Source organism: Fistularia commersonii, chromosome 20, assembly GCF_037954325.1.
Source record: "Fistularia commersonii isolate RoL2024-O1a breed Wild chromosome 20, RoL_Fcom_v1.0, whole genome shotgun sequence".
In the NCBI taxonomy this organism is placed as follows: Eukaryota; Metazoa; Chordata; class Actinopteri; order Syngnathiformes; family Fistulariidae; genus Fistularia; species Fistularia commersonii.
Window position 1 is genome coordinate 11,020,977 of NC_141303.1, and position 254,024 is coordinate 11,275,000.

A 254,024-nucleotide genomic window follows, 5' to 3' on the forward strand; every position below is an offset into this window, starting at 1 on the left:
CAATTTTCTTATAGAATTACATGAATATGAAAGGAAACCAGATTGCTTTCATCGGTTCTGCTGTCAGAAAACTGAACAGGTGGTTCTCGATGATCGCTGGCAGTAAAAGATTGTCAGATGTTGTCAGAAGTCTGTCATCATTTAATATTTTGTGCTCAGGATGGTTAGAATTCTCCTTTTTATGTCCATTTTCTGTCTTTAGCAAGATGCTGATCTTAGCTGACACAACTGTCTGCCTTGGTAAATGTCAGGACATGGAAAACATGACAGCGTGCGGTTTTCTGTATCTATTTTGAGATCATACATGATATGAGATAATGTCAAACTTTGATATAAAATACATAAGCGGTTAGTCTTTTTTGGCTGCTCTGTGTGGAAAATGTGACTGACAGCAGTGTCATATTCACTAGACCAGAGAAAAAGACGCAAACCACTTCCTGTCTCTAGCAAGGTAAAGATTCAATTTCACATTTACAGCCACACAGGAAGAAAAAAATATGTAAGGTTTGAAACACTTCTTCTACATAAATTCAGCAGGACCCAGGAGACCATCTTCTACTCATGAATGAGCCACTTCACTAATTGCTCCTTTTAATCTTAAATATGCAAAAGACTGCCACTTCGCACTAAGTATTTTATCCTGTCTGGCCATTAACTTTACCTCTCTTCAATAATGAGAACTTAAGACGGGGAAAAAAAATCCTGCGATTTCCAGGTGGAGACGAACAGATAGTCCGCCTGGAAACTCAACAACAACAAGCCCAGCAGAAGCAGCGAGAGCCAGTACCAGTGATTCAACTGCCAATCAACTTCTGCCCTTGGATTCACTGAATTTTAACTCCCAATCTGTTGGTCCGCACATTTGTGGCTTATTAAGGGCTGAGCTATCTTTTCTCTCTTCTCTGACCCACCTTTAGTGTTATGTTTATGAGGTAATGTAATTGATGGAGAGCAATCTAAAATGCTGCTCTGTGAAATAACGATCAAATAAATAAATAAATAAATAAACAAACAAATAAATAAATAAATATGACAGCCCAGTCTGTTTATGCATTATTAGCCTCCATCTCTCACACTAGTGCTGCCTTTTTCTGATGTAATATTTGTATGTATGTTTGTTTATACTCTATATACACATTGAATAAACACTGTGTATATACACAGAGTATAAAGTGATTGAAGGAAATATTTTACAATTTTCAATTGTGAATTTTAAGGTTGGGCTCGTTGCTAATGATTAATGTCATCAATTCATTTGTGGGTTCTTTATAAAGTCAACTTTCACAATAATTTGTGGTTGCTCATAAGTCTTCGCATTCCCTGGCCCGAGTTTTGCATTGACAGGTCTTGACACATCTGGAAAACAGATACAATCCCAAGGTTCCTAAACAGGGCCCTCTTCCCCTTTCTGCCTGCACCTGTCCATTCATTTCTCAGAGACAGGAGGCAGCCATGGTAAAGCCCACCTTCCACCAGACACATGTTTACAACGTTCTGTTCATTGCAAAATACCATGGTCCTACTTCCTATCCATGTCAATATAGACTAGGGGTTGGCAAACTTTCTGGCTCAGGGGCCACATTGACTTTTAAAATTTGACAGACAGGCCGGGTCGCCGCAAGATACGATACATTTAAAGAAAATGCATTTGTCAACAGTACATATCAGACTCATCTGACATTTGCTTTGAAAATAAAACCACTTGGTTTTGAAGGCTCTGATGTGTGCTTGCATTTCATGCACAAACCAGTTTTTCCCTTGTGCCTTCATGCCCAGCTCACCCATGTGTGTCAGTATGCCCACAGTAAAGGCTAAATCACAAAACCATTCAGCTCAGGAAAATTCTCAAGTGTTTTCAAGTAGCTCCAAAAATGAAATTATCTCCTTTTTGAGCTCACACATTCATTGATCCAATCATTCACATCAAGTATAAATTCTGTACCAATCTTTGGCGGGTCTTTAAAAAGACCAACAGGCCGGATGTGGCCCACGGGCCAAAGTTCAATCACCCCTGATATAGACTCGAAACACACTCTCATACCATGTCAAATTCTTATGTTCTTTGTACATTTGGCAATTAAAACATTCTGATTATGACCATGTGACATAAAACTTGTCTACGTTTGGAAACATGAACTCAACTTCAGCAAGGACTCACCCACTTCAACAGTCAATGTCAACTGAAGACTTAAAATATTTGTCTGAGTCAAATCAACTTTAAACCGTTGTCATCTTTTTTGCACTGTGTGTTTTCCTTTTGTATTTGACTAACTGTAAGGCTAATATCCTACCCCCTTAGGTTACTAAACATCCAGCATCACGGCCAGACCATAGCAGCGAGGACCACTTGTTATAACAACATTCATAACAAAACATTCAAATGACAAAGGAGTCAAGTGTTGCACCAGGATACACAGGGATACAGTTTGAAGCTTGAATTGACAGTATTTCCTTTATAAGGCCAGAAACTGAATGACAATCTATCAAAGTAGTCAAAATGGCAGTTTGAGTTAAAACTGTTAAAAAACATCTATTGATACAAATGATTTCTCAAATGTTCATGAAGCAGAATTGGTATACATGTTGACATCATTTTGGCACAGAAGGAGCCTCAGACACATCTGACTTTATGAAAAAATAAAGCTATTTGAATAAATAACCACTCTTTTTCAAATTTCAAACGTTATTTAAATATGTGATCCTCACTTAGTTTTGTATCTCATTCAAGGGTGTCTGAAGCAAGGTAAACAGAGAAAACTGACTTTTTGTCAATGCAGGAAAGCACACGTGGAAACAATATCAACAATAGCTGCATTCAATGAATTGTCCCAGTCAGTGGGTGAGCATGTATAATTACAGAGCCCTGGGTCTTTCTAATGAAGCCGTCAATAAATTTGTTATTTTCAACTTTTCATGTCCCACTTTGACAAGTCAAAATTTCTGCCATGGATCAAGCCTATTACAATTGACATTAAGAAAAAACTTCAGACAAACTTGAAACTAAAGGGAAATGGCTGCCATTTGTCGTCAAGTTATCTCCAACATTTCAGGTTCTCACTTTTTCCCCCTATAATAAATTCTAAGTCCGTAATAATTAATAATGAGTTTTCCAAATTAAGCTAAAGTGAATTGTATCCCAAGATGAAAATAATGGTTAAAGAACTGATTTTAGATGCTTTTCTTATGTCGCCTCATCTCCTCTCTAAATAATTTGAAAACCGAAGCTGGTGGAACCTCTGACATCACTGACTCCTGCTTGGGGCGAGTGTCTCCTCCAAGATTTGTTTGCATTACAGAGCATTTCCAGGAGCAGTACAGTTTACATCAAACCATAACAGCACCATCTTTGAATCCATAACAATACAGCATACCTTGAGTGTGGCTTGTCTGGTCAGTATTTTCATTCAAGTTGGCGTGTCCCTTTTTTGGCCTATGTATGGGTGACTCACTCTCAAGATCACCCAGCAAGTGCCCAATAATGTTTAGTTAGATAAAAAAAGGTGAACTATCAATCTAAAAAGGTTTATACTCACAATACTGCAAAGTGATACAGTAAAATGCTGCAATTGTTTAACTGAACAATAACAGTGTGCTCTTGGGTTTGACTGGCACCCCATATTTGATTAAGTGTGAGATAATGATCTCAAAAATAGCAAATATTGTCATTGTGCCTGCAGTGGCTGCCCAATTTAAATTCTGACCTTATCCCAGAATGGAAGCATATCATACACATGGATGGATTTCCACAACTGAGGGGATTAGATGATGTCCACTGATATTTATACACATTGCCAACAGTGTGTTTCTGTTAATGAAGCAAGAAGTTATAAAGCCAATTTCGCAGCTGTGAACCACAAGTGGAGCAACTTATCAGAAATACTCCCTGCTCTTAACATTTGACACAAACAGAGAGATAAAGAAATATAAATAACAATGACTCTAAGTTGCCAGTCAAGTCCAAATAGCAACTGTTTCTAGGACAGGGGATCACCTGCTGCATGGCTGTGAGCATGTCAGACCCTTTCAGCTTCCACAGGGGACTGAGGTCAAGCCTCTGCTAGCAGCTGTCTTAATGAGGCTGAGTGATCACTACAGGGTTAATATTGCACAGGAGACAAAATATAGAGTGATGAATATCTACTAATGCAGTCATGGACCTCTTACTGAAACAAGAGTTAAACTCAGATGACTTCACCATAGGCATTTGAAAGATATGCAAATATGTATTTTCTTCTTTTTGCCCCTGAAGCCAAAACTTGGAATTCACCAGATCATCATAACCCCTCTTGTGAGACAAGACACCTTGGTTTGGCTCATTGGTCATGAACTCCAAACAGAAACAAGCTTTTTAGAACGTGTTTTCCTTACTATTTTGCACTCAAACACAACTTACCTTGAATGCATATTTTGGTACAATTGGCATTGTGATATTGCTATTTTGGCATCTGTTTGATTAGTGCTGTCATTCAGAAGTCTGTGCAATTCAGGGTGTCCAATCGACCTGCTGCGTATTCTTGGACTGTGGGAGGAATCCGAAGAACCCAGAGGAAACCTGCGAGACACGGGAAGACCCTTCAAACTCCAAAGAAATGCTCTCTGTCAGAATCAACCCAGGGATTCATTACAGTGAGGTGGAATCGCAAATAACTACACCATCTTGCTGCCCCAGCCATGTATTTGACAGAAAAATTACAAGATGTAATAGTTTCTCATTATAACTTTATAAGGGAAAAAGGAAGTTGCAACATGAAGGGCTGAAATCTGTATTGATTTTACCATAAACTTCTTTGGTAAAGGGAACCAAGCTCTGATGTGCACATACAGAGGCCAGAAAGGCATCTACCATCTTGATCGTGGAACACTGGTTGACTTTGAAACTGCTCCCACTGGCTCTTGTCTGTATTCTAAACAAGCTGCTGCTACTGTCAGATTTGCTTCACTTGCTGTGTGACAAGAGGGATTTAGAACAAAAACATAGGTGTCTGGAATTTAAATAACTCAAAACACTGTGAATATTCATTCATTCATTATCTATACTTGCTCACCCTGCACTCAAGGCTGTAGCGGGCTAGAGACTATTCCTGCTGTCATAGGGTGAAAGATAGGTTGTGAAGAGTAACAAGCACTTTATTTTGATGTTGATTCATTAATTAATTTCTTTTATTTAATTATCAATTGTTTTAATTGTTTTGTCTCAAAGTTTTGTATTTTATAACCTTTAATGATCATTAAGCATGTCAGTTTTAGCAACATTTTGTAAAAAAATGTTACCAAGTTTAACACTAACCGATCTGCGAATATGACGGTTTACTTAAGCCCGCCTCTCAAAATAGAGAAACAATCCTGGATATTTGATGACATGCTATGATGTAGTTTTATGTGGCAAAATGACCTTGTATGAAAAGACATTTTCTTTTCATACAAGGTAGAAAGAAATCAATTTTGATACAGTGAAAAACAGTTTCTTTTGTTGATATGTGATGTTGCCATAGAGGACATTGGTTTGGGTGCTGATAAAGAAAAGGAATTTATCAGCCGGAAAAGTAAGGTGATGTTAATCACTGATAATAATAAATGAGTGACAAGCCCTTAAGCATAATATCATGAGTTTGTTGACATGTTCAATCTTTTATAATGCATTTGATCCCTTGTCTTCCAGAGAGGGTAGGTTTTTCTAAAATTGTTGATTCAAAATGTTTCTGCTTTTAACAAGAGGGGCTTGAGTGAAATGTGTGTATCACTATGTGAGACGTTTGGCAGAAAGTGTGCTTTTGAAAATAATTGCAGTAAAGACCCTTAATTCTTACTGTACTCAGTACACAAAACCTCAAGAGTGTCCAAGTTTGGCCTCCTGCAGGCCAACTTCATGGCTCACTCAAATAAACTGTTATCGCTTTTCAAGCAATTAATGATACAGAGATTGCAATTTGAGAAAGCAAGAAAAACAAAAGGGTAAGAAGATTAAATGACACCAAAAATAGGATGAGTTTTATATGATATTCCCTCAAATCCTCTTCATTTTGAAGTACAATATACTAACAGTGATCTATGACATGCATCGATAACAGGCTGATGAAGTGGAAGCCAACAATACAAAAAGGCTAATGAGGATGCAAATGACCGGAGAGAGACGGCATAACAAGGTGAGAAATGTAAAGCGGAGAAACGTAGAGCGAATATGTGTCATTTGGTGATGTCATACATGCAACCGTCCAATGTGACAGTGATGGTGGTAACAGCCTGAGTCAGAGGATGACATCAACGCTACAAGCTGTCAGACAGGTTGTGAAAGGGCTTGGTCCCACACTCCCATTGTCCTCGGGTTAATGCTGTCATTCAGCCTGCCACCGGCCTTACCATTTGTTAATCTGACCTAACACAGTTAAACACAGGACAAAGACACACAAACAGCAAATTTAAATGCCAGCACAGCGGAGGCCAGCACTAAAATGTCAGTGTGTGTGTAGTTCAGCATCATGATTTTTTGAACAGACAAGAAGAAACACATCATTTTGAATGAAAATGGTTTGCCTATAAAGAATCTTTTATATTTTATGACAGGCCTTACAATACCCCAATATTCCAAATGTTAACAAAAATACGATGAGCAGTGTTGCGTGTGCTTCATGGTGGTTTAACTCATTCAACTCAGCTTGGAGCCCTATTACCTGAAAACATATCATTCAGACTCAATGATAGGTAACATGGGAACTGAAATTAGGTTAGTCAATCGCACATTAGTCTGATGCTGTAAATAACAAAAAAGAGATATTTATTCAACAGAGGCAGTATATCAGCCCCCCACAAATTACTTAAGTTTGTGATATAGTTGCCGAATAGTAATGAAAGCCCTTTTAGAGAACCTTTCTTTTTCTGCGTAGTTGATTGTTTTTCAGGCATCATTAGCACAGTCACAAAATATCTTTCTGCCTTTGCTTTCTTCATGGGGATCATTAATAATGATCATTCTTGAAATTACTATGTTGTCCTTTCAAGATGAAGACATGGCTATAGTTGTACCAAATCTTTTTAACCTTTATGGAAAAACAGTAACTGAATTCAAAATAGGCTGAGGATTCCAAGATAAATGTATAAAAGCTGCACAAGGTGATATCAGTATTTCCCTATTAAAATGACACTATGCGTTGTGGCAGGATTCTTAAGAGACGCCATATTTGATCACCATATTCAAAAACATTTTTATTCATCTAAATTACAAGTGAATATAAAATGTAAAATTGATAAACGTTAGTTGCAGATATTACAACCACAATATATTAAAAGAGCATATGAAATAAGTGTTGGATGTATATACTGTCCAGAGATCATGTCTGGATACCCAAATGGTAAAGAACTCATCATTTTAATACATATCATACATAACTCATGCATAGTGCCAAGAGTTAAAAACTTTGAAGCCTCTTTAAAAAAAGCATTTGAGTGACAAATTTTGCAAAATCAGACAAAGTTATCCTTATCGGCCCTGAAAGTCACAAAGGCGGTCGGGCGCAGTGGATAAGGAAGCGAAAAAAGACAGAAAGACTCATCCTTCAGCACCCACATTCATTTTAATTCAACCACAATGTGCAAACAACAGAAGTTTTTTAGGGTAACATCAAGCTCATTGTTCATTACTCACCAGGCCGTCCACAGAATTCTGATAAGTTGGAAAAACATGAGTCAGTGAGCACATATGCTTTTACATGAGTCATTGGGCTATATCTTGTTAACAGGTTGCCTTCAGAAAAATGGCTCCAAATAATTGATCTACCTTCACCACATAGCGTTGTAGAGGCTCAAACACACCTCATTTGCTGGCTTGGAACCTGTGGGTTTCTTCGGTGCGTCATTTGAAAAGAGAGGCTATCATGTCTAAATAATTTTAATAAGTCAAAGTGTTTCATATTCATACATATTTGAGTAAGAGAAAGGAAAAGAACCCATGGCAGCCATCTTGTACACAGTTTTCTCAACTGCCGTGACCTGAAATCAGAACTAAAACTAGTCACTTAGTCATTGTCTACATTTACTTGACCTTCCATCATCCCTGGATCTGTCAGCTGATTCTGACAGTTTGGATGGTTTCGGCCACTAGTGAACTTACGCAACCCATTTTAACATTGACTTCTTTTCATGCCAGGATAACTCGGCTGAAACCAACGGACTTCCCCTGCTGGACACTGGAGGGTTTGTTCCCATGACAGCAAGCAAATGATATGGAAGTTAATGACCTTCTCATCTTAGACACAACACAGCAAACTGGAATAGATTTATGGCTCATTGGCTATCACTTGATGTAAGTTTGCTTTTGAAGCAAAGTGTGTTGACTGGATTTACACATTGAAACTTTCACACCACTTCCATTGCTTTACTTTTAGTCTGCATCGAAGACAAACAGGTTTGCTTTCCTTATCAGCCACCACAACTATTGCATGTTTATAGATATACCACTTGCTGTTCTAAAAGTGGCTCTGGCCTAAATACAATATTTTGAGAGTGTAGTCATTTGAAATGCAGCTGTATAAACAGCTGTTCTCACGACAACTAACGTATTTTCTTTTGGTCAACTTTGCATCGAACAGGTCAGCCCCAGCGACACGGTGATATTTTTTTTTTATAGAATAAATCATCAGTAATTATCTGAGTATTGTCAGGTAACGTCCAAAGGTATATAAAATACATGTAATGGGATTGGCTGTGTATTTCAGCTCCCAGACTGTATTCCACAAAGAAAAGTAGAACAGTCTTAGAAGTTAAGCAGATCAGTTTGTGTTCACCAGCATGATCTTCTCTCACAGTGCACAGCAGAGAAAGCTTCTGGTCTCTGCGCACACCAGAGCTGAGCGCCGTCTCCCCAGAAATCAGCTAACAGTCTTTATTCTCCTAATACATTATTGAAAACTATTTTTGCAGCTGCACTCTGAGAACAAAGGTACTGCGGTTGTCACTTTCAACTTCACAGACTGGATGGTGGGATATTTTGGGAATCTTTTTTTTTTTCTCCCTTCCCTAAAGTTCCACAAGACTCCCCTCAAGCAAATTTTTGTCAGAGAATCTGCCAGCATCGTGGGTGTCACAAGATTTTTATTTTAATTCTGTTCAAAAGTTCCATCATATATGAACTGTACCATTTATATTTTGCCCTCTTTGGACCAAAGCAAATTCAACTGTTGCGCAACTTAATACTGTCTTCAATTAGATGAGATAAAAGTCTGATCTTGCTTTTAGTTCTCTCAAGCTGACTCTTGCTGCAGCTCTGATGAATGCCTTAAGTTTTCCAGTGTTGCTTCCTTATATTAATAAGAAGAGGCAAACAGGCAAACACCTCCTCTCACCTCATCTCTCTTATACCATACACACTAACACCTTGAAATGTATTTGCAGTTCCTGAGATGTGACACTGTCACCTAGCAAGTCTGGACTTTAGGTTACAAATCCTCAAAGTGGGGGCAGACCAGCAGAGTCAGGAAATGAGTGTAACGTGTGTTACTGCGTGTTTTCTGTGAAGAGAGGAGGTGAAAATATCAGAGAAGGGGAAATCAATTAACATCAACATCACACTACAGAGAAACACCCGGGGCATGTCAATGCCCCACAAATAATTAAATGTACTTGTTTTATATCTTGTTTTTGTGATTCACATCGCAGCTTGAACTAATAATTGATTATACAAACAATTATCAGGCTTGTCAGTTCACAACAGGTTTATGCCAGAGACTGCAGGAATCTTCTTGAGCCTGCTAGAGTCATCAGATAAGCCCACAGGGAGAGGATTTCTTTTTAGTCTCGCTGAATGATTTCACAGTAACGAAATGTCTGTACAACCTTGGATTTTGAGAATTTAAACTAGTGTTCTACTTTGGTTGATTGTTAATCAAACTTGTAGATCCACTGAAGTACCTGAGTAGTCAGTAGAACCAATGCTTAAACTCAAAAGCTGGTAAGAAGTAGATTATAATACACAAATAACAGTCATCTCATCTGCTTAATTTCACTTTAGATAGAACATTTGATTTAACATAAGCGTCCCTAGGTGTCTCGCTTTGCCAACTTATATATTATGTGAATAAACTCTCACCCTTAATAAATAAAACATCAAACTCATATGAAAACATATCAGTTACATTCATATTATTCTCACCATTGTAGTCATGAAGCAAACTGCAGACATCAAGCGAGCGGTTCCTCAATAAACCCTGGCCTCCCTTTTGCCTCAATGTGAATTCAACTGATCTATATGGAAAATAAGGGAGGAACAAAACCAGAGGTCTATGTGGACAAAAAACATGTTTCAGATTTAATCATAAAAGGTCAAAGAGCAGATGTTCTTTTTTTTTTTTACCTTGTTAGTTCAACAGAGTTGGATGAAAGCTGAGGAAGCACGGGCAGATTGAAGATGGAGAATATGGAACTTGTGAGAAGAGAGTTAAGTTCATTATTACAAAGGACGTGTTGCACCTTGCTAGTTAGCTGACGATGTGCATTCTCTATCAGTTTTGAAATAAATTACCATTTTACTGAAACTAATGTAAGTCTGCTTGCAACCTTTTTGCTTGATCTTTCATAGCCTTTCATTGTTTGTCTAGAACTATAGAACTAGGCTGCAACTCACACCCATCAAGATGCAAAACTGAACCATGAAAAACAAATGCATTATTCCAATTCTGGTTTAAATCAATGGTAACACTTTTCTTCTTCAAAGAGGCCATGTACTTATTCCAAATAACCAGTCTTTAGGTAACCAGTGCTTATTGTGGACATGAGGGACACATAAGTATTCAGTGTTTTGCATAGTCTCTGTTATATTAGATCCTTACAGAAATGTACCCCTTAACCAGTGGGACCTCATGCACTGAACTAAATAACTATCACCCATCACTGCACTCAATTAAACAACTGCCATTTCAGTTAAAATAGAGGAGATCATAAGAAAAATTATTTCATCTGTTGATTCCTGGAACTTGATTAAAAAGTTGGTCATATTGTTAAGGTCTCCTAATGGTAAAAATTCAGGCAAGTCCTTTGGGATTTAGTTTTCTATAAAACTCCCCAAAAATCTAAAAAGTGGGGCACTGTCAACACTGTGGTGAGGGAAAAAAACAGTCATTACAAAGTTAAACTATCAAAGTGACAACAGTCAAATGGGAGATGTCAGTGGAGGTTCTCAGTCATCCAGGTCTTGGTGAATTCTTGTCAAAATCTTCTTGTCGTGGCAACTGGACTTGGAATTTCTTCACTGATCCACAAGGCCAGTGACGTTGTGGGAGTGAGGCTGGACCCTCTGACTGCGGTGTCGGATCAGAGAATGTTTCACAATGTGAAGGTCATCCTGGATACTGTGGCCAACCCACTCCATGATGCACTAGCGAGGTACAGGAGTTCTTTCAGCTCCAGACTGATCTCACCTTGATGCATCACCGAGCGCCATAAGAAATTCTTCCTGCCGGAAGCTATCAGACTGTATAACTCTTTACTCTGAGTGTCAGACACTTAGCGTCAGTTGGCTGTCGATGGAGTCATCATGTGCAATAATTCTTCGTATGTGCAATAGTTCCATTGTCTTTTGTGCAATAAATGTGTCACTGTACAACAACCCCCACTCATACACAATACTACATGTAATCATATACTTGTACTTATAAATACACATGTACATACACGTTACATATATATATATATATATATTTTTTTTTTAAATACCTAAATGTAATTTTTGTTCATTTATTTACATCTTTGCTGTTCTTTTTATTTCTATTATTCGCTTTTTTTTTTTTTTTTATATAGTTCTATTTTGATTCTTCCTCACTTGATCCTGTAGCTGAGCAGCTTTAAACAAAAAGCAATTTCCCCTGGGGGATCAATAAAGTATTCGAATTCTGAGAGCAAGGCCTTTGCTTCGTCCAGGGGAACACAACCAAGCCACTGGCATGTGGATGACACATGGGTCAAGATCAATAAGAATGAGGTAGAAGCGTTCAAAACTTACCTAAACACAATCAACGATCATATCAAATTCAAAGAAGCCATCTTTGTCAAAACAGAAAAAACATCTCTGAACAGAGGAGGGGGCCTCAGACACAACCTTTCACAAACGTATAACGCTGTACTGGGATCAATATCAAGATTGATTTGCACACGCGGACCAGGCCCATCTATACCCTCCAAACAACCAGGGGAGACCCACCTCCGGTAACGTCCACATGACCCAAAGTTCATGTGATCCAACAGGTTTCAAGCCTTGTTTAGCTTAACTTATTCACATTCAAATACAGGTAATCCTGAAAATGAACGACACCCATTAGCATAACCCCCCTTACACCTGGTTTCTGTGGATCAACTCTTCCATTTACACAACAAGCCACCCTAACCTAGACGTGCCCAAAACCCTGACAGTTACATTTGGAAACTCCCCATAGGTCATTAGAACTAACAAAGTGTCTCGAATGATGGGTGAAACGCCTGCAAGTGAAGAAATTTAAGTCCAGTTGCCAAGACAAGAACATTTTGACAAGTCAAATGGGAGATTTTTTTAAGCATTTTTTATGCAGTTTTGTTGGTGAGGAAACGTCAGCACAGACATTGAAGGCTAGGCTCCAACCATGGAACAAAAACACTTTTGAGGAAAAACATCATTATTAAAAAATATTACACCAAATAATGAGACTGCACTGGAAAACTGGCTACATATTATGGCTACATTATCCCATTTACATGACAACCCCAAGTTTGGTATGTCATCTCTAAGAGGATATGAGGCTAAGAGGCTAATAATATGTCTTCTGTTGTTTCCTCCCTCACAAGAGCCTTCTGTCAACAATCTGTTGCCCCTCCTCCAGTCTGACCGCAGTAGGTTGCTGAGAGGTCTTGTATGACTGAGTAGTCTGTCACGACTGCAATGACAAGAAGAGAAAAGATCTCTAGGGTTGTTTTTTGTACACTCTCTTATGACTTAAAAATCCCAAAATTGCAGTCAAAGGTTGGCCGTGGGTAAACTAAGACTTGCCAAGTGATGATATTTTACATAAACTATGACACCGACATGTAGAGTGAGTCAGATATGTCGGATTTGCACATAGACAGTTTTATTGGTCATGGTCTCAATCTGCAATTGACAGTAAAAATATAAAGTGCATGAGCTCCACCTAATGGAGACAGAGGGAGCTCTTACTTTGCAGGAAACAGCTCCAGAGCCATTAACATATAAAAAAATGAGGAATTCACTGAATCTCCACACACATCTAAAATTAGTAAACCAACAGTAAATATTCAATTAAAAAAATATATTGTCTTTATTGGGCATATAATGTGGACAGAAGCTTTTGAACTAAGTCCAAATCATCTCGATTTCTGATTTGGACACCATGACGTTTCCCACTGGCTCTTTGTATTCTCTCCGCTGATCATGCCTCAAACTGAGTATTTGACCATTTGATCTGTGAAAGGAAAAACAGTAGTGAGTTGTCAGTAAAATTCATCAGTGTAACTCGCCCGGCAGATTAAGGATTGGATTGATGGTTTGGTTTTTAACTGTCCATGAGGATGGCATCCACTGCATTGTTTCCCCACTCCTCATTCATTGTCAGTGCAAACAACCGCGCAATGCATTCTGATTATAGACTGCAGGCTTAGTCAGTTCAACCTGGAAAATGTGATGCAAATGAGGGGTCATCTGGCAAACAGAACTTTGTTGATGTATGTAAAGAAACCGCTTGGCTCATTCCTAAATCTTCAGAAACTCATTCGGTTAACTCTATTAACATACACGAGAAACATTTGCAAACATAAAATTGTGTGAAGCACATGACAGCACACACAAAAGATCAGGTGGAGCCAGGAAATTTATGAGTGGTTGCTCTGACAAGCTCACAAACACTTGATTCCAGGATGATGAACCCAATGCTACAAATACTATTTGCATTTACCTGGACAAAGAATCTCTGTCAGTGACCCCTTTACTTCCATCAGCTCAGGGTTCTGCTGGGAGTCTTCAATTGCGTGGAATCTGGTATAGTGAAGTGAGGGCCACCAGTCTTTTCTAGAAGACATCTTTTCCAAGATGATCTCCTTCCAGTCATCTCTGTTTCTATTCACAAAATTACAATAATTTCAGATTACTTCAACCAAGTGAAGCTTTTATTATTGGCCAAAGGTTTAGATGCAAAAAATTCAATGTAAGTGTAACTGTATTTACATTGAGTGATTTGTGGTTTAATACATTGCTAGACCCTGGATCTTTATTTCAGAGTCCATAGGATCTTGAAGTGATTCATAGATTTGTTTGTGTGATTGTTTTTATCCTTCATAGAAATCACTGAAACTTTGAAAACGAACACTGGCACGAAAAATATTCTAGACTTTGTATGATCTCTACAAGTGAAATTTACAATGATCCAAAAATATTTCAGACGTACTGCATCTGTATTTTGTTGATAATGGCTTTTAGAGATTTCCACACAGTTAAGTTCTTCCCCCAACAGGCGAAGTCAAGCATGCCCAGGACAACCTCCAAGGCCCTCTGCAAATCTTTTTTTCTCTCTTGAAAAAATAAAAATGCATACAAAAGTTACCATTTGAAAAAACAGTTTCAAATACACATTCATTTTGAGATGCAATTCTCTCCAACTTTCATTCTGGGATAACACATTTTTCATATCACTAAGCCACAGGGACAGAAGGTTTATGAAAGTTAAAAAAAAAAGGTCAAATTGCAATTACCTGTCATAAGTAGAAGACAGCTATAGTCCAACATCAGTTCGTGGCTTGGGACTAAACCATGGAGATTCTAAAGGATTAAAAAAAGGAAGGTTTAACAGTTATATTATGATGATTGAGGGATTCAAAAGAACTCTTGCATTGATTTTGAAAAATACTTGCTTTCTGAATGGACCAGACCCAAACTATGTTCCGAAAATTCCTTTTTGAAATTATTTTGGACAAAATAATCCAACCCCCAACCCCGAAAATACAGTTTGTGACACTTAATGGAGCACTGCCTCATTGACTAGCCGCAGGTTTCATTTTCTCAACTTATTTTTATCTACTACTTAAAAAAGTCAGTATAACCATGTTACTTTTAAATTTTACTTCATCATAATGGTTTAATATTCCGTCGTACCTCCAACACTTTGATCAACTTCTTTTGCGGAGCACCATGCCTCTTTAGGAAGTTGAAAAGATAGGCGTGTGCATTCGGGTTGAAGGAATAATTGCTGTCATATGCATAGTTGGCCAGTATTTTCTCTGCTTCATCTTGATCACCACAGACATCCAGCATCTTTCAAAAAAGGGACATTTAAATTGAGTTGAAATTACTGGTTGTTCATTTGAACCAGGTATTAAGGCGATCAAACTCAAAGAGGGAAATACATTCTTAAAACACATAAGCGACACTGGTTATGTCTTAGACTATGGTTGTAAGAAAAGAGAGGAAGTGGAGAGAACCTCTTTTGTGTGCTTACTTCTATGCAACACAGTATGAAAGGATCCCAGACACCTGAATTATTTAAAATCTCCTTCAGATTGTCCAAAGCCTGTCTTAAGACGTGATCCATCCTGCTGGTGTCCTCCGAATCTAGGTGATCTGCTGTAACTAAAACAAAAATAAGAAACTTACTTGAGTTGTTTCCATCTGACTTTAACAGAAGCATTCCAAATTACACTGAGTAGGAAGATTAATGGGGAAAACTGATAGCCCATTATTATGTTTAACCTCTAGGTGGCAGTGTTAGCTAATAGAAGATTATGCAGCGGGCCAGTAGAACAGAGGAGCCTGAATAATTGACGAGGGCTGAAGAAAGTGTATCGCCTTACCATCACTGGGGTTCGTCGACCTACTGTCACACCAAATGACATAATCTAGTACACTCCTGTAGGCCTTGATCATCTTGACCAAGTCAACTTGACCAATGGACACTTTGCCATATCTCCAGCTTTCAGCAACAGAGAGTTGATGCTTTGCCTCCTTGATCTGGCCGTGGAGCAGAAGATGAAATGAATGTTCCAGACAAATCTGGGAAGGCAGAGCAAAGCTGAATTAGATAAATGAAATAAACAAAGAGAACAGAACGGAAAGCAGCATCTACTATATTGGTCAATACATACCAGCAAGTAACATCCAACTCCCGAATGTTTTATTTGCTCATAGAGAATGTTGTAGTCTTCCAACTTTGAGTGAGGGTGCTGATGAAGGATTTCAGTATTTAGTCTCCAAATAAGCTGAAAAAAATGTAAATAAGCCTGATTCAGGACATGAACATCAAACAGAAGTACATCCTCTACTAATACATCAGACAAATATACTGTATATGTACCATAAGACTATACAATTATGTGGAATGGATTAAATGATTAGGTTTGTGCATTTGTATTGTGAAAGAGTTCATCTGATCATGCGGTGCAGTAGAATCAATTCATGTTAACCCCCAATAGCTCCATGGGCAACTTATGCTTGCTTTCAGCTTGCCTGGTGCGTTTATGTCTTCGCTACATGTGTGTGTTTGAATGTTTACACTTTTAAAAAGCTGAGTCAAGATTCCCATTTGGGAATTTAGAAATATAGATAACATTGATTTTTAAAGCTCTTTTGTTATATTATGTTTCATTAGTGGAATTGTATATTTGGTGAACTTCATATCAGTTCACTGAGATCAGCATAGAAAAAAAACAATAGAACCAAACATACCTCTTTGTAGTATTGTGAATTGAAATTGCTGGTGTCTTCTAAAATTTGCGGGAAATACTTCATGTATTCAGCAGCTTCTTGCCATCTATGTTGCAACAAAGCTTCTCGGACCTGATCAAGACAGAGCCTTGTGCTTTGGTGAAGCCCACTTTCCCTCGGTGTCTCTTTAATTGATAATATAAGAAGGGACATTTTTTTTAAAAATTCTGAAAAATAGAATATATATACTATAAATTACCGAAAAATGAAGGTGTATACAGTACAACTTACCAACAACTAAGGGATTTACTAGATGAAGCTTCAATTTTTTTCCCTCCGTAAATTCCTCTGAGGAAAAATTGTCATCATCTAACCGATCACCAGACCATAACTCCTGATCACTGTAATCCATAGCCTACAGAGGTTTCAGATGTTCAGATTCTTCTTATTATTTGTTTCAGTGTTCAGAGTAGAATTCACACCTGGGTGGAGTACAAAAAAATATTAACAAAGTCAAAAGTTACAATAGTGTCAAAACTATTTAAATAACATTCTCAACCCCTGATAATTGTTCAAGAATTACTATATATTTATTACTCTTTGATTTGTTTACATGCTTGTACATTCTTTTGTATTTTATATATTTTTTATGCTGATGCTTACATTTTCTTTTATCTTATACCCCTTAACAGTAGATGCTGCTTTAAGTAAAAGTAAATTCCCCTGGGGAACAATAAAGTGAATCTGATTTTGATAAACAGCTGATTGTGCTGTTTATTTTTCTATGGACTAATTTATGTTCAAAATCAAATAGGGTTTGCAGAAAATAACGGGTTAAAGGCGTAGCTAGTTTCGTAGATGGGGTTACCAGTAAAAGCTAATGCAGTGGTTAACTTATTGATAGTAATTCACGCCATCGACTACACATATTATTTTTTTTATTATTCTAGTTATTTTTATAATGAAAACGAGCGTATTAGGTTCATTCCTGTTAACTCACCTTTCTCGTCGTGCGACGATAAATATGATTATTTTAAAGTCCAACAGCGTATCGATGCCAAGATACCGATGAGCTAAGGGACTCTCGATCACTTCGTTCAATCAATAGATCTCTTACCTTTTACTTTAACGACAATGTTTGGTGAGGTTGAGCGATAACACTCACGTGTTTACAGTTTACTGTCAATTATTCTTTTTCCTTGGTGTTCATTTCCGGCAGGGTTGAGCAGCTTTAGTTCGTTGCTGCCCCCATCAGTTTGCCAGTGACACTGCTTCTTCTTCTCCTTATTCGCTTTTCCCTTCAGGGTCGCCACAGTGAATCAAGCTTCTCCATCTAACCCTATTCTTTGTATCCTCCTCTCTCACACAAACTACCTTCACATCCTCTCTCACTACGTCCATAAATCTTCTCTCTGGTCTCCCTCGAGACCTCCTGCCTGGCAGCTTCAATTCCAGCATCCGTCTACCAACGGTAGACCAATGTAGACTGGTATTGGTAGAATATACCAATGATATATTCACAATCTCTCTTCTTTACTTGAACCAACAATCTCAGTCTGGCTTCTCTGACCTTCTCTCCAAATAATCTAACATGTCCTGTTCCTCTGATAGACTCATTCCTGATCCTATCCATCCTGGTCACTCCAACAGAGAACCTTAGCATCTTCATCTCTGCCTCCTGTCTTTTGGTCATTGTACCTGTTTCTAGGGCATACAGCATCGCTGGTCTCACCGCTGTCTTGTACACCTTTCCTGTCATTCTGGCTGATAGTCTTCTATCGTATAATACCCTGACACTTTTCTCCACCCATTCCAACCTGTCTCTTCACCTCTTTTCCACTCGCTCTATTGTTGTTGTTGTTTATTTTATTTGGTTGGGACAGTGCATGTTTATGAACACACATGAGAAATGCATGTAAACACACCGCTCTGGATTGTAGCCATGGGGTAATTTGCATCCGTTGTCCCGCAGTTGCACTCACAAACACACTCTCATTCATCCTGACCTATTGTACATGTTTTTAGTGGTAGGGAAAACTGGAGTACCCGGAGGAAACCTACGCAGACATGCAAACTCCACACAGAAAGGGAATTGAACCCGAGACCTTCTAGCTGTGAAGCACGAGCACTAACCGCTGCACCCACGTGCTGCACCTCTGCTGCACTGGACTGTTGATAGCAAGTACCTGAAATCCTCTGACTTCTTGATCTCGGCATTGACACTGCTCAATTTATTCCAAAAAAAGCAGTGAAGATTTCAATGACTGCTTGATGATTCTTCCGATTTGAGTAATATTGTGGCAATTTACCTTAGGTGCATTGCACACAACGTACAGCTATTTGGTTATCTTTCGCATGTGATTTGATAATCTTATTCTACAATAGATTGTTTTTCGTCATACAATGCCAAAATAAAAATGCCATGCTTGAAATGTACATTCTCAAATTAAATAATTTCATTTTGGGGATTATTTTTCCCCGTAGGATGTATTAGGTTGTCCTTTAAAATGCAATAACATCATACTCTGGTTATAGAATCTTGGGTCAAACTTGAGTAACCCAATTGTCTCACCATCCCCATGTTTATTCAAATTTGGCCCTGACACATATTTCAAACTGCCAGTGTCTATCTCCAGGATTTTTTTCCCTTCATTTGTATTCGTCTGTTGTATATTCACCTATTTAATCAGTAGACCGCATCCCCTTGATTCAACATTAGTGTTTGCTCAAATTTTCAAGTCAGGTCCTGTTCCTTAGTCTCCACCACACCTTCCAAATCAGGAAGTGGTTTTAGCAACACAGAGGAAAAGCCATTCTCAGGTGGGCCGGACGGGTAAAATCACAACATATTAACTACTGTATTAACTACCTATTGTTCAATTCACCCCTCAAACCGGGTATCCTTTCAATTTGCAAGCCAGATTAAACCTGTTCGTGGGCCTGATCCTGGTGTAGGGCATCAAAGCACCTCACTGGTTTCATTGTGTATCCTCAAATAAAAATGAAAACATAGCATCTTGGCAAACACAGGTTTCTCCAAACTATTTGCAGGACTGCCTGTATCCCCCCATGACGCTGTGATCTCATGAAAGGATGATGAAGCAAAGGGCAACTCTCCCATGACCTGCCACACACAGCTTTGTGGTCACACAGGGGGAAGCTCACAGCCTGTGTGATGGAAATACTCATATTGCAGTGTTGCCAATGAGTTTCACTCAAAGTACACTCCCTTTTGAGAGTAAAGAAGTGCGGGTGGTGGTGTCCATGAGGAAATATTACTTTGCAAGGCAAATGTTTGAGGCGAAAGCTCCCCACGGTTTTAAATGTTAGGAGAGCAATGACCAAATTTAGCTCCATCCAAAGACGAATCCACTCACACTGTTGGATGAGGACGTTGTGTTTTTTACTGGAATACAATACCATTGGAACAACAAGGAATATTCCAGAGGAAAGTGCATTGAACAGCTCGTCTAGGCGAGTGTTCCGACACGGGTGGGAACGAATGGACCTGTGAAACCAGGATCCTGTGGGATCCTATCCGTGCCGCCGACACCCAGCCGGATCTGCTGTGCTGACGTGTCGGCTTCTCCTGCCCCAGTGCTCATGCTCCGGCTGCTGAACCGAGCCACTCGAGGAAACTGCCAGCATGGCAGCAAAACACTTTTACCGAAAAGGCTTTTTATTACTTTTGTTTAATTTTATCTCGACGGCAGCCTTGGAAAAACGCTTCTCCGACGTCAAGAGATGCGCAGACGAGGAGTGCAGCAGTAAGTTTGCGAGGTTGTATGGGTTTCTGGAGCTCGGAGATATTCGGAAGGATGCTTCGTCCCCCATCCCGATGCCGATGTTGTTAGCCATAAACTGCGCCTTATCTCATGACCTGTTGCCAGTCAATACGTGCCACCGGGATAGCCTTATATAGTTGTACGGCCTCTTTAATGTTTTTCGCGCACTTTTGAAATCGGCTTTGTTTACCTTGGTCATTTGCTCAGGAGGGTAACACGGTCAGGCGCAGTGCGTTGGCCGATTGCCGGACAGCTCTGGGCCTGTTGTGCTGGGCGAAGACCGCTAGCAGATGTTAGCAGCTAATTAGCCGGTCAGCTAACTATTGATAATGAAGGTGTTTAGTAAAAGGCCCAAACGTTACGGGCGCTTGTGTTATTTTTTGTTAAAGGATGTAGTTCGTGTTACACCAACCGAATTAAGAAAAAACTTTGTGATGATGAGACGAAGCCAGTAAACATGCGAAGTAACCAAGATGCATGCCATAATGCATTAAGTCAAGAAGAAGATCTGATGTTGATGAGTGAAAATGTTGACCTCAGTTCTCTGAAAATCTACCACAATCGCAAAATAGCCAGCTAGAAACCCGTAAACGTTGTTACGCAGTTTCCTGTTTTTCTTTCTCAAATTTAGATAAAATTAACGTCGCAATTTGGACGTTTTATAAGACGATCCGTGCCTGCACTCGCCATTGTCATTAGTTACAGTTGTGTTTTGTTTTTTGTTAGTTTTTTGCATATTCTGTACGTAAGCATTGTTGGGAGGAATTCGTTTCAGTGTTGTCTCGGTAATTTTGGAGTATGTGACAAGACACTTAGAGACTTGACTTTTTGCACCGCTCTAATTCTCACTGTTTTCTTTCACAGTGCTTCTCTGTCGTGGAAAAGCAGTAGAAGATTTCTCAGGTCCAGATTGTCGATTCTTGTCATTTAAGAAATCTGAAACTATCTATGTATATTACAAATTGTCTGGCAGAAGGTCAGACTTGTGGGCCGGAAGTGTAAGTACTTGATGTTTTGATAATCAGTTACATTAGTCTATGTAGCTACATCCATTTAATTTTTCTTCTTCTTTTCAATAGGTTGGAAGTAACTTTGGCTATTTTCCAAAAGACCTTCTTGCAGTAAACCATATCTATACTGAAAATGAATATAAAGTTCCAGCAGAGGTATGAAAATGAGTGAATAATTTTATTCATCAAAAAAATCAAGATGCATTCTAATGATTGGGTAGAGAAGCATATGACGTCCACTACTTTTGTAACTATACCATGTGGAAAAAGTTCTGAGGCTGAAAAATTAAAGTAATACTCTAATACATATTCTTTTCCTTCTGTCTCTTTACAGGAAACAGACTTTGTCTGTTTTGACACTGGATATGATAAGTTTGACAATTACGATGTAGATGCACTGTTGGGGTATTCAGCTGGGAATGATAATGATGAATATAAAGGAACATTGGGCCAAACAGAAGAGGCAGAAAGCATGCCGAACGATGCAGAAGCAGAGGAAAATGACAGAGAGAAACTAAGTGAGCCTTATAACTTGAACAATCTTGATATGATCCCAGATGATCCAAGTGCCTCTGCGCCTCCCACTGATGGGTCAAAGGAACTGCTGTCTTTAAACATAGAGCCTTATACAGAGGACATAACTGATGGGTCTGACAAAGTTATGATAGATGAAGAGAATGAGAATCAAGAATCCCTAGATTCAGTACTTGAAACTGTCAATGCAGCAAAGACTGAAACCAAAGATGTGCCCATAAAACATGAGGTAGAGTCTCAGCCCCAACATGATTTTGTTCCAGCAAACAAACCTCTTTCTGTTTCTAAAGGAATGCACATCCCTGAGGCAAAAACTACCTTTGGAACAACATTTGATGCTGTCACCACAGATGCAGAAAGTACAACTAAAACCACTCCTTATGCAGATGAGGAAAGTGAAAACATGGAAGATCCTCTGCACAGTGACAGTGATAATGAAAATGGAACTCCATTGCTGTCCTTCATAGAAGAGGCAGTTGGCACACCATCATCCTCATCCCCCAGTGATGAAAAAAACTCTGCCTTAACACATGAACAAACAAAAAACTCTGAGGGGAAGAACATTTGGACATCACTTGGTGATGCAGTTTTTTCAGCCATGACTGGTGGAGAGAGGACTAAAGATTTTAGTTCAGAGGATGAAGATGAAGATGATGAAGAGAAAGAAGGTGCTTTTGAGGAAAAACCAAAAGAGCCTGATCCAATTCACCCTGCCATTAAAGAGATACCTGATATCGTTCCTGAACAAAAAGATAATGAACCAGTCAGTGACTTTGAGAAACCATTGTTTGATTATGAAGATGAGCATGAGATAACAGTTGATCAGAATGAACCTCAGCAAACATCAGATGCCACTGAAGAGCCAGGGCAAGATCAAATAAATGACATGACAGTTTTATTTGATCCCACACCTACTGGAGACCATCATACTCAACAGTTAGATGTTACAGGACCAGAAGAACTCTCTGAGGATAAAGAGAAAGATTTGTCCACAAAAGAGCCAGAGGTTAATATCGCTGAAGATTTACAGGACAGCAGCATTGCAGTAGAGCACAGAGAGGACTTGAATAGTGCAGTTGATGTAAATAGAACAGAATTCAACCAAGAATCATTTTCTACCAGAACTAAAACACAGGAGGATCCCTCTACCACGGACGAACAATCTCAAGATTCAGTTGTCAAAGATGAAAAGGAGGATGCAGTAGATAAAGTCCTACATGATGGACTTCATAATAATTTAATCACAGATAAAGAAAATGGTATTAATCAATCAGAATTGTCTTTTGACAACCCACAGATTCATCAGCAACCACTTGCAAAGGAGATGGAAGATGAAAATTATATGGGGATGGATGATGAGAAACATGGTGAAAAAGAATTGCTTGAAGATGAAAATGCATTATCATTCTCACAATCAAGTAATGCGGACACTGCTGAGACCTGGTTTGAAACGCATCAACCCGCTTTGTCAGTTCCAGAGCCAGAGTACGACGACAGTGTCATGAGGCTAACTTTGCTCCGAGACAATTTCAGTGAGGAGAGCATGGCACGATTTCAAAAATTTCTGGGTCTGAAGAATTTATTTAAAGTCGAAGCCATGTTCAATGACTTGGACACTGAGTTGCAGGCTACACGTCTTAGACAATCAGACAATGTCCAAGACATTGAAAATGCACTTGAAAGTGTTCTGGAAGCCTCAGAGAATACTATCCTAGAAGAGGTTGAGAAAATGTTGGATAACCAGGAAAAAAAGCACGACGATATTATGGATACAAATACACTGGATGAAGAAACCCAAATATTAGATGATCTGCAGGAGCTTGCGTTCACCCTGCGACAGAAGTACTCAACTATCAGTGATAGTACACCATTAGTTAGAGAAAAATCTCCAGATGTTGAGCAAGGTAGGTTTTAATGTTCTTTTCCAAGAATATAACGGGCTATGTCAGAAAAGAGGAAATGATCAAGCCAGTATTTGGTTATCACAAGAAATAAGAGTTAATTGTAACATTTGACAAAACACTGTTCACATCAGGCATAAGGTAGAATTTCTCCTCAGCCAAATTGGTCTGCTAACCTTATCAATCCCTTCAGATCAACAATTGTCTCACTATTACTTACCTAGCAAATATCTCACACTTCAAAGGGTAGTCTACACTTGTTGTAATGAGGTAAATTATTGTCCCTGGGGAAGTTCACGTGACAAGTTTTGAAAGAAAAATGTTTTTTTTTCTCCATAGATGACCATGAAATGAATGTCACAGAGGATATACCCCACTCAGATGTCAAGGGAGAGGACATACCCCGCTCAGATGTTGAAGAATTGGACATACTACGCTCAGATGTTGAGGAAGAGGACATACCCCGTGCAGATGTCAAGGAAGAGGACATACCCCGCTCAGATGTCAGGGAAGAGGACATACCCCGCTCAGATGTCAAGGAAGAGGACATACCCCGCTCAGATGCCGAGGAAGAGGACATACCCCGTGCAGATGTCGAGGAAGAGGACATACCCCGTGCAGATGTCGAGGAAGAGGACATACCCCGCTCAGATGTCGGGGAAGAGGACATACCCCGCTCAGATGTCGAGGAAGAGGACATACCCCGCTCAGATGTCGGGGAAGAGGACATACCCCGCTCAGATGTCGGGGAAGAGGACATACCCCGCTCAGATGTCAAGAAAGAGGACATACCCCGCTCAGATGTCGAGGAAAAGGACATACCCCGCTCAGATGTCGAGGAAAAATCTGTTATTCCTGAGGTGGAGGGTGATGACATTGTGGCTGGGAGAGATCCAGATGAAAGGCCCAATGAAACTGAAAAAGAGCAGATTGTTTTAGAAGATGTGCACACCAGAACAGACATTAGTGTGGAGGAGCACAGCGGACACTTCAATAAAAATAAAGATGAGCCAATCTTCAGGGAATCAGAAGAGATGTCCAAGGTTCCTAAAGCTGCACTGGAACATCCCTTAGACCTGGGTCCTGGAGTGGAGGTGGAGCACCCACCCTCAGGTTAGTGTCCCTGCTTTAGTGTCGTCCGTCCCCCTCACCCCTTCAGTGTGGCACTCCTGATTGAACATTCTCATTCAGAAATTGTATTCGTGGAATAACTACAGAAATGTAGGTCATTTAGACTTGAATGCTATGTCATATCATAGGTTGGTCACTCAATTGATGACCAATAGCTCAATCAAAGCTTGTTTGTTTTTGTCGAAATGTGGTCTTTAGCAGGCAGAAAAGAACAACATCAAAGAAGTCATGATTAGTATCTTTATCTGTTATGTCCAAAAAGTTTGTTTTTTTTGTTGTTGTAGTTCTCCATTCAAAGTAGAACAGCATAGCCAGTCAATGTGTAATTAATCTCAAGTCTCAACAATATTTTATTTTGTTCTGTTCTGCCTTTTATGATTGGATCAGAATTATTTTCTCCTTTTGTCCAAGCAGACAAAACTCAGTTTAATAAGGTGTACTTTTTTTGTCTTTGGGCCATATGGAAACAATGTCAGAATTTCATATGGAAGAAGAAGGACTATTCTCATTCGGAACCATGTACATCGGATGGATTATTTCGGTCGTCAAGAGCAAAGTCGTAGAGTGGACGGTTCAGGTAAGTCTAAAAATTGTAAGCTACTCAGCACACTTTCTAAACAACTGTCTTCTGCTGATTATTGTTGTATTGATTGTTGACTTGTGTCACTCCATAAAAACAATCATTGATGGATGAGGCCTTTAGAGAGAATTTCAAAAAAAAAAACAATAGCTTTTTTAATTAAAGCCATTCATCTGTGCCATTGTAGAGCATTGTTTCTTGTCTTTGACTGACAGCTAACGTAAAGATTTCATGCTAATTTCTACAAACAAACAGGAAATACAGATTGATCGTTTATTTGGTAACACCTGAATGTGTCTCGTTCATGTACTATCTTTGGAATGATAGCCTTCATGGAGAAATGCGGTGTTGGGCAACCAATGTGTTGTAATTGCTGTCAATTAATTAATTGGTCACCTGTTCACAAAAAAGTTTGGGAGTTGGTATAATTATGGAAATTACCAAAACTCAGTACATTTCATCCATTGGGATTGCAAAGATGCTGGAGCTTGTCCAAGCTGGCATGTTTCCATATCTTGCATTAAAATAATGATTGAACAACTACTTGTAGAGAAGCCATGAAGAAACCTGCATTAATCTGTAGTCCACTGTAAAACAGTGTCAAGAAATACACATTTCTACACATAACTTATAAATATGTCACAAACACATTTATTTACTTAATGTGAAATTTTGTAACGTGATATTTGAATTGCAGTAAGGTTAAAAACAATGACAACGGGCAAAGTATGGTGAGCTCTCGGAGCTATCACGACCGTCTGGTTTGTCAGCGAGAAGCTCTCATTTAAATGAACAGCCAAAGACCCTCCCCTGTTTTGTTGACTGCAGTCCTGATGACTGACGACAAACGAAGCCGGTCCTCAGCGGGTTACTAGCAAAATCTCCGGTCTTTATTTAAAGCGTGCAAACGACGATATTGGTGACCTTTTCCAGTCACGGCCAGTCTTTAGAAAATCTCTGGGCCGTAAAATTTGTGCGTCTGCTCAAAGCTGTTTGAGGCAGAGCCGGTGTCGTAGTGCTAGCATAGCCTGTCGTTTGTTTTTGATTGTCAATGGGATTCGACGACGCGTTCCTAACACAGGTCATCGCTAACCAGCTTTCGTTTCCAATTCCCACCTAAATATATCTCGATTATTTTAAAATTTTTAATACTTTTGATATTTTCCCTCCTAGATACTTATGTTACAAGATCTACCCGCGTCAATACCGGACTGTTTCATTAAACTGTTACGTTAGCTGCCGTGCTAGCAAGCTAAAATTTGTCATACTAGCATACAAATTCCACTTCGTTTTTGGCTGAAGAGGGCATGGACAGTGAGACAATAACTCGACCCGTAATGGAACCGGACCATATATATTTGTTTTTTCTTAATGCGCTACAACACGTAAGTTTTGCATCGTTTGAGTTATGTACCACACTGTACGGCCTGCTGACGTGTTATTAAGCATATGGTTAATTTAAAAATCCCTGTTTTTGAGTTGCGGTCCTCATCCTATCTCAAATGCCAAATGCACGGTGTAAAGGTTTCTTTGCATTTGGACTGATGGTCAAAGCTCTTTTTTTTTAGTGCGACTACGGGAGAAATTGTGTTATTTATTCATCGCTAGTGTTGTCTGTGGTCCCTATCCTTTCGCAGAAATTCGCTCAGTGTTGCGTAGTGGTTCTGTTTTTGCCTTATTTGACTGGGATTCTTATCATTGTTGATACACCGAGTTCACGAGTTTTCATTTTCTCCTGCTCTGAAATTTGGACATGGTAATATGGTCATTTCTTTTGTGGTCTCAGGATATTACAACTTTTGAAGCTGGTCTGTGTTTTTATATGCGCTAATATTTAGCATGAGTGTCAGTCTTTTCGTACTTTTTCACAAGACTATATAAGCAATTACCCCCTTTTGGCAAATTACCTTTGCTGAGGTAGTAATGCTGACCATCTCCCCCAGCTTTTTTAATTCCTTCTTATTGTGTCCCTTGTTTATGTTTAAATTTGTAGATGATTTCTCTACTACCAGAAGAGTGGAAGCCTGGGGAAACATTGTTTGGTTGTCCTTGGCAAGCTGCTGTCATCACTGTGATGGTTGGTGTAGTGACCTTTATCCTATTTTTCTGGAGAACTGTGTTGGCTGTAAGTACTTTGATTTACTTCCCCTCATTTTAGCTCAGATTATGTGCCTTAATCTGCGAAATCGGAATGTGCACTGTTTGATAAAATGAAAAAAATTTAACAACACACACTGTGGTGACATTTAGTCTGAATCCTATATTTTTTGACCAATTGTCTCAAATAAGCCACAATATTTTCCTAACTATATCATGAGTAATTTTGGGCCATCAGTATACATTCATTAGATGAGTAAGTGCAATCTCTTTTTTGCTTTCCAAAACTATTCAGGTAAAGAAGAGAGAATATCTTGGTGAGTGTTTACTTATTTTTATAAACTTTCACACAGAAACACACACACATATGCAATTTTAAATCTAAATTATTGTCTTTTCTAAAAGCGGATGAAAAAAGACTGTCTGATAAAATCCAAGCACTCAGAAAAGAGAAAGGTGATGCTCTCGCCAAAATGTCTGAACTCCAGAAACAGGTCAGCATCTGTGAAAGTCTGCACGAACATCAATGCGATAATTTGTGAAAATATAAAATTGTATTTATGTTTGCATTTCTTTAAGACTGAACAACTGAAAGAAATACAAAAAGAGTCTGCAGAGGCAGCTATATGCACAATGAAAAAGATCCAAGACTTAGAGGTAAGCGCTAGGTGAATTTTTTTTTTCAAGTTTTCACTTTTATGCTTCATGTAAAAAGATTTTACCTTTGCTTTATTTTACGTAAAGCTGTCTTTATGAAAATATTCCTATTGGTTCAGTTTATTTCCACACAGATTAAAAAGTTCCAGCTATTATTTTACTAAATTTTTACTTTAGTGCATGTTTCTCACACTGTCTTCAAGATTTTACAGTGGACTTTTTGTTAAATGATCCATCAAGCTCCAACTTTCCACATTTACATATGTATATATTTTTTGAATTGCATGTTTGCTGTTCGTCTTTTTTTATTCCTTTTTTAATTTTTTTGATTGTGCTAAGATTATTCATTTTATGAATTTTCATTTGTTGAGGACTGTAAAATTTCTCTTATTTGTGCAGAGCAAGATTTTGGAGGCAGAAACAAAAAATGAAGAAATGGCTAATGAGAAGAGTGCATATTCAAAACTACTCGAAGAAGAAAATGAAAAATCTTTTCAAAATGAAAGCCGGGTAATTTTTCTTGAGCAGTGATTGCCCTTGTATTATAAATGTAATGCTCTCCATATGGGTAACATGATCTATTTTTTTTTTTTATCAGATTCAAAAATTGGAGAAGTCAAATGAAAAGCTACAGCTTAGCAGGAAGAAGATTCAGGAAGCATTCGCTAAGGTACTTTGGCCTGCACAATCTTTTGAATACAGGTGGTCCTCACTTAATGACGGGGTTATGTTCCAAGGGGTCTGTTGTTAAGTGAATTCGTCGTTAAGCAAAACACCGTTTCTACCGTACTACCATATAATATTTGCATACATATCGTCCATTATTACCATGCTATTTTACCTTTTTTTTCTTTTAATGTTTATACTTGCATGAATAAAGGCCAATTATAAGCACAGGTAAGCGTGTACAATACATACTCACTCACAACTCTGCTGCCAGCGCAAAGCCCATCGTAACTCACGAGTCGTCGTAAGTGAGGACCACCTGTACTGAAAGGCTGTAATTACATCAAGTGTCTAATAAATTGCATCTGTTGTAGACATCTGTTCTACTGGATGAGGCCAAGATTCGTGAAGATGCCCGAAATGTTCAGTACAAATGTCTTGAGAAGGACTACGTAGCACTGAAGGAAGAAAATAAAACTGTGAGACACTGTTTTAATTTGTTCTTATATCTAATTGATTCAAATGAAATATTTTGGCCTGATTTGATGAAATTGCATGTAATTAAAAAATATCCAGTTATTTGAAACTCAGTATCTTTATGCACTTGTTTATCTGAGGATATTTTTTCCTTTTATGTTTTTTGCAGCTTAAAGCATCTATTAAGGACTGGGAAGACAAACACAAGGATCTGAATGAACAGATAAAAGTCTATCAAAAGTCTCAGAAAGAACTTGAAGACTCTGTGGTGCTCAAAGACCATAATGTAGAAGTCAGTATTTTCATATGCTTGTCAAATTAATCCGCTGAAAAGACAAGGCAAACAACATATCGATGACCAAAATGTCTTCTGGCAGGTGCTTTCTGAACTGCTTTCAGACTTAGATGCTTGTGAGTACCAGAAAAGTGATACCAAGATGTTGGAAAATGGCGATGTGGCACTTGGTAAGTTCACTTTCTTTCCAGTGATGGGTTGGCATACAAGTTTAGTGTGCTCTCAGTTTATTCAGCAATCCACCGTGTTATACATTTAAGTGGTTCATTTACAATGAGTATTTGCTTCTTACTCACATGGTGTGTCTGTTTTTATCATTTAAGCTGTTTCAAATGTTGTGGGAACATTGTTACTGTCCTTTTACAGATAAGAAAACAGCTGTAAAGAACAGAATCAAACAGATGATGGATGTTTCCCGGGTAAGCTGATGTGATGACATTACAATACAAAAAAATACATAAAATTTGTTCCTTTTCCCAACTGTCTAAACCTAAAAAGGATTAGTTTATTTAGTTTGTTTCCAAAATTTTTTATACACTTTTTCCCAGGTGCAGACCACACTCTCTGTGATTGCAGAGGAGCGGGATCGATTCATGACAAAACTATTGAATGAAGAAAAAGCCAGAAAGGCGCTTGAAGGCATGTTGATCTTGATGAAGACATAGTTTCTGTGGCACAATTTCAGTGGTATTGAATTGAATTGTTTTTGCTGTAGAACAACACCAAGAGCTGGAACATGCAATTGCATCCCTCAAAAGTGAGAAGGGTCATGTTGAAAACCAGTTCAAGGTTCTTCAGCAGAAAAATGAAATCATGGTTGAAATGTACCAACAAAAGGAAAATGCTTTGCAGCAGTAAGTGGAGCCTCATGTAATTATTCTTTTACATTGTAATTTACATTTAAATTCTTTTGCTAAATAGAAAAAATGTCGCTATTATTTCTGGGATGTCTTTAATCCTACATATGTATTAATCATTGGAGTTAAGTTTCTGTGATTACTGTCACGTCACCTTTAGGATGCTAGTGAAGATCACGCTGTACTGTAGAAGCATTTATTTGTTTAAAATTTTTGGTTGGAAAGATGACAATGAAACCAGGGCTACTCTTACTTGAAAGAGTGTTTCTATGATTCCCCAGGAGATTAACAAAGGAGGAGCTGGAGCGTCGTAGCAAGGAAAATCTCCTGTCAGAAGTGGGCGGTAAGGCTGTTGAAGCCGAAGAGCAGGTTAAAGTCTTGAGACAGCGCATTAATGAAATGGAGGAGCAGATGAAAAAGACTGAGGAACTCTATAAAGAACAGGTGGAGTATTAAGAATTGTTGGCAACATTGTACAGAGAAATTCTACTTGCATCCTGACTGTTTTCCTTTTCTATGTCTTAGGTTAAAGAACAGGAAAACAAAACTCACTCAAACTGGGTATGTTGCACTGTGTGTGATGCTTATATGTGAAACCAAATCATTAGATGAAAATAATCTATTTCTCTCTACAGGTAAATGCTCGCAATGCAGAACGAGCTCTGAATCAAGAGAAGCTTGAATCATCAAAACTACGTGAAAAGTAAGTTTTGGCATGATAACCAAAAGTAGTTCAAATAATTGGGGGTTTAGGGGATATATCCCATGATATACCAGATTAACCAGATAGCTTTAAAATTCTTAAATTTTACAATCACACTCCCTTGAATGTGATTTTTCTATATCATTCTTTGTATTTTAAAAACCCCTTTAAATATCATAGGATTTGTTTCCATCAACATAAGGAATGAAGCATTAGTAGTTGCAGTTGCATGTTTTGCTCTTACCTGCATCGAACCACAGGTTGTCTGCTCCCCCACAGGCTGGCTGTACTCACCTCCCAGCTGAATGAGCGTCGCGCTCCTCTCTTCAGACCAAATTCCGGACAAGCTCCCGGTCTCCGCCAAGGTACGAGAACCTCTGATCTTTTTGTTATACAAGTTATCTTTCTGCCCTTTCTTTTGGAAATCGTCAGCTGCTTAACAGGCATCTGGTCTTCATAATGACCCATCATCCTCTTTAAAGATTTCATACCTTTTCAGGATCCTTTGAGATTGTTTGAGTTCAGACACTATATAATGAGCTGACAGTAACTTCCTGTGTACACAGTTAGTTAATGTGAATCATGAAACTGTGTCAGAATTTGGAAATAAGTTTCTACAAACTGAAGAAGCCTCTCAAATGAGAGGTGAACCTTAATCCAGCAAGAAAATCAGTCCGGTTTCCACATGAAGATTTCGAACAACAATTAACCATAACCTGGATGACTGAGAACCTCCATAGACAAATTTCTATTTTGTTACATTTTAAGCCATGATTCCAGGATGAATATTAACAATGTAAAGATATATGCATAATATTTCAAACTTTGACAGTTTTAAAAAATGTGATCATTTCAATCCAACTACTGCAATCTTGGTTACTTGCATCGATCAGACGCTTAAGGAGAGCTGTCATGAGGACCTTTTATTCCCTCTATAAATAGTTGGTTTGATTATAACAGGTGATTCATATGGGCCCTCTCCTGTGAGTGGGGGTGCCCCATCTCCACCATTAATGATAGAGGGTCCCAGGCGCCCTCCCTCTGCTCCGGTGGGGCGAAGAATTGACTCGTATGGTGAGTCGAGTGGATTACTTGACCAACTTTGATTCTTGCTGCATCATCCCTCGACTTCCACTTTGTGTCATTAATATCTTTAATGACACAATATCATTACTATCTGTCTCCTCTTTTGTGAGTTTTCACCTGTGAATTTCTTCAGTTCTCTCAGCTCTTGAATTCTTCCTTTTCCTTTTTCATAATGTGTTTTAAGATCCTGTTGACACCTTTGCGGTCTACTCCCTGCTTGTTTGTTCCTTCTGGTCAAATGATTAAGAAACCTCTGTATAGAAGATCCTTCCTGTTATGTGGAAATTTGCCTCATTTTAAAAGCAGCTACCAAATAAAATTGTGGTGGACATTTGGACAATAATCGCAGACAAAACAGATTTACTGAAGTAGAAAATAAAAATAAAAATCTATCAGGCAGTCCATTGTGAATTTTGAATGCACTTAAACACACAAATATCCTGTGCCTTTGTTTTTTTTTCCCTGAGCACTTGAACTGAATGAATGTGTGTGTGTGTGTGTGTGTGTATATATATATATATATATATACACACACACGATATATATATATATATATATATATATATATATATATATATATATATATATTTTATATATATATTTTAATCATCATAGTTATATGATGAATACACCATTACTGCAGTTTTACATCTATAGCCAAACATTGTGACAACCCACTTTCCATCTCTTATCTGTTAATCCTAAGAGGAAAAAGTTCAGCCTTTTTAAATTTGCTTTTATTACTTCAAAATGTAATTGTGAGAGGAATGTCATTCCTACTGTTTTTGCAAAAATCTGTAATAACGTCAGCTTCAGACTAGTGTCAGCAAGTTTAATATAAATATTATAAAGGTTAGTCTGTTTATACTGAATTAGTACTTCACAAGAAAACTTGGAAGCATGAAACTGGATCAGTGTATTTCTTTCTAACCTTTAGATGTTCTTGGCTGTTGGCTGTTTTAAAGAATTCAATTTGACAAAAAGACTTATTCATTTGACTGTCATCATTGAGACCTTTTGTTTTCTTTGTTTCCTCTTCATGTCTTCCTTTCTGACCAGAAGTTGTGAAATGGACAGTGTTTCAATGGCTTAAAAAGTTATTCATTATATATCATTTCGACGCCATCCTTTAGGTCCTCGCCCTCCATCAGACCCACATGGCCGTTACCCTGACAACAAACACATCGCTGGGATGGGTAAATCTGACACTACATTGCACACAATTTGTAGTAGGGATGAAATGATAACTGGTTTTAAGGTCCACTTAAATAAATCACCTGTATTATATCACATTTTAAAAACTTTACGTATCATCAAGCGTCTCACAGACAATACTGGCCAGGATCAAACAAATGCCACAGGAAGGGTAAGAGAGCATTTTAGAGGTGAAATTTTTCCCCCTCTTCAAGATTGTGCTAGAAGACAGCAGCCTGTTGCAGCAGCTCCAACTCTTTTTACCCCCCTTCTATTTCTGTTTGTTTATTTATCTTTCCATCTACTCTTTTGCGTGTGAGATAGGATGCTGTTTTTTTATTCTGGCACACTGTGCTTCATGCCACACAGTTTTCCTTGCAACTTTCTGACAAATGGTCCTCAGAATTTGAGAATAGAAAAACTACCACAGTACTGGACCTTGAAAGAGATGGTCCAGTACCAAACCTTTTAAACATCAGCCCCACCTACACCACCTGCAGAAAATGAGAAAGCACGGAATCTTTTAATTTTGTAATACTACATTTCAAAATTAAACCTTGTGATTTTTTTTTTCTATGAAAAGCTTTTCAGCATTTTCAGTATTTTTCTAATAATGCTGTGGGAACACTTGAAAGTTTGATCTTTTTATCACCACTGCTGAGACAATAATCTTAATTATTGTTTAAAAACTTTGAACTCCACATGATTTCTCAGAACTGCCTCTAATATTGTGCATTGTCCCTTTTTAGATATGATGGGCCCCCGTAGCTCCTCCCCGGCCAACATGGACAGATCTGTAAGTCTTTTTCCCAGTAGGTACTCTGTCATCCCTGCATGGTCCCTTCCCTCCCTTTGTTTCTTAAACCTAGTTCTCCCAACTTCATTTGGTTTGTATGTTCTTGCTCTGAAACAGACGCAAGCACTAGATCCTCAGATAAAAGCAGAGACACAGGCTGAGGACTCCATAGAGTGTCCAGAGCCAGTGAGTACAGAGGCTGAGGGGCATGGTGTGAAGGTGTATGCAAGCATTCCACCTATCTTCACCTCAGCTGGACTAATGGAGAGATTGAAAGCAGTTTGTGTCACTACATTTTTGACTGGTTTCAGCTTTTTGCAAATCACTAAAGGTAGCTGCAGGGCTATTGTGTCTTGTGAGGTGTTTGGGTACGAATGTGTTTTAACCATGGTTTAAAAGTCATGTTGTGATCACTGGGTCTTGTGTTTAGTCATTTCTGTTGGTGCTAAATTGTGTGTTTTCTGGATCCCTTCACAGCACTGCTCTAACCTTTTTACACTGGATCAAGTTGTACTAACTGCAGTTGAAACAACTCCACAGGATTCATTCTCATTGTCTGTCTTTATCAGGGTCCGGGATCCTTCCTAGCATCCCCAATCAGAGATTCACCAGGCCCCATGATCCAAGGCCCTCCACCTGGTCCTGTACTCCATGACCCACACCTCCCTCCTGGACCCCATGGCCGTCTCCCACCAGCTGGACCTTACAGACCTCCAGGACCTGGCCTCTATCATCATCCTCCTCCTCCACATGGTCCCCCTATTCCAAATGTACCTCCCCTTCCGCATAGGCCCCCATTGCCAGCCAACGGACACCCAGGCATGCCCTTGCCTGTACCAATGGGAGAATTCGGGCCTCGACCTACCAACGGACACGCTTTTCAACCCAGGCCAGGCCCCATCATGGATCCAAGGGGTCCGCCACCACCACATTTCCGTCCCCCTCCACCACATCACTTTGGGCCAATGCCTGCGCTCCATGGTATCTAGCGGTTGCTAAGTATTTGGCTGTTAGTGATGACATATAGCACTGCTGGGAAGTTTGTTTTTCCTCAGAATAGACAGGATTTGGAACTAGTATATTTAGAAAGATTTGCTCTTAAATTTTCCCACACCTTCATTAAGTACAAGGCCTTTTTACCATATCGTCTTTAATACTTTTTAATTATCCCCTTCAGGTGCGCGTGGGCTTATGGGACCCCGTCCATCTCTCCCACCTGAAATGCGCCTTGCAGGATCGCGTGAATACAACAGCCCTCCAACAGACCTGCCTCCAGGTGTTCCAATGCACCTTGCTCACGACAGCGCTTATGGACAGGTTCCATCTGATGCCCTCCAAAACTCAAAAGGAGCTCCCCCTGGTCCTGGTCAAGACATGTCCCTGAAGCAGGAGCCCTCTCAGGACTCAGCGAGGCCAGCCATGGTTGAGCCATGAAAGCACCACCAGCTAATGCAGAGGACTTGAACACTCCTCATCAACCCAAACCTAACACATTTACTACACAAGATTTATTTCAAACATATGTTGTGATTATTTTCATACTTCAGTTACAAAATGAAATTAAAAAATGCAGATATCTATAAAAAAAAATCCTTAAATGAAAGCATCATTGTCTGAAATCACTATATTGTGAAAAGGGTTGCCAATTTTTGAACAGCCTATTGTGCAATAAGTCATTAAAGCCAGAGGTTTTTAATTTGTGTTGCTCTTGAAAATATATATCGATGATTTTAAAGGGGAAAACTATCTGTATGCCATTTCCTGTGGAAATTTGAAAAAGGAGGGAGGTTTAGCTTTTAGCATTTCAGGAAACATGATTTTCTCAGAGCTCTTGCTTGAACTGATTGTAAAGCAAACATGTAATTTGATGGCCAGATGTATAACTTATTTTACTATGTTGGTAGAGCCTTTAATAATAAAGAATGTAAAACCTTTATCTGTCTCATCAACTCAAAGTTCACTAGCAGAATATTTTAAAACCCCTTAGTGTACAACTGTTATTCAAAAATAAGACATGAATTGAGGGGCAAACATTTGTCATGACAATCTTTAAAATTACTGGCATCAATAACATTGTAATATATATATAAAATTTTTAGTTAATCTAAGAAAGGTCAAAAATCACTTTTCTCTCCAAGGACTAATTTACTATAAATAAATTTCTCGGGCGTCTGAAAGGGTTCCTTTATTCATACACACCTCCACAGACAAAACCATCCAATCCTTTGTCCCCATGTCTTGTTTCTTGTAGTTCTGGTGTTTTGGGACAAAGAGCTGCGAGATCCAGACCTACAATAAAGGCATGCTAAAGCACCAGGGGGTCTTTAATCCATTATATAAAACAAATTTGTGTATACACATGGAGGAAAATGGCTACAAATGGCATCTAAGAACTCACCATTTGAAAAGCTTTAGCCAGATCAACTGATCAAATATTTACAACAAAACCAATGTTTTCTTTTCCTGTTGGAAACAACCTGTATAAACTGCATAACTGCGATGTAATTTCGTTGAAAGTTGATGCAGGGGTACACTGTAAACTACTGTATACTGTTTACTACTTGGCAGCGTACAATTCTGACTTCAGTGGTGAGAGGAAAAAATAGGTAATGACAAAACTTGAGAAAATTTACTTCATTCTCTTCAAGGTCAGTGTTTTGCATCTCAAGGTGTAGGCAGCTCAGAACCATTGTGATAGGGCCATTACAAAATTCTAACACCAAGTGATAGCTGGCTTGGGAAAAATGTTTTAGAAGAAAAGAGTACACATAATCAGAATAACAAAATAAAAAACCCTACAATAAGTGGTCCGCTCCAGGTGTTTTTGTCTATTCAAGTAAATATAATAAGTCAAATTAACTACATCTGCAAGGAATACAGTGTATTCAAAAAGTGAAACCTTAGATCAAGTCTTCCACCCAATATCTTCATTGATCATTTATTAGAAATGAAAAGCGCTGTAAATTCTCAAATACAATTCCCCCCACCGGGTGCAAAACACTCAAGTTCTCAGCGCATTAGTGCTCCACAAACAAACAATAAATGTAAATTCATCCGTTAGTGTTTCTTACTGCTCATTTATAAACCTGAATATTGTGAAATTACAAAAATAAAATCTTAAAGTATTATAATAAAGAGGTTTTTGTAATGTAGAAGATTTGGAAACCCACCACAAAAAGAAATAATCAATTAAGAAAAAAAAGGGCATTCAGCAATGTCCTGTGAAAGTTTTAGTCACATATAATTAAAAAAAGACAATGGAATTGAAATGAGGAATTGAAATGTAAGGAAAATATTTTTAACATTGGGTATTGACGAGAGACTGGATAGAGCACAGACAGCATGCAAACATCGCATCAGTGTCACTTCCTGTGCAGTTCAACATCTTTATTTACATCCAGTCTATCAGACACACCATTTTTTGTTTTTTCTCAAACAGTGCATAGGTCCTTCAATGTCCCACAGGGTTCTGTTCTGGTTACCATGCTGGTCTCTTGCAGCCTTTACAGGCCTCTCTTATCCCTTTTCTTGCTGATGACATTTAGTTGTATTTTATTTTTCAAACTGAGATTATTAACTAATTGCCCTTCTGAATTGAAAGTATGAAATCACGATTTGGGTGGCTGATACTGGCCACCTACTTCATTTGAATATGACAGAAAACTTTTACAATGTCCTCTAAAAATGTAATCGAAAAATTCAATATTAGTCAATGCCTGTGCACAAAATTACTTCTGAAATGTAGGCATCATTTATGACCGATCCCTTAGCCAGCTTGCATGATCATGCTACTTTCATTTATGAAATATTGGTGAATTACAGACTGTTATAACTAAGGTAGAGATGGCCTGTTTCACTATTCTAAATTCAAACCAGAGGTACTTTCCATGCTTTAGGAAGGCTTTGAGCTTAGGATGCCTTTCCAAACTCCCTGCTCATCCGCTCCAGTCCAGGCATTATGAGGCAGCTGAAAGCTTTTGGCAGAACTTTTTGATCAAGGTTCTTATGTACCTCCACAAATCTATTTAATTCGGTGTCACCGAAATTAGTTGTTTGCTGCTAAGATATTACTCAGAGCAAACTTGATTGATTTTGCTATTTTTCTGTATTCCTTTGAAATGTATTAATTCCTTAATGTGAAGCACTTTGTGATCCTTTATCAGTGAATGGTGTTGAAATAAATAAACTTGACTTGGTTAGTTCTACACACACACACACACACACACACACACACATCTGGGACATGAAATCAAGGACTCAGAATTACTAGGTCATGTATTAATTGCTGTCAACAAGCCATCTGAATTTAGAATCTATGTGTGTGACACATTAATACTGCTTCATGTTTCGTTTGTAACTGACAATGAACGGTCTTCCTGAATAATGAAAATTTTACACAAATGTCTGATGTGCCATTCTAGTAGTTGTAAATTTTAAGGGGATCTGGCTCTACCGGGATCTGTCTGGAATTACAGGAACTGTGACCCAACACTGATCTAAAAATATGTGCTGATCAATCAGTGTTTGTTACAGCTTAATGCCCATTGATTATTTTAAGTAATTAAATATCTGACAATTATTCCATTGATTAATCAGATACAAAATAAGTTTGCTTTGACCGTATAAGTGAGAAAATATGACAAGTCTCTAAAATGAAAAGTGGCAGTTTTTTTCATTATGCTGTTCATAATGCTCTTAGTCTTCAAATGTTAACACATTGGATGAAAAATGTATCTGTTTCAGATGGAAAAAGAAATTCTGATTTGGTGAGATAGGAAAAAGTTGAATAGAATTTCAGATGACAGAAGATTTTCACTCTCTTTTATTTTCCATGACTGGCAATGCCATAAACAAGTTTATTTATTTATTTTTTTTGGTTTGCTTTTTTGTTTGTTTTTCAAATAGATCAGATTTTGACAGCAGAATCGCAGATCGAGAAAGAAGACAGAGGACAAAGGAATTGTAATTCAGAGGTTTTGAATTAGGTTGGAAAAAAATTTAGACCTCAATTTAAGAAAAAACAGAGGATGCATAAATCGTGACTTTACGTTTTTCTATCTCACCTCTGCGATGAAGATGTGTTTGTGAGTATATTTATGCAAAACCTAGTGGGTTAATTTTTACCAAATGTACTGGACTGTTGTCGCACATTTTGAGGTATAATCCATTACTTTTGGAGTAGATCAGTTTGACATGAATCAAAAAAAAAAAAAAAAGAAGTTTGCACTGCCTTTGAGGCTGACGTGCAATAGGAGTGCGATTCCTCTGTGAACTGCGACACGCAAACCCTCCCATGAATGATGGGAGCATCCCTTTACTATTTTACTTGAAATTATATATGGACCCCTTTAGCCTATATTTATATTTACCTTCAGTTTAACAATAGATGCTAATTTAATCGTTCAGTCTGTGAACTCCTTCTGCTTCCACAAAGAATGTGAAGCCTCTGACAGTCCCCGTTCGCTGTCATTAATGTTTTGCTTAATTCAGTCTCCAAGTCCATCGGCCGAAGTCCAGCAGCAAAAACACTTAAGAGTCAAGATCTCAGTCACACTGCAGCACCTGAAACGGGCCATTCAACCCGTTGGCTTGGTGCTGTGACGCTTTCAACATTTCCCTGAACAAATGTGATGCTAAATGTTTAAGACGCTGCTTGTTTAAGGTTCTTTTTATAGAGTTTCCTGCAAAACAAGGGGGTGTGCTTCAGAATATCTACAGCTTTGATTTAGTATTGCTGGATGCGGATGTGAGAAAGAGAATAGGAGGGCAAAGGTTCAGCTGGGACTTAACTGTCCTTGTACAAAGTTTGATGGAGATGGAGATAAAGGGGTTTCTTTGTGAGAAGCTGTAGTTTCTTCCTCTTGAAGTCTGTGGGCTTCTTGTACCTGAAATTCAAATCAAGCCCACCACAGGGTTAAGGACAACCGACATGACCGGAAGAAGAGCATGCAAGATGCAAGAGCGGGCGTGTATGTGTGGGTGAGAGCACTTACAGTTCAATTACAATGGGTCCTGGTTTGATCTCGTCCATTTCCATGAAGCCAAAGCATTTTGTGCTAGTAAACCTCTTCTTGGGTTTGTAGTGCTTGAATTCAAAGAATATAGCTGCCCCTTTAAGAGTTGACATCACAGATATGAGATGGAGAAAAAAGGAGACTGTTAATTCGTCACATGGTAATGAAATGATCACCCAAATCACTCAGATTTCATTTTTATTTCTTTAAGTTATTAAACATTTTGGATTGTTTTTCACTTTTCGTTGTAATAAGCATTTAGCAGCCATGAAGCAATAAAGATTATCTGACATGCGATTTATTTTAACTTTTGGTAAATGGTCACAACTTATAAAGTACTTTCAAAATGCTTTACATAGATTGCGATTGCTCATTCACACACACACACACACACACACACACACACACACACACACACACACACACACACACACACACACACACACACACACACACACACACACACACACACACACACACACACACACACACACACGCACACACGCACACACGCACACACGCACACACGCACACAAGGATATGGCCGTGCCAGGTGCTAACAAGGCAATAGGGAGTAACATGAGGTTAAGTGTGGGGGGTCATCGACCTTCCAATTGGAGGGATGCCCAATCGGCCCGCTGAGCCACAGTCACCAACTTATCCAATTATGTGGTTGAGGGTTGAGAAAGTCTCTGAACTCCCTACCTTTGGGTAATTTCTCCACGTGCCTTTGAATCTCTACATCGATGCTGAAGTGGATGTAGGTGTCTTCTTTCCTTGTGGCCACAGGGGTGTCCTGCACTGGATTCAAATCAACGCCGTTCAAATCTGCGTGAACGGAAAGGCACAGCGTGCTAAACGGTTCACTATGAAGGGGGCATTTCAAGGAGCCATGACAAACTGGGTTTAGTGCTGGGAAACACACAGAATACTATCTGCCTATGAGCATTTGTCCTTAGACTACTTTGAATAAATGATCAAACTATTTCCAAAATATCACCGAGATATCATGTGGAAGTAAAGAAAAAAATTACCCCCAACAGTCAGTACAAGATTATGTAAAATAACTATGATTACCTGAAACTATAATGTAAGTGTAAATTCATTAAAAACAAAACTCAGGTATCCAGAATGAAGGTCAGCACCTTTGACACTTATAGTCATGTAAGGGTCGATACACTGTCCTGCATCTTTCAACCCGATTTTCTCTATTTTTATCGTCAGTAGTGTCATTCCAGGCTCCGATGGTAACCGTGGCAACAAGGTACCTGTGGAGGACAAAGATCATAGAAATAGTTTTTAGCTGCAAAAGTGTGAAGACATTTTTGAGACAGTGAGGGGAGAAGAAAACATCTGATCTGATCAGATGTTCTGTGTGAACAGAAAGATCTGTCTCTCAAGGTCACTGTTTGGCTTTTGATTGGATGGTATCCAATGATGGTTTCACTGTTCGCAATGAACCATCTCGCTTATCAGACTGCATTTTTATCTCTAGCACACCTATTTCTGGATCTTTCTACTTTACAGATAAAGAATGGCCCATGGTTACTTTGAATGAGATGAAAGACATGAGCAGCAGGCAAAACTGAAAATCGGACCGAATAGAGGAGAGATTTGAATGCTCTGTGGAGACAGGAGGGACTTCAGATTCAACTTTGTATGTCATCATGACCGAACCTTGTTTTTTATGACAATATTGATTTGGGAAATGACAACATAAATTGGTATCTAAAAACATAATGGACATCAACTCTATTGCTTCCAGAGCACCGATACGCTAGGATTGTAGTTCCTAAATGCTTGTTCCAGCAAAGTTTTGAATGCCAATTGAAAAAACAGAAGGTCATGCCTGTGTTTCTTCTCCAGTCGAGGTTAACAATAGAAGGTGGCTGTCATGCATTAAACAACAGGGTAAAAGGAAAAGCAAAATCTGAGGCTTTACGTTGGCTGCATCGTACCTTGTGAAGCTGCAAATGAAGCAGGCAGGCAGGAGTGAGCCATGAAGCCATGCGCGGCACCAAGAGAAGGAAAAACAGTGTCAAACCGGCCCGCAGAACCAGACATTAAGACACGCACAGTCAAACATCCCAGACAGACACTGTTATTGAAGGACAGCAGACAACAGAAGAGGTGGGATACCAGGGGCACGAGGGGGGAAAGCCTCTGTTGATCCTGCAATGGCTGTAGCATCTTCCTCCTCCAGCTCCAGGTTCTCCTCTTCACCCGGAACTAGGATTTTCCTGAAAAAGAAAAACAGAGATAAGTATGAGGCAGTTGGGAAATCAACACATTTTGAATGGGTGGGTTTAGCGAATTTTAACTAAAACAATTGAGATTTTCACCCATGGCTGCAGAACACCTGTATTCACCATCTTATTTTTCTGATTTAAAATTTAAATAATTCAAAAGCCCCAAGACCCTGAACAGATAAGTCAGAGTGACGAGTCAAGTGAATTTAAAAAAATAACATACTGATTCTGCTCCCCTACGCTGTCATTTTCTTGGCTGTTCATCATTGCCAATTACCTGGAAAATTAGGCAGCAGTTTTGACAGGTTTTCCAGGACTAGGGACGATCTTATGTGCGTCAGAAATTTTGAAACAAGAAGAAGCAGTCTAATCACAGGCCTCTCACGCATGAGATAAAGCTCAGATCAGGTCCAGGTGAAACTCTAGAGGGAAAATTGACGGCAAAATGAAAGCAAAACTCAGTGGTAAAGGTTAGAGAGCTATGAATATCTACCTTAAGGGCACTGGCTGGACGTCGAAGGGAAATTCTTTGTTATACGTCAGGATGTTTTTAATAACTATTAACAAAAAGAAGAAAGATGTGAACGGATGACATCCCCTAGCAAGGAGGAGGAGGAGGAGGAGGAGCAGTGGACTGTCTTACTGCTTTCCAGTTTCTTCAGATCTTCCAACTTGAACTTCTCTTTTGACTGAGTGCACTAAATAAGAAAAGACAAACAAAGCCATCACACTTTTACACACTAAAATAAAACATATACTGTGCATTTTTACACTGATGTCACAGATGCGTTGATCTCACATTCGTGGCGTAGTTTTGATGTATAACTAAATACATACCCAGAAATAGAATTCATAAGGCTGTACAGTACTCCTGAAAATGTTTTTAGATGAAATGCGGAATATAAATGGACAGTGCAAAAATAAATACAAGAAATAATGTAATTTAATAAATTATTGAACTTTGATGGCACACAGTGAGAGCTTGGCTTCATATCAACAAACTAAACCTTAAACATCACGAGAAAAATGTCCAAATGTTTTTGAGGTGACTAGCAAGCAGGGCAATATTGAGCTATGTCAAACATCCAACAGCAATATAATATTGTGTTTGGTTTTAAATTTAAAACATATGTTCTGTGATTTAGGTATTTACATCCAGACATAACTGATTGGCTGTTTTTGACAGTTTTTTTTTAATCATTGTATTTTTACAGATCAAATCTATTTCTTGCTACACCCCAATAAATTATTTTCAATCCTGTTTAAACACTGAGAAACAAACTGACCAAAATGTGCAAGAAATTGCCAAAAACAACATAATGCCTTTTAAAAAAAAAAAGCAAGTATTACCCGAAAACACCAATTAAATGGCCTACAAAAAGTGCCATAAAACCCTAAAGGTGCAATTAATAGTAAAAATTATTGAAATTGCTTTGAATGCAGGGAAATTAGACAACTCTACACCAAAGAGACACTTTCATTATTTCACATCCCAATGTAGAGACTGAAGAGGATTATCATGTGTTTTGGGCATTTAAAAAAAAAAAAAAAAAAAAAAAAAAAAAAAAAATCTGAAATCGTTTTAAAAAGGTGCAAGCTCAGCTGAAAACGAACCTGCAAACTGGCACTTCTCATCTCCAGGCATGTTGCAATCTTGCCTAGAATCTTCTGTGGATGAAAAGAAAAAAATGCACTTGTTTGTTTGTGAAAACTGTTCTTATTTAAAAAAAATAAAAAAAAGAGAAAAGTAGTGAAATGAAGTAATGAAAGTTATGAAAAGTTACCTTCTGTTCCTCTGTGAACTCTGTCGAGTTTGTTGACTGGACTTCTTTCTGCAGCTGCCGCGCAAGACTGAACATAGAAGGACAGTTAGAGGCTCGTCCAATGTTCCGTCCGCTGCGCGCTTTTGCGCCCCCTTGTGGCTCAAGACAAAACACTTCCATCTAAATCTTGTCTCATTGGATGCAATTTCTTGTAATAGGGAATACAACATAGTTTGCCAAGTAGATCACAAATGGACGTTTGTTTTTCGCAAGAGCCTGGTCTTTTTTTTTTGTTTTTTTGAAAAAAATGGGACGCGTTTCCTCTGCGCACAGGAGGAACCCACCCATAACAATGAGAGGGTGTGGCTGATATTTCTCAACACTCCTGAGGAATATCGGCCCGCTCCTGCGCTGCCTGACGAATAACGTCAGCCGCCGCAGCCTCGCAGCGGCTCCCGGTCCAGCTGGCCGGCGCCGGGGGACTCGACCCACGCCGATCCCTCTGCAGCCACTGCCACATGACGTCACGTCGTGGCTCCGTGCTGGTTATTCACTGCTGTGTGAGCTTGCCTGACAGCTATGTGGAACTTCTTGCAGAGTCCTCCATACCACCCCCTCCACCCTCCGGCCCCCATCCCCGCGCCCTCCGTACAAGACCCCGGGAGCGATGGATGCAGAGAGGAAGAGAAAGAGCAGCTGCGATCACATGTTGAATGCAACTTACATCTGGTACTCGTCGATCGCCTCAACCAGCTGCCCCCATGAGTCAAAGTCGGTGCCTTTTCTGAAACTGGCGTGCCATTTCTGGAGGGTCTTGTTGACATCGGACATGTTGGCAGGGCGGGTACCGGCGGCGTTCTCAGGGCAGCATAGCCGACGAGGTGGTTCATTTACGGGGCTTCAAGCAGCGGCGTCTCTTCAACCGGGTCGCCTGCGGTCCGGGGACGCGCTCACTCGCACACCGGTGACACCCCGACCAGACCAAACCCTTTCTGCCTGCTCACCCGAAAATCCCATCCGCAAAAAGAAAGGAAGTCCCGCCTGAGCTCGGGGTGTGCGTGATTTGCGGCAAGGGGTTGCCCGAGTGGACGGACGCGCGGTGTCGGCGCCGTGTCCGCGCTCATTCAAACAAAGGCGAGGCGTCGGAGAGGCGTTCAAATTGGGATTTTTCATCAAATGCGATGCCTTTTCGTCACATATAGTTTTGTCTGATTCTTTTGATAAAACCATCGAGCGTCACAGGTCGTTGGAAAAGGAAAAGTGATCAAGCGAAATACTCTGGTACATTGGGAGTCAATGCAATCCCTTGTCAAAGCATCATCCAAGGAAACGGAAAAAGAAAGGAGAAACCCTGGAAATGAGGGCGGGGGGGAATCAGCAAGTCACCACCTGAATGTGGGAGAATTTGCCTAAAATCACTTGGAAATCCCTTAAAAGCTTGTGGACGACAAACACCTCGAAATGGAAGACGCTACAGAAAATATAAGAACGCACTTGGAAATGGAAATGCAAATTGTCATTTTAACTTAATAGAAGAAATGATTTAAAACATAACCGGACATTACCATAATATTCTCAATTTTACTTGAAAATCAAGAACATGTGCTCATCATTTGTTATAACTCAAGTGAGCAGTATCTCCATCTCCCACCTCAGAGTCATTCATACTTTAATTTTGAAATGAGAAACCGGCCTCAGATAACTTCCGGCTTTTCGTGTCGTCAACCTCCAACTTTGCAAACTTCAAACGCCGCAGCAGCATTAACTTACATCCTTAGTAAATGTATGAGAAAGGCGATCTGTATCGATGGAATTGTGTGGTTTAGCCACGGCATAATGAAATAGGATGGATACCGTCGTGGAGGGCTCCCCCGTGGCGGAGGACGACGAATCTGAAGATTCTGAAGTTTTGTGTTTGATGAGAGTCGGGAAAAATTCAGACTGGCTCTGCTTGCCAGAAAACACCGAGGTGACGTATGCTAATGTTAGCTAGCTCGTAAAAAATTATATTTACGATTAAAATAAAAGGTTAGTATATCTGGTGCTCGGAATATATTCAGTTTTCTCACTTATATTTTGTCACTTATTACATGTACATTCTCTTTTTGCGCCAGAGTAGCTCGGCGCTAACCGAACACCATTCCGCTTGCTAGCTAACTGGCGATTGTTGTGTTTTATTTCTTTGCGCAGGTCTCCGTGGGACGCGGCGTGGATGTGACCTACCAGTTACTCTCTCCAAACTGTCCTCTGATGATCTCCAGGTTGCACTGTTCGTTCAAGCAAAGGGAAGATGGTTATTGGACAGTGACAGACAAGAAGGTAGGGTGGGATTTAAATTGGGCTAATTAGATAGCCCAAATTAATCTTGCAGTTGACAAATGTTTAAATGCTAATCAGTTTAAAAGCCTGAAAAACGTCGATGCCCAAGTCTTGCACAAATGAGCATTATGTGCTTTTTGGCTGTCGTATCTTACATTAAAAGCCTCTGTTCAAGACTTTTCTCTCCTTTTCTATGTACATGTTTATTGCACAAATGTCATCTTCAGAAATATTCGGGTCCAACTTTTGATCTCATTGGCCTGTTTGCGGAAAGACTATCTCGGGGATTAGGGCAGAGAGTAGTTAATGCACCTCTGTGGATGCCAGTCTCTAAAATGCTATTGCAGTTGTTATTGCCATATCTCAGACGCAATTTGGCTGTAGAGACAAAGTATAAGACCAAGTATTGTTATACCTAACAATATTTATCATTCATTGTTGTCAGAATCAGCTAGTTGATGCAGTTTATTACAATTCACTTGTACTTCTCTGGATGAGCAACCATCGTGCTCAATGATACATGGTTTAGTGTTTGCAGCTGGCACAGCACAATGTCGAAGCATTAATTTAATGTTTGTACAGATTTTATAAAGGTTTTTGTTAAGCTCTTAAGACTTTAAGATGAATTTTAATGGTGTCATCAACACAAATGCTAACGTATTGAAACATACCGTATGACTAACCTTTTCATTGGTGTCATGAGTGAAAATTAAATCTGTTCCATTTTTCATTCTATCATTACAATATCTGAAGCACTGCAGTCATCATAATCAGTGGGTCATTTATTTTACAATTCACTGTGTAACCAGTTTCTTGTATTAACCAATTTTTTTTCTCATTTCAGAAAATTGTTCATATAATTGCCTCAAAGTGATGATTCTAGTCTACATGCTTTGCAAAATAAAAGACAAGCATTTTTAAGTCACCTATTTCATTTTTATGTATGTGTATTTGGTCCACTGAGGTTAGTGTATTTGGTCCACTGAGGTTACTCTGACCTCTGTGACCAGTAAGTGGCAAAGTGTGTTTTCATCTCTCTTTTTTTGGATCATAGAAAGGCCCCCAAAATCTTTACCCATGTTACATCACAGTATCCCTATTTCACAAATATCTCCACAGCTCAGTTTCCGACATAGGATGCTCCCCTTGTGACATCACAGCTTCCATTTTTTTGTACCATTACAGTGTGAGAGTGGCAAGAATAAAAGCAAGAAGGGGAAAACTGGGCTCAATAGGCATCTTTAAAAGTATGAAATCATCATTATCTTTTCATCATCTTTATACATCAGAGCCTAATATAATGTTTCCCCCCACCCAACTAAGGAATGAAAGTTTCAGACTGATCCCACTAACAAGATACAATAAGAACAACAGTAACACCAGGACTTGAAAGAAAACTTTTAACAGCAATGAAAATGGAGGGAAAATAAAACCTGAGCCAGTGGTTTGCCACTCCTTGGATACAAACTTCCATTAATCCTTATCCAAGAACAAAACCCTACTCATTTCTTTGTGGCTATCCCCTTATTTACCATATTAGCTATGGAGACTGCGCTAAGCGATTCACTACATATTGTAGTTGTTGAAGGAACACTGAACCAGTGACATCCATGTGAAAGCAATGGACACAAAAGGTGATAGGGCTTGAAAATGGCAGCAAATCAACTGTACAGATGCCAAATCTAGTAAAATCTCCCCTAACCTGTTGCCCACAAAAATATGTTGCATATATATTTATTATTGGAACATGACCTTGCTCACTTTGGCCCACAGGACACATGTGGCATGGTGTACAGCAAACCATTATCAAGGTTAATCCAGATATATAGCTACGGGTACTTTTCAGGAACTTGCTCTATGAGTTTCCCCAATAATCATTCACATTCTAAAAAAAAAAACAATTTTATGGGGACTAGATTCTCATGTATAAATCGTCTTTTGTTTTTTGTTTTTTTTTGATAAGAAAGTTACTTTTCTTTCCCAGAGTCTCAATGGAGTTTGGATCAATGGAAACCGCATACCTACTGAAGAACCCCACCAGCTGAAGCTTGGTGACTCCATACAACTTGGAGTCCCTCTACTAGGAGCCAAAGTGGAGTATGATTATATACTTGTACAGCGAGCGCTCAGGGACATTAAATACAATCTAGCAAAGGGACACGAAGAGGTTGCTAAATATGTGCACAAGAAGTCCAAGAGAAAATTTAACGAGGATGAAGTAGAGCCATCGACGTCAAAGCCAAAGCTCTACCGCAGCTCTGCAGACAAGTCCTCCGCGCAGCCCTGCCCTCTGTCTCAAGTGAAGCAACAGCAGAAGCTCAGTCACACAGAAACTGGTCCCAATAGACAAGCCCAGGAAATAGACCAGCCCTCCACTGATTCCAGCATTCCCAGTGACCTGGACAACTTGAAGATGTATGTTACCACTAATCACAGAGCCAAGTCTCAAAGTTTCTATTCATGCCAAGTGGTATGGAGGAAAAAAAATATTGCTTTATTCAGGTGTCCATTTTTCAACAGTTATCACTGTGTCCAGCACTGTAAAATCATCGGACAGATTCACAATGCAAATAAATTCATAGTAATAAGGGTTATAAATCTGCTTTTGATTAATACTCTAAAGGCTCTGAAAGCAGGAGACTAACCAGCAGCACTGATCTGACCTGTAAAGTAGTTTATGAATTAAAAGTGTTCCAAATTGTCTTTGCATTTTATGGTATACATTTTAATAACTTAAATAGGTCTCAAACATTGGGGCATTTCATGTTGATTTTAAAGAGCCATCTTAATTCTTTTTTAAATTTGTTTCTGATAGGTAATTTTGGGGTGATTGCTAAATTGTAGGTAGCTTTTCAGATTGCAATTATGGTTGTTGATTTTGAGTAAGGTGTCTTAAGTACCAATGCAGTCATGGCATTTTTGTTAATTCTTAGTTATTATAAAATATTGATAACGTTACATGTGGTATGATAACAACATTTTTACAGCTTCGGAATGAATTGTTCGATTGACCTGTGACTGGGTATTTACAGTAAAACAGTTTGTCAAAATAGTCTTAAAGTCTGGCATTTTTCTGATACAATATTGATATGTTTTCTGTAGGCCATCTGACAACGACACCTCATGTTTCATTGATAACAGGCTGGCCTTTTTTAACAGGCATTTAAGATATATGTTATTGCCACAATTAAAATTCTGAAAGGTAGAGAGTTGCTGTATCTCTGTTTTTTCAGGTTAAAAGACCAAATTCAGGGTAAGATTTTCTTTGTGTAAATTATGTCTTTTCACAACTATTCCTGTAGGTACAGCCAGAACATTTTGCTGCTGAAGGAGCAGGTGGACAACACACAGAAGCAGGTCGCCTCACTGGAGGCTGAGCCGCAACAGGCCGATCCGGTCCGCGAGGAGCAAGTGAAGGAGCTGGAGGCCCAGCTGGAGACCCTTCGAGCTAAGATGCACAGAATGGAAACATTAGAAAAGTCTTTCAGTGATACAAAGAGGCAGCTGGAGGTGAGAGGCTTCTTATTGGCTTCTTTCACACATAGGACTTTGCACAGGACAAGTAATTTAGAAAACTATTGTAGGGAATCATCCTACAATGATTATCTTTTTCCATTGATTGATATTGATACCCGAGACACTATGCACTGATTTTGAATGTCTTGATTTTTTTTTTTTTTTTTTCTGCTCAATTGTACAGGCCTACACCAGTCATTGTTGAAGTATATCACCAATTTAAAACCAAATTTTCTTTGGCAAAGTGAAAACAGCCTTTCTCTTGTTCGGCACATAGTAACTGTCAGCACTAATCAATGTAAAGTACTCAGACTTGTGTGAGAGAAATTAAAGAGAACACATAAAAATATAGATAGAATACAGAAACCTGACAATGTAGTAACTTGGACCAGGGGAGATGGTCTGTGTCTGGTCTCACTCAATCAAGCTGTTATTGCATATTGTGTGACAAATGTACTTGTTTGACCAGCTAAACCCATGGTTGTTTTCAGTCATGGATCTATCTAATGTTTAGATAGTCTGAGGTTAACTGAGATAGTAAGTGATACCGTTCACACGGTTTAGAATCTAAACCGTGTGAACGGTATCACTACATCTGTTTTCACCTCCCTAATGACTGATGTTTACCTTTAATCTTGCAACTTCTGTCTTCTTGTGAATTTTAAGACTCAAAAAACTCAGCAGCAAGAGGAGCTTTTAAAAAGACAGCTGGAGGAGGCATTACAGGAGGTAAACTAAATAACTGGATGTTTAATAATGATTTTAATGGAAATATTAAAAGGAGCTACAAATCAAAACCTTTTTCTAAAAGATGACATTTCAAAATCTTTCTACCAAATCACAAGGAATAAAATGAGATCATCTTATTTCACATCTGCAGCAGAAGAAGGTAATAGATGAACTCACCCTTTCTCGACAAGGCTTTGAAGAAATTATTTTGGCCAAAAACAAAGAGCTTGAAGTCACAAAGGTATAATGCTATATTCATGTCTATTTAAGCTTCAATTTTTGAATACTTGGGCTTGGTATTGATAGATCATTACTATTTGCTTTTTTTTCTTTTCAGGAGGAGAAAGAGAGGGCAAGGGCCCAGAAAGAGGAAGTAGTCACACAAGTAACTGAAGTTTTAGAAAATGAGCTTCAGTGCATCATCTGCTCTGAGCTCTTCATCGAGGTAAGACGAGCAGGGTGTCTGGTCCTTTATATTCTAATACAGTATGTCTTTTGACTGGCAGCACAGGGAATGTACAATGAATACCAAAGTGCATCCTGCGGTTTTCTTTTGTCATCAACAGGCAGTCATCCTGAGCTGTGCTCACAGCTTCTGCCATTACTGCATCAATCAGTGGTGCAAAAAGAAAGAAGAGTGTCCTATCTGCCGACAGACCATCCAGTCCAAGACCCGCTGCCTGGCACTGGATAACTGCATCAACCGCATGGTGGAAGACCTGAGCCTGGACATGAAGGCAAGACGCCAGACACTCATAACTGAGAGGAGAGGTGAGAGGTGCGTTATCAGCTGAATCACCGACGGCCTCATGTAGGAAGGATTGCACAGCTTTCGTACTGAAAGATGCCATTCACCTAAAGTTTGGGAAGTACGTACACCCAGAAATTCTCAAATGTGTGAATACGCTTGTTCTTGCACACCTTTCCTTGATACATACCAACTGACTTTTAATTTAGCGCAGCTGCACATGCCTCTTGGACCACCTTATCTCCTCACCGTAGTAACTTTGGAAATGCCAAAGCAGTCATTGTTTTGCAGTCATTAACAGGGCACACATGGTCAATTTTAAAACTCATCTCCCGTGACTTGTTCTTGATGAATATGATCATCCGACAACAGTTTTTTTTCTCTGTGAGAATGAGAGCGCATTTCATTTCAGGTGTGCAATGGTTGTCCTTGCACCTCGCAGCCAAGCATCCATGGATGTGTGTTAACATCTTCACAGAGAACTTGTCTGTTAAATCCGTATTCAGGCTGTGGAAATAATTTAAAGGCATATGTGGGAAAAATTAGGTCACATAAGGTTTTCTTTTGACATTGAGGTGTAATTCATAAGTGCTCAAAATGTGAAGAAATATTGTTTTGAAATCCCTCTTGACTTCAGAAAATTTAGGGGAACGTATTGGTATGTAAAGGTAAGTTTCAGCACTTTATAGTTTGGCGCTCTTTGTGACGATACACACATTGTCACTGTAGGTAGAACATTTGACAAATAAATACTTTAGTTACTAATAATTGCTCAATTGAGCTTTCTCTTGTCAGAATTTCCATCCTAGTCCAGTTCTGCTGACTCCAACCCTCAAAATATGCATCAGGATTTCACCGCAACAACCGTTTCAATCAATATCTACCAGTCAACAGCAACTGCACGTGAAATTCTGGCTGGTGTGACATAGCTTATGTGAGATAACTGCTGTATTAAGTCAACCCTGCCGCTCGTCCTGATCCTGTGAATGATTTAATGTGTTGCAGTGCAGATTGTAAACACAAGATGGCAGTACAGTTGTATTTCAACCCTGTTGAAGGCTTTTTGGAATGAGCATGAAGAGTTAGACTCAGAAGCCACAAATCATAGATATGGTGGTGATATTTATTTTTAGATATGAGTTGAACTTGTTGAGTTCAGAAAAAATAAATTAAACATGAAAGAAATCAAAAGCCAACGATATAGCTGCAAGCTACAAAATTAAATGAAAATAACCACCCTTAATCTTTTCTTAATCTCAAAAGTTATATCAATTTTTCTCACTAATTTAAGACAGGATAATTCTGAAAATCCACAAGAAATTATCATGCAGAATCTTCCAAAAAATCAATAGAAAAAGTAAAAATTCAAACAAAACAGTTTAGTCTACATTAACATTGTGGTGAAGTTATTCCACTACTATATCCCTTCATCTTGAAATGAAGACATCCCCCTTGGCACTGTTCCAATTTAAGGTCCCAAAGATTGTCCAGATAATCCCTCTGGCTGTGCAATTAATGACGTTAAAGTTGACTATTATGATCGTGATCAAACAATTCTATTCACAGCCTATTTTTTTAAAAGCTTGTTTCATGCCTGTGTTGTTTTCCTCACAGATATTAATCTTGTAATCTCTAGTCAGGAATCATGAGACCTGCAGTGACATTTACAAGTATTTATTGTGCTGCCAGTACCAGATAGAACAGTTTCCTCTGCAGCCCAAAACATTGTTCAACAACATTGTCGCAGTGGCTGAAACACTCTTTCATGAGTTATTCAAACATGCACCACCCCGCTGCTGCACAATCCCACAGCTATTTTAGAAAATCCTCGGTCTTTCCAAAAGGCTCTGACATTTTATACAGTAAAAAATGTGCAGTAAATACTTTGGTATGACGTAAATGGAGAGCCTCAGTAGGTACTTTTACTCACTTTTTAATATTGCGCTAATAGGAAGATGTCAAATAGAATAATTAAATGCAATATGAGATGATCAGTGTTGCCAATGCCCAGATGTACATTATATTAATGAGTGAATCTGCAACCATTAGAATTAAGGGAGTTCCTACTTTTATATTTCAGTGATTAAAAGTTTACTTTTTCAACACACAACAGTTTTTTTTTTATCTGTTGATATATTATATGTATATTAACACTCTCTCTCCCTCATTCAGGGACAATTTCCTGATAGTCAGAAGGCCATTTTTTCATGATAAATGAACATATCTGATGAGATACAGAAAACTATGTTCAATACTCAGCACAAATAATTTACCAATAATAAAGAATGACTTGATTCCATTTTGGAGAAAAGTATCAGGATGCAGCTGAAACCTCTTTTGTACAGCATAATTCCATCATTTCATAATTTACATTTTTAAAATATTATCATTTTGTCTGTTTTTACTAATATTTTGCTTAAAATAATCAGCGTTTGGTAGTTTCTTGGCAGTGTCTTTATTTTTGAGCAATTTCTTGAGTATTTTATTGTTTTGTTTTTTTTAAATGAATAGGTCATGTTTTTATGAATTTGAAGTAGACTTAGTAGTACTTGAGGTATTTATCCGCCAGACTGAAAAACTTCTGGTTTCTCCCTGATCAGAGGTTGCCTCAGTAAATCTTCTGTTTCCTGCTTGCCTTGTTCTGTGCATCTGCCACGTGGTGGAGGAGACATGCAGTTAGGGTGTTTGACTTCCTCCACCACATCCACTAATCCCCTGCACCAGGCTAAATACAACGGAACAAACTAGAGCAGAATTATTAAATACATTTACTAAGTCAGCAAAAAATGTTATCATCAAAACTAAAGTTTTACCAGTTGTGGTCAATGTTTGGATATAGGAAGAAAAATCATACGCCAAAGTTTTGGTCCTGTTCCATTCAGTAACGGAACGATGTTGAGTGAGAGATTTGGAAGTGGTAAAAGTGAGAATAATGTGACATTTTTATTTGTTTGTTTTGACGCCACCAGCTAAATCTGCAGAGGTGATGGTGATACAGGGAGATGAAAGCAGTAGGAGCAGCATGTCATCTACAGACAGGAGACACATCTCTGTGGTCTCCATTGATTCAGGCAGCAGCCTTGACTTGGACTGGAGTTCAAATTCAAGCTTCATGCCTCTGTCTGACAGTGATCTGGAAGATTAGCTCTTCTCTCCTGTGGGCTCTGTGGATTTTTTTCATCTTGTTCAATAAATAAATTCAGCTAAAGTTTGCATTTGTTTCTATTTGATAAACGACAAGTGTTTTTTATAATTTCAAACAAAAACAGTAATAATAAAGGTTCATCAAATGCAATTTCATAGGCACCTCCTGCCTTTATCCTGTGAAGCAGATGCTAGTTGTGTACATTGAGGGAAATTAGCTGCAGTTCATGCAAAGGGAACTGTTGGGGAACTGATGAGAAGTTAAAAAGAATTGTTTGGCAAATGTGAATTTGTTCTGTTAACTTTCAGCTAAGGTTTTTGATACTGTTTCAATGTGATTTACACTGATAAGGTCAGCAATTTGTTTTTGTTACCATTTCAAGCTTTCTGGTACTTCATTTTCCACTAGAGGGCTTTATAAGCCTTAGATGTCTTTTTCATGGATCTTCAAGGTGTTCATTTCCATGTCCAAATAAACAACCTTGCTCTGTCACTGTGGCCAAGCGTTAAAGTCAACCTTGGCGACTGACTAGGGTTTTTTTTACTTCTGTGTTCTTGTTTTTGCCTAGTTTGTTGCCATACATCCTCAATGTAAACAAGTTCTTGAGCCTTGAAGACAATTTACCTCTGATCCAAAATGCTTTAGTCAGACACTTGCCAGGGAAGCTGCAGGACACCCTGGCTGTCATGTGACCAACATTAGCATCACATCACTCCTCTGCGGAGGTGGTGCATGACACCACTTGTCATCACTCAATATACTTCTATTCCATCTCTGGCACTTCATTCACACCCAAACTTGTGACTTGTGACCCTGTCACAAAACAGCCTGGAGGTCTTGCAGCTTCCTTGGAAAGTAAATAATGCTGGCGGCTCCACCGCAGAATTACTACGATTTTGTTTGATTTGGAACTGAAGTTAATAAAATGTTGCATACATTTATTTCTGGATGCAGAAGAGGACAATAGAATGATTGTCCAAGTCAAAGACTCCAACCATTGAACACCAGTACAATAAATGTGTAGATTGTTTAAGCTAGTTTATTTTCTCAAGTCTTTGTGAACCATTTATTTAGTGAAAGGCCACACTACATTATGCATGGTATGAAATGCACTTATGAAGCTCGGATTTGCCAATCGGGTATCAGTTCACTACTGGCTGTGTTTTTATAAGCAGATTAACAGGGGCGCATTTAAATCGGATGTCCGAAATGGCTGTCATATCTGATTTACAAAAGGCAATGAAAAGAACTCGCAGAAAATCCATCTAAAATGGACTAGTTAATTACAGTGATATAAAAAACTATTGTTTAGCTAAAGATCAGCACACAAATAGTTGATTAACCTCAGTTGTATAGAAGTGACACCAGAGGTGCATTGATGTAATTCCCTCAAGCTAAACAAAAAGCAAAATTGTTAGGAGGAAGATCTGTGTTTTTCACTGAAATATAGTGATGGGAAACAAGTGATTCCTGACATGTGGCCTAACTCGGTGACTTATTCAGACTTCAGCATCTTTTCAATTACCGTGGGTCTAATAGCTTTTTATTTTTGATTTTTTTTCAATGTTTTTCATTTAAAAATTTTGATTTGTGTTTATACTTCACAACTACAGCCACAACTGCATACTGTGGGGTACAAGTCAGTGTATGCCTGGCACACTAGGAAACTTAAATCACCTAAGGTTATTATCCGTTTGGACACAGACTGGACTGAAAAAGTCTCTTGAATGAGCGGCAAAACATTTTCCAAAACAAAACAACAAAAATCCACCAAGTGCTGTTTGCAGAAATTACGATGTTAATGTGAGAAGCATTTGGATGCTTCTTTTCCTTCATTTGGGTGGGATTCAAAATTGACCTCAGGCCATACTACTCGAGAGGAAGATCTAGAGAGCCACCTGGGACATTGAAAGCAGCACTTAGAGATTACGGAATTAAGTAGCATCTTATTACACATCAGTTTAAAGCAAGTCACGCTTCTCTTTGCAGTCTGCAAAGACAGTGTAGGCACTTTAACAAAATATGACTTGTCCAGATATTTACCCAAGTCTTCAAGGATTTGGCACTAACAAGCCAGGTACAGGAAAGGGTTTATTGACTGTAAAGCTGTGTCATCAAGCAAAGTGGGTTCCATTCACTCTCTCCCAATGACAGTCCTGTCAAACTAGTGCGTGCTTAAGGGAGTGTGAACGGGGCCCAGCCCGTGGTGGTTCTGGGAGTGCTTGACTAACTTGAACAAATATTTGTCTTTAATTTAACATTAAGGGAGCCCAATTGTGAGGCAGACCCATGAGGAGCAAGTATATTGCAAACACTCCAGGTATTGGTTTGGTACTGTTTATAATGAGGCTGCAGAAGATAAAATGTAAGTGATATAATCCTGTATAAAACTGATAAAACATAGAGGAGCTTTTATAATACCACCAATTTTACATTTTTATTAAGGTATTTCCATTAAGGAAACAAGCTTGTAATGGTAGTAATATAACCTTCACATCATTTCAGCAGTGCCCTTTACTGTGGGTATTGTATTTGTCACACTTTTTCTGTTCCTTTTTCAATTTTAGTTGTTTGACTTTTTTTCTCCTCTGGAGTATAGTTCAAGGAAATGTACCGGTGAAAATAGCCATGGGGATTTTTGCTTTGTACAATTTAAAAGCCAGGTACAGTATCAGGAAGTAATGGCTTCTGCTCCCTACGGCAAAAAAGAATTTTAACCGGTTTCCAAAGTTGCAATTCTAGTTTTTCTTTTTCATGTATTTATGGTTCATCACTCATTCAGGGAAAGAAGCAAGCAAAAAGGGTCACGATCATTTTATTACATCCTCTTGTGAGAGAAAATCAGTTGACTTCTTGTCATGCAGTCTAAAATGATGTTTGACAACTGAATCACACAAAAACAACAACAGGCTGTCAGCTGAACCTGTACAGGAGTTGTTTGGTGCAGATGCAGGAAAAGTCAAGTCTGTGATTCAGCCACTGGAGCAGCAGCTTCCAGAGAGACCCCGCCTTTCTGCGCTGAGGATGGCTGATGTCACGCCAGGCCAGTCCATTAAAGCAGGAGTACGAGGGAAGCGTGTGTCTGTCAGGCAGTATTACACAGGCATGACAGTGATGGACTGCCTCTGGGCTACAGTTAGAGCCTCGTTCCTTCGTCCAAGCCTCTGTGCAGCTCCTGGAGAAACCTTGTGATGTCAGTAAAAACCATCTCTTGTTTTCCACATGGCTGCATTGTGTGCTACCTGCATCCTTCCACGTGTGCATATGTGAAACTCTCACATGGTTCACCAAAAGAGGAACTCCATTGGTTCACGGATATAAAATTCTTCAGTTATCATAAGTGATTTGTATTGTTTAGGGATAAAAAAGAAACATCACATTTTTTAGCTTTTTTTAATTGTTTGCCTTTCTTTATAAATAGCAATGCCAGGAGCATTATAGTCATTGAGAAAACAGAAGGTCCCCAATTTTCAATAGTGGATGTTTTAGATGAAAAATATTGCAACCTCGAACCTGCAAGGTGATGCTCATCATTCAAGGGAGGTGAAATTCAAAGATGGTGTATCTCATCCACAGATATTCTGTGCAACTAAATAAGAATGACAACAATGCTTATTGACCATAGGTAGCATACACACAAACTATTATTGCAAAGTGCTTCATACTTGAACAGCAGGGCGGGATTTAAAAGCACAGACATTATGTCTTTTTTCAATGTCCTTGTCCCAGGCGGAGCCAGAAGTCATCCTTTGTTCCTTGGAGGTGACTTGAGTGCAGAGACTAGATTTGTCTGTATGATTAGTGCGACAAATACATCACCTTTACCTTTGTCCATATAAACACAACCATAAAAACAAATAGTGGCCTTAAGTATGCATATGCGAAAGAAAACAAAGCATTACTAATTCACGATTAATTCAAATTATTTAAGGCCGTTAGACAAGTTCATAATAGTAAATAACACATTACAACATTGAAACATCAAAATGCTCTATTGAAAGGACACCATGAATCATCATGAAAAACAACCGATAAGTATTTGTAGATTTAAAGGGAGGAGAATAGAGGAAACATCTGGAGCAAAATGGGTACAAATAAGAATTGTGCAGTTCCTGTATTTCAGCTCAGTTATAAGCAAAAATGTGAAAGATAGTGGGCTGCAGACCTTTAGTATCCTGGATGCTTGTGGGTCATGCAGCAAAATCTGAATGTTACTGCTTCGTCATGTGACTTGGGGAACAAAAAGCAAACCTTCTACATATAATCACCTATTCAAATAAAGTCAAAGACATTGGATCGGAAATGATGATGACAATGTGACTGAATGCATTACTTTGCTGTAAGAGAAGAGAAGTGTTCGAGCTGTAGACTTATGTTAAGAATTTTTGTGCATCTGTATCAAAAGCAGACTGCGTGTTACTTCTGATCAGGTCTGTGTGAGAAATGTGACCAATTTCACCTCTAGTTTTACTTAGCAGCCAAGCAGTAACTGCTCTGTGCACCTGATTTGTATTGTTTTTTGTAGCAAGGTGGAATCAGTCCAACACAATCTCGTCCAAAAAAGGCCCATGATCCATATCCGAGGTCCATCTGTTAGCTTTGTAAATCCAAATGTTCTTCTCAGCATGAACAGGAAGAGGAACACAACATTGCACCAGCACAGTAGAAAACTAGTAATGTGCTAAGTAAATGAATAAATGTGATCCTGTATATATTTCTGGCATTACAGTTACTTTAACCTCATTGTCATGTCAGATTCTTCCCTGAGAGGTTGGTATATAATTGATATATTGTGTAAAGCATTATGTCCCTGCTTCCCTTTAAGTTGACTGAAGTTGTTGCAGAAGCCTTATGCTGCATTGAATGACCCTCGGAAATAGTCGTTTTCCTCTCCAGTACAAGTGTTTACGAACAATATTAAGTATTTATAGAATATATCAATATTTTAACTGGTGCTCAAGCAACGCCGTCAGTGCAAAGATGTTCTTTGCCAGAGTTTTAGGAATATTAAGGTCAGATTAGAGGATGAAAAGAACTTTCACTTTCGAAGACATTTTAACTGAAAAGAAAACATAAAAAGGCGGAAATGCGGCTCTCTCGAGCCAACGGGGATTGGATAGTGAAGCGTTCTGTTGCTATGGAGACGTGTGACCGCCCACATACGCCGCCGCTTGTAAGATCTTACCTACAGCAACATCGAACGAGTCGCGTAAATTAACTAAGTTTTACGATTCATCGATTTAGCAATATCATCGTCGTTTATTGATACCCCAGCTCTGCTCAGCAGGAGGGGTTAGTTGTTTATATTTTATTTTTTGTCCTCAGAGGCCAGACGGGGTTGAACCCACACTATAAGGTGAGGGGTGTGATGTGACGTCACACAAGATGGAAGGCATTGAATCCAGTGTGTTATCAAACTTGTGATGTAACATAGGACGCAAGCTGTGATAAGATCTCTACAAATCTAAGAGAAAGATAGAGAGGATTCTTGCTATTGACTCCAGGGGTCAAAGCAGCCATCTTTGTTGAAACAGAAAAAACATCTCGGAACCAAGGAGGGGGCTTCAGACACAACCTTTCACAAACATTTAACGTCGCACTGGGATCAATACCAAGACGGATTTGGAAACACAAACCAGACCCATCAACACCCTCCAAGCAACCAGGAGAGACCCACCACCAGAACCAGCCCCCCGGTAACGTCCACATGAGCCTCAGTTTATGTGATCCAACATGTTTCACTCCTTTTTTTTAGCTTAACCTGTTCACACTCCCATCCATCCTGTTGTACGATACCAACCTTACATCTGGTTTCTGCAGATCAACTCTCCCATTTACACAACAAGCCACCATAAGCTAGACCTGTGCTAAACCCTAGGAGTTATATTCGGAAAATCCCCATAGATTATTAGAACTAAAGAAATCTCTCGGATGAGGGGTGAAACTCAAGTCCAGTTGCCAAGACAAGAAGATTTCGACAAGCAGTCACCCTGACCTGGATGACTAAGAACCCCCACAGACAGATAGAGACAATACTATGATAATAGGCTGCAAAGGGAAGTTGTGACATCACACAGGGAGTTTTGTATTCAAGCTTAAAAAAGTCACAAATTCGATACATGGAATTCATGCTTTTTTTCAAAGCATCCAAATTCAAATTTTACATTTAGACTTTCTGTATAGTGAGCAGAAAGTGTGAGATTGTTAGTTCCAGACTAAGGCATGATCCATCAGAAATACCATTCTAAATGTCACCCTCAAAATGTTCAAGTCTCTTCTAGACAAAGATAAAGCCACAGGAATTGTCTGAAACCCGTCAGCAACCATGTCCAAGTCACCAGAGGACTTGAGGAGGATGAGGAGGATCATTGCTGAAGATCCATGTTGGTCTTTGGCCATAGTGCCTACTCTATCGAACCTCTGTCTGCAAAATGTTATCAGGAACTTTGAAGGTAGGTTTTTCACCAGAATCTTTAAACACTCTCACACACGACATCTTGCCTTGAACCAATCATAACCATGTTACAGAAACCCCCATCTTTGAGGAACTAACGTCCAGCCAAAAAGACTATGTGATGGAGAGACTGTCTCCCTCTCTGCCACTGCGGGTGACAGCCAACCTGATCACCGATGGCGTCTACTGGAAACGCTGTTGCGAGCAGCGCTGGGACATTTGTGACGTCTTTCATTATGGCCACAGCTGGAAGCGAATGTTCTTTGAGAGGCACCTGGAAAACATGATTGAGCTTTATATCCCGGGCTCAACAGACCCGAAGACGGTATTGGCAATGGTCCCTCTTTGTAAGAGTTACGTCAAGAGACTTGTAATCTCTCAGCTCCTGCCACCTGTCAAAGAGCCCCGCAAGGAGGAGGAGGAGCTGGATTTTGAAAGCGATGGTCCGCCCTTGGACCACTTTGACTTCAGCATACTACTGGATAAAATGATCAACCTGGAGGAACTCAACGTGGTTTACCAGGTGAAAGAATGCGGGATGAACTTTGAGTGGAAGATGTTTGAGATGTCCGATCGAGACTGCGAGTCCCTCGCAAAGGCCCTTCAATCCCGTTGGACCTTGAAGGTGATAATAAGTCTCTTTCACTGGTTTAGAATTCCTTTACGAAGCCTATTTTTTGTCCATCATGACAGCTATTGGGTTCCTGGAGTTTTAAAAGCAGTGGCACTTTGCTGCCCACATTTTTTTCCTTTTCTTTTTTTTCCATTTTGTTCAACCTAAATCCACAATCTAAATAATTCACTGTTTGATATAAGAGTTTCTAAGTGCAACAAAATAGCATGAGACAGTCAATGCAGAATCAAATAAATTGAAATTTCCTTGAATATTTTTTTGCCAATCATATGTATATAGCCTAAGGTGACCACACGTATCTCATCTTCTCTGCTTGCTGCCTTTGTGATTTGTCCAACCGCCGACCCACAAATTAATATATTTAAAATCAGCAATATAAAGAGATAACAAAAAAGCGAGTCAGTGCGATAGTTATCTGCTGCTTCATTATAAAATCAGTGGTTCATTTTTGTTGACAGTCAATTTAACCTGGATTTAAAGATTAATCAGGTTTGACATCTTGACATCTAGTGACAAAATAATTTTCTTGATCCTGAAAATCAGATACTGAAGATACAAGGAAGCCATGTTGGGGATAAAAAGTGCCGGCTCCTGGTGCAGTACCTGTTTGACCACTCCTCCCTGAAGGAGCTCGATTTTTCCCACAACCAGATCGGAGACAGAGGAGCCAGAGCCATCGGCAAACTGCTCACCCGGACAAAACTGGAGATCCTCAACATGTGTGACAATAATATTGGAGACGAGGGAGCCGAAGCGATTGCTCTCTCCTTGTCCAAGAATTCCACCCTTCAGTCCCTCAGCCTGCGTCTTAACAATGTGAAAGATGAGGGCGGTGAGGCTATATGCAAGGCCTTGCTGACCAATAAAGCCCTTCGTCACCTCCACCTCGGAGCCAACAAGGTGACTGCGGCCACAGCCATCCTTCTGTCGAAAGTGCTGGTTCAGAGCAAAACCCTGAGGAGCCTAAATCTCTCGTGCAACAAGTTGGGCGTGGTGAGTGGAAGCACCGCGCCAGAAGTTGTTTCTCCTCTCAGATCTTCACCGCTTGTTGGCTAGTGGGCTTTCAGCTTAAGCCAATGATGGCCCTACTGTCAGCTGTATCACATGGGTGGTTTGTACTAGAGCTCATCAGGGGTAGCACTTTGAAGCTGAACTTTTTTTAAACCTAGAATTTGCCTTGGTTTAGTCACAGTACAGTGACTTTTAGCAGAATAGACTTAGGGGAGAAAGTGTTTTAATTATTCATGGATATAGTAAGAAACCAGAAGCTGAGTGTTATCCAACCATGAGTGGTATTTTTTTTCTTTCTTGTATACTCTCTGAATGCTGTGCCTAAGATCAAAGTTCACCTATGTTGAAGAAAATACATGTGGTTCTATCATTACTTTTGACCTGTGCTTTTTTTTCACAAAAATAACAATACCGTGTTTCAGACTAAAAAATTAAATATCAGTAACACACAATAAGAAGAGCAAGTGTCTATAATTGTGTATATGTGTGTGTTTGCAGGATGGAGGGAAAGCTCTAGCGGAGGCCATGTCTCAAAATACCTTGGTTATAGAATGTGATATCCGCCTGACAGAGGTTGATGAGAGCAGCGCTTCTTTCATCAATGAGGTGGTTTGGACCAATCAGAGTTTACAACAAGACAAACAAGCTCAAGAAACATGGACAAAATAGGATTTGTCTTACCATTGGACCCTTCAAATAAGTAAGAGAAATGTACAGGCTGGATTTAAAGCCTTTGTTCGACGACTTATCCATATCTCTACTGAATTGAAAATTGTTTCATATTTGCTTTGCAATACTTTATTCTGTTTATCTCTCAGAAATCCCTCTCTCATTTATGAGGCAGGAATATATTTTTCAAGTTTTTCTCTTCCAGTTTTCCAAAAAGCCAAGTAATTGGATAATGTTCTGCAGTTGATGATCAAAACTGTTATTAATAATAATCAAAATAATCAAACCAGGAATGTTTAGTTCCAAATATGATTGCTCTACCTCCTGCACCACGCCGCCCTTTTTTCGGTTCTATTCTATTTTATAGTAATTTCTGGTTTACTCTAATCATTTTACTCAAGCCAGCATTTAGTAATAATTGAGCCATATATATCTAATGTTTCCATGCCATTCCTTCGGCAGTTTGTCTTTCTTTGTTGCTATTCCAATGCATTTTCTAAATGTATCTCCAATTTTAGGGGAATGTTTGCCATATAAATCAGAGAAAAATATCAGAGATCTTTTGATGCATTTTGTTTTATAGAATATATTGTCCAATGTTTAAAAGTGTCTCTGATTTCATTTTCTATCTCAAGGGTTTCATCAACCACTTGTTTAATCCTTTGAATTGCACTTCATTTCTTTGATTGTTGAATGTTGTATATAATTGACAGCTGATACAAATTATATGGCAACATTGCTGCTGCTGATGAAATCAAATTCAAAGAGTAATTTCCAGTGGATACTTCACAATCACGCTGTTGTCATTTAATGCATGAAAAATCCCAGATTTTTTTTTTTGAAACGGCCAAGAAGCCAACAAAGAGAGCAAGACAAAGTTCATTTACATTGCACTTAACCCCTGATAAAATTACCTGTTGAGTGTTGAAAAGTTCTACTGACTTGTTATTGTCCAGTGGGTTAAATTTCCAAAATAAGGCATTGAAATGCAACTCAGTCAAATAAGGAGTGCATCAGGTTTGCCGCATGCTAACCAATGTTGACCAGCTTCGGGTCAAATTGAGTTGTTTTTTGATCCATCTTTATCTGAATAGTGATCCCAGAACATGTCAGGATTTCTGCCATTCCACTGTTCTTTTTGGAGTATTTAAGGGGTTTGCTGCTGAGACCAGAGAATTATCAGAGATCTTTCAGTGAGCATTTTGTTTTATTGAATATATTGTCCACTGTGTTACACCAATTTGTTCATCAGTCCATATATAACATCAAGGCATCGTCGTGGTGGTGTTTGAAAACATAAGACTTGCATTTCTGAAGATATAGCTACTAGTTGCTAGGTGGCAACAAGAACACAGTTTGTGTAAATACTTTCACTGTTTTATCGATTCTGCAACTTGTCTTTGTCATACGAAGAGAAGCTTTCTGAAGGAAAAATGCATCCAGCAATCTATATGAAACACTGGGAATTAATCTAAAAATAAGCGTTCAACCTCGCCTCAAAAGTCTTTGTGGGTGCATCCTATTCTATATCACTCAAATCAGTGTAACAGCAATTTATTTCAATAACTGTAATAAATATGTTCTTTATCAAATTGATTAAAAAAGAAATACAGAAATATTCCAAAATTAGATGAAACATACGCTCGGTAGGTGCTTGAATTATACACCGACTGCATTCACGACAAAACACAGGGTTTCACATGTCCATGACAGTAATGTCTCAGTTTCAGGTGCATTTAAAGGTGATATATGGAATAATTGTAAAAACCATTCATGTTACATTTCAAACAATTTTCTACTTGGTCTCTGTCAACTAACTTTACAGTTATCAGCCACAGCAGGGCACCTGTATGGTAAAATAAACCTAGACTCGACTGACAAAACTGGTCGACAGGCGTCGACCAGTGGTGTGTGGGATGAGCCAGTTGTCAAACCCTGAGGCTCACTTTTTATATTTGTTTATTGTTTTAAGAGCAAAACTGATCCCAGGAAAACTCTGGGATTTAATTTAATCCATTCTGCTCAAGTGTCTAAACGTCAGTTTTAATATCAGTAAAGTCAGAGTAATTGTCCTGAGAAGGTCTTTCATTACTTTATTACCTGACAAAATTGCATATATAGCTGCACACATAATGAATTAACATGATAATGTGTCTATACTGTAAAAATCAGGGATTGCCACTCAGTAGTTGACGGAAGCCTTTCCAACAAGGAGGTGATATACTGCTAGACAATAATTCTCAAGCAGATGCACAGGTTATCGGATAGAAAGTTGTAAATATCAACTCTGCACTAATAACTTTCAGCAGGATTCTTTGGGGACTCGTTTTTGCCTCCTGAACAAAGAAAAGGTTTCACAAGTCAGAGTGATTCAGGGATACCTGCCTAGTAGTGCAAATTCAGCAGATATTTCATAACTATAAACAGTTTGGTGAAATATAAAAAAAAACTTTGTGCACATCCTGTTGTGACTTACATTTCACATAGCACCTTTAAATGTCTGACAACTTCTATCCTTTATTTTTATTTACACTACAAACACTTCCTGCCTTGCAGTCTTCAAAAGGACACAACAAAAAAAAAAATACAAAATGACAGACACCAGAGCCTTCAGGATTGAAACAGTGCATATCATAACAATCTAATCTACTAAATATGATAAAGGGCTCAGTGCTTCTTTGTCAAAAATGTTTTGCTAACAGTCATCTTTGGAGGAAGGTCATATTTATAAGAGTCTAAACCAAGCAGATGTTTTGGTACTTTGTTACAGATGTATCCACGCCAGTGGCAAATGAGTAACAAAGAACCCACAGTAAAGAAACACCAAAGTAGTTTCAGATGGTAGGTAAGAAAGTCTTTGTGTTGTGTGTTTATGTTTAAAAAAATCAATAGAAAAGCAACTTACAATATATTTCTCATTTTTATATAGAAAATGTATTCTTGATTGGCCTTTAGCCAACATCCCCAAATTGTTTTTGTTTGTTTTTCATATCTTTTCTTTCTAAACCTATGTCACAGAAGCTTTGACATTGAAACACATTTTTTTCCTTTTTCCCACATAATTATACAGTACATACAGTATATCCCCTCCCACCCTTCTCAGGGCCTTAATGGGAGACCTTGAATGAACCTTGAAAGAAAGAATGTATAAAACTGTAACCTTGTACCAAATATTCCAGCTCTTCCTACCCTTAATAAATATTTCAGATCCTTTTAATCCCTTGTTGAGGCATCTTTCAGTGTTTTCCTGAAGGCTGTGCAATGATGCCAACACAACAAGGATATTGAAGCTCAGCTAATTTGAATACTTGCTGCGTACTGTGACTTAATTAATTGGTTAGGAATTTCAGTCTCTAAAGGTCTCATTTGCTTTACTTCCATACGGCTCTCCACAAAATGATAAATAAATAAATAAATAAATAAATAAAATATGTACTATCAAAAAAACACAAAAATCCTCTGCCTATGTTTTGGAGTGTCATATTACCAAATGACTGAAAACTGCTTTGAAGGCAGTCACTTCCTGGTAAGACTTATAAAGCTATTTTTGTTATGACTTTTGAAATCTGCTTTGTTCTCTGGAACCTGGATTAAATTTGCACCAGACATTTTAACTGATTATTATTGTCATTATTGTTATTATTTGGAACTTGGGTACTAAGAGTACTGTCCCACATGCTATACTACTACATACATATATTACATTTCCACCTTGAAATTCTTCAGCCTAATTTGGTAAATCATTAGCAAAGAATTTACAAATAGCTGGTGCAACCCAGTGCTTATATGCTCATACAGTATGTAAGGATCAGGTACTAAACATCAGTCTGTCAATTGTGACCTTTTTCCTGACTATCTCAAATGAGTGCATTGGTAATATGCTGGAAGTTTCCTTCATATGTTGTGGTTGTGAACCCACTGTATCATGATAATCCAGATTTTGTGCAGTTGATGCATTGACAAAAGCAAAAAGAAACATTTGCGTAAATGCTTTAACTTCTTAAATAAGTCAGAGACATGAATAGTAAATCACAAGAGGGGATTTTGTTCCAATCTGAGTCTGTCTGTATTACTTTCCTGAGTTTAGAGATTTGAATGGATAATGTGTTTGCTTTTAAAACTGATTAAAACATTTTCACTTTGTTTTCCTTGTAAACTGTCTCTTTGGATTAACAATGTGTTTTGTTTGTTGGTTTTCTTCAATTTATCACCCCTTTGACAATTGGAATAATATTTGTTCATACATATTGCTTTAAACATTGTCCACAGCTCCAAAACCACACATGGAATGTTACAAGTGCGGCCAACTGATCATTATTTAAAAGGCCGTGAATGCTAAGACAAACTTTACAAGAGTAAGTCACACGTAAGTGTCTGACCAAAGGCAAGTTGGATATTTTCTATTCTAGGAAATTCAGTGGTTGGGGATTTTGATTGTCTTGATGGTAGAAATGATCTGTCACGGTCTGATCTGTTTATCTTTAGTCTGCTTGTCATGGAACACAGGCTGGTTTGTCAATGAATAACTGAATAAAATTTGTCCTTTTTACCCATAAAACTATTTAAAAGTGTTGGAGGAAAAAACAAAACAGTCTGATTTTAACATTAAATGTCCTAAATAAGCCTGATTCGATCTTTCCGGGTTACCTTTAAGCCTTTGGTTTTCATTGCTTAGCTTTTCGCAGAATTCACCATGATTCAGATGCTGCGTGAACTCAGTTGAGAAGAAGTTTTCCCTTTCAGTTCTTTAAAGTGATCTGGTCACACGATTAAATCTGACACTATCAGCAGTGAATCCAGGCCTTTGCCTGTTCTCAATGTCTATGATGGCCGACTCCCTGGCTGTCTCTCTGATATGCATCAGCTGCACTGGCCTGGCTTAAAGGAGCTGAATTACATTACATTACATTACATGACATTATGAAGAAAAACATCCCAAACTGTGCATTTTGAACAATAAAAATGTGTTATTACATAACTGTCAGTTAATACAAAGCATGTCCCCTGGACTGTGAAGCATGAGTGTAAATTTCACTTTATTCAAAGGACAGATTGGAGTTCAGATTGCTTGAGCACTACTAAGATATGCATGTCAGGGACAGTTGCTTATTAGGCACTTAAATAAAAGAGGTAGGCTGATTAAATGAATTTGTTAAATATAAAATTAAACTGACCTATAAAACTAAAAGCATTTGAAATTAAACTGATCTGTTTCTATCATGGTGAGGTTTATTATCAGTGTTGTTATTTTTAATACAAAATGTACGGTTTATAGTCATCACCAAAGCTTTTGAGGAAATGTTGGTTATTCAGTTTGAAGCTTGTGTGTCCTTTAGCAATCCTGTGCTAAATTATTCATTGCCCTGCTCCTATATTTGCCAACTGAGGAAGGATAATGTCATTGCAACCAGCATGTTTCAGCTAACTAGACATTTATTTTATAGAGTTTGATCTTTTAATGATGTATTTGTTTTGATTTTGAATTGATAGATTTGGGATCAGGTGACATCACAGGGCTCATTTCCTCACACACTTTTTTATATTCTAAATTTGCGCAAATTGTTCAGTTTTGCAAACATTTGAGCCCGGTTCTGTTTTGACAGGAAGACTAATAAACATATATGCCCACTGATACGGCCAACTCATTGCACTGCCTTGATTTTTTTTTTTTTTTCAGACAATATTTTATTCTTACCCCAGTATGTAGTTTTTGAGATAGCCTTTAATTCTTGGGAACCCTTTGGTTCCCACCGAGCCAAACAGAATTTTAAACTTCATATGCTGGACGATGTTACTCATTGATTCTGCTAAAGCTTTACAAATATTGCATTTATAGTAGAATGTGATTCCCCTGGTTATCCAACTGACTTAACTGCACAGGAGATGCTGTTGAACGATACATGACACTTGAGCAACAATATATTTTAAGCAACAGTCTCATCAAAAGCATCAGATCTATTTTCCCTGACTTACAGAGTGCAAAGACTTTCCCAAGCCCGCTGTGTCCTGCTGTACTTTGAGACCACTGCACTTCTGAAAACTTGCTTGCTAACTTTTGGGTTTTTGAGCTGTAAAATGATCCGTCATCCCCTACTCAGGGTCGTGGGTCATAGAGAAGTCTCCACACAGGAGCCATTCCTATGCAGGGAGCGATGGTCATGGTTTAGGCAGCCTTCATTATTATGCACAATGAGCACAGGAAAGTACAGCGCATCCTGGTAAGCCGGAGGGCTCTCCTCACTCGTTTGCTGGCCTGACAAACAGCGCGTGTTTTCTGTGGGGCAGGATGGTTCGTTCAGACTCCCGCTGCTCCTCCACAGGCAGCTCCTCCTGGAGCCATACAGCCGGCTGAGTGAGAAGCGGCTGTTGCTGAAGGGGATGCGAGGGCTCCCGGTGTTGCAAATGCTGAGGGCGCTACGAGAGAAGATGGAGGAACTGCTGATGGCACGGTGGCAGCGCTCACAGTTCTGCCTGTAGCTGCCATAGCTTCCACAGGTGGAGTAGTTATTACAGTTCCCGGAGAGCTGGGACAGGTCCATTAGAACTGCTTCTGAGTAACTGGGCACAAGCTGCTGGTTGGAGCGGATGTGCCATTCCAGCTCAGTGCTGTCGATTGTGTTCACTCTGGGAATGTGTCTGCAATACGGACGCTCTTCAGAAGGTGTGACGGGCACATAGTCGAAGCCAAACAGCTTCTCTACGTGGAAATGGACACAGGCAGTGCTATACTCAGTCATGACACGGAGAGGCCAAGAGAGGGTGAAAGCGGCTGCTACCCAGAAGGTGGAATTGGAAGCATACCAGGGAAGATGAGTTGGGTCAGAAAAGGCAATCATATATTCTTTGAAGTCTACATTCTTCAGGTGCATCCCCTCACGGGCCTCCATATAGTCATCCAGGCCCTCGTTCTCTGTGAAGAATCTGGCCCGCTGGGTCAAATAGGAGTTTTCAGACTCCACATTAGCAAAGCTAAAGCACTTAGTGAACCGTAGTCTAGTGATAGGGAAGCACTCCAGGCCCACTAGGTGCTTCGAGATGTCCTTAACCCCACAGTTCCCATAGTCAAACTCTGCCTCAGCCACATGGGTGTTCACTCTCTCATGATAGACCTGCGTTGTCGTATAAGCATCTCCATTACGGTAGCGCGTAACCTGCCGTGTCCTCCTGATATAATGGTAGCTTATGGCCTTCCACCAGATGCATGGAGTGGCCTGCTGCATTCGCTGAATGCGTTCGGCTACACTGTCCACATCCACTTTGTACTGCAGCTCATTCCTGGTGTGGCAGTGCCAGCACTCCACCAGGTAGACCACATAGAGCATGACCAGGAATGCCAGAGGAATGTAAATATAGCCATTGGAGCAGGGACTATCATGATACATCATAGACTTTCCCTTGTAAGCACTGTCAAAGGAAAGGCGTGTGACCTTCGTCACTTGACACCAGGCCATGGCTCCCACGCAGCCGTACATCAGCAGGGAGAGCAGGAGGCATTTCCAGTGAGTTTCTTGACACAGGGATTTAATCAACGATTGTTTCTGAGGCCGCTGCTACACAGAGGATGAGAGATAAAAAATAAGTGACATTAAGATTGCCAACAAGTCGATTCGTGTAAACACTGTGATCATAAAAGAAAGACAAGTTAGTCAGTTTTATAGAACCCTAAATATCAGTATGATGTAAAGTAAGCAATGACTTAAAGAAACAAGCAGTGGCTTGTGCATATATAATATGCTGTGATGTAAGTGCTTTTATATAGTTTATGCATGAGCTCCAGATTTTTGTGTGTGTGTGTGTGTATGTGTTTGTGTGCAGCCGGTGTTTACACACTATTCAAAACTATCCTATTAAAATCAGCTCAGTGATGACAACATTGAAATAATTCAATATTCAAATCAGTTCAATTTGTTCCATCAAAATGACAAATATTGTGAGCTTAGTAGTTTTAATATTGAGCCTATTTAGGTATTCAAAATATCTGGCTTTTAGCTGTGTGTTGGCTGTGTTCTTTCTCATCATTGTATTCTACTGTTGACATGTGTTTAGCCTAAAACATATGTTTAGAAAAAGGCCAAAAAGTGCTTCGCTGACTTTGTGGCATAAACTGGTGCCATCCTTTTTCACCTCAGGGGGCGGCAAACCCCAGCGCCTGGATCATGGGTTGGTCACGCTTCTGGGGAATGCTGCCACACCGATCTGGCAAGGACTCAACAGCTCAGGGCAATAAGGATCTTACAAAATTCATTGAAATTTTTTTGAGACCACGCTACAGCTGAGCCTTTGTAGTTGAGATGCGAAACGCTTAAAGATCTAAGGAATCCCACACATTTAGTTAACAAAGGTAATACATACAGTAGGACAGTCCTCCCCCAAACCTACACACTAGGGACTGCAGCAGTCAGCAAGCGGCTTTTCTACATTGAAGTATTGAATCCAGCATTTCAGCTGTGTGGTCTTTGCGTGACAGGGGGACATAAATAATAAATGTTCTTTCTTCTTAATTATCATCTGCTCCTTAGCCTCATGGTCCCCAAGTACCTTTCCAATGCAGAAACACATCCCACAGGGCAAGAGGGATTAACACTGAAATACCCCAGTGAAACGAGGCGACTGCAGGAGGAGTATTTACTTGCTCGCATCCTGCACATGCTCAACAGTGATAATCAATACAACATGACATAGTTTGCGGGCTCATGTTACAGCCTCTGCTCAGCCAACAGGAATTATAATGGCCAGCGGAAAACCGCATGTCCTTAATTCCACTGATTTGCAAAAATGTATGAGAAGAGCACATGTACCTATCCAAGACACTACGTGATTAAGAACAATCTTTAAACACAAGACAACTGTAACTACATTAAAAAGCATTTTCAAAAAGCAACCCCGCTGTATATTCGATTATTATGTGATTGGAGCTAGTGACACTGCAATATTAAGCATTAGCTATGAGCTGTTCCTTAAACCTTTATCGGAGACAGATGTAAAGTAGTCAGGTTACTGTTAGGTTGATGATCAGATTTAGTTTATGAGACAGGCTGAATGAAGTGAAAAAGACCCTCTTGTACATGTCCGTGAAGAAAATACTGTCAAATATTTGTTTGCTTTAGAGATAGCAAAAGAAATTAAGTTTCAAGAATACACAAGCTGAATAAACAGCAGTTGTTTTGGACTGGAATCAGCTTTCATTTTTTTAAACATGTAAGGTCACAATAATGTGATCTCTTTCTGTCTATATGTTGGATGGAATATTTTTACACTTTGAAATGTGAAAAACTATTTGACAGAAAAAAACAGTCCTCTGTGATTTTCGCATTAACAGGAAATTCCCATTAGTGCTGTAAAGTGACAGCATCATTTAAAAATCAACAAAAATGTGTCAATTGACTGAAGAGTCCATGAGACAAATGACCAAAAAAAAATCAATAAAACTGGTCTAAATAAAAGAAATGTAAGCAAACGCCTCTTTATGCCATCCTGTGTTTTGATGTACAATGTACATCATGTGATTTGAAAGGAAACTAATAAATAAATTAGATTAGAGAAAATGTTTTCTCAAAGTGGGATTTTAAAATTGTCTGCATGAATTTGCTTTAAATACCTCAACGGGATTTCCAAGATAACCCTAACAATGTGAGGGTATCTAAGAAAAATCCCTTTGATCATCAGGCTCCATCAACATGCTGGAAACTTTGTGTTTCCAGACACCACTGTTGTGCCTTTAAGTGCTTCTCAGACTCATGGACGCTCTCTCTTGACATAATAAGACCAGCCAGGGTTATATAAAAACCCTCTTGTGTAATGGATATGTAACTTGGACAGCATGAGTGTTTGAGTTTTAACAGGACTAAAAGATAACCTATGATGAATTACAGGTAAACATGAACTAAATACCGCTGCCTTCCTGGAGGAGACGTGCTGTCCAGACTACAACGGCACCTGTCTGATTTCAAATTTCACACAGAGTGTGATCTGAACCAGACCGGGTTATCTTCAATCTTAGAAAGTTTCCATTCCTCGGGGTGGGAAAAAGTCTATAAAGAAATTATTACCATGCTCAAATCAGTGACAGCGTTGTACGTCCCATAATGGTCCTTCTTAGGATCCATGGTAAGTTCCTTTGGATGCCACTATACAGGGGGGGAAGTCTCCATATGATGGTGTAATGTATAATGAGGGGCTTGGTATAAATAGTACATGGTACAATTTGATTCCCTCTGTACATTTGTGCTTTACAACCCTAATCTTGCAAATCCCATCCTATTTGTTTAATCATGGGAATCCCCATGCTCTTGATCTAACTAATTTCAGACTTTGTGGGGGTTTTTTTTGTCTTTTTTTTTTGTCCACATTAGGATTCGAATGAGAAAATTGGCCTTCAGACTGGAAACAATGCCTGCTCACCTCAGCTCGGGGGCTGTCCGGTTCCTCTTCAGGGACGGTGGCGGTGCTGCTTTCACTTGCCGTCGCAGCCGACGCTGGAGACATGATGACAATTGAACGAAAACCGGGGCATGGATTTCCCGTGGAGATGGGAAGCTTTCCAAGTCAGGACGAAACATATAATCACGGAGAAGCCCTCCGCGCATCATCCAAAGCAGACCCCTCCACGCGAAGCTCGAACAGAAAGAAGACGCATCATCCCAGCGTCTTCCTGGTGGGCAGACGTAGCTGGGTATGCACCCGGAATAAAAAATAAAAAATAAAGGGATCTGTGCAGACCCAAGAAAAAAGGCTTCCCGAGCGATGCAATGACTCGATAGTGATGAGGAGTGCTTCAAGGGATGCAGGGTTGGGAGATGGCAAAGGCTGCAGTCAGTCGGCTCAGCCTGTAGGCAGTGCCCATGGCAGCCTGGGAGACTGAAGAAGGACAAAGGAGATAGGCAGACGCACGTGTATCTCAACAACACCACGCTGTAAACACACACACACACACACACACACACACACACACACACACACACACACACACACACACACACACACACACTCACACACACACACACACACACACACACACACACACACACCTTCGGGTTCATTACTTTGTAATTATGACTCAGCTGCTATTGCAATGAACTCTTTCCAATGTTTGCACAAAAGTATAACGGTTTAATTTGTACAAGACTGTCTCAGAAAATTTGAATATTGTGATAAAGTTCTTTATCTTCTGTAATGCAATTACAAAAACAAAAATGTCATACATTCTGGATTCATTACAAATCAACTGAAATATTGCAAGCCTTTTATTATTTCAATATTGCTGATTATGGCTTACATCTTAAGAAAACTCAAAAATCCTATCTCAAAATATTAGAATATCATGAAAAAAAAACATTTTTTTAATTGTGTTACAGAAAATAAAGAGCTTTATCTATCTATCTATCTATCTATCTATCTATCTATCTATCTATCTATCTATCTATCTATCTATCTATCTATCTATCTATCTATCTATCTATCTACATGTGTGTGTGTGTGTGTGTGTGTGTGTTTGTGTGTGTGTGTGTGTGTGTGTGTGTGTATCCAAGCATTAGTCCATGTTTTTTAAAAAAAAAAACACTAACAGTAGAAAATAACATCTGATAATCATTCCCATAAACAAAACACGGAAAAAATGTCCCATACAATATTCACTCAGCTCTTTCATTCTAAATGACTGAATCCTGATCAATACAGAATGTCGATCAGTTTTATACATTTTAATGAGCCTGCAGAAAAGTATTCCTAAAGCTGTAAAAAAAAAAAAGTAATCCAAAAACAAGTCGATATAAGATCAAATATGTCTGGTATTTTATATTCCTCTCCTTGAAAACTTTGTGTGCTGTCGACGAGTCCCTTTGCCCCACAGTTCTGCTGTACAAGCCCCGTTTTCTCAAAACCATCCATTTGAACATTGGACTGGGCTGCTGGCCTAAAACAGAATGGGTAAACATAACAGTAGTGGACATGAAGACAGATGGTGGCTTTTGGCTGCAGCGCGGTTTCCCCTCTGACAGCCACAATTGTTTTATGGACTCTAAAAAATCTGTTTCCTCTCCAAGAAGACAGCAGATGCTGTGTAAGTGAGCCCTCTAAAGGCCAAACCACAATAAGCATTTCCAAGATGGAAATGTAAAAACATAGGTAACAGAACAGTAACTGCTGAATCTATTGAAGGTCAAAGGCTTCTACTTTCCAATCAACATTCAAAACTGATACCGGTATGCCAGTATATTATACAAATACGGGCTGTGACTTTTTGCCTAAAACAAACTCTTATTTTAATGTTTTAAGCAATAATACACCCGAAACGCAACTTTGCGGGCCTTGAGCTTTTTATGGACACGGCGATGATCCCTCACACTTGGTCATACCAGTGTTTTATTTCGCCACCCTCTTAAAATAATCGCCTAAATCATTTTTTCAGATTTTTCAGGAAACAAAAAAATTGAACCATTTGATACACTCTTGACATAAGCAATTTCTATAAAACGGGTAGAATGGAACAATCTGTTTAACTGAGGATGTAGACAATTTTGCCAGAGGTGGTCAGAATCATGAGGAGATGATTTAGGCAATAAAAAACATTTTTGTAAAAAAATGACTTGGGCGATTATTTTAAGAGGTTGACGATATTCATATTAATTCCGTCTCAAAAAGTGTGGGTCGTCGGCTGTGACGTCATATGAACGCTGTCTGTGTGTCTGAGGTTTAGTTCGTGGTACTTTCACATCTGGGAGGGAGGAAGCAGAGCCTCACCCTCCACGAACGTTTGCAGCGCTCTGAGCGAGTCACCCTAACGCTTTCTCCTGGGAACCGCATATTTTTATTTTAAAGTTACTCCCAGCAAGTCGCCTTTTATTTTGAAAAAAATCACGCCCACTTCCTGGTTGCGCTGTGCCGTTAGCGCATGCGCGGTTTATAATGTTTGCGTCCGCGTACCGGGGATTCCCCCCGCGTGACAAAAACAGCTCCGCTTTCAGATGTCAGCTCTTCCCCCTCTCACCTTCCCACTCCCGTGTGTTCTCCGCTCGACACTCACGCCGCGGTTGGTTATTTTGGCAACGGACGAACATTTTAAAAATTTCCCTGGGGTCTGGAGGAACAGTCGAGACTCGGAACTTTGAGAGAAGTCGACCGAACCGACGGCCCTGTTGCCCGGGCTGGTGTGTTTGTTTCGGTTAGTGGCATGAAAACGCTCATTCCGGAGGTTTTCCAACGGAGCGGCGGTCTCTCGAGGAGTCGGTTGGCTTCACACGGAGTCCGGTCACGTCGTCGAATCCCGAGCGACGGCAACACCCGCCGGTGGTCTTTAACTTCGCTGGGAAGTTACCGAGGGTTGCAGCCATGGCGAGCGGCGCTTTCACCAAAGACCACTTGCTGGAGGACAATCGTGCGGACTCGGGCATCGACTCGTACAGCTCCATGAAGTTTGAGGAGCCGAGGGAGCCGAGCTCGGACTTCGGCGGGCCCGCGGACGAGCTCTCGACCGCGGACGAGCGTCTGGATTCCGCCTACGCCTCGTCGTCGCTCACGGTAGACAGCCTGTCCGAAATGCTGGACAACTGCGGTGTGTCCGCCGACAGAAAGGAGCCGGCGACCCCAGAACTCTCGCAGCAGCCGGAGAACCTGTTCACGACCATAACGGAGGATGGAGACACGTACGTTCTGCTTACCGTCCCTCTTTTTCCGTAAAAGCTATTTGTTCTGTTTTCACCGTCTGCAAGTTGAGAAGGTCGATGGTGCATCATAAGTTGGAAGGAAAAAAAACTCCAGAAATATTGGAAGGAGGTCTCAAAATGTCAACTGTGCCAAATATAATTTTATTTGCATTTTTCTCCGAGCACGATGCTAGAAACACCCTGACCATCTGCTTTATTCCTGTTCCGGAAAAGTCACCTCATTAATGCCTTTTTTTCTGCAAAATGACAAAAGGTCTCCAATGCTGTCGTTTATTCACGATTTTTAAGGTTGCATATCCGTGCGTCTTGTCCTATTACTTCTAAAACCCAATAACATTCAATTCTTCAATAGTTCTCAATCAACAAAACAAACACTCATTAACACATAAGCAAAAGCGACCGAAAATCCACCCAACCAATTATTTAAGATCTATTGACGACCATTAGCTTCAGAGAAATAGTAATGAAGTATTTCATCTAAAGTAAATGCTTGCATCTATTAAGGGCAGAAATTCATTGATTAAAAATATATTTAAATTATTTTACATCAAGTAGGTTGATATACAGCTAACAATTAATTAAAGTTAAAATATTGCCCACAAAATTGGGATTAAGAAAGCATGTGTTAGATATGTAAGTCATAGTTACTGAAGATAAAATTGGATAATTTAAAAAGTACATATGCTTACAGACTTTTAAAAGTACATATTTCAGTGCACATTTGTATTGCTCAATTAGATCTGAGAATAATTCCTTTATGACTGGTTCTGTGACAACTTGTCGTCTTCCACACAACCTTTCTGCAAATCTGTCTCCCTCTGTGGGCCTTTCTTCCTGTGGATGTGATGAATGAAGAGGCCTGTAAATGGAGTCTCTGATACTGTTTTTCATTTAATGAACTTTGTTCATGTAATGAATGCAGATAGATTCCTGTGAGGCTTTCTCATTGAGAAAACAGAAGTGAAACAGGGTGGCCTGGACTTCCCCATGCAACGCAGACGAAGCACATGCTATGAGGCACTGCACCCTCAGGAAAGGATCAAGCAATTCTCTTGTTGCTGTCACGCTTGTCTCTCTTCAGGGGGTTTACATCCTCTCAAAATGTCAGTTGGTTACTGCTGCAGCTGGGTACTTTTACAGATTTTGGCATCCACAAACCCAGCGTCTCATCACCCCGTGCAAATCTTGTCATTAGACCAGCTCACTTCGGCTTGTTCCATCTGCATTCAACGCTGTAACTCCACCAGTCATCAGAGTAACCAGAGTGCTGGCCCTCTGAATTCTACTTGCTTCTGGCTGCTCATTGTTTGGGTCTGAAGGTCTTTGCCTTCATCTGAAACACACAATCTAGATTTAGAGAATATTTTTGCAAGCATTAACTTATGAGTTTCAGTGGGTTTCTTCTTCCTCGTCTTCTTATTCGCTTGTACTTCCATTTGTTACTCAAACCAGGAAATCCCTTGCATTGCAAGATGGTTACTGACATGCTAGTGCAGATCCTCTCCTCTTCTCAAATCAGTATATGATTATCATATGGGATTCTAATGATTACTTCAGTTTGTTACTTACTTGCACTTAATTGTTTTGAATTTATACGTCAGTAATTATAACTTGGAAGTATTATTCTTGTGATGGTTTGGTGTAAACAACTATTTGGTGGCACTGGAAACCATAGTCTAAGTTTTGTTATTTTTCAATTTGAATTTAATTATCAAAATATTTAATTTTTTGAATAGATTTTGCAAAATTGTTATATTGTCAGAAGGTTTTGGGTTCCAGATTTTTTTCTTTTAAATTGAGAAGGCAATGCATTTGTACAGTTTTATGAATATTTCCTATTTCAGGAACACATTTTTCATGTCCGACATTTACTTACTTGTTTCACAGAACAGGAGCCTTTCAAACTTATAGTTGTGCACATTATAGTATCATTTATTTCACTGCACCATAATTAACACTGAACTTGGACCCACGACGTTTAACTAAAACATTTGTTATATAGGATTTGCTAGACATACAATATTTTACTTTATTGAGGTATAATATTATGCATATTGTGATAAATTTATCGTAAGATAAGATTATATCTCTTCTGATCCCCACTGGGGAAATTCGAGATGCATCATGCAAGATGGATAAATTTATCTAATGTACTTGTTAAAGAAGCACACAACACAACCACATATACTCTATTGGTATATATGTTATGGTAAATTGAAATTTTGAATACTGTTTTATTGAAGGTGTACAATCACAAGATTCATTTAATTCTTTCTGGGCAACTTTGTTTGTGTTTTTCATGCTATTTATGTCTGCAGAAAAATCCCAAATCTTTTGGGATGGCTTTTATATTAAATTGCCCCAGTTTAAGGCGACTACTAAACTGGAAAAAATTATTGATGTGATTTGAGTGGTCAAAAAATAAGACATCATGTCATCTTTTATCTGCATAAGTAGATATCCCAAAAAGGCCTGATACATTCAGAACGAATATGGCCAGAGAAAGAAGCATTTGCCCAACAAATGCATATTAAATGTGTCAAGGGTCTGGAATTATTTCAATGTATAAGTGCCTCAGCACAATCCTGCATGCTCACCACACATCATATGCAAGCCCTCATGCATATTACATCAAGACTGATTGTATGAAGGCATATGACATAATATGACGATGTAGGCTCAGGATTAATGCATTACACGTCATGTTGTTGCCAGCTTACAGTAAAATGAGGCAGCATCATTTAAAACATTAGTGTGTCAAAAGGAAGCCAAATCTCTGAGATGGACAATCACTAAGTGAACACAGGGCTGACACAAATAGAGATTGTTTAGCACAATGAATACCTGCCGTTACCATATGCCTCGGGAGTGGATTGAATTTTTAAAGAATGAGCAAAAAAAAAAAGAGATAAAATCACACCTGAAACATCTCATAATTCTGTGTTTTCAGTCTGTAAATACCTTTTATGTACTGAAAACAGGAATTATCTGTCCCGTTTGTCCGTTTCAGTACGCCTGGCTTGCCATGCTGCATGTGCTTGGACAACTTTCATGTCCATTTTTTTAAACTTAAATCTCAACTTCATTTTTACAGATGGGGCCCCATTCTGTGTTTCTTAATCTTTAGCTTAAATTAGGGGTTAATCCTTGGCTCCATTTCCTGCTTTTTGCAAAAATTTGTTTGCTACAACTTCCTATGCAGTGTTTGAGGTTAGTGTGTTTTTTATTTTGTGTTTCAGGTTTGCGACTTGTGTTAGTTCTTTTTTTACTTGTCCTCATAGTTTCACAGGATGCTCTCTTTTCATGTCTGTCAATTTTTTCATATCAGTCAATACTAGCCACTCTTTCCATTGAGGCAACAACGTGATTAATTGCTTGGTATTTTGTGAAATGAGTGTGTTGTCAAATTGTGTGGTATAAGCATTTTGAGTTTATATCGCAATATAGCATTAAACAGGGCAACAAGAATTTTGCAAGCGTGATGAATGTTAATTTCTTTTTGCAAACCCTGCAGAATCCTACATTTAGCCATCATCCATGAAGAAGAGTTAATCGCTCAACAGCTGATACAGCTTTTTCACAAAGGAGTCCTAGACATCCAGAACAATTTGTACCAGGTAAGATGTACAGTTTGAACGTAAACCTTCTAACTACAAGAGCAACCCACAGCTTCCACTATTACTTTTAAATCTGAGCTAACTTCCTTCTTATCAGAATTTGAATCCTACGATGCTTGGGATTCTTTGTATAAGTATGCTTCCAGAAAACTGTTGTTCCTCTTTATTTGCAGTGTGACCTCTCTCCGGGACATCCGTGTGGGCGGTTCCAGTGTTAGCTCATAAGGGACTTTGAATGGAAACTCCCCTGTTTTTTGCTCCTGTAGAAATAAAAGTACGGGGAGCTTTGGAGTGTGTCCCTGTGTTCATGTGGGTGGAGGAATAATTCATGTCTTATAAGATGCTAGGGTTGAAACCAAAGGGAAGATAGACCAAACAGCAAAAGGAAACTTCAAAAGTGGCGATGTTGAGACTCAGCACAACTCCGGATGACTCAGTTAGCCCTGTTCTCTTACAGTCATATTTGGTTGCTCAATTTCCTCTTTGCAGTCATTTTCAGACCTAACATGGAGTCATTACAAAGAACACTTCAACTTTACCACCTTTGGCTTTTGAATTACATTGAACTGCTGATTGAAAACAGATTTTTTATAAGCTTTAAGTTGTCTTACACAGCTTCAATTCCATCACACTACTTTTTGTTTCCTCTTACATTTCTGATAAAATATACAGTTTCCTGGATAAAAGTTGGAAACTCAAATGGTTTAGGCTGACTAGATATTTCTCTCCAATTCTTGGCACTTCCATTACATGTATAACTGCCAGCTGAACAGGTTAAAACCTGTGTTGGCAAGCTGTTGTGTAGCAGTCTGGGAAAACTGCAGCTATATAACCATTGACACCACAGGCCAGCGGGCTCCTCAATTTGGTAACCAAAATTTATGTTCAATTGAAGATGCCTACACTTTTGTAAATAAATGCAGAAAAGCCATTTAAAATAACATAATCCCCAGTAGCACTTTATGAAAAGTCGTTAAATAATTTACAGCTATTATCGTTAAAAAGAAATGTATACCTCTATTCTTTTGGCTAGTTTTAGAAACTGCTTGGTCAATATGCAACTCAACTCTCCCTTAGATGGGTTGTATCCCAGCCACCTAAACTATGTCTTCCATTTAATTTGACATAGTCCACATTTTGTGTTTCTGCTCATTGGTTCTTCTGCAACAGCTTTAGCAGTTGGTATCCAGTCAGAAGGAAACCTATCTCTGTTACTGGGTACTCATACAGAGTTTTTGAACTGAAAGATCTGGATGGTTTGCTACATTTATGGGTCGGTGGGAATCAGGAAGTGCAGTGTAACTTGTGTTACAGCTGCATCTATACATCTGAAAAGTGTTTGAAATAATTGTGGCAGGCACTACCCTTTTCCTCTAATGGAGAAATAGCTATCAAATGTAAAACATTTTTTTCTTTCTAATTTTGATCTCCTTTTACCTGTTTCCTCGTGCCAAAAATACCTAATGCTTTGGTGATTTCCACAGACCCCACTGCACCTGGCCACTTATCTGAATCTGACAGAGGTAGTGAAGAACCTGGTGGAGAAGAGGGTCAGTCTGGAGCTTCAGGACCAGGATGGTAACACAGCAATTCATGTAGCATGCCAGTACGGGCAGACAAAGTGTGCCACTGAAATGACCAGGGATATTTCTCCAAGCAAGCTGGTTCCCATCCTGGAAATACAAAACTGGAGAGGTGAGGCCCTAGAAATCTTTGGCCAGTAGTCAAATGTTTATTTTTAGGGAGATTTTTCTGTCTCTTCACCCATGTGGCCACATTAGACTGGGAAAACGCTGTAAATCATTAAGTGCAGTATTGTCTTTTTAAGACCTCACAATCAATGACTCATCTATAAATGTTATTGGAAACCCTCTATATAGGTGAAATTCAAAGTGATGTAGTTGCATTGTGCCATACAATGCCACCCATTTTTAAGAGCAGGGAAAAGCACTTAGAAAGGGATCTTGAGATGTGGTAGATTCCACTTGATCAGTCTGAGCGTTTAGTTTTCTGTTTTAATGAACCACAACATTCATCTGTCATTCAAGGTGATGACAGTGATTTCTTGCAGGTCTTGCCTGTCTTCACTTGGCTGCACTGAACCGCCAACATAAGATAATGAAGCTCTTGATGAAAAAGGGAGCAGATCTGAATATTCAGGTAAGTCTGTATAACAATTATTTGCTCAACTGTACTGAACAAGTTATTAAAATTATACAGTAATAACAAAACAAATGTGGAATGTAGGCATTTCCTTGCATGTTGATCTTTTTCTCGAAATAAGGTTTCTAAAATCTAGTTTTCCTAATATCGGAAGGTTTTCCTGCTGTGTGCCTTGCATCCATTTAACACAACAGTATTTATAATTAGTCTGTGGAGGTTGTCAGTCATCCAGGTCATGGTGAATTCTTGTCAAAATCTTCTTGTCTGGGCAACTGGACTTGAATGTCTTCACTTTCAAGACATTTCAACCCTGATCTGAGAGGCTTCTTCAGTAGAACTGAAGAAGACGAGAAGATTTTGACAAGTATTTATAATTGGGACTTTCCCTTTCAAACTGTTTATTGCTGCTGCTCTTATGTTGTGTTCTTGTCTATAAATTTGCTGCACCTGTGCAATGCTGATAGTGATATCCTGCAAGATTCATGGAGACATAATTAGATTGAGTTATGATTAGGCTGCCCTGGACTTTTGATCGAAGGAAGGGAACCCCACAGTCAGTCTGCATACTGCATTCCTGTCAGTTTAGGTCACCACCCTGACTTACAACCTTGGCTCACATCTGGTTTACTGCACCAGAGAGCTTGGCTTTCTGCTGCAGTTTCTTTATCTGTGAGGAAGATAAGACCAATGAAAAAACAACAATCAGTCATGAAAGTTACATTTATTTATTAATCTTTTTATTTATCTTTCATCCATTGCATCCATCACTAACTCCCACCAGTGTTTCGTGGCTGTGGTGAGGTTTCATATTGATAAAGTGAATAACTCTGTGTCGCAGACTGCTTGATTTTATGGTGCCTGCACTGTTAGCTCTGTGACAGCTAGCATGGATTTTTAGCTTTGAGTTTTGTCTTTCCAACATTTGTATTACCGACATAGTGCATTTGCGACCTAGCCAACCATTTCTAATTTTCTAATTTTGATGAATGGTTTTTTTGGGAAGACTGTTTTCCTGTCTTGCAGAGATAATTATATTTACAGCAAACTTTCCAGCTAGAATAATTCTGAACCAATGGAATATTTAACAGGAAATTGATATGATTTCTGATTACGAGCATGGCAAAAATTTGTAAAGCGTGAGTGAAATAGCATTTTTGACTATTTCAGCAATCCCCACCTTGAACATCATAAATGATGTTTTCAGGGGGTTTATATGTTTTTGTTTTAGGGCAGCCAAGGTTTTGCCCCTGTAGGAGTTCCTTTGCTAAAGTACATGTATTGCATTCAAGAGTGAAATAATCCCAGTAGAGCTATACTTAATAAACATCAGTTATGGATATTTTCAACACAACTTTTGTTTCCAAGACAGAGCGAGAGATGTCATTTATATATGCAAAAGAGGAGTAAAGGTATTCTTTAGGATGAATACCTTTTTGAAATACCTAATAAAAGCTCAAAATGGGAGCAGCTTTGTTGGTTCACTGCTTGAAATTGCACTTAAAATAACAGAGACTGAGACATATTGGGAATAAGGGAATAATAAATGGAAGCTAAATCAAGTGACCAGAGATGGCCAATACATAATTAAAAGTGACAACGGTCCGTCAAAGCCAGACCAGTCCATAGTGATGGGTTAACGTCCTTGTACTGGAGTTTTTGAAACGTTAGAACAAGTTTATCATAGCAACCGAATCAACCGAATATTCAGAAAAAAATATTTGGTAAATAGTCACTTTCTTTAGTGTTTAGTTAATAAAAGGCAGCATATTGTTTTCATTGGCCTCAGGTCCTTGTTTGTAGTTGATACTACACTAATGTTGTTTTTACTGTCATATTTTATATAGAATTGGCAAGCAACACACTAAAATTTGATACTGACTTTCTTATTATTAATGTATTTTATTTTACAGCCTTATTAATTTTTTTTTTTTTTTTTTTTTTTTTTTTACCTCCTACTGTACTCTTAGGAAGGAACCAGCGGCAAAACGGCTCTACATTTTGCTGTGGAGCTGCATGATCTCAAATCAATAAGGCTGTTGCTCCACATGGGAGCCAATGTGGATGCTGCCATGTTTAACGGTTGCACACCTCTTCATCTGGCAGTGGGGCGGCAGGACACAGCCATTGTTCACCTTCTCTGCCGGTTCGGTGCAGACACCATGTTGCGCAATATGGAGAATGAGACAGCGCTGGATATGGCTGATGGAAATAATGACGTATGTCATCATAACAGATATGGGAAAATTATGGGTATATTTAGTTCCACATATAGACTATATACATCTGATGTTTTCTGAAACCCGTTTTAAATGAATGAAAGAGTCACTTTGTTGCACCGAGACACTTAATCATCTTTATCCCTGAAGTGAATTCTCACATCTGTCCGACTTTCTGTCCTACTGCCATATCTAGTGCTGCTATATATACTCACCACTGCATCATATGTGTATTAATGGCTGGGAATAGTTCCCATTAAATGCTCTCTTTATTCCTGCCTTGCGCGGGAGGTGAAAGAATTGTCCGTTAACATGACCATCTTATCTTTCAGATTTTGGCTCTGTTTCCATTTGATGACATTCAGATCTTGGGGAGGTCCGTGGTTGGCGTGAAGTTTTGAGCTGCAGGACAGAGCTGAACCACAGTCTTGGCCACCATCTTCAAGACGTCAGGTGGCTCACATCAGCTAGACCCTTTGATAGCAAAACTGCATTCGAGCTGAAGTCTAATTTGTGCCCCTATGTATAGTAGAATCGGATTCCATCTGTATTTATACATTATCTATATAATAATACACACACCATGGAAATCAGCCTGACAAGGACGGATTGTGCTTAATAGACTTGAACACTGAAAATTTTAGAGTGATTGACTCAGTTATGTTGCCGCTTTCTGCATGCAGCTTAGAGTTTTACTTGGCTGTTGACTTGAGTGTCAGCCTCTCTGTCAAGGCTATGATGTCCATGAAAATCTCTTTAGATCTACCTCTAATACAGAAACCGGTTTCAATTGTAATTATTCAATTTACTCAACTCTCTTTGTTCCATAGTTTCTCAAACTTCATCTTAATAAGCACGTGGATTATCTGATTTTTGGAACTGCAGCTTTTCATTGTAGCCACAGTCAGGCTTTTTGAGATGCTATCAGAGTTACTGCAAAATGAGTATATCATTAACAAACTGATCCTAGCCCTAAAACTAAAAAGCACACATGGAGTTGTAATATATGTGACAAGATACGCCTATATAACGTTCTGTTTTTTGCTTTGTGTTTTATGTATTTATCAATTTCATCCTTTTCCTGCCAAAAACATTGTTCTTTGGTGTTAATTACACTGGCCTGCCTCCTTAAGATAAGCAATTCTAAGCTCATTTATTTTGTAATAAAATGGGGGAAAAAAAGTATATTCTTCTTTCTGAGCACAGATAATTCTTTAATAATTTAACTTGTGTTTTCAGACAACAGCACCGTGCAGTATTTGTCCTCCACTAACACTAGATATATGAAGATCTTCATTCAATATTCATTATTAAAAATACATTCTGATAATTTCAGGCAGGATGCTAGCCTTGTGAGCTCACATCAGGCCGGCTTTTAAAAATTGTATTTATTTCTTGCCTTTTTATTTTGATCTTTTTCATTTTTTGTTTTTTTTTTCCTGAGGGGACACTCAAGATACTCAAGTCAAGAGTATATATATATATAACCCACAAGTCAGCATGTTAATAGCTTATTCTGTGTGTTGAAAGTAAATCAGCATGCATAAATTCTGCAGTGATGCACTGACCTCAGCAGAGAGACTGAAAATAGCCTTGACTGATTGCTCTGTCTTTCAGGATATCTGACCTTGTGGGTTGGTGCTTTGTGTATCAGTAAGACTGAGACTTCTGCTCAAAATAACAGAAAATATATCATCAACCTTGGACCTAGATATGTATACCTAAAGAAAGATTGCAGTCCCCAAAGGTGTACCACAGTCATCATAATACAATAAGAGCCACAAGTATTTGGTCAGTGACAAAACACACCAGTGTGATGGATTTCAAAGGAAGCAAAATACTTTGGATTGGAGTGTAGAAAAACATCTTTCATTCTAACACTTCACCAAAAAAGTGTAAAGATAAATCCAGTGTTAGCAGTCGTACTTCCACCTATAACCTAGTGTTCATGGGGGGAAAAGAATTTCAAGTGTTGGACAAGACCCTTGCACGCTTGTTTGTAACATCTTATCACATTTAGACAATGCAAAGTCTGCTGTTGGGGCCAGCACCAGATCTGTGTACTGCATTGAATTTCCTGTGTCACCTGAACTGTCCTCAACTAGGTCCATGCAAATGAAGAGTCATCTTCAGCAGAACAGGACTATCCTCAATTTATACATGACTCCAAAAACAGAATAAAGGTTGCCTGGCAAAGCAAATAGAAGAGACTGTATGACAACGCATGGTGAGGAACATCGAATTGTTATGCTGTATGATCAAGACTTGCTTGACAAATGTAAGAGTGTTAGACAAAGGTGAAAACTAGGCAATTGGGACTGAACACTCCACTTAGATTGTCTAAAATGCTGCAAAAGTTAAAACCTGAGCAACCATATTGTTTAGTCGTACTATGAAAGCAGTTCAAGACTTTTTCAGCTGTAAATAATGAGAGGTTATTTGGAGACCAAGTCGGTCACCTGATCACCACACAATGCAGCATTGTTTATACTGTAACTCAGGACCAAACTGAAAGCAGAATGACGCAGGAAGGTAGTAACTATATACAGCTGCAGTAAAATTACCAATTTAGCTCGCAAAAACCAAGTTCTTGACTGTTTCCTGTTGTCTCTTTCGTAAATTGTTAGTTTCTCTGGAAGGCGCAATGTCCTGATGAATTGTATATCACAACAGCTATGAGAGGTTGGAAATTCCACCCAGCACATTCAATGAAAACAAGTCAGTCAAGATACGGCAAGGAAATTTCTGTACGTCAATTTAGATTCATGCAATATAAGGCTGTTGTTTCAGAATCAGAAAAACTAATTTGTGCCCGAGGGGCAATTTCACGCTTTTGTTTGAAGGTAAAGTGGTTTTATGGTTTAAAAAAAGCCATACAAAAAAATCTGAGACTTAAAAAACATAAGGGCAAGACAATCTGTCGGCTATTTTGTTCAGTTCAAAGTAATCCTGTTAAATAAAAAAAGATGGAGAAGAATATAAATATATTAAAATAATCACTGATCTTATACCGTTGTCATGTACTAGTGCAGCAGTTACCAGTAGTACCACACCTATAAACAATAAGAGTTCAAAATCTCAACATCTTATAAGCAAAAACATCATCATGTCTTCTAATTTGATGAAGCAAATAATATGACTGAGACTGTAGTTTCGTGATCTCTGACATGACCTTTGTTTGGTTCTGTTTGTATGGATGCATTCTTCCACACATCAGATCATGTTGATCGGGCGCGCCTGTGGTGCGTTGAGTCCTCCACACCGGTAGGGGGCAGTAACGCATACTGGAAGCTACCCACTTCTTCCGGAATCCTTCAGTAGATGGGGGCGCTCGTCCCGCCTCAAATGAACACATCGGCTTTTGGGAACAAGCTACTTTTTTCGGCTAGTCCGAAAGAAAACAGTCGAGATTTAAAGCGCTGTCGCTGACGTATCTCCTCGGCTTCATGCTCCGGGACAGCGGGGACGCTTGATTGGGTCGGCGTGTGTGCCGTGCCAGGTGACGGAGAGTGGGAAAATGCCAGCCTTTTCACAAAGGTAAAGGTAGACACCAATAGTAGCTAAATGGAGAAAATGTATCTCGGTTGAAAACGGGTTCAGAGTAAAACGGCAACTCGGCTGAAAGTGTTCTAAAACAACCATTTGGCTGTAAGTCGGTATATCAACTGTTACATTTCAATTTAAATAAAAAGTGTTCTCGACTGATAGTGAGCCAGTGTGTCAACAATCGGCTAGCTGAAGTATAGCTGCCAATTTTAGGTTGAAGTTTTTTCAGTTGCTTTACTTTGACCTGTGTTGTCAAAGAAGAAATGGCGCTACATTGGAGTCGGTACAGTCATAGGCTTTTAACGCTGTATTAGAAGAATAAATAGATTCCTCAACGACGCGTTGACTGAATCTAGTATTTCTTGTATGTCGAAACCGCTCCCTCCTACCGCCTGCTGTGGTTCTAACGTAACAACCAAACGAATAGCCTGTAGTGGATGGAGTGATGACTATCTAAACGATCCTCTTGTATGTGTTAGTCCGGAGGCCTTTCTAATCCACCAGATACCCTAGGTGATGTTCTCTGTCTTCGCCTCCAGTGGAGAAACCCGTGGGTTTGCTTCCCCGGCCAGTGCTGAGCATTCCTGCATGTAATAAGCTGCTTGTTCAGGGGCCTAGTCCTGCCACAGTGGGCCAGTGACTCGCCGGTGCGCTCGCCGAGTCCCATACAAAGAGGCTCTGTGCGAGTGAGGCACACTGGCCCCCTGGGAGGAGAAGGAGGTCCAGCTTCACTCTTGTTTGATCTGTTCCCTCTGCCATGGAAATATGGGATGCAGCTTTTCAGTTAGAACATTGGGTGTCACCTGGCATAACGTCCCGTGTGTGCATCGCGTTTACTGTGGACAGGGAGAACAGGTTATTCCCACATCTCCATTACTGCCCTACTCGTCGTGGCTTTTATTGAACAGACACAAAAAATGCAGCTCTGCCTGTGCAGTTCCACAGCTACTTTTAAATAACGTAGAGTTGTAAGAATGGAAAAAAAGTATATACAAGCCTTTTTGTTAGAGACTTAAGGGCCAAATGTTAAGTCCTCCCTCTTTCAGTCATATCTAGGGCAATAATTTGTTATTTATGGAATGACAGTAAATGATGTTGCATTACTGAAGCTGTGGTATCCTGTGTTTTCAACACTGCACTTGGTCAATGGTCTTGGTAGTCAGAAAACATTAAGGAATGGCTTGTTTAAGCCGAATGAATTCAGGCAGATGTTGGAAACCAGAGCATAATCATCATCTTGTGCTGCAGAATTTGTTTCCTAACAAATATAGAACTAAAACGTGTTATAGTTTTTCCAGATTTTAAAAAAGGATTCTTTTCTTTTTCCTTTTTTCCTTCACGACATGGCCCATTGTACCCTTTAATGTTGCCCTGTATTTAGGGTTTGGTCTGCACTGGTGCTGTTTCTCTACCCTTCCACTGTGACAGCAGAAGAAGAGTCATCACTGCTGGAAGGGTGGCAGGATGTTTGGCTCTTTCGCTTCCTGATCAACCTGCTTGGATACTCTTCCATCATTGTCCCCGGCTACCTCCTCATCAGCTACTTCAAGCGCACCAATTATTTAGACACAGGTGTGTCCTCGTAAATTTGCAGACCTTTTTTGCTTCTCGGTTACAAACGTGTTTCAGTCCTATCCCTTTTTTATTCCAAGCTAATACGATGTAATCTCTCCTTTCCTGTAATTTTAGGCAGTGGTCGATTCTTTCCAGTTATCAAGACGTGTGTTTTTGGCAACGATGACAAGACAGGCCAGTTGGACGACGCAGCAGTCATACCCAGGACAGAGGGAGATTCAGGCTCGTCACTCAAGCAGGCTATTAAGTTGATCTTTTGTGCTGCTGGGCTTCAGGTGGGGATCCTCCAATGGGATAAAGAAAACAGCCACTAGCCCAGTCATCCTCAGTTTTTCTATTTGCACATGTGTGAGCGTTTCAGGTTTGGTTATCCAAGTGAGACATTCATGAAAACCTTTCAGGCTCTGCAGTTTAGCAGCGTAATCTGAAATATCCTGTTGAGCCCCTGTGTGAATATGTCAACAATTTCATTAGTGGATTTGCCGCTACTGTCTTGAAGAGGTTAACACGCAACAGGAACAGAACAGTTGATCTACTTTTGTAGAGCTGTAACTCGTAGAGAAATTAACACGTCTCACTTATGCACACATAATCCCCTGCTCTGTGTGAAAGGAAATCTCCATTGGCAGGTGTATATATCACCATGGCTGCTTCCTCTGTTGCAGCAGGGGTTTAATATAATTGGCAATATATGTTTTATTAATGTAGAAAAAAATGCAAGGGAAAGTGGTTGACAAGAATAAGCAATAGCATAAAAATATAAAAAGTCACGTGACACGAAAAGCAAATATTTTAGAAAAGATAGAGCACAGATCAGATCATAAGTTAAAGTCTGTTAACAAGCAATTAAGATTTGATGTTTTCAATATTTGTACAGATGCTCACAGACTCTTACCATATTTATCCCCTTTTTTAATTGCAGGCATCATATTTAACATGGGGGGTCCTGCAAGAGCGGGTGATGACACGCTCCTATGGTGCCACAACCCCAGAGGGTGAGGGTGAGAAATTCAAGGACTCTCAGTTCTTGGTCTTCATGAACCGCATCCTGGCCCTGACAGTGTCCGGCTTGTGGTGCGTCCTGTTCAAGCAACCTCGCCATGGAGCACCCATGTATAAGTACTCCTTTGCCTCACTCTCCAATATCTTGAGCAGCTGGTGCCAGTACGAAGCGCTCAAGTACATCAGCTTCCCCACGCAAGTCCTGGCCAAGGCCTCCAAGGTCATCCCTGTGATGTTAATGGGGAAGATTGTGTCCCGTAAGAGCTATGAGTATTGGGAATACTTGACGGCTGTGCTAATCTCCGTAGGCGTCAGCATGTTCCTGCTATCTAGTAGCACAAGTAAACATCCATCCACTGTCACCACCTTCAGTGGCATCATCATTCTCATGGGCTACATTGTGTTTGACAGCTTCACCTCCAACTGGCAGGACAACCTGTTCAAGTACAAGATGTCATCAGTGCAGATGATGTTTGGGGTCAACCTTTTCTCCTGCCTTTTCACTGTGGGGTCACTACTAGAGCAGGGTGCCTTCTTTGACTCACTGGCCTTCATGACACGTCACTCAGAGTTCACTGTCCATGCTGTGTTGCTCTCTGTGTGCTCTGCCTGCGGCCAGCTCTTCATCTTCTACACAATCAACCAGTTTGGCGCAGCTGTCTTCACTATCATTATGACCCTGCGACAGGCCATTGCTATTCTCCTCTCTTGTTTCCTTTATGGTCATGCCATTACTGCAGTAGGCAGCTTTGGTGTGGTCATAGTTTTCTTTGCACTCTTCCTGAGGGTGTACGCCCGCAGCCGCAGGTCCAGTCGGCGGTTAGTCCAACCAGTCACACAGAAGGTGTAGCATCATAGAGTGGCACCAAATGGGGAAACTGGCACCACGTTTTCAGTGGTGCACGTTAGTCTACGCGTGTGGTTTTCTTCTTCAGATACTCTTTTTCCATGGGGTTTTTGGGTGTTATGTTTTTTGTTTGTGATGATACAGAAAGGGATTATGCAGCTTTGACTCTTACACCAACATCCCCATCAGGGATCCATGATTTTTTTTTTTTTTCCCTCTGGTCACAGATGTTTCGAGTGCCTGTAAGAATGTCCAGTAGACGAGTCCCAATCTGCAAACTGCCTCTTTACAATTTGACTGTAGACTTTTTCTTAAAACACCACATGTGACTTGTGCAGCCAGTTAAAGGTTACTGTGACACTGTAGAAATATGTGAGCTGTATGAAGATGTATTCATGTCTGAATTTTTATAACATTGGCCTTGACTTGACTCTAGACATGGAAGAAGATGACCAGAGTTCTTAACATTAAGACTCATGTTTCTGTAACAACAGCTGCTTAGCACACACTTCATCTGGAGAGAAGGGGCCTTTTATATGTCTTAATATGAGATATCAATATGAAACGCTCAATATAGTGCCGCCTCATGGTCCATTTTGTCTTTATTCAAAATGAAAAATGTGAACAAGATCCAAAAAGTGAAGGTAAAAAAAAAAAAAATGTGTTATAAGAATTGATCTACTCTAAAACTGCTCAATTTCCACACAACACAACCAAACCGGGTGCTGCTGTGGGTTCTGCACCTTGTTTTAAGATATTTTTATGTTCAAAATACATGTTTTAATTGAAGTTTTACAGCCAAGCTAAATATCCTGTAAATATATCTCAGAAGTAGTTTATATTTTATCTTGTTTTTTTTTTTTCCACCTCTTGTCTGTTGTACTTTTGTAAAAGGACTTCCTGGTGCGTTTCACTGAATGTTACTGAATACTAAATGGCCAACTCAGATAGTTACAGCTATCAGTAGGATGTATGGAGATCCACCCAGGGAAGAGGTTGCTCAAAGGAAGGTATACAGGGGAAATGCAACGTAACCATCGGTACCTTGGTTTTATCATTTTGTTTCTTCAGATTCCTGGATTGATAGTAAATCAAATAAATTAACTTATAATTTTCAAGTGAAGAAGTTTGAATTCACTGTTCAGCATTGACTTTGCAAAATGATTTTCTGGAGCATTTGGCATCGCATTGACAAAGTTTATTGATGTTCCTCAGTTCACAACCCACCTTAAGCAGAAATAGCTTCAAGGAAAACAAGAACGGCACTGGGACTGCAGGGATGTCTGCCAAGGTACATGGAAGAAAAAGGTCTTTTTTTTTTTTGCGATGTAAGGTGGGTCAGTTCCTGGTTGTGTTTGCATAACATCCACAGAGGGAAAGCTATTCATGTCTCAAAACAGGTTTTACTGATCACTCTGTGAGAATTAGAGACTTAAGGAACTCACCTCAGTCGTCCTGTGACTGTTAAATGTAAACACCTATACAGTATTACTGTTAATTTGAAGAAAAATAGCAGTGTGTGACGTTAAAATAAGCTGAGAGTTGTCCACGTCTCTAGAAAAGCCCGACTGTAATGGCAAAGATTCAAAAAATGTGGACTGCAAGACAGATGGGAGGGCCACTACATGGGTGTCAAGTATCCAGCCTTATTTCTTAAGTTGGGAAATTCCCTTTTTTAGCTATAATTGTTAAAGTCAGTTAAAAAACAAACAAATAGGCAAGGTTCTTGTTGGTGTTTTATATCCTTTGGCCCAAGGATGTAAATACAAAGCCAGACAACTTTTTTTTATTATTATTCAAATTTAATTTTGTGTCCTTCAAGTCTCATTTACACAGAGTACAGAATTTGTCGCACTGTCTGAAGTTATTCATAAACCAGACCCCCTGAATCATATTGTATCAAACTCAAGCCTGGTTTTGATGGTGATGAGTGAGATTATCCACCTCTGGTTTGCAAATCCCGCATCTGCTCACCAGGGGAAATTCCTCTCCATCACTGTGTTTTGGATATCAATGTCTCAAAGGCCACCAAGTGGATCCACTTGCAACGGAGAAATTGACACAACCTTTAAACCATAATTGCATGTGGTACCTGTTGTAAGTGGAACAAACAAACCCACAGATGAATCTCCCCTCATTTTCACTGAGGAGGGGGTTTCTGGGGGTCATTTAATGTTAGGCATCCTGTCTGCCCAGTGTGGGTGTTCTGGCACCATTAAGTCCCCAGTATATATTTACTTTTTGACATATATTATTAAACGAGCCATATTTACCAGGGCGTTTTCCGTTCAAAATAATGCAGTATCGGTGACAAAAAAAATTAAGAAGGCTCTTACAGAGACTGAAAAATGTATTGCGTTGGCCGGGAATCGAACCCGGGTCAACTGCTTGGAAGGCAGCTATGCTTACCACTATACCACCAACGCCATATTAGGAAATAGGTCAAAAAGGAGATTACTGTCACGGAAAACTATGTCTCTTCGTGGCATTTAAGTGTTATATCAAACTTCAATTCAAACCCAAATTTATATTCCGAATCGAATAAAACGGGCCTTCAGCATGCAAAGGTCACTAGAAGAGCGACTCCATGAGGAGACGTGAGGAAGCCTGCAAGAGCAAGAACAGAAAGCAGATTTACAAAATCAAATGTTTCCACAGGAAGCCTTAAGGGGAAGTCAAGTCACTGCGTCTTTCCACTAAAGCTGTCTATTGATCTCAAGCACACAGGACTTGTCACTGTTGATGTAAGAGGGAATTCTTGTCTTAAGATATCTATTCTCAAATTCCAGGATGAACAGTATTGTAACTGAACTACGGGGGGGGGGGGGGGGGTAAATTTCAACGATAAATATTCAGATATCGAATATTTATCCAAGGGTTACAACAATGCAACGTAAGGGCTACATTGTGAGTGAACAGATTTAATGTGGGTAAAAAAGAAGCATGTCGGGTATGTTAAAATCTTTTTTTTTTTTGCACATCACAATTTTATTCTCCTTGAATGTTATGACAACGCTGCTAAAAATATTTTCTTAGAAAACGGTTTCCGATTTTTCTTTTTACCATTTGGGCCCAAAACGTTATCGATAAGCCAGTCGAGATATCGACTGTTTTGACATATTGATCATGTATAAAGCAAGTGTTAGAATAAAGCTTGCCCTAAAATGTTATTGCTCTACGCATCTGCAAGTTTTAAATTCTAGGCCAAGGTTTATGGTTCTATACCCGTGTTTTATTCTTAAAAAGTCTAGTGGAATCAGAAATTGGGGACGTAAAATCTCTGTTTAGTGTAGCAGTGGCTTGGAATTGGGCGTTTAAGTGATGTGTTTGTGCAAGACAAATACAGGTGTTTCCGAATGACACCGCTTGAGTTCCCGCTCATCACCTTGATATAGAGGGAAAATCGCGACACCCTCGCCCACGTCGGTTTTCCTCGAAGTAGACGCCCCCTCATGACAAAAAAAAAAATCAGCCTTTAAATTATTGAAGGGTGTGGAATTATGAGGTAATTTACTGGCATGGAAACCGCTATGAGTTAGAGGTGCAATTTTTGCTCTTACGGCATCTGAGATGACACATTAATATTGTAGTTTTGTGAAAATGCCCTTTCTATTCTGCTGGCGTGATCGGTGATTCAAGTTATGAAGTAACTTGATCAGTATCCCCACCTAGTGGGCATTTAGAGCCATTTGAGGCAAAGATCCACCAACAGCACCACTAACCATGTGAGCAAACAGTGGCGTGTCCATAAAGAAACACACAATGGCTAAGGTATTGCATCTTTAATTTTGCAAAACAAGACTGGTTACAGACAAGCCTGGACTCAGGCAAGGGAATGACCGTCCTCGCTCCATGCAGCGTGCATTGTTGCACATGAACAGAACCCAACCAAACCATCAGATCCGACCTGATAATGGAATGTACCACTTTCTTCCTCACTCAGCTACCTCGCCACCATTAAGTCAGTGCAACAGGGTATCAGAACAAATGTGCTGTCACCATGAACTTACACAGCAGGAAAAAAAAAACAAAAAAAAAAAAAAACTGTTTTTCTTAAAAAGGTCTTGCAAGGTTATGCTCCAGCCACAAGAGCAACACTGGTCCACCAAACAACATGAATTATTATTTTGCAGTTAAGGATGAACAATTTAAAATCGATGCTAATAGAATTCTGGGGCAGGTCTAGTCAACTTCTTCCATGCGTGAAGCGTCATCGTCGTCACCTTCTAGGGGAGGAATATCATCTGGAGCTGATGTAGAGGCTGCCTCCTCTACAGGAGAGTCATCATCATCGATACCTTTATAAAAAAAAATAAAAAAGTCAGGTATTTTACAGTATAGGATAAGAAACTATTCACAGCAAACTGATGTTCCTGAGAACTCTTGACATACCCAGTCCGAGTTTGATCATTCTGTAGATGCGGTTGGAGTGGGTCTGTGGATCATCCAGGGAGAAACCTGATGACAGCAGAGCGGTCTCAAAGAGCAGGATCACGAGATCCTTCACAGCTTTGTCGTTCTTGTCCACCTCCGCCTTCTGCCTCAGGGTTTCAACAATAGGGTGGTCAGGGTTGATCTCCAGGTGTTTCTTGGCCATCATATAGCCCATGGTGGAGTTGTCTCTGAGTGCTTGGGCTTTCATGATCCTCTCCATGTTGGCTGTCCAACCATAAGTGCTGGTCACAATGCAACAGGGTGAGGATACCAGTCTGTTGGAAACGGTCACCTGGAAGATGGAAAAATAGCATTGAATAGGCACACAATTGGGGAGGGGAGGAAAAACCCACAAGCAAAACTCCAGTAACTGACCATGCAAAAACATTGTCAGGTTAGAGGTTTAAACACCAAAGCATTACAAGCTTACTAAACCAGTCATAACTTCTAATGTGTTTAGTACTAATAACACTGACCAGGCATTAAGATTTCAAAACAAACATTCCTGATGTCAACATGTCCACACAATTAGAATTTAATTTTAAAAATTAACAGTCAAATCATTCAGGGCACACAACCTAACAGGGTCATTTGGAGGCTACAGCAACTCACCAGAAGCCATTAGGATCAACTAGACACCTGTTACCAAACAAAGCACGGTCAACTGCTTGGGAGTAAAAGTTTGACTGACCATGTAAGGACATGTTTAGTAGAAAGAAACTAACCTTCTCTACTTTCTTGTCCAAAATCTCCTTCATGAGCTTGCAAAGGTTCTCAAACTTAGACTTGTCTTCCTCCATTTTTTTCTTCTCTTCATCATCCTCTGGGAGCTCCAGCCCTTCTTTGGTGACTGAGACCAGGCTCTTGCCATCAAACTCCTTCAGTTGCTGAACACAGTACTCGTCGATGGGCTCAGTCATGTACAAGACCTCGAAGCCACGCTTGCAGACACGTTCAACAAAGGCGGAGTTGGCAACCTGATCCTTGCTCTCGCCTAGAGGTTTTTTTTTTGATAAACACAGAATTAGTTAAAAAATAAATAACAGGTCAAGAGAACACTTGGATGGGATATTTACCAGTGATGTAGTAGATGGATTTCTGGTTATCCTTCATGCGGGTAAGGTACTCTGTGAGGGATGTGGTCTCATCTCCAGACTGAGAGCTGTGGTAGCGCAATAACTCTGACAGCTTCTTGCGGTTTTGAGAGTCCTCATGAATGCCCAGCTACAGGAGACAATGGGGGGATTCAGAAGTTTTTAGTCCAGAAACACCTCTCATGACCGTATTCCCGATACCTGTTCTTCATATAGTTTGATTTCAACTATTTCTTGATACAAATATTATTAAGTGTCTTTTTAGATACAAGACTGATAGCCCCAAATAGCAGAATATTTCCAATTAATAGCATACTATGAACAAAAACAAAATTTCTGCTTTGAGTTGCTGAAGAAAAGCTTCTTTGAATTGTGGACTTACGAAAAAGCACCAAAGTAGCTTCAAGACTTTGAAAATGGAACTGAGGAATCGGCAAGTTCTCAATTATAAGGTTTAAAAAACATCCATTTTAGTTCTTTGTACCTTGATGTTCTTTGAGAAAGCTTCATAGAACTTTTTGTAGTTGTCCTTATCCTCAGCCAGTTCAGCAAAGAGTTCCAAACACTTCTTTACAATGTTCTTGCGAATGACCTTAAGAATTTTGCTCTGCTGCAGCATTTCCCTGGAGATGTTAAGTGGGAGATCTTCAGAGTCAACCACACCACGGACAAAGTCTGAAAGGAGAGAGAAGAATTTTTAAGAACAAGCACATTGTGACTTTTCAATAAGTCAACTTCTCGAGATGAAACACTTACTTAAGTACTCTGGGATGAGCTCTTCACAGTTGTCCATAATAAATACTCTCCTGACATACAGCTTGATGTTATTCTTCTTTTTCTTGTTCTCAAAGAGATCAAAAGGTGCACGACGAGGGATGAAGAGCAGGGCCCTGAACTCAAGTTGACCCTCTACTGAAAAGTGCTGTTAAAAAAAAAAAAAAAGCTGAATACATCTGCTTTTGCTAGCAAGGCAGTACAGATTTACAGACTATTTCAGATTACACAGTACCTTGACAGCCAGGTGATCCTCCCAGTCATTGGTCAGGCTCTTGTAGAACTCCCCATATTCCTCATTTGTGATATCATCTGGATTCCTTGTCCAGATTGGCTTTGTCTTGTTCAGTTCTTCCTGGTCAATGTATTTCTCCTTTATCTTCTTTTTCTTCTTCTTATCCTTGTCTTTTGAGTCTTCTTCATCTTCTGAGCCGATGTCTTCAATCTTTGGCTTCTCCCCAGCTTCATCTTTATCCTCCTTTTCTGCTTTCTCATCCTCTCCCTCATCATCACTGATCTCCTTGTCACGCTCCTTCTCCACCTAGAGAAATATGGTCCTATTTTGATCTGCCTGAATGCAACTGCAATCAGAACTAAATGTGTAGCAAAAGTGTACTTACAAACAGGGTGATTGGGTATCCAATAAACTGAGAGTGCTTCTTCACAATTTCCTTGATCCTCTTCTCCTCAATGTACTCCATCTGGTCCTCCTTCAGGTATAGAATAATCTTTGTTCCACGGCCAATTTGCTCTTCTGTGAATGCAATCACAAACAGACACCTTTAGGGTACTCTTGAGACCGTCAATGCTGTTGCCCTCTATACCATGAAGCAAATAAATTGCTCCTTAATCCCTTACTTAAAAAAACCCTTCGACATAACAGGCCCCTTACTGTTTTCAACTCGGACTGTGAAGGAACCACCAGCAGAAGATTCCCAGGCATATTGTTCATCGTCATTATGTTTGGTAATGACCACTACCTTCTCAGCAACAAGGTAGGCAGAGTAGAAACCAACACCAAATTGCCCAATCATGGAAATGTCAGCTCCAGCCTACAAGGAACAGAAAACACTAGGTAATTCTAAAAACAATGAGGAGTCTTGTGAAAATTTGAATGTAGATAAACTTTCAACCCTAAACCAAAGTGGGTAGATAACCCCAAACACAACCCTCTGTAGTACCTGCAAGGCCTCCATGAAGGCCTTGGTGCCTGACTTCGCAATGGTACCCAGATTGTTAATAAGGTCAGCCTTGGTCATGCCAATTCCACTGTCAATGATGGTCAGCGTGCGATCAACTTTGTTAGGAATGATGTCAATTTTCAGATCTTTGCCACTGTCCAGCTTGGAGGGGTCGGTCAAGCTTTCATAGCGAATTTTATCCAGTGCCTGGAATCAGATTGGAAACACAATGTAAAATTTATATAGCTAAATTCCAACTTTGACACACACAAAATCAAGACCAAAACCATGACAACTTACATCAGAGGCATTAGAGATCAACTCCCTGAGGAAGATTTCCTTGTTAGAATAGAAAGTGTTGATGATCAGGGACATAAGCTGAGCAATCTCTGCCTGAAAGGCAAAGGTCTCAATATCCTCCTCGTGTTGCATTTCTTCAGGCATCTGCAGGAAAGCACATTTGAGTGGGTTTAAGTCAATTCGGGTGTCACAATGTACAAAACTGAAATCGATCGAAGCATATTTAACGTAATCCTACCAGGGAACAAAAATACTGCGTACAAACTATCACCGTGATAGCATGACAGTGCGAGCTGCTCCCATCAATGAGGAGGTTCTGTGATATTGGACAGACGCCAGTGTTTCTCAAATTGGCGGAAGTAGCAGTTAACCAACATGGCGTCGGCCAACAGACAATAGTCTGCGCAAACACGTGCTTGACGAAGATTGAGGACAAAAATGAAATATACCAATCGGAAATGCAGAGTCACGTAACGCAGGTTGTTCGATATGCCAATCCTGTAAATTACGGTCGCCGGATGTATAATGCTAAACGCCACGGTTGTTATTTTCAGACGAGCTATGAAGCAGAGTCAAGAGGAAAAATAAACTAGACATTATTACACTGCCGTAGGAGTTAGGTCCAGCTAGTATTAACCAACAGTAAGAGGACATTTAATGAACTGTATTTGAGGTTTGCTATTCATCGAATCAACGTACGACTAACACTCATTTTTATTAAGTAACGTTTAAATCGTTTTGTCGTCTACCTTACACAGGTCTATAAGAATACGTCTGATAGCTCACAGATGTCTTGATTCACGGATCATCTAGCTATCGTCTCCACCACACCTGCCTTTGTGAAACCGAAGCTGGATCTCCGGGCTCTGCAGTGCCGCAGTTGGCCCCCCCTTACATAACCTGTTTAGTCAAATAACCCGAATTGTTGCGAGTTTTAAAAATGTAATAAATGCTGCTAAATTATGAATAATCCAGTCTCGGTATAGAACCGCTAGACAAAAGAGCAAGAATATAGTCTTGAGTCATTCGCTAGGCGTCCGTAGAAAACCCATTGGACGGGTCTAATTTCATATTATTTTTAACGGCCGTATGTGTTACAGACGTAACGTAAACATTCGTTTACTGACCTTGGTTATTTCGTTGACTTAATCTTGAATAAAATGCAACAGAATAATTGTCCCCTCTGCTCTCTGGCGTAGGAAAACTGAAAGGGACTTCCTCTTATTGGACCGGAATCTTTATACACGTGCATGGTGCCGAGTAGGCATATCCTTCCGCGGTACGCCATGTACACTATGGATACAATTGTACGACACTGGATCTTAAAATGACTCAGGAGCAGGCAAGAGTTTTAGCAGATAGATAATTTATGATACTGATCGTGGCTATTGTGCACTAGTCAGTATTCGGGTGCTTATACGACTGCTCGAGAACAACCTTGGAGCTGATGCGGTGTGTGGTTATGTTTATTGTAAACTCTATCATTTAAAAAAAGGAACAGAAACAAACTCAACTATTATTCAACGGTGTCCTCCCGTGCACCTGATGTTTAAGGCAACATTGCACCTTGAAAATACTGCAATGGTAATGGAGGTAGTTTACTCAGCGTGTCACTGTTGCCACCTAGTGGCATTTGATAAAACGGGGGGGAGGGGGGTTACTCCCGAGATCGTTTTTTCTGGAAGGACTATACTTCGTTTTTGTGGGCACACACTGGCGAAACAAACGTGAATTAATCAATTTAATGCCTATTTCGCATTTATAAACACGAATACACCGGTCATTTCGCGATGGAGCTTCAAAACGCTTGGATCTTTTTAATGCGATGGAGGAATATACAAAAGGAGGATGGGTGCGCTTCGTTTCTTCTAGCAAGTTCTGTTGGAAAAAAAAAAACCCGCCTAAAGTGACGTCACAGACATGTCAGCTGCAGCCCTCGCGGCGCAGCTGCTGCCTACAACAGAAACACCATGGTAACATGCACTTCCATCCAGGATGAGTAGGACGATTAAATAATTCAAGCTGTTCGTGGACGGCCACAAAATACATCAGGTGTATCAACAAAAACAAAACGAAAGCTTGGTAGGCTTATGATAAATGTCGTACCGATTTTCTTTTAACTTCCACAAGTGTCCAGTATTCTCTTCCTAAAAATGTCAAGTCATATGTAGCACAATAATAATTACTGTGAAAATGTTAACCTGAAGTACAGGTGCATCTCCAGGTTGAGGTACCCTGAACACCTGTGCAAAGCTATACAACATCCGTATGTTTTTGGCCCATATTATTACCCCTGTCTCCACGCACACACAATTAGATTACAACATTTAGCAATTTTAATAATTGTTTATATTTTACACAACAATCTGTTTACAAAAAGCGTGATGAATGGTAATATAAGATTCAGGACAATCTTACGATCAATCCACTGTGCCTATGTGTCTTGCGAAGAGGCGAAGACTTCCACTGCTGATGAGACGACAGTCAATTCTGTTAATTCACAGTGATGTAACATAGAGCATGAAACAAAAACACCACAACCACTTAAAAAGGGGGAAGCTGTGATGTCATAATAGAGGCAAGGAGGGTATGATGTCACACAAGGAAAGCAGTGATCTGTTTTTGGTGGGCTGCAATCACAAGTCTCCCACCTGACAGGGAAAGCTGTGATGATGTGGAGAAGGTGGTTGCCGGGATGTCTGTCAGTATTTATCTTGATAGGTCATAGGGGCAAGTGTGATTTTATTCAAAGAAGGCACATTTTCTGTGATGTCATATAAGAAGGTCACACCTATAGTCCAATTACTATGTTACTATAAGAATAAGAATAAGGATAAGAACAACTTTACTTATCTCGAAGGAAATTGTTAATAATATAGAGACTATGTGAGGAAAAGACACTCACTATTACCTGCAACACGAGGACAGATGGGACTGCAGAAAAACCCTAGAATTGTCTGTTGCCATATTCGTTACATTTGGGCGAGGTTTCTCTTTACTTGGAAGCAAAAATGCAGTCACTCATATTTTTCTGGGAACTGTATAGATTACTGATCTTGTAAGCTGTTATTGTAAGAGGGCAGAAAATGTAATAAAGTTGTATGTAGTTTGAGAAATAGATATCAGAATCAGAGAAAAATGGACTCGAAGGCCGGGTGTAAGATGTGGATGTATTATTATATTTGTATGTGATGTGTAATTAGCTCATGCCAAAAAATACCAAAGCTCAATTTCTGGTGACTTTGAAACAATTTTGTGAGGATTATTTTTTGTGTTAAGTTATGATCTCTGGGAGTTTTGGGTTAGGGCAACAACGTTTGCCATTGTTGCATTTGTCTCCCTGAACAATAGGCTAACATACCATCATCAGTTCCTGATGTTAAACAGTCTAGGTGTGAGGTTTTCATGAATCATGACAACAAACTGAAAAAACCCTTGCAGATATTAATTCCAACCCACAAGATCAACTTGTGAGTGTGATATCAACTTCATATTCTCCATCTCAAAATATTGTAACAAAATATCTCTCGTATCAGTCCAAACTATGAACATGCAAAACACTGCAGCTTCACAGAACATTATACCAAGCAGGTTGAGCAAACCTTCACAGAGCATAGACATTGTTTTCATTCCTATTCAACTCCATTACATCGCATGCACTGGTAATAAAAAAATATATTGTTGGATATTGTTTGAAAACAGGGTTCTGACATTAGTTTATCTAACTACAGAGCTTATTGTAACTAAAACACAATTTTTGCTTCCCTGGGAATTTCTGGATGCATTGCATTAATTAAAACTGGCGCAGGTCATAATCTGGTATTTGACAGGAGCCTTTCCGTGTGGAGATTGCGTGTTTGTTTTATGTTGTTCTTGTTCTTGCGCCAGTACACTCGGTTCTCAAGCTTCCTCCCACAGACCTCCAAATAGCAGTGATTGGATCACCGAGTTGTCAATCAGTAAATGAGAACGAATGGTTTCGTGGCTCCGTCTTGTCCTATAATTGACAGGTTGATCCCGAGTAAACCCCGCCTCCCGCCCAAAGGTTGCTGCGATTGGTCGCAGCCCCTCCTTCCAACCCCGCAGCATTGTTTGCGGAAAAGATAACGAATTGGGTGGCTTGAGGTTATTTGTGCTCTGTGTTTACCGTTGTCCAATGTGTTCGGAGGACACAGGCAGATCACGAAGAACATGCCAGAAATATTTCCAAATCTCATTATTAAAAGGTGAATAGTCTCAAGGGGAAGGCAAACTGACTGCCTTAACAAATGGGCACACGGCGGGCAAGATGACGAAAATGTACAATCCTTGCCACCGTCCATGCAATAAAAACAACAGTGGGAGATATCATCAGAAATTGAATGTATTTGATTTTCGCCTCGCTTCTGTCTTATTTCCACCCAAACCGGTAGGAGAGTGCAGATGCGTTGTGTTGCTTGAGTAGTTAGGCCAGAGAGAAATGAAGTACAGGTGTGTTTGAGCTAAACTAATAATAATAGTTAAATAACAAAAATCAGACATTTTATTTAGGGCTAGGCGGGCGTGTTTCGGTCCATGTCAGTCCAGCGTTGTGGCTCCATTTTGTAACTACAACCATTTCGATGACATATAACGACTCTTAAGTCCAGCTACGAATTTACGTGTACTAACACTGCTAGTGCACGACCGCAACACATGTCACTGTAACTGTACTTAATTTTTTGGGCTCGATTAGGGCGTCTGGCTTAATCTACTTCTCGGAGCTTCAAGCACGAGTGCCAAAAATCCCGTGATTTTCCCGATACTGTGTCGCCCCCCTCCGACGTAGATCATTATCTTTACGTTTCACCTTGCTTTTTACAACTGCCGTTTTTGCCATAGTGCCTGATGTCCTATTTCCAGTGAGTGACCAGGATGCGTTGGAAGCAACATGAAAAACATTCTCGATGTTTCCCAAATTTGAATGATTCTAAAGTTAATAAACAATATCCGAAATAGCAGATACTGATGCCGCTGTCTACCTTCGGCATATCAGGATGGAATCCGGTCACAATAACGTTTGGTGCCCATTTTCAGGATAACCCCGTCCACCGGTCACTTAACGAGATCCAAATCAAGCGCGCTTGTGTTGTGGGACCTTCGGCGCATGCGTCGACGTTCGTGAGAGGGCCCTTGTGACTACTAGCTACCGTGCTGACCCAACATTTGAAGCGCTCCGCGTTGAAAAAAAATCATACTGAATAGTTTTCAGAAGGCTGTTTTGACCAATTGTGGGATACGTGGTTTGGGTATGTATCTGATATCTAATTCACACGAATTCGGTACTCAGTACGCTCAAGTGAGTTTCACTTGATATGCCTCGCTAAAGTTAGCTTAGCCAAATTTAGCTGGCAAGCTGGCAAGTTACGGCATCGTGCTTCCTTTTAGCTTTAGCTTACTAATTGTCAAAGCGCTAAGTGGTATTAAGCTATGTAACCCGCTGCGCCGCACCGCAATCTAGCCTGTTATAACGGCCACCCCAGGACAAAGGAGTAGGAAAGTATTAATTTCAAAGACCTATTTGCAGTTCCGTGATCGTTATCAAATAGGATACAAGAAATAGAGTTGATGTTCAGGTAAGAAAAACTCACAAATGCTGTCATAAAGTTTGTCCATCTAACGGTAAAACATAGTAGCCGTTTGTCTTTGGTGTTTGCTTTTGGTATCGAATTTAACGTCATGCATATCGATTGGATGTCACTGGCCTTCGTTTAGGTTGGTACAATTGACACCCAGGATGTCCTTCCCCCCTCATTTGAACCGGCCGCTGTTGCCTCCTCCTGGGATTCCTCCTCAGTATGCTGGCTTCCCCTCAGGTAAACACTGGTGCACATTACTTTTGGATGATATAGCCAATGTGCACCAACTTCCAACTTAGACGCTGTCTCTCCTTCAGGTGCTCCAATGATCCCAGTTCATATGAGCATCATGACCCCCACACCTGCAGTCATGGTGTCTTCTTTGCCCGTGGTCAGTAAACCTCCTGTCCCTAAGAAGGACATTGCCGCTATGCGAGCCAAAGACAGCGATGAGAACTGCGGGCCTACCACCACAGTGTTTGTTGGAAACATATCAGAGAAAGCTTCGGACATGTTGATTAGACAGCTGCTAGCGGTGAGTGGTTAACATACACTTGTCACACTCCATCCTGAGTATCTACTGTATCAACATTCCATATTTTTTGGAATTTCACATTTCTCCTAATTCACAGATTAGATTCTAAATATTTACATGCCATCACAATTACCACGTTCTCATTTTGTTCTCATAGTTCTGATACATCACATAATTATTCAGGGGCTCACATGTTCAGTGTGGCATTTTATTAAAGACTGCTGTTGTTTCAGAAATGTGGAATAGTGCTGAGTTGGAAGAGAGTCCAAGGAGCCTCTGGCAAACTTCAAGGTAAATCAAACTATATAATGCACTGTGATCAACACAAAGTCAGGATACTTACTTACTGTTGGCATTGAGCCAGAAAGTATAGCATGTGATAGAATAAGGGAAGTTGCAAGTCATACTGATTGCTGAAAAGTTTACTTGATCTTTTGTATGAAATAGGGCCAAACATTTTTAGTAAGCAGATACAGGGGATGCATTTTGTCTTTATATAACCATATTTCAGCCTGAAAAGTTTTGTACTGATTTTATCTTCTCCAATTTTGTTAGCCTTCGGGTTTTGTGAGTACAAAGAGCCAGAATCCACATTACGAGCACTGCGGCTTCTTCATGACCTGCAAATTGGAGACAAAAATCTTCTTGTGAAGGTGGATGCCAAGACAAAAGCACAGCTGGATGAGTGGAAGGCAAAGAAGAAGGATACAAATGGGGTAAAAATTGACTTTTTGGGAATCAATAAGTTCAATCAGCATGCTCAGTATTGACATGTTTCTCGACTTTGAGGCCTATGGCTTACTATCCAGTCCTGATTTGGGCATCAATTAGACTTGAATTTGTTGCACTGGAAAAACTAGATTTCGTTAACCTTTCTCAGATTCAGGAAAACTGCTGTCCCACAGTAAAAGTGAAGACATTGTCAGTGGTTCAACCAAGCATCCTCTTACCAGCAGGAGCATGCCTTTTTCTCTCTCTCTCATATTATCAGAGTAATCCTTTTGGAGTGGGGGCCTTCTGCAAGTGTTTGTGAATGAAGCTTTTTACATCTATTTGTTTTAATCAGAAAAATAGAAATACAGTGGAAAACTCTTTGTTATGCCAGGCTTACACCTTATGATTTTCCAGTCGCAGACTTAAAACAGGCAGTTGTAAGGAAATCTTAAGAGTCATAGGGCAGTGTCAACGGAGTGGCACCGCACTCCCGTCATCTCAGTCGTAAAGTGTGAGCTTCTATTCTTAAGTCTTAGCGCAGCCGTAGCTCAGTCTTTTCCTAGTCATACGGCTAATGACGATATCAAACATGTTTGATATTATCGCACATATTATTGCAAGACTAAATCATCAATAGATGAGTTCAAATAAAACTGGAAAAAGGAAACCTGGTCGACAAACAATCGTCACAGCGGTAATGTTGGCAGACGCAGTATATGTTTGCATTATGGATGAACGGGAATGATGGAGGACATCCCAATCAATATGGAATGTCCAGAAAGAGGAGTGAATAGTGGAGCTATGTGCAGAACAGCCCAGCTTGTACAAAGTCAATTCTCCTACAATAGGAAAAGCGATGATGATGATAATACATTTTATTTGAGGTACCTTATTGATGTTGGGAGTTACTTCACCTCATTTAAATTATTTCTTTATTTGTTTTATCTTTGTTTTATGTATTTATAGACGTTCATCTGCTCTGGGTTGCAATGCTACCCCTTGTGCCCAGCAATTGCTCATTGGGGTCAAATACATTTTTCTCTGATTGTGATTATTGGACCAAAATAGCAGTGGCTCTGCAAATACCCGTTGAAAACATTGCTTGGTGGTAAAAATTGCTGAAAGAATCTAGTCGTAGTTTTCAATGAGTCTTTTCAAAGTCATTAGATGTGAGACCTACGGTCTACGGTCTCGGCGTAATAACCCCAAGACGACGCCAATGCTTCTCAATGATTTTCTGTTACTCTCTGCTGCAACCACAAACAGTTTCATTTTTCCATAAAATTGTTGTATGTACACCTCTGCACAACGTTGCATTAACATTTAAGAAAAAAGAAATAGGTCAACTTGCAACAAAGAATAACTGAATTTATTAACTTCTATTGATGTTCATAAACATAACAGTGGTTGCTGGTTAACTGAAGTGGGTTTCCCAAAGCGGGATGATTGTTGGTAATATCAGCAAAAATATATACACCAAAGAGCTAATAACTACATCATAAGCATGATCCTTGGGGTCACACGCGCTCCCCCGCATCGTGCCAAAATTTCTGAAGCAATGGACTATGCTAAGGTGTAAGACTCTGAAAGCTAGTCTCAAGAAGGGGGCTGGCATGAGTTGATAGTTTTACACAAGTCTTCTCAAAATTTTTAGTCTTAAGGTATAAGTCCAGCATTTAGCTGAATGTGCCTCACAGCACGAATTACCCTGGTTAGAGTCTCACGGGGGCCAATAGCTTGCATGTTTTCCCCTTGTCTTTGTGGGTTTCCTCTGGGATCTCTGGTGTCCTCCCACAGTCCAAAAACATACTAAACAAATATATCGTGAATGAGAATGGGGAATGGTTGTTTGTCTGTATGTCTGCCTCCCTCCCAGTGACAGCTGGGATAGGCTCCAGCGGTCCTGCGACCCTAACTGAAATGGTTGATAATGTTAGCTTATGGCCGCGATGATTACAAAGTTTAATTCAATATTTTTGGTCTTTGTGTGCAGAAAGCGAAGGTCGAAGATGGAGATGATCAAGAAGAGGTTTTAGACGAAGAGACAAAGAAAAAGGATCTAATAGTCAAAGGTGCTATTGATGGGTTAATGCGGGAATATGCTGAAGAGCTTAATGCACCCTCACAAGATGAAGATTCACAGCGCAGAAAGAGAAAAAAGGAGAAGAAAGAAGAGGTAACTGAACCTGGCTCAATGCTCATTCAATGAGTTTCATGTGATACTGACTGTATTTTGTAATCCATAGGATGACATTAACACCATTGACATGGAAGAAGACAAAAGAGACCTGATTTCCAGAGAGATTAGTAAATTTCGTGATACTCACAAGGTAAAGTTATTTCTTTGATCCTGTAGTTGCATTACAGGTTATGGACAGCAGCTGCTCACATAGTTCATGCCTATACCTTGCACATTTTACAATACCTGACACATTTTTAACAAGATTTTCTTGATCTCAATATAATTATATGCGTATCACGCAAATTGGTCACATTCCAAAAAATCCAATACGTCCCATATTTTTGGAAATGTTATATGTTCAATATTGAGACACTGCAAATAGACAGACAGCTCGTACGTTTGTCACCTTCTACAGATTTGACACCAGTGATCACTGTAGTGAATCTGTCTAGGTTTGACCATTATAGATCCATTCTTCATTCATCACACACAAAAAAAAAAATGCATGGAGACAATGTAAAGTTACTTAAAAAAGCTAATCTATTCATTAAACCCCACCATTATGATAGTGATCATATGGTGACAAAAGCAAGATGAATCTCAGAGCTTTGGAAAAAGTTGCGAGGATAGGATGTAAGTATCAGCCTTTATTTACTTTATACATATATTGGGTGCCCCCCTCTTGAGGACTTGCATAGGGGCAACTGCGATGTACTTTGGTATTTGTTGTCCAGGGTTTGAATGCTCTTCACCCAGTAAGCCAGTTTGACAGTCCAAGCATCCTTCTTAACAGGATTCTAAATTTGAGACTTTTCTTCCCTTGACAACTGGAATGTCAGTGAACTTGTGTGAGTCCTCTGTTAATGATGGTCTGTTTTAATGTGTTAATGTTGAATCAAAGGGACTTTAGTTTATAACCAGTTCAGTCATTTTGGCTTCAGGCTTTATTGTGCAGGTAGGGGGGTGCCCTCTTCACAGCAGCACACCGATCTGAAGATTGTTAAGGTAAGTGCTTTGCATGTGGTTTTGTGAGGTTTCTCTATATGTCTTACTCTGTCAACAACTGACTGCCTTTATTTCCCTAACAAGATATTCAGTCCATGCAGACTTTAAAGCAAAAACTATTCAACTTTTATTGTCATGTACATAAAAATCAGGCAAATACTTAAAAATCATGTACTTAAAAATCAAAATAATTGCAAATATAATGATCAAGATATAATTGAAAGGGATTTTTCATTGTCACATAGGAACAAAAGACATTTTTTTAGATTATGTTTATTTTTCTTCAATTTTTTTAAAGTTATTATTCTCAAATTTTCAGTTATGCCAGTTTTGTGTAAATGTGTTTGTAAAAAAAACAAAACCAAAAACAAATAATGATCACGAAAAATTAAAAATGGACAAGGTAATATTTCAATAGATAACAAATTAATGTAAAAATAATTTTTGGGTCAGAATACTTAAGTCAGTTTCAATAGCATGCCCAGGCACATAATGCAGAGAGGTAAGTGAAATAGACCGAACTGAACCAAAAGTCTAAAGTCGCGAAACTTAAATGAAACAGAAATGTTTGACTCAACAAACTAATTCTCAAAAATGTTGAAAATCTTTGAATTGACCCTCCAGTTTCTTAATTATAAAATAAGTTTCCTTCCATAGTTACTGCATTAGACCCAAGGCTTTGTGGTCACAGCCTGTTCAAATTGGGGGATGGGCTGATTGTATTTATCTGCATTTGATTGTTCTGAGGCCGTCAACTGCTTTTTGGAAGACCATAAAGGATACAAAATGTGAAAGAGCTCGTTATTTTGGTTGTCCCAGTCATTGTTTTCATTTGTAAATCTAGTTTTAAGTTTAATGTTGCTAAATTACAATCCAAAGCCTTGTGTGTAGTGTTCATAAAGGCAGAATTGTGATGTGAGTGTCTGAGTAATGAGTCCTGGGGAACTGTGGAGGGCTTCTGCTAGGGTAAGACCGCTTCTCCAATTTCATTTATCTGTGCAGAAATGTACCTGATGTTCATGATGTTTCTTGTTTTATCACTTTACCAAATACCATTTTGCTCACTGAAGTAAAGGTTGTTGATGACAGTTATGATGCTGATAATGATGATGCTCAAGAAAAGACAGAATCCCATAACGTTTTTCCCTTGTATACCGTGTGACCTGCTTTCCTCCCAGGCCTAACTTAAAAGGCTTGTAGGGGCAGCGAAGGGCTGAGTCCATAGTTCAACACCTGTAAGTCACAAACAACTAGTTCGACAAACTACTGACGCCTGTTCGGTTTGTTTTCCTTGTACTGAGAGAGGAATCTTAAGGAGAGAAAACCATTGTCTTCTGCAGAACCATTTTTCTTGTAATGAATGCCTCCAGATGAACATGTTCCACAGAACGTTTTGACCATTGAAGTGGTTTCCAGTAACATCTTTGCTTTACTGTAGTGTATGATGGAAGGTTGAAGCCAAAATACTACGTTGTTCTGTTTTAGAGCAGTGATGCAGCTGTCTCTGTGCAAGGGAGAGCTTTTATTTATTTATTTATTCCTTTTTTTTTTTTTTTTTTTTTTTTTTAACAGTTCCAGGTCTTAATTTTTTCAAGTTGAAGATTATTAATACCTAAATAAAAAGAAGATTAAAACCCCTTTGCCAGAATTCTGGAAACCACTTGACCTGTGCACAGTATCTAATTGAATGCAGTCTCACTTTGCCCAATGACCACAGGTGGCTTTGGCTGAACTTGTGCCTGTGCTCCTCTGCAGAAACTTGAAGAGGAGAAGGACAAGCGGGAGAAGGAGCGTTTGGAGTTTGAGCGGGAAAGGAGGGAACGAGAAAAAGAACGAGAACGTGAAAGAGAGCGGCGAGATCGCGAAAGGGAGAAGGAGCGGGAGCGGGAGAAAGAAAGGGAACGAGAGCGGGAGAGGGACAGAGACAAAGATCGTGATCGCAGGACCAGAGAAAGAGAGCGAGATCGAGAGTGGGAGAGGGACAGGAGCCGCGACAAGAGTGCTGATCGCAGCAGATCCAGGTCTGGACTTTGCGACAGTCTTCTGAGAATGCATTTAAAATAATTATTCAGCAAAAGACAACTCAGTCAGACATAGTTTAGTTCACCATGGCAAAGTGGGTCAGTACTTACACTTGGTGATCATATAGTCATATTGTCTATTGTGTTACAGAAAACTTTGTCATGACTGTGTCCAGGCCTTTATTGGCCTAGGATTTAAATGTTTTTTCTTTTGGTTGTGTGCCATATATTTGATATTATTCCATATCACGGTACCATTAATCATTTCCTTTGTCATTTTCTCTTCAGGGAAATTAGCAGAGATCGAGACAGAGAAAAGAAACGAGACCAAGAAGATGAAGAGGAGGCGTATGAACGAAGGAAGCTTGAGAGGAAACTCCGGGACAAAGAAGCAGCCTATCAAGAGGTAGGAGTGGTGTGTCTCTGTGTCTTTCAATAAGACTTAATGTTTTCAGATCACTTGATCCTTGATTTTAAATATGTAAATGTGGTGAATAATAGAGATTTTAGGCTAAGGTATGTAAATAGAGAAACATTTGTTTTAGGATGCTGACATTGAAACATGAACAAATGTCACATTTAAATTAACCCTTTCACCCATTGACCCATTGGGTCAATGGGTGAAATGGGTCAAATTGACCCTTAACATAATAAGAGGGTTAACTCTGCCCAGAATTATGCTCATAGTGGATGTTACTGATGTCGCTGTAATTTTTGTTTTGAAAGCGACGCCTTCATGTTGGGTCATAAGGTGACATGGATAATGCATGGATAATGTGAGGTTTTTTTTGGAAGGAGTCGACAACAGTTTCCGTGTGAAAACCCAAAAGTTTCCATGAACTAAAAAAAAACAAAAAACTTGACATACCTGATTATCAAGTTTTAATTTTAGGGAGAACTATTCTTTCAACTCAGCAATTATGCGCCCTGTTCTCACTATTTTTTTTTCCCCCTGCAAGGTGGAAAAAAAGCATTCTAATTCTGATATCTCTCAATGTTGTACTCGCTATTGACGCAACCCATTTTGTTATTGCAGCGCCTAAAAAACTGGGAACTCAGGGAGAGAAAAAAGGCCCGGGATTATGCCAAAGACACAGAGAGAGAAGATGAGCGCCGACGAGAAATGGTGAGGGGGAATAGTTATTTGTTGCGGATGTTTTTCGAGGAATTACTTTATCTCCATTACTTAGTTTACTTTTGAATAAATCAACATTTTTGCGATGACTGTTAATTCTGTTTGAGCTATACATTTCAGGTTGGCTTTTTATTGTCTCTAAGAGTGTATCCTCATTTTTCACATGTTCTACTCAATGATTTATGATTTACTCAATCATACAATATTTCAACATAATTCAGCTGCTGGGAAGATGAATCTCATAACCTTTCATGTCAATAGGTTTCACAAACAAGACAAAAATATTTGTGAATGGAAGCAGCCTTTTTTTTGTTTTTGTTCAAAACAAAAATCAAGCATTCCAATTATGTCTGCAGGCAAAAGAAGGAAAAAGGCTTAAAGAGTTTCTTGAAGACTATGACGATGACAGAGATGATCCCAAGTATTATAGGTAAGCATCAGAAATATTTACGGTATGCACACATTAAAATTGAATTGTCTTTATGTGCTGTGAATCTTCTTGTGAATTTAGTAAATTATAACTCAGTTGATCAGCGTGACACATTGTAATCACATTGCAAGCTGTGTAATATCCAAATAAAGAGTTCACAGCCAAATGTTGTGCGACCTAGATTTACCCTTCAGTATAAGATGAAATCCTGCCATTAAGGTATTTGAGGGGTGTTATTGCTGGTGTAACCCCTAGGGGCAGTGCGCTGCAGAAACGTCTCAGAGACCGAGAGAAGGAGATCGAGGCAGATGAGCGTGACAGGAAGAGAGAGAAAGAGGAGCTGGAGGAGATCAGGCAGAGGCTGCTAGACGAGGGGCATCCAGACCCTGACGCTGAGTTAAGAAGGGTATGGTCTTCTTTAAGAATATGTGATGCGTGTTTGTGCCGGTATCTGTGTGCAATGTGTTAGCATGCTGGGTTCTGTCTTTTCTGAAGGTCACTGAATTGTCTGATTGGTTGTGGTGCCCACGTTTCATTGCCTCTTCCACTGTCTCCCCTGTATATGTCTCCCCTGTAAATGTGTTGCATATCTGTTTTTTTATTGGTCCAGATGGAAGAGGAAGAGGAGGAGCGTCTGAGACGGCCTCCCATTGTCCAAGAGCCAGAGCCTGAGGAGGAACGGGAGCATCAGAGGGGTGCACGAGAACATCGGGACCGCAGATCAGACCAGGGCAGAGTAGAGTCTCGGTCACACCCCACTCATTTACATGACGAAGTGGAGGAGGGTGAAAATGATGATTATGAGAATGATGAAGATAACCCAGAGGTAAAACCATGCCTCAAGCCCACAATGCGGCCAATTACAGCAGCGACATCAGTGTCGTCGGCCAGTGGCAATGTGTCCCCAAACACACCCAGGAATGAATCGCCATGCGGCATCATCATCCCCCACGAGAATTCACCCCCCGATGCTCTCCCGCAGGACGAGCACCGGCCCAAGTTTGGCCTCAGCCTCAAACTGGGTGAGTCAAACCATGAGGGATTTCGATATTCATGAGATGGCTTATGTAATGTCACTTCTTGTCCAGTAGCTACTCCGCAAGATCTTCACATCCCCCTTTCTTTAAGTCCTGTGTTTCATATGCTCTGGTTGTAGGAGTTTGAATTCCAGCAAACACTCAGTGAAACTTCTCCACACATAGATTTTATTCTTATGACATACCATATAAAACAGGCTATGTTCTGAAAAACTTTGTTACATCTGCATCATGTTTAAACATGATTGTAAAGGAAGGTGTGATCAGTACAAATGTCATCATTATTAATTCTGCGCTGCCAAGTCAACAAACAGCTCAACTGTGTTCAGAAATTACCAAGGGCCTGCATAGACCAGGATAAGCTCCTTCCTCTTTCTAATTTCAGTTTTGCTATTTGAGGCCTGAAGCAGTTACAGACAAGCTACAATGAGAAAAAATGGTCTCAGCTTTGCAAACAATGATAATTCACATGAGCAAAAGAGACAAAGTCCTTGAAGACAAGTCTGAGAGAATTGATCATAATCTAGTGCATAGTATGAGCTTTGGGTGTTTCAGTCCATTTTTATTCCAACGAGTTGCTGTGACAAGGGAATCCAAGTAGAGCATTCTTCAATATATTGTCTCCAGGTGCCACAGGAAGCCCCAGTCAGCCCAACGTAGGGAAAAGGAAGAAGCTGCCTGTGGACAGCGTCTTTGACAAATTTGACGACGAAGAGGCAGACGAACAGCCCCGCAAGAGGAAGCTTGTGCCTTTGGATTATGATGATGACAAGAGCCTAGGGGTAGACGGTGCCGGGCTCGCCAGCATCAAGGGAGCCAATGCCGAGGAGAAACGCAAACACATCAAGAGTCTGATTGAGAAGATTCCTACAGCAAAGCCTGATCTGTTCTCCTACCCGCTGGACTGGTCTATGGTCGACACGGTGAGGAGAGGGTGAAACAATTAAACAACAGTCTCCTTTTTTTTAAATGTTAGTCAGTCACATTCAAGTTAAACCAAGCTTCTCTCCTATGTGTTATAGACATTAATGGAACGTCGCGTACGGCCCTGGATAAATAAAAAGATCATCGAGTACATTGGAGAGGAAGAGGCAACGTTAGTGGACTTTGTCTGCTCAAAGGTACAGTCATCGTGCTTCTAGTAATTTCCTGCATTCATGTTCGAATAGGTAAAATCTGACTTGATTGTCGATACCTGTGTCTGTGGTCCCAGGTAATGGCTCACAGCACACCACAGGGGATCTTGGATGATGTTGCCATGGTGAGTCATTGAAAAAGTTTAGTTGTCCTAAAGTTTTAATGTTTCTCTTCCCCAGAGATTTTTCTTTGAAATCAACATTGAGCAGCCCTGGTTGAGTGGTAAAGCTTTCTACCCCTTATTTTCCTTTACCATCTATTTTGTAAGGGGTACTTGAGCTATTAGTTGGAAAATATATTTACACTTTTCATGCTATTCACTGCCTGAATGGTGTTACATTTTAGATGAACATCAAGATTCCAGAAATACTGTTAGATTTGACCGCATTTGTTTTGTCTTCTTTCCTAAAGCAAGTTTCTAAACCGTGGCTGTTTTTTAAGCTCTAAGGTTCTTGGCTGAGATTTTTGTTGACAGTGTTTGAACATTTGAATTTTCTGTTTTGAGAATGTAAAATAAGGTTTAGTTGACAGTAAACTAAAATAAATAAAATTCAACTGTTATGAGCCTCAGTATGTTAGAAGTTCTACTCAATATTTTCCTAGAAAATCACTTTTCTTTCATTGAAAAGCTGTCTTGTGTACCACTTACTCAGGTTCTTGATGAAGAAGCTGAAGTCTTCATTGTGAAGATGTGGAGGCTGCTCATTTATGAGACTGAGGCTAAGAAGATCGGGCTGGTGAAATAAGAAAAACCTGGGACCACTAAAATGAAGATCAACTCGCCATGTTGTAAAATAGCAAAGGCTGATTAGATCACCCCAAACGAAGCAACTTGTCCTTAGCAGTAATTTAACTGTTCTATGTTTTGCACCAGTTTTTCAGGTCATCTTGTTTCTCCACTCAGGCGTCACATCACGTCTCCACTGTTGCAGGTGCTGACTGTGTCTGTGTGCTTTTGTGACCATTGTCATGATTTTACTCAAATATATGTGGGTATCATTTGACGCACAGGACCACTGTTTGCAAGGTGGGGTTCACCTTGTCCTCTTTTACTTGTATATATGCAAACACTTTTTGTGAGAAGAGTCTGCAGGGTTATTTTTTATCAAGTTTGACAGTTTTTATGAGCATTTCTTTTAAGTGTGAAGTCTAGCTTGTCAAACCGGGGTTGGTTCACCAGATTTTCACACAAACATTAATGTCTGGATTTGTTTTAATTCAAGGGTTTGTACACTTCCAGTTTTCTCACACAATGTCTTAAGTGATGACATCCCCCTACAGCTACTACATAAAAGCACAGATCATAACCACTAATGGTAAATGAGCAAAGACCAGATAATATTGTGAAGACTCCCATTTTGTTTTTGTACTGGTGAACATTTGAATAAATTTTTTTTAAAATAACTGCTCCGTGTGCAGGCATTTGATTTCTGCAACTCAAGTGAGTTCAAATAATCAGTTACCGTATTTTCCGGACTACAAGTCGCGTTTTTTTTCATAGTTTGGTGGGGGGTGCGACTTATACTCTGGAGCGACTTATGTGTGAAATTATTAACACATTATTACCGGTACCGGTATATCATTTCACATGTTATTTTCACACTGAACCGCAAGAGGGGGCTATAGGCCTGTGATAATAATTTCAACATTGGCGAAGAACTTAACAAAAATGGCACCGAAAAGGAAATCGTATTCTGCTGATTACAAGCTGCAAGTAGTAAAATATGCAGCCGAAAAAAGTAATCGAGCTGCAGAGAGAAAGTTTGGAGTTAGCGAGAAGCTTGTAAGAGACTGGCGAAAAGCGGAGGTAACTAACTGAAATGAAGCTAGGTGGCCACAGCCAGAGAAACGACTTCCCACAGCTTCACGGCAACTGGGAGAATGCGCCGTGCAACTTTCGTGGAAGTTATTGAATGGATCGAAAAAGCATGGGCTTCGGTGACAACCGAAACCATTCTAGCAGGATTCAGAAAGGCTGGAATAGTTGGAACTGGAAGTGACGATGAGTCTGACGTAAGTGACGTAGAAGAGGAAGCGCCGCATCTTCTACCTCCGGAGTTAGCGGAGTTGATGAGAAGTGACACCGAGGATGAGGATTTCATGGGATTTTAGTTACCGGGTATTTGGAGTGACACGGATGGTTTTGGTAAACTTCTTATCATGTTATTTATGCTATAGTTATCGGAATAACTGTTAGTATGTTATGTTAACATACCACTCACTTTCTCAGTTGTGTCATGTAACGCAAGCATATCGTTCAGCCTGTTGTTGCCTCTATTTTTATTTTAAATTTTTCGTCATTAAAATTTTAAATGACATGTCTATTTTTGTTGTTGTATTTTATTAAATAAATCCCCCCCAAAAATGCGACTTATACTCCAGTGCGACTTATGTATGTTTTTTTCGTTCTTCATTATGCATTTTTGGCTGGTGCGACGTATAATCCGGAGCGATGTATAGTCCGAAAAATACGGTATTTAATTTCACTTGGTTTGAGATGTGGAATCTGATGTGTTTGGACATTGGAAAAGTGAAAAAGCAACCCATAAAGATCAAAACTTCCAGAACTTTATTTATACCATGTGAGCGAAAATGGGCAGGTTTTGCCAGTAGAAAATTCTTGTAGCTGGAAAAGTAACTGCACTTGGCCACCAGTGAGCTGTTAAAACAGACAAGCCACTCATTCACAGACAGTGAGCAACAGAGTTGAAGCAACATTGGTACTTAAGGCCACTACTTAAAAGTAGCCATGATTTTAGTATTTTCATCTAATTGGGTGTCCCTAAACAAAAGCTATATGAATGTCATTAACAATTTTAACTTGCCATGTTTCACCTATTTTTTGAGATAAGCAGGGCCTTTTAAAAGAGACTATAACCACTGATTAATGTTTGTGAATTTGATGACTGCTGGACCAAGTGACCATCCACATTTTCGCCAACATCCTTCTTAAAGGGCCGTGCCTAGTCTTCTGTTTTGGCCTCCATTTCTTCTGCGTCGTCATCTCCATCCACCTCAGCATTCTCCCGCTCTAACCTTTCCAACTGCCGGGCCAGCTCAGTCTCATCTGTGTCAGTCACCACTTTGGGCTGAAGGGAGATGGATTACAGTTAAATTAGTTGAGCAGATACAGGCAAGACAAGGTGCAAATAGCTGAGAAAAAGTTGAAATTAATGCAAAAAATACATACTATGAGGGTGAGGTTCTGATCCTTCACTTGAAACTGGAAACTGAGCTGACATGTATTTTTCTAGTTTTAAATATATATTGCTTGCTAGACAGACAAACCTCCGTATTTTGAAACTTGCCAATCTGGAATGTCCTCTCACCCATAGGCCTAATTTTAAATGGGTTACCATAACACGGATAAAAATTGGCTGTATTTAGGGTGCCACTCACTTCCATTTGGATGTTAAAGACACCCCTCTTCTCCTCTATCTTCTCCTTGATGGCAGCCATGGCCTGGTTGAGGACAGATAAGCCCTCAGTACGCTCCAGCGTGGTCGTCGTCATCACGTAGCGTGGAGGAGCAATCAGGTTGATCTGCCAAGAAGCAGTTATAATGTATTCTATTTAGAAAAGTTATTGCATGATGTGGTTTGGAAAAGTGTGACATGAAATTCATCCCTAGATAGATGACAAATCAGTATCTTTAACCGGAAAAGGCTAGGGGACATACGAAGTTGTGGTAAATGAAGAGGAATAAAGTTGATAAGCCATAAAGTGAAGTTATGGGGAAGACTAATGGAAGCTGTAAGTGTGACAGAGGGGTTAAAGGTGGAATTGGGACTACATCAAGGATCAGCTCTGAGCCCCTTCTTGTTAGCTATGGTGAAGGACAGGCTGATAAGATGAGGTTAAACCGGAATCTCCATGGGCTCCGGTGGTTTCAGATGACATTGTGATCTGCAGTGAGAGCAAGGAAATGGTATGCCTCAGAAAGGAGGGGAGTGAAGGTTAGCTGCAGGAAGACGAGTATGTGTGGGAATGAAAGGGACCTGTGTGGAACGGTGGGAGTGGAGATAGAGGAGATGGAGGATTTGAAGCACAGTAAACACTACTGCAGACCCACCACTCCCTCAATACAGATTACGTCTTAATCAAAGTCATCCTGTGTCACCACCGAGTCTTAATACGCTGCTCAATCTCCATACTGATCCCTGCTGTAAATAATATACACTCTACATATACCAACCAGGTTCTCTTTGGGAGTGACCAGGATGGATAGGATCAGGAATGAGTCTATCAGAGGGACGGCACATGTTCGATGTTTTGGAGAGAAGGTCAGAGAAGCCAGACTGAGATGGTTTGGTCATGTACAGAGAAGAGATAGTGAATATATTGGTAGACAGATGCTGGAACTGGAACTGCCAGGCAAGAGGTCTCGAGGAAGACCAAAGAGAAGATTTATGGACGTAGTGAGAGAGGATATGAAGGTAGTTGGTGTGAGAGAGGAAGATACAGAGAATAGGGTTAGATGGAGAAAGTTGACTCGCTGTGGCGACCCCTGACGGGAAAAGCCGAAAGAAGAAGAAGAATATACCAACATGTTCATCCGCATTCTATCAATCTGTTTGCACAACCTCCAAGACCATTTTACTAATTACTTAACAATATTGCACTTTGAGCTTCCATATGTATTCAGTATTTTGTATATCTTGTTGTCCAGTTGTTGTTTACCCACACTCTGATACAAGGTATAACCATAATCTGGAGCCAAAGTCCTTGGATGGTCGAATACAAGTGGGCAATGATGCTAAATCTGAGATAGTTGCTAAGGTTGGAACTGTAAGGTAGGAGGCCGGGAGGAAAACCTGACGAGATTTATGGACAGAGTGAAAGCGGACAGGAAGTTAGTTGGTGTGAGAGAAGAGGATGCGGAGGAGAGGGTAAGTTGGAGGCAGACGATTTTCAGTGATAACTACTGACGCGATTAGCTGAAGGGAATCTGATATTGCAATCGCTTTTAGCCATTCATTTTCATCTCCAAGTATGTCCTCTGTATTATCTTTTTCAGCATGTTACTTCAATCAGAGTATAATTGACCTCCCTTTGCTGCTTGGTCATGTGGTGTGTAAACCAAGATTATTTTAAAGGTGATAAGTCAAGATGGCAACTTACATAGTAAGGACACGGACATTACATGACTTTGACCGTGTATAAATTAAAAAACAGAAAATGTCAGCGTTACCTTGATGGGCATGGCCTCTGTGGAGCAGCTGAGCCCGGCTCTCAGAGCTTCCTTCACCGCATCAATCCCCTCATAGCCATAGCACGCAACTTCAATGTCTGCCAAAGGGAGGGAAATGACAGTTTGTAATCAAACCGACAAACTGTCAGGATGCAGGTTAATGTTTAAACTTGGACAAATTCTTACCCGCCCTGATCTTAACGGCCTGTGGAGTAAGTCGCCTATTGATGTTATCGATCAGTACCTCCCTCTCCCCCTCTGTTAAGTCCAGACCATCCAGAATCGAGGGATCCCTGCAGCAGCAAAATCATTGCCATTTGAGTTCATCACCACTAATGAAAGATTTGTCCAAACATATTCTCTGCAACATGAAAGATTTTTGCACCAGATGTCATCTGAAACACATAGCTAGACATAAAACTTACGATACGGCCTGTTTAAAGACATCATAGGCACCGTATCCAGGCCTCTTGTACTTCTCATCGAACACCCAGGCAGTGCGCTGGTACAGGCTCTCTAGCTGCTCGTCTTTACTGTATTCCAGCACTTCTGCCACATGTCGCAGGATGCTGTACACCTACACACACACACACAGGCTGGGTGAGGGTACTGATGGTAACGCCACGGTTCAAATGCAGGAAGCAGAGAAAGACAAATCAAGTGTCAGAAGAATCCAATGTATAAAATCATAAAGAGCATTTAGTGAATATTTTCTGGCTATACATAGTTTTTAATATCCTATTCAGAGGCCCCATGTCATGAACAGCCTTTAATGGATTTGACACAATTCAAATAGACGAGACTTCATAATGATAGTCCTTAAATTTCCCACAAGACAAATTATCTTCTATTGGGCCTGAGGGACAGTGTAATACATTGCTTCTCTCCTCATCTCAGCTAGAAATTTTTCTGTATTATGTAGCACAAGAGAGTGTTGTTTTTCCCCTAATATCATGGTTTTTAAACAGCTGGAATACTCAAGTACTTTTGTACAGGTCCAAATTTGAAAATATATATGTTCTGGTATAAAAATGTCTTGTGAAAACAAAGTACAATTTTGATCCCATTACAATAGTATGAAATCTCAGCTTGCATATGTTGGTGTAAAGCGGAGTGTGATACGGACTGAGAAGGTTCAATGTGTGTTTTTATGTCAAAAACTTACAGTTTTAGATTTGGTGAACTTATCTTCACACTTGATGGCCTCTTCAGGAGAAACTCTTCTTTTTGATAAATCAATGTAACCTGGAGAAAAAGCAGAAAAATGTGGCAAAAAATACTGTGGCATCTATGGAGGAGCTTTGTTTTTTCTATATTTTAAAAACTACCTTCTTAAAGCAGAGAAAGAAGAGACAGAAATAAAAATGCAGACTACAGGACCAACACTGCATGTCTAGAGAATGATAGGATTGATTAAATGTTTGAATTATCTTAAAGAAAACATTCCTCCTTTGACAGTCCATTGAACAAATATGCCAACAACTGCTAACTAAAAAACATTACTTTTCTTAAACACAGAATGTGATGCCCCCCAGCTAGTTAGCTTAGGACAATGAATGGCATGATTGACTAGCTCCTCTCAGGTTAACTGAAGCATTGTTTTTTTCAAGTGAGTCCTCTGACTCACTCCACAAAGGTCCTTTCTGCAAAATACTTCCAGCTACATAATTACCTATCTGGTAGTTTAACATTATTGTTTTTCTCAACGTGGTGAATGCACAAGTCCTACCGTGCATCCATTCATTACATTTCCATTAGTTAAAATACTGAATGGCAGGTGCGTGGACCCAAGACACACCGAGATGAAAATCCGTTCTTAGAGCAAACAGATACACACTCCAATACTTGGTGTTTTATTTTAATAAGTTAGAAGATTTGCAAAGACTCCTGTATAACGTCATGCTGGCTACGTTCACAGACCCACTGGTTTACAAGTTGTTGCACCTACCCTTCTCTTTGTCTACTCGAATGACAACCACACACTCGTTGCGGCCAATGCGGATGAGCTTGTTGATGGAGCGGATACGTCGACGGGACAGCTCACTCAGAAGGATCATGCCTTCGATGTTGTTGTATTCCAACAGGCTGACATAGGCGCCCATCTCAGCGATGGACCTCACATTCACCATCACAACATCTTCCACCTCTGGGAAGCGGTGCTGATAAAATCGACAGCTAAGCCCCGGCATCCCTGTAAAGATAGAAAGAAAAATGTGGGTACATGAGGTTTTTCCTTAAGATTACATATTGAACAATCATGTGAAGGAGCTCTGAAGCTATTGTGTAAGACACCCAAATCAGGAAGTAATTCCTAAATCTGCAAGGACTTGAGGACTAAAATATTCATCAGGAGGCGTGCATCACAGTCAGGCAAAGAAATGTATGACACACGGGGCCAAATATAGGGCCAAGAAGAAAAAAAAATTGCTTTCTTTCGGAAAAACATACATCTCTCTTTTTTAATTTCTAAGTGTCCCCAATTGACATTATGGCATTTGATCAACTATTCAATTTCGAATGGTTGTACTCTATAGAAAAGTAGATGACTATATGTACTCTATAGCAGCGTATACAAATGTGGTCCAACTGAACAGTAGAGGAAAACATTGAACGTTTATATTGCAGGTTTCCACATTCTTTGGTGGTCAAATCTTCCACGCTAAAACTGGAAATGAGGGGTAGAAGATTACTTTAAATCCAAAGAGGTCAGGAACCACTGATGCAGAGTCAAATGCTGGACAATGGCATGCATGGTGAAAGTTACCCACGGTCACTATATTCCTCTGGGCCCAATTTTCAAAAGAGTCCCTGTACACTGAGCTAAAAGTTTAATCATAACTACAGAGACAACAACCCTACTTTGCCCCTTCATTCAAAAATGTTGAATTGTCCAATTTCTGTTATTGTAAATGCTCATTCTTATAGTTCAGCAATTTATGAACAGCTTCCTTTAGATTGCGACTGCTAGCAAAAATCCTAGTTCCACTTTTCACATATTCATGTTTAGTGTATTTGTTTTTACTATTTTACTTGGATTTGTGTGTAACTGGCCATCTTAGCCTGGATTCAATGTGTAAAACGAAAGAGAAAACATGATAACAATCGCTCGTTGTTTCATGTCGCATTTTAGTTAGTGATGGATGATGCAATGTTCGACAAACGAGACCCCCTCGGTGTTAAACCTGGATCAGAAAATTGACGTGGACAAAAAAAAAACAGAAAGTGACATTTGAGTGGAAGACAAGCAGTCGCATTAGATAAAATATACGACAATTCGGGTTGGAGAAAAGATGTTTTCCTTAATTTTGTTGAATTTGTGCAATATCATGGCAATGAAGCTGCTCTTTTTTTCTATCCTAGAGACAAGGGGTCCATTTAATACAGTTAGCATACAAGCTAGTAACCCGGTTTCCAGCTCACATGCGGCACATGCACGGGAACCCAGCCGCTAGCCTTCCAGCTAGCTGGCGCCTTCTCCTTGGCAAAAATATATTTAATCAAGCAAACCTCACCTGTGTCATAAGGCTGTACAACAATACACCAGAAAGATTTATGTTGGAGGCGCTTAAATGTCGGGTGGTGATTTCTTAGGTTCTTTTGTTACAAAATTAAGAACTCGGAGTTGTTAGCTCGCTTTCATGGGTGTGCTAATTTTTCGACCCGGAAAAAAAATCGGCGACGTATGCGACCTGCACATGCGCAAAGCCTGTTTCGCTTAGTCACATGACAAGAGACCAGCTGATCGCTACGAACCGAGAGTCGGAAAAAGGCTCCTGTTTAGTCCTCTAATCCCGCATCAGAACAGGCGCATTTTTGGAAACTTCGCGTAATATACAGACTCAAAATTCGGGTTAAGTAAAAACGCTGTCTCTGTAAAGCTGACTTACAGAAGATCGACCAAACAGCGAAAAGATGTCTGGAAAAGACAGGATCGACATATTCCCCTCCAGAATGTAAGCATTGCTAGCTTTATGCTAGCACCATCAGCTTTAATTTTGCATTTTTACAGTTGAATTTCTGCATCATCTGTTTCCCAAGTGAAAGATTCAAGACTACCTCAGCACTGCAATTTAAACAAGCTTTGTTCTTTTATTTTTCAAAAAGAGGAAGGCTCCTTGTCCTGTCATGTGATGCATTTTCCAACAGGATCCAAGATTGTAAAATGGCAACAAACCCCTCCAGACACCGTGTATTCACCTGTGCTGAGCCAAACAAGTGTCGCTATACGTGGCAGAGCCGCGCTTAGCTGTTGGCCCACGAACATTCAACGTTTATTACGAGTTTTTATTGGAGACGAATATTAAACCTTTTTATGGACTGACCTCGAAATCTATGAAACCAGATTTGGTCTCAGTCGTGACTCCGAGCCATGTGATTAAGACTGCGTTCAGAGCAGGTCGCTAATGGACAATCATAACTGAAGGATTCGTCGAATCGGGTATTTTCTGTCATTATAAATCCAGTGACATTAATTGAATATATTCTACCTCAAGTCTAATGTAGGAACTTCTCAGTTGGGGTCACAGCACTCCACGGATATCACAGATAAGTTTGATATGACAATGGACGGTTATCATGCTGTGTGTAGTCAGCACTAAATCTCAGAGGAGAAAATAGCAGAGAACCGTGGCTGATTCTGGTTGTTTCTGTCCCTCTTCAACAGTCGGCTTTACTGGAGGATTTTGAACCCTAAACAAAAAAAAAAAAAAAATCAATCAGTTATGAAAAGAAGTAATATATATAACAACTGTGTAAAGATAAGATTGAACCAAAAGGAGTTTATTCTTAAACGATAGAAAAACCTAAACTGTTTTTTTTTTTAATGTCTAAACATCATTAAAACTGATTTAGTTGTAAGTTAGTTAAAATATCCTGAAACGTGATACTTTCCGAAATGGTTGCCACACTATGCAGTCAAAGGGTTTCATAAACATCTATCAAAACACCCGTGATGAAGAGAGAGATATTTTGTCAGATACAGAGGATTCAGAATTTTCAAACCTGTGGAATAAAATTGTGAAATTCAGGTCAGGTCACTATTGCTGTGTTTGAATATTTCAAAACGATATTAATAGTCTTCTGTACAAATAAAAGCCCTGGTGTCTGGCACATGAATGTCCATACTTTACCATTTCATTCCTGAATTTTTCATTTCCTGATATGACGTTAATTTTGAACTCAATGTGCATTTTGTCTGGGTTCCCAGGGCACAGACCATTATGAAGGCCCGGATGAAAGGAGCGCAGACCGGCCGCAACTTGCTCAAGAAGAAGTCGGATGCTCTCTCCATGCGATTCCGTCAAATCCTTCGCAAGATTATCGAAGTCAGCTGATCCTTTTATTCGGACTCATTTAAAGTAGATGCAAAACTATTAAAAAATGGTGCCGTTATTAAGGCTATAATGTTCAAGCTAGACAAAGTAAAATCAGGATTTATGTCATAATTGTTGGATTTGACTACATAATTTGTCGCTTTGATTTCTTTATTATATCTCTCACGTCAGTGCTGATCAATCGATTAAAAAAAGTTTTTGTCTTCCATGTCTTTAGACTAAGACCAAAATGGGGGAAGTGATGAGGGAGGCGGCCTTCTCTTTAGCTGAAGCCAAATTCACTGCTGGAGACTTCAGGTAAGAAAAAGTCTTTAAGACTGATGTCTCTCATGGACAGTGAAGACTCATCTGCAACCTCCATGTGTAATTATGTCCATAGCACAACTGTTATCCAGAATGTCAACAAAGCACAGGTGAAGGTCAGAGCCAAGAAGGATAATGTAGCAGGTTAGCCTTAAAAAGCAATATCACATTTGATCAAAACTGTGACAGAGTTCCATCTAACCTTTGCCGCTTGTGTTCTACAAGGTGTTACGCTGCCAGTGTTTGAACACTACCAAGAGGGCGGGGACAGTAAGTAACCTTTCTTCAGTATGAGGAGAGTCATTTGCTGTGATTGGCGGGGATCTTATGTTCTCTATATTTGTGTGCGCATCAGGTTATGAGCTAACTGGTTTGGCAAGAGGAGGAGAGCAGCTCTCCAGGTTGAAGAGGAACTATGCCAGAGCTGTGGAGCTGCTGGTGGAGTTGGCCTCCTTACAGGTAGGCGGTATAGTTACAAGGAGGTTATGCTTTGTTTCATTTCCATCACAAAAAAAGAAGGTTGTTGTTTTTTGAAATTCTACATCACAAGCTTTTCTGTTTCGCTAAACAAACCCTCTCTTTCTCTATTTCTGTAGACTATAATTCTTTACATAATACTGACTATACAGAAACCAATCACTACATTACGTATAATTTTAGCATCCATATTCAGACCAAGATCCCTTTGTTTTATATTTGAATTTTCTATTCGTAGCTTGCAATGGTTTTTTGGGGTTGTTTTGGTGATCATAGCTGTCCCTCAGTAAATGTTTATTTTTGAGTGTCAAATATGGCTTGAGTAAACTGGCAATTAATCACATAAAAAAAATTAATACAATCAGAAAATCACAACTGAGGATTCAGCAAGAAATTATTAGACAATGATCGATTATGTTCCAATAAAATGACAAAAATTAGGAAAGGGCTTTTCAAAAATTTCAGTGAATTTGTTTTATCTGCCTTTTGTTTTCCTTTGCTTAGGCAGAGAGCTATTTATAGAGATACTGACAGATGATCTCTTAATTGTAACCTACTTTCTTTCTCCAGACGTCTTTTGTCACTCTGGATGAAGCTATAAAGATCACCAACCGCCGTGTGAACGCAATTGAGCATGGTAAAATCAGGTCGTTTTTTTTCCCCCAGAATGTAGTTCAGAGTATTTGCGGTTAGCTGAACATTTCTTTACCACGCTTTTCAGTGATTATCCCTCGGATTGATCGCACGCTCACCTACATCATCACAGAGCTGGATGAGAGAGAGCGAGAGGAGTTTTACAGGTTGGTTTTAAATCACCATCGAAGTTGATCTTTTGAGTCCTGGAAAACATGAAAAGTAGTTGACTCATTTTCCACACATGGAAACTAAGAGAGGACAAAATGGAAAAACTATTATTGACTATTAAAACTAGTGGTGTAAAATCAATCACGTTGCAGTGTATTTGCATTTGATATGTGACGAAATTAATTTTAAAGCTGAAAAATGTACCACCATTTTGGGTCATTGACGTAGTTCTTACTTCTCCATTAGAAAGACAAACATGCGCAAAAAGTAAGAGTGCAACAGGACATTTAGAGTTATATGAACATAGCCCTAAAAATGTAATTATAATAGAAAATCTTTCAAGTGCATATACATATGAGAAAAAGCTTTCGATTAACAAGAAATCTGAAAAATTCTAGGGAAAAAAAAAACAACTGAGAAATGCAAAAAAAATATTCACAGTACTAGTGAGGAACATGTAGTATCCATTATGGCAGCTGGAAATATCCTGTAGGAAACTCTTACTTCTTTGAAAAGGACAGAGGTTCCGGTGATGCTACTTCTTCATGGTCACATGTATGTGATGCCAGTGTGATCTCCCTGTATTTTGTCCTTTACTTTTTGACCTTCCAGGCTGAAGAAAATCCAAGAGAAGAAGAAGCAACTGAGGGAAAAGACAGAACGAGAGATTGCTGCCCGCATGGCGAAACTGGGTCCCATGGCGGAACCAGCCAACATGCTGACGGAGGAGACGGATGAGGACCTGCTCTTTGAGTGACAGGCCTCGCTATCATCTGCATCCTTCACCCTATTTATTCTGTGTCCACAGGCTGTGTCCGTCTTTTCATGCAAGTGAAGCAAGTGGTTGTTTGTGTGCTGGTTTGTGATTTATTTTTCTGTTTCTGCGCCAAACCGTGCTGTGTTTCCAGAGTCGTCACTGTAGTGCACCGAAATACGTCGTCATTGCAATTGGTTGTCACCAAGAAGGGTTAAAACAAGCTAAATAATAAGCGGTTGTAACATGTGAAGAGAGCTGGATTTAAAATAAGCATTCCTCATGATGAACCTGTAGATTTTCCCTGACCACATTCAGAGCAATTTGCATGCTGTCAAGCCTATGGTGGTTGTAGATTTCAGAGTGTGAGTTTGTGCTGTGGAAGCCTGGGCCCATATCACAGGGGTTTGTTGTTTCTCAATGTAAGGACATTTTTCATTTCACCTGAGACCCTGTAAAAATAAAACCCTGTGACACTGCTGTGCCCAAATAAAGTGCTTCTCAGAGGAAAAACCCATTGTCCTCCTGTCATCACAGTATTATTCAACATAGCTATCTTTCTAAAATAGCCCTGATTCATACACAAGAACAAAGTAAACTGATTTACAGTAAAATGCTGTCGAATTTCACTACATATCTACACAAGTCATTATCTCAGGTTTGTGATTTTATTAGCACTCATTCAGAATTGTTTCATTTTAAGGACCTGGTATAACACGAGACATGGCTCTTTAGTGACCATAACTACTATAACCTTTCATACAATAATTACAAAAAAGCCACTCACTTTCCAGAGCGCTTCGCAGCAGGATACTGATAAGTGACCACTGCAAGAAATGAGTCAAGACAGAGTAATACTGACGTAGATACAGAAGTAATCCAAAACTGCGAGATACAGCATATTCTTCATTTGGTTTCCAAGTGGGAAGTTTATACAGACTTCAAGTGTAAGAGTAAAATATTAAATTCTTTTTTTCTAAATTATATTTACAAATGATAAATAACTATTGGAAATAGGATAGGAATATTTGTTTCATAAATGACATTGCATAGAACTCATCAACTCTCCAAAATAAAGGAAAACAAAACAGCCACAAATACAGATGTGTCTTGAAAGTTCATGTAGGAAATGTGGATCTATCCCTGCAACATGTCATGTTCACCTCTACAAATGAGGAAATGTGCAAATGAGATAAAGTGACTGTCCTTATGCCAGTAGCGATGGCTTACACCTCCTCTGTGAGGCTCCTTCAGGTCCAGGTGACCCTGATGACATTCAGCAAAGCCAGGAGGTGGGTACCCACTGTGGCTCAGTGTCCAGCTTCTCAATCAGCCGCCGAAGCTCGTGAAACGCATGGTCTGGATCAGTGTTCACGATGGTTGCATCGAAGAAGTGGCTAAAACTCTGTTCCATTTCCCGAGCCTTTTCAATGACCTCCTTTAGCTCCTCAAGCTGAAGATGAATCAGTTGATAAAGAGAAAACAGGCCTGAACTGACTCATGTGTGAGACACAGGTCATAAATGTTGCAGACAAAAATCATTTGAGGAAAATGCAAACTGTCTATAAAGCTCTCAGTACCTTTGGTGTTTTCCCATCTGCAGCCAGCAGGGTGCGTAATCGTTCCTGAGAAGGAGGAGCGATGAAGATGACATAGGGCTTGAGGTTAGAGGATCTCAGCACCCGCAGCGACTGCCAAGTGCAAGAACATTCAAGCGGATAAAACAAGAGAAGAGTTTGTGTTAAGGACACTTAGCAAGAGCACAGCAATGCAATGTGGAATGCATGTCAAACCTTGATACAAAATATGAGAACTGCTTAGAAATGCAGCGCAATATTGAATTCTTTTCGTTTTTTTGCACTAAAAGTAAAATACTAGATTTATTTAAGAATAAACACAGAATTACCTAACAAATGTCTAATATTAGAAACATTTGATCTAAAAACTGCCCCATGAAATCTGAAAGATTAGCAAGACATTGCCATGAAAGGCTGGCATAATTTCTCTAAAGGGTAAAAATGACCTTAATTGTAACTAAAATTCACTAGAAACAAGCTGGACACAATCAAACAAAAGTATCTGGATTACAATATCAAGTGATTTAAATTGTGGATCATACTTTGGATAAGAAGGCAAAAAGAGAAAAAATGTTTTGGGAAACATCTAATTAATGAATTAACAAAGAAATACGTGAAAGCAATTTTTAATTGATTCAAAATCAACAAGAAAAATACAGTCAAAGGGATAAAATTGATGGATCAGATACAAGACCACCAGAGGCCTCCTACCCGGGTGTGCAAGCAGAGCAAGCAGATGCGTCCAGAGTTGATGATGTGTCGGACTGAGTCGGTGCTGGTACCGTACAAATTTTTCTCATACTCTCCAGACTCGATGAACTTCCCTGCTGCAAGGTCGGTTTCAAAGCCAGGTCTACTCACAAAGTGATATTCATGTCCGTTTCGCTCGTGTATCCTTGGATTTCTTGTGGTGTCTATATTATGAAAAAAGTAATATGATTAAAATCCCAAATGACTCCTTTTTTCAGATGAATGAACCAATTTTTTCTTTGTTGGGAGTTGGAGTGGCTTCAGGTTGTTTCTTACATATATGATATTGAAACAGAGGTTACCCCGTAGAGTATTTGACATGACCGTGTTATAACACTCTGACATGGCTTGGGCTTACGTGGGACAGCAACGGCAAACTTTTCTGGCTCAATGGAAAGAAGGCGCCGCCGCAACTCATCGTGGCCGCTGTTTGTGGGACCAATCAGAGCAATGGGACGCTTGCGGTTGGCAGGCTGGTGGTAGAGGGACATCTCCTCGTAGGTTAAGATGTCATCACAATCTGCGGGGAGAGTTGGGTAGTATCCTACTGAAACTACTTTTCTAAATCTTGAACTGATCTCCTCTAACTAAAACTGACCCATGACCTCTCAGTGGAAGCAGAGAGGTTAATTATTTTCAGGTCACTTTAGAGAGGCATCAGTACATTATCACTGTGTGATAGCGGGCGTTACCCCTTTTTTTGTGTTCTTTTTTCTATGCCCGGTTCATCACAACAAACATTCAAGTACGAAGCAGTCACATTCAAGCCATGAGTTTGCCTGTCTGTGTGCAAGTGTGTGGAACAAGCTTCCTCCAAGCCATTTAGGCACCTGCTGGGCACCTGTTGGTGCTGCTCTGATCCTGTCTATGAAGATGGGGACTAATCTGACCTGTGACACACACATTCGGAGCAAGCTGCTGGGAGGACGGCAAAACATGTCAGCTAGAGCAATCGTAGTTTGCATGGCATTAGCACTGACAATGTGTGGACACTTGAACCGTAAGCTGCTCAGCGCGGAGGTTTTTCACAGGTGAAACAGGAGGAGTGAGAGTAGGTGACCTCACATGTGACAGGAGAGGGCTCTTCACTTGAAGTTTTAGGTTCAACGGCCATTCAGTTTTAGGGAAATATCAAATGTGTTCTTACCGGTATTTTTGCTCAATGTAGATGCATTTTTCTTCCTCTGTTTCTTGTTTTTCTTTACATACCAACTCTTTCCTGGAGACATAATAGGTAAAATAGCTTCAGAAGTTCATACTGGTTTTAACAATATAAGTGCTAATACATCTGTCTTTGTATGAAACAAAAAAATGTTGAATATTCACATCAATGTTTTTTTGTTTTTGACTCAGTGTGTGTTTTGACATCACCCTCTTACCTTGGTGTTCTCGGGTTCTGTCTGTTAAAGTTCTTTTTAAAGTCTCTCTTTGTTGCTGGAAGCTCTTTCCTGGGAATAAGAACAACAAATAGATAAATTACTTATTCATGAGCCCATGATTTTTTCAAAGTTTTGTATTTAATTGTTATTTGAATTCAACTGGGCAGAGACCTTGACTGGAGATGTTGTTAAATTTAGATAAACTCACATTAAAAAAATTATAAAAATGTATCCATAGTTTTAGCTCCATGAGCTAAAGAAAAGTCAGTAAGATGGCCCACTTTCCATTTCAATTGCTTCAACCTCAAGTTCTTCCAGGCACAACAGACCTGGGTCAAAGAGTAATCTCAAATAATTCTTAGGTGTTTGTTGTAATCTGCTCGACATCCCTGGTGGGAGGGGTTTCAAAGTGCCAGTTTAGCCTCCAGTGTCAGACATTTTTTTTTTATTGGAGGTAGCTAGAATTTGCAACATTGTCACTAACTCACTAGTAAAAAGTGTGATTGTCTGTGTATCTCTGACAGTCACTGTTGTGTCTTTTTACAGTTATTTGTACATTCGAGACATACAGTATTTACTGGAAGTATTTAAGGTAGGTCAATTTCTTTACTCATAATACATGATTTAAACCTTAATTTGGAATGTTCTTCAATATACATGAAAAATCAGTTTCTCATCTGCATTTGTATTCTCATTTGTTCGATGTGACAATTTCATGTTTTTCCCAATTGGAAATCATTCAAGGTCTTATTTCACCAAAATTTGCTTATCAATTCTGTAACCTGTTTCCAAAGATAATTAAAAATGAATAGTAAGGTAGACATAGTGGATTCATGATTTCAAGTCCATGCCAGGCTTAATGTGAAAAGCACATAACAAATATTTCCACAGAAATCTCTCAACAGACAGTCTCAATCTTATCCTCACCTGGAATGAGACCAGCCAGGGGCTGGTTTTCCTCATCTCCGTCCCTGTAGGCCTGCCACCAGTTAGGGTCATCCTGGCTGATGACGTGGAGGATGTCTCCCTTCTGAAAGGACAAGCCCAGCTCTCGACATGGCACGAATGGGTCATCTGAGGGGTCGTAGTCGAAGTAAGCTCGCACGTGCATCTGAGGAAAGGTTTATAAAGTCGACGTTGGCATTGCATGCATGCAGACAGGCTTCTCACACAAGAAGGTACTTACCACAGTCTGTCTGTATGGGGCAGGTTTAATCTGCGAGCTCGGGATGAGGAGGAAGGTCAAAGTGCCATGCATTTGTTGCTGATGTAAAGGATGAATGAAATCAATGAATTCAATCGTAAATATAGCATGTAACAAATGGAACATGAAAAACATTTTAAGAAAAGTATCAACCACACTGGATGATGACTTGTGGTGGCTTGGGCTCAGCATTTTCTAACAGGTAATGTTGCTGTTAAGATGACCATCTAAGAGGAAAGTTATTGCTTATCATTTAATACCTCATTAATCAACTAAAACATAACTTGGCCCAACAAAGTGGAAAACAGAAAATTGGGTTTTAGGATAAGGCCCTGCATCTGTGTTTTCTGGCTACCATTTTTTTTTCTTGATTCTTACCAGTAGGTCGTGTACATCATTGACATGTTTGCCACGAACAGAGATGCCGTTGATTTCCAAGATCTCATCTCCCTCACTGAGAAGGCCACTCCGCTCTGCTGCACCGCCTTTCACCACACGGCTCACCACCACACTGTCCATGTCGTTACGTACTGTTGCGCCCTGATAACCACACACATGCAAGAGTGCGCACACACACACACACACACACACACACACACACACACACACGCACACACACACACACACGCACACACACACACACACACACAAGGATTTCAAATAAATGAGATAAATAATCTTGCAGGCTACAGACATGATATGTAATGAGAACAGTACATCAAAGCTGAACTCATTATTTGAATTACACGGATACACTGACACTGTGGGCATCTGGAGGTCGTACTTGGTTGATAGATGCATACATACATACCTGCACATACACACACACATGCATGCATATAATATATATGGTGACGATTGTGGGGGTGAAACATTTGAAAGACTGAGTGGTAATAGAATGGCTGGATGGAAATTCAAACTCACTGCACTGATCGACATAGCAGTAATTCTCAAAGAGATATTAACTATGTAAGTGACAGTATATAGTCTTATAAAAAATGAGAAAACCAGTATGTCTTTTTCAAGTTCATTTTGACACGTGGATTCACTTGTGAAAACTAAGCAAACAAATGCAGTAACTACTGGTCTCACTTTTGGCATGACTGGTTAAACTTTATAATGCAACTTCTCACCAGTGGAGTGTCACGCATCTTCTCCAGCCGCACCAGTTTAACTGTTTCACCGAGGTACTGGATAACGTCCTCCGATGTTGTTTCCTGTTCTGCCAAACTGTCATGGACCTGCATGAGCGCCTAATATATACACATATTGATAACATATGCAGCAAATAAATACTGTCACACAATACAGTTTGAACATAATCCCACCTAACAGACAGCAACATAAATAATGCAGACAGTGTGAGATTAGAATAACTGCTATTTGTACAGCAGTTCCTTTACAACTGCAGTAACAGTTAGTTTATACACAACACCTCTCTGTGATTTGGTTCCATTGTTTATGAAAAATTCATGTCATTTTCATCTGAAAACCAACATAATAACCCCAGTCAGCTTAGCCACGTCTAAAGGCACTACCTTAATCCATGGGAAGACGCGGATAAGTTCTTCACTTTACTTAATGTGACAGGCACTCCATGGCCAAAAATTAATAAGCATAGGTGGGGGTAAGCTGATGCCCATAAACAATCATTCTTAATCTGCTATGCATTTACGAGACTGGATCCTAAAACAGTTGTTGTCAAACATCATTGCCTCTTGCTCATGAAGAGATACTATCACAAAAAGGCCCCAAGCCCCTCTCACAAATATACCTGTCTTTATCAGTTTGGGGTATCTTACTGTTTACAAGAACTGACAGCGGGCACTTATTGATTTGACACCATGTTCCCAACATGTCAGGAAATCTGTTACGCTTCCTGTGCCACAGAACAGGTTTGTATCACCCTGTCTCCCCTGGCTGCCTGTGTCTCAACCAGTGGAGGGGCTAATGGGCTGATGGGAAATGTTTGCAACAACATTCACATGGATGAAACATCAAACCTATAGTTCTTCCCCATAAGGACCCTCAAGTGTAAAAATCATGGCAGTCAACCACCTGAGGTTCTTTCTCACCTTTATACCTGTCTAATGGACGATGACAATCTGATAGTGGGGCCATTTTTTTACAGTACACCCAGACAGGGCTGGTCTGACAGGTGGGGCATCTGCAGTTTCAGACACTGCAGAGAAATTTAGTTTGAAGATGTCTTTACTCATATCAAGTTGTGCAAATCCAAATGTGTCAACTTTTGGCTAAATACAACATTAGACAATTAAGTTCAACCTGATTAAACTAAAGTTTAGCTTTGGCATTGATACTTTGCCATTTCTAAAGGGTTAAGAACACTGATGGTATAGTCTCTGTCACTGTCTGGGATGGACATCTCAGGCGCTTGTTATTTCTTTTATATGCTTTATGGCAGGGGTCAGGAACCTTTTTGACTGGGAGAGACATAAAAGCCAAATATTTCTAAATATATTTCACTGAGAGCCATATAGTCTTTTTAACCTATAATAAATTAAATATGTCTTACTTTTAATGTGACCTCTGGTGCTGCATGGATTTGTTCGAAGTGCCGCTTTATATTTGACCGTTTCATCAATGCAATTTTATCATTCCATATAAGACATACTGCAGATCAAAATGCAAATTCCTCTGTCCACGCAGCCTGGAATGCGCGGCAATCATTGTCTTTTTTTCTTTTCGCCATCTTTTTCCTTTACAATGGTTGAAGCGGATAAACTAGTTGGCTATCTGATAAAATTGGTTTCCTCACCTTTACAATGACCCGGACATGCTCAGAAACCATTGGTTCCCGACTCAACCAACAGGTAACTTGTGAAATTTATCTTCAAATCTAATTTCTGTTTACTTTAAAATGACACAGTATTATGAAGAAATATCACAAGTATTTTAAAATCAGTTCCAAACTGATTTTTTTTTTTCTCAAAATTGTCTGGGAGCCATATGCCGTCACTGGAAGAGCTATACATGGCTCGTGAGCCATAGGTTTCCGACCGCTGCTCTATGGCATAGTAGTTTGATTATAATGAATTTTGTCAAAGTTTGATAGTGTACCTCTGTGTTTTTCTACAGCATGCATCTCCCGGCTCTATAGCAACTACACTGTAATAAATACAAGCAACCGAAAGGAACAGCTGCTATTTAGGTGCAGAATGCACACAATAATGCCAGTATACTTTTAGAAAAAAGTTGCCTTTTCTCCTCAGTGAAACTACAGCAGCTGTCATTACCAAGATGCCTGACCCCTGTTACAAACAAAATCAGAAGCTATCCTTATAGAGACCAGTAATAATAACCCTTACGAATAACTTGCTGGTGTCAATATTAACAAATTAAAATAGGAAGCATGTATTAATGTGTAATATAAGATTGAATATGTAAAGCAAGAACTTGACGTTCCAAGTGGAAAAATGGCGTCATTTAATGAGAAAAAAACCTATTGACCTGTTCCTTGTGAGTCACTGAAGTTCCAGGGTGCTATAGTATTCAATATTTGCAGATTTACAGAACACGATTATGATGGAGAGAAGTAATTTGTTCTGCCAACTCAAAAGTTGAGCGCTAGCCAGTTGCATTTCAAGGATTCCCATTAGAGGTATAAAAATATTACCCCCCCATAGGATCCTAGTGGCTATCAAAGGATATGACCCTTGCTGATGCTATCTGGCTATAATAGTATTATGAGTTGAGGGGAGGTATGATAAGTCATCTGACATCTGACCTGGAGATGAGGATTGGTAAGCAGAGATTGGAGCTCCAAACCTTCCTTATGTTGACTGGACTGGAGAATCCTCTGGACCTACACATAAACACACATTCATTACATTGATGATGGGAGCTGGATGACTTGACACTGAAAATGTGTAGAGATTGATCTCAGTGTTAACTGTGACAGTATACTGACGGCTCAAAACAGCCATGTTTTGAGCCTTGTTTCTCACATAACATGCTTTCTGGATATCATGGACATCTATAAATGTTATATACATATATATCTGTTTTTGTGTTTTATTCCTTTTCTGATTTTGACAACAAGCTGTATTCAATGATTACATACATTAAAAACAGTGATTTGAATCCATCAGCATAGATTACGTTGTGTTGTTCCTTTTAAAAGTTGATAGGAAGTGATTTTACTGTAGATTTTCACAAGGTTTAAGGAAAGTAACATAGAACCACACACATGAACCCAAACTATGGCCAAATACATATACCAATTATAGTACATCCTTTATCCTCTGCGATCTCACAATAAGGCTTCACATTTCAAAAGAACCGCCCTGGTGGAAAACAATATTTTTAGTGAGAGGTCTTCCATCAGTAGAGACTTTATAGCACATACCAAAGCAGAACACTGAGTGCATTGAGTCTGTGTGTATTGATAAATGTAGTGATCATAAATTTTAAGATGCCAAATTTAAACCGCCTTTCTTGCAAAGGTACATTAAATTTCCTATAGTTCTTTGACTGTTATGATGCAGTATGATTACTTTTAATCATTCTATTACTGTGCTTTTTTATTCATTAGGAAGATATACGTGGTTGTAGATCAGTAGATATTTTTTTGCATTTCTTTTGTGCTGTTGTCTACTCTTCCTATGTTAAAGGCTTAGTTCATCTGTACACTAATCAAAGCTCTCACTAACAAGGTGACGCACTTTCCCCTCCCCCCTAAGCAGAACAGTACTTCAGCCCATGCTGCTGTAAGCTGCTGGAGATTCTTTTTCTGGCCTCCTTCCGGTAGTGTGTTGTGCTGCTCAGCTAGCCCCAAGAGCTACTGGGAGATTAGTTTGCCCAAGGGCCAATCTGACAGTCACACTCCCCAACCACTTAGTTTAGGCATACTGCAGCTCAAACTATTACGTGTTGTTAAGCATTTTCGGGAACTATGCCCGGTGGGTGAGTGCAAACACTGATTTACTGTAAGCAGGAGGCCGATGTGTTGTGTTGTCTGTGAAAAAAATAGATCATCTTACCCTGTCCTACACTGTTTAACTGTCTCATGTCAGCAGTAGAATAGCAACTCTTGTCACAGAATGCTGCTTGCTGCCCTTTGAATGAACTCTATGCAGCTCTTTGTAGCTTGATGTCAAAAAAGATTGAGGCATTCGCTAAAATCATGCGGTATCAGGCCGATTATGCCAAAAAAAAAACTTGTATTACACGCTTTTATTTAAACTATCAGAAGTTGACACTAATCCTGATGAAGTATCCATTGTGGGTGTAGCCTGTCATGGGTGTATAGGATTTTTACATAAATCGGGGAAAACCTAATCAAAATATCTGTCTTCCTATAAGGATTTGCCTCTGTCTGACAGGCAATATAGAAGCGCCTTCACCCTGCAGAGTCCTGACTCTGCAAGGACATGAATCATAGCTGCTTTGCTCTGGGAAAGACTGGCTTCCTTGTGTTTTGTGAATGAGATAGTCAACTGTGTTGAACTCTCACAAGCTTCAACCCGAACAGCTTCCGGCTATCTTTAATTCTTCATGTTGGATTGCAATTTACTTGAACTGTAACATAAACTTCTTTCATGGCACAATCTGTTTTTGGGATAAAAATATTAAATAAATGTACAATAAACTATCCATTAAAGTGCTGAATGAATGAGAAGAGACAAAAGAAGGTAACAGTAAATGTTCACACATTCATTAACTTATTTAGTCTACCTATACTGTAGTGAGGGACATGTACGCCCCTCCCTTCATATATACTGCATATATCCATCCATCCATCGTCCGCCGCGTATCCAGCTCTCAGGGTCACAAGGACACATAGAAGGCAAGAACCCTGGGAAGGGAGTGTAATGTATCTCCTGGTATATAGGATTTTACCAAGTCGCATAAATAAGATGGTGCAATGTCACTGACTATTTTATCGGTTAGCAGCAACAACTTAAACTCTGCTCTCACCCAAACACAAAGCCAGTGGAGAGGGGCCAGCACCAGAGTAATATGTTCATATCTACTTGGTCTGCTAAGAACACTCACTGCTGCATTCTTAAGAATTTGCAATTTGACTTCAACAAGATCCCATAAATCCCCCACTTTACAAAAAGATAATTTACAATTATAGTTATTTAATTAATTATAATTCCAGAAACATTTTCTCTGGCTGTACTGTATTTATGATGTTCAGTAAAATCTTTGACATAAGCTAACAAGATCCAAACCTTAAAGTATGTGATGACTATGCAAGTGCTTGTGCGGACGAACTTGCTGCTTGGTTCATCAAGTACCGAATTAGAAAAAAAGAATGACTCATTGCAATTGTTCACGCTTTTCTCTTTTGGACACAGACTATTTACAGATCACACAATGAGCAACGTTAGAACAAAATATGCTATGAAAAACACAGGGTTACCAGAACAGACCATGTTACATTTCCATATACTGTAAGTAGCTCAGTCAAACCTTTTTTTATATCACGTTCACTTCATTTGAAACTGAAAAAAATGGTCACTAGCAAGTGACTCATACCTCCAAACACAGGTCCTTTGCTTGTACTGTGAGGGGTGAGGAGGGGTTTGCTCTATTCATCTGCTGAGACACAGCACTGTAGATGGTGTAGGCATTCCTGAAGTCCTCTTTTGCAATGAGCTGCAGGAGCAGGTCCACGTCATGCTGGCTCTGGGTATCGGTTAAGTAGTGCTGCACCCAATTCAGAGCCTGCTGCAACTCTTCCACTTCTAAGAAATGAGCAGCAACAGTGAAGCGGTATAGAGACAACAGATTTGCATCAAAGAATACTGACAGAGATCAGAAGATCCCACTCCACTTATGCTGAAATTTATCCATCACATTTTTGCAAAGTTTCATTTCCTAAAAACATAAAGACAGACTGACTGAAGCTATCACATGTTCATCGCAAATATTAGAATCAGGTTGACAGGCTGGTCTAAGGTCATCCATCCCTACAGAGGAGGAATTAAAACCAATAATGTATTAACAAGAAATCAACTTTGTTGGATTTGTTTGTTTTGATTTTAGGTGTTTTTAGGTGTGTGTGTTTTAGGTCTTGGCACAACATTATCCATCAGTTGAATTTCAGGCAAAAAAATGCACATTTAATCAAATAACTGGGTGCCAGCTGAGAATCTTGTGAGTGCGATTAATATCAGAGCATGGTCTATCGATAATCTTGTTTCCTTCGACATTCGAACAGTATTTCTATTGACATTGAAACTAAGTTGTGGAGTTACACTGATGTTGACGATTACATGAAAACATTTAATTCCACTTTGCTTCTTCAGAGAATAAAAATACTCGCGAAGATTTGTAACTAGTTATATGAAATGTCAATTCATTTTCTTGGCCACAGACTGTGATTAAAAAAAAATTACAGAAAGATACACATTTCTAGATAAGGAAAATTATATTTTGGATTATATCAATCATTATTTAGTTTAACATTAAATCAAATATATTTCCCTGGGGCTACTACTACATTTTGTGTTCTGCAGCAAGTTTGCAAGTGGAATCAAGACACCAAGCAACCATGGCGGAGAGCTATTGTCAGACACAACGAACCTTCACTACAGCGCTTCAAAAGTCACTGATCTATCCTCTTTTTGTTTTCATTGATCTCAAAAACGTAAAACCGTACTGCTAGGTCAGTATTGTTCCTTTAACCCACCCTCCCTTTAACCCCTGTGAAGACCCTAAATAGTGCTCTCTCCAACTCAACCCACCTACAAAAGGATCCAGAGAACATGTGTCTTTGGTGGCCTTTTCCTTCCCCTCAAAGGTGGGATTGTCAATGCCTACTTTAGGGTTCTGTGACAGTTTCTTGAGTCTCAGGGAGGTGTTGGGGTCGATGTCATGCTTCACCCTGCTCTCCTCCTCTCTCCTCTTCCTCAGCTCCTCCTGGTAGTGTTGAATTCTCTCCATCGGGGTAGTACTGTGTGAAGATTTGATGAGGCTGGTTTCATCCCCTGGGCAGTCCACAGCCCTCTCTCTGTGATTCTTGGCCTGACCAGGGACCTCTTGCACATAACCGTTCATATGGGATGTGATCATCCCTGCTGTAGTAGCTCAGTGCTCAAATCGCCCTGGTCTTCAGTGAGATCTGCTTGAGTGTTACGAGGACCTGTTGTTGACTTTGCTCACATCAGGGACCATGTCAAACCCAAAGAAAAAGCAGTCCCTTAAGTTCTGTCTGCCTGTCATCCTGAAATATGAGCAGACAATCAATTAGATCTTCTTACTCACAGAAAAGTTTCACAACAGGTATGGTAAGATTAGGCCTTTGCAGAATAATTGCAGAATATTGAGGGACATTCAAATTGCTATTTCTGCTATATTTGAAAAAAACTTTTAGACTTTCAGAGTTATCATTACAACAGAATAGTATGAAATGGGAGGAGGGAAGCCTGAGCCTCTTTACTGAGACTGCTACCCCTGCGACCCAAACCCAGATAAGCAACAGAGGATAAATAAATGGATGGGTGGATTGATTTTGTCTTTTTACTACTTTACTTATTCTTTGTTTATGTTAATCAATTACTTCATTCAAACACATCTTCATGTTCTTGTGACTTTGTGCATAACTCTTTTAAATATCTTATCCTGTCTATAGCAATCTGATAATTTCAAAATATACTGACAGACTTACTTGCATTCTGATCTCATGTCAGGATCATTTTAATTTAGTAAATCTAGTAACTTTTTGAAAATTAAAAAGCTTATTAAAAATACTTGTTTATTTATTATGATTATATATGTTGAAAAAGAATGTTTTTCAACCTTTGAGCCCCTTGACTGTTGATCAAACCTAATACTAGCTCTTACAACATTTCAACTTTTACCCCACTTATTTAACTCTTCACACGGCAAGCACTGGGTCACCTGAAATCCGTCATCTAACTCTTGACTTGGACACAACTGTCTTCATGTCACCTTGTCCTTTTGAGCATCTTAAAAATATCCTTTTTTATGTATTGTGTATGGTTTATACCACATTGAATATAATGCCAGACACATCAACAATTCTACTACATTTACTGTACTACTACCATTTCGAGCTTGAACTATTTTCAAGATGCCTGTATTAACCTGGATTAGCAATTTTAGTGGTATTACTGAGAAACGTGAACTTGAGGTTAAGTCAGTTCTGTGGAAAAAAATCTAAATTTTCCCAAAGAATATTATCATGCAAGAACAGTTTCTGAGTGAGTGACCATAGTACGATGCGCAGGCAAAGAAGGCTGCCAGCATGTCACCCGTTTCAAGCTTGCTTTTAAATAAAGTTGTCTCCACTATGATATGATTTATATATGCAAGTTTCCAGGAATAAGCAATGATAAGAAAGAATTTACCTTTTCAGTTTCTGACATTTAAGACACATTCCAGAAAACACCTACACACACACACACGTATGTAAACATATATATATAAAACATAGGGAGTCATTAAGATAGACAGCTTTGTTGCTTTCCCACAAAGATCAGGTCATACATGAAGTAATTTCAAACAAGACTTATGATGTAATTTACTTCCAACAGCAGCCCTCCCCCTTCTCCTACCTACTTCCCACAACTAATTACAACTGGCAGGTCTACCATCTTCAGCTCTTGGTCCAAGCTTTCAAACCCCTCCCTTATGGAAGCATTTAGCTCTGTTTAGACTGGCGGCTGACAAACAGCAGAGACTTCCAGAGTGCCATCTGTTCCTGTGGGTTTGACTAAGCCTTGGATAGCTAAGAGGCTACAACTGCACTGGGAATGCACAGCGGTACCCAGACGAAACAGTGGGGATGAATGCATGTGCATAAACAGATAAAGCTACATTTAGAAGTACAATGTAGATGTGTTTATTTTGGCCCAACTAAGTATGAGCAGAGATGAGACACTGACACTTTTGTCAGCAAACTTGAATTTTAAATGTTTAATTGGAGATACCCTATAAACTCAGGTATAATCAAAGATAAGCATCACACAAGACCCTTTCAGTGCTCCTCAACAATCACCACTCTGGGTAATGTTTTTTGCATTTGGCTAATTAATTCATAATTATTTCATAATTTTGTCTATACAAAGGAGAAAATGAATAAATTACGACTAATACTTCAATATATATTTACATTGATAAATCCCTTTGATTCCTTCATTCAACCCACCCAAACCCTGTCTTCCTGCAGAGAAGATAAATATTTTTACATTGAAGTACGTGGAGGCAATACAATAGTTAAAGTGAAAGTCACTATCCGACATCCCTTTTGAAAAATAGGTCTATGGAAGGAATTATATTTCTGTCATGCTGAGGTTTATTCTTTCAGTTTGCAAGACCTACTCATGGAGTTCACTTTGCAATATTTCAGGTGACCTCCTATTAGTGATATTCATTTTTTAATTTATTCCTGTAAAGTTCATCAGATCAGAACTGCTTCAATCATACATACTGTAAAAATGTACACCTGTGTTTGGGGAATCAACAAGTTGTTGCAAAGTCGTAATCACTGTTTTGAAATGCAAGCTACCCATGTAGTCTACTGATGAGCTTTGTTATCAGGCACAACCTCAACCTCTCTTGTATTTGGCAGCTAGCAAATACAAAAAAATAAATAAAAAATAACACACACACACACACACACACACACACACACACACACACACACAGTGAAAATAAAAAATAAAAAAAAAACTAGCATTCATGAATCATAAACTTGTGCCAAATTCCTGATAGCTTCTGGCTTGATTGGAGATTAGTTCAGGTAATGCTAGCCTAGACCTGTTGGCAATGCAACGACTCTAATTATTTGGTGCTATTATCGAGATTTGGGTGCCTACAAATGTCCTAAAAAAGAAGAAATCTGAAGTACATCTATTTGTGGCGACACCATCGGACATAATGGCTGATTATATAATAACAGGTTTTCATTTTAGTGTGTTGTTAAACTAACAGTGATGTAACAAAGCAGAGAATTTAGCTTAGTAGCCTGAAGCCGCTAATGCGGGTACCGCTATCCTAGCTGTCCCGAAACAAAGTGCGAGCACTCACCACTTATTTCTCAGCGATTATCAGTAAAATAGGTTATTCCTTTATATTCCGACGCCAACTTTCACACACATGAAATATAGAGAAGGCATCTCCATTTCACACGGTCTTTCAGTCTTTAATGGTCCACGTTGAGCTGTAGTAGTGACTTTAGTCCAGGCACCGACAGGACACTTGTAGCCATTCCTGAGAAACTGCGCCTGGCGTTTTGAGTTGTCTCCCTGGCAACACTGCGGCTCCACAGCGCCACCCATCGGCCACACACGTAATGGCCCGATTTTTTTAAAGTTGTCCGACCGAAAAGGTTATTTTGTGGCGAAATTTCTTCTTAACTGCAGGTATCGCTACAACAGAAAATATGCTTTCTTTCAGAAGTAAAAGGCGTTGGTTTGAAATGAAACAAAGTAAATGTTCATATATATGATGTTAGCTAAGAATAGGACATGAAAGCTCTAATTATAGGCAATATTTTTAGGTGATGCCAATCATCATGGCTCTTTTGACTGGTAAGAATTTCAATGAAAAAAACACTTCATATTTTATTCACTGATAATATGTTTTGCATGCATGTTTAGTATTAATCTGCACAATGGCTTCAGCTGTCAAACAAGTTTACTTATCCCCTATGGATGAATTGAAAATTGTTTTTTGCTTAGAAAGTAAAAATAAGTACAATAAAAAATATACTCACTGCTAGGGCTTAGGTGCCTATTGTACCCATAGATGCTTAACTCCTGGGTCATTAGGACCCAGCAATTTATTTTAAAACACAATAGCTAGGATTTTTTTGAAGTTTGAGATCCTTATTAATCAACAGCCCCATTGCTATTGAGGTTCATCCTCAGTGACCTTTGAGTAAATGTATTACTTATGTATAAAAAACAAAAAACAGAAACCCATCATAGTACTTGTTACATTGTCAGTTTGTGCTTCAATAAATAAAATAGCACTTCTTGCCCTCAATAATACCAAAACATTGATGTTAAATCCTGGTCATGTTCATGCTAATCCCCTTATATTCCACACTTAATATACACACTCACATAGATGAATTTAACTAAGTTTGTGTCACAGCACCATTAATCATCACTGGCTAATGGGATCTACTGTCATTTCACCTTACAGAGCAGAACAGAAACTGCCTAATCTCATGCTGCCTCCGAAATATCTTCACCAGAGGCTGAAGCTGCCTTTTTCCTGCTGTATTTTCTATTAGGTTAATCCTTTCTGACACATCTGTGCTTAACCTCTTTTCCTCATTAGGCTTTCTCTCCTACCAGCTCCAAGTCTCAAATGCTTACCTTTCAGCAGGGGGGTAGAGAGGAAGAAAGGCAGCAAAGGCTATTTCATTTTCCAACGTTCATTGCAATTAAACTATGTTCCTGAGAGTGAAATGTTTGCCTTTTGGAAACCTTGATATTACTTGAGACACACATGTGCAGGATCTTGGTGAGAGTTCCATCTGGTGTGGCCACCATATAGCTTGTTACTCATTCATTCATATTACAGTGTTTGTCATTAAGTGTTTAACTGCAAAAAAAAAAAAAATCACCATTATTTCTTAGGATATATTTTATTAAAAAAAGGAAACCCAACAATAACTTTTTTTACATAATGATCAAGGATTTTTATTATCTTATTCTCTTTCATCAGTTTCATATTATTACAGAAAATGTTATAGTACAGCGTTGTTCAATGTCTCCTCATTGCTTAATAATTTCCTTAGGAGTGCTGGTCACATATATCTGTACAATATGGTTCTAATTTTTTTCTGTACATTTTTTTGTGAAGTTGGTTAAAAAGGCTGTCAGCACTTAAAGAAGCTGTTTCTTTTCTTTCTTTTTTCTTCAATAGTTGATCAAATAAAAGATTATTTTTCCCAGGTTTGGCTTGCCCATGGGGGGGTTTGGAGCGAAGCTTCCACCCGACCACCGTGAATATAAGGAAGCTTCAGGGTCTGGGCAGACTGGGGTGTCCCCCCCACCCACCCGCACACACGCACACACACACACCTCCCCAATGTCATCTCTTCCCTGCCCAGGCATTTGGCACTGCGCACATAAACAAGACTCACAAGATAAACAACAAGCAAAGCTCTTTGTGAAGCCATTATGATGCATACTAATGAGAGAAAAACAGAAGTGTCACCTTGATGAGCGCTCAAAAGAGGAAGTAGCCTTGATGTGGCCCCCCTTTCCTCTCAGCAGAGCACCATGGGAAATCTGAATTCTTCCTCAATTTTTTCTTCATTTTCAAAAACAGATTATTTTTTCCACTAAAGATGGGAAAATAATAATTATCTTTTTTGTCCTGGCAGGCACCTACAGCTGTCTATTAAAATGCTACTGCTATAGATAAGGTCTAGCATTGAACACACAAAGCAATGAAAGGAACAAAGTTGCCTTAATATAATAATGATAATAAGAATAATAATAAGAATAAGAATAATCATAATAATATATTACAGAATAAATCTCTTTTTATAATTAGTTTTTTTCATTAAAAGTTATATTTTCTTTGTTTGAAATACTATAGTCTTTTTAAATTAATTTTTTCATGTGTATCTAGGTTGTGATCAAGATGTTGACTATACCTCAACGTTATCCAAATCAATAAAAACTAGCTGTGCCGTTGCATATTACAGAATAGTCAATGATATGTGGACATGCACCGTGAACCACCATTCCAACCCTAGCTAAATGACGGCAACGCTCCGCCCCCCTGTGATGACATCATAGTCGCCCGATGACCATGACGTCAACCACTTCCCCCTTGTGCAGCTCCACGTATTGCTCGGTTTTCGGAGGTAGCATCAGGAGCCCGTTAGCGCTGCGCATACTCATCAGTCTGCTGCTCACCTGGTTCCCTGCAAGGCGGAGAGGAGCAAAGAGACAATACATTTTATACCAGAACAATAAACCATCACAAGATGCTTTCAATTATATTGGTTCTTCCAATCACAAAGCATCCAATTTTTCACAGTTGGACTGTGAAGTTACTGTCCCCTGTTTGTCACTGAAGAGGTGACTACAGTTAATAGGCTGTGAAATAAAATTGCTCTAATTAGATTTTCTGGAAATAAATCCATGGAGCTACGTAGTACACTGTCAATATGGCAGAGGTGTGAACTGGAATCACATGACTTGGACTGGAGTCACATAACATGACCTCAGAATCAGCACGTGTACATTTACAATTGTACTTTGAATTTAGCGATGATAACTAAAAATTCTGTGATGTAAGAAAAATTGAAACAAAATTCAATGTAATACATTTACCAATAAGAATTTATCCTTTATTAATCCCCGTGGGGAAATTTTGTTCTCTGCAATTAACCCATCATGGATGAACCATGATGCCGTCTGCCATCCATCAGCGGAGCAGTTAGGGGTTCAATGTCTTGCTCAACAACACTTTGACACACTAGGAGGAGCCGGGAATCGAACCAGGAACCATTGGTTTGGTTCCAATGAGGATTGCTCTACCTCCTGCGTCACGTTCCCCCCCAAAAGTTGCTTGGTACGTGTACATTTCTGCACTTGTCTGTGCAAGTAGAAACATTAAACATCTAACACTTAAATTACCTGATGTCATCTACCTTTGCTTGACAGTTATTTGTCTTGATTCTGGACATGAATGTAAAGTCTTTAGAACTACTTGGACCATTAAAACCAATAACTTGGCTCAAATAGATATTGTAATATTTCCCCTTTTGCGATCCCCTACAGCTTAAGATAATCTGTTTATTCTCTCTGAGCATTTAAAGATAATATAATACTAGTGTTCTTATAGATAGTGCATTTCAGTAAATTTCAGAGAATATACGGATGATATTTTGATCACTGACATCCAGGAATCATAAAAGAGCTGTTTCATTCATGTGCATAAAGGTAGCTGGTATGACTCCAAACACCACATTTTCCATGTTAGTTAATACCTGTGCTCTGTGCCCACGGCAGAGGCTCCTGGTGATGCCATGTCAGGATGCAGCGGTGGTATTCTGGACGAGGATCCAACTTCACATCACAAGACAACTACAGAAAAATCAAAAGGAGTGAAAAACATATATTCTCCAGGAACGAAGATTCCATATCCATGATATCTGAATTTCCAGGCAACACTGTAGTTAAAAAAAAAAGTAAGTTTTTAACTTTTACCTGCTTGAGTTGTTTAGTTCATTTACATCGTATTGTTTCTCTTATTGAATTCATAGTTTTAACTTGAGTGGAGGGTTTGGACCTTTGCCTGCTGTACAAATTTAGCTTTGTGCATTTTCTATTTTTATCCATCTGTCTAATAGTTTTTGAATCCCAGTCTATACAACATCTTATACCAAAAAAGGGTGTGAAATCTACCTTTACACTCAAATTCACATCTTTGCACGTTGTTAGATCTTTTTATCACCAACAGAAAGGCTGGTAGAGAGCACAATTGGCAAATAAGATGGTTGTTCGAGAATACCATTTGATCAGGTTCAAACACCATCTGCTGAGGGAAATTATCTGGCTGCATCTGTGCTTTCATAACATCATTCCCACAACTAAGCGGCAGTAATGCGATAGTGTTAATTTCTAACTGCTTTATTACAGCACATGATTTGGCATAGGTCTCTGGATGCCACCCATGATAGCAAAGGAGCAGACTTCATAGGCGATGATGCTAGTTGTCTACTAAAGTTGCATTTGCTAAATATATTGTATATATGTATTTTGACAATCCACCAATGAGGAACAGGCTCTCAAATTGTGTGGGCAGAGAATAGTTTGTCCGCCTTGTCAGATCCAATCTGGAGGTCATAAATATGGATCATGATGGAATGTATCAAATTTTGATTTATTATCATGATGGACTTCAATTACATTTATATATTATTCAAACCAAAAAGGCATAATCTCAATGTGACTGTCTACTTTTGGAAAGATGGTAGACCTTTCTTTACAAGTAGGAATCTTTCTGTATCAAAAGTTGGTGTGTTTCATACAGCATCAGTGGAGTCTTTACAAAAAATAGCAAACCACTCAATGGACTTTGGGCAGGAGGGGGAGGATGCCCTGGTCACCTGGTGGGTCTTACCCTTGCTTTTATGATAGTGGGCCTTGGGTCCAAAATACCCTGCATCTTCCTCAAGGCAGGGATGACAAAAAGATTACAGGTGACAACAGCGGATACAGGGTTTCCTAGGACAAGCAGCCGGAAGGCAGAGGGAAGCAAGGGGTAGGGAACAACAATATATGAGAAACACCTCTTCAGAAAAATATGGCGTGAATGACTCTTTCTCTCAACTTCACACACTACCTGGGAGAGCAAAGATAAGTTTTCGAGCACCATCAATGTCCAACGTGGCAAAGGTTGTTGGGAGACTGAAAAAAAAGGAGCATATTTCATCTCAGAATGATTATTAGATAAATAATATGGCTCCTCATTGACTAAACGTTCATATTACTTAAGAGCAGGGGTCTCTAAAAGTTGTCACATCGTGAAATGAAATAAAGCGCAAAGAGACCTATGATCAGCAGGATGGGTTAAATAATTTTAACTATTTATATGTATTGTTATTTAACTAAGAGCAACAGGGAGTGGGAAAAGAAGTGGAGAAAGGTGTACAAGCAGGTTGGAATGGGTAGAGAAAATAGTCAGGTGTGATAAAAGAGTATCAGCCCGAATGAAAGAAAAGGTGTTCGAGACAGTGATGAGACCAGCCATGTTATACAGTTTAGAAACAGAGGCATTGAGGGAAAAGATATGAGGTGGAGCAGAAAGTAGTAGAGATGGAGATGTTGGACATTCTCTTTAGGAGTGATGTGGATGGATAGGATCAGGAATAAGTCCACCAAAAGGACAGATTATTTGGGTATAGAGTCTCAAGGGACATACTGAAATGGTTTGGACATCACAGAGCCTCGAGAGGGTAAATATATTAGTACAACGATGCTGAAGTTGAAACTGCCAGGTAGGCAGACCGAGAGGAAGACTGATGAGGAGATTTATGGATGGAGTGAGAGATGACATGAAGTTAGTTGTGTGAGTGAAGAGGATGTGGAGAATAGAGTTAGATGCAGGCAGGTGATTCGCTGCGGTGACCCCCGAAGGGAACTGCTGAAATGAATGAAGAAGAAGAATCTCTTAACCCCATATTGAGAACCATCATTTTCTTCACCTCCATTGTATACCCGTGGTCCAAAAAACCCTGCTGCTATTATCCGAAATTTCCATCATCCCCATCTTGCATGTTTAACCATACACTACTTTGAAATTTAAATCTGAAATCTGCACTTACTATCTTGTTGAATTTTTTTTTAAATAACTGTATTGGGAAAAAAATCGGATTCGTTTCCTCACCCTGGTTTCATGAAAACGCGACCAAAATGAATCTGAGCATGAAGATCAATATCCAGCACCTGCTTTAAGTAGTCCTGAAAGACACCACACACAAACAATTACATATCCTGAGAAAAACTCGAAAACCTCAACATAGTCAAGAGGGATTTTTGAAAAATACAAAGAGCATGATCATTCTGGAAATGAAACCTTTCCGAAATGTGAAAGTGTTTTAACATACAATAATTAAAACACACAATATCTGCAATATTCTAGTTATTGTGTTTAATCTGTAGTAACTCGTGTTATAAATCCATCAGACCAATTACAGTGAATTTGACTTTCAAGAGTTTTAAATCATTTACTGTGAGATGAAGATGTTATTCCTTATTTAAACCACAGGGTGTCAGTAAAAAAGTAATGCTGTGACTGAATCTTTGCACTTCAATACCTTCTCTCCCATGGAGACTCCTCCTGAGGTTATGATGACATCAGCACGGCTGATGCCTTCATTCAGAGCATTAAGAAGGTCATCGGGGCTGTGGGGCAGACAAACACACAAACAGTGTTGAATACCAACTCACAAGGGAGGAAATGATGGCAGGGTAGCGAAATAGACTGAATGGATTTGGAACTGATCAAGTATTGTAAAATAATGAACATTAGATAAAATATATTTAAGAATGTAAGCATTGATGGCTCAAGAAATATAAGAAAAAAAGATGGGAATGTGTACTTGTCTCCCACAATGCCAAGATTAATAGTGGGGTAGCCATGCTCCTGGATAGTAGCCAGCAGGGTGGAGCGGTTGCTGTCCCTGATCTTCCCAGGATGGAGGTCATCTTCTGGGTTGAGCAGCTAACAGGACACATGGGTAGAAGTTGTCTAATAGATTCATTTTTTTGTCAAGTGCATAAATGTCCCTTTAATGTGAGAGCAGCAAGCACATTAATTATTAATTTAAATATATGAATTAAGAGTTTATTTTCCTACATCTGTGGCTGGGGTTCTTCAGGTGGACACAGGTGATTTTTCGGGGAAATAAATAACATAAATGTGAAAGGAAATAGCCTATTTCAGTGACAATAGTTTAGAAATGAGGTCTTTATGGTAAAGGCCTTATTTTCACATTTTATTCTTTTTTCTGATTTTCAGTTCAAATTAACTTGAAATAATCAAAATACCAACTAAAAATAATAGGGAAAAGTCCCCCAAACTATGCCCAAAGACCTTCGAGAATTTTTTTTTTTCACTTTTTAGATGAAATTACCTAACCATAGCCAGAGGTTACATTAAAAAAAAACTGGCAGGTTTGGACAGCTTGACATATACTTATAGAGCTACAACCAAGTGTTTGGTGTGCCTTAACACTGTTTGTGGGTCTCCATGAGATGCACATGAATTGAAATTCCTCCTGCATATTATTCACACAAAAGTCATGTTTCAATCACTGGAAAAGAGCCACCTGGTGACGGATAAACACGTTCTTCACACCCCAAAGCACACGTAAAATAGCTGAAAGCACATTCACTTCTGACTGTTGTTCTGGCAAAACAGTGTAGATTGTGCATAAATATGAAGAGCAAATGACACACTGTTGTATGAGTTGTATTAAGGACTTCGCGATTGAAGATTTTTGACACATAACAAAATATACGCTCTCTTGTCATCCATTACCTCATTTCCTGTAGACATAACAGCCACTACAGGAAATTTTTGGACCTCCACCTCCGTGACTCCAACAGTGGCAAGGAGACCAATCTCAGAGGGGCCCATGTGGGTGCCCTTGGCCAGCACGCATTCTCCACGCTTGATGTCGTGACCAATGGGCCTGTGAGATGATAGAAGACAGGAATGGTTCAGCAAGTGACCCATTGGCTCCCAAGAGGAGGGTCAAAACCAATCATAGCTGTAGCAAGAAAAAGAGGTAGGGGTGGTGAGATGGTTTAGAAAAGCACAAAAACGCCAAGGGGTGGATAAGTGAAATTTAGATGGTTACCACTGATTACATCAACCCTTTTAACCAGTCCATTGTGTACTTGTGCATTCAAATTAGGCTGAGGCCATAACACACTGACCTGATGTCCTGTCCCGGGCGGGCCTGGACTAGGATTCGTACTTCCAGCTCTTCAGTGCCCTGAGGAAATAAACATTGGGTTAAAATGCATAAAAGCTGGAACAACCAAATATTTACAGGGTCTCAAAGTGCTTTACTATGTTAACACCATCCCTAATTCCTACTAGCGTCACACAGTAATGACAGAGGCTGACATTCAAGGTGCCACCCAAGTCATCAGGAGCAAACAGAGGTTCAGTATCTTGCTCCCAGACACTTTGTCATTGCGTCTGGAGAGGCTAGTGATTAAAATGGTAACCCTCCAAATAGATTGACGGCCACACCACCGCCTGAGCCGACCTACCGCCTGAATAATGCTGTCAACTTTTTGATCCTCTCCATAAATGCAACTGCTACCATGACTGGGAAATTCCTTTACTCATCAGTGGGCTGATGGCTCTCAGACTTACATCTTCAGACTCACGGAGGAGCTCCGTGTCTTCCACCTGAACTACGGCGTCAGCCCCGCAGGGTATTGGGGCACCTGTTGTCACCCTCATCACCTGGCCAGGCATCACTGTATGAGTGGGCTGTACAGAGACACATAGGAGACATTATAAATGACAGGCAAAAAGATATGAACACAATGAGATTTAAGTTGTTAATGTCTCAATAAATATTTCAACAAAAAGGGCAAAAATGATGATCAGATAATATTCAAAAATAAAAATAGATGGTATTCATTGATAAAGCATGTGTGATGTACACTTGTGCTGATTGGGAAGTGGGAATGGACAATAACTCTCTGAAATGTACACCTTTCTCAGAGATCTAATATGTTTTTACAGTTCGCATCACTTTGACAATTAAGCTCTGCATTGGGGTGAAAGGCTTTTCATTCTCACTTAAGAGAACACACTAGTGTGCTATAAACACTGGTCAGGGTGTGAGATGAGAGACAGAAGTAAAGTATTTTATTTTGTGTGTGTGTGTGTGTGTGGGAAAAACTCTGAGCATTTGTCTGTGTAAGGGTCTTTTTATGAGCGGGGAAGAGAGCATGTGGGTAAGTGTCAATGTGGGCGCGAACCTGCTCTCCAGCTTGGGACTCTCCAATGATGAAGCGGTCGCCTGGGCCGTCAGCAGCTGAAATAAAAGAAAGATTTAATAGTTGAGTCAATTTATTCCACATGTGTGCAGCTGAAACTGTGTGTAGGAGGGAGTAATTTAGTTGAGTCACTGTATTTCTGTGGGCAACGGTGTGAAAAAACAGGAAGAGTGGAAGTGAGAATGTTTGGAATTCTTTGAGTTAACATCTCTAAAAATGACAGACAATGCATTTATAACAGTAGATACCCTACAAAGTCTAATGATTAGTTATACTATCAGATCCTAATCTGTGATACTAAACTATGTTGAATCTTGTTCCTGGAACATTGAAAGATCAGCTGTTCCCCCGTTTCCTCTGTTCAAGCATAAATATACGTTTATTTTTGTGCAGAAAAGGAATGTGATGATGATTATTATTTCTATTATTACCCCGAAACGACACCATAAGTCACTCTTTGTAAAAAGAAAATCCAGTTTAAACAGCAGTTGACCTTCCCCTAGTATTTCTCTTTACCTACAATAAGTCCACTAAATTGCTTAAAATTTGACGGAAATTTTCAGAAATAATCAGCATCATGTTAAAATGGTAAGAATTTTTGGTCAACACAATCTACAGTTAGAAGGAAATACAATAAGGATCATATTTTCTTTTTCACCTGATGGAATGTTTCAGGTGTAATAAAAGCAAACTTTTCCAAGATAAAATACTACTGAATAACAATTTCTTTACTCCATAAACAGGTATATTAAGTAAGATTAGACGATTTTGAGCAGATTTTATTTTTTTCTCAACATCTTGTCCCTGATCCTTTTGAAAACAACAGTTTCACAGCTCTTTGATTCTTAGCATTGTCACGCTTTGTATCCTCTGCAAACATCCTTTGGCCTGGGATTACCAGGGGTAAGAGCTACAATTAGAAGTATTTATCACCATTTTTTTTGCTTTTCCTTAATAGAGGAAGAGTAATATTGCTCTTAAAAAGCAGTAGCACCTTCTACACTCACCTTCTGGGCACTACCAGTTTTGCACAAGTGCCTCAGCTGACCCTCAGATCTCAACACATAAAATCTCAACATCAGTGGTGTTCATTCTACTTTATCAGCTTGTGCCAACAGATGTTACACGTGCTTTTAAGCTGTCTGGAGCACACAAGCTGCTCCGGGTTAACCGACCCCTCCTTTACCCTGGACCCTAGCCACTGATGTTTAACTTTTCTTGGATCTTGATGAGAGTATTGCATTAAGAAGTTTCCCCTGCCTCAGGGATTTGGGTCTTTGAGACCCATTGCTTTAAACTCGCAGCAAAATTTGAGCTATCTTGAGTCCCAGGTTCACCCGCTGGCTATGGAAAGCCCCTTCAATGACCCACAGAGTCATACCCTTCCACTGTTGCCGTGGAAGCCCTCCACTGCCCTGGCATCCTCTTGGTCATCACCTGGCACAATTTGGTTATTTATGTAGGAATAGAAAGATACACTGGACAGCTAGGCCCTCAGCTTTTCCCGACCGTTTTAGAGTAAGCATACAATGTTAAATAATGATCACATGGACATGGCAAAACTGCAAGTGCCATGTTAGTGTTTGGAGTCAAATAAACCTATACATCAAATGAAAAAAGTGCTATCCACAAGAAACACTTGTTTGAATGCCTGTCAGCTACGTGCAGTTTATACCCTTGCCTTTCAACTCCCATAGTAGAAATTTAAACGGTTTGGCTTGACATTATGATGTCTCATTGAAGCTGACCGTTGAACTTTGAAATTTTGACACATTCAGTGTTTTTTTTGTTTACCTTCCCTCCCTCCACACACAAATAGACCTTTCAACCATGACCATATCTGATCAGCTAATCCCTAAGTGAGACATATTGCATTCACAAGATGATGAAATACAGACAACCTGAAAACATGATGCTACGTGCCACTGGTGATGCCAGTGAAGGCACAAAAATATGTTTCTGCAAAGCAACGTAAGAGCGACAGATAATAAATTAGGGTGTTTCCATGGTTTAAATTATTCTAAAGTGCAGCATACGTTTTTACAAATTTGACATGCCTTGCAGAATCTCTAACTACAGCTGGCCTGAAAAAGAAACCAATGTTGACAGTGTTCCCATTCAAGATTATAGATATATACTTTTGTCTTAGCTGATTTTTTTTTCTATTTTCTATTACATTTTTCTGCTCTCATCTGTTATAGCTCACCTCTTACAGCATAACCATCTTTGACTGAAGCAGGAAAAGGTGGCAGGTTGTCTTTGGCATAAACGTCCTGAGCCAGGACTCGACCCATCCCATCTGTAGGAAGAGGAAGAGGGAGATGAAGCTCATGAGTGACTAAAGAAGGAGGAAAAGGATGATGGGTTAAGGGTGGCAGACAGGGAGAGTGACAGAAGAGAGAAACACAGCATGTGATTCACATGAAAATACACAAAGACATATCTGCCAGAGGGGTGTATATGTGTGTGTGTGTGTGTGTGTGTGTGCGTTCATGCACAAGTGTTTGTGCAAGGGAGAAAAAGTGTGACAACATGAATCAAGATCTCACTGTGTGACTCACTACCTGACCAGCTCTCTCTCTCCCGTCTGTGTTTCATTTTTTGTGATTCATATACAATGATGCTGTAATCCAAACGGCAGATGACTAAGAAAAAAATGCCCATGAAATGCTAATGGAGGAAGCACAGAGACAGGAGGCAAGAAGGAAACAATAGCAAATCATAGAGTGCATGTGAAGGAAAGAAAGCAAGAAAAAGACAGAGGGAGAGTGGGAGGAATAGCAAATTTCTAGCACTAAAATACCTTAAGCTGCTGCTATATATAGCATTTCTCTGAGCCTCTATGCTGTGATCACATGGATGTTAATATGAGGATCTAAGCTTTGATATGAATTAGTTGATAAAAAATTATGCATGTACAGACGCAGACATAGACACCCACACATGTATACACACATCACTTTCTAGATGGCAGTCATAACAGAAAACTGAATATCATGCAATGGAAATATCCTAGGAGGCTTATGTCCCATCCGTATATCTTGAATGTTCAAGTCCACATTTCATGATGAGATATTGATGAATATTTTCTTGACGCATCTTCGCTCCAAGATGCCATTTAATCAGCTTTTCAAAATCATGACACTGACTTGAGAGTAAAAATAGAACAGCGGCAACGTCTTGTTGAGGAGACAACGTGTGTGTTTGATCAAATGTGCTTCAGATGGGTTTGGAAGGGTTATATAATGGCCACTGAAGGATGGGAGAGGAGGTCACTTATCCAAATAAGCTACTCCAAAAATGAGGTCATATTTAGAGCGGTTGTTTGAAAGTCAAAGATCAAGCTTGGATTTCGGATGATCGAAACTGAACCTTATTCATAAAGGCACCAGTTTGATTTGTTCATTCTAATTAAATCCCTGCTGATGTTTTTAACAGGCACTTTCTGCGTACTGAAATGTTGTTTGTTGCCACTGTCTTTGCCTGGAATGAAATCCCAAAAATGAACTGTGTCCTCTCTTTTGAAGTTAAAATTTGTTGGAAATTCACATTTTTAGTTTGAAAAGTGACAACATGTATGTAACAGGAATGTGTGTTTGTTTACTTTTGACCAAGTAAGACCATAAAAATGATACACTGTCATAAACTGTTATTTTAACTGATGAAGGCATGTATCTAGCTCCTCTCTGAATGTGCAGAAGGCATCAGTTTTTCTAGCCTCCAATGGGATGATCGTAAATAGGAAAAGTTCCAAAAAAAGATCATGTTTATCTCCAAATATACTCAAAACACACTCACCGCATTTTGTTTGTGGTGCTGAATTATTACAATAGCAGTTAGCATATATTCTGTATTTAAAAAATAGACATAAGTGTAATAAATAGAGGTAAATTTGTAGACAAACATACGACATTTATCGTTTTATCTTTGTTGCTTAGATGAGGGCCTGAGAATGCCAGGAAAACAAAACATGTATCATTCTCTATACAGTTAGTCCTGCATACCAGGTTGCATGTACATGGAGCCAATCCAAGGTGACAGTGAGAGGCAGGGTTTATCCTGGACCAGTTGCCGGTCAATCACAGGGTCACATACAGTTTGGAAATATAGAACTATCACACTCCTAGTTATGGGAGATGTGAAGCAAATATGTGAATTTCTTTAAACTCATTATCTTAGCCCGAATGTGACAGCAACCAATCATGTATGCAAAAACGACACGTTTTTTGGGAGGTTTACAGTCAGGTAACGGTGGGTATGACTGTCTAACAGTTTATGCTCCTATATTTACTCTCTACTGTAACTGTCAATCTATTGGTAAAATCAGAGTAATGTGAAATACAAAGTGAATTTCTTGCAGTTTGTGACATACGCACGCACGCACGCACGCACGCACGCACACACACACACACACACAAACACACAGCACTTAATCTAGTGGAAGAGGTGTTCCAGCTGTTAACTGTTTAAATATTTCATCTCTAAAATCCCCTCAGCCTGTCTTTGTTAGCTCCCTTTGCTCCTTCCCAGTTGTGTAAGCAAATCCTGCTTCTCATTTTCCTCCAACAAAACATGGAACATCACTTTACACCAGGAAAAAGAAAGGGTGTCTCTTTCTTCGTTTAGGTTATAGGAGTCCTGAGTGCCACAGGCCATCACTGCCCCCAGACCCTGCTTCCTCTGTCTACAGAGATGAAGACTATGTGATTATCTTCGATGTATTTCCCTTCTGGCCCCAGCTTGGCCTCTGTCACCTTCCTTTGGCACCGAGGCCTTTCTGCCAAAAGAATAATGAAACCCAGGGGTCACAAGACTGGTGTGTATGTTTGGACATGCCAATGCAAACAAAACACAGTATGAAACCTGTGAAAAATTCAAAGTACAATTTCTTTGGAATTCATGTCACAGGATAAGTGTCTTATTATGTAAATTATTTAAACAATGATACAATGTAAGCTAATGTCACAAATTCTGCCTTGATTGAACTCATTTTATTCAATTCAGGAGTCATTATTACGTTTTAAATCCATTTAATAGGGCTGGAACCAATCAGAGCTGACATTGCTGGGGGGGGTAACCTGGTCTGGTCACATATCAATCACAAGGCCACATTCAGAGACATACAACCCATTTATTCTCTGTTCACACCTACGTACAAATCAGTATTTTTTGTTGTGGTTGGTTTTTGTTTTGTTGTTTCTTTTGAAGTAGATTTCTGACTAAAGCTGATATGATGACATGTTAGTAGATCCCTTTTGATTTAATGACAGATGAGTATTAGGTTTCAAATAAATGACATATCAGCTGAGATCAACTCATAATTCCACCCCTACTTCCCACATTACAGTGATGACATATTAGACAAACATGTTTGTAAAAACGAACCAAGAAGTTGAAAATCAGATTTTTAGTGTAGCAAGTATATATGAAGCCACCAGCAAACATGATATTGACATATTATCTCATTGACATAATAACAGTAAACATGGTTCCATCAGTTGTCTCTCCCCCCAACCAATTCAGACTAACAGTGGCTTTCAATTTGATTAATATTTCTGTCAAAACTCTTTTCTGTCACAATTAGCAACTCTTAAGGGAAATATGCGGCCATTCGTTGGCAAAGAGAGCAACTATTTTTTCATGACTTGACTGACACTGTGGCCCAAGGACAGAGATGCTGATTCAAGTGAGGTGTCCAGCTGTGGGCAGTGTTTACTGCCATGCATCCTAAGTGGGAACATGTCGTCATATCAACTGATGGGCATGGACAGCATCATACTCCAGTTTGAGGTCATGAAGTCAGATAACATGATGCAAAAATAAGTTTCAAATCTTGGTAATTTTCTAAGCCACAATATATATGTTCTGTTAACAGTGCATTCCTGGACGACAGCCAGCTGGCTTGTTCAGTGAACCAGGGTGGAAACTTTATCTGTGTTTCTGGCTCTTCCCCTCACAGGCAGCATGAACGATAACAAGAGAACAAACCCGCTGTTCGACTCACCTCTGTAGTTGATAATCTCAGTGCCCAGGACGGCGGTCATCTCCAGCACAGTGATGAAGGCTTTGTCCATGGAGGTGAGGGGGAACGGGGACATGCGGTGCCTCCGGGCCACCTTGGTTATGTCCACTGCACTATGACCTGAGAGGAAGCATACCATATCACCAAACAGGAATGTTTTATACAGTTTGTTGGGTGGAGCTGACATGTTGTCAGACATGAGGTGTTGATTTAAAAAACAACTGGTTATAGACTGACTCCTTGAGGCATGCTTGTTGATTAATTTAGGCAGTCCCAACCTTTTCAAGATACCCTTTCACAGCCAACACACACCTTTTCAATATTGTCAATATAATAAACAGTGTACAGGCTGAGCATTCTATTCTTTTGAAAATTGAATTATATTTGAAACAAAGTTTATTGAAAATGAAAGTAAGCCATCATTGGCAAGTTTATTGTTGTAATTTCAAAAAGTTTGATTGTGTCTACGAAGAGACTTTTTTCCTTTCTTTTTAACAAAGAGTTACCTGCTTGTTCTCAACATTTAAAGTCTATGCTGTGATTGTTTGAAAGTTGCAAGAGATGGCAGTGATGGGAAGGAGAAGAGAGGAGAGTGAAAAACTCTTCTGGGATTAATTCCCAAGATATTGAAGGCGAATGTGGTTGCAGCCACAGGAAAGAGAACCAGCTTACTAAGACGTCACAATATATTTCAAATATTCTTTTTCAAATATTCAGTGTGTTATCTTAAACCTAAAATTTAGAGCAATGTGCCTCGGGTTTGAGTTGGGCTCTGTCAGCCGTGCAAGTCAAAACACAGAACATATGTGTTAATGAGATAGATACAATTTGATCTAAACAAAGACAAGTCAGGTAAAGCATCAGCAAGACAAGTGGATTAAGAGAGAAAAACTTGGATTCAGAAAAAAACCCCTTCAAAACCACGAGGAGGGATTGTTAAAGTTGAGGTCTGTTTGTTTGCAGAAGCAGCGGAAAACAGCTGGATGATAGTAGTGCTTGATAACGGCTATGTTGGTCTAATAATACCTCTAATAATTTCAAAGGTAAAAGGAACAAAGCAAGGTGTAACTAATGTGTAATCTGCTCTCTCTCCCCCTCTTCGACTCTCTGCCTCACAGCGAAGAATAGTCACTGCGCTTTGATTTTCCTTGACCCAATTTCTCTTCTTTAAAACATACACTTATGCTTCTACAGCATATACCAATGCTTAACAACCTCAGGCAAACATCATGTACACAGACATTCAAACACAACATGGAATGACACAAACACACAAGTCAAGCATCACACGCACATTTATAATCTATTTCTGCGTGCTGGAGAGTGCATGTAGTGACATACAGATATGACAAACAGAAAAGAGAGAACCCTTCAAGACCTATAAAACTTAGCACTCACTTGATCTTAGGATATTTTCTTTGCTGCTGCATCGTGACTGCACCTAAAAATGGAGAGAGCAAGCGGAGACAAAGACCAAGGGCAAAAAGGAGAAAGAAAGAGCAAAGGTAGTGATAATTTAATATCAATTGTGCACACTTGACTCTTTGACACACTTGAAATGAGAAACCGTTCATACAACAACCAGAAGCAGTGTCACAATACACTGTGCACTTTGTCCTGCTGTTGGGAGATGGCTGCATCTCCTGCATTATTTTTATCATCACTTTCTGTTCACTAACACCATCATATCACAGGTGATGTTCACACTGATAAAGGCACAAACATGTGACACTACTATTATATTGAAATACTAAGCATATAAGGACAAAGGCAACAACATAAAGAGTGACATTATCGTATCACAAGGTCATAACAGATGCATCAACTGTGCTACGGTGTGACATCAAATGTAGTGAAAATGTAGTGTCAGGTATAGATTGTGGCTGCTCAGATGTGGCGCAGGATGGTAAGATTTCTCTGGAAATCACTGATGCTGCGTGGTAGCTGCACTAGCACTCAACTACTTGTAACGGTGGGGTAAAGTGGGGAGGAGAGCAGGGCAGGAGAGCAGGTCAAAGCTTGGCTGAGTTTTCCTTTTTTTCCTTTTTGAGGCTACGAGTGACTGGCTTTACCGGCTGAAACTTTTATGCTCTAATTGTATTTCAAAAGTTGTATGAAGGATTTTAAAGATTTGAAAAGGCTAAGGTTAGCTTACTTTTTTTTTTAAATAAATTGATTATATCACTTTAGTATCATTGCAACCACAATTGGATGATATATTAAGAATAATAATGAAATATACTTTGTGCAATTTTCTGGCTGGTTCACATCAAACTTATGTTAAAGTTAGTAATTGCTCTCTGTTCTGATCTGCTTTGTTTATTGTTTTCTCAGCTTTATTAGAGCACAGTGACCTTGCAATAGTACATGATAAAGCAGCATCAACAGTATGATTTGATGTCATCCCCTGTCAATCTTCTCAGGCTCTTGCATGATACTGAAATGTTTGCCACTGTGATAGAAGAGCCTTCATGAATTTTCAGGTGGGTAGCGGAGTCTCCGTGTTTCGCCTAACTTTTAACCAAATAAAGTTAGGTCAAAGTTTCACGATGTAAAGCCAGCCTTGTGAGTAGAAAAATAGTAAATGAAAATATGATAGTTATGACCTTTGAAATGTCCAAACATATTTGTAAAAATGACTAGAAGTGTATTTATGAGCAGAAAAAGACAAAGCTCTTGATCTCACAAGTGTGAAACACTATTTGTCTGCAAATTGCTGATAGACGGCATTTACCACTAACTGTAGCTGCAGCCTGAATACATTTGAAGACTGTTTTGGGCAACTGGAAAACAAGTATAAAAATCAAAATCACTGGTTTGTGAATCTATCATGTGAGTCTTCTGAAAAGGGTCATTCAACCATGTCACACATAATCACCTGATGATTTTTTCTCAGTAGCCATGGATATGGACTTCAACGCCCTCTGCATTGTTTACAAACTGAATTGTGTTGGGTATTGTTCTATTATATTAGTTCTTCAAATGTGAGCTAATATCTTTGATGGTATAAATTTGAGTGTGAAACAAATGAGAAGCCCTGATGAGTTCACATGCTCGCAGTCCACTCATGTTTTGAAAACTGAAAGTTATGATTTTTTTTTAATTAAAAAAATGTCTCCAGTTACATGTGTAATGAAATAGTTTATCTATTGATCTGATATTTTGACTGTTCTCTAATGGTACAGATTAATACAAACTGAGAACACACGGTATCTAGATTTATAAATGTTCCTCTGTGAAAAAAGCACCCTTTAAAAAAAATCTATATATAACCAGTTTGTTGTGTGGAACTGGGACAGCTTTAAATTGTGTAAAACACCGTCTATTTACAGCACGTAAAGGCTGTTATTGGTTCTGTAAAATTTCACCATGGCTGCCAATCTGTTTACACTAATGAAAAGGGGGACGGATTCAACAGTGTTATTTGACACTATCCAAAATCCTGTTGAAAAAGATACTTGGTATGTTTTCAAGTTCAACTTTTTGGTAGAGTCAAAGTATTAATATTGTACAGCTACTGCAATGCAAACTAGTGTAGAAAAAGTGTGCCGAGTATAAGTGTGCCGAAAGAAAATAAATTTACACTGCATCGATTTTAGAGCCAAAAATTAGCAGCATCTGCAGAAATACAGGGCAGTGTGTTTAAAAAGCCTCATGCAACTAAGAGTCACTTATCAGTTGGTATTATTTTATATGTCAATCTTTATTTATGGGGTGTGTTTAACTCTATACTCGTATTCTTGCTGTCCTGACTATCCGTATTTAGATGTGCTGACCGAAATAACTTATAGTCTGCTTATCTGTCAAACGTAATCCATCAGCCAACGCTAACTGCTACCAGCTGTTCTAACAGTCCTCCCGTCCATTGTGTCCTGAAGAAAACACTGTCACATAGGTTGGGTAGTGTGTGGTGAATGGAGAACCAAAACACCCAAGGTGAAGGTGAAGGTCTCTCTACCCACCCAACCACCCCTTTCTCTCTCCTCCCCTCCTTCAGCGCCATCGTATCTATGCGACTGCGACACCACTGGGCACCAAACAGCCAAGGTGAAAGGGTGGAAGGATGGTGGGTGAGAAAGAGTGAGTGGGAATGTGGGGGAGACGGGTGGATAGACAGGGAGATTTACAAGGGACAGATAGGTAGACAGAGAGACAAGGGGTGGAACGATGAGAATCAGCATGACATGGTCCCACAGCCCATTAAAAAAAAGAAAAAAAAAGGAAGCACGGATTAGACAGACTTCACTAAACTACAGAGCCGAGACATAGCAGAAAGGAGGGAAAACAGGAAGGAAACAAAGGAAAAACAATAAAGTCCACAAAAGTGGCCTGATGACATCTACTTTACAGACATCCAGCACACCAGACATAGCTACTGAAAGCAGAGCATGTTAACCAGAGAGACAGAAACAAAGGTAGACTGACAGATGGAGGAGGAGGCAGACAGAGAAATTGAACAACAGACAGAAAAGTTGGTGTGGGAGACGCAGAAAGAGGAAAGACCGGACAGAGAAATATCCAGTGACAAGAGTGGAGACGGACAGAGGACAGGAAATAGACGTGGGGTAGAGAAAGGCTAGTAAAAAGAGAAAGAGAAAGAGCAAAAGAGAGCAAGGCAAGCCAGGGAGAAAGAAGGGGGACACACAGCGGGGCGTGTGTTTTGCGCGCTCTTCGGAAGGGGGTGAGGGAGGGGTGGGGGTGGGGGCGGGATAGTTACTCGAGAGCTGAAGGTCCTCCTGCGATCATCTTTAAGCCCCTCCAACCTACACTGGAGCTAGTGGAGATAAAGCATCGAATCACAGGCATCAGTGCATCTGTCCCAGCAACCACATCACGAAAGACAGACATACATGACAGACGGATGGACGGGAAGACAAACGGACTGACAGGCATCCACGACAACGAGCAACCCTCGGAGAGGACAAAGGAGAGGAGCAGCAAGGACAGTTTGAAATGTAGGAGGAAAAGGGAGAAAAACAGATACAACTTGTCGCGGGTGGTCGGATGGCCATACTGGAGGTCCTTGGCTCTCAGAAGAGTGACAATAAACAGTTGAGACATTTTCCCCACAAAGGTAGCTTTTTCTGTTTTTATTCAATTAACCATCAAAAATGTTGGCGGTGACAACATTTCTAAAACGGGTTGCAGAGTAGCACAAAAATCCCAGTTCATTAGATTGCATTTAATATGTTTTGTTGGGTTATTTTTTGATTTTTTTAGATTATGACTGAAGAGGAGTGATGGTTCCTATTCTACCACCTCTGCCAAGGAGGTTGTATATTCACCTTTGTCTGGTTTTCATTTTTATTTTTTTGGTCTGTCAGTCTATCAGCAGGATTTAGCAAGGAGTGCAGGGAGTGTGGCATGGGCAAAGAAACAACCAATCACACTTTGATGAAGTTTCCTCTGACAAAGCAATGACAATTAGGTGTTAAAACATGGATGCGGCTTTTCATGTCAACTGTTTTTGTTCTTCCTGTGACCCTTGTGTTTTCCCTTCTTCTTTTCAATATCCACGGCAATACACAAATTCTGTTCTTAGAGGTGAACTGTGAAAGCTAACCCCATGTCTGTGCACATACTTTTTTGTATCAAACAGTGGAATTCATCGCATGCTTAAAAGAAAAAGAAATTGTAGGGTAGTCTTCGAGCAACAGTAACAGATGAGAATAATGTGAAACCAGAAAATATGATGCAGAACGCTTGTTACAGTTTCTGTTTAGTTGTGTTTCAAAAAAACATGAAATTGGAAATAACGAGGCATTAACGCAGTTTTATAAAACATAGCTTTTCTTTTTTTTTTATATACGGTAAGAGCAGTGAGTGTTTTGAGTGAAGCGGCCTGGGGCAGTCATTTGTGAGCGGAGCAGAAAATCCCACACCTCTGCTCACATTCTCCATGAATAAAATACTTCAAAATGGTGTTTCTAATCATTCAGTTTGTGTTTTCTTTCTGGAAATAATTTCATTGCTACCTCATCTGGATCTTGTGAAACCCCAGGGGTCTCAAGCGCCACTTTGGAAACCCTTTTTAATATGGGTTTATATGGTGTTTAATGATTTTTAACAATTAATAACCATGTTATATCCTGAATTTCTCTCCAACTAACTTACCAATTATTTTATATCAGAATAGACAAGACCACAACCCTAACTCACTGTGACTTTCTGTTTTTCAGCTGGACTAAACCTGCATTTTTCACAAAGTAAGTATCAATGTAACTCCGTTGTCTGCGCATCACCCTCTATTGTTCCTTACACCATCCTATTTCCAGTGGACCTCCATGATGGCCACAGCAGCGATGGTTTGTCAACCTCTCAGCGACAACTGCACAACCCTCGTGAAATCAGAGCGAAAGGTATTAAAAGAGACAGAAAATGACACAAAGCTGGTGATTGGGCGGCTAAATGCAGCTAAAGCGAGACACGGATCAAATGTGCAGACATTGAAAAGCACATATGACACTAACAATCAACAGCAAGCACATATTCATACAAGGTGTGCCTTGGTGAGCAAAGAGCAACAGAGGACAAATTGTAAAAATGACACAAGTAATGCTTCACAGTTACATTGCATTTTCACTAGTTTGAATATCTAGATAGCCAGTCTATTAAAATCAAAAACAAACCCCCCAGAATCAAAACTATTCTCAAACTCTTTCGGTAAGGTATCAGCTGTCCTGTAGCTAGAATAAAGGAAACTACAAAGCACCGTAACCAAGATGCGGTGTTGCGTGACAACACTTGGATTGACGGTGGAAAACAACACCTCAATGTGGCAAAAAAAATCCCAGCCCCATAGAGAAGATCATACCATCAAAAAATAATCCAGGAGGGGGGATGCAGATGGTATATGATGATGTACATAGTGGAAAAGCCACAGTTTTACAGTTTTTGGAGATGAGGTGAATATGTGGAGAATAATGCAGAGGCAAAATGAGATGTTGAATGTGTGTGTGGGGAGGGGGGTGCAAAAAAGCAGACTGTCACTCACACTCATTTCTAATCTACCCTGTAACCCCCTGTTACTGGTGAGAGACCAGAGAGACAGAAGAGAATGGCCTAAAATGAAGGGTGCAAATGTCATCACGCATACATCATTCATACACACATAAAGAAAATGGTCCTTTAGAAGCAACAAATAAATCTCAAACAAAAAAAAAAAAAACAATTTTGACAATTCTGTGTTCTACAAAAAGATGTGCATTTGAAGCTCTGTGTCTTGGGATTTTTAATTTGTGAACGGACACTTAAACACAGAAAAAAGGCAAGAAAGTACTAGCATCCATGCAAGAAACCTAAAACTCTACAGGCCAGCCTCAGTGTTGCCATGGAAACAGCTTGATGACAAGTTGTAGAAATCTGGCAGCAAGATCAATGTCAGAGAAGCGAGTGATGAGTGTACGGTGGGAAGGTTGGCTATTGATTTTTTTAAAACCCAATCAACCATATAATATTACTTAATGTTTAGAGGGGACATTTATGCCAAGCGTGTATCTCTGTAGGGAGAATAGCCAAAGGACGGTGACCCAGGTTGGTGATACATGTGGCCCAGGGGCTGCAAAGCACCTGGGACAATCAATCGATGGGGCCAATAAACAGCTGACTGAGTAGATGCTCCAGGAAATGATGGGATGAAACCAGGAAGGTGCTGAGCTTTGCACAAAACAAAAAGAGCTGCCAGATAAATTATGCAAAAAGGGAAAGATTTATCCTTTCACCACAAGTAGTAGAGAGCCTTGACATGTGGGGGCAGGAAGGCTTGTTCATTTCGCCTGGCCCCATGAGACAGAGGGATAAAGCGTTAGAACAGGACAAAATGCTGGAGTGATAGCAACATAGTTGCAGTGTGAAAGACAAAGTGTTGCTGTGGTAATCCACAACCAAGTCCTGCTCTCCAGGGAAAACCCATGGCAAGCGCCTGGGGGGGAATCGACACTGGAAAGTTAAATCGGTAAAACGCAGCAGTGTTGATTATGTTTCATCAGAGATGCATGCTCAGTCTTTAGCCAGCTAAGATTGTCCGCTAATTGAAGCACATAATTGTCTTCTTTGTCAGGATATTTGAATGCTTTTCAATTGCTCTATATTCTTATTTTTAGTTTGAAACCTTCACTGTAACTGTTTTCCAATGGTTGGGGGGCTGATTTGCTAAATCACTTAACCCAACTTTCCTGCTACAATTAGCAATAGTAGGCTTTGGTTAAAACCATGGGAAGGACGTGAAAGGAAAATGATTTCCCCTTGGAATATACAATGATTGATAGATAACTTTAGAACAGGATTGATGGCCTTGTCAATGACTTCATAGCGACCACCATGGGTGTTTGTAGTCTTCGTTTGTTATAGTGCTCATCTTGATGACAGCTTTACAACTGAGCTCTAATAAAAAGGAAATTCTGACCTCCCGCTAAGAAAAATGTAATGAAGAGGCCCAACTCTGAGCTTCTAAGAGGAAACCCAGTTTTTTATGTTCTGATTGGTTGTTGCAAGTCCTCCCTCCTGACGCTCATGCCAGACCAGAATTGTGCAGCTTAACTCACAAGATGACATCCAGGCTGAGACCAAGGCAAATGCACGCTCAAACCAGGCACATAAAGTATAGACAAGTCAAGATCCTCTGCAGAAATAAAATACAAGATGACCAACTACAAGTCACTTCAAACAACCAAATGGATGATTAATGTAAGAAAATGAGTGCTGGTGGAAATCTCAAAGGTGAAGGTGGTAATACACATGGCAAGTTATTCGTGAATTACTGAGGAAAACGCTGCTTTAATGTGTACAAGTTTGCTACCATCAATATATTCCTCTTTATAGTCACTAAACTGCCCTGTGTATCACCAAACAATGTCAAAACTAAGGTTTGAATAGCAATGTGCGCCTCCTCTTCTTATGTGCACCTATGTGTGTTTGTTTGTGTGTGTGTTTGTGTGTGTGTGTGTGTGTGTGTGTGTGTGTGTGTGTGTGTGTGTGTGTGAACCAGACCCATTATAAATATAAATATATGTAAGACATCCATTTCAAACATTGACACCAGCTGAAAGTTCAATGAGCAGCTTATGCTACGCCTGTCTTGTTGTCATCCGTCACAATATCATCTCTCAACTGCAATGAATATTAATCATTCTCGCTAATTCCGCTCTGCAGCCTCGCCACCTGTAAGCTTCGATGATCAGCAAAGGCAATGAGCTTCTGTGCAACCTGGGATCCCTTTGCACAATACCTAAAATACCTTAATGCTAGTGTGCATGTGTGTCAGTGTGCGACACTAGTGTGGTCAGGTGCTATGTAGGATGCCGGTTGCCTGCATGCTGATAGAGAAGAGGTTTGTGGAAGGTTAGCGGGTTTACCTGGTCCAAGGTAGAGTACCTTGACTTGAGCGTGATGACCTCATCCAGGTGAGCCCTGAATTCCCTCCGTGAGGCCTGAGGGAAGCCACAGGATAGTCACTCACCTTCATGACAGACACAAACATACGAGCAGGCAACAGGCATGTGCATCCGCTAAAGGCTTCGCCACACAACATTTCAGTTAGTAGTGCTTTGGAAACATGATTGCACACATAATCTGTTCATTATAAATCCAAGCACACAAACATCTCAGGACTAAGCCAGTACTAACCTGACATTCATTCTGCAATCATTTAAAAAGATGATGAATAAAAAGAAGTCACCAAAAACAGCCACCAAAAACTGAAGAAAAGTAAGGATGGATGAAGAAGAGAGCCAGTTCCACACAGTGCTACTAACATGAGCAGATCCTTCAAGAGGTGTATGTCCTTGTCAAAATTAGAACCCATATGAGTGCTTGAACACTGGTTCTACCCTTGGCCTCTCAATATTTTACACACAAACCTTTTTTGACCTCACCTTTTATGTGACTTTAAGCAATAATAACAAAATAATCTTTTGGAAAATGTATAATAGCAATATAATAAAGCTAATTAAATCTATATATTCTGAAAATTTTAGGGTTAAAATATTACTAACATTTCACAAGTGACATTCAGGATCAATCAAGATATTTTGCTTGCAATCCTGCTTTTTGCCCAACTAAATTAGAGATTTCAATTAATTGGTTATTTTGCACTACTTTTGTGATTTATGTTTTATGCAATCTCAACATTTACACTTTTTCAGCTAGTTTTTTGTTTTCTTTTAACTTCATAAAAACTGCATTTATATCACTTCAAATGTTCTACTTGGTGCACTCAGACATTGTCAACCTATCCTCTTTGCTATGTGCTATGTTAGTGAAGTTGTTGTAAATGTAGGCACCTGATTTGACTCGAAAAAATGCAAATTGAAATAAGTATCCATAATCGCGATTAATATCAGTTGACAACCAGCACTACAGTTTTTGGAATGGCACATAAAATTGCATTGTATGGAATTGTAAATCCATAATATTGTGCACTTAACTGGTCAGGGACACTTTATTACCATACATAAAACCCAGCTTTTATTAAATTCTATTTGTCTTTTTTTTGTTAGTAGTTTATTGACCATTTTACACAATATAGTTAAAAAGTCTTCCCGGGCTGATATATGAGTCCAGCGTAGTACAGTTAACCTGTTTTTATAAGATTACAGTGACATGATTAGTTCAACTTGGACGTCTTTAGAGAACAATGATGAAAACAAAAATGGGATAGTATGATGTAATTTCCATGTCAAAAGAGTTAAGATGAAATTCTCCCAAATCACATGGGATGCATATTGGTTTTAATTCTGTACATAAAAACATTTTATTGTTTCTGATACCAGATCTCAGAAGTGTTTGCACTTTTACCGCCACTAGCAGTGAGGCCATGTTGAATGGTTTACTGACCGCAGTTGCTGGGCCCTGACCAGAGTACCAAGCACAGGGGAGCTGCAAATGGCTTACAGCATGGTTAGCAGGCGTTTAACAAGCCGCTGTGTGTGAGCAAGGCCCTTTCAAAGGACGTGAGATGTGTGCAAAGAGGAAAGAAAAAGGCACTGCTGTTTCAAGCAATATTCCTTTCATTCAAATACATAATTCAATCATCTTTCAACTTCAGTCCTGAGGTTGAAACATTGTTGAAGAATGCGCCATATGATGGAGGTTGGTGTATTTTGGAGGTTTTGTGGAGTAGCAGCAAGGCAGGGGCTAGATATAACATATATCAGAGAGAAGACAAGATGATTGTCCTCTAAAAGACAAAACTGGGACAGAAACACACCCACATAAAGGGGTAAACAGAAATAATCTTATGTCGTAAAACACATAGACAGCGGGGGGGGGTGCAGCAAGCAGGACAGCCCACCCAAAAGGAGCACGGTCAGAAAGGTCCCAAGTGTAAAGCGACCATGCTGTGCAGGCGGTGACATGGGGTAAAGAGGTGGGAGAGGAAAGTGATGCTATAATGACGCCATGGTGTCGGCCGTGACAACGCATTAGAACACGTGCAAGAGTACCTCAGCAATGCTTAGGGTAGATGAACAGGAAGGGAGCCGCGCCTGGTGCCACGATAGGAGGCGAGAAGAGAAGAGGGTTAACATAGCCAAAGCCGGGTCGAGCAGGGGACAGACGCACACAGAGACAGACAGGTGGGGAGCAGACAAAACCCCCTGTCTTTCGAGAGGAGATCTGCATAGCCAGTCTCTGTGTGACTGTTTCGGATGGGCCAGAGCAGCCAAGGGCATGACAAACAGGTCAGGACAGGACAGGACAGGACAGGACAGGACAGGACAGGACAGGACAGGACAGGACAGGACAGGACAGGACAGGACAGGACAGGACAGGACAGGACAGGACAGCAGGTAGGAACTGCATGGTTACTAACTACCCAGCAGAATCAAAGGAACACAATCTATAGGAAACATCACACACTAAGAACATTGTGAAACAACTGTCCTCTCACAAAATGCAGCTTCACCCCCAAATGCGGCGGCATGTTTGCAGCCCGCAGTGCCTCTATGTTCAAAAGACTTGACAGCTAAATACAATCAACATGTCTGTTTTAATCAGGCATGTTTATATCAAAGTTCATTTTTCTGCGAGGAGAGTAGAAAATCAGCATACATTATTATGATCAGGAGACTGTTGCCGCAGAGCAACCAGCTTGCAACCAGCTCTGACAGTCTGGTTGTAATGCATCAATAAAACCATACATGTGTGTACTCATCCTAATTCTGGATGCAAGTTCTCTTTACAAGCTCAAGCGGCTGATAAAAACGCCATGTGTAACAGATTTCATAGCACCTGTGTGTATTCATCAGAAGCATAAAGAGAAACAGATCAATCGTCTTGCTTTTTTTCCTTAAATTAATTGAACTAAGAAAGCATATGGTATTCATGCTTGATTAGAATCATTCTTGCCTGACTTTCCTTTAAGAATTAACTAATACCATATCTTAAGAACTGCAATATAAAAGGAAAAATGGTAACACTCTGTTATTAACAGGGGCACCACTGTGTAATATCTGACTTTAAACAACATAAAAGTAATACTATGAGTGTGATGACAGTTAGCCCTAGCATGTCTCCATCCTTTATCCTTCAGCTCACTTTTTGTCGTTGCATCATTCATTTATTCAAACTGTTTCACCTCACAATCCAGAGCTGGTGATATTATTACACAAGCTCAAAAGTAAAGGTGTCAGAGAAGCTTGACCTCAACTTTGCTTGTCAGTACATTTCACTGACTTTTCTCATTATGGAATGCTTATCCTTCTCAAACTAACAACAACTCAAAAATGATGATCCCAAAGCAAGTCCCAAAAGAGATTGCATAGATACATAAAAAAAATCTTTACCTATAAAATTTACATTTAGCCAGGCTAGATTGATTCTGCATGAGTAAAAGAGTGTTTTATGACATAATCAAAGGTGAACTGTTATTCATCTAGTTTAAATCATTCTGTGACTCATGAGCCTGGAGGTGGTCATAATCCCCATTTTAAGAACTTGTATATGCAATGTGTTAGGTGGCATTAAGTTCTATGAGTAACATAATTAAAGTAGGTTAAAAATATATATATTTTTAGCACCCCAGAGCTGTTAATGCTTTTACCATTTACCATCTGTGCTGTCATTACATACTTCTAATAAGAATGCATCCAGTAAAATGATTTTTAATTTTTTTTTATTTTCTCTTCAAAAGCAAGCTGCTGCAGTAAGTCAGTAATTAGAAATACAGATGGATTTGTGTAAATAAAGCTGGACAAATCCTAAACAATTTCTGACAGATAGCACATCCAAGACCGGTGGTGAATCAAATCGCATTGGGTGCTCTCTTAAACAAAATATCAAAAAGCTAAAACACTGCATTCACCGATCCATTGGAGAGATTTTTTTTTTTAGTCAAGCAGCTATCTTGTCCAAATGTTGAAAATAAATCTCATGAAAAGCACATCTCTTCCTGACAAAAAATAATAACCTTAATTAAGCGCACTGTAATTTATTACCAGTGTCATTAGATAAATCTTACTGACTCCTTAGTGCACAGTACAATATTTTAGATTAAATCATACATTTCTGTCAGAAACAAAAGTTCCATTAATGTGAGGAAAAAACGATTCCCTAGAGGAGCAGCTACATGACAGAGAAGAAATATGCGGGACCGTCAAATTCAAACTTTGATAAAGAAGACTTTAAATGACTTAGTTAATACTAAAGATTCAATCATCATCAGCAGAATCATAATGATATTGTATCAATTAAATATATTACATATTATCCACACTTTATTCATTAGACACATAGGCAATATACAGTACATGAGAATGTTTTGTGGATTGCCAATTTGAAATTATATCAAAATTCAATAAATCAATGTAAACGCCTCTCTCACAAACCCACTGTGATAGAATTTTGACAAATTAAAAATTGCAATAACAGGAGTTGCGTTGATTTTAAATGCTGTTTTTTCCTTTTCAAAACAGCGACATATAGAAAAAATAAACAAACTGGTCATGCTTAAATGAATAAATATGACAAAAGAGTTAATTCCGCAAAACCAGACGAGGAAGAGCCACAGATTCACACTTATATATCAACCAGACTGGAAAGAGCCACAGATTCACACTTATTCATCAGTCGCCTAACGCTCTTGACTCCATGTCTGCATCTGCTATAAACCAGCAATAAACTAGAGATTAATGAAGGATACAGAGAATAGGGTTAGATGAAGAAGGTTGATTCGCTGTGGCGACCCCGGGTGGGAAAAGCCGAAAGGAAAGGGAAGAAAGAAGAAGAAGAAACTAGAGATTAATGAGCTACTGAGTGAGTTACCAGTGTGACAAGAATTGAGAACTTGCAACTAATTTGACAGGCTATGCTGCTCTCACCAGTCTCCCCCGCTTCTCATCTGCGACCTACATGGTCAGTGAGCAGCAGCACTCAGTGCAGCTGGTCAGACACTCTTTCGCCCTGCTTTCCTTCTCTCTGCTCTCTGTTTCTCATCTAATGCTATTCAAAGCTCTTATGCACTTTCTATTCTGTCTCCACCCCCCTTAAGGCAAACTGTCATATTCAGTGGGCATGAGTAAATATAATATTACATACAACCACACGCAAACTTCAGATATACATAGATACATGGTCACCATTCATTTGTGGATTACACAAAAAAATGACATTACCGCATCACACATCTGAAGATATTTATTCAGCCACTTCACAAAAGCAACATCGGACACAGGATTTTGACTTATAGCTTAAAGCAACCTGACCCAAATGGTCTATGCACACTACAAGTGAAATAAAGCGAGCTACAGCCTTCGTGTACTGAGAAAATTCCGCCAAGAGTGCTTTTTTTCCCCAACAGTGCTACTTTCATGGGTTCTTTCCTCTGTATATCACATATATCAAATGCATCCTCTCTCTCAGCAGTCGCCCAGTAGCACATGACATTTAGCTAGATACAATCCTTCCTCACAACCGAATTTACATCAAACTGCCTTTTCATCCTGTTATTGAAAACTTTCCATCTCTCGTTCTGAAAGGGCAAAATAAAATCACCTTGTTTAGTCGAGTGTGGCAGCAATTGAGTCTTAATTTGATTAAACCAAAGTGAAAAATCTGTTGGCTTGATAATAACATTTCACAAATGTAACATGAAAATTAAGAGAGGCATGCGGCAATACCTTACGAAGAATTTGCAGCTATACTGTTCAATAAATATCCGTCTGTTTTATGATTTCTTTCTAGCGCTGATATTAACAATTCAGCGGCATTACAATAAATGGTTTACTGACATAGTTGAAAGAGTAGTGACAAATGTCGAGGACATTATGATTACATTATAATCAAAAAAATTACAAATTAATTGGTATTGTACATGTTGGCAGCAAGAATTTTCCACATGCTCCAGTTATTATGAGTTTTTTTAGTCATGTTAAAAAGATATATTTGAAATGAACATTAATCTGAGAGTCCTTAATGAGCCTTACCATCTCTACAACCATGGTCTGCTGTGCTAAGGAGTATCGATAAAGCTGAAAATGTATTGCTGTAGCAGGCATTCAGCTAAAGCCAGACTCTTTCTCCACAGCAACATCAATATCCTGCTGTTTCTTCTTGTCAGCTTTTTCAAAGCTGTTGTGGATTTTTAAGTTACTGGTTTCATAGCTCTTCATTGATGCTACCTTGGTTTCAACTTACAGTCACTTTCCAGATGAGGTACCATATTGTTGGCTGGAGGGAAAAACATTAGCTCCAGGGGAAAAGGTTTAACAGCTAGGTTTTCAGGTTTAAGGGGGTTGTTATTGTTCCCTTGCATAAATTCTAGCTTAACGGAGGATATAAAAGGCAAATGTTGACAGACTAGCATGCTTTTAATTGAGGACGGATGGCTGATTTTATGGCTGACTTGTTGTATATTAGTATAGTTTAATGTCTTGTTTGCGAACTCTTGTTCCTGATTTCTGTACATAATCACTTGCATTTATTTCACAACAATACTGATACATAACATCCAAATTTTCTTCATCCCGCAGCCTTTCTGCAATGCATTTTGCCCACTGCTACCCTTGACTCAACCCACTTGCCCCTAAATTTATATTTGGCCTGACAGCACCATCTCTTACAGGCATCATCATCATCAACCAAGCAACATTTGCACACGAGCACAAATATGTTTAAAAGCTAACACATTATATGAAAAAAACACTTGCTATACCTGTAATGCATCCACTCCATTTGCCAATCAAATAATAATCCAAAAACCTTTACTTACTAAGACGCACACACGCATGCATGATCTCACACACACACACACACACACACACACACACACACATACACACACACACACACACACAAACACACACACACACACACACACACACACGCACGCACACACACACACACACACCTCCATACTAGAAACTTGAAAATATTCTTGTAGATATGCAGGAGGAAATATATTACTTACCATTTTCTGCCTGGAGTCGGAACAGAATGAGCTCCCCGGCACATGCACACACGAACACACACACACTCTCACACACACTCTCTACTGGGAGTGAGTGAGTGAGTAAGGGTGAGAGAGAGAGTTAGAGTGAGGGGATAAGAAGGTAAATCTGGACTGAGGAGGACACATTACAGAGCAAAGGAGCGGTGAGAATATGCAACAGCCAAAGTGACAATGAGGAGGAGAAGAAAGAGGAGGAGGAAGAGGATCTGCTCATGCTGTGCTGCGCTACATCATACATGCATGACTGACGTCTGTGTGCTCCAATGTCTGAGTGAATATTTGTATATTCTGTCTGCTAAGGCATGAAGGAAATGACGGATGTGGCTCATTCAGCATCCCGATCTTCTCAGCTGTTTTCACAGCTCTCTTCCTCACTCTGCCTCTCTTTCTGTCGTTTACATGGTGATGTGAGATGATAGGTCATGCAGGGGGGAAGGAAGCTGAGGCAGAGACTAATATGCAAAGAGTTTTTGGACTCATGGAAGAGATGGACAGATGCAGGGGTGCACAGGGAAACATACAAAGAGACGGACTGTGCAGCACAGGCCTCGCTAACTAAAAACACTTCCTTGTTCATCTGCCTTATCTTCATTTACGTTCATATCTATCTCCTCTTCCCCACTGCCCGCTCTTACATTCCCTTGTCCTCTTTAACTCATTACTTTCTATCTTTCTCCCCCATTTTCTGTTCCTTCATTCGGTCTCCCTCCTTTTTTCTCTCTCATTCTCTCTGCGTCATAAATCCTACCCACCTCCAGCCGGCCAGGAGATAAGGAGTCACTTTTATGAGTCCTGCTGCAACGAAGGAGGACAATAACACATATCTAGTCTTACGGCCGCAACAAACACGCAAAGATGCCAACACACACAGTCAACTATTACTGTCAGGTTAGAACTGAAAGTGAATAACTTCAGTGTGAATACAAGAGCATATAGCGGGTCCATTTTATCATTTCCATAGGGCAATAAAACTTTAGAGAATGTCGACATGGACTGTAAACCACCAGCGTATCCACGCGCTGTGGTGGGACAGTATGTCCTCACTTTGACGGACAAACAAATCCATCTGGTCACATATTGACTTGTTTCAGAGCATGCAGACCTCAAGTAAACACCAATCAGCGTTACTGCATTTTTCCAAAACACAGTGAGTACACTGGCAATGAATCAACTTTATCAATATACACAACCTCTGCTAAATTAATCTGAAAATACTCAAGTATGCTACTAATGTATGAGACAAGTAGAAAAAAAGACAACTTGAAAATGAAAACACTTGATTATATAGTATGTAATTTGGGAAATTTGGAATATTATTTTAAGCAGATAACATTGTATATGAAAAATTCCAAAGAATGTGCACAAGAATATTGCAATTGATATCTATTTTCAATATTGTCCAACACCACACTTTATCCCTAGAAGTCATCATAATATGTAGAGCACTAGTTCACACACATGTATTAACACCCGCAGGCATGAATGTAGGCATGTGGGCATGCACACGCAAATAATCTCAGATCAACTAGGAAATGCATTCAAACAATGTGATTTCAATGACACGTCTACATGCACATCCACATGCATGAACTTTAAGCAGTGCTGCACGCTATGATGTTCAGCGTTAGCCGAGCAGCAGATGTAGCGGTCAGATTGATAAACTGTCTCTCTTCGGCTTATTGAGTTGATATTGAAAAGGTGTGAACAGCCGAGGCATAAATCTTTCATCCATCTCTGTCTGATCAATCCTCCCTGTCAATTATCATCTGTCACTGCTGATTTCTAATGATGATTCTGTGATATGTGAGCAGGCAAGACCTCCACAGAGCAAGACACTAAGACAGTTTTCTTATTGCCCGCTTAACACACCAATGTTGCATTTGTTTGATGTGCAGTCAGAATTCTGAAGTATTCGTTCATTCATTCATTCTGTAAGGGACAGATTGCATGACCGTATGATTCTTCAGAAAATTCAGATGACACTTCCATTATCTCTTGATGTGATGACACAATGGAATAAAAGAGAAACTTTTTTGTCATAGAAGTCAAATGTCAGAGAGATTTCAGACTTAAAAAAAATCTAACTTTTTTTTTGTTCCGAAACGTTTTTGAATTTCGGACAATTGGTTTGCTGTAATGGATACTGTGAAGACACTCAACCCTGGAACCCATTAAGGACAAAACATACTGACAAATGAAATCGAAAAAGACCATAATAGCTTGTTGGAGTTGTAGGCCTAAGTCACTGATAGTTATTCAACAGGCTAATTTTACAGCGTTGATCATTTTTAATTTCCTAGTAAACAGTGCGGAGCAAATTCCACTCTTTAATCTTAAGGCGGATTCATAAGATTTTTCTTTTTTGTCAGTTGTTAACATTTATATATTAGCTTGCCTGTTTTCACACATGAGTACATATTACCCTGTTGCCTTTTGTCTTAGGGCTGTGACCAGAATGGCAATGCACCCGTGGTTGAAGGTCACGGACGGGGTGTGGGCTCAATTGCATGCACGGCTGTACTGTGACTCATTTTCCACAGTCTGGTGGAGGAAGATGGGATGATTTCCATAGAGCCTGGCCTTGGCTCGAAAGCCATACATCAAGGCCTTAATTAAACGAAGGCTAAAGGAGCAGCACACAGTCAGCCCGTGTCCTCTCGGGGCACGGGTGAGAATTTGTGTAAGAGTACTAATCCAAACAGTCACGTGGAGAGAGAGAAAGAAGAGACAGAGAGAGAATTAGAGAAGAGAGAGAGAGTTGGATACTATGCAGTGTATTACATCTTGTTAATTTATTGCATAAGAAGGTGCAAAAGTGCCAAACAGTTGCAGACGCAAGGTATTTATCACTCACCCTGGAATATGCATTTTAAAACAAGTATTACTTCAGAGGGATAAGTGCTCATCAAAGTGTCTCTTTCCATTGACTGGCTGGGTTATACAAGATCTTTATCTCACAACAACCTTTCTAACATCATTCATGACCAAAACACACTGCTGCCCCATGTCAGGGGAAGTACCATTGAAAAACAAACAGTATGGTGTCTGGGTCTATATTGATATCTGGAGGCTGGTAAAATGATGAAACTGATTTAAAAAGTGACTCACTATGTGAAGACAGTGTCATGCACCACATGACAAAGGGAACCACAGCCTTCTGGGGATTCACCCTCTCATTCACCCTCTCACCCAGTGAGTTTTATAGCCACATTGAGAATTTCATCCAAATAACTGCTATTTCAAACTCGGAGTTGGCTGTGGTTTAAGTGCCATCGATGCAGCAAAGTAATGCTAATGTAATTGAATAATTCTGAATATCAATATAGAAAATTTTTCAGCAAGCATCTTTCCAAAACAAATCTTGAATACTGAATGGTTTTCAAATCTGATCAACACCACAAGGTTACACAATAAAACATGTTTAAACTTAGATTTACAGTTCTAACTTTGAACAACATTGTTATCTTGGCTCAAATCAGGGAAAATACAGAATGGTGTGTGTGTGTGTGTGTGTGTGTGTGTGTGTGTATATATATGTGTGTGTGTGTTTGTTTGTGTGTGTGTGTATATATACATATATATATATATATATATATATATATATATATGTATATATGGGTGTGTGTGTGTGCGTGTGGGGGTGCAGGAGCCTATAGCAGCCGTCATCGGACGAGAGGTGGCGTACACCCTGGAGTGGTTGCTAGTCGCAGGGCCAGATACAGGCAGACAACATTCAATCCCTCATTCATTCGAGGCAATTTTCTTAATTTTTTCATATTACCTGCTACATGTTTTGGGAATATGGGAGGAAACTGGAGAACCCGGAGGGAACTCACGCAGACATGGGGAGAACATGCAAACTCCAAACAGAAAGGTCCCCTTGTCAGAATCGAACTAGGGTACTTCGTGCTGTGAAGCACTAACCACTGCGCACATCGGCACACATTTACATATCAGAGAATAGCAGAAAGGCTTAATTGAACATTTATATTTTATGTGTATAAGGTGTGGGTTTGAAGTATGGTGGTTTGACTATTCTGCATAACAACCACCCTTCTGCTTTGGTAATAACCACATGTCCATGAACTGACCAATTCGAATTTGAAGTAGAACTCACACTTCGGGAACAAAGTGTGAAAAGCAACAAGGCAGATTCAGTAAAATATTTCAACAGTTTTCTGACAGTGCTGTAAATATTTTAACACAAACTGTATGTAACAATTAGCAACATACAAGGCCAAATAGTGAAATGTATAAAAATTGTGCTTTTTTAACCAAATTAATTAAATTCATGTATTAACTTCACTTATAAATCTTATATGTGTGATGCAACATGAAATAGCATGCTTATGGTCTATCAAATAATTCCAGTTCAGATTATGTCGTTACCAATTGTCCATGGTGGTCAATGGACCAGTCATTGTTAAAAAATCCACTATCAGAAACCAACAAAGAACATTCACAGAGCTCTATGGTTCAGTAATATTTTGGCTTGTCTGACAACCGAACATTAAAACCGCTGTTAATCTTCAAACTTACTTCATAACAGGTTCTGCCATGATAAAGGAGAAAGAACGATGAGTCAGAACTTCATAAATAAGAACTCCAAATACAACCCTGAAACACAGGGTATTAGGTTTCTGTTGCTCAAAGGCCATTCAATTGACTTGCCTTGGTTTCGCAGAGCTGTATTTTTTAACATATCATTAACCACTGCAAGCTGACCTCTTATCTTACATGTGAGCTAAATTTTCAGTCTACAATTCAAAGAGCTACAATATGGAGACTTACTTTATTACTTGCATGTGACTTTAAACCTTATGCCCACGATTTATAAGTAGTATAAGTACAAATACTCTTGTCAACCATCCTCTAACTGAAACCCAAGTCTCCCACATGCTTCATCAATCCAAACTCGCCATTACATAACTGTACTAAATGCTCACAAGGCTGGAAGAGTACAACAAGTGTGTATATATTCATACAAGTGCAAGTTTGTGTGTGTGTGTGTGTGTGTGTGTGTGTGTGTGTGTGTGTGTGTGTGTGCGCATGCACATGCAAGTAAGAAACAGTGTGACAGGAAAGAAAATCGGTTTATATGAATGGCTGTAGAGCTGCTCAGCTTGTAATCCATTGTATCTGAATTTGAGTGGGATAGACACTTTCTTTATAAAGCATTGTTTTTTTTAACAGACTATAGGTTTGTGTTGTAGAATACTCAGTAGTTTCTTTGCAAAGACACACGACTGGTGAACTCCATGGCTTTGAAGAGAATGCAAAGACAAGCCATGAACCCGCTACTTTAATAGCTCTTCTTCTATTACCAAAGATGAGCCATCCATCTGAAATCAGTTTTCTCATTAAATTATGCTTCATCAGCCAAGAGCGCTGATACATAACCTTTGTCTATTTTTGAGTACTTCTCTACTTTCTTGTGTTTACTTTCCTCTGTTAGCCTTGCAGTTGTTGGTCTTGGCTATATTGGAGCTGCAGTAAAAGCTCTGTCAGTGACAAGATTAAGGCCCATTGCTCAGCTTCTTCTCTTAAAGCCACTACACAACATTGCCAACAAGACTCCACAAACAGACTAACACAGCCTGAGGTCCCACATGAAATGCTTCAGTGAACAGAGCCATTCGCGCTCCGGCTCCTTGTACACTGTGCACATACTGTCAGTATCCCCTCCCAATGTGGCCATTTAGAAAAACATATGGCAGCTTGTCAGTGTGAAACAGACTGTGTCAGAATCTTAACTAGCAAAGAGTTGTGTGTAAAATACCCATTAACTGTCTGCTATGCGCTACACGCATCCCGGTGTATATGGCATATGCACATGCTGACAAATGTGACTAACATGTGATTGTGACAAGGCAGTGATGCTCAAACTGGGTCACCGACCAAAGAAAGCTTCAGCGGCGAGACAGGTGTGATTTGACTGTTAGGGCAAAGAAGCCGGGTGATTAGAGAGGAGTGCTTCATCGGCGGTGCCGTCAACAGCAGCGGGACGGCAGCGGCGTCGAAGCTCTTTCCTGTACAATTATTTACAGCTCTGCAGCTCAGCTGAGGTCAAAAGGACCCTGTTTGGTCAGATATCCTCCAACCCCAATCACCATAAGATGGAGTAGTGGATCGTTGAGGAGGGGAAGGTGAGCGCAGGTTCACATCAACAGGCACACTGGCAGGAGAGGCAACTGGGTTTTAAGGGCAAGTGGGGTTTCAGAGTATTTTGACAATGCTTTAAATTGCTGTATATTTATATGCATTTATATTTAAATATATTCAAAAAAAATATTTATAAAAATATACATATTTTTCAATGTGGGCATGTTATTCTCCTATCATGACGATCCTGGTTCTTCAAAGATGGCGATCAAAGATGCCCGTCAAAGACGGCAGGATCGCATTACTTCCACACCCTGCTTGTGCCTGTTCTCAACCTGAGACCGATAACAGATTTGTGCAGTAAAAAGTCTGGAAAAGAGAAAACTCTGGCCACAAAGAGAGTTTACAAATCTTTTACACAGACATTGGGTTTATATCAAATTTAGATAGACTGTTGTAAAAAAAAGGTAGGAGTTGAACTTAAAGAATATGCCCCTGTATGATCAAGTCCACCTGAGCCCAGGTTCAAACGTGATCATTTCTTAGTTGAATTCTGTACTAAATATGGCAACTAGATTAATCCGACAAAGTTCCTAATCCCTAAATGTTTTATTCCATCATTTTGTCAAATACAAAGTCAACAACATCCAGGGAGGCAGGGAAGATGTGAGGACCAGCCGATGACTGATATCTGTAGAGTCTTCTAAACTCTTGGTTGAAGTGAATCAGATTGACTGATGTGGGATATATATTTATTTTCAACAAACACTTGAAACAACACAGAATCCAAAGCTCGTGCTAAGAAGAAACATGTTTGATGTACTTTTAACAGGATTTGATGAGCAGCATGTTGCATGGGATATTTCCCATGTCACTGCTTCATTGAACAAATCATTACTCTGATCGGTTTAAGGTCTAACCATTTGTGTTTGGAGGGCTGCTCAGTCTGCAGCTGCTGTTTACAACCCCTGTAAATTTGAAATAAAATGAGGCAAACTCAAAATCTGCCATTGAGATTCGATCACGCATTGCCAGGCCTTACTCAACTTGAAGAGAAAAAAAGCTAAACGTGACGAAACAGTATTTGGCCAGATCCTGGGAATGACAAGTACTTTCTGGTCACAGTTTTACCTCATACTCTGGGTAAACGAAATATTTTGAATTTGTATCAGGGATTCATGCCGTACTAAATGTAGACCTTATCTTCACTAAGAACAACACATCTGAGCTTAGAGAGACTCTCTCTCTCTGTTCTGTCTTATGACCTGACTATGCACCTATCCACCCTTCCCTACCAACATCCAAAAATGCTGGTAGAATCTCCGTTTCCATGGCTACCTCCTCATCTCTTCCCATGGCACCTGCCTGTTGTCCAGGAGACACATGGAGATGTGACACTGACAGATAATGTGAAAGAAAGAGGAAAGAGAGACAGAGCGAGAGAGTGTGATGCCAAACTGGCATTTTTACAATCCTGCAGGAGAGACATGTTAGAGCAGAAGAAGCAGGTCAGTGCTTGGACAGAGGTAAGATACTTTTTCAACAAGAATTCAATTATGCGATTCCTGTTACAGCTCTTCCCTTTAGCGAACTTGCATTAATCCCAGATGCATTTGAACGCTTTCAACATGCGGCGCAAATAGCGCAAAAAATAACTAAAAGCAAACCTCCTGCAAAAACAGAGGCTTGAGGTACACATGGAAAAAGTTTCTCTGGAAACACAAACATCGGAATAATACTGGCGGACAACTTTTTGAAGCACACAACCTGCTGCCTCTCTGAACAGACACGAACAAACACTCGAAACACAGAGAACGGACCGTGAGCATAAACACAAAACACACTTAGCAAATAGTGTCAAGACACTGAGAAAATCCAGAAGCAGAAGTCAAGAATTTTGCTTGTCTGTGTGTGCGACAGAGTGTGAGTAAAAGAGAGATAGAGAGGGAGAGAAAAAGGTAATTTATAGGACATATAGTTCGGATGAAGTTTGCTATTTTTTTATGGTGACAACTTTGGCGGCAGTACATACAATAATACAAGTACATTAGGTACATGCAATGTATATGCAAAATCTGTATCTCTTGTGAGTTCAGAATTGGAATTTTTCACTTTGAGAAAGACACTTTACAGTTAAAAAAATGAATGACTTCCATTTTAATGGGAACCATGTAAGAGTACAGCGACAGTAGATAGCTCTACAATTGGGACTAATTTGCGATTCTACTGTCCAAATGGTAGTAAATGTAAATCCTATCTGTACAGTAACAGAGCTGCAGTTGCCTAAAGTGTCCCATTTTTCTGCCCAAATATGCCTTTAAAATCTTAAGGAACTAGAAAACAGGCTGTTGCCTCAGCAGAGTGTGAAAAGTCAACTTGACAACTGTTTCATGTCACCATGCCTGAGCAAACAGAAGATGGTAACAAAGACTGATTTTAGATTAAGATTTTAACTGTAACAGAGGAAATATCTTATGACATTTGTCAACAGCACTAATACTCTCATATTTGCTGAACTCAATGTGCTTATGAACAAAAGACTGATAAGGATCTATCCATCTTTGGTCACTTCTCAACACCAAAAATATCACCAGTATTGTATAAAAGCCAAAAGCTTATATAAAAAACAGATTCATCCTCTGTCCTTTTATGGGATGCATTCATCTGAGATGATATGTTTGAGGGATTCTAGAAATAAAGAGGTCTGGTGTAAATTTCAAGTGTAGCAAAGAGACAACGGATTTTTGCAAACGTGTTTTCTGCATGTCTACTTACTTTGGGTGTGGGACAGGAGGCGGTGGAGAGGCGGGAGGTGGCCTGGGCGCGGGGCGACTCTGAGGGTGTGGTGCTAAGAGAAGCTGTATCCCTGGGCAACACCTGGACACCTCGGGAGATAATGGAGTCTGGGATCTGAGGTCACACACACACACACACACACACACATTAAAAAATTATTATAAATACCATCTATCGGTCAGTCCACACAAACATGTCGATGGCTAGAATGAAAAACCTCCTATCTGAAAAAAACACTTTTTCAGGAAATGAAAAAAACTTTCATTTGATTATAGTATGGTCTTTGTTAAAGATATTCAAGAATATTCTATTAATCACAGACTGTATTTCTACGTTATGATTTAAAAATACATAGCACGTATTTTTACCACTGACGATGCAGATAAGTGTTTTTTTCCTAATTTTTCTGCTTGATTGTGCACATAGGAGTTTTGTCATGTGACATTTATGTCAAAAGAAAGGGCGGGATTATCTTGCAGGTAGACTGAAAATGTGGAGCCATCCCATTTCTCACCATTCAATGCAAAAACCCAAAATTGAAAAATTTGCAGATAGGGGGTTTTGCAATCCAGCCATCGATGTGCTCCTAGTACAGAACCAGGAAGAAACCCCATTGCTCATATGTGAAGACAATACCAAACAAAAACCAGCCTGGAGCCTTGTTTTTGTACATCAAAGTAATTCACTGATTGGGTTGGTGAAAACAGACAATACGACAATATGAAAATGAATATTGGGGTATGATTCTTACCAATATCCGTTTGTAATTGGACAATGAGGAGGGATGTTACCCTGACAACAGAGTCATAAAGCAACTTCAAGGCTGTAACAGGGTAGGATAGGATGACAGATATGGAGAGACACTTGATATTACATGACATGTGACAGATACACAAACAACAAGAAGTCACACAGCCACATGGTAGTGATGCATGATACATGACAGAGATATGTTCAAGATGTTGCTGAATTATTTAGGCCTCCAATAAAAAGGAATAATGTCATGACAAGAACTGTGGATGTCAGTTACACCTATCTCTGAACTTGAACAACAGAATTGCCCGAGTCGCCCCCTAAAACAGTGCTCTATCGATGTTTTAAAAACAGCAAATCAATCGTTCAAGGAGCTACTTGTGGCGTTCACGATTCAAAGATTGAGATAATTATGTAAAACTGGAGCTATGAGAGTTTTTTGGCAGCCTTGATCAGTAGCACTTTGCTTAAAGCGTTTTGAATTACATCTATGATCTTCAAAGCCCGAGGACATATCTATTAAAAATGCACATCACATATTTATACATTAAATCATGTAATTGTCACTACAGAGTAAAAATATCACACAGATCCCCCACCCGTGATCATATTGCGTCTCCTTATTTAATGTTTCCCCTTTTTTTTCCATGAAGACGCCGCATGCCCTTCATACTGATTTTCATCGACAGTCTTAATGTGCTCATGATGGGGGTTTACAGGAAACACACCAGGCTTACACTGCAGAAGTCAACTATCATTTTTTTTTCACTTTTTATCCTTTCCAAACAGTTTTGATTATTTTACCCAATTATAAGAAAACACCTTAACTGAAGCAAAAGCAAACAAAAAAAGTAGCAAAAATGAAGTTAACAACTGAATTTTTATTAGATGAATTTTATTAGATGAACTGAATTTTTGTGGCTGTTTGAAACTAACAACTGTAATGTCTAATCCAGTAACTAAACAGAAATTAAACATATTAGATTTAGCTTCTTCGTACAATAGTGTTTGTGTCTGCACACAAATACACTCATCGACAACCGCACAATTATGACATTCCATTAATAACATTTTGTCAGCTATGCTGTTGTAGTATATTTTTGAGAATACTTTGACTCAGATCAGAACATCTGAATTGCTCTCTGCTCTACCACCGTTGTCTCGAGAACTATAGCGAATCATGAGATTTGGATCTACTCTTTAGTTTACCTTCCCTTTTTACTTTTTAAAGGGAAAGAGTCTCAATGGCATAATGATATGTCTGCTTTTTTTGGTAATTTCATATTTTTCATCGTACGGTGTCAGACCCTGTTGTTTTGAATGGATCAAGTAAATTTTCCATATCACTGATGATTAACATGCACATATGGAATAAAATCTAAGAAGATTTTGCTCAAGGATATTCCAGCCCCTGTCCATGCTCCATACCTTGGCGGCGATAGATGCGGCGGTGATGTGAGAGGAGGAGCTGTCCTCGGTGGATGCCACGCCGCTGTCTTTCTTTTCTTCATCTTCCTCCTCACACTGCACACCCTTGTCCTCCGTCTGGCGCCGCGGCGAGCTGTTGGGTGGTGGCGAGAGGGGTGGTGGTGGTGACGGCAGGTCCTCCAGCTCATCTGCCGCTTCCTTAACCTTCACCACCGCATCCCGCAGAAGGTCGATGGCGTGCGGCAGAGCAGGCAGGATAAATTGGAAGCATTCCTGGAGGGGATGAGAAAGCAATGGCAGAGATCTTGGTGAAAAATGCAGTTTGGTCAAAAGAATGGATTTATTTTCTTCCAGCTGAAATAAATGACAAACAAAAGGACAAAAAAAAAAAAAATCAAGTTCACTATGTTTTCAATTAATGTTCGCTTCATTACAGCTTATGTGTGTTGATTTACTGAAATAAAATAAATTACAGATTGGTTGATTCGTGGAGGTGCAGTCAACACAGACCAGGCCTGTCTTCGGTGACTGACAGTGAATAGATAGTTACTTTCTACACAGTGGCTTCAACAAAAATAAGTTTGAACGTGATAAGTCCCATCATTACAAAAATGCCAGATGCATGCTACTTCTTGTTTATGGAAGTCTTCCTGGAAAACTGGAAAAGAAGGAATTATCCCTTTAAGCTCCTAAAACCCTTTTAGCGTTGTATGTTTGTACCAAACGTATTGAATTTTGAGACTAGGCTTCCAAGAACATTTGCGTGCCTGATCCGGTGAAATTTGTTGCTGTGACAAAGCCTCAAATATGTCTATTGCTCGTCTGGTGGCGTTTTGAAACACAGAGTCCCTATGAGGACAAGACTGGGTTAACTGGGGAAATTGATTCTCGGGTTTCTCCAGAGTGGATATTGGTTGATTTTGACAATGAGGACTGACACAGATACGGAATCAATAAACAGGGGTTATTATTATGGTGACAAAGGTCGCCTTGTACCTTGAGATGACTTATTCTAAGCGGAACCACCATCTAAATACATTTTTTTAACCTGTGATTTGTGCTCTGTTTTCTCTCCCCCATATCTGCCTGTATGATTTTCCCTCTACCTGGCCTGAGCAGCTGCATAGCACCTGCCTTTCTCTAGCAAACCTGATCACACTCCTCCACCCTCTGGTGTATAAAAGCCCTGAGCTTTTCACCTGCTCCATGCTAGACTGTGTCACCACCAGATTTTTGTGATTTTCCTGCTCTGGAAATTACTTCCCAAATTATTTCTTTTGGCATGTGGACTAGTTTCTCGAATAATTTTTCATTTCCACAAATGCATCTACTGCTATTTTCATTGCGGCCCCCTGATCCCCTGTACCTCTACTTCGCTCTTGGTAGAAGCTGACACTTCAGTACTGATTTTTTTTGTATGTTCTGCCAATTTTGTTAGATTTCCAGCTCAATGACAGAGACCACAAATAGAATGGGGGAACTATTATATATACAGTACATCAATAAAGTCATTAATTTTCTTGCCAATGCTAATTCACTTGGAAGATTTTCTAGACATTTAAAGCCAGAGGAGCATCAGCCAGGCAACAGATACTCACTGGGGGAGTAAAGATTACGCAATACATCTGGAGAATCTTATGGCCAACAGCATGGATGAAATACTTCTTCTCCATAGAACAAACACAGACTTTCCATTGTGGAGCTCAGTGAGCACATTACAGACAGATTCCTATACTTCCTTTTCTTGGGAGTCTGCAGCGCAACAGAATTCTCCAGAAAGACAGAGATCATTGAATGAAAGAACCACAGTGTGAATGAATCATGCAGCCCTTGCTTGATGACCATATGCAGGAGTTCACCTCCATAAGGGATAGTAATACTGTAACAACTTCTAAAGGACGGCTGGCTTTTGGATTCTGATGAGTGCATGAGCCATCTTTGCTTAATACACTGTATCGTATAGAAATAGGATCATTTCTAAATCTCCAAATGTACGTTGTATCAGTGCAACCTTCAACAAATAGAAAAAAAAAATCCCTCAGTGTTGAACACCATTATTTCAGAAACCCTTCATTTCCAAAATCAACCAGCTGGGAAAATTTTCAACCAGAGCCTGCACTCAGCAGAGTAATCCCCCCCTCCCATCCCCAGATGGGTGCTCTTCTTGCTACTCCATTTCTGTGCATTATCGACTACACCTTTCTACTCCTCTAAAGTTCACAGATGACAGAACAGTTATCAGCCTCACTTAGGACAGTGATGAGTCTGCTTGATGACTCACCGCTGTCCACCATCTCCCAGGAACTAAAGTGGATTTCCAACATGAACACCATCAGCAGAAAGAAGGAGGAATTTCCTGTGTCAGCTCACGACATTCAGTCTGCACCGGGAGCTGCTGAAACCAGTGTAATAATCCGCCTCTTAATAATATGGTCTATTAGCTGATGAAAACAATTCTGCTAATCTGGAAATTTGATACTCGATCACTGACTGGATCTTTAAATCCAAATTTGAATGATAATTGTGGGTAATATTTTGTGTAGAAAGTACGATCAATGTTTGAAAGGACTTGTTGTCTTGACTGCTTGGTGATGACCTGGGTCACTCACCCAAAATGATATATGGATAATCCAGTACAGCACTGGACTTTTCCCTCTTCATCTTGCCTTCTAGCAGCCAAAGTCCATATTCAATCCGAGAAAAAAAGACCTTTAACCTGCTTCAGCTGCGTCACTGTCAGCTTTTGGGTCCTAAACAACAACAAATGGTAAAATCAACCCCCTCTCCAATATACTTGCAGTGTGTGTGTGTGTGTTTATGTGCATGGGTGTACGTGTATCTGTGTGCCTTAGGGCTCCCCTGCAATGCTACATGCTCCATATTCCTTTCTCCTGAGAAAAAAAAAAGGCAGTTTGTGTGAAATTATTTATCTTCCATGTATTTTAAGGATAGAAAAGATATATTATTAATCAAGCCATAAACTTTACAGTACACACATTAACTGCAACATCAACCTTTGCCTTCCTATATGTCAGTGGTCAGTCTGGATTAAGCATGATGACAGGGACCGTGTCTCGATGAAGTTAAACCCCTGTATATTCACTGAAGGGATGTACATGTATAAGGGATGTACATGCAACCTGATGTCAGCTGCCAAAGAGAGAATGGTGTGAAACCCATTACATAATGAAGAAGAATTGATGAGGTTACTCTAAGTGGTCAGCTTAAACCCAGCTCTGCCATATAGCCACAAGGTGACCTTTTTAGCTTGTGCTTGCTTGTACTTTTGAAGCTTGCATCTGAACATTTTTGTTGCGATTTGATACGGTAAGAGTTCAAGTCTGGGCTAAAGTGGAAAAGGGTCAGGCCAAACGAGGAGTAAGGATGCTGACACAGGCCTGAAGACATTCCTCCTTCCCGTTTCTCAGTTTCATCCTGTTGTGGGGAATTTTTTTGGGGGGGAGGATGTCAGATGCGTTTTTCCTGTTCTTATTCTCTGCTTTGACCAGAAGGAGAGGAGCTGTCAAAAACTGTAATGAAGGAAAGAGAGCAAAAAAGAGAGAGAAAGAGATAGAGTGTGAGAAGGAGTGAGCAGCAATAGAGCATGATAGATAAAGAGAGAAAAGAAGGAAGAAGGGAAGAAAGAGTGACTGGGTGGATGAGATCTCCAGAGACAGAGAGACAGTGGTGGAGAAAGACAGGTTTGGTGTGAAAGCAGAAAGTGTAGGAAAAGTCAAAGAAGTCTGGATGAAGCATTAAAACTCATTTCCTTGTTCACATAAATTTAATGATCAAATTGCTGTAAACCACTTAACCAAACTGCATCCTTCAGAGTCATCAGCAAAACAACACTTTGCCCAAACACATAAACCAAAATTGTGTATTAAACTCTTCACAAAGGATGTGGTGTGAGGCTTTTTTGTGTATTTAAATACATTTTTATTTGTCTGGATGCACCTGATAAATTAGAGTGACAGATGGCAACGGTATACATTTTCTTATGTATTTTACACACAATATTGACACAATTTTATTTGTATTGTATATCCAACTTATGTTAATGTAAATTTCCTTTCCCATAGAATTCAGAGAGAGATACTATCGTTTCTACTAAACTATAATTATTTGACACTATGATTATTTGACTTTACTCCTTTTCAGATAAAGCTGTCACATGGTGTATTTCTAAATACACAGTTTGAATACAGCTGTTTTATCATGATGTTATTCATTATGCACGAAGTTTGTTGTTCGCTGTGTACTAAGAACAAAATGACATGCGAATATATAATTTAATATGATAGAGTACTATCAATATTACATTATCCTAAATATCTGACATGGCCTCCACACAGATGAATTGCAACATTAAAATGCATTATTGATATTTGTGTGTGATAAAAGAGCAAAACATACTAAAAATGCAGTCAGCCTTATGTCTTAGTGTTTTCACCTCAGTAATTGATCATTGATTTTACCTCCGCTTCATTTTGACAGCATTACATCAACATTTTTAGATTTCATTTTTTTGTTTTTTACTGTTTTTTTGTTAAAAATATATAATTCTAGATGGGTTAACATGGATTTTTTTTCCATTTGTTTCTACATTTAATTTTGTAATTATGTTGGCGTGGGTTAATCAGAAATTTGCACAAACCTAATCAAAATAACCCGTGGACACAGGACTATCCGTTTGAACCGCACACCTTACTTTGTGGTAACAAAATAGCTCAAGTCTTAGAGAGAATATTTTTTTAGTGAGCTAAAATTTCTCTCTACACATTCAGTTCATTCTGAAACGGTTCTTAACAATATATGAAGAAATCCATCCCTATCAAAATACTTTTAAACACTTTTAAGTTAAAAACGTTGTAAATGTTTTCAAACTACTGTCTTATCTCCGATACACATTAATTGCATCATCCTTGTGCATTCTGAATACAGATAGAGGAAAGGTGTGTTAAGTCCATCAGTATGCAGTTTGAATTCACAGTCTTTATTTTATCTGTGGTTTGAATGACGCCAAAAGCACGAAATGAGCAGCTAAAAACACGCACTGCCAACATGAGGGGCTGCCTCTGGCTGCCTCGGTTGGACCTCCCACTTATCTTTATGACAGGAGATCATTGTAATAAAACCTTGCAATGGGCTGCCAGTGCCGTTAACTTTAACTGCGGCTTGATGAGGGAGACACTAATACAGCAGCAGATGGGAAAGAGGTGGAGTAATTGATTAAAAGAAATTCTAAAATCGATCAGGAGAAGCGTTTTTGCAACGAGACAAAGACAGATGTGCGGGTCAGCAAAGCAGAGAGTGAGACAGATGGAGGTGGAGAAGGAGATGGTGGTGGTGGTGGGTGGAGGAGCACACTCACAGAAGCTGTGCACACACACACCGTGATTTTGGTGTTTTTATGTACAGATATGTGAATGAATGGATAAAAGAACACTTACAGAGGTGTATGTGGAGTCATGCACAGTCAAATGCACACGCAAATTCAACACAAGCTGTTTAAACATACATAAAGGTGATGCTGCTGTGCAGACATATTGTTCAATCAAAACAGTTAGAGGTCATTTTATGATTGCAATGCTAAGCTAATAGACGGGACATTCTAGACCTAGTCAGTTTTTTTTATTTGGATACTGAAACAGAGCACAAGCACTATAGGTATAGTATAGGTATTGTATAGGTATTTAAAAAGTAGTCCTTCGAGCTGAGCTGAGCTGAGAACTTGACACCCTCTTGTGTTCTGCGGGTAATATCAACATCATATTACAAAAAACAATTCTTAAGCTGAAAATGCTTATGGTCATATTCTTTTAATGTAAGCTAAGGTGCGTTGTTATACCTCAGGTGCTGACAATTTGAAGGATATTGTTTGGAGAATGTTATTTTTATTCGAAAACAGCAGTTTTATGTGTATGACTTTATCGCTGAATCCACTGGGGGGTAAAAAAAAAGGATTCCTGCAGCAAAGTGCTCACTTCTATCCTTTGTTTATGGTTCCTGTAACATCCTACCTGGGAGCCTTTCTTGCTTCCTGGTAAGTTAATGATGAGGGTCTTCCCCCGGATCCCACACACAGGTCTGCAACGCACAAAGCCGTGTGTGAATGAACGCAGATGCAAAGTCAAAGGTTGTGTCTTTTGGTCTCGTCCTGGAGAGTGTGTCTGACCTGGAAAGCATGCCCAGTGGTGTGACGTTGAGGGATCCCATCAACATTGCCAGCGACATCCCTGGAGCTTCACGCTCTATCACCTCCTTAGTGGCCTGGAGAGGGGAGCGAGGGAGAGGAGGTCATTAGTGGTGTGATAGTTTAACCCTTTATTTATCTCAAAGTGTGACTTTGGAGTGGACAAATGCTGACTGAGTAACTGCATTTCTACCCTTTTGGGACATGAAGTCCGTGTCCTTTGAGCTATCATTAGTGCTTAGTGGATAGGAGGTGCGTATGCTTATAAATGTTAAACAAGAGGTGTTTGGAAACTGCACTTTGTCCCCAAAAACTTGTACATGTGGGTTTGTGAGCTCCCCGAACCTTTCTATGTACATATTTTCTATGTCGAAGCTGAAATGATATAATAACATTGTCCTTGTTGCACAGAACAAACCAAATGAAGTCACCTATTACATTGTAGGATAGGACCGCAATCATTCTTAATTGTTAAAATTCAATTCAGTATATTATCTTTTGTCCTTTTTATTTTCAGACAAATGCACCGATGGTAAAATCTTTGCCCTAATTTCTGAAGACCTAACTTCAAGTCCACTTTAAGTTTTCACGTACGGATTTAAGTACATGTTCAACAAAAGAAGTTGCATGAAATTGAACTTCACTCGAAGTCTGCTGTTCAAATATTCATTTGTATTATTATCAGTCCCACTGACACCGATCTGCACCTCCAACATCTAAAGGCCGAGAAATTCTTCCTTGACCTCCTTCCTCTCAAGTGAGCGGTCGGCAATCGAAGTTGCTTCGGTTTTTGGAATCAATATAGAAGCATTTGTTTATTTCTCTGTGGGCAATGTGTCCTATTCAAGAAATATTTGACTTCCAACTTAAAACAAAAGTAAGCGAATGTAAAAAAAAAAAAAGACACAGCTTTAATCTGGATGTGGTAAAACTCTAGTCTCAATTGTGTTTTCTGAAAAAACAGTGATTATTTAAGAAGGAAACAGTATGTAAAGAAATAGATCATCCCTAAAGAAAAGCCCAAACTAAAAGCCAAGTACTTTTTCATTGTCTTAAGGTCACTTTTTAAAGTATAGTTTTAACAGATTCTTGGCTAATATCGATGTTGATTTTATGTGAGTTACCACTGAATATAAAATATTCAAGAAATCAGTCAAACCAGTTTACATAGAAAACACAGCAACATACCCCTACAGTCACCTGATAACATAAATGGGCAATTTGACTCAGGATTGCTCAGAAAACCTGTTTGGACATCCTTGTTTTTACATAATATAAAAATTAACAAGAAGCAAGGTGGCTTCTTAAACACATTTCAGTGCCCGTCCAGGGACCTCTGCATGTTTCTCCAGAGGTGTGTGTGCATTTGCGGTTCAGGTGATATTTCCCTGACAGAATTTTATTTATGATGGGGATGACAGTGCCGTCTCCTCCAGCAATGTGTGTTGGCTTTCTCCGAGTTGAGTGACACTTCAAATGCACCAATAGTTGGGGAGGGGGTAGAGAAAAAGACTTCAAAGAAGAAAAGCCAGAGATGAGCATCGTGGGCTGGGACTCAGGAGAGCGACGTGGAGGGAGGGGAGTGAGATGAGGAGAGGGTTAGGAGTGTGTGGGAGGGACTGAGGAGGTGCGGGGGAGAAGAAGAAAATAGGGAGGGGTGAGGTTTAATCCACATTTCATTAATCCACAAGTCAGTGAGTGGAAGAAACACAGGACGGTCGGCTTCGACAGACTGAATGAAGCATTTTCATCAGTCCACCCTCAGATGGACTGTGACGTAAAACTTGAACGGTTTGGGAGGTTTGAAATATCTAAATACATGAATAAATAGCAAAACTCCTTCTTGAATTGAAATTCTCTTCATCACTTAAACCTCGATGACCCAAAGGGAGTGTAATTCATTTTTGAAAGAACTTAAATGCAGAAAGTGAGTGGGACAAGTCGATCAGCTTCTTCTTTAGTTAACCTCCTTTCACGAAGATCAGTGTTTGGCCAAAGATGAGGAATAACTCTCTCAGAGAGCACCAGAAAATAACTATTAAAATAACTGATGGCCAGAAATGTGTTTGTGGTGTACCTTATTATATTGCCCATTTTCTTGAAAAATCAGTACATACTAAGCATTTTCACAGGAATTTGTGATTACAAATGATATATTGGTAGTATATACTGTATATTAACTAAAGGTTTCATGATTAAATACAGATAAATAAATACATTCCAGTTCTCAATGTGTCATAATCTTAAAGGAAGATTGCCCATGTATGAAAACGAATTGACTTTCATTTTTTTTCTGGTGGGAGGCGACGATAGGAAATTGCCTTACAGTTCATGGGTTTCATGGCTGCAAGATAGAGCCACACCCTTACTGAATGTTTGCAATTGTTCTTTATGTCTCTTATTTCTTATTGCATTAACTGTCTCCTAAGTGTAAATGTGAGAGAGAAGTGAAAAGGGACAGTGTGTCTTTTACCGAATTTCTTGAAAATCAATAATAAAATGCACTCATAAAATTTTGCATCAGTTTTTCCTTCCTCGGTCAGCTGTAAGATTCTATTTGACGTAAGATATGATATATATACATACATTTATTTCGGTCGTGTGAACTTCACTAGCTGCCATGTAATCACAAAAAACACCCTCTCTGACCAAAGGCACCGCATACTGACTTGTGTCCCTTCGGCCCTTCATATACTCAGAGGGCTAAGGTGTATCTTTGAGTTGGGAGCAGTGGACAGAATCAGATAGGGGTTGTTATCAGTGACAAAGTGCAAATGTCTTCTAGTCTCCTTCCAGGAAGGCTGCTGCTGCCGTTCCTCATTATGACCGATGAGGGCTGATGATATATTATTGGAACTGGACTCCACCTCTGTCAATCTCCTTCCATGTGTGAGTGTGATTTTGTAAATGTCAGTGTTTTGGCCCCTACGGCCCCTATCAGTTGGACCGTTCAACATCACCGGATCAGATATCAGAACACATTGTCTGAGTATCCATAGAGATAGCGGTGGAGGTCAAATCTGTTGCAGGCCAGATCCTCTCCTGTTGCCACTCCAACTTATTTAAAGAAGGCCTCTTTGCTGACACACATTTGCTTACATATTTTGCTGGTGAACTGATTAGCAGACAGTGCAATTAGCCCTGTGACCACATGGGAAATAAGGAGGCAGAATCAAAGTCCTCATTGGCTCACTTTTTAAATAATTTGGCATCTTATTGCAGGAGGGTTCCGAGATAATGGGTTGGCAGGTGTTAGCGCAGGTGTGTGTGTGTTGGGGGGGGGGTTCCTTTGACTGATGATAAATATTTAACAGGAGGTTTGAAAAGGTCTCCACAAACTATCCCATTTCCTGCTTCGTTATTGTTTTGACATAGGCCCCTGGTTTGTACCAATTTACTACGGCAATTTAAAATTCATCTTTAATTAGATTAGCTGAGATTTTCCACGCGGTAAAATCTCAGTTAACAGGGGTGGTGCACAGTGTTCTGGTTTGATCAGGGGATTAATTACATTTTCATAGGCTATTAGTAATTGTGTACATATATGCAGGCTGCTCTCGGTTATATGTTTCTACGTTGTTCACTGTTGGAATGGTATAATTTGATGTGCCTTTTCTATGTGAAATACTCTTCCTTCGCTGCATTTATTAGAGTGACAGACAGAATTATATACACTGATAATATTGTGGAATAGTTGCATAGCTATTGTTCTATTAGAAGTTTCTGATTTTTCAGCCCCACTTGCGGTTCAAAAATTATATGTGGTTTCTGCAATGATGTCACATTTTTTACAAAGCGCTTCATCAATTTAAGCAACTAATAACTACAAGTAACTTAAAAATAAATCCCACATTTTTGCTTGTTCAAAGCTGTTGTCAATTGGTCCATCAATCACGTGAGAGACTGTTTATAGAGAATGTTCATTTTTCTGCCGTCACAGGCTGAAAAAGACCCCAGGGGCAGGGATGCTGTGTATGGGGATGAACCTACTTGTCCCTCGGGGTTCCAGCTGAAATTCAAAATCACAAAATGCAGGGTTGTATGATTGGCAAGTTGAGACGCCTACCTGCTATTATTATCTATTAGACAGGATTTGGCTGTGGGGATGTTCATTTGGCTCGTAAAACGTGGGATTAATATTAGACCTATATTTATCAGGTCTTTTGTTATATCAGGCTATTCAGTAATTTTCCAATACAAAGCCTCATTTTCATTGACTTCTGGGCGTTTAGTTTGAAAATATCGCATGGCAATGTTAACAAAATCCTAGAACTTCCCACATTAATTAAGTTAGAAATCTACTAGTATTTCTTCAGACACAGAAGAATATCTACTTACATGACTTCGATATGGAATACTTGCAGGGAAATGTTGTTTGTCACCATTGGAATATTCAAAGGAATCATTTTAGGATTTGGAAAAGCAACTCTGTGGTTTAAAATAGTTTCAGTTGTTTTATTTTCCACAATGTTGAATTGTGAATAAAAAGGCTATTTCACTGCTAAACATATGGACCCTGACTTTTAAGATGACATGGTTACCTGAAACTCGCAGCAAACCAATACTGAGTAGTATTCCTTAATGTAATTTTAAATTTCAATCCTGATTCATTTATCGTCATTTTATTCTTATAGCTGATTTGAATAAGACACTCTACACAGCGATGACTTCTTTTCAGGTTTTATAGAAATAAGGTACAGTTTGGTTGTACGCAAATGTCTAATCAGTTTCAAACTGGTATGATGGCCAGATAGATGTCGAATGAGCATATTCCAGAGAAAACACCAAAGCCCACCTCTGGAGTGACGTCTCTCGGCGCAAATCCGGTGCCTCCGGTGGTTAGAATGAGGTTAAGTTCCTTTTCATCGCACCAATCTACCAGAGTCTCCTGTTGACACAAAGAAATACACACTCTTTATCTAGAAATTTGGAAACTACAATAGATTACGACTGAGTGGGTAAAATCCTGTATGTATTGTCACATTAAGATTGCTAGATTGGTAAACCTAACGTGTGTATTGCATTGATAGAAGTAATGCGTTACAATGTTACAGAAGAATATTGTTACTTAGCGTTAGGGATAACAGATACAAACAGATATACAGCGTCTTGGGGTAAAGGTATGTGAATACTGCCGTACCTTGATTTCATCTATCTCATCTGGCACTATCTTATAGGCTGCGATCATACCGCCCAACCTGAAATAAAAGAAGCATGCGTAAAATCAGAAAAATGATCATCTTGTGTCAAGTATCAGTTTCCCTTTGGGTTCCCCTCTATCCAGCATCTGTTAGCGGGGGATCAGTGAGGTCAGCTAAAGAGCAACAAGCCTCATCCTGTCAATTGATACCAGCAAACAAAGGGCCCTGGCTGGACATAAAATGATTTTCAACATACTCAGAAGTTGATGTGTATAAAGCTTTACTTAAAGCTGCAAAGAAATTATTGTAACATTTAAATGATCAAAGCGATTAAGAAAATTGCCAAAGAAGTTAGTTCCACACCCAATATCTGGAAATGACAACACATGGCAATAAAACAAATATGAGATGATTTCTGAGAGATCTTCAAAAAAAATGTCTACTTTATTTGTAACACGGTAATATGTAACCGAGAAAATGTTTATCAATAGAACAGACATTTCCTGAAATCGGAAAAAAACAACATAAGTTTATCTGCAAATCATCCATTTATTCATTATCTATATTGCTTATCCTGCAGTTAGTCTATCAGGGATGCTAGAGTCACACATCATATGGAGACATCCAACCATTCACTCTCTCTTTCATACATCTCGGCAATTTAGGGTCTCCAATGAAACCTACTGCATATGTGGGAGGAAACCAGAGAACCCAAAAGAAACCCACGCGGACACGGCCACCGTGCTGCCCTCTCTACAAATCAATTACACGTTTATATCACAGCTTAATTTTGAGATCTAGCTCAGCCTTGGTGGACCGGTTATGAGTCAGTCTCCCACTTTCCTTCCTCTCTAAATATTGCATCCTGCTGTTGAAAGCGAAATGTCAAAAGAAAATCAGAAGGTTTGTTGGCATTTATTATATTTTATTGTATTTCCTCTCAAGAGTGACAAAAAAAGTTTCAACAACAATTTTTCCACTGTGACACGATAGTCATTTGGGAATTTTTTGAAAAGTCTTCTTTTAAAAGTCTTCTTTACCGTGTCCTGTTACGTAGACACACAAATATATTGAATTTAGAGAGATCAACGCTTGAAAAAAAATCACAATTTTTTGTCCGACTGGTTACTGGTAAGACTTAAATAATGACACCTTCATGTGTCATTGAAGTAAAGGTAGTCCTGTGAAAATGGTCGGATAATATGGTAATCATATTAGTAGGCATGTGAGAAATAAAACCTGAGCTGTTTGGAAAAGACAGAGACATAGAGGGATGTGTCAGAGGACAGGGGGGGGAGAGAGAATGCCCTTGAACATCGCCTCCTGAAAGGATTTTCCACAGGACAGCCCACTAGAGATGAAGCCGGACTGCTGCTGCTGAGCAGAGAGCTCTGAGGCCCTCCTGTGGACAGACTCAGCGTGGCACCATAAAAAACAACAACCCCAGGCTCAAGGTGAAGGCTCTGCACAGACACCCCTTACGTAACCCCTTTTTTTTCTTTTAAGGAGTGCTATTTTTGGGAGACTACTGCATCATGTTTCCCCTCTGCGACAGCCGCTTAAACACCATGATACCATCCCTCAGACAAATACCCGCGAACCCCGAGAAAATTATTTTTCTGGCTCTCAGTCACTTTGACTCATGCGAAGAGTCGAAGCTTAGCACAAGCCAGGCTAACGACGCCTTGGAAAATGTCATTCAAATCCATTGCCACTATTCAGTTTTTTAGACGGCGATGTACGCCAGGAAGAGACAACACCAAAATACTGCAGCAAGTCTGCATGGAAACTCAAAGGGAAACTGCCTCCTTCCTGCTGGAAATGATTGGAAGTCAGAAAAAATCATTTGAGGGACACTTTTTCCTGAAACACTGCACGTGTTGGGCTGGTCTGACACACAAACACTCACACACTCCCCTGCTGACACTCTGTGGCACGAATGATTTACCTCATTTGATGTGCTTGGGAGGGGAGGGTGATTCTGGCACCTCTGCACATGTGTGAGCGTGCATGTGAATTTTTTTTGTATGCATTCATGCATGTGCATCTCTTCGATTATGTGTTTGTGCATGTGTGTTACACCTTAGGAGAGTAAAGGAGCTGTCAAGACAAATCACCTCTCTCTCTCTCTCTCTTTCTCTCTCTCTCCTGGGGTTTTTATGCCTCTCTGTTTCAGCCCAAATGAAAATATGCTCAACACAAATAAGAGGGGTTCCTTCCCACCGTTTCCTAGGCAACCCCTCCTGTCTGTGTTGTTCATCGTGAGAGAGTGTATGAGTTTGTGTGTGCCAGTGAATGTCTTTTTTCTGTGTGTGTGTGTTTTGTAACTATCGGGGATACCATTTCTTGGTGAAAGAAACAGTGTGCTTTCAATCAATTGTATTGTCTTTGTAGCACAGTCCCAGACTTGATGATTTATACATGGGCGTGTGCTTGTCCATGTGAATGCATACTGATGTGTCTATAAATAGACAAACGTAAGCTATAGTGTATAAATATATTTGCATGCACATTGTACTCGTTCGTTTCCAGACTTTTGCATCAGTGTCAGCTCCTTTGATTTGTTCGTTCATGTTGTTCATGACGTTGCATTCAATCACAGCTATCCCTTGATGGAGAAATGATTAATAAATCAAACGGATGGGTCACTCATAAGATGATTTGGGGGGGGGGGAGAAAATTTAAAACAATTTTGTTGCTTCTTGTTTGCAAGTTTTCTAAGAATGAACCTCTCTCATCATTATTAATTTAGTAAAGAAAGTTTTCATGATCAGTTTTGGGAAATGATGCCGTACGAGAAAAAACTATGCCATGCGAGTAATGATCTAAAAACTGGATTTTTCTTTTTTCTGCAAGGAATCAAGTCAAAATCATACGTGTGCTTGAAACATATCCAGGGACAGTCAGCTCAGGGGTCTCTTCATACATATTGCATGTCAGAAGCCAAAAAGGTGAAGAAAACCATATGTAGAGATCCATCTGATGACACTGTTGGATAGAGCACTGCTCACGACACAGAGCTAAGTGTGTGTGTGCACAATTGTTTTTGTGTGTGTGTGTCTGTAGAAGAGTACCATAAATCTAATGAGATAAAATTAATATATAGGGTTGGATTATTTGAATCAGATTTTTCCACATAGATAGAATGCCTTAACTAGCTCTATCTTGGTTTTTTTGAAAGAAGTCGAAAAGAAGCATAAGGACGAACTGTCTTGAACTTTAGTCAAAATTATAAATATATTTTGTGAAATCATGGCAGATTGCATGTTGATAAAGACTGCAGCTTCAGTGATGTATGGAAACAATTATGAGTATCTTTCTACATGTTTAAGAAGCTTAGTTGCTACAAAAGACTTATTTTGCAGATATGTATTCCGATTGGTGTGCTTAGAATTTTGATAAATCAGGAAAAGTCCTGCAACATTTTGAGTCAAACATCTATCGACATCTCCTTCTGCCATGAAGCAACACGCGGAACTCCTCAAACTACAGCCAGGGGAATTCTGGCCACCAAAAAAGGTGGCCAAAAAAAAAGATCTCTTTTTTTCGCTGGAGGCATGGACAAAACCTGAAGTAGAGGAGAGGAGTGAAAAGGGGAAGAATGAGACAAGCAGAAGGAGATGTTGGAGGGTGGGCTGGGTTGGGGGTGTGGGTGGGGGTGAGGGGTGTGGGGGGGGGGGGTGGCACTCGCCTTGGCCTGAAAGCCTGGACGCCACGGCCAAATCTGTCTATGAATAAAAGAAGAGCACAGAGGAGATAAAGAGCAATAGACAGAATGGGAGGGAGTGAAAAGAGTGAAAGAAGGAAGGAACAGACTGTCAGGGACACACTTACCAACAGAGGAGAATGTGTGTGTGTGTGTGTGTGTGTGTGTGTGTGTGTGTGTGTGTGTGTTCATGTTAGCCAGCTGCAAATCTCAGTGGTTGTGGGACACTTTCAAGAGGAAATCCATCTTCCAGGGTTATTTTATTAATAATACAAGTTCTTTGTACAGAGCACTCAATCTCACTTTCTCTTTTACTCTCCTATGACACAACACACACACACACACACACACACACACACACACACACACACACACACACACACACACAGGAAGTGGGTCTTAGCCATCTTGCCACTCCTTATGGTAGCAGGGACTCAGTCCCATTACATTGGAGTTGTTCGTCTGTGCATATATATATATAAAAGCTCCCAAGGGGTCACCTCTCAACATGTTCCCTGATAGAGGGAAGGGTAGAGAGGTGGGGAGGGACGGACAAGCACATCTCTTCAAATCCCCACTGTGAGTGCCCAGCAAGGGACTCAATGCCATCATCCCCCCCTTTCTTATGTTACTCTGTCTTTCTGTTTCTTTCACTTTCATACACACAAAAGAACACACACACACACACACAATGTCTGGAGCCAGTCAAATAGAAGGTGATGAAGAGTGCAAATGACTTTATGAGATTTAAATAAGATAGTTGGATTATAACTGAGTTGAATTTTATTTACTTGTAATTTTGAACATTTTAAAAATAAGCCTTTTTTTGTTTCACGTTTACATACAGACCTGATTTTGAAAATACATTTCCAAACTTATAAAAGAAACCAGGACACACACGAGTAACAGCCAGGTAACCTTTTGAAAATGTTGAGACTGAGCTTCATCCACTGATGCAAAGCGTAGGATTGCATTCACCAGTAAATATATTAAATGTATTACAATCTCCCTTTCATCAGTGACACAACGAAAGAAAAAAGGGTGCCTCCAACCAAATGTCAACCCTTCCCTCTTGTTGCCAGAGTTGGGTGTTTACTCTTGGTGATGACAAATGATGAATGAGAAGAATGTGAGACGAAAAAAAGGCTCACATTAGTCTGCCGGTTGTCGGAAGCTACTCTGAATAATCTGAGCATTTGTGACAACGCCAAGAAACATAGAGGCATAATTTGAAACCCCTCTGCCTCAGGTACGCAGGCTTTTCACTGGAAATGGGAGACATCCTGCAGTTGAACTTTTGAAATGACAAATCTTTGCGTACTCTGTAAGTCTTATGGTTATTTTATGATGAGGGAGAACAAGTGTGAGAGATTTTTTGAATTTTAACTTGAAATATAAAAAAAGATACATCTCCAGACAAGGTAAATAATTAAAATAGTAGGTTAATTATAGGGCCTGCAACCTGGGGTCTCTTGCATTAAAGAGACACCAACTCATTGACACTCGGGCCTCACTATGGGATGTCTCAAAACACATGGCAATCCATTTACATTGTCAAGTTTGCAGTAGTACATTGTCGAAGTAATTCTTGCACTTCCTGCACAGACTTTTACTGTAATGCTATTGAAGTTGCAAGAAGCTGGGGACTGCCTGTTACCTGTTTGAAACTGTATTTGTACAAATTGAAATAGACGAGACCTCATCATAAACTCCAGGACCTGAAAAAAATAAGGAGTTCCTTAAAATTAGATACAGCTACCTTGGAATCGAATCAAAAAACAACATAAAGAATGAGCAAACTTCACCTGAAATGTCAGGAAAAACGGAAAATTCCAAGAAATGTCTTCATATAGTATGAAATTACCTCAAAATGAACAGGAAGTTATCTGGAAATTAGGAAAAGGGAAAGTTTTGAGTACTTATTTCACATTGCACATCTGCACATTATCTACTTTGTACCAGAACTTTATGATATAAGAATAAAAAAAAGTGTAAAAGCAACCGGCTGCAAATCATTTTAAGTCCACTGAGAAAAAATTGAAAACTGTAAGATTCCTTAAATACCTTGTGCTTGAACATAGTCCTTATTTCGATTATGACCTCACTGTGCAGTTACATCCAGAGGCACATCAATTTTGGTGTATCTGTGCACCTAACAGGGCATTCTGCCCTTCGCCTGATTGGCTTTCAATCTGTTCCAGCTCCTGATGAATCTCAACGTAGACAAAGGTTGTTCCACCATCGGTCAGTGGAGGTTTAGAGACAAAGAGAGAGCCTCATTTGGCATTCAGGGCATCAACTGACACACCAACAGCGAACCCCGATGTGCAAAAATATATCAATCTACACAGAAGGATGTGCTCATACATGAGCAGGTGAAGATGAATGACATAAAGTACACACTGAAAGGACACAGACATGCATGCACACATGAAAACACACATCCGTCTTAGCTCTGTGTCCCTGAGTGTGTGTTTCATTTGTTTCATCGCCCACCCTCTGTGATACTTTCCCTTTTTTTTTTTTTGCCACCAATCATTTTCCCCTCACCCTGACACACCTCTGGAAGCTCCTGAATGCCAAACTGGGCAGACTGATTGATCGCGTGTGCCGGCATCCATGTGGGTGTGTGTGCCCGAGCGTCGCTGTGATTACAGTTGGTGTAATGTGTCCAGCTGAGGCCCATTACTCCCTCCCACCCTAGTTGAGTGTCTGTCTATCTATCTCTGTCACAGCGGCGGTGGCACATTGAGGACAAAGCGTCCTGGGTGGTCAACCTGACGTGGCCATAGAGCCTTCGGACTGTGAGCTGTGTGAATTGTGCAGGTAACTGCACGCTACCTGGGGACACATGGCTGGTGGCTTTTGCTTTCTTCAGCCTGCCTACCAAGTCACTACTCTACTCCTCACAGTAGCCTTATTTGGTTTTAGTCTGAAAACACACACCTTGTGCATCCATGCACTTCACTGCTGTGGGAGGGCGTGGCTATCATAAGCGATCGCCTGGTTCGATGCCTGAGCTCCATCTATCCAGTTGAAGTATGGTTGAGCAAGACCCCTGAACCCCTAACAGCTCCCCAGGCAATGCTCAAGTGGCTGCCCACTTCTCATGGTACATTCATAATTGGTACAAATGCAGAGAAGAATTCCCTGGAAGGGATGAATAAAGTATTCAAATTCAAAATTCACTCCTAGCTTCATTTTTTGTTGTCTGATGAATTTTAGTATGTTATTGTTCAGACCAAATTTCCCAGTGTGAAGCCACTATCTATTTAACTATGGTATTGTATGAGGATGTCTGGAGTGGCAGAGAAGTATGTTTGACTGGTGCACATGTATGTGAGGTATGAGACAGTGGTGTGGTGTGCTGTAGGTGTGACAGAGAAGTTCAAGGTGGAGGTGGGACAACATCAGGGATCAGCTCTGAGCCGTTTCTTGTTTGCAGTGGTGATGGACAGGCTGACTGATGAGATTAGACAAGAATCTCCATGGACTATGATGTTTGCAGATGATTTGTGATCTGTAGGGGCTTGGTGGGAACGGAACATTCCTTGCCTGTTGAAATGTTGTTGAGCAAGACGCCGAACCCCTAAATGGTCCCCTGGTGCTGCTAAGTGGCTGCCTTCTGCTCATGGTTCATCCGTGATAGGTTATATCCAGTGGTCAAATTTCGCTGATGTTGTGCTGTATGTATAACTGAATGGGAAAAATATATTCTATCTAATGAGAGCAGTGAACAGGTGGAGGAAAAACTAGTGAGCTAGAGGTGTGCTCTGGAAAGAAGAGGAATGAAAGTTAGTCACAGCAATATTGAATATATGTGTGTTAATGAGAGGGACCCGACTGGAACTGTGAGGCTTCAGGGAGTGGAGATAAAGAAGATGGTGGATTTTAAGCACTTAGGGTCAACAGTCCAGAGCAAGTGTGGAAAAGAGGTGAAGAAACAGGTTCAAGCAGGTTGAAGAGGGGTGGAGAAAAGTTTTAGGGGTATGATGCGATAGAAGAACATCAGCCAGAATGAAAGATAAAGTGTACATGACGTGACATGAGTTGTGAGACCAGCAATGCTGTTCGGGTTGGAGACCCTGGCATTGAAGAAAAGACAGGAAGCAGAGCTGGAGGTAGCAGAGATGAAGATGTTGAGGTTCTGTTTGGGAGTGCCGAGGATGGATAGGATCAGGACAGAGTATCAGAGGAACATGGAACAGCATATGTTAGATGTTTTGGAGATAATGTCAGAGAAGCCAGACTGAGGAGGGATAGTGACTATAGTGGAAGAAGGATGATGGGGTTGGAGCTGCCAGGCAGGAGGTCTAGAGGAAGACCAAGGAGAATTTTTATGGATTTAGGAGGCAGGAATTGACCTGGATCGGTTTACAACCAGTCACTAATACCTCAGTGGACAATGAAGAGTCTTTCATTAACCTACTAAATGTCTTTAGTCTGAGGGAGGAAGGTAGAGAACTCTTGAAGGAAGTGGGAGAACATGACAACTCAACATGTTAAGAGCACAGCTGACCGATGGATTAGAACATGGAACCCTCTTGTTGTGAGGCAAGAGTGAAAATTACTGCAGCACCTGTGGCTTTTCACATCACATTGAGGAATTACACACTAAAATAGAAATTGTGTCGTATTTTACTGCTATTAAAAACAGGTTTTGAAGGTGTTTCCAGTAACAAGTTATCAAAGTGCCCTTTCCAAGTAGATGATCTTAATGGAGGGTGATTTGTTTTTTTTTTTTCTTAGTTAAAAACTGTTTTTTTTTTGTTACTCCAACACTATGTGATTGAAGTTTATGGTTAACGACATATAGATTAATCCTATCTAAAAGGCATAGTCGGGGCTACAATGGTTGGCATACTAATGATTAGCACCTCACAGCAAGGAGGTCACCGGTACGATTCTGACAGGGCAGCCTCCCAGTGTGGAGTTTGCGTGGGTTTCCTCTGGGATGTCCAGTTCCCTCCCACAGTCCAAAAATATACAGCAAGTTAATTAAACACCCTACCTTGGCCAGGCAAGTAAATGAGCGAGTGAATAGTTTTCCGTTTTGATACATGGCCCTACGATTGACTGGTGTCCATTGCAGGGCGAACCCTGCCCCTCGCCCAATGATCGCTGGGATAGGCTCCAGCACCACTGTAACCCTGACTACAGCATAAGTGGAATAGATAATAAATGAATGACAGAAATGGCAGTCATGTTGTAAAATATTCACAAAAACTGGCAATGTCAAAATGCTGACAACACTCGATGTCAGACGACATCATGAAAACATCATCTCAGTTATTGAGAGTAAAGATTTGAATCACAGTGATGTGTACACAAAATCTCAACAGAATTAGTCTCATCCGATGTGTCCTATAAGGTGGCATTCTCGTTCAAGTTGGCCTGAATTCTGGATAAACAATTAAAAGACAACACACGTGTGGTAAAGCATGTTCATGTGTGGAGACAACATCACTTTTGTCTCCTATGCTAAACACTGCACAAGCGTGTAATGGATTTGTGATTGCTCGGTCTTGCATGGCGAGCAAAGCATGGCACTCCTCCTCACAAGCCGGTTCTGTCACACACTTGACACACACATTCATGTTAGCCTCAAAATGAACTCATCATAAAGGGACACGACACGCATGGATCTTCCAAGCTGTCCTCAAGCCGCTGACCATTTGTAATTCTGTGAACCGGGCGCGGGCCTTATCGTGATGGGGCACATGCAGCAAAGGAATGGGTCAAATGAGAATTACCCAGGTAACCATAAGGGTGCGCTCGAGGCCAAGGGCTTGAGTATTAGGCCAATCTGGCTTTTGAAAAACCTTGTGTTTTGTACAAAATGAATAAAATAAACTATATGTTTCACTTCCATCTGAAAACACATATGACCACAAGGGCAGAGATTGACGTGAAAAGAATGAATATTGTGATTGACAGGGATTTTTTTGTTGGCGGGTTTTAAAGAAATTCTTACAGACTTTCTGTAAATTTCCTAATTTTTCGTAGATGCCATTTTCTTTTAGTGATACTTCATTGCAAATCTTTTCACTGCATTTCCTGCAAGATTTTAAAAACAGTAAAAAACTGTGAAAATATGTATCACAACTTTTGTTAGTGACAAAAACCAAAAACAAATCTCAAAATACTTTTACTAAAAGATTTCATTTGTATGTCAACATTTTTCCAATATCCCAAATATAACCCGACCCAGTACAAGTGCAAATACAGGGATTGTTGTATTGCACAATTGTAATAACTGTAAGTACCTTCAGACTGAACTTCCAGTGATTTTCCAATGTCAATGGACACAATAGCTGATTTTCACCTGTGTTCTCTTATTTAGCTTCTTTTAGTAAATAATGCAGCTACCAAAAGTCATGCTTAATCACAAGGGTGCTGCAGCTCCTTTGTTGTTGTGATGTATGCTGGGAATATTTTTCAACACAGGGCAACACTGAGTCCCTGATATGTTTAGTTGAGGTGATGTTTAGTTTCTTTGTAACATTCTGGCAAAAAAGACTTTGTCATTCTAACGCATGGAAACAAACTGAGGATTTGTCGGCTGCATATCGGTACATTTACAGAAAGTCAACGGGTGGCGCCATATTCTGAGTAATTAATTGTATGCGAGAATTCCCAGGGTTGCATTGTTGTTTTGGGATTTTGACTTGAAAAGGCTGATACTCACAGGGATGGATCATGGACAAGATCTTTGAGGTTGACGCCACTTCGGTCCTCTGCGAGGTTTCGAAAACAGCTGTCACTCACTGAACAGACAGACACAGAGAGGCAAAGGAAAACTCAATTAGAAAACATGACCCCTACGGCCTTATGCCATGGAAGATTCACACATTCATTATGTGAGCAATGTCTGAAGACCACGTCTGTTTAGCCCAACACATTCCTTTGTATTTGTAAAAAAAATTAAAATGTAGGTTTTCATTTGCAACCTAATTGCTACTTTCCCCTCATTAACTTAGCCAAATACACTATGAGAAGAAGATCTGGTATTCAAAACCAAACCCTTCTCCTACCTGTTTTACAGGCCACTAACTTATTGTTAACTATCATGCTCAGTCATAATGCATGTGCAGCATCCAGGCAAACCCACATAGACATTACATGGGTGTCTCTCTCAACATGTTGAAAAGAGAGTCTTTTTCAATAACTGACCTGTTTGGTAAAAGGCTATATATTCCATCTCCCGTTAAAGTCTCTTGGACTTGCTGATAGTTCCCTAAAGGGGCCGGGCTTGGGGAAACCCACTGGATGCAGACACAGGAAATTACATTCTTGAGCACAAATTTTCAAGCAGTCTCATTTTGTAGTTCACTTTCATGCCTGTTAAATCCATAATTGACATATTGAGAGTCAGTTCATCTGCTTAGACATATGTTAACTTTTAGCCTAAAGTACATTGCTTACCATCGTGTGTAAATGTGCACCAAAATGAAATTCTGAGAGCAAAAAAGAAAAGATTTCAATACTGTTATGAGCATTGTTTAATACAATGTGACTCCTTTTGACTTACACTGCTGGGCCTTTATAAGTAAACCTACAACTACATACTTAATTGTAGTTTATTAATCCCTTGTGGGGAATTTTGTTCTCTGGAATTAATCATGGATGAACCATGAGCAGTCGGCTGCCGTCCATCAACACCAGAGGAACAGTTCGGGGTTCCATGTCTTGCTCAGCAACACTTCTACATGCTAAGAGAAGCTGGGAATTGGGAATGCTCATTCAACAAGAAGATGATTGTTCTACCTTCTACACCAGGTAAATCAGGTATAATTACTATGAGAATAAAGTAAAATCTAGCAAACTGACCCCTGAACTTTACTTTCGGACAATGCTGATGCAATTTCAAGGTTTTTCAGTTCTCATCCGCTCCATATAAAAAACTAAAGTAGCAGGTGTGAGTGACATGAGCGCTTGTGATGATCATAAACCTAAAGACGGCGGCCGAGGAGATGATGAAGACTCTGGCTTTGAACAGAAAATGAGGAAAAGAAGCTGAGAGAGAAAGAGAGAAATTAGGGCGTTTGGTTGCCCGATGGGAGCTGAACGTGAATGGGGGGGCTGATGGTGATGCTGCTGCTGCTGCTGCTGCTGCTGCTGTGGATTTGATCCAAAAAATACTCGAGGTAGTTGTAGACCAGACTGGAAATGTCATGATGGCACTCAGATGAAGTGCTATGATCCATGAATGTGAGGAGGGGCAGGGGGACAGGGTGATCTGACGGGTGAAGCAAGAATAGTGTAAAAAATTGAGTCAGGATGGCAATAGGGGGAAGACGGAGGGGAGGGAATGAAAGAGAGCTGGAGGAAGTGATGGAAATGGGACAGAGAGACAATGGTGGGAGAATTGGGTAAAAAGAAGGAGGATTTTTACAGTAGAGGATGAAGGGAAAGGGTGAGAGGAGGAGAGGGAGTGCAAATGGAGGGGCAATTTTAAGACAGAGGTAAACAGAGGGCGTTGGAGGGCGGGCTATGGACGATAAATAGGAGAGTGGTGATATTTGCACACAAAACCAGCTCAGAAAGATTGAACAAGTAAAACTGAATAACTGTATGCATATATGCCCGTGTGTGTGTGTGTGAGTATGTGTGTGTGTGTGTGTGTGAGCACTGAGTGTGTGTGGAGAAAAAAGGTAGGGGGGGAGGAGAGAAAGGGGAGAAGCGCATTGAAAGCAGACTATCCCTGGCTTTAGAGGGGCACCACCGCATAAGTGCATGTATGTGTGTGAATTTGTGTATGTGTGTGCATGAAGAGGGAAATTCCTTCAAGACTGCAGTACCCCAAACACCCCACACACACACTCAGAGAGAGAGGGAGAAAGCGAGAGGGGGGGGGGAGAGAGAGTCCTCCTTAGTCTTTCTCTCTCAGCTACCCCTTGATCTAAAAATATCCATCCCTTTCTCCTACAAGAGGCAGCAACCATTCTGAACCAATCAACACGCTCTGTCAAAGGCATCTGTACCCACCAACCCTCCATGCGTGTAAGTGTGTGTGTGCATGCATGTGCGCAACAAGGGGATCTCCTGAGTGATGGGATAAAATTGTTCTCTCCTGCTGCATTGCTAAGTAGAAATGGTGTAAGGGTGATCTCTTCAATGAAACTACGGCACAGAAAAGTGAGGAGAGGTAGGACAGAGAAAAGAGGGGACAAAAAGGGGGCGAGAAGGAGTCAGCATGGAATAGAGGGAGTGGCTCCAGCTGGAAGAGGCTTCAAAGGAATATTAATGTGACTCTGTGCGAGAGCTGAGGACAGGGGAAGCGAAAGAGAAAGGGAGTTTGAAGTCAGAGAGAGGAAAGAGGAGGAAGGACAAAAGAACTTACAGCTTCTCTCGCCCACCTCTCATGCTCCACCCATGCCCCTTTCTACAGGTAAATCTGCCACTGAGCTTTCGTCAGCCGCACTGAAACATCCCTGCCCGTCGCCTAAAATCCACCGAACCGCTTAAAAATGTGCAGTGTCGGGACTGATTCAGAGAGATCGACTGCTGTTCTTCTCTCAGGTGATGGGAAATATTTCATACCGGATGCAATATGGTGACCCTCATTTCACCTCAGAGGCAGGAACGTCCCACACAGCAAGCTAAGGTCGGCACTTCTTCATGACTCCATGAGCTCTTGGAGCCAGATACCAAACTCCAGGTAGAAGTCAACTTGGCAAAAATCAATATCTAGAAAACATCAATCTCTTCATTTTGCCCCATGTGTGAATTTATTTGATTCACAAGCATCCCACTGTGACTGCTAAAGAATTGTCATCTTCTTTTCCTTTCGGCTACGGGGTCACAACAGTGAATAATCTGCCTCCATTTGAGCCTCTCCTCCGTATCCTCTTCCCTCACATCAGCTTACTTCATGTCCTCTTTCACTCTATCCATTAATGTCCTCTTTGGTCGTCCTGCCTGGCAGTTCCAACCTCAGCATCCTCCTACCAATATATTCACTATCCCTCCTCTGTACATGTCCAAACCATCTTAGTCTGGCCTCTGACTTTATCTCCGCAACGTCTAACATGTGCTGTCCCTCTGATGGACTCATTTCTGATCCTATCCATCAACCTCATTCCCAATATGCGAATTGTCACCTGTCATACTCTAACTTTAATCAACACCAATATTATGGATGACACTGAGCCAGCAAAAAAGGCTTCGAAATGAAAAGAAAAACAAAGCAAATGGGTGAAAATAATTGTGGTATTGAGTTAAAATAACAAAGCACTGTCTACACTCTTTTGTTATTCCTTGAAATATAAATAAAAGCCAGCATCATTAAACCTTGTATTTAAGCCGATAGATTAACGAGAAATCTTTCATACATCGAGTTCAACCAAATAAGCTCACTTACATCCGAACACTTAAATTGGTGCTAGCTCTTGAACTCGAGCCGCTCATGATTCTTGAGGTTCAGTCTGCTGATACAGCGTGCAGTTTTGAGTAGCTCCGTTGCATCATCAGTGGTTGCAGTCCAACAAACATCAGAAGCAAGGACAATCCTCATACGTGTTCTTTTACAGTAAGCGGAAGATCAAATCAGCACCAAACACTGCCTTTCCTTGGCAAAGCACTATGGATTATTTTTGTTCAGTTTCTGAACTATTGTTATCTTTTCCACCCTGTCCATGATAACATATTTATTTTGGGTAGATTTAAATTTAGGTTGGTAAACCAGGGCATCTGTTGCTATGTACTCTTAAGCTGATCAGCAGCGCAACAATTTTGGGAGATCGAATGTGGACACAAGATCAATAGTACCACGACGACACAATTAGCAGAAATTCAAAGAAAGAGTACAAAATTAGGGCTGATGTACTGCCTTTGATAGAAATACATCTATACTGTACAGATTACTCATAATCTAACCCAATCGCTCCTTGGGGATTAATACATTTTTTTCCTGATTTCTGAATTCTGATTTCTGATAATGTCATTTGCAGGTGGCCATTCATCTTCTGCCTCCACCTTTAAGTGCATTTGAGTGCAGAATCTTAAATTTTCCTAGGCGACCACAGTGGGACGATGGACATAGACTCGCGTTCCGGGAGCATGATGCAGGGAAGACACATGAGATGGAGATGCGCACGACCCAGGGCAATCACAGGCTCATGCATGCTTGGAGCGGGAGGTATCAGGGCACAAGGGAAGACATCAGAGATGTCAAACATCAGAGAAGCAAAGAAAGGTGATCAAGGGAGGGAAAAATACCAATACAGAGTAAAACACGAAGACATGAAAGAGAGGAAGGGACAGAGAGATGTGATGCACAGACTAGATGATGCATGCAAATGAACTGGCTGGTAACAGTCATTGTGAAATACAAAGTCCTTTACTGTCATTTGACACCCCAAAATCCCTGTAAATCAGCACTGACTACAGACATGATTGACGTAAATTCTGTTAAAATATGGCAGAAATTTCACTGCAAAGAATATTTGACAATGCTGATTTTTGATCACCAGGTACCATTTTCCATAAAAAACATATTTTTGTGAACTTTGTGTCCTAAAAATCCCAATTACAGCAAAATACAGATGTGGATAAAGCAAACAAACAAGGAGGCGGCTGGGGCTCATTTGGAAAAATGGACATCCCTCATAGATGATAGCCTTTCACTGGCTCCTGTATTCTCTCGCCCTCATTTGCTTTAGCTGTGTTAGCTCTGTTATATTAGGCATGCTGCCCCGGCACGGGTTCTAATTGTTCATATATTGAAGTCCACACAGGCAGAGACCAGGAGTAATGTGGTCGTAATGGTGAAGTTGGTACAGTTAGCAATCCATAGGCCAGGAGATCTTATGAATTGGTTACTTGTCCTCAGCTTGCATATTTGTAGACTTAAGAATAAAACAAGTGCAGCGCTGATAATATAGTATATCGTAGCCTACACTCTTCTTCACACACTCTTATGACAGTGGAGTAAAAAGAGCTTAAACCATGGAGCAATGTCAATCACTTGAAGCTTAATATCACTAAATCCAATAAAAGAAAAAATAGGTCCACCGTCTTGGCTCTTATTCAGGATTTGGGCATAATTTATGGGAATGCTGTTCGATTTCTTGCTATAATTACTGCTCGAAATTCTGCAGTAATGGGATTCAATGTATTTTTTGCACTCACAGTGACCTTAGTTAACCCAATTTCCAAAATGCTTGTGCTTTAGCTGAGACAAATATTTGTGCCAAAATTGAAGGAACTCCCTCAAGGCTTTACTGAGACATTGCACTCACCATGCCAAAAACCTGTTTTGTGAGGTCACAGTGATATTGACCTAAAAAATGACAGTGAATGTTTACATTTGAAGAAATTCCCTCGAGGCATTACTGACATACCACATTCAGGAGAGCGGAATAGAAGGTTTGACACCCCATAAACAAAGCTCCTCTTATCTGTCAGTGCAGCAGTGGAATTACAGGGTTCTTGCATTATATGTGAGTACTATGACCTACAGATGTGTCTTTTTATTCCTGAAAACACTGTGCATACCTTGCATTAGCATGATTACATGCTAGCAAAGGAATAATGAATGATTGCCGTTAATGACAAGCCATCTGAATCCGAGCTTCCTGTGCAATGTTTCCCCCAAAAAGTTCAACACTATCTCCATTTCCTGCGACACGATCAAGATAAGGACCAAGAGGATCAATCTGCAGTGTTCAGCCTCCCAACAAAGCCAGCAGACTCAATACTAAACTCTCAAACAACAACCATGATTCCAAAAGAGTTGCTGTATTTTGTACAAGTAATATTCACAAGGGCAATTTAGAAAGCAACAATCCAATATCAGCAAGATTCTGTTGCCCTATGCCGCTGATATGACTCTGTGGGGAAATCAAACAATGGCTACACTGTGCACATCGGTTGAATTGTCTTTACGATGATATTGTGTGTGGTCTTGAGATGCGCCATGTGCATGCCAAGATGTTATTCAACTGGTGCACATAAGCCTTTTCATCATTCAGAAAAATATGGAGAACCTATATAACTAGTCTAGCGGTTGGTCGGAAACCGAAAACATATCTTCAGACAGAAATGAGTTGAAGAGTCTAATGACGTTCACGACTCATAATCTTATTTTTTTTAAGGACCAGGGCAGGCATATTGTACTGTATGAAAATTACATCTTTGCTTTTAGGAAGACTGACCTAATGTTATCCTGGATCTAGTAAATTAACATAAATAAATGAAAAATACTATCAGTAAAATGGCAAGAAAAAAAAATTCTCAGCTGATGAAACAATCTAACCTGATCAGTTTAAGTTACCCATTCAATGTCAGTTTTAAATACTATTTTTGAATTAGGACTCTCACACCATACCGGCGGTTATAAAGTTAAGTGGCTCACCATAAGGCTTTGTACCTTCAGTCTGGCAGCCACCAGCAGATTCATAAACTGTTAGTAGGTTCCATTTAATCATTTCCAGGACATAAAGGAGTCAGCTCTCATTATCTCTCAGGGATCCAATGCTGATGGGGTTTTCCCTTTCGGAGAGTCCACATAGACACATACACACACAAACACATGCACACACAGCTCAGACACGGCATATGGTGGGAGTGAGCAGCACCAAATTACTGGGCGTGCGCATCGGTGAGGACCTCTCCTGGATCACCAGCACCGCATCACTAGCGAAGAAGGCACAGCGGCACCTCTACTTCCTTCGCATACTGAAGCAAGCGAAATCCCCCAGACCCATCAAGCGAACCTTCTACAGGTGCATCATCGAGAGCATCCTGACCAGCTGTATCCCTGCGTGGCTGGAGCTGCTCGGACTACGACAGAGAAGCTCTACAGCGCATTATGAACACAGCTGAAAGGATGCTCCATTCCCCTCCCTGAAAGACATACACACCACCCGCCTCATCTGTAAAGCGTCCTCGATTGTGAGCGATGTCAGCCAACCCGCACACAGCCTGTTCAGCCTCCTGCCTTCAGGGAGAAGGTACCAGAGTCTCCACCACACTCACCAATGGCTTCATACACCAGGTTGTCAGGATATCAGGCTGTCAGGATGCTAAACTCTCTTCCAACTTTCCTACTCCCTCCATACTGCCTCACCCCAAGATGCTCTCTCTGAAACCCCCAAACCGCCCTCCCCACTCCCAGGATGCCAAACAATCCTCTTCTGCTATTCTTTCATGCTGTCAAATACTAGTCTGTATCTCCATGCACTTTATACTTCATACCTCATAGATTAACGCATCAGTGCACTTCTCGATTCCTCTACATATCCAGTACATGCGGAGAAATCGGCTGACACGGCATGCACCGGTATTTGGGAACCTAATTAAAACCAACCTCCCAAAGTAAACATGGATAGTATCATTTACGTTCCCCAAGCATTGGTGGACGCAGATGGCATGTGACTGGACGGAGTTACTTGTGCTTAGGTCTGCTTCAAGTCAAGTGTTTTGAGTTACATTAATCATAGAGAAGCCTCTTAGTTTTGAGTGGTAGATGTTAGATCTTGCCAGATAACCGATGGTCCAGTTAAGACAAACATGTTCACACTCCAGCATTTCTACATGTACAATTCATTTGGCCAGAAACTGACAAATGCATTGTTAAATGTATAGAACTGCCAAACACACCATTGGAATGACAGTGGAGCAACACCATTGTCTTGACAGCCCACTTGGCATCTTTCTTGTTTCCTGTTCTTTATCTGCTAACACCAGTGCCAATGGTCCTCCAGCCTGGAGATGCGACTATGGCGGTCAAACGGTGGATTGCGCTGACATCTGCTGGTAGGAGGGACAACACTTCTGAGCCCCAATAGGCTTCAATCAAAGTGATATCACCTCCTCCTTTCTGCAATTTTAACTGGCTTGTCCTGTGTCAAATGGAAACACTTGGCCCCAGGCACCAGATTAAATGGTTGACTGATGAATAGAGGTATGGATCCGCCTCCAGATTATAATTAGGTGGGGCAGACATCTGACTAGGGGGGTTTCAGTACTACAAACCCCTCCAAGCCTGTAGAGGAGAAAAGCAGTGGTGCACAAATACCAGCATCTTCATTCCAAGGCAGGGTAAATTTCCAAATTAATAAAGGCTTCACGGTGCTGGGTGAAATATAGTAACAGCAATAACGGAAGATAACCTAATCTAATATAAGCCCACTGTATCTTAGCAACCTTGTTAATTCTGAGAGGAGCAGCGGGGTAAGCAGCAGAAGCACAGCACCCATCATCAAAGATGCACTCAGCGGCAACACAAACACATACACACATCAATTACTCAAAAACTCTCAAACCAATGACACCACACACATGCGCATGCTATCTTAGCTACTATCTCAATTACCCTGTGATGCAGATGAATGCATACACATGGGCAGGCCTACACAATCAGGAACATACACACAGATCCTCGGGCTTACTGTAAGCAGCCAGGAGAATGGAGGGGGTGTGGAGCGGAACAATAGGATCCTAATCGTTGGGCTGCATTTCAAAGCCTCTCCTCTCAAATACACTGTTTCTAGATAAGATTTGGAAAAGCTATTTATATCTACGGGGAAAGGAACCAACCACCGACTTGATTTTCATTTATTTGAAGTCAGATCTAAATTGGGGTGAAGTTACATAATTCAAGGAGTGCGACACTCCACCTGCTATTGCCAAGTCAGCCATTGAAGAACACTACAGAGGGAAGCAGCTCAACAGAATGCACCGGGCCCACGCTATTACTGCAGCTAATAATTACTCTATCGGCTTAATAACGTTGCTTACTACACCATAGGAGCTCAGCTTGTCCGTGTGGGTACAGGCCAGTCCGCATCTAAAATCACCGCCTACTCAGGTGTAGCCAGTCCGAAATCAGGCATCCATGCTGGGCCAAGGACAAAACAACACAGCACAACGACCCCCCCCCCCCCCCCCCCAAACCACCAGATGTGCTAGGACAGAAAGACAGGGAGGGAGCGACACCTCTGTTATTCACAGCTGTGCCCAGCCAGGGCCCATACGGCGCTTGACCCTCCCATCTACCGTGTATCCCTGGAGAGGTAAGAAAGCTCCATCCATAGCTGAAAGAGCAAGAAGAAGCAATGCAGGGGATGGACAAGTGGAGATGAGGGAGGGTGAGTAACCCTGACAGGATTAAGAGACCAATTCGCACTGGATGGGGGGTAGGGAGGTAGAGAGAGGGGAGCATCAGTGGGAATACTCTAAAAGCAGAGAGGGAGGGCAGGGGACGAGTTCAATACTGGAAGGAGAGCAGTGAGGTAGAGAGGGAGGGAAGTGAAAATGGGAGGATGGGGAAAATGATTGGTGCAGGGAGGCTGCCAGAACAGAAAGATGCAGGGGAATAAATAACAACACACAGGAGGCAAGAAGGTGGAAGAGTAAAAGCAACAAAAGCAAGAGAGGGGAAGGTTGGTATGATGAAAGCGTCCATGCAACCCGGAGCCAGCTGAGCTCTATTTCCCAGGATATGTCGCCAAAAATGCACAAAGTTAAAGTCTATAAGAATAACATAATTATGATTTCTCTTCCATGAAGACATACACCGAATGGGTAGGAGATATATCAAAGCAATTTCCCCCTGGAGGATCGATAAAGTATTCTGAAAGTCTGAAAGCAACTGATCAAAGGTGGACATACACGTGCTGAGGCTAACCGTGAAATATTAAGACTACATTTGTCCCTGGTATTAAAATCAGATCCATATCTCCATACATTATCCTTCGATGATATCTGCCCATGAACGTTAATTAATACTTGCTATTAATGACTGTCGGTGATCAGCATTCCGACCACACTGCGATTGGATCTGGATATGCAAATGAGGTGTGCAGTGTTAAAAGTCACCCGACTAAAGATGCCTCATTCCTGGTCAAGGAGGGGACAGAGAAGAGGCGGCAACTTTGTCATAGCTACTTTCTATACATTTTGAGCCAGCTGACATTTCACCCAAGTAGACAGAGATCTTGTTTACAAAGATGAAGCCGATTGTCTGAAATGAATGGTATTCGGACTGTTGCTGTTGGTCAATTGGAAATCCAAAACAACACTGTGGAAGGGACAAATCTGATCTACGAATAATCTGAAAAGACTTAAACAGTACCAGCCTATCCCACTGTTTAGTAGAACTTATATTCAAAAAATACAACACGTACATAACTATTATTAGAAGAAAAAGAAATTCCTTTATTTGTCACATCAGCTAAAATTGACCACTGCATTTAACTATCATGGATGAACCATGAGCAGAAGATAGCCACTTAGCAACACCAGGGGAGCACTTAGGGGTTCAGTGTTTCACTCAACAACACTTCGGCAGGCAGGAAGGAGCGTGGGAATTTAACCAGGAATGTTTGGTTCCAAGGACGACCGCTGTAACCCCCTGAGCAACACCACCTCGCAAAAACAATGATAGTGAGTGTGCCCTGATTAGAATCTTATAACAGAAATACCAGTTAAATGCATGGTACGAATGATATCCATTCAACAACAAATGACGATGTTGGTTAATCTGTCAGCCTAACCCTTGTATTTTGCTGCAATAAAAGAGAATGTGAAACAAAAATCAATATTACATTACATCAACAAATGTTGACAAATGGCTACTGGTGAAGCTGAAGCTGTAATAGATTACAATACATGGCAAAATAATTGAATTGCTCCTGAATGGCTGAGTCTTGTGTGATTATAATATGTGACCTCTGAGAATTCCCAACTCTAATGTCACAGGGGCTCAGTCATATGGAAAAGCTGCGTGTCATCAAGAAGAACACGTCAATGCTCATAAAAAACAAACCAAAAAAAAAAAAACAGCAACAAAAAACATAACTTTCTGATGGTACATTTCCAACAATTGAATTCTAAGGTATTCTGCTATATCTCAGCCTACTTGTTAATATTACTGTTTCACAATATCTTCTCTGGTGTGGAGAACTATGTGTCCGCAAATAAAACACAAAAAAAAAAAAATTAATTAATATCTCCCAGTACAAGTACTTTTGTTCCACCTTTTGGGGAAACTTCTTGCAGTGGTTAAGCAGATTTTTAGGAGATTTTCTGCTAAATTTTGGAGTAGCAGGAAGTTTCTTCATGACTTTTTACTTTGATCAATGTGAAAATAAAATGAATTTGTTGAAAAAATAAAAAAGTATGACATAGGCATATGCAGATTGTTAAATACAGTCTTTGCAATACAGATTCTTTTTTCAGTATTTTTCAACACATGTTATGGACTGTCTAGGTAAATGACGGATTTGATTATTTTGAAAATAATCAATATTTGCAGTTGATAATGTGCCGCAAGAGACAGAAAGAGGCACAAAGATTATGCTGATTCTGAGTTTCCCGCTCAGGTTTTAGAGGCCTGCTCCCACTGCCACTTTCCACTAGCCCGGATAAATAAAACATGAGAGGCTGAACCACAATACCAGCACACTTAGTCAGCAACCCCGTGCAGAAACCAATAATACATACACACCCCGCCATAGCAAAACACAACCACCACAATCAACGAGCAATCACTCAGAATGAAAGCGCGAGGCACAGATCCCAACTTATTCCTTTCACCTGGACAAGATTGTAATGCAGGGCATGCGCCAAAACTATCCACTGCAACTTTTAGTGATCCATCCCACTGCAAGGCACTTTCCCTGCACTCTGCATCACACTCACCTGAACCTCTCCTTATCATCCAAATATCAGTGAAATGACTGAGACTGCAGCTCCCTACAGCCTACAGCTCTCCACAAAGGACTCTCATATTGATGTTTTATTAACAGGGCCATAAATATTGAAAAGACACTTTCTAATGAAGCCATCGTAAAAAAAAAAGTTCCAGAGACAATTTACAGTGTAGGGGAATACAGGGTCCTTGAACATGGCACCCTCCACCTCCTTCTTCTGCTCCTTCAACAGCCCACATTTTTTGCTCTTCTCTTTTCTTGTCAAGCGAAATCAATGAATTGAAGGGGGTTGACAAAATGCCACACCCCCTTGCAAATATTAATCATAAATCAAGGGCTCTGAGTGTAATGAAGCTTGTTTCTGAAGAAGGCAAGCACCGTGAATGTGTTCGTGGCTCAGGATGACATTATCATACAGAAAGGCAGAAGTATGTATGTGTGTGAGGGCTGTTCCTGTGGGTGGATGAGTTTTTGCAGTTTTTTTCCCCTCCATGTAGCATGACATTTGGATGGCAAAGGGCCCGTGGCAAGGCAGATCTCCGTGGCATTTCCGACAGCTGTTTACACACACAAACACACACACACACACACACACACACACACACACACACACACACACAAACACACACACTAAAGCAGCTAAACATGTGTTTTTGGTACAAGCTTTGCATGACTGCAGCCATTCACCTGGTGGTAGTTTACAATGACATTATGTGTGTGCGTGTGTGTGTGTGTGAGGCTGAAAAAAATATCCTGTAAACAAGGTATTAGCTGATTAACATATTCAAATGATAGACTTAGATATCATCATACTTTACAAAACTTTACAAATTCCTAATAAATCATTATTTCAATAGTGGTTGAAGTCAACAGGTGCGTTGATGTTTTCACAAACACTACTTGTAGGCTCTGGCCTGCAGAAAACTTTACACAAGCATTTATTATTATAAATACAAAGTTATATAGTTCTGATCATTGTAGTTCCCATATTTTACCACCAAGAGATATTACAGGGATTCCAGATTAATTGCAGTTACATTGTCACTTGCAAAGTAACACTCTGCACTTGTTGATATATAACCAGTAGCCAAGCTCATTTCTTGTTTTCTTCTTTGTGGCAAAATAAATAGCAAATCACTAAGATAACGAGAGACATAGAAAGAGATGGAAAGAGAGATAGAACATGAAAAGGAGGGAGAGAGAGATTTTTAAGACATGAAAAATGTCTGCTGACTTGTGATTCTACATCACGATGATGAACCACTAGTGATGTTGATCCTGCTGACCCTTAAAAATCTTCACTCCTGCTAGATATTGCTTTGCACAAGAACACAACATAGAAATGTAAATATTTTCCAGCCGGGTTTTAGCATCACAACATAAACATTTAATAACTGAAAAAAAGACCACCTGCAGTTTTGAGAACATGCTTTTTTAAAGCTTTGATTTGATACGTTATGACAAATAAATTGGTATTATATGTGCATCCAGGCTCCTGTATATCATCGGCCTCAGGACGTTATTTTGTGGCCCCCTACTTGGGGTTTGAGACCCCTGCTTTACCGTATAAATAATGAATTCACATCTAACTAATATAGCCATTCATTCTCTTTCCAACTTAGTTCTGTGGGGTGTGCATGCATGAGTGTGTGCATGTGTGTGTGTACATGTTATCACTAATCTCCATTAGTGAGCCAGGTACCATTCTCTTGTTAGAAGCCAAAATGAGCTTGAGAGCAGCTCTATTGATTTCAATAGGAATGTGCTTACACTGGCATCAATATAGCTGCACATTTCTGATACCTTCCTTTAGAAGCTTCCCTACTCTCCCCTCCTGCCTCCACATCCTGTAATCCCCCCCTTTTCCTTCCACCACCTCCACCTACTCCTTCATCCTTCCAAGGTGCTGATACAGGGAAAAACCAACACTGCAACAGAACAACCGCGGCTTAGCTACGCATACCAGTTTGTATCCTTGATCGAGTCATATGAATCCACACGGAGGGTTCAGCTCATTTTTTTACATCTGTAAAAATGATAAAAGGTTGGAGAAGGTCTCTGAAAAGAACATTAAGATATTGGTCAATATTTGTAACAGGGGTTATCTTGTAAATATGTGTCAACGCCCAATAGATCTATTATTGACTGTGTTGATAAATTCTGTCCCTACTTTTCTGTGATCTCTCATTCATGGCAAAGAGGCAAGGAAGGATCAGATACAGAGGATTAAGGGGTCAGTGTATTGTTACGCTCTGTCTAAGAGGTCAAGGTCAGATGGGTATTGGCTCTTCAGATTCAATGACAGGTTTTTGATCAAAACCAAAAGTCACAAGCATGCTGACTAGGGAGATTGTGAGACGAGCATGACAAATGCACAGTCCTGATTGGGACAAAAAAGTCCTATGAGGCGCAGCTGTCAAGTCAATAACTGGAACAGGGGACACGGTCATATTGCAAGTGACATCTTGTTCACTAAGTGGAAAGTTAATCTAAACCGCATCTCCACAGGATCCCCATGTGGCTAAGACGCCAGCCTCGTCATCGTCTGGTCCAACGGCTGCCCTTCCCATGACCAGCCACCGTTCACTGTCTACAAATCTCATTTCATGCCATCCGTGCTTTTGAAAAGGCAAAACAAAAGCCCAATCAGCACAGCTGAGGCTTTAGCACATTGTTACAACAATCATCATGAAATCAGTGGGACAAAGCAAAGCGGAACTCTGAAGCACCACAAAGTATGCAGCAGTACACCAAGTACTGTTAAGCTTAGGGAGGGTCTGACTGGAGGTTCTTACAGGAGATAGAAGTTCTTGCTTTCAGGTTTATCCACAAATAATATCAACTTCCTCAATGCCTTAAATTTGAACAAATTCCCCTCATAAACAATTATATCAAAGAAACTTCCATCAAGCAATGGACTGCTTACGTCAGGTTTCTATTGATGGGGATTTCTCTGGGATATCCTAAAAGCAGCAACAATTGAACCAGGGAAACAAATGACGCAGAGAAACAACATGAATGAAACAGAATATTTTGTTAGCAAAATACCATTAAGGGAAAACTTGGCAGAAAAAAAGACAAACAAAGCAAACAAACTAACAAAGCAATTTTAGCATGCATCTGTCATTTTGTATGAATGACTGGATGATACCAGGAATGGTTGAACTGGTGGACCTGGGATTCTAAAACATGGGTGTGAATGAAGCAGTGGATGCTAGTCAGTTATATTTTACAGCAAGACCATGACTTTACTATTAACATTGTAAATATACTGTTTATTTTACTGTTAAGAATCACAAGCACTCTGTTCCCCAATATGTTAATCCAAAGATTTTGCTTGTTGGAACCCTAAAACCACATGCGTCAGAAATGTTTTGCAGGTATGATAAGAGATGGGATCATACCATGATTGTGTTTGCATGAGACGAGATGCAACTGAATTTTATGTGCCTCATTAAATCATGTTATAGACTATGGCACCTGGCAAGAGCAGTTTATACTTTCAGCCTGTCAGAAGAGACAGTATGCAAGGAATAGCTGAGATGTACCACAGAGAGACGTGGACGTACTGCTAGTGCGTGCTAAGTGAGTATCAGGCCCCTTTGAACACCTGGTTAGGATTCTTTAATGGGTTCTTCACGATTTTTGAATATTCTTGATTGATATTGATAATACTGATGATTTTAAGAGATGACTTCAAGCCCTTACCCCTTAAACCAGATATATCTACTTCTCAAAAAATCATTATTGCCAATTACAGCTGATACATTACAGCAGTAATTACAACAGATACATTACATCCTACATGTTGTAACAGTCATTTTTCTGAAGTGTATTCTTTCAAGTAGCTCCAAACACAGAGGAAATGAAGTCCAGTGGCTTAAAGTTAGTCAAAATGGGTCACACACTGCCAGTGTTTGTTGATTTGTTTGTTAATGTGTGAGTGGGTGGGTGATATTACATGTGTGTATTGGTGTGCATGTGTGTGCATGAACCATTTGACTCGCCTTATTTCCCTGGGTGCAGAGTTTTACATGCCCCCCCCCCCACGCGCACACACACACACACACACACACACACACACACACACACACACACACACACACACACACACACACACACACACACACAGTGCCTGAGGCCCAACTGTACTAATCAAGCAGCGTATAAGCAGCTACCTTCATTACATTCAATCCTCTGGATGGTGTCAGCAATTACATTGCAGCTTGACGCTGTCAAAGAACACACGTACACACAGGTTCTCTTCAAACATAAGTCTAACATCCATGATCACAAGAGAATGTATAACCCAAACAGGTGCCCTAAACTGAACCTCATACCTACTCAAGTTCTTAGGAATGAGCTGTCATTGTCTTTTTGCATACTAAGAATATTGTCAAACAAATGTTATGTTATGGCATCATAAAATCCATTATATCAAAATAATATGCACCTTAAATGAACAAGGAATGGCCCAAGAATTTCCAATCACTTGTGCAAAATAGATGTAAATTACCTAAAAAGGAAAACCAAACTACTTAATATGTTGCAGACACACGCTGTTAAATTATTTGTGTTGTCAATCTGATTTGATTTGATTTGATTTGAGGGAAAGCAGATGAAGTCATACATATTGATAGTGAGAAATGGGGTTTTTGAAAATTGTGATATTGATTTTTATTTTTCACCATTTGACTCTGAACCAACACACACACCAACACATGCAGATACATAGTCATTTGGAAACACGCTCTCCTCAAGGCTAACATGAGCTGTGGCAGACACAGGGAGGAGTTACTCATTTTTCTTGGGTTGTGCAAGTTTGGCTCAGGCTCAGCTGTGTGAAACCCAAACCCTCTCAACAGGTCAGATCAAGCCCACCCCTACACTGGCACGGCCTGTGTGACGTCTCTTTCTCTCCCAGCCTTTTCAAGGTGGTGGAATAGAAGGGAAGCCCGAAGGTGAGGAGGGAAGCTGCCTAAGAGAGAGCGCCACTTGCTATATTTCACATATCTTATCACTTATCCGACTGAGACACACATATATGTACATGTCAGAGGGAAGAACCAGGGGGAGACAGAGCATTTAAGGACTTTTCGGGATTGGGATCAGTTTGACTGAATCAATATCTAGGCAGACAAAAAGTGAAATAAAATTTTGAAAGTGAATTATAACGTTGGACCCTCCTGTCCGCTGCTGCAGTATATTTAGGTTTGTTATTTGCTAATTATTTTTTTCAGTTTGCAATTAGTTTTGACTCATTTATAAAAATATTTTTGTATTTGAAAAATCAAGCTGCCATGAAAAAAGAACAGTAGAAAACTGATATTCATTGATAATACTACTGAAATAATGACCAATGAACATTTAGTCAGCAAACAAATTGTATTAATTATATCTGTGGAGAATCCCAACTTTCCCTCCCTGATGCTTTTGGAATTTGAGATGTGTGTTGCTAACATCATCTACACTGCGGGGAATACAAATAATGTCAAATAAGTATCTCACATGGATGTTATGCACTACAATGATGGGTCTGTTATCTATTTGGTCAGTACATTGACATGACTGTGATTAAATGTTTATCCCTCATGTATTTTTCTTGTTTTGAGTCAGTTCATCATATATTGTTCTCAGAGATGATGTTGAGGTCGCTGCCACCATGTATCATAAATTATTTATCTATATCATAAAATTATTATAAAAAGCAAAATTACAACTCACTTGTCTATTCCGTGCCTCTATTTTCTTATAATCTACAATAAAGGATTATTTTTAAAAATCATGAACTTACTTATAAATCAGCGATAAATAAATAAAAAAAATTGAGTAATGGCAAGAAACGAATTGACAATTTGCAAGACAATGCCCTTAAAATAGGGCAAAAAAAGGACCCGAATAATGATAATGTGATCAGTGATGCTGAATCACAATTTATTTGTGAAGCTCATTGGAAAAGTGAAATAGAAAACAGAAGGGAAAGACAAACCACTGGAACGGTTATAAGCAGCAAACTTACACACCCGCTGTCCATCAGGTTCAAGTGGAAATATTTCAAAAAGGGCCACCATTTGTTTCACTGCTGCAATGAAAGAAGACAAAGGCAAAGCGACGGAGCAGAAACGGGAAAAGAAAACTGTGTGAGAAATCCTCTGACTCACGATTACAAATGCACACAATCAAGAGCTGATATCACAAAACCTCCAGTCATGTCAATCGTGTGACCATAAATGATGCAAAAGGGCAACAAAACTGTTGAGCCTGATCATGTCACTCAAACTGGCTTTTTTGTCCACGTGCCAAGCATTTGTGTGAGTGTGTGTGTGGGTGCTCAGTGAATATGTGTGTGTGTGTGTGTGGGCACATGTCTATTAACATTTGATTTCCAGGTACCATGATCTGAAAGGGTTTTGCGGTAGAAATGGGAAAGGCATGATGCTGCATTATTGAAGAGGGGAACGGGAGAACACCTTGACCACACACACGCCCTCATGCGCACGCACACACACACACACAAACCCACACACACACACACAGGGTTGAGGTCAGCCATCAAATGCACCTCATTAGGGAGAAGCTGGCCTCCTCTATTATTCACACATACATGCTCCACTCTTACTGCCGGTGAGATGGAGTGAGTTGAGAGCGGACAGACAGCAAAGGTAAAAAAAAGAGGGAGAGTTGGTCTGCGACCGAGGGGGGGAACAGGGACAGAAATAGCAAGCAAGGAAAAGGTAGTTGGAAAGAGACAAAATGTGATATATGAGGGGGAGGAGGGGAGTGAGTGTGATATATTTATCTCTTAATCCACAGTCTTGTCACACTCATCAAACCCCATTTCAATCATCCTTGACATGGAATTGATTAGTGCAATTGATGTGTATATTAATATGAAAGCGACCCAATGACTGGTATAATTACTTTCAATTACACCTGTAACGGCAGCGCTGGTTCCATAGCAACTGTAAACACAGCAGGGAAAGAGAATAGTGATTAAAACCATCAAACACTTTTTATATTTTTTTCCCTCCCTCTTCAGCATGACACCTTTGCATTCCTTGCTTAAAAAGTCAGGGCATCTTTGCCGGATTCAGAGGACGGTGTTTCCGGGAAGTGTGTGTCGAATACATTTCACTGTGTTGCAACTTGACATCCCTCTGTGCGCGAGGGGGTTTGATCCATCAGAAACCCTGGCAACAAGTCAAGGAGGGAGCGAGTCAACACAGCACTAAACCACTTCCCGCCTGTGCTTTTCTGTGGCCATGGAACAAACCTGAGGTGCCAAGATGGAAAGAAATGAATTTTGCCGTATTAAGAAGCTTTTTTACCCAATAATGACATCTACTTGAATATGGAAAGCGCAAGCCAAATAGATAAATACGTTTTTTTCTATGGAAGTTGAAGCTGCAGAATTTTCACCAAATTTGGGATCATTTCCTGGTCTTGACCTGCTTAAAGCAGCTATAACTGTTTATAAATGTCATACGTTGTGCCAATTTTTTTCCTTTCTGTTTTACAATTTTACAATGTTTCATAATTCTCTATTGTACATTCTTTAATCTTAATTTTTGTCTCAAAGTGACATATTAAGGAAAAAAGAGGATTTGTCATTCCAACTCTTCAAATGCAAACCCCTTTCTAGGTCTGTCTGTTGAAAATGGGTTGTGGATGGTTGACGTCATTCTCTTTGGATGACATTTCTACCAATTCTTTACGACTAAATGAATCTAGAAATTCTTAATACACGACTCTACACTAATAATTTGTCAGTTACTATTTATGGTTACTTTTCAAGATTAGAATGATTTAATCCCTTCTTGATTATTAATCTTTTTTTAGATTTATTTTGCACATGTGAAGGGAGATTATGAAAGCACAGTGATTCAATAGTTTGGGCTGTTAATTCGCTGCAAAAAGGTCTCTGGTTCAATTCCGCCAGCGGGCTTTTCTTTGTGGAATTGGCATGTTCTCCCTGAGTCTGTGTGGGTTTCCTTTCTGGTTTCCTCCCCGAGTCCAAACACATGCAGTAGGTTGAAATGCCCAGACAAGTGAATGAGAGAGTGAATGCTTATTTATCTTTATCTTTGGATTTGGCCCTGTGATAGACCAGTTACAACTAGCCTAGGGTGAACTACGCCTCTTGCCCAATGGCAGCTGGGATTAGGCTCCAGCCCTGCCTGCAGGATAAGCTGTATGGATAATAAATGGCAATTACCAGGGATACATTTTGTAAAAAACATATCTATATCAGATATATGTACATATACTAGCCGTGTGTATCCAGGCTTGATCAATACACCAAGAAAAAAAAAGATTGTGTTTGAGTAGTGGTGCTTTGTCGTTTGATCCCTGGACTCCAACTCCGACCACACCCCAACCCGATCGTCTCCAGGGTCCCTGTCATTGCTGATGTTCCAGGTCAGAGGGACGATGTAGCTGTTATGTTTCTCAGGAGCACTCTCACCTTCGCAAGTTTTCAACTGTGCTGCATGGTGCATTTGAATTACTTGACAATATGTCTGATGCTGATTAGAAAAAAAAAAAAAAATTAATTGCCAGTTGCAGATGCATTCAGCTTCAGTCAGATGTGTAATTCAAGGAGCTTGTTTTCAAATTTTAAAACATTCTCTTTGCTCATACAACATGAGGCAGACATGATCTTTAGCTAACTCTGATCCACTAGTCAGAGGTACAGTGCCCAAACCTTTGAGGCTCCAGGTCAAAAATATTCACAATTCAACATTTGAAATGAGAGTTGCAAGCTCACACACTCTAGAAGGAGTCTGTGGCATGGAAAATAATATCTGCATATATTATTTTCTGTAAAATCCTTGTAAGATTGAAACACAGGCCAAATTAATATGTACAGTACTTTCTCTAATTATATTGCCAACCTTGATGAGAGGAACCTAGAATAATGGATAATACAATAAAATAGATTAAAAATTAAGAGCTCTGCCAAAATCATCCAGATTGTCAAAGTTGTAGCAGTGATTCAGAAAAACCTGAAACTACGCTTTGAAAAGTGAAACTGTTACTGAAACTCTTAAAACCCCACATGTTTTATTCTCCCTCAACCCTCAGATCAGGATGCAGACTTTAAACCCCCCCAACACTTTTCTGGACATTTTCATAGAAAAGCTATCTCTTATGACACCCACTGCTAGGCTTCTCTGTGAGGAAAGCACAGAGGGCGATCACTCATTATTTGAACTGCAGCTGTCGGTTATTAATTTATTTATTTATTTATTGTTGAACCAAGAATACTTACAATAATTCCATCGATTCCTGTATAAAACATATTTTTTTATATATCGGTAAGAATGAGCGATAACATGGCTAAATAAAAATTAAATACTTGCCTCCTTTAAATAGACCCTCTTTTGATAACAGTTTTCTTGTCAGTCATTTTTTTTCAGTGTTAATGAGATGAATAAAGCAACTCTGCATTTTTGCTCATATTGTTACTTTAAGTACAACAAATGGAATAATGTTCTCTGGATATGTATATATTTTATGTTCTCCATGATGCAGGGTTGTGATTTTCTTTCTCCCACAGCAGTGATTGATGAGACCTCCAGGTTTCACAGATAGTAAAATTAAAATATTTGAAATACTTTTCACAAAAAAAGGTCAGGCCTCTTATTGGTGCGCTGGATTTATAGGTGGGATGTTTTCTTGACAGGCAACCTAATATTTCCATAGCATATAATACATTTGTATTTTTTGCTCATGTTTTGTTCATGTCGAAGTTTCCTGTGACTCACAAACACAATCTTCCAAGAAAACCTCCTCTGATATTGTTAGCCCTCGAATCTTAGCTGATGTTTACATGAGAGCAATTACAGACCCGAACCAAATCAATCCCAAGAGGTTCCGATGATCAAACCATGTCTACAAGTACTTTAACAACAGAGAAATTCAATTACATCTCTAATCAAGTCTAATAAAAGAAAAGGATAGGGCGGCCTGTGCCACTCTAAACAGCAAACACAAATCAAACAGGTGGAATGGAAATAGGCATGTTATAAATTAATCACGTGTTCAGCAACTGATGGTTCTCGCAAATCTATGTTTCTCATCTGCTTCAATCCAGTAAAACCAAAATTTAGAATTGTTACAGCTGTGTCAGGTACAAGGGACTCTTGAGGCTGAGGAGATCATTTTGTAACATTAGGAAAAATTTCAATTGTCATTTGTATTGGAAAGAATTGATTAGTTGATCTGATTCAATTGAATAATAATGTTTTATCTCCATAGTAATAGTCACAAGGTGCGACACTCAAGAAAAGCAACTCGAGAAAAAGGTGAAACCCCAAACCAAAATAGAACTGGAAACGTGTGTCACATCTTTTGTGAATGCTAGTAAATGTGTAGACTCTCTGGATGACATCATCAGCGCCCTGGCAGCATATGATGCACGACATAAACTCATTCCTGACCCCCTCTCCGAGGTGAAAGATGAGAGAGGTATAGATTTCAGACACCTTCTAGATACAGATAAAAACACGAGGCAGCATGGATGTACACTAATGAATCAATTACTCCCCCCCTTTTCTCTTTTTTCTGTACTCTTGCACCACCATCCTTCATTCCCTCTCTCCATCCAGTCCTAATTAACACCTCAAACCGGGACAGAGGAATGCAGCAGCGGCAGCAGCAAGAGAAACTCATCAGTTAAAACCCACTGCTGTATCTTTTATCGAGATCTCTATCGCTATCACTCAGTGACTTCTCTCTCCTGAGCGGGTTATCGCCAGGAATTGACCCAAGCAAATAAGGGGAGACCCGATTGCAGTCTCTCAGCTGTTGTGTAAAAAGCAGCAACTATTAGATGTCTTTGTCTTCAAAGCATCTTTATTGTGAAAACAACTGGTTGCAGTCATTAAGTAAAAGCTCCCGGCAAATGTTTTGGCATGACCAAACAATGAAAATCAAAACCAAATGTGATAATGCATCTTAAGCTAACATATTCAGTGCATGTACGTATGTATAAAATCCTGTTTATCCTTCTAATCTCCACAAAGAGGACAAATTGTACTTTTGCCTACAAAAACTCAGGAAAAAAAAATTATAATGGGGGGCCTGCCAACAACCAATACATGGACTTATCATGTATTGAGGTATCTGACGGCGGTCTGAGTCAACAAACTTGTCCCCTATATCTGGTTTGGGTTTACGAACACATAAGATTGCTATGACATCTGGTCAGACTGAACTAAGTTAAAAGTTAGGACTGGTTAAATCAGGGGCCATTTGTTATCGACACTTCCTCGGCTATGAGAATAAACACCCATTCCAATCAACTCATTGGTACTTTTTAAGTTAAAGATTGGATGACCAGAAACAGACGTCCAGTGACGGGGCGTGATAAACTGCTGGGATACACCGATGGAGAGAGACATTTACATTTGCCGAATGCAAAGGCAGACAATGGTGCCTGTTTGATGCCTGCTTTTTTAATACAATCTTTTGAAATAATCAATACGATGTCAACGCAATTTTCTTCATCATCACTTTTTGGTAAACCACCAAATCACAGACTAAGAAAAAAAAAAAACGCCATATCACCAACTAAAAACATAAGCCAAAAAGCTTTTTTTTTTTTTCAAAGGCATAAACTTACCATAAAATTGCAGAAATATCTCACATACTGTAATTTCCGGACGATTGAGCAAACCTGAGTGTGAGCCACACCCACTAAATTTGGAAAAAAAAAAAAAAAAAAAAGGTACTCATATAGGTACAAAATGTAATGGCTTAAAAAAAAAAAAAAAAAAACTGCACAAAAATAACCTAAGAACAACCTTAAAATTAGAATATAACAGAATAATGTTACAATGTCATTCATTCATCCATTCATTTTCCTGACCACTTGCACTCAAGGTCATGGGGCAACTGATCAGTGGGTTGCATATAGAGACATACATTCACTCCCTCTCTTGCTCAAATGTCTGGGCAATTTAGGGTCAATTTTTGGATTGTCGGAGGAAACCTGAGAACCCAGAGGAAAGCCACACTTCTAAAGGGGAGAACATGCAAACACCACACAGGAAAGCCATCTGTCAGAATCCAACCAGGGACCTTATTGCTGTGAAGATGGATTGCTAACCACTATATCTCTGTGCTGCTTGATCCTTAAAAGTATAATAAACTTAAATAAACTTTAGTTGAGTCTGACTCTGTTTATGTGTTTGGGGGCGTGGGCCTGGATCTGAAAACTTATAGAAGCAGAGTTTGGACACTAAAGTGTAAACATTGGTAAACATTCACCAGAACGTGAATGGAAAATATCCAGGAGTAGGACCACCTGTGGCGTTCCTCTGAGTAACCGGCACACTGTGGGGACATTTGGGGAAAACAGAGCCGTGATGGAAAGGGCATCTGACAATGCTGTCCTTTTCTGCTACTACATGAAGAACAAGGACAGACCCCATACCAGACCAGTCGGTAAGATTGATTTACTCATGGTCATCTGACAAGATACCAGCGGTAACAAGGTCACCGACCTGAAAGGTTTTGCAGTTAGGTTTGTCTCATCCCCGCTGGTCACAATTACAAACTACTGGGATGTACAAAGACTTTTAACAGCCATATAGTAAAAACAGAAAGCCCTTGCTTCTTATTTTAGAACATCTTATTTAGCATTAATGCAAAGACAGATAGCATAAATCTTCTTTTATTTCCTGTCAAAACAAGCTGAGTGTTGACGCTGAATAGCACCAGCATCTTTTGGCTGTTTCGCTTACTCTCAAAAATATCTGCCTTAATTGTCCTCTTTTCATTTTTTTTCACCCCTTCCTTGGCAATGCTAGCGTCATGAGATTATCACTTCCACTAAATGACAGACTGTAAGGCTGCTTCAGGCCAGGAGGCAGTGGGAAGCAACTCTCCTACACCTACGCAGCCAGTCTGGGAGTAGCTTCACCGGCAGCCACGGTGGAGCTCTTCCCTGGAGAGCTGACAATAGCTTTGGAGAGTCGAGGAGACTTTGCTCCTTTTTCGCCGAATAGCATCCGCCTCTTATTCTAACTCTCATTCCAATTAAAGACTATTCAAAGTAGGGAGGATTAGTTCCATAGGAAAGCTGAGTGAGTGAGGGGTGTGTGCAATAAGGGGGAGGAGAATACACCTCTACCCCAGCTACACACACTCCACTCGGACATTATTAAGCATAGAAAACAATTCTTTTGCACAGAGGACTTAATTCTTATTCTGTGTTCATGCCCCTGATTCTGTATTGCCTATTCTGGTCATGTGGTCCGCCCGCCTTACTGCTGTCCTCTGTGACAGCTGTGCGTGTGTGTGTGTGTGTGTGTGTGTGTGTGTGTGTGTGTGAGTGTGTGTGTGTGTGTGTGTGTGTGTGTGTGTGTGTGTGTGCGCTTGCATGGATTGAAACGTGGGTCAGTCTGTGTTTAAACCGCATCTAGTGCATGAGCCCCACCCAAGTTGGAATGCTCTTTGTTTGATCAAATGCACACAAATGTTCCAGATCAACAAGTCATCGCGTCAGGTGACAAAATACGACACAGACCCTCAGTCTTTGCTTCCTACAGCTGGAGTTAGATGAGGCTTTGGCCGAGTCTATGCGTAGGTTGAGTCTGTTCCCCTGTGTGATACATCCCTTTCAAACTAGCATATTGTTGAGCAGATTCTCACACATTTTGCAAGGGAAAATACCCAGACAGCAGCTCAGACATGATTCAACACAGTTGGGTCAAATCAGGGAAAAAAAAAAACACAAGAGGTGCAAACATAACGCCACGAGGTAGACGCCTGCCAGAGGCAAACCGATTCCCATCCCAACCATATATCTTTGTGTCCCCTTCCCAACATCTATTTTGTTTTTTGTTTTCTTTTGTTATCCGGTCAGCTATGTTGGGATAATATGTTTGGCTGTTTCAGCATTAACAGGGAGGAAAATGGAGAGAAATAACAACACTGCGAAGGTAAAGAAATAGAGAGACTCTGGCCGTGACAGATACAGCAATCATTTCACAAAAGGTGAGAAAAGTAAATGAGTAAAGTGCCCAACTCTAGACACAGAAACATTCAATTATATAATTTACCGTATTTTCCGCACTATAAGGCGCACCTAAAAGCCTTTAATCTTCTCAAAAACCAACAGTGCGCCTTATAATGCGGTGCGACTTATATGTGGATCAATATTGATCCGCAAAAGGTCTCGCAACTACGGGAAGCAGCCGACGACTCTGTTTTCCCCCGTAGAAGAAGTAGCGCGCGGTGCATGCTGGGATATATGACTGTGAGTGAATTTTCATTTCATTTTAATTTACCAGCGGTAAAAACGGTAAAGGTGAATTCCAGTCCCCCAACTTGTGTATAAAGACCCCAAAATGGCACCTTTCAAGAGACACGCTTACGACGCAGAGTTTAATCTCAAGGCAATCAGTCACACAGTAGAACACGGGAATAGAGCAGCAGCGAGAGAATTCAACATTAACGAATCAATGGTGCCTAAGTGGAGTAAACAACAAGATGACCTGCGCCAAGTAAAGAAGACCAAACAGAGTTTCCGAGGGAACAAAGCGAGATGGCTACAGTTAAAGGACAAACTTGAAGAGTGGGTTGTTGAACAGAGGGCAGCAAGCAAAAGAATCACCACGGTTACTCTTCGAATGAAGACAACAGCGCTAGCTAGCAACATGAACATCGATGAATTTAGAGGCGGTCCTTCTTGGTGCTTTCGTTTTATGTAACGCTTTAAAGTGTGACAAATGGACTTGGAATTTCAACGAAGGCGGCGCAAATACCAGTAAGAGCTACCGGTACGTACGGCACCATATTGTGAATGTACTAACTTGTTCTGGGAGTGAACATTGTTGTCAGAACGTTGGTTTGTATTCTATTAATAAAGTTTGACTGACTTATCTGACTGTTTTGTTGACATTCCCTTTAGCGCAGCTTCATTAAGAGGATGCATAACGCAACCCCCACCACTACTATAGCTTGTACTATATGCGCTTTAAAATGCAGTGCGGCTTATATATGATTTTTTTTTTTAAAATAGGCCATTCATTGAAGTTGCGCCTTATAATCCGGTGCGCCTTATGGTGCAGACAATACAATACATCACAAAACTAAGCAAAGATTGATTTATATATTGATTTATTTACCAAGCAAAGATTGATTGTTTCCTCTAGGTTCTCCAGTTTCTTCCAAAAATATGCATCAGATCAATTGCATACTCTAAATTGCCAAGATGAATGAATGACAGGGTGATTGGTTGTATATATATATGTGGCCCTGTGATTGACTGGTGACTGTTCTAGGGTGAACCCTGCCTCTTGCCCGATGACATCTGGGATAGGTTCCAGGACCTTCACTACCCTGAGTGCAGTATATGCAGTGTTTATAATGGATGTATAGTATACTGAATATGGCAAATCAAGATAGTGTATTGCAGATTTTAATATGGAAAATAAGAATATATAATCCAACCACCTACATCCAGACAGTTATTAGAAGAAAAAGGCTAGAAAATAGTACAACAATGCCACAAGCCAATCAAGAATTCAGCAAAAAATGAATGATCTTTGACACTGAAACTGTTGAGTAATGACAAAAAGGAAGCATTACATAATGATATTGATATAGCTAGCCATTGAATATCTACATATATACTGTATAGTGTATATTAGAAAAAATACATTTTACTTGTCAAATGTACACTCCTATACATACATGGCTGTTCTATCTCTCACTCCCTCACTTACACTGTGTACACCAACACACTCTCACACATACTCACACATACAAACAAGACACACACATGCACACCGATTTACTCACTTGTAGTCTTAATTAAGTGGAAAAGCCTGGTTGGATGAAAACGGGAACACCCGGTTACACAATGACCGAATAGCTTGTGATATTAAATATCACAGGCTGATGATTTTGAAACACAGGACACAATCACTGATTCGTGATTTGTGAACACTGCAGACGGCAGATTGAGTCATTCAGTGGGGAAGGCGGTGAGGAGCTCGCTCCATAACCTGGCGGCCAACTACGCCATTGTGTGACAGATGACAGAGTCACCTGGTTTTGGTCAGGGTGCTCCAGTATGCTTGGTTGGCTCTCGCTGACTTGACTCCTGTTTCTTAACTGTGCCACTTTAGCGCCTGAGCTGTTAAGGTGATCTTGGGACAAACTCCAGAGATTAAATTATGTGGAAAAGCAGATTAAATCCAATCTTCAGCCAAAGAAGTACACATGAGGAGGCCATTGTATGTATACCAACACTCATTGGTATCACTATATACACACAGAAGTGTAGTCACAGAAGTGTAGTCACACAAACACAGACATTCAATAGGTGGTCTGCTGACACTGCTCCTGGTTAGGGTTTTATTATTTTCTGCAGTTTCAATTTCTTGTGTATTTTGGCCCTGACAATTGTACTTTGTTTCATCTGAATGTGCATATCATAATGTGTAGTCTAGGGTTGTGTCCTTTACTGTACACATAATGGCAAATGTGTCTTTCATTTTATTTTTTGTTAGCAATGTAATGTAATGTAATTTTTTTCCTATTCTTCCTCTCAGTGTAAGATCATTGGGGATGTTTCAGTATGCCTGGGCTGAAACCCATCATGATTAAATCTTATATGACAACATCCACTGTGTAGCTGAACAGTGCAATTTCGAGTCAGATGCTCACAGGTGTTCAGCAATGACTGTTAAAAATGTGTTCAATTTAGCAGAGTGACCTAATTGTCAATTACAAATGACTGCAAAAATGACCTAATAAGTAACAAGACATTAAACAAATAATGAAATAATAACCCATAGTTGACCTGAATGTTCATTGTGCAGAATGATATCAGAAACCATACCAACTTTTGAACATTAAACTTTACTGAAAAGGGAGAAGAAAATGTACTTGAATTTCTTTCAGAGATTTTGCAGCATAACAATGAATAAATAAAAGCGCTGACATTTTAGTTTCTTGTCATTCTTTCTTTTTTGAATTTATAGTGAGTGTATTTCATCAGCACCAGCCTTGTATCGTCTACTGAAGCAAATCACTGCTTGACTGCATCATTACACCTCTAATGGCCATTAAACTCAACTGGACTAAATATATGATTGACATCAGCATGATTTTAGCATACTCGCTAAGTTTGCATTAACAAGTGTTATATTATTACAAGCCATTGTCAGCATGTATCATTTACAGGCAGATCTAATCCAGACCACATATGATTCAGCAACAAACTTGGGCCCGTTCTTTAGGCGGTCGTAGAATTAATTCTTCTTAGCAGCGTGTTTGAGTAATCAATCAAAACAGGTTTGTTTTGGGAAACCTGGCTGCTATCAATTCATGTCTTTTTGACAAACATGCAAGTTTAGAGAGCTGCCCACACATCCCCGAGTCTCTCGCAGTAATTACAATACTGGGTGATGGAAAAAGAGCAAAAACAGAGACGTGAGGGAGGCAGAGGGGACAGTATAGGGAGACAATGACACTGAGATAGAAGGAGAGAGGAAAGGTAAAAATGTCTGCTGTTGCAGAGTTGAGCTTTCCTAACCTGGCTCCACCGTTGGAATACTGATGCTAAGTGTGTGTCAATGTATGATGATTATGGGCTGGTGTTACCCCTCACAGTGTCAGCATCTGGTACCAGTGGGTCTTTCTATGGCCTGTAAATCAAGACAGGCATTCAACAGCAGCATGGCTCATGTATGGAGATATATGGCTCCACACAACCAGATTAAAAGCTGCTGACTCTCGCTCTCCCTCTTTCTCTCACTCTCTCTCACTCTCTTCCCCCCTCTCACGTTCTTCTCTTGCTCCCTCTCTATAACTGTGTGATCAGTTCATGCATACCGTGGCTATATCTCGGGTCTGGAGGATTTGCTAAGCTGTGTCTTTTAGCTGAAGCTCAGTATAAGCGTATCGACAAAGAGCATAGCAGAGTCACATTTGTTTGAACATGCTGCTCACACAGAGGCAACACACGCATTGTGCAGCTAAACCTGCATGTGAATGAAAATATAAAAAGTCAGCTGGTGTGAATCCATTATGTGGTAGAGCCTGGCCTGCTCAGTGTGTGTGAAGAGGGTTTCCTAGAAAAAACCTAAGCTCTTATTCACATTATTCTACCATGTTTACATGACAGGAATCACACTGTACACCCATTACTCAGACAGGTCAATGAGCACCTGCACATTAAATTAAATGCATGTGTCTGGAAATCTAATGTAACATGTGTTTCTAAGGTCCTTTGTGTGAGCCAGATTTGAGGCGAGGCTTCCCAATTTGAAGACTGTATCGCTTCACACACTCTCTAGATGCAGGCATTCATTTTTAACTAAGGTGAGCCAATGTGTTGCTGAGTGCCGAGACCCTGAGGCAGGCCTGGGGGGGTAGACATGGGACAATTAAAACTCGGGCCGAACCAGTAAAAAAAAAAAAAAAAAAAAAAAAAAAAAAAAAAAAGGCAGTCTCGAGGCATCAAAATACACACACACACACACACACACACACACACACACACACACACACACACATACACACACACACACACATTCATACACATAGCCACAGGTGCTCATGAAAGAAAAACAACAACTTTTAAATCATGTATCCTTCATAACAGACTGAGCACAGCGTGAGATTCTTTCATCCACTCTTAACAACGCTCACGTTTTGAATGTGACAGCTTTGACAAGTGACAGCATGTTCACCCCAACACCCCCTCCCCCCCAACATTAACAAACCGAGACTCTTATTCAAACATTCAAAGGATTGCATACATTATTCGACACACGCACACACACACACACACACACACACATCTCCCCATACAGACTATCCCCTGGACTCTGTCACCTGTCTGGAGGGATGGGGGACCAAGTGATGGAGAAGAGTGAGCCAAGGTCTCATCTCCTCCCTGGTGACTGAATGCAGGAGCGGACAGCTGACCTTTGACCCCCTTCAGAAAGGAAGATTGAGCACTGGCGCAAACTCATTTAGCATTCTGTTCACCCAGTGTGACATGCCATAGCAGACCAATCCATGAACAGGCTAGTTTTGCATTATAAAAGAGACCAAGTCAAAATAAACATGAGCAACTTGGTGCATTGGAAGGGAGATTAAAGGGGAAGAAAACACAGCACAAAAGATGAGGGAATCACACAGCTGCCCATGGAGCCACGGGTAATCCCGCCATGATTAGATTCCCAGGCAGAGGGTCAGGTGAAACGGGCAACTTAATACCACAATGTTCTATTTTCCACCCTATTCTTTGATGTGCTGCCTGACATTATAAACCCAACCCCTCCTAATATATACACACATGAATCAAAAAGATAAATAAGCCTGTCGCTTGTGTCTCAACATGGGCATATAGGAATTGTCAACACTGCACAAGGAGATCAAACCGGCAATCTGCCATTATGCTGGGGATACATTTGGGGATTCAAGTGACTGATGACACTGTGAAATGATCCCCCTCTGAGGTGGTATGGGCACTGCTGTGGTGTTTCAAAATATACTATGAACTCTGGATAATGATTAACAGAAGAGCATATATCCACCTACATAAAAAGGAAGAAAAGAAACGGTTGTATGTTTATACCTCCCTTTTAAATCCATGTGAGTTTGTGGCCGTTTCTCTCACCAAACCCACGTCATATAGTAATGTCAGCAATGAAAAATATATTTTAACTCAAATTAGATGGGCTTCCCCTTTTCTACTTCCCGTGGTGGATAAATCTGATGCTGCATTCACCGGTGTGAGGTCAGTACCGCACTGATGTGTAAGAGCCTGGATTTCAGCACCATGGCCAGCGCCGTCTCCCGCCTCTCTCCCTCTGCGAGGGGAGGAGGAGGATGCAGGGGGGACGGGTGGTTTTGGTGTGGTTGGTGAAGGGGGTTTCCCTGACAGACTTCGGGAGGAGGTCTGCACAGTCGTTGCTCAAAGCCCAGCAGCACCTCCGCCGGTTCTCCATATGTAGGAAGAATAGGCTGCCGTACGTGTGAGATCATGGCTTTCATGAAATATTGATCGACACAGCTTCACACGGATGGACAGAGAAAGAGGGGAGAATTGAAGGAGGGAAGGAGGGTTTTCCTCTGGCCAGCTTTTTGCGAGACCCCCAACACCCCCCCCTCCGTGCACATCCTAAGAAAATGTTCATTTACTTTGTCAGGACAGCCGCTGAAGTCGTCTCACGTAATGGTCGGCGATCAGAAACATGACAAAGCAGCGGGCCACACACACACACACACACACACACACACACACACACACACACACACACACACACACACACACACACATTCGAAAGAAAATGAAGGCCGACGGCGACCAGATCCAACACCATCAGTCGCTCCATAGCACATTTGCATCCAAAAGCGCATTTCCAACAGCGGTGAGTGAGAGACGCGCCGTCATCTGCATTTAGAGGAATGTCTGAGAGACCGAACCATGTGTTCAGTCCCGCCGAAGCCTTCATCACCTGTCATGTCAACTCCTCGTCATTCACCAAACAAGCAACACAGACCATCACCCGACGTCGACACGCAGTTTCGCATTTTTTTTTTCACCCCCTCACTCAGATTATCCACTAACAGGCCGAGGATGCGCTCATCACCATCACCGCTACCATCATCATCATTATCACCCTCATAATCCACCTTCAGCAACAATCGTGAGGGATGATTAAAAAGAAAATAAAAAAAAAAGAAGAGAAAGAAACCACTGTGGATCAACTGGGTGTCAATAATGCAATATGTGTCCGGAGCGTCTTTAGCGGCAGCTCGACACGGTCAGCTGTAATTTCCAGGCTGACAGGCGGCCAGAGACATGAATTATTCAATACACATAAACTGAGCTGCTCTTCGGCGGGGAGGGGGGGCACCGAGTGGAAGAAGGGGGGGGTAAAAAACGGCTTGATGAGAAAAATCAGCGAACACAAACCGACGCACGGCCGACGTTTAAGTCCTTCCAGCGCAATAAGCATGCCATGTAATGCGGCGTGCGCCTTGATAGAAAAAAAAAAAAGAAGCCCGAAATCCCGACCGTCTTCAATGGGCTCTGGACCGCCGGAGACCCGGTGCCGCCGTCGCCACGCAAAAAAAAAAAGAAGAAAAAAAAAAACAGCCGTCGCGTACAAAGATCCGGTTCGGGAAATAAAGCTCGGTAACCTGTGACAATAACCAAAAAGAGCCGATGGGTGTTTATCTCATTACCTGTCAAGACTCCGACCCGGATTTGGTGGTCGTGGTTCGTTAAAATCATCCCGTCTGACGCCATGTTCAGCAGCGCTGTCGCCCGCACCGAGAACTCACGGCAGGGCCCCGAGCCGAGCGCATCGAACTTAGCGGGGGGAGGATGAGGAGGAGGCGCGGGAGAGGGGAGGAAAGGGGAGGAGGAAGAGGAGGCAGAAATGGAGGTGGTGGTGGTGGTGGTGGAGGAGGAGGAGGGTTGGGACGCAGGATAAAAAAAAAAAAAAGTGCCAGACAAGATGAGTAGAATGTCGAGCAATCATCGGAACACCTCCAGATAAGCGGGCAGGGTGCGGGGGCCGTTTAAACCGCACATCACTCAGTTGGCCGCCTGCCATGGTAGTAGTGAAGATCCCAGATTAATTCTTATGGAGACGAAATATTGATTTCCTGTGAAGGCTTTTAAGGGGGAGACAGACTTGCAGTGCGTCTGCAGACGCCACTCATTTCTGTCATACATTTGATCCCATTAACGGAAACATTTTTTTTTTTTTTTTTGGCTCACGTTTTACCTCTAACCTGGAGTAGATCAGCATCAAGCATCTCCTCTCTGATAAGCATCAACCTTAGAGCCCTAAGAGTTCCCCCACCCACTGGTTTCTCCTCCACGGGTCGCACCCTGGCCTGCTTTTACAGATTAAAAGAGCTCCTCTAAGAGCCATCACCCCAGAGATGTGTCGGCTGCATCTCCATGCAGAGGTTTAAGAGAAGATCACAGTCTGACCTGTAAAAATGCAACTACATCCTCGGGCCAAAAGCACCGCTGCTATTTATAGAGCGGATGCACGCTTCCATGGTGTATAATTTCTCTTGTTTATTCTTATGGAAAAAAATGCCCATCCTCCAGCTTCTGTTGGGAATCTATCAATATGCATAATTTATTAACACATACATGGACACAGTAACCGTGGTAAGAAGTGGGGCAACTCTTCCACCTTCACAGACTTGTGCCACACATGGTGCCATGTCTGTGCGCAATGACCCAAACAAAAGGAATTGACACAATTTCTCTCATATTGTTGCAGGTTCCCTCTAATATGAGGAAATGGACCGTCAGAAGTGATCTGAAGCCAGGTTAACATTTTGACCAGGGGCCCCTGTTTTTTTATAAACTCGTCTTGCAACACTTGAAATCATTCCATTAATTTATAGCAGGCAAAATAGACGAAAAATGGGAGGAACGATACTGTATGTTTCCCCCGATATTTTTCAAGTACTATTTGATATTTACAGATTGTAAAGTGAGGAAGGAAACACTAACAAGTGAAGAGCAAAATTTAAAAAAACAAAGGAGGCCAGATAAAAAAATGGGAAGATGAGTTGTAAGGGTTGGGGGGTTCTGCCAAGGTTCATTTACGTTCTAAAGGGAGAAGTGATCCTGTTAAATAAATGCATGAAGATAAATTGCTTCATTACACATCATATACGCGTCAGCTATTGGACCATAGCTCCTCCTGAAATACATTTTAAGATGAAATGTAGCGTGAACTTTCACAAAAAAAAACCCCAACAGTTTCATTTCTCCCCATCGTCGTGTATTTGCACCATCCAGGACATGGTTTTTAGTGCAATATAGATGGACACAGTACTCGAAAGGCAGATCAACAGGCTAAATGATAACACAAGTTGAAATACATCTGCTGGTTTATCAGGAATGCAGAATTTCATGTCTGTTAGAAGGCTAGGTTCACGCAAAAACAAATTATATTGGAAAACTGAATCTTCTCCTTCTTCTTCTTTCGGCTTTTCCCGTCAGGGGTCGCCACAGCGAGTCAACTTTCTCCATCTAACCCCATTCTCTGTATCTTCCTCTCTCACACCAACTACCTTCATATCCTCTCTCACTACGTCCATAAATCTTCTCTTTGGTCTTCCTCGAGACCTCTTGCCCGGCAGCTCCAATTCCAGCATCCGGCTACCAATATATTGGAAAATTGAATATTCAGTGATATTTTTTGTCACAGTGGTTGGCTGTAAGAAACTGAGTGGTACTTTATAAATGGAAATAAATTTCAGTCTTAAAGTTTAGACATTTAAGACACTGGATCAAGCCGTAGCCCAGACCTTTTTATTTATTTATTTATCTATTTATTTATTCTCATGAATTCTAATTCTAATTTCACAAAATGTAAAAACATCAAACGGCTTTTCCTTTAAATAAATAAATAAATGATAAAAAAAAAGGACTGTGACTAATCTTCTATCATTATTCTGATAAAAAAAAAAAAAAAACAGCTGCTAAAGTACTGTTTGACCCCAGGGGTTTACAGGCGAATGACAAAAATACGGAAATATAACTTCAATATCACAACAAATTCACAGATGTGACGGGGCCAATCTATCTAAAAAAAAAACAACAAAAAACCCAAAATAAAAAAAAGGAAAAAAAAAATTAAATGGTTTTAATTTGTTTTTCCGTGTTTTTTTCAATTAAGATATGACATTTACATTTGATAATAGATAAGCAACAGTTCTGATGCTGGTAATCAAAGAATGCTCATTTCAGGATCTCGGAACCTCAATTTCAGAAATTGGGTGCAGATTTTTTTCTCTTTCTTATCACATGATAGTAGCATGAACGTTCAACAAAGTTGTAAACATGAACACAGTCGCCACTTAAAAAAGGAATGGAAGCCCCTATTTATCAGGTTCAGTACTTTAAATTGATAGCTCTCCACTTTACTACATAATGATGCAGATTGTGGAATACAGCAAAATAAACTCCCTGCCTATATTTAAGCAGTGTTTTCTTCCTTTTTTTCTTTATTTCATAATAATTTCATGGGGAAAGTGTTTTGCTCTTGTACATATAAGGAAATCCAAAATAAACAGTTGACATAAAGACAAAATAAAAGTGTAAGTATCAGGAGTTTGATTAAATTACTCAATACAGGATGCTACAGTTAGCAACCTTTCCTGGGAGACTGGAATTCCCTAAGTTATGTGCTGTTATTGAGGTGGAGCTTGGGACAAAAGAGATGTATAGATGTAGAGGAGGGCCGGCATCCATCTGAGGGCATTGGGGACCCCATCTGGTGTTCAGAGGTCTGTGTTTACACGTTGTGAGAGAGTCTATGGCATTGCACAAGTGTGTATTATAATGACAATATAATTACCTCATTGGCTTAGCCGTTTGTTGCTCATGGCTAGGTGATGACGAAGCAAGAGCCACCGCTCTCCCCTTCTCCCTCGCCATCCATCACAATAATAAGGAGATTCCCAACAGAGAGAGGGAGCTGTGCTTTGAGGTAAGCCCAGGGAAAACCCTCTTTTCCCTGCAATGCCCTTGGATGCAGGGGAGCATGTGGGGTGGGGGGATGGGGGTTCCCTAGGTAGCTGCAGGAGAAAAAAGTACACGAAGCATAGCTTATATAAGATATATCATATTGCCATGTGACTTGTACCATGACTTACCCTAAAAGTCTCTTGAATTGTGAAGATACAGGAAATAGGTGCATGGCCATCCATTGTTATAAAGCATGCATGAGCCAAGCAGCTTGACTTTAGCCCAGTGAGCAATCCTGGAAAACACCAGTCGAACGTATGAATGCATGATGAGGCTTGGGGGTGAACACCTGTTTAATGCTCTTTCATGAAATAATATGTACTTATCCTAATATCAACACCTGCTTGACAATATCACTATCTTATATTTCCACACCTGTCTTGAATGGGTACACTGCTGCTGATGAGAAGTACCTCATTCATTAAAGTAAAGAGAAGGAGGGCAAATCTTATCCTGTAGCTTATCTGATATTGTCTTGACAATACCTAACTACCTCCAAATCATTGTCAGGTAAGTCAGAGGTGAGAAAACAACAATAAAAGACTGAAAAAAATGGAAAACTGCACAGCAGTCATTCAGGTTGGGAGGAAGCGTCTCGTTTAGTGACTGTAATTAGGCAATATAACTAGGGGGGAGTTGGAAGGAGTTGGAGGTGTAGCACAATTTAGAGTTCTACCGAGGAAAGGGAAAAATTACGGGTCAGAAATGAAGTCAGAGAAGACAAGAAAGGAAAGAATGAGACATGATAAGGAAGCCTCTGTGTGTAGTGTGTGTGTGTGTGGTGTGTGTGTGTGTGTGTGTGTGTGTGTGTGTGCGTGTGTTAGGCAGCATCCTGATGAGTGCAGGATCTCTGCCGACTCCCACCACCATTACAGCAGCGCAGAACATCACCCCAGGGCTTTGGAATCAAACCCATTACATCTGATACTGGATTTCTCTCTGCTCAGAATTAATGCCATGTGGACTCGCCTTCTCTAAAGCTGGCCAGTGTCGCATAGCATCGCTGCGCAAAGAGCTGCAACACAAGAAAAAGAGGACACGGGAGGAGGAGAGGAAGGGCCTAGAATCTGAGAAGGATACTGTGGAAGTAAGCCTGCATCAGCCAGAGGGGTCATTTCATGTTTCATTTTTTTGATTATATTGCTGTTTTCTCCAATAACTCACAGAATGTAAGAGACTGCGCACACAGAATGGGGCTATGTATATGTTTATACAGGGGCCTTGTCGTCCATTTGCATAATTAAAAGGCTGGCATTTGAAAAGCAGAATGTCAGCACAAACAACCTTTGACACCAAAACTACCCCAGGTCCATTTTCCCAGTTGGTAATTGGCTCCCCAGTGCAGAAGAGTTAAACACAGATCCTTTCAGGCCTAAGAAAGAAAAAAGAATATTAATGTACATCGATTTCTAGGATTCCTGCAGGTGATTATCAGTTAGATTGGACTCCAGACTGGTCAAAGGACCTCAATTTTGAATTGGATTTTAAAAACTGAAATTCCAATTGATATCTGTGTAATACAATTGTCTATTTTACAAAAAACAAATGGGTTGAGGAGAAATAACTAACAATGCACTCGATATTCCTCCACAGGGATGTTTCAGTCTTAACAAATCCCCGGATTCATTTCAGAAGAAAAAAATTTTTTTTTTCATTTGTGGAACATTCATTTCAGGAGAAAATATCATTTTATGATAGAGGGAAAGAACCATTTTAACATCATTTACGGTTTAACGCACTGATGTTGCATTGTTGCACTCAGATTCAGAGAAATGTTCCAGACACTTGTGGCTGTCTCTTGTAATCAAATCTGACATGCAAACCAGGAAACGAAAAAACAAAAAGCACCCTCTGGCACCTGCCCTTCCAAGCTATTCCCAGAAAAGAATTGGATTCTGGGATTTGCGGGACATCAAGTTGCCTATGGGATGTAATCTCACGTCCACACACCTATTAACCTCTCGCGGCAAAGAAGTTGGAATGACATTCAAGCTCCAGTAAGTCCAGAGCAGGATAATGACTGTGCTGAGTTCAGGTAATGTGGTTAGTGCGCTGTTGGGGCCGAGCTGTCAGCTCCATGGAGGAGTTAAAGGGTTGGGAGGGTGGTGGTAGGAAACTCGGAGGAGAGAGAGAGAGTGAGAAAGAAGATGAACCTGACAGGGCCTGGAAGCAGAGTCTGCAGCACAGGATCGGTGGCGTTGCCTGACTGATTCGGAATTCCTGCAGTGAGTTCTCTTCTGAAGCCAATCAGACATTTCCACACCTTACCGGGAATACAAGCAACAACAACACGTGCTCACATGTTAGGCAGTGCGGGAAGACATGAATGAGCACAAATATGCTCATGAACTGGATTCATTTCTATCAGCGCACTTGCATCTTTTGTTTTACTCGATCATCTTTCCTCCATCATCATACACTCTTTTCATCTTCGCCTCCTCACCATTCCCCCCATCCTCCATGTTCAGGTGCTGAGAGTCAGTGGCCAATGACTTATTACTCACCCAGGCTTTTGGTAGACCTCAGAGCTTCATCCACACGTCCTGGCAGAGCATGGAACTTTGGACCTGCCCGCTCCTTCTCCTGCCAATCAGCCAACCAGCCCTCCAGCCTGTTAGTCACTGAAGCACTCATGCAATCATCCCTCACTTACGTCCAGGTAGCCTAACTTTCCATTCCATGCTGATACGGCCAGACCACCGCAGGGGCCTCGGGGTGGGCTCTTCATCCAGGTCTCCTGTCCAGGGTGCATGCAAGCACTTAGCCATAAATCCTCAGGGCCCCTTCTAGGGTACCCCATTTGACCGCATGAGGCCTGACTCACGCCCGGGCCAGATGGAACGACACGGCGACCGTGCAAAAGAGATATGATGCAGAGAAAGAAACATGAAACCAATAACATTGCGTTCAAAGTGAGGTGACAAACAGAAAGGACGTCAAATGATTTAGCAGAAAGGCATTTCTGAAGAACGCCAAGCAACTGCAGTGTAGACTGACCTATGAATAATCCATTCACTACAGAACAATATAGAATTTTACACAAAACTGATCAAATTCAGTCCACATAGATTTGAAATTTGGTATTGAATGAGTAAGGAGAACATGTTTAATTTGTAGTTCTAAATCAAAAAAGCTGTATTTCGTTAAGTTCTGTGATCGATGTGGTAGCTTGCGGAATCTGTTTTGAGAGAATGTCATAAATACCAATGAGGTTCAATAACTACATGTTTACAAGATTATGATTTAATGCATGTTGGTTTGGTAAATGGATCAAAATACTGTGGTGTCCACCTAAAAAAAATGTTTGTGCCATGCACACAATTTGAATTTAAAGATGGGAAACAGGATGCAAACAATTAGCAGCCCTGTTCATCCCTTGTTTTCAAAAACCCTAAACCCTACTCTGTCTGGCCCACTTTCGATTGGCGTGTCGTCACAGGGCTAGGGGATTTTAGCTAAGCCATATCAGCAGCTGAAAGGACCCCTCTGAGAAAACACAGTGGCCTGGATGTGGCAAATATATTGCTGTAATGTGTTTTTGTATGCAGGGGCCAGAGTTCAACAATTATGCCAACTGAGCAGAAGCCGCGAGCTTCGCCTCAGGTAGAGTGCTCCTCAAGGACCCAAGATGCACATGTTGTAGTTGCACGGACATGTTATATTCTCAAGAAGTGCATGTTCCATTCAACCTTAAGCTGCACCAAAGGCCAATGCAATGTCAGCCGCTAAGATCTAAAATCTGTCATTTATAAGCAACGGTTCTGAACCTGGATCTGTGAAGCGCGAGGCCGTTCAGTCATGAAAGGAGAACCCGGGAACGGGTCACAGAATGCTTTCTGATCCAGGCTCCTTGTCTCGCAAAACACAACACAGAAGGCATTCACACACATGCACATGCAGTCAAACAAGCATACACTGACAAGCATTCAGGAATAAACACAATTTGACAGAGTGACACGAGAAAACAGTGTGGAATCTATTGAGATCACAGAACACATTCATGTCATGTCTTGTCATATCGATGATGGGTTCCAGTGTTAAAATAGGCCAGAAGACAAAATACCCGGGAGTTGTTTGATAAGTAACCTTAAAAGAAAGAAAACAAACAAGCAAATAATAAAAACACGTTCTATTGTTTGTTTTGTGTAAAAGTCAGTGTAGGAATTAATTTGCTTTCAGTTGAAGTTGCACTGCCTGCACCACAGCAATCACAGGTTCCTTCCACTTTCACAACTTTCCCTCCAACCTCTGACCTCTGCATGATGCTGCATTCTCGGGTAATATGACAGTGATGTGTTTGACAAATGCACTGCTGCCACACTGTGACAAATGGAGAGGATCGTGACAAAGCTGTTAAGGAGGCTTATTTGGAGTGCGGTACGTGTTGGAGGAGGTATGGGCCCGCATGCAGCAAAGCTTTCAGTTGAGTCTGACCTCCCAAGGACAAATGCGGGCTAGAATCCTTGACTTACATGGGTAGGCTGACAGGAACAGCAGATATTAAACAGGGGAGTCTGCTCGCGACACAAAGAGTCACCTTCTGGCTAGAACATCTTATATCCTATGGTCCAAGCTTTTATCTTGCAGACCCAAGTGCTCCACCTAAGAACAGAGGTGGCTGGAGAGCACGTGTTAAGCTCCTGGCTCTGGCTATGTCATGTCTGTGAGTAAAGGAGAGGCCTCGGCTCTGCTGCTGCTGCCGGTGCTGCTGCTGCTGGTGCTGCTGCTGTATCTGAGGGTTTCTGTGAGATGCGTGTTGCAGTTTGATGAGTGTTTCTTGCTGCAGTGCGTGAAAAGGGAGAGAGGGAGAGGGAGAGAATCCCTCCCCATCAGAGCTTCACATTCCTGCTGTTGCCACCTTGGTTGCAAAACATGTATGCACATATTTACATACCGGCATGTGCGCAAGTATAAACTCTGTGATGCAGACATGCATGCGTGAGCGCAGTTGCATGGGGATACACAAACAGTGCACAGTCACGTACACGCCGAGAAAGGAAGTGCTTCAGTGACCCAGCACAGCAAGATAAGGCTGCTCTGCATTCAGAAATATGCAACCTGCATGTTAACAACCCCTGGAGTGCAGCCTCCCCGGGGTGCGCTGCCTCCCAACCTTCCTGCTCTGTATCTACCCATTCACTTCCTGACTGCAGACCTCTTCTCCAGGCATCCTTCTAGGTACCTTCACAATGTCTCACCTGGCTGCAAGCAAAGAAAGGACAGAAGAGGGGAAAATTGTGGATGGGATGAGCGACGGGTAGAGAGAAAGAGAAGGAGACAGAAGAAAAGAGCAAAACTGCAGAGACAAGCTTGGTGTATTTCTGCTGTGCTGTGGGTCAGTCTGCAAGCCTGTGCAGAGTCCCACTAAGCTGCTGCAGAGCAGGGGCAAGAAGGCTTGGGGAGGCGGAACACAACATATGGAGGACTAATGAGGTTTTATTTGGAGGGCTTCTTCAAGAGAGGTTAGAAAAGGCCAAATATGAGGGGATGGAGTGAGGGTGAGTTAAGGGATAATGGAGGGATCAAAGTAGTCAGAAAGGGGAGATGTTTGCTAGAGAGAGAGGGCTGCCGAGAAAGACCGAGGAGGAGGTGGGGGACATAAAAAAACAGGAAGAAAAGTAGAAAAAGAAAGATCTATTCTCAGTGGCGGCAGAGGATTGGCAGGATTGCACTGGAGATGCTATTGAGAGTGACACGTCCATACGACACGGCTGTAACACATTGACTTTGATACTCATATCAGCCTTTTTAGTAGGAGATTGATGAAATTTGCATTTAGATTGAAATGACTTGGGGACGGCCAGGAGACCACAGAGGGCCACAGAAAGGAAGAGAGAGGCACGGGTGCAGAGGGTGGGGATGTGTCTTTGCTCCGCACACAGGTTTGCTTACCCGTCCAAAACAAAACCACAGAGCAAATACAAATGCGCACCCTCCCAACCTCTGCGTGCTCACACATGCACGCGTCTTTATGCTGCCTAACGTAAAAAACTCTGCAGATTTCCATATACTTATTAAATACTCTAACCATCTGGGAGGGTCAAGGATTCCGGGAGGCTCGGCACAGCATCCCCCCCCCACACCCTCGCCGTCCACATGCACCTGACATTTGCATCATAAGCAGACATAAACACAATGAAAGGAAAGTAGGCGGTGTACTCACCTGTGTCTTAATAACAAATAAACCATCCTGTGCAATTTTCTAAATGAGTTAATCAGGCCTTGTTTTGACAGAACACATACATGCCTTCATGTTGAGCACAGCTTGCTTGATGGAATCGAAAACAACAGTTTACTCCTTTTCACACAATATTGGCGGAGTATTGATAAGCTAATGTTGTCAGAGTGTTCAATAACTGTCCTCTTAGGAAACAAAATGAATTGTCAGCAATAATCATTGAACTCCAGTTCTGTTTCTTTATAGTGATGCTTTATCTTAAGCAACACCATTGAGTTGGTACAGACTGATGTACTGACACTTTCAGCCCAGTCGATAAAAGGAAGTTATGACTTAATCATGAATATTGTTGATAAAAGATGGCACAATGGAGAAATGGGCATCTGTGGTAGGTTAAAAGGATGGATGGCTGCATGGATAGATGAATGGATGGATGGATAGAAGGGACTGAAATAAAAATAGCAGTATGGTGCTTTAGATAAACAAAATTGGAAATAGGTGAGCCTGATATATTAACTGCACCAACTAACTGTATATCAAAGACAACCCACTGCTCCAGCTGATGCTCCTTTGCTATTATAAATGTGCGCACGTGAACAATGAGTGATTTGTTATATCTTTGATTTTTCACCACCATGGTGTTCAGTCTGTTAAATGTTTAATGCAAACATTACCATCACACCCTCAACTACTATGACGTAGTTGAGCTGAATATGGCGCAGGGTTTTTCCTCTTGTAAAGTATTTCTTCCAAAGTCTAAACGCTGATATAATGGTTTGGTATTCGCTTGATTTTACTCCTTGCTTTTTAAGATGTTGATGATTTTCTGATCTTAAAATACCAAGCTACTCAACCCTTTGTTCTCCACCTTTTACTTCCCTCCATGATCATTTTGACTTTTTTACAAGGTCACTCTCTGTCTTGTCAGCATGAGTGTCTCTGTAACAGCACAGTGTTTGATGCAGAGATTGAGATGAATTATTTCCCGCCCAAGACTGGATGTCGATCTTGTGGTCTTTGTGTTCTAATGAACCTTCGGCGATCGGTTGTAATTCTGTATGTGTTGGGCTTGGACCTTCATAATCAAGGAGCTTCACCTCCGTCCTCTACTTACCTTAACTGTGTGAGTTTTTCATCTTCTATGCTTTTGTAGACCATAATCTCTTAAGTATCCATGCAATCTTGTTGGTGGCATCAAAGGTTTCATCTGCACCCTACAAAAAATATCGTAACATGTTAAGCTTTTGACATGCAATCACATCATGCAAAATCCATCCAAATTTAGTCCATTTTGAGCGGTGACTCCTACAGTGCTGATTATTCACCTGAAAGTGTTGTGTTTATGAGCAGCCGCGAGGGCTATGGTGATCGGCTGTCATTTGATGAACGGATCATAAAGGATCGCATTGGGCAAAATGTAATGATGGAACTCATTTCAATTAAGCCAAGCAGTAGCTGCAGTTCTAAAAGTTTTATTCACTTGGATACTGGATTCTTTGTTAATATTGATTTAATGTTATGAGTACAATTCACAAGTGTTTCTTGTCAACATAGATAAATCTTTCATCCCCTGTGATAACCCAACCCTGGAAGTAGTAGATACATCAGTTCTATCTATAAGGTTATTGAAACTACTAATGCCAAACAATAAATGATTCTATAAAGCAACTCCAGCAGTTAGATAAATACCCGATTTTAGCAAGTGGTCTGCACTTTAAGGTGTTACACTGAAGACCGTCACAGATGTTTCCTATAGCGTTGCATGGAACTGAAAGGAATTCAGCATGTTTGGAATGGGGCGTTTTACAGAACTCAGGAATTAAGTTATAAAACAGCATTCTAGTCAGTTGAAGGTTCCAACAAGATTTCAAAGTGATCCGTCTGATCAACGTCATCATT

The 254,024-nt window shown here is 40.1% G+C and overlaps 14 protein-coding genes and 1 non-coding gene across 32 annotated transcripts; 7 read left to right on the plus strand and 8 right to left on the minus strand.

Moving 5' to 3' along the window:
* Positions 1 to 12,529: 12,529 nt before the first annotated feature.
* taf1a (TATA box binding protein (TBP)-associated factor, RNA polymerase I, A) lies at positions 12,530 to 17,846 on the minus strand. Of its 2 annotated transcripts, none has more exons than XM_086167152.1 (11): positions 17,661 to 17,846; positions 16,952 to 17,142; positions 16,682 to 16,845; positions 16,102 to 16,215; positions 15,811 to 16,009; positions 15,459 to 15,589; positions 15,116 to 15,274; positions 14,716 to 14,782; positions 14,412 to 14,535; positions 13,923 to 14,083; positions 12,530 to 13,433 (listed from the first exon to the last, which is right to left on the minus strand). In XM_086167152.1, exons 2-11 carry the CDS (start codon positions 17,070 to 17,072, stop codon positions 13,408 to 13,410), a joined length of 1,266 nt encoding a protein of 421 aa, XP_086023278.1. In that variant the 5' UTR covers positions 17,073 to 17,142; positions 17,661 to 17,846; the 3' UTR covers positions 12,530 to 13,407. The 2 variants fall into 2 exon arrangements, with proteins under 2 accessions (XP_086023278.1, XP_086023279.1); XM_086167153.1 differs by having other exon boundaries at positions 17,778 to 17,836.
* A 2,258-nt stretch (positions 17,847 to 20,104) lies between these two features.
* On the plus strand, positions 20,105 to 36,365 carry mia3 (MIA SH3 domain ER export factor 3). Of its 4 annotated transcripts, XM_086166776.1 has the most exons (28): positions 20,106 to 20,427; positions 21,310 to 21,443; positions 21,525 to 21,611; positions 21,790 to 23,893; positions 24,230 to 25,003; positions 25,498 to 25,598; positions 27,595 to 27,726; positions 27,994 to 28,015; positions 28,104 to 28,192; positions 28,278 to 28,355; positions 28,755 to 28,865; positions 28,954 to 29,025; positions 29,396 to 29,500; positions 29,668 to 29,790; positions 29,876 to 29,963; positions 30,160 to 30,212; positions 30,342 to 30,432; positions 30,509 to 30,647; positions 30,932 to 31,094; positions 31,176 to 31,211; positions 31,286 to 31,353; positions 31,633 to 31,718; positions 32,314 to 32,427; positions 33,573 to 33,635; positions 34,383 to 34,429; positions 34,547 to 34,615; positions 34,999 to 35,410; positions 35,607 to 36,365. In XM_086166776.1, the coding sequence occupies exons 1-28, from the start codon at positions 20,307 to 20,309 to the stop codon at positions 35,861 to 35,863; spliced, it is 5,739 nt and encodes a 1,912-aa protein (XP_086022902.1). In that variant the 5' UTR covers positions 20,106 to 20,306; the 3' UTR covers positions 35,864 to 36,365. The 4 variants fall into 4 exon arrangements, with proteins under 4 accessions (XP_086022904.1, XP_086022902.1, XP_086022905.1 ...); XM_086166778.1 differs by lacking the exon at positions 32,314 to 32,427 and having other exon boundaries at positions 20,105 to 20,427; XM_086166777.1 differs by lacking the exon at positions 34,547 to 34,615 and having other exon boundaries at positions 20,107 to 20,427.
* A 988-nt stretch (positions 36,366 to 37,353) lies between these two features.
* On the minus strand, positions 37,354 to 45,490 carry aida (axin interactor, dorsalization associated). Its single transcript, XM_086166780.1, has 10 exons — positions 45,180 to 45,490; positions 44,477 to 44,543; positions 44,307 to 44,360; positions 43,336 to 43,390; positions 43,186 to 43,249; positions 42,583 to 42,683; positions 41,589 to 41,711; positions 41,149 to 41,271; positions 40,423 to 40,540; positions 37,354 to 40,314 (listed from the first exon to the last, which is right to left on the minus strand). Exons 1-10 carry the CDS (start codon positions 45,284 to 45,286, stop codon positions 40,215 to 40,217), a joined length of 912 nt encoding a protein of 303 aa, XP_086022906.1. The 5' UTR covers positions 45,287 to 45,490; the 3' UTR covers positions 37,354 to 40,214.
* Positions 45,491 to 45,875: 385 nt separating this feature from the next.
* rnf8 (ring finger protein 8, E3 ubiquitin protein ligase) lies at positions 45,876 to 55,949 on the plus strand. 4 transcript variants are annotated; one of them, XM_086167008.1, is made up of 9 exons: positions 45,876 to 46,424; positions 46,646 to 46,774; positions 48,759 to 49,189; positions 50,077 to 50,284; positions 50,957 to 51,019; positions 51,171 to 51,260; positions 51,357 to 51,464; positions 51,586 to 51,790; positions 54,737 to 55,949. In XM_086167008.1, the coding sequence occupies exons 1-9, from the start codon at positions 46,302 to 46,304 to the stop codon at positions 54,910 to 54,912; spliced, it is 1,533 nt and encodes a 510-aa protein (XP_086023134.1). In that variant the 5' UTR covers positions 45,876 to 46,301; the 3' UTR covers positions 54,913 to 55,949. The 4 variants fall into 4 exon arrangements, with proteins under 4 accessions (XP_086023134.1, XP_086023137.1, XP_086023135.1 ...); XM_086167011.1 differs by having other exon boundaries at positions 45,882 to 46,424; positions 51,586 to 51,756; positions 54,737 to 54,901; XM_086167009.1 differs by having other exon boundaries at positions 45,991 to 46,424; positions 51,586 to 51,797.
* A 1,768-nt stretch (positions 55,950 to 57,717) lies between these two features.
* Positions 57,718 to 63,680, plus strand: drc5 (dynein regulatory complex subunit 5). Its single transcript, XM_086167606.1, has 4 exons — positions 57,718 to 61,364; positions 61,441 to 61,991; positions 62,544 to 62,993; positions 63,510 to 63,680. The coding sequence occupies exons 1-4, from the start codon at positions 61,238 to 61,240 to the stop codon at positions 63,678 to 63,680; spliced, it is 1,299 nt and encodes a 432-aa protein (XP_086023732.1). The 5' UTR covers positions 57,718 to 61,237.
* Positions 63,681 to 64,868: 1,188 nt separating this feature from the next.
* Positions 64,869 to 74,432, minus strand: tmem151ba (transmembrane protein 151Ba). Of its 2 annotated transcripts, none has more exons than XM_086167013.1 (2): positions 74,082 to 74,432; positions 64,869 to 71,227 (listed from the first exon to the last, which is right to left on the minus strand). In XM_086167013.1, the coding sequence occupies exons 1-2, from the start codon at positions 74,163 to 74,165 to the stop codon at positions 69,788 to 69,790; spliced, it is 1,524 nt and encodes a 507-aa protein (XP_086023139.1). In that variant the 5' UTR covers positions 74,166 to 74,432; the 3' UTR covers positions 64,869 to 69,787. The 2 variants fall into 2 exon arrangements, with proteins under 2 accessions (XP_086023139.1, XP_086023138.1); XM_086167012.1 differs by having other exon boundaries at positions 64,869 to 71,230.
* A 2,155-nt stretch (positions 74,433 to 76,587) lies between these two features.
* Positions 76,588 to 86,522, plus strand: nfkbie (nuclear factor of kappa light polypeptide gene enhancer in B-cells inhibitor, epsilon). The gene is made up of 6 exons (XM_086166959.1): positions 76,588 to 77,320; positions 80,856 to 80,958; positions 82,443 to 82,653; positions 83,030 to 83,118; positions 85,089 to 85,337; positions 85,670 to 86,522. The coding sequence occupies exons 1-6, from the start codon at positions 77,007 to 77,009 to the stop codon at positions 85,736 to 85,738; spliced, it is 1,035 nt and encodes a 344-aa protein (XP_086023085.1). The 5' UTR covers positions 76,588 to 77,006; the 3' UTR covers positions 85,739 to 86,522.
* Positions 86,523 to 88,470: 1,948 nt separating this feature from the next.
* Positions 88,471 to 93,426, plus strand: slc35b2 (solute carrier family 35 member B2). The gene is made up of 4 exons (XM_086166958.1): positions 88,471 to 88,874; positions 90,265 to 90,455; positions 90,573 to 90,733; positions 91,381 to 93,426. Exons 1-4 carry the CDS (start codon positions 88,855 to 88,857, stop codon positions 92,308 to 92,310), a joined length of 1,302 nt encoding a protein of 433 aa, XP_086023084.1. The 5' UTR covers positions 88,471 to 88,854; the 3' UTR covers positions 92,311 to 93,426.
* Positions 93,427 to 94,661: 1,235 nt separating this feature from the next.
* trnag-ucc (transfer RNA glycine (anticodon UCC)) lies at positions 94,662 to 94,733 on the minus strand. Its single transcript has one exon. It is a non-coding gene; the product is annotated as a tRNA-Gly (tRNA).
* A 1,341-nt stretch (positions 94,734 to 96,074) lies between these two features.
* hsp90ab1 (heat shock protein 90, alpha (cytosolic), class B member 1) lies at positions 96,075 to 101,354 on the minus strand. The gene is made up of 12 exons (XM_086166960.1): positions 101,218 to 101,354; positions 100,091 to 100,234; positions 99,791 to 99,997; positions 99,502 to 99,661; positions 99,230 to 99,363; positions 98,845 to 99,150; positions 98,592 to 98,757; positions 98,320 to 98,510; positions 97,818 to 97,965; positions 97,467 to 97,735; positions 96,700 to 97,033; positions 96,075 to 96,605 (listed from the first exon to the last, which is right to left on the minus strand). The coding sequence occupies exons 2-12, from the start codon at positions 100,232 to 100,234 to the stop codon at positions 96,490 to 96,492; spliced, it is 2,175 nt and encodes a 724-aa protein (XP_086023086.1). The 5' UTR covers positions 101,218 to 101,354; the 3' UTR covers positions 96,075 to 96,489.
* A 3,871-nt stretch (positions 101,355 to 105,225) lies between these two features.
* rbm25b (RNA binding motif protein 25b) lies at positions 105,226 to 117,287 on the plus strand. 3 transcript variants are annotated; one of them, XM_086166658.1, is made up of 18 exons: positions 105,257 to 105,357; positions 105,636 to 105,684; positions 105,824 to 105,924; positions 106,005 to 106,222; positions 106,456 to 106,513; positions 106,778 to 106,938; positions 108,930 to 109,112; positions 109,183 to 109,266; positions 111,879 to 112,144; positions 112,433 to 112,550; positions 113,181 to 113,270; positions 113,636 to 113,709; positions 113,965 to 114,115; positions 114,320 to 114,731; positions 115,374 to 115,669; positions 115,769 to 115,867; positions 115,960 to 116,007; positions 116,537 to 117,287. In XM_086166658.1, exons 2-18 carry the CDS (start codon positions 105,677 to 105,679, stop codon positions 116,627 to 116,629), a joined length of 2,460 nt encoding a protein of 819 aa, XP_086022784.1. In that variant the 5' UTR covers positions 105,257 to 105,357; positions 105,636 to 105,676; the 3' UTR covers positions 116,630 to 117,287. The 3 variants fall into 3 exon arrangements, with proteins under 3 accessions (XP_086022785.1, XP_086022784.1, XP_086022782.1); XM_086166659.1 differs by lacking the exon at positions 105,636 to 105,684 and having other exon boundaries at positions 105,226 to 105,357; XM_086166656.1 differs by lacking the exon at positions 105,257 to 105,357 and having other exon boundaries at positions 105,406 to 105,684.
* A 1,145-nt stretch (positions 117,288 to 118,432) lies between these two features.
* eif2s1b (eukaryotic translation initiation factor 2, subunit 1 alpha b) lies at positions 118,433 to 124,746 on the minus strand. The gene is made up of 8 exons (XM_086166660.1): positions 124,587 to 124,746; positions 123,023 to 123,265; positions 122,240 to 122,319; positions 121,500 to 121,651; positions 121,261 to 121,367; positions 121,075 to 121,172; positions 119,283 to 119,426; positions 118,433 to 118,972 (listed from the first exon to the last, which is right to left on the minus strand). The coding sequence occupies exons 2-8, from the start codon at positions 123,261 to 123,263 to the stop codon at positions 118,847 to 118,849; spliced, it is 948 nt and encodes a 315-aa protein (XP_086022786.1). The 5' UTR covers positions 123,264 to 123,265; positions 124,587 to 124,746; the 3' UTR covers positions 118,433 to 118,846.
* Positions 124,747 to 124,807: 61 nt separating this feature from the next.
* Positions 124,808 to 129,258, plus strand: atp6v1d (ATPase H+ transporting V1 subunit D). Its single transcript, XM_086167114.1, has 9 exons — positions 124,808 to 125,027; positions 126,281 to 126,398; positions 126,625 to 126,704; positions 126,787 to 126,854; positions 126,936 to 126,980; positions 127,066 to 127,169; positions 127,758 to 127,824; positions 127,909 to 127,987; positions 128,604 to 129,258. Exons 1-9 carry the CDS (start codon positions 124,987 to 124,989, stop codon positions 128,746 to 128,748), a joined length of 747 nt encoding a protein of 248 aa, XP_086023240.1. The 5' UTR covers positions 124,808 to 124,986; the 3' UTR covers positions 128,749 to 129,258.
* A 141-nt stretch (positions 129,259 to 129,399) lies between these two features.
* On the minus strand, positions 129,400 to 144,862 carry pals1b (protein associated with LIN7 1, MAGUK p55 family member b). The gene is made up of 14 exons (XM_086167113.1): positions 144,681 to 144,862; positions 141,374 to 141,852; positions 140,163 to 140,371; positions 137,404 to 137,481; positions 134,789 to 134,908; positions 134,034 to 134,195; positions 133,638 to 133,715; positions 133,379 to 133,562; positions 132,452 to 132,520; positions 132,220 to 132,291; positions 131,431 to 131,592; positions 131,034 to 131,236; positions 130,326 to 130,436; positions 129,400 to 130,198 (listed from the first exon to the last, which is right to left on the minus strand). Exons 2-14 carry the CDS (start codon positions 141,699 to 141,701, stop codon positions 130,022 to 130,024), a joined length of 1,953 nt encoding a protein of 650 aa, XP_086023239.1. The 5' UTR covers positions 141,702 to 141,852; positions 144,681 to 144,862; the 3' UTR covers positions 129,400 to 130,021.
* Positions 144,863 to 146,234: 1,372 nt separating this feature from the next.
* Positions 146,235 to 242,749, minus strand: gphnb (gephyrin b). Of its 8 annotated transcripts, none has more exons than XM_086166968.1 (25): positions 242,626 to 242,749; positions 209,433 to 209,511; positions 199,038 to 199,095; positions 198,693 to 198,785; positions 193,880 to 193,974; positions 193,725 to 193,791; positions 187,702 to 187,974; positions 185,500 to 185,634; positions 171,620 to 171,661; positions 169,532 to 169,606; positions 164,896 to 164,952; positions 161,577 to 161,619; positions 160,161 to 160,298; positions 156,363 to 156,455; positions 154,139 to 154,194; positions 153,522 to 153,641; positions 153,074 to 153,132; positions 152,673 to 152,826; positions 151,732 to 151,853; positions 151,447 to 151,534; positions 151,017 to 151,090; positions 149,970 to 150,037; positions 149,751 to 149,854; positions 148,615 to 148,711; positions 146,235 to 147,543 (listed from the first exon to the last, which is right to left on the minus strand). In XM_086166968.1, exons 1-25 carry the CDS (start codon positions 242,687 to 242,689, stop codon positions 147,410 to 147,412), a joined length of 2,388 nt encoding a protein of 795 aa, XP_086023094.1. In that variant the 5' UTR covers positions 242,690 to 242,749; the 3' UTR covers positions 146,235 to 147,409. The 8 variants fall into 8 exon arrangements, with proteins under 8 accessions (XP_086023094.1, XP_086023087.1, XP_086023088.1 ...); XM_086166969.1 differs by having other exon boundaries at positions 146,280 to 147,543; positions 149,973 to 150,037; XM_086166961.1 differs by lacking the exon at positions 171,620 to 171,661 and having other exon boundaries at positions 242,626 to 242,747.
* Between the last annotated feature and the right edge of the window lie 11,275 nt (positions 242,750 to 254,024).

Bases quoted from the DNA above. Each gene is read 5' to 3' on its own strand.
- rnf8 (XM_086167008.1), top strand. From the start codon at position 46,302: ATGGATACCGTCGTGGAGGGCTCCCCCGTGGCGGAGGACGACGAATCT. The intron at 46,425-46,645 runs GTGACGTATGCT...TTCTTTGCGCAG, and splicing joins GCTTGCCAGAAAACACCGAG to GTCTCCGTGGGACGCGGCGT. The intron at 46,775-48,758 runs GTAGGGTGGGAT...TTTCTTTCCCAG, and splicing joins GGACAGTGACAGACAAGAAG to AGTCTCAATGGAGTTTGGAT.
- taf1a (XM_086167152.1), bottom strand. From the start codon at position 17,072: ATGGATTACAGTGATCAGGAGTTATGGTCTGGTGATCGGTTAGATGAT. The intron at 16,216-16,681 runs GTATGTTTGGTT...CATTTTTTTCAG, and splicing joins ATTCACAATACTACAAAGAG to CTTATTTGGAGACTAAATAC. The intron at 14,084-14,411 runs GTACGTCTGAAA...TTTTGTGAATAG, and splicing joins ATCAACAAAATACAGATGCA to AAACAGAGATGACTGGAAGG.
- gphnb (XM_086166968.1), bottom strand. From the start codon at position 242,689: ATGGCGTCAGACGGGATGATTTTAACGAACCACGACCACCAAATCCGG. The intron at 193,792-193,879 runs GTCAGACACACT...TGTGCGTTGCAG, and splicing joins CCACTGGGCATGCTTTCCAG to ACCTGTGTGTGGGATCCGGG. The intron at 147,544-148,614 runs GTATTAACTAAC...TCCGCCTTGCAG, and splicing joins GCCGTGGGCACAGAGCACAG to GGAACCAGGTGAGCAGCAGA.
- rbm25b (XM_086166658.1), top strand. The intron at 106,514-106,777 runs GTAAATCAAACT...CAATTTTGTTAG, and splicing joins AGCCTCTGGCAAACTTCAAG to CCTTCGGGTTTTGTGAGTAC. The intron at 115,670-115,768 runs GTGAGGAGAGGG...TATGTGTTATAG, and splicing joins ACTGGTCTATGGTCGACACG to ACATTAATGGAACGTCGCGT.
- drc5 (XM_086167606.1), top strand. From the start codon at position 61,238: ATGTCCAAGTCACCAGAGGACTTGAGGAGGATGAGGAGGATCATTGCT. The intron at 61,365-61,440 runs GTAGGTTTTTCA...ACCATGTTACAG, and splicing joins TGTTATCAGGAACTTTGAAG to AAACCCCCATCTTTGAGGAA. The intron at 62,994-63,509 runs GTGAGTGGAAGC...GTGTGTTTGCAG, and splicing joins CGTGCAACAAGTTGGGCGTG to GATGGAGGGAAAGCTCTAGC.
- pals1b (XM_086167113.1), bottom strand. From the start codon at position 141,701: ATGATCACATCCCATATGAACGGTTATGTGCAAGAGGTCCCTGGTCAG. The intron at 134,196-134,788 runs GTGAGAAGTTGC...TGTGGTTATCAG, and splicing joins AGATGCGTGACACTCCACTG to GGCGCAACAGTACGTAACGA. The intron at 132,521-133,378 runs GTGAGGATAAGA...TCTTATTCCCAG, and splicing joins CCTGGCTGGTCTCATTCCAG to GAAAGAGCTTCCAGCAACAA.
- tmem151ba (XM_086167012.1), bottom strand. From the start codon at position 74,165: ATGTCTCCAGCGTCGGCTGCGACGGCAAGTGAAAGCAGCACCGCCACC. The intron at 71,231-74,081 runs GTGAGCAGGCAT...TCCTCTGTGTAG, and splicing joins CGGACAGCCCCCGAGCTGAG to CAGCGGCCTCAGAAACAATC.
- slc35b2 (XM_086166958.1), top strand. From the start codon at position 88,855: ATGCCAGCCTTTTCACAAAG. The intron at 90,456-90,572 runs GTGTGTCCTCGT...CTGTAATTTTAG, and splicing joins CACCAATTATTTAGACACAG to GCAGTGGTCGATTCTTTCCA. The intron at 90,734-91,380 runs GTGGGGATCCTC...TTTTAATTGCAG, and splicing joins TTTGTGCTGCTGGGCTTCAG to GCATCATATTTAACATGGGG.
- atp6v1d (XM_086167114.1), top strand. From the start codon at position 124,987: ATGTCTGGAAAAGACAGGATCGACATATTCCCCTCCAGAAT. The intron at 126,399-126,624 runs GTCAGCTGATCC...CCATGTCTTTAG, and splicing joins TCCTTCGCAAGATTATCGAA to ACTAAGACCAAAATGGGGGA. The intron at 127,825-127,908 runs GTAAAATCAGGT...CACGCTTTTCAG, and splicing joins TGTGAACGCAATTGAGCATG to TGATTATCCCTCGGATTGAT.
- nfkbie (XM_086166959.1), top strand. From the start codon at position 77,007: ATGGCGAGCGGCGCTTTCACCAAAGACCACTTGCTGGAGGACAATCGT. The intron at 83,119-85,088 runs GTAAGTCTGTAT...CTGTACTCTTAG, and splicing joins GAGCAGATCTGAATATTCAG to GAAGGAACCAGCGGCAAAAC. The intron at 85,338-85,669 runs GTATGTCATCAT...CTTATCTTTCAG, and splicing joins TGGCTGATGGAAATAATGAC to ATTTTGGCTCTGTTTCCATT.
- hsp90ab1 (XM_086166960.1), bottom strand. From the start codon at position 100,234: ATGCCTGAAGAAATGCAACACGAGGAGGATATTGAGACCTTTGCCTTT. The intron at 99,364-99,501 runs GTAAGGGGCCTG...TTGCATTCACAG, and splicing joins CACAGTCCGAGTTGAAAACA to AAGAGCAAATTGGCCGTGGA. The intron at 99,151-99,229 runs GTAAGTACACTT...ATATTTCTCTAG, and splicing joins GATACCCAATCACCCTGTTT to GTGGAGAAGGAGCGTGACAA.
- mia3 (XM_086166776.1), top strand. From the start codon at position 20,307: ATGGCAGCAAAACACTTTTACCGAAAAGGCTTTTTATTACTTTTGTTT. The intron at 28,016-28,103 runs GTGAGTGTTTAC...CTTTTCTAAAAG, and splicing joins AAAGAAGAGAGAATATCTTG to CGGATGAAAAAAGACTGTCT. The intron at 31,212-31,285 runs GTATGTTGCACT...TTCTCTCTACAG, and splicing joins ACAAAACTCACTCAAACTGG to GTAAATGCTCGCAATGCAGA.
- eif2s1b (XM_086166660.1), bottom strand. From the start codon at position 123,263: ATGCCGGGGCTTAGCTGTCGATTTTATCAGCACCGCTTCCCAGAGGTG. The intron at 121,173-121,260 runs GTAAGAATTTGT...TCCCTTTGGCAG, and splicing joins GGCCGTTAAGATCAGGGCGG to ACATTGAAGTTGCGTGCTAT. The intron at 119,427-121,074 runs GTAACGCTGACA...GCTTCTTGGCAG, and splicing joins CAGAGGCCATGCCCATCAAG to ATCAACCTGATTGCTCCTCC.
- aida (XM_086166780.1), bottom strand. From the start codon at position 45,286: ATGTCCGATGTCAACAAGACCCTCCAGAAATGGCACGCCAGTTTCAGA. The intron at 43,391-44,306 runs GTTCGTTTTCAG...TTTCTTATTTAG, and splicing joins TGAGAAGTGCCAGTTTGCAG to TGCACTCAGTCAAAAGAGAA. The intron at 41,272-41,588 runs GTGCTGACCTTC...CCGTTCACGCAG, and splicing joins CATGACTATAAGTGTCAAAG to ATTTGAACGGCGTTGATTTG.